The 288,358-nt window shown below is 33.4% G+C and overlaps 11 protein-coding genes and 1 long non-coding RNA gene across 49 annotated transcripts; 6 read left to right on the forward strand and 6 right to left on the reverse strand.

The window, feature by feature from the left end:
• The first annotated feature begins 9,408 nt into the window (after window positions 1–9,408).
• On the forward strand, window positions 9,409–167,678 carry mmd (mind-meld). 9 transcript variants are annotated; one of them, XM_065344029.1, is made up of 27 exons: window positions 9,409–9,909; window positions 83,775–83,825; window positions 84,446–84,594; window positions 111,842–111,921; window positions 112,458–112,527; window positions 118,886–119,032; window positions 131,926–132,126; window positions 132,719–132,793; window positions 133,917–134,089; window positions 136,737–136,906; window positions 137,306–137,469; window positions 141,852–142,025; window positions 142,184–142,379; window positions 142,481–142,589; window positions 142,662–142,778; window positions 142,907–142,979; window positions 143,066–143,161; window positions 143,257–143,446; window positions 152,496–152,637; window positions 155,644–155,673; window positions 157,346–157,507; window positions 157,857–157,967; window positions 158,061–158,212; window positions 158,525–158,702; window positions 158,848–159,018; window positions 163,659–163,778; window positions 164,319–167,678. In XM_065344029.1, the coding sequence occupies exons 1-27, from the start codon at window positions 9,816–9,818 to the stop codon at window positions 164,323–164,325; spliced, it is 3,402 nt and encodes a 1,133-aa protein (XP_065200101.1). In that variant the 5' UTR covers window positions 9,409–9,815; the 3' UTR covers window positions 164,326–167,678. The 9 variants fall into 9 exon arrangements, with proteins under 9 accessions (XP_065200101.1, XP_065200092.1, XP_065200098.1 ...); XM_065344020.1 differs by lacking the exons at window positions 163,659–163,778; window positions 164,319–167,678 and adding an exon at window positions 162,046–162,608; XM_065344026.1 differs by lacking the exons at window positions 163,659–163,778; window positions 164,319–167,678 and adding an exon at window positions 162,133–162,608.
• Window positions 167,679–167,975: 297 nt separating this feature from the next.
• On the reverse strand, window positions 167,976–183,919 carry LOC135831500 (solute carrier family 2, facilitated glucose transporter member 3-like). Of its 7 annotated transcripts, XM_065344031.1 has the most exons (16): window positions 183,743–183,919; window positions 183,536–183,627; window positions 183,002–183,069; window positions 181,872–181,972; window positions 179,613–181,765; window positions 175,542–175,680; window positions 172,325–172,429; window positions 170,507–170,667; window positions 170,280–170,404; window positions 170,019–170,159; window positions 169,814–169,951; window positions 169,465–169,655; window positions 169,145–169,357; window positions 168,678–168,780; window positions 168,422–168,590; window positions 167,976–168,301 (listed from the first exon to the last, which is right to left on the reverse strand). In XM_065344031.1, the coding sequence occupies exons 6-16, from the start codon at window positions 175,623–175,625 to the stop codon at window positions 168,220–168,222; spliced, it is 1,512 nt and encodes a 503-aa protein (XP_065200103.1). In that variant the 5' UTR covers window positions 175,626–175,680; window positions 179,613–181,765; window positions 181,872–181,972; window positions 183,002–183,069; window positions 183,536–183,627; window positions 183,743–183,919; the 3' UTR covers window positions 167,976–168,219. The 7 variants fall into 7 exon arrangements, with proteins under 7 accessions (XP_065200103.1, XP_065200105.1, XP_065200108.1 ...); XM_065344033.1 differs by lacking the exon at window positions 183,002–183,069 and having other exon boundaries at window positions 181,690–181,765; XM_065344036.1 differs by lacking the exon at window positions 183,002–183,069 and having other exon boundaries at window positions 170,507–170,658.
• A 2,916-nt stretch (window positions 183,920–186,835) lies between these two features.
• On the reverse strand, window positions 186,836–211,597 carry LOC135831503 (uncharacterized). Of its 2 annotated transcripts, none has more exons than XR_010556186.1 (9): window positions 211,108–211,597; window positions 210,850–211,040; window positions 210,586–210,763; window positions 210,345–210,497; window positions 209,983–210,238; window positions 209,669–209,823; window positions 209,325–209,506; window positions 187,635–187,802; window positions 186,836–187,564 (listed from the first exon to the last, which is right to left on the reverse strand). It is a non-coding gene; the product is annotated as an uncharacterized LOC135831503 (long non-coding RNA). The 2 variants fall into 2 exon arrangements; XR_010556187.1 differs by having other exon boundaries at window positions 210,345–210,515.
• Window positions 211,598–211,964: 367 nt separating this feature from the next.
• Window positions 211,965–219,703, forward strand: LOC135831501 (probable ubiquitin carboxyl-terminal hydrolase FAF-X). 5 transcript variants are annotated; one of them, XM_065344038.1, is made up of 24 exons: window positions 211,965–213,169; window positions 213,236–213,390; window positions 213,464–213,592; window positions 213,655–213,788; window positions 213,869–214,119; window positions 214,197–214,544; window positions 214,633–214,716; window positions 214,855–215,190; window positions 215,268–215,536; window positions 215,623–215,753; window positions 215,832–215,985; window positions 216,070–216,171; window positions 216,290–216,449; window positions 216,528–216,737; window positions 216,811–217,040; window positions 217,144–217,315; window positions 217,390–217,566; window positions 217,697–217,806; window positions 217,889–218,032; window positions 218,115–218,230; window positions 218,327–218,459; window positions 218,533–218,773; window positions 218,853–219,056; window positions 219,196–219,703. In XM_065344038.1, the coding sequence occupies exons 16-18, from the start codon at window positions 217,167–217,169 to the stop codon at window positions 217,788–217,790; spliced, it is 420 nt and encodes a 139-aa protein (XP_065200110.1). In that variant the 5' UTR covers window positions 211,965–213,169; window positions 213,236–213,390; window positions 213,464–213,592; window positions 213,655–213,788; window positions 213,869–214,119; window positions 214,197–214,544; window positions 214,633–214,716; window positions 214,855–215,190; window positions 215,268–215,536; window positions 215,623–215,753; window positions 215,832–215,985; window positions 216,070–216,171; window positions 216,290–216,449; window positions 216,528–216,737; window positions 216,811–217,040; window positions 217,144–217,166; the 3' UTR covers window positions 217,791–217,806; window positions 217,889–218,032; window positions 218,115–218,230; window positions 218,327–218,459; window positions 218,533–218,773; window positions 218,853–219,056; window positions 219,196–219,703. The 5 variants fall into 5 exon arrangements, with proteins under 5 accessions (XP_065200110.1, XP_065200112.1, XP_065200109.1 ...); XM_065344040.1 differs by having other exon boundaries at window positions 211,965–213,150; window positions 213,236–213,394; XM_065344037.1 differs by having other exon boundaries at window positions 211,965–213,150.
• An 11,442-nt stretch (window positions 219,704–231,145) lies between these two features.
• Window positions 231,146–237,915, reverse strand: LOC135831504 (cationic amino acid transporter 2-like). Of its 6 annotated transcripts, none has more exons than XM_065344047.1 (14): window positions 237,670–237,915; window positions 235,752–235,995; window positions 235,526–235,654; window positions 235,277–235,435; window positions 235,077–235,181; window positions 234,801–234,950; window positions 234,551–234,675; window positions 234,365–234,462; window positions 234,135–234,274; window positions 233,920–234,022; window positions 231,956–232,116; window positions 231,661–231,806; window positions 231,476–231,584; window positions 231,146–231,389 (listed from the first exon to the last, which is right to left on the reverse strand). In XM_065344047.1, exons 2-14 carry the CDS (start codon window positions 235,993–235,995, stop codon window positions 231,307–231,309), a joined length of 1,752 nt encoding a protein of 583 aa, XP_065200119.1. In that variant the 5' UTR covers window positions 237,670–237,915; the 3' UTR covers window positions 231,146–231,306. The 6 variants fall into 6 exon arrangements, with proteins under 6 accessions (XP_065200119.1, XP_065200117.1, XP_065200115.1 ...); XM_065344045.1 differs by having other exon boundaries at window positions 235,752–236,013; window positions 237,670–237,914; XM_065344043.1 differs by lacking the exon at window positions 237,670–237,915 and adding an exon at window positions 237,601–237,648 and having other exon boundaries at window positions 235,752–236,013.
• Window positions 237,916–243,000: 5,085 nt separating this feature from the next.
• On the forward strand, window positions 243,001–259,833 carry LOC135831509 (cyclic AMP-responsive element-binding protein 1-like). 13 transcript variants are annotated; one of them, XM_065344065.1, is made up of 9 exons: window positions 243,422–243,448; window positions 252,336–252,396; window positions 252,771–252,869; window positions 255,182–255,337; window positions 255,427–255,562; window positions 255,678–255,773; window positions 257,288–257,428; window positions 258,473–258,563; window positions 259,198–259,833. In XM_065344065.1, the coding sequence occupies exons 3-9, from the start codon at window positions 252,774–252,776 to the stop codon at window positions 259,343–259,345; spliced, it is 864 nt and encodes a 287-aa protein (XP_065200137.1). In that variant the 5' UTR covers window positions 243,422–243,448; window positions 252,336–252,396; window positions 252,771–252,773; the 3' UTR covers window positions 259,346–259,833. The 13 variants fall into 13 exon arrangements, 11 of the variants coding, with proteins under 11 accessions (XP_065200130.1, XP_065200134.1, XP_065200137.1 ...); XR_010556188.1 differs by lacking the exons at window positions 243,422–243,448; window positions 252,336–252,396 and adding exons at window positions 249,293–249,436; window positions 258,267–258,348 and having other exon boundaries at window positions 259,198–259,285; XR_010556189.1 differs by lacking the exons at window positions 243,422–243,448; window positions 252,336–252,396 and adding exons at window positions 249,293–249,436; window positions 258,267–258,348 and having other exon boundaries at window positions 258,476–258,563; window positions 259,198–259,285.
• On the reverse strand, window positions 259,522–261,845 carry DCP1 (decapping protein 1). Its single transcript, XM_065344052.1, has one exon. The coding sequence runs from the start codon at window positions 261,689–261,691 to the stop codon at window positions 260,636–260,638; it is 1,056 nt and encodes a 351-aa protein (XP_065200124.1). The 5' UTR covers window positions 261,692–261,845; the 3' UTR covers window positions 259,522–260,635.
• A 252-nt stretch (window positions 261,846–262,097) lies between these two features.
• Usp5 (ubiquitin specific protease 5) lies at window positions 262,098–266,079 on the forward strand. Of its 2 annotated transcripts, none has more exons than XM_065344049.1 (15): window positions 262,098–262,337; window positions 262,517–262,642; window positions 262,727–262,909; window positions 262,992–263,092; window positions 263,157–263,341; window positions 263,452–263,597; window positions 263,689–263,882; window positions 263,970–264,041; window positions 264,110–264,296; window positions 264,363–264,574; window positions 264,671–264,793; window positions 264,864–265,042; window positions 265,124–265,339; window positions 265,467–265,709; window positions 265,794–266,079. In XM_065344049.1, the coding sequence occupies exons 1-15, from the start codon at window positions 262,230–262,232 to the stop codon at window positions 265,964–265,966; spliced, it is 2,448 nt and encodes an 815-aa protein (XP_065200121.1). In that variant the 5' UTR covers window positions 262,098–262,229; the 3' UTR covers window positions 265,967–266,079. The 2 variants fall into 2 exon arrangements, with proteins under 2 accessions (XP_065200121.1, XP_065200122.1); XM_065344050.1 differs by having other exon boundaries at window positions 262,099–262,337; window positions 265,485–265,709.
• A 373-nt stretch (window positions 266,080–266,452) lies between these two features.
• On the reverse strand, window positions 266,453–267,126 carry LOC135831511 (mitochondrial translation release factor in rescue). Its single transcript, XM_065344066.1, has 2 exons — window positions 266,883–267,126; window positions 266,453–266,785 (listed from the first exon to the last, which is right to left on the reverse strand). The coding sequence occupies exons 1-2, from the start codon at window positions 267,124–267,126 to the stop codon at window positions 266,556–266,558; spliced, it is 474 nt and encodes a 157-aa protein (XP_065200138.1). The 3' UTR covers window positions 266,453–266,555.
• Window positions 266,886–267,889, reverse strand: LOC135831513 (mitochondrial ribosome and complex I assembly factor AltMIEF1). The gene is made up of 2 exons (XM_065344068.1): window positions 267,247–267,889; window positions 266,886–267,166 (listed from the first exon to the last, which is right to left on the reverse strand). Exons 1-2 carry the CDS (start codon window positions 267,418–267,420, stop codon window positions 267,128–267,130), a joined length of 213 nt encoding a protein of 70 aa, XP_065200140.1. The 5' UTR covers window positions 267,421–267,889; the 3' UTR covers window positions 266,886–267,127.
• Window positions 267,890–268,041: 152 nt separating this feature from the next.
• Window positions 268,042–268,668, forward strand: mRpL33 (mitochondrial ribosomal protein L33). The gene has a single exon (XM_065344067.1). The coding sequence runs from the start codon at window positions 268,373–268,375 to the stop codon at window positions 268,607–268,609; it is 237 nt and encodes a 78-aa protein (XP_065200139.1). The 5' UTR covers window positions 268,042–268,372; the 3' UTR covers window positions 268,610–268,668.
• A 932-nt stretch (window positions 268,669–269,600) lies between these two features.
• On the forward strand, window positions 269,601–275,668 carry LOC135831508 (27 kDa hemolymph protein-like). The gene is made up of 6 exons (XM_065344053.1): window positions 269,601–269,813; window positions 270,002–270,228; window positions 272,555–272,676; window positions 272,975–273,129; window positions 274,203–274,401; window positions 274,781–275,668. The coding sequence occupies exons 1-6, from the start codon at window positions 269,777–269,779 to the stop codon at window positions 275,016–275,018; spliced, it is 978 nt and encodes a 325-aa protein (XP_065200125.1). The 5' UTR covers window positions 269,601–269,776; the 3' UTR covers window positions 275,019–275,668.
• The last annotated feature ends 12,690 nt before the right edge of the window (window positions 275,669–288,358 follow it).

The following is a 288,358-nucleotide window of genomic DNA, read 5'->3' on the forward strand; positions in this document are numbered from 1 at the left end:
ACGTATTTTGGGGAGAATTTCTTATTAGGGGCGGTTGGTCTTTATTTGGAGAGAAATAAACTCCAAAATCGAATTCGGCGATGTAAAATTAGGGGCAAACATGTCACTTATATTTTTTTTCGTGGTATTTTGCGCAATTTTGGGTGATTTTGACTTTTTCAAAAATACTTTTTCTCCATTTTCAATCAGTTACGATAATAAAAGTTATTTATCACGCAAGTACTAATGGAATACGGGGGTCTCACATATAAATTACCTACTTTTGTCTACCTACTTCAAGAAGTAGGTATATCAAAGTCAGAAATTAAAATTTGAAAGGCCTGTATTCCACCTGCACTCGTGATGCTGTACAAGTTTTGTAATTACAGTTCATTTGATTAAATCGTGTGTTTCCTTAAAATAGAGAAAAAAAAGCATTTTGAAAAAATCGAAATTACCCAAATTTGAGGAAAATGCCTTGAAAAAATTTGAAAGTGACAAGTTTTCCCCTAGTTCTACATCTCTGAATACAAATTTGGAGTTTATTTCACTGCAAATATGAATCAACCACCCCCAATAAGAAGTTCACCCCAAAATCCACACCTGTGACCATAAAAAACATTTAAAAAAAAAAAAAAACTGTTCGGATACTCATTGCTGGTGTGTTGCTGAATTCGTGTCCCAAATTTCTGCTGTTTCCCATCACTACAACCTAAAAAATCGATTTTTTTAAACAGCTTTGACAGAAATTTTGCATTATGAAGCAATGCCTAGTACATCTTATACACAGTACCTGGGTATTTTTCACATGCACGAAAAAAAACGAAAAATGTGTTTTTTGGCTATATTTTGGGCTCAAATTATTGGAACCGACTCAAACTTCGTACATTGATGCACACAAGCATTTTCGATGTGCCTGTGTGCAGTTTTTTCAAAAAAATCTGTTTTACTGGTCTAGGGTTCGATTTTGGGGTGCTTTTAATAGTGTGAGTGGTGGGTTGATTTTTAGGTAACAATAGAATCCAAATTCGAATTCAGATACCTCAAATTAGGGAGGAACTCGTTTCTCTTCAACAGTTTTGTGAAATTTTGGCCAAAATTGGCGAATTTTGATTTTTGCAAATTTTTTTGTTCAATTTTAAGAAATTGACTGCCTTAATCGAAAAAACTGTAATAACAAAAGTTGTTCAGCATGTCGAGTACTAGTGGAATACAGGGGTTTCAATTTTCAATCTCCCACTTTCATATACCTACCCAGGGCTTTTTTTGTAGGGGGACTCAGGGGGACGCCATCCCCCCCAAAGAAAATTTCATTTCCATAAAAACTAAAAAAATGAACGAATTTGAAAAAAAATGAAAAAATGAATAAATTTTGGTAACTTTTTTAAAAAAAGGTTGAATTATCGGAATAGTAAAGTGCGAAACGAGATCAGAATAATTACGATGAAAATTCGTAAATCTAAAATTTAGCATTCAAGTTTGTACCTCAGTACTTATCTTGCACGTAGGGGAGCCCGCTCAAGAATTATTGCACCCCCCTCGATCTTGTGGGACAACTTTTTTTCTTAAAGGGGGAGTTCTAAGAAACATTTCTAGCCCTTGTACTAAAAAAAAAGTGGCCCTACTAACAAAATGGCGGACATTTTGATTGACAGATCAGCCGAAATCGAAGATTTTACGTTCCAACATAGGCCTTGCTCGAAATTTTTTAAACCTTACAAAGGTAGATCGAAAGATCAGGCAAAAATTTTTCACCTGTCAAAATTTCAAGTGCTAAAGTGCATTTTTCGATTTTTGGTGAATTTTTGAAAATCAAATTCAGGCCAAAAATGAGGGGAAAAATCAAAATTTTACCTAATTGACCAAGAAAGCTGAAATTTGGGATATACCATATTTTCGACATGCCAAATCGATTGGAAACTGTTTCAAACAGTTTTTGAGCAGTTTTGGAGCCTCCAGAAAATGTTTGAAACTCGAAATTTCCACAAAATTTCATCAAAATGGAGTTGGAAAGCAGACATTTTTCCTGCAAACTAATTTCAATGCGCTACGAAGTACTGCAGGTAAATTTTAAATCGTTTTGGAGCCTCCAGCGGTTTTTCGAAAATTCTGGAGCTTCCACCAGATTTTTTAAATTTTGAATTTTTAAAAAATTTCATCAAATGGAGATGAAAAGCTGAAATTTACTCTACACTCCAATTTTAACACTCTCTGAAGACGACTTCAGGTGGGTTCAAGTCATTTTGAAGCTTCCAGCGACTTTTTGAAAATTACTGGAAGCTCCAGCAGATTTTTTAAACTTTAAATTTTTACAAAATGTCATCAATGGAGATGGAAAGCTGAAATTTATTTCGCAGACTAATTTCAATGCGATGTTAAGTCGACTACATGGTGGTTTCAAATGGTTTTGAAGCTTCCAGCTACTTTTTGGAAATTTCAATTTTCCAAAAAACGCCATACGACCTTTCAAAAAGTCACTGGAGGCTCCAAAACAACTTGAAATCCACCAGCAGTCGACTTCGTAGCGTATTGAAATTAGTTTGTAGAACGAATTTCGACTTTCCATCCCCGTTTGATGAAATTTTGTGGAAATTTCGAGTTTCAAAAAAATCTACTAGAGCCTCCAGTAATTTTCAAAAAGTCGCTGGAGGCTCCAAAATGACTTGAACCGACCTGAAGTCGTCTTCAGAAGGTGTTAAAATTGGAGTGTAGAGTAAATTTCAGCTTTCCATCTCCATTTGATGAAATTTTGTAAAAATTTAAAGTTTGAAACTTCGATTTTTTTCTCTCAAAAACTTAAATTATGTACAGTAGCCGGGGAGGGAGGGGTGGTATGAAAATTAGGGGCTTGCAACTTCAATTCAGCGTCCCCCTTCTATTGTTCCCCAAAAACCAACACTGCTCCCTTATGTTGAAAATCACCCCAAAATTCAACCCCTGCCTAGTAAAACAGTTTTTTTTCGAAAAAATGTACACATGCACATCAATAATACTTGGGTGCATCACTTTACCAAATTTGAGCCGGGTACGATAATTTGAGCCCAAAATACAACCAAAAAACACAATTTTTGTTACTTTTTCACGTATGTAAGAAATATCCATGTAAGGCGTACAAGCTATACTGGGCATTCTTTCGCAATGCAAAATTTCTGTTGAAACTGTTGAAAAAATTGATTTCTCAAGTTGTGGTGATAGGAAAAAACTGAAATTCGTTACACATATTCATCAATACACCATCAAGAGGTTTTCAAACCCTTTTTTCAAAAAACTATTATTTAGGGTTGGAGGGATGTATTTTGGGGTGAATTTCTTATTACGGGTGGTTCTTTTATATTTGGAGTAACATAAACTCCAAATTCGAATTCAGCGGTCAAGAATTAGGGGGAAACGTGTCACTTTTAAATTTTTCATGGTATTTAGCCCAAAATTGGCTGATTTTGATTTTTTCAAAAATCTTTTTTTCTCTATTATAAGCAAAGTGCTCCCTTAAACGAAAAAATGATAATGACATAAGTTGTTCAGCATGTCGAGACCTAGTGGAATACAGGGATTTCGAATGTTAATTACCTACTTATGTATACCTACTTCTATCAGCATGGGTAGGTATATCAAAGTAGAAAATTGACATTTAAAAGCCATGTATTCCACTAGTATTCGTCATTCTGAACAACTTTTGTCATTATCATTTTTTCGATTTAACGAACCCCCTGCTTAAAATAGAGAAAAAAAGATTTTTAAAAATATCAAAATTACTCAAATTTGCGCAAAATACTGGAGGGAAAAAGTAGAAGTGACGAATTTCCCCCTAATTCTACATCGCCGAATTCGAATTTGGAGTTTATTTCACTCCATATACAAACTAACCACCCCTAATAAGAAATTCACCCCAAAATACATCCCTCTGACCCTAAATATTATTTTTTTGAAAAAAGGGTTTGGAAACCATTTGATGGTGTATTGATGAATTCGTGTTGAAAATTTCAGCTTTTTCCGATCTCTAGAACTTGAGAAATCGATTTTTTCAACAGTTTTGACAGATTTTTGCGTCGTGAAGAAATGCCTAGTACTGCTTGTATACCGTCAGTGGATATTTCTCGCATAGACGAAAAAGTTACAAAAAATGTGTTTTTTGGTTGTATTTTGGGCTCAAATTGTCGGATCGGGCTGAAATTTTATACATCGATGCACCTAAGCATTATTGATGTGCATGTGCACATTTTTTTCAAAAAAACCTGTTTTAGTGTGCAGGGGTTGAATTTTGGGGTGATTTTCATAATAGCGGAGCAGGATTGATTTTTGGTGATCAATAGAATCCAAATTCGAGTTCAGCGACTTCAAATTAGGGAGAAATTCGTCTTTTTTCAACTTTTTCGCAGAATTTTGCCCCAAATTGAGGAATTTTGAATTTTTTAAAAATCTTTTTTTGCTCTATATTAAGCAAAGAGCTCTATTAATCAAAAATATGATAATAACATAACTTGTTCAATATGTCGAGTACTACTAGAATACAGTGGTTTCGAATTGTAATCTCCCACTTTCACATACCTACCCATGTTGATAGGAAGCAGGTAGACGAAATATTAAAAGTTGAGCTATTTTCATAATGTTAGTGTCGTTTCCATATGAATCTAACCCCCCCGAACACGAATATGAAGTCAAATCTTATGCTACCCTCAACCACACCCCTCTCGGTGCCTCTGCCACCACTTCTATTTTTACTGTATTAAAGGTTTAGCTATTTTCATAATATTGGTGTCGTTTTCATATGAATCAAACATCCCTAACATGAATATGAAGTCCAATTTAGGTCTGCCCGCATCTCCCTTCCAGGCTACAGCCATCTCCTCAATTTTTACTATTTAAAACGCGTAAAACTATGTTCATAATGTTTGCGTCGTTTTGGTACGAATGGAAACCTCGAAACTTGAATGTTAAAGTTTGAACCTTGCGATGGTCATTTCTTTACTTCTTTTTAGTAATTTTATGTCGTTGGGTTTTCAACTTTCGCGAAACATACTTTTAATAGTACATAATTGATTTGATTTGAAGTAATTATTGATCGATGATTGATCGGAGTTGACTAAAAAATTTATTGTTTAGGTGGGGGCAGAGGCACTGTAGGGGTGTGAATGAGGGTAGCGTAAAATTGGATGTCGTATTCGTGTTCGGAGGGTTCGATTCATAAGGAAACGACACCAACATTATGAAAATATCAAAACATTTAAAATAGTATAAATTGAAGTGGGGGCAGAGGCACTGGAGGGGTGAGGATGAGGGCAGAGCTAAATTGGACGTCTTATCGCGTTCGAGGTGTTTGATTCATATGAAAACGACACTAATATTATGAAAATAGCTCAACTTTTAATATAGTACAAATTGAGGTGGGGGCAGAGGCACAGGAGGGGTGTGAATGAAGGTAGCATAAAATTTGACTTCATAATCGTGTTCGGGGGGGTTAGATTCACATGGAAACGACATCAATATTATTATACTGCTCAACTTTCAATATAATAGTAAAAATTGGGGTGTGGCAGAGGCACTGGAGGGGTGTGGTTGAGGGTAGCATTAAATTGGTCGTCATATTCGTGTTCGGAGAGTTCGATTCATATGAAAACGACACCTCGTTTACCAAAAACAATAATTTACACCAGAATCCATTTTTACCCCCTCTGTAAGTTTTTTCAATTTTTGACCACGACTCATCAAAAATTTTTTTTTGAAAAAAATATCTGTTTTTTAGGGGTCAAAAATACACTTAAAAATGCTATTCGCATTTTTGTGCCGGATCATGGTCATCGCTAAAACAGGCAAACAAAGCTAAAAAACGTCATTTTGAGGGGAAAATATGGGAGGAGGGAAGTGAAAATTTTTTTGGGGATATCTCTTATGGATATTCACAACATACCAAAAAATTGAAAAAATCGGTTCACATGGGGCTGAGAAAAAAATTTCCATTGTAATTTCAGAAAAAGGGGGGTTTCTCAAAAACGAGGGAGGGTCTGGGGATCGGAAACTTTTGTGACGGAAGGTGCTCAAGGGTACCCACCTTCCATGCAAATATCAACCCTGAAGCTTTCGGGGGCCAATTCGCCATACTTATCCAGCTATAGCCATTTCAGCGTGTGTTGTGTAGCTCCAAAAAATCTGTAAAATAGGCCCTGTAATTATTTCATTTCAAATATAAAAAAAACATCTCGTCGTCTAGAATGGAAGGTGCGTAATCCAACAACAGCAGTTTACAGTGCGATGACATTTAACAGAAGTTGATAAGACGTCATTATATCGTTGTTATAATATAACGTTGCAAGAAATTCGCTCGCTTATCCAGTGAAGCATGCGAATTTCAAGGTAGTGAAATGGCGCGAATTTTTTTACAACTATTGACCATTATGCAGTATGTGCCATGTGGCGAAGCATACATTGGAGGAAATTTATTCTTCCTTTAACTAAACTTGTGCAAAAATGAATGCGGCATCTATCCTAAATTGAATAAAATATGCCTCGCCACATTGTTCATTCGAGTTGAGGGTCCACAGTCAATGTCTACCGTACAAACGGCGAGGCGCGAGAAGTTCTGTAGGAGTTGACTGCCTCGCGACTTGTGCTGTACAAGGCGACATATATATATCAATTTATGTATAAATTTGTGTCACGCTGAACTCAAAAGCTCCGAACTTTAAGTGGAAACTGATGCTGGCAAAATATTGCTTTGATACTGAACTAGAGAAATTTTTAATTTGGTCGAAATCGATTCAGCCGTTTACGAGATATGAACGTTTAAGTGTGTTTCAACGTTATGGATAAGCAGAAATTTGTGTAAACCCTTATATCTCGCAAACGGCTCACCCCCAACAAACAGATGGGGTGGTTAGGGTGTGTAGGTTGCAGATTGGTACGCCGAAGGTCGGGTGTTCGAATCCCGCGCGAGTCAAGAGGAGAAAATTTTTTGTTGATTTTCTTGTTAATTTTTTTGTTAATTTTATCCGTCCAAAATTTTTTTGCCATAAAAAATCAAAATTTTTCAAAAATTTCTAGTGTAATTTTTGTTTTAACCAAAAACATTAAGTTTTTGGTAAATAGCCAGTAAATTTTGATAATTTTTTTTTTTTTTTTGTTAATTAATAGTAATTTTTAGTAAATAAAATGATTAGTTATTTTTGGTGAATTACTCGTAATTAAAGTTGGTCGAAAATTTTGGTAAATTGCTTGGGTAATTTTTGGTAAATTGGTAAAAACCTTTGACAGTAAATTACTGGGGTAATTAAAATTCGGTAAAAAATTGGTAAATTAGTGAGGAAATGTCTCGTAAATTACTGAGGTGAATGTTGGTAAATTGCTGGGGTAATTTTTGGTAAAATGGAAAATTGGTAAATTAGTGGGTAATGTCTGGTAAATTACTGAGGTAAATGTTAGTAAATTGCTGGGGTAATTTTTGGTAAATTCGTAAATTTTGGTAAAGTCGTAAATTTTGGTAAATTAATAAATTTGGGTAAATTCGTAAATTTTGGTAAATTCGTAAATTTTGGTAAATCGGTAAATTTGGGTAAATCGGTAAATTTGGGTAAATCGGCAAATTTGGGTAAATAGGTAAATTTAGGTAAATTTTGGTAAATAGGTAAATTTTGGTAAATTGGTAAATTTTAGTAAATTGGTAAATTTTGGTAAATTGATAAATTTTGGTAAATTGGTAAATTTTGGTAAAATGGTAAATTTTGGTAAAATGGTAAATTTTGGTAAATTGATCAATTTTGATAAATTCGTAAATTTTAGTGAATTGGTAAATTTTGGTAAATCGGTAAATTTTGGTAAATTGGTAAATTTTGGTAAATTGGTAAATTTTGGTAAATTGGTAAATTTTGGTAAATTGGTAAATTTTGGTAAATTGGTAAATTTTGGTAAATTGGTGAATTTTGGTAAATTGGTAAATGTTGGTAAATTGGTAAATTTCAGTAAATAGCTAAATTTCAATTCTGGATAAAAATTAAGCCATTAAAAACCTCTAAATTTTGGTAAATCGGTAAATTTAGGTAAATTGGTAAATTTAGGTAAATTGGTAAATTTTGGTAAATAGGTAAATTTTGGTAAATAGGTAAATTTTGGTAAATTGGTAAATTTTGGTAAATCGGTAAATTTTGGTAAATTGGTAAATTTTGGTAAATTGGTAAATTGGTAAATTTCGGTAAATAGGTAAATTTTGGTAAATAGGTAAATTTCAGTAAATACGTAAATTTCGGTAAATAGGTAAATTGGTAAATTTTGGTAAATTGGTAAATTTTGGTAAATAGCTAAATTTCGGTAAATTGGTAAATTTCGGTAATAATTTTGTTTTTTGTCAACAATTTTCCTGATATATTATTCCACTTGTAATATGACGGTTACGTCTTCATGAGTACGCTAATTATTATTTGAAAATCAATTTCAAAAAGTGTAATATGATGGCTACTTATGATTGACTATTTTATTTTGTCGCTGTTTTCGACTTTTCGTATTCATTAAATCGGTAAATTTGGGTACTTCCGCGCATTTTGAAAAATTGGTAAATTTTTAAGTAATGTCTGGTAAATTACTGAGATAAATGTTGGTAAATTACTGGTGTATATTTAGAGCAAAGTCGGTTGATCTTGCGAACTGCGCAAGATGTTTTTTTTTTTGTATTCTTTGTCAACAATTTAGGTACCTACGTTATTTTCAATACATATAAACGAATAAAACCAAACAATTGTTCAGGGAAGCGAAAAAATTATAGCACAATGAAAAAATAACGACAATTTTTCGGGCAAAAAATGAATATGTTTCCCCTTCCAACCTCTCAATTTTTCAAAAAAAATATACGTCAAGTCTCAATACAAGGCCGACCGATTTCGCAAAAAAAAAAAAAATTGCTGATTTGTTCAATACTAACACTGAAAGTGTATTTTCATTTCGAAACCCCCCTCTTCCTTTACTCCTCATGCCGAAAGAATAATTTGTACTTATGTTAGATTGAAGGTTGAATGTTGGAATCGAATCCGGCTTTGGTGAAATAACCACGCTGATACCGTTCGTCGTCCGATTCGAAAATGATACCAATTTCGCGTTACCCTTTTCAGCGATTTTATCTGTTTACTTTTCAAAGCAGCTTCGAAATGATTTCGAAAACACGCGCTCAAAACTCATCGTGTGGGGTATTTTTATAAATTCGATCGAATCGCGGCGCGTTTACGAGAAAATAATAATTTTTTCTCGATATCGTTAAATATTTCAACATTTAAATCGAATTCGAAATCGGCGCTCTCTGTATTCTCAACAGCCTCATCTTGCTCGGTTCAGTTGTGAACGCGGCTCCGGCTCCTGCTTCGCGGCGGCTGCTGAAATTGATGTTTTTTGAGCAAGCGTGAAATACGTCAACTACGCTCGTAGCAAAACTCCGCCCTTGGAATTGGTGTATTGCTCAGTTAGTCGGTGATATTCGTCGACTGTGGTTTGCATTGTGAGCAGGATGAGCAAGGCACGAATCTCGAATGAATCCTTAAACCAGGTTAATCAGCGATTTAGTTGCTCATTAGTTTGGAATTGTTTACAAAAGTGATTCGCCGATTTTCGCACAGAGCGCGGGAGCTGTACGTATTTTTCGGGCGAGTTTTTCGCGAGGCTGCACACGATACACACCTCGCACCGCCGGTGGACATTTTTCGCATTCGGAATGATTTCCATTTCGTGAGAAATTTTATCACTGTAGCGCAGTCTGTCGCTAGATTTTGATAAGGGTTGTTCCATTTTTCGTTAGTTATGTTGGTCGTTCAGTACTAGTCATGAAATTATCGAGTAATGTGTTTTATTCTTCACCGGTATGAATAATGTGGTATCTAATGCAAGTAGTGGTGTTTTGGATTTTATTGATCACCGATGAATACTATTCGGCGTTTTCTTCTTACACATTCGATAAAAGAGGTAAGTACGATTTACATCTCCAAGCTTTGCTATGAAATGTTCATTTTTAATGGGTGGTACGAGTAACTGGCTCGGTTCGTATTGATATTGAAGTTCGATTTATAGAAATCTAACGATCACTTTACGAAACATTTTAAGACTTTTTTTTTTTTTTGATCATCGGTACCTTTTATGGTATTCGTACGAACCATAAATAGGTATCGAGTAGGTGGTAATTTCGTCAAACCACGCATTTCCAATCGTAAAACTTATTCCCATTCGTGTTGTGTCTTTTTAAGTTCACTTTACCAATTCGTGTAAATATTTCTTGGGGTTTTAATCCAAAATCTATCACAACCTTGGAGTAAACTTGATGAAAAACGAAGGATGTTGCTTTCTTCGATGATAAGTTTATCTTGTCATTAAACTTGAATTTTGTTATGTAACATCATTCTGTTTAAATGATTAGGTAATTTGAATCGTTTTCAATGTATCCACTAGAGTATTTATGTACTTAGAGAAGATAGAACTAAAATCCACTTGTCAAATATTATGACTTGATAAGTTTTATCAGTCGTTTTTCTGATCAATACTTACTCAAATAGGGATCCATCCGAATAAATGATGTGATAAAAATGCGAACATAGTACTCGTCCAAATCATCTTTTCATGCAGATGAAACTGAAGCATGTATTTATGCAACACCAAATTCATTTATGCACATGTGGTTGTAATACTTACATGTGACAGGGGCTATAAGATATACTTATACATAAGTATCTCGACAACTGAAAATTTTCATGGGTGAAAAATTGAGTGAATGGAGAAAGAGCATTTTTTGGACATTGATCCCAGTTTATTATTATTTTATGTGGCGATGATGTTTGGTCGCGAATTGGGTAGGTATGTTTATAGTCGTGATTCGTGAGATCGTTGTTCGTGAAAACAAGTAAAGTTGTTATTATTGTAATCAAATTAATTATTGATTTGTAAATACGACTGTGAAATTTTTAAAAATATTGATTAAAATCTAAAAATTTGAATTTTATTTTGCTGCAATTTCGCGAGAAGGAGAATTTCAAAAAAATCACAAAATCAAAACGTTTTAGCACCAAAAACCAAAACTGAAATTAAAACTGAAATGTTGCGGAATTGAAACCAAAACTTAAAACGTTTGAAACATATTATACCCTTGCTTCTGCAGCGTGTAGGTAGGATAAATATTACCTACTCATTAAAACTCTGTAAGTATTGCATGATTATACCAAGTACGTAGCAGAAACACCATGTTTATCAAGTTGCGGTACAAGCAAGTACATCACGAGTAGGTGTACCGGTACCCATATTTTTGTTCGCGAGAAAGGGATGAGAAAAAATGAAACAGTGTACTAAGTGTCTGTGTAGGCAGCATTTGTAGTAAGTAAATATGTGGGCATAAGAAGTGGAAATTCTCAAAACATGTTAAGGCGTTGTAAATCAAATCTATATAAATAAGATTTGCAGCAATCAAGAACAAAGTTTTAGAATTTCATTTAAACTTTATAAGATGTTTGTTTCTAAATCCTAAATTAATTATTTGATTGTTTCGAAGAACTTGTGTTAGTTGGAAAAATTCTTTAAAAATAGTTCGAATATAGCAATTAGGTCGGCGTGTAACTTGTAATGAAGAAAATTTCATTCATGATTAACTTATTTGTAGTACGAATCCGAGAAGATAATACGAGTAGATATACCTACCTTTCTACATAAAATAACAAAATTGAACATCGTCATTTTGGAATTCGTATTTACTTATTTCGATTGCATACTTTTTATGCGAATGAGTACTCAACAATGAATTAATTCATCCTCATCTAACATTGTAAAAAAATCTATGCCTACTTAGATACCTATGCATGTAGGGTAGGTACTCGAAACCCGAACTTCAATCATTTTAATCTGGTCAAAATATACTAATTATTCGAATTCAAAATCCTGTCAACTTCAGACGCAAGCTTACAAAAATATTATACAGCCAAAAACTAAACGTAATAAGTATTGTGTTTATTGCACAGTTTTCTGTTTGCGAGGGGAAAAAAGTGAGATATAAAAAGCAAAAGCACGTAGAAACGTTAAGTTAATATATCGCTGTGATACTTGGTCTTCTAAAACGGAGCAAAGTTCATGACAAAAATTTTTACACAATCTGGGTGATAACTTGCTCTCAGTAAAAATAATGTTTGGAATTCGTGCAGAATTCGTATCGTTCCTTTCAAACGGATGAGGTGTTGTAAGGAACACCTACAGGCGAATGGTAACTGATGTCTTTAATGATAGGCACCATACAAAAAGCGAGCTCGCAGGCCATATTCCTTCTCTTTTAAGGATTCGATATCTCGAACAAGATCGAAATCTTTTAAATTGTTAAAATAATACGCTCGTCCAACGTTGAAATGGGGCAATTATTCTATCGTTTCGAATTAAAGTCGTTCAGATGGAGTTACTGGAAAAGATTTGATGCGAAAGTTGAGAAATGTTCTATACTACGAGTACCTTACTGCGTCTTATAACTTCGCAATAAAAATACCTACTTCTAAAGTAGGTAAATCAAAAAACTTCATTTGGAACATTGAACTTGATTTTTAATAGCTTTAAACCTATCTCAGCCACTACCTAATAACGTTGGTTCACCAACCCCACTTTTAACCATGTGTATGGCCATCATTAAAATGGCAATTTTCACTATTTCAAAGCTTCATAGGTAGATATAATTTTCAACTGAAGTAAAAAAAACAAAAATCCTTACTCTCTCTTTGTTAACCAAACGGTCGTAAAATTAATCAGCTTTACAAAATGTATCACATAATGAACCAACATTTTAAGTTTCAAAGTTTGAACTTAATCTGTTTATGCTTCCACCGGAGTTATCGTGTCACAAAAAAAAGACAAAGTCTAACCCAAGTGATTATGATAGCGAACGAAGTCCCGAGAACAGTGCAAAAAAGTTGAAAAGATATTTTCCCGGAAATTGTTCTAAAATTGATACCAACAGCGAAAAATCCTATTACAAATTACGATGAAAATGCCTTCTCTTTCGCGTTGAATTTTTTTCACTCTGCTTCCCTTTCCGGCAAAAATTCGCAAAAAAAAATCGATAAATAATTATATTATTTTAGATGATGTAATTTACGGCGAACGGTGGATTATTAGATGGGTCAATAGGTCATTCTTCTTCTCTACTTTATTAACTGGCTCTATAAACACATAATAATGAAATTTTTAGTCTCATTTTAGAAGAATCCGCATTCCGCAACCAACTCGAATCTACGAAGAAATTGCCAGTAGCTTCAATTCCATATGATTTTAATTTTGAATCGTGTGAATAAAGTTATTGGGTAGGTACCTAAAAAGTGACATTCTCTGTTGTTGGAATGAGCGTTCCTCCCCCCCCCCTCCCCAAACAAATCTCATGTATGTATTACCTACTTTTATCCGGAATTTTTTCACGGAATCCATCAATTTTTATTTCTTTAGTGAAAATAATCTTGGGACCATTTTGGGCTATTTGGAAAATGAAACGCTCGAAACTTTTAGGTGATTTGCATGAAGCTTGAACAAAGAGTTTTTACTACAAAAATGATAAGAACTAAAGTTATAAAACATTAAATTTCAAATTGCTTTAACATCTTTAGTTTTTTTCCAGGAGGCTTCATTTTCGAGATATATTTGCAAAAAACCACATTGTCTAAAATTGAAAATGGGATGCTTAAGTAAAGCTTGATTTGCTCTGAAAAAGTGAATGGCGAACGAAGGGTTTCACAAATAAAAGATACCGATTTAAGAACTGAAGTTTTGGAAATTGAACTTCCCATAATTTTTATTGTTTTATTATTTTTTTTAGAGGCTTCATGCTCTGCATTTCAAGGGATATTAATTGTGCTCGGTACCAGTGCCGAAAACAGTATTGCACTTTTGATGGTATGAAAAAATTCAATAATATAAAAAAACTAAATGGCGTTTTTCGATACCTATTTTTGAAAAAATAATTTCTAGATTGAAAATAAGTGCAAAATTACCCTAAGAAATTCCAAAAAAAATTGTCCCTTATTTTAGAAGCATTTTATCAGTGGTACCTATCTACTTAGGATCTTAGAAGAAAGACAAATCAAGTTTCTTTTCTCGCCTAAGTAAATGTGATCTGTCACGAGAAAACCAGGTTAGTGTACAAAACGTAAATTTTACAGGACGGACATTTGAAGTTTTGAATCTTTGTGTTCGGCGATCTAAGATTCGTAGGTCTCTGAAACTTGGACCACTTTTGGCCACAAGGGGTGCCAACATGACCTGACATTTTTTTTTCAAAATCAGGGTTGCCAAAGGCCAATAATCGACATTTCCCTAAATCGATTTTTTCGTTTTTTTAAAATTTTGCGCCAAAAATTTCGCGAAAACTACTAAGAATGAATTATTAATATAAAATAAAGTTATTTATTGAGTTTTTCAATTTTTTCAAAAATTTTGTTCAAGGTGAAAAGAGTTGATTTTTTCAGCTTAAGCCTCATTCAAATTTCAATAAAATGGCACTAATCCTCCAAATGTGGGCCGATTGCCCCAAAAATTTGCATATTGACTCCCCGAACATACCTTTCAAGAAAATGACAAAAAAAATTTTTTCAATTTTTTTTTGTAGTTGCTCTATTTTTTCAACTTTGAATTTAGGGTCAAAAGAATCGTTCGCGAACGTTTTAACCACCACAGGCGGATTCTGCACACTAAGTACTACCAATATCCATAAAAAAAAAACAAATCGATTTTTTGGACACTATAACCTGGTTTTCTCGTGACAGACCACAAATACGAAGAGAACAAATTTGCAAAAAATAGTTTATGTAGACATAGTTTTGTAAAAATTAACATAAAAATCATGAAATTAAAAAAAAAAAATGTAACATAAAGGTTAAAGGTATTTCATGATGATACTAGCAAAATATTTGATACAAGAATTTAAAAAATGCAATTTTTTTTCTGTAAATTTGTTGCCTATTTCAGCAAGAGAGAGATTTCATTCGTCCTTGTAAACAAATAAATTACTACTACAGTAGGGAAAAAACATTCTAAACTATTTTATAAGGTAATTTTGTGCTTACTTTTTCAAAATAAATAATATGTAGTTATTTTCTCAAAAATATTTTTGATGTACATCAAAAAACATCATTACATTTTTTAATATGACGTTCTATATAAAAAGGGTTAATTTTGAGCAATTTTATCTCATTGACTTCATCTTATAGTATCTATATTATTTTCTAATTCCAATTTTTCAATCTAATTTTTTCTCATCTTTGAAAGTGGCAACGAAACCGTAGACAAATAGCCCTTAAAATGCAGCACAAAACGAAAAAAGTACATAGCGTCAAGTTAATAAGAACCTCCCAGTACTAAAATAGTTTGAAATTTCAATTTGTGGCTATTTTGAAAACATTCAAAAATGTCCCTTCCATCCATCAAAAAATCGCGTAGACCTCCAGTTCGCACCATTTGTCATCGTTTTATGACCTGATCGACGTGCAAAATATGAAAAAAAAATCAATGACTCATCGTGCACATTTTGGCTGATTTTGGCTTAAAACGACCCTGCGATAATGAAAAGTTCAACTTTTAATTAACCTGAAAGTTCAGTTTTGTGTGTTTTAAATTTTGGTTGCTAATTTTTAATTTTCCTCGTATTTTCTTTAAATTTAAATCCTCGCAAACGAATTTGCTCTAAATTTAACAAGTTCTGACGAAATACAAGCCATCAAAGTTTGACAGTTTTGAGGTAGTGAGGAGGGCGAGCTGAAGGGAATAATTATTATTTCACGAGACTACCGAATGGAATTTGTAAAATAAAATCAATCGAAATCGAAGGTTCCGACATGATTTCTAGTAATTAATTCGCTCCTTTTATTGCGTGAAACTTTAATTAATCTGGTTCAACGGCGAACTGATTATGCAAATCTATTAACATGGGACTGTTTTCAACAACTGACGAGTTAGTTTTTGTGAAATCCGTTCTCAACTATGATATCTGAGAAAGTTGATTTATCTACGCCAGTATTTCACATAGAACAGTCCCCTCACCCAATTCTTCAATAAATTTCTCCCAATTCTCCCCTTTCTCTAAAGAGTGGGGTTTTTGGCGAGTTTTTTGTCAAAAAAGTATCTACAACAGCGATAATTACCACGTACCTTCATAAAGTAATTTTTCTCCGCATTTTAACACGTATATCCGAGAAAAATTGTTATGATTAATTTACACGTAACATTTATCAAATATCCAAGCATCAAACTTTGCTCGTCCTGAATATTTTTTTTTTTTTTTTAACGAGACGAGATATTTTATCTCGCTACAAAAGGCAGATGACCTTTTCCAAAGGCATAATTAAAAATAATGTATTCGTTTTTCTGTGTTTGAAAATGCAAATTTATGATAAATTTATTCGGTTATAAAATGCGAAAAATTAATTTCCACTATGACAGTGTAACGACAGATTCGAAGATTAATTTTTGCAACAAATCGTTGATGAACTCGGAGGTGACAAGCATTCAATTTTCCAAAACAACGTATTTCTACCACGACAATATAATTCTTTCAAGAAAAACGACCGTGTATCGGACACCTAATTCATTTTTAGGCTTTTTTTTTCGCTCTCTCCGTATTTTCTCAATAAAAAGGAAATTGAAGATCTGTGCAAGAACGCTCGTTCTTATAATACGAACCACTCGTAGGTAATTTCACGAACCGGTAAACTATTTACGAGTATACAACTGCGTCTGTCGGTCGCGTCGATAGGCAGGAAAAAATCCGAATTTTCTCTCATAAATGTTATAATATGGTACCTACACGAGACGAGGAAAAAAATCGCGTAACATATAGGTCGAAATTGTTCGTTCGCAAATGAAGATCTGCGAAAAAGTTTGCTGACAAATGTCGCACGCATAACGTCGTTTTAATCTCTACAAACGAATATTTCGGGCATGACGTCTCCTTTTTCGATGTGGAAAACTTGAGTACTCGTAGATATAGGCAAGGCACCGTACGCATTCGTTAGAGGTGCTTGTGTTAACACTTCCCGAAACAGAATTGCTATAGCTAGGTATTAATAAACAGGGTCGTGTTTTCTTGAGCGAATAGAGTTGTGGACCTGTTACCCGGGGCTTAAAATTTTCCATCCGATGCTAATACATTCGTCGTCGTCGTAGTTGTCGGCTCCTCGTATATGTACCAACTACTACCTACTATATACCTACATCTTTTTTTTTTTTCATCATTATTATTTGGAAATACTCGTACCTATATGCCGTTAAAGTAGTTCATTAATACCGGAGACGAAATAATTATCGCGAATAAGGAGCAGTTATATTATCATTATCGGGTTTTTGGGTCAACCTTTTTCTTTTACCATTGCTGCTTGTTTTAACTGGAAAATTTATACCGAGTGTTTTTATTCGAGCGTTATTCTATGGCTGTTTGAATTAACTATTTTAAACTTGTAATGTCCAATGTGCGTTTTTTTGTTCCGTTTTATTTTGTCTGTAAGCATTTTGAAATTAAAACTGCCGCCGTCGTTTTATTTCGTTAGTGGGTACTTACTTTTTATATTGCATATACATACATAAAGTACGTAGAAAAATATGGCGGAAAAAATATATATATGGGCTGGGTTATAAAGAAAAATTTCCAAGAGACGTTTCGGAATTTTTGAAAAAAAAAGTTTTTATATTTTTTTGGTATAAATTAAAAAGGGTGCTAAATTGAAAATGCCGCAGTGCCCCTATTTTTAGGCCTAAGTTATAGAAATCTACCGTGGAGAATTGTTTGGTATACGGATAAGTGTAGGTATACGTACGCTACCAATTTTTCGTGGAATAATCTCTTTATGCCTGCTCTTTTTACTGAACTATTGATAAACTGCAAATAAAAATCTTGAAATTAATATTGGCTCAGAATATGGTAGGTACCCTCGATTTTGAAGTCTTTCCTTAAAAAGATGACTCGCTACATTATTCTAATGTATTTTCAAGAGTTTTACGTTATCTCAGACTGTTTTCAACCAATAATTGACTCGAAACTTAGTGCGAGTGGTAACAAGGTACCTACTGAGGGGCAATGATCTCGAACTTTTCAACATTTTTGAGTTTCAACGATGACTTTGAAGTTTACTTTGAAAAATCAAAATCACTCAGGAACGTTGTTCAAATTCTGGAAAAGAGCCAAAAATAATTTTCATGTTTTTCGGTGTTTTCAACCGCTTGTTTCTTTTGCTAGGAATTTATTATGCTTAAATGGTTATAAATCATACTTACCTAATTTCAACAAAACTAATCTAGGTACCTAAGTACCTAGATCGCTAGAAAAGTTTTAGATAGTAAAGTTCATTTTGTAATTTTTAATGAATTTTTTAAACTTCAAAAAATTGTTGTCGAGACAAATTTTTTATAAAATACCTATATGTTTTTTCTAACGATGCGATAAATGAACGTTTAGGAGTAATTATTTTCATTTTGATACAGTGAGGGGACTGAACTGCTACAAGGAAATATTATAGTAATTTTCTCCTAATGTGGATTATCAGAAATATTCCTTAGGGAAGGAATATTTGCCGACTACCTGACTAGCTCATAGTTATGCAGCTTTATCTACCTCAATGCACAAAGTGAGATGTTGCAATACTATAAATAAAAATAGTCATCTCAGAACCAATTACTTATGGGTTTTTATTACAGATGTTATGTAATACAAGTAATTGAACAATATTATACCAACTGATTACAAGCAAGCCTAGGCTATAATTAATTTGAGTGTGAGATAGGTAGGATGTTTTGGACAGGCGGATGTTTTGGACAGTTGCTGGTTTGACGAGTTGGTTTGATTTTTTTTACGGGGTTTTCACTATTATGTGGCAATGTCATACCACAACTGATATTTGACAACATTTACCAGATACCAACTCGTGTGATAAAAATATTTCAGCTTTTGTTTTGAAGTGCTGTTTTTGGAAAAAAAATTTGTCTCACATTTTGAGCTTCAGAACCAAATTTGGAGCCATTAGGTATAGCTGATTTTTTTATTCTTGGCAAATTTTTGAAAGTGGTATGACGATATCCCTACTTTTCTCTACAAAAATCTTTTAAAGGGCCAGAGAGTAAGTTTTTGTCCTATGTTTGAGTTGAAGGAGCTAATATTAAATTTTGAAAAAGAAAGACGTTCTTGAATTTAAAAATGGTGGAGAAAATAGGTGGTGCATCGAAAAGCTGGCAGTTTTTTTTACCTAGGACGAAAGTTCTATGAAATTATTGATCTTCGGCCCCAAACTCGGTGAATTTACTGCTATCAATTGCAAGTAAAGTAGGTTAATACCTACTCAAAAACTCGTTTAGTTAAATTTGGCTCACTTTTGGTGAACTACCCATTTTGATGGGCAAAAATTTGATGCATTTTTTCTATTATTCGGGTAGCCTTAGCCGCCTTAGGTACCCTTTATTCTCTCAAGATTACTCGATTATAGGTTTTTATTCAAATTTCCAGATGGGTTTTCCACTGTAGGGACTTCCAATAAATTTGAAAGTAATTATTCGCTGTTTTAAAATCATGCATTCGGGGGACCATTTTTGATTTTTTCAAGGACTACATTGCGTTCAAAAAGTCACAAACTCCTCAAAATAATGGGAAAAGTTCTGTGTTTTTTCAGTAGGTAATGAAATAATAATTGGTACGGGAACGATTTTTCGGAAAGTTTGAGCAAGGGAAAAATAGTTTTTTCCCATAATTATCCAAATCTATTTCCAAATCGCAAAAGTCATAATTATGGTGATATGGAAAATTTCAAAAACTATCAGTTAGTTATAGGTACTTTTTCTGAAAGTTGATAAAATTAGAAGAGAAATGCCATTCCGAATTTACAGAAAAAATTGAACTTTGAATGTAGAAATCGAATTTTTTTTTTTGGAATGTACCTACTCTCAAAGTTTTTCCACTCAATCTTTTTGAAAAAAATTCCACATTCAGATACGAATATCTATTTATTTGATGTTCTCACCTTTGTCTTTGAAAAATTTGCACTTCATTCTCAAACACGAGATAATCCTCCATGCATATTATTATTTTTATTACTTAATCTGAAGCCGATAATTTGCGAAATATCATTTCTGAATCTAATTTACAGGGTGGCTCGCATGCCATGTCAAATAAAAAAAAACCCTGTTTTCTACTCACCAATACGAACAAAAAAATATATAAGGTACCTACCTACATGATAAGCCTATAAGCCTCGTATTACAAAGTTATTACCCAGGTGCCGAATAACCGATTTCAAAATGCACTAAAGTTCATAAAAATCAACCAACATACTCGTATTACCAAAAATTGTATAAAAGGGTATCAGTGCAAGTGCAACGTTGCCGCATCTGTTTAGCAGGGGGGGGGGGGGTTGGAACTTTTTGCAAAGAAATATTTTTCATTTCTCTTGATGAGTAGAATGCGTGTTTTTTTTCACATGACATGCGGGCCATCCTGTAGGTGTATCTATTGAAAAGTTGTGACTATAATACAGAAAATAGTATGGTATTTGAAAGGGCCAAAATTTAGCATCAAGACAATCTTCGACGAGAAAATATTCCAGCGGTGTTATTAACAATTTTATTAACTTTTGTTGGCGCGATAGAAAGTAAAATATAATTAATAAACCGTAGGTAGAGATACCTATACCTACGTGTCTCTCTATTCATTACAGCTAAGTAATCCGTACAGCAGATAGATACAATTCTCAAAAGTTTTCGTTCTACGATACGATATACGTTTAAAAGAAAGATACTTTTCCTTTGTTACATTCGATATGAGGCATTTTGAAAAATAACTTATTGAAAAATTTTCGAAATACGGCAACGCGATGCGATGTTTACAAGAAATGAAAGGAGTGTTTCGGTATTATTGATAAAATTCATATAGTGTGAATTTTTTCGTTTTTATCACTACAGCAAATATATTATACTTCAATGAGTTAGTAATGTGGTGTGAACAAACATTGAAAATGTAATGAAATACCGGTACTATATTCTGTTTTCAAACAGATATAGGTACCTATGAGTATCTTTGATAAATTGCATTTGCTTTGGATAGGCTTGCGTGTGAAACGATTAATAAAGATTCTTACCAACTTTTTCCCCTTTTTCTTTCTATCTGTCCACTTATCTTTCTTTCGTTCTTTTTTTAACAGTATAAAATTTTTTTTATTTTTAGTTCAGAAACGTCGATTATTGTTCGCCGTAAATACAGTATCCGTGTGAAAAAGTTAGCTTTTTTAGATACCTACTTCCTACATTACACTGACCAAACGAAGTTCACGTGTTGAAAAAATATACATAGAAAGATGAATTTCACTTTATGTTTAGGGGTTGACCTTCTAAACAACGTGGTAAAAGTTTCAACCCCTCTATAGTATAGGGTTGACCGTGTAAAAACTAAAAAGGCAATATGCAATAACTTGTGAAAAGTGGGTTTTCACCTAAATCTTCGCAGTGAACTGTACAAGAAAGAAATACTGTGTAAAGAAAAAGTTCCACTTTCAACTTTCCACCAAATAGGGTGGTCAAATGTTCAGTTTTTCTTAATGTTGCATTATCCGGTTAATGTGGGGTGAAACATAGAGCTTTTTTTAACGCGCAAGAGAGAGAAAGAGAATGAGTAGGAAAAAAAAGATAAAAATAACGATGAAAATTTATATGATTGCTGATTTCTATAATTGGCAATTTTAAAAATAAAACTAGTAAAAAACGAAGGTAACCCGAATAATAAAAAAATCATCCAAATTACCACACTTTCTTTCTATATAAATGCCCATTCGGCCATTCGAGTTGTCTGATGAGTATACTTTCTCATTACATGCCGCGAAATCGTAGTCTATAAACCATAAAACTTTATTAATTTGCGTGCATTTTTTAATTTCTTTTCCAAAGTAGGTACCTACCTACCTACGGATGTAGAAATAAACAACGTAAAAAAAGTGATTAAAAAATAAACAGACCGCGTTGTACTCGTAAAATGAACGAAAACGATGAAATACCCAAGATAGTGAAATGGCGAATAATAAAATCGTCTGTAAAGTAAAATAAAATAGAAAAATAATCCACCAAAATTCTTTTACAAACGTAGTTCTTGGTATCAATATCTGAAAAGGTACCAACATTAGGGAATACCATTGTGAAAAACTTACGAAGGATTACTTCTGTTTTGTTTTTAATTCACAAACTTGACGCTTTTTCTCTCCTTTTTTTTTGCTTCCGAATTGTTTACATTCCGGTAATTGGAATTATTTCTCGGTGTTTTTTTTGTCGCGTTCGTGTCCCTTTTTTTTACTGGAATGTCAATTAATTTTTTTTTCAAGGATGAATTTATTTTAAGTACCTTTTTTAAAAATTATGTCATGTTTTTTGCTCCTTTTTTTTCAACGTGGGAAAATTTATATCATCAGTTAATTTTAATTACTTAATTCAAAAATTTACTTTTTCAAAATAGGTATTTAAATGGATGTGGCTTGTTCTCAGATTAATTTTTTTATGATTTTATAATTAAAAGTAATCGGTTTGAACAAATTTACATGTAGGATTGATATATGCATTCATTAAGTAGAATGATGCCTACTTTAAATTTTATCTGTTTTTTATAACGTAATATGATTCATTAGTTCATTACTTGTCACATAAGAAATTTTTTTCATAAAATTACAAATGAACAAATCTGCACAATTTTCAGTTCAGTTTGGCAAGTTGCATTTTTGGGCCAAGTTTGAGCTCAATCAAACGAAGAAAATGATACTGTCGCTGAAATTCTCATTAACGTTAGAAATATCTGATTTGAGAAAATTATAGCTTCATTTGTTCATTATCAAGTACCAAGCACATTTTCTTCTTATTTCTCCTGAAAAGAACTTGAGGTACTCAGGTCTTTACAAGGCGCCATCTTTTTTGGGGAAGGAGGGAGAAAGCACCGATCCATGGAGTGCTCTATCCTTCTGACTCATTCTCATCTCCAGTATAGAAAGTTCCATTGATCACAATGGTCGAATAATTCGTCCTGGTAATACAGCAACCCAAAATACCTATGAAGTGTATAATTTGCCTATCCCAGAAATTTAAGGGAGATTTTCAACTGAAAATTTATGACCTGATTTATAGTGTTTGAAATTCTATAAATTAGGTTTTCTTCATACTTTGTTCTTGGTATTTAATTTTTATTTCGGCCTCAATCTTACCTACTCATTACTTTGAAATCTTTGAAATGTACCTATTTGTACAAAGAATACGAGTAAGTAGGTACTTCTTGTAATTCTTTTTTGAATGTCTAAATATCCATTTCATTGTAATTTCATCCTTCACTCGTTCGTTTTTTTTGCTACAAAGTGTGTATTGGAAAAGTCAACAACATTAGGAAATGATTTTCGTTGAGAAAATATCGCGTTTGTGTACTTTGGGTGGAGCATGAGTAAAAAGTCATTTGAATTCAAACGGAATATATTAAGAGAAAACAACACCATTGTAAACATAACGTTAAAACAAAGCTGGTAAGAATCAATACTTTTGAAACTAGACCAGTAATTCCAAAAAGGGCACCATATCACGATTCCGTTGTAAATTAAAACTCCAAGTTTCCCAAAATGCATTGTTTTTATTCGCAGATTAGTTCCTTCATTGTGCGATATTATTTTGTCAGTTTCATCGCGTGACTTTCGAGAGAGGGAATTATTGGATTAGATTGATTTGATTGATGAAAAGATTGAACAATTTTTTTCATAGTAAATTACAAGTAGGTACAGACAAAATTTTCAAATTCAGATTTATTGCATCGAAAGATGATTTTCCTAGCCACTTAGGTATACATACATACAAAATATATCCACTTTCACAATTCAGTATTAATTTTCATTTCATACTTATTTAAGGTTGAAGTTATACATTTTGATATCAAATGCACACTAGTTTTAAAAGCTCTCATTTGTATAGTAAATCATCGTGACACTAAAATTAACATAAAAACTGTGAAAAAAAACTCAAGTCACCAATTTAAACAAGACGATATAATGTATATTTTGGTACTTCGGATATAGCATATCGTAAATTTTTATTTCAATATGGTCAAAAAAGTTTACTTTTACGTTTTCTCTTCAATTTATTTAATCGTAGTTGTTCTATAACAACGTACAGCCTGTCTGATTTATGAAATTTACAATACTTTGGCCACTCTCAGTGTCTCGGATGATCAACAATGTCCATTTTCAGCCTTCCACACGGACCGGTGAAGATGAATTTTCGAAATGGATTACACGCACCTAATTTCGAACTATAGCTGCTTTCTTCCTTGACATTTTTTATTTTTATGTTTTAAACCAGCAGCTGTAAAAAACCATTTCTTTGGAAACTCGCTAAAAATTCAGTATTTCTTCTCCACACGCTTTAGAGCTTCATAAAACGAAAATTTATGATTTTTGTTGATATTCGATTCTCCGATAAAAAAAAATAAAAAGTTGATGTTCGGACCTACCTGTTCGACCTACTCGTTTTAGCCATTCGATGTGTTGGCTACTGATCGATGCCGCGGCTCTTCCCGGCACATTTACGTGTATTTTTCGTTCTTAGTGTTAGTAATGATAAAATTTCCGATTCAAGATGTAATTAGGTAATTATGTCGCTATTTTTATTAATTAAAAGGTTAAAATCGATCGTTTCGAGTTATTAATGCGTTCTAGTACCTTCAAAGATTCTATTCTCTTCTAATTGAGTTTAAATTATGCGATTTTCGAGTTAGGAAGATTCTACTATCTTCATTATGGTGACCTCGCGACGTGATTAAAAGCAACATTTCCAGTTCCGATACCAGGTACTTTACTCAGTGTTTATACTCAACTATGGCTCCTCCAGCTCGTCAAACCGCTGAAGGTGTTCGAAGACTCCGAGACAATACGAAAGCAACTCTACTTGCTCATCAGACATGGGCTCAAAGCGCCTCGGAGAAATCTACAAGGGAGATACAAAGACGAATTCAGCAGATCGACGCAAAGTATGCTGAGATTACAGCACTCAACGATGAGTTATTACTGTTAGACGCGGATGAAACAAGTGAGTTTATTATCGAGATGGAAGCGATTTATCTCGAATTAATATCCAAATTAGAAACTATACTAGATGGTCGTGTGACAAATGATGTAGAGAATAATTCCGCTATGGGCTCTGAGTACCGTAGTTGTCACGACGATGCGCCAACCGTTCGCCTGCCAAAACGCAATCTACCACAGTTCAGTGATAAGACCGAAGATTGGCCAAGCTTTTACCAACGGTTTACATCCAGTTTACGCTCCTCCAGGCTTACAGATTTTGATCGTTTCGAATACTTGCTAGATTGTGTTAAAGGTGAGGCTTACGATTTAATCAAAGGAATACCTTTACTTGAAGAAAACTACCAGTCAGCAATCAAGGTTCTACGCAAACGCTTCGAGAATAGACGCCTGAATCTACGCCTGTTCCTGAACAAGTTGTTCCAGTTACCTTCTGCAGCAGACAGTGATCCGGATTCTCTTCGTAAGCTGATTACTACTATCACCTGTACGGTTCGTGCTCTCGAGAACATGGATTTTAAGCTCGACCTACTCTCCAGCGAATTAATCAGCCAGCTTGTCGTTACGAAACTCGATAAGCGTACCCGTGAGCTTTGGGAAATGACCTTGAGCGAAGAGTTAGCCAAAGCGAACAAAACCGAAGAGGAGCCAGACGACAATAAACCTAGCTCGTATACCCAGTTGATGGAATTCTTAGAACTCAGACTACGTGTGCTCTCCTCTGTTTTCATTGGCGATCGTCCGAAGAAAGAATCGAGCGAGGTGAAATCTCAACGTACTCGTACTGCAGCGTTAGTTACTACTACCACAACAGCCAACGGAACGCCGAATACGCCACCTCCGAATTCAGCTGGTTCACCCCAGACTACAGCAGCTCCTCGTTCCTGCCCGTGTTGCAACCAGATACATCCGTTGTACCAGTGTGCCAACTTCAAAGCTCTCAGTATTGCAGATCGCTACAAAAAGGTTCGAGATGAACGATTGTGCGTGAACTGCTTCTCAAAGGGTCATTACGCAGCCCAATGTCGTTCGATTCACTGTCGGCAGTGCAACAAGCTCCATCATACGTTACTACACTCAGAGTCTACCGTCGACCCGCCGAAGCCTCCGCCTACTGATCCGTCATCCGGTACCGGACCTCAACCGAATGCAGGTCCTCAGCCAGATCCGAAGGTCGTAGTCACGGTAGTATCGAGGCGACGCACCGGCGGCGGCGTGTTACTTGCAACTGCAATCGTAACGGCGAAATCAGCGCACAGTTCGTGTGAGGCGACGATTCTGCTTGACGGCGCATCGCACACTTCCTTCGTTACAACACGACTTCAGAAACAGCTCAACTTACCTACTTCACCGTTCAATGTGACGATCAGCGGTATTGGCAGCGCTGCAGCGAATTCCAGTCTACGTACCAAGGTGCAACTTTCTGCGCGTGATTCATCATTCTCCATCGACCTCTCAGCGTTAGTGATTGATCGAATTACGGAGCCCCTTCCCTGCGACGCATTCACCATTCCTCCAGAATGGCAGGTGGAAGGTATAAGGCTCGCTGATCCGAAGTTTAACGAACCCAAAGAGATTGACATACTAATTGGAGCAGACACGATATACGATATACTACAACCAGAATTTCTACGTCGACCGAATCTACCTGTGTTGCAGAGCTCTCGGTTTGGTTGGTTGTTAGCCGGCCCGTATTCAGCACCCAGTTTACCTACACGTGTACATTGCTGCAAGGCAACAGTTACCTCCGAAGAACTGCACGCTATAACACAATTTCTCGACGCTGACGGTCCACCACGCGACACCGACAAACGAACTTCCGATGAACGAGAGTGCGAGCGCATTTTCGATGAAACCTACCAACGTGACGAGACCGGACGCTTCATCGTTGCACTCCCACGTCGCCCAGGGTTGACAGTTGGTGAATCGCGTAACCAGGCAGTTGCTCAGCTACGACGCACTCGCATCGATGACCAGTACCAGCAGTTTATGACGGAGTACGAAGATCTCGGTCATATGACGCGATGCGCTCCTCCAACTCCAGATCAAGAAGTATACTACCTACCGCATCATGCAGTATACCACAACGGTAAAATTCGAGTGGTATTCAACGCCTCTGCGCCATCCAGTAATGGTCTGTCCCTCAACGACATCATCTATGTGGGACCGACACTACAGCCAAAGCTTGCGACAATCATAATGAGATTTCGAACACACGAATTTGCGTTCACAGGCGATGTCATCAAGCTCTACCGACAGATTCTCCGTGCGATGATACACAGAGACCTACAACGAATTGTAATGTTCATCGATGGTCAGCTTGTTGACTTCCAGCTCAATACAGTAACTTACGGAGAGGGTTGCGCACCCTATGACGCGACGAGATGCCTCATGCAGCTTGCCAGCGACGGCGAAGCCGATTTCCCAGCTGCTGCTGAAGTTCTCCGACGCGAAACATACATGGATGACAGCACATCAGGCGCCGACACAATTGAAGCGGCTCAACAACTTCGAGACGACCTCGTTTCTCTACTCAAGACTGCTGGGATGGAATTTTCGCCATCGAAATGGCGCGCGAACCATCCGGCATTACAGCTTCCTAGCTCCGAACCCATCGATCCTAAGATTCAAGCGCGTGGCAACGTACTCGGTATCGAATGGGACACAGCCGCTGACACGTTCCTGTTTTCGAATCTTGCTGATTTGAACTCGCCAGAAACTCCGTTTACTCGACAAACTGCTCTTTCGTTAGTAGCGAAGATATTCGACCCATTGGGGTGGCTGTCTCCACTCACCGTTACCGGAAAGTTACTAATCCAGGAGTTGTGGTTAGAGAAGGCGGATTGGGACGACCAGATCTCGCCTAGCATGCAGCCACGTTTCAACGAATTTGTTTCGAAGATCCCAGTTCTTGCCGACATCAGTATCGATCGTTATCTCGGCACCGGCGACGTCAAACTTATGCAATACGAAGTGCATGGGTTCTCTGATGCAAGTAAACAAGCGTTCGCTGCGTGCGTCTACATTCGACAAGTTAACGGACCTGATGTTACCATCAGATTAGTACAAGCGAAGACACGTGTTGCGCCACGTACCACCGCACGTACCATTCCTCAGCTGGAGCTGTGCGCCGCTCTTCTTCTTGTCGAATTACTGAAGGAGGTATGCAGCGCACTCGACTACCCCATCAATCGATGCAAGTTATACACAGATTCGACAATCGTACTCGCTTACCTGGCAAAGGATGCCGGTTATTGGAAGCCGTTCGAGGCCAACCGTGTGCGAAAAATCACCGAAGTTGTCTCAGTGGACCAGTGGCGACATATCCCAGGAGAACTAAATCCTGCAGATTTAGCAACCCGTGACGACTCCTTCGAAAAGTTCCTCGCCAACCAACAGCTGTGGTTGTGCGGTCCCGAGTTCCTACATCAGATCGAAGATTCCAGCGGCCTAGTCCGCTCAGTTGATAATATTGATCCAGATTTCGTAGTCCTAACCACCAGAGTTGCTGTCAACCCTCAACCAGTTTCCCTGGTGGAATTCAACTTCGTTTTACATCGTACGTCTCAGCTGTGCCGACTCAAGCGTACAATTGGCCACATTGTTCGTCTTGGTCAGCGAATTCGTGCCCGGAGTCAAGGCCTACCGGAGCCCACTGGTGCACTGACAGCAGCTGAACTTAGTCAAGCCTTCGACTGGCTCATCCGAGTAGCACAGGCTTCCTCCTTTCCAGCCGAAATTCGTGCACTACAGCAGAGTAAGCCAGTTCCGAAGAAAAGCTCTCTAGTATCGTTGACTCCGTTCCTCGACGACAATGGCGTGCTGCGAGTTGGTGGTCGACTTGCTAACGCTGCACTACCCTTTCATCAGAAACATCCGATACTGTTACACGCTACGAGTCGCCTAGCTACTTTAATCATACGCGACGCGCATCACCGCTATTTTCATGCTGGAGAAAGATTCATCTTGAATTTTCTACGCTCTCGATACTGGTTCAATGGGAACTTGTCTAACGCCATCAAGAAGTGCGTCCATACCTGCGCTCGCTGTATTCGATTTGCCATACGACGACCAGAGATGCCACTGATGGGAGATCTACCAGCGGTGCGCGTCAACGTATCCTTACCCTTCAACGACGTCGGTATCGATTATGCCGGACCTATCTCGACTCGAGGCAAGGCACGCACTGCTCGTGGCCCTGCGCTCACTGTTAAATCATACTTTGCTATCTTTGTGTGCATGACAACGAAGGCTGTCCATCTCGAAGTTGTGTCAGAGTTGACTACGGACGCCTTCATCGCTACCTTACGACGATTTGCCGCCAGACGCGGTTTTCCACAATCCATTACATCTGATAACGGCACAAACTTTGTCGGTGCGGATGCCGAATTCCAGAAATGGATTGCTCGACTTGCCAAGGACGAAGCTGTACAGAATTTCAGCGCTGACAACGGTTTCCGCTGGGTTTTCAACCCCCCTTCAGCTCCGCACATGGGCGGATTATACGAAGCGGCCGTGAAGTCAGCAAAGTACCACTTCAAGCGCGTCGTTGGGACGCAGCTGCTGACGTTCGAAGAACTTACTACCCTGTTGGCGCAGATTGAGTCGATTCTTAACTCGAGACCAATTGCGCCCTTAGCTCCGTCTGGTGCTGGAATCGAAGCACTTACCCCAGTGCATTTCCTGATTGGGCGCTCGCTCCTTTCCGCTCCTGGCGAATACACCGAACCTACTCGACTGAACTTTACCCAGCGCTGGCATCTCCTCCAGCAACTAAGGAATTCGTTCTGGCCAAAATGGAGCAAGGAATATCTACGAGTACTCCAGAGACGTAACAAGTGGACCAATGTCTCCACCAGGCCATTCCAGATTGGCGACATCGTGTTAATTGCCGACGAAACTTCCACTCCGTTATCGTGGCCTCTTGGCCAAATTACTCGAATTTTTCCCGGTGCTGATGGTCGCACCCGGGTCGTTGACCTTCGTACTCGCAACAGTTCAATACTTAGACGACCAGTTTCGAAATTGGTCCTACTCGTTGATCAAGCCGACTTGGATGATCATCCGGCTCTTTCGGGCCCAGCCTCCATGGACCCGACGGCGGCGGGATGTTGATATTCGATTCTCCGATAAAAAAAAAAAAAAGTTGATGTTCGGACCTACCTGTTCGACCTACTCGTTTTAGCCATTCGATGTGTTGGCTACTGATCGATGCCGCGGCTCTTCCCGGCACATTTACGTGTATTTTTCGTTCTTAGTGTTAGTAATGATAAAATTTCCGATTCAAGATGTAATTAGGTAATTATGTCGCTATTTTTATTAATTAAAAGGTTAAAATCGATCGTTTCGAGTTATTAATGCGTTCTAGTACCTTCGAAGATTCTATTCTCTTCTAATTGAGTTTAAATTATGCGATTTTCGAGTTAGGAAGATTCTACTATCTTCAATTTTTGTGGAACATAACCATAGCATTGTAAATTATTAGCGAGTTTTTAGAAGGTTTGAAATTTCACAATAATTTAGATTGCTATTTTATCGACATTGTTGCGCAATATGGATTTTGTATCAAGCTTTATCCTCCTCTTTTGTCTTCTGCTTCAGAGATGTTTTCACGAGTAGGTACTTGCTTACTGTTATTGTTACAGTTGTCTTAACTCTTGAGGTGGACTTGGGTGTACCAAAAATGAATTTTCAACTGTTGCAATTCACTTTTTTTTATACCTCGATTGGTAGGTATAAGTAGGTACAAAAATTTTCAACAATTCCAAAATAAGTGTACCTTAGCTGCTAAAATGTATTTCTTCGTGTATGTATTTTCCTTTGAGTTTCATTATTTAAAAAAATCAACAGATTATTCTGATTAAGCTGAGTTTAGGGACCTATACTTTTGATTGCCTTGACCATATTTGAATTTGTCGACTGACCAGACCAGACGGAATGAAAGATTAAGCATTATCGTTAATGGAAACGTTTTCGAAAAAACACAAAATAGGTACCTAAAACAGATTTAAAATTTGAACTTGGGAACTTGAAACTTGAACTCGTGCCTATCCATTTTCATTTCGTTGTTAGGTGGCCGGCCGTTATTGATAAAATTTCATTGATCGGTAGCACGTGGGAAAATGTATACTTTGACTGATACTTTGCGTGAACCTTTGTCCCTTTATTGAGTTTTCCCAATTTACTCTCATCTACTAAAAAAAAAGAATTAATGTAGGTTAGTTCTTTATTCTTTCACCAGAATTCGCTATACATTTTCAATTAAAGCTGTCTAACTAGATTTTTTATCAGGTATATTCGTGTGTGTTTGTGTGTGTGAGAGAGAAGGAATGGATACTAGAGTCCTTTTTTTATCGTTCTAGGATACTGGTTTTCCTTTCAATTTTTCATTTCCAATTATGTAATAATTGTTTTTTCAGTTTGAAAAAAAAGGATATAGGTACTACTTGTGTTAAGGTTGTAGTTTTTTTCCAAACGTCATGTTTTACAAACAGCAATACATTCTGCTATTTGAAAAAGTAAAAGAACACGTATCGCTAATTTCCAGATAAATAACTTTTGTGAAAATAGATTGCAAAAGAGAAACCGTTCAATGTAGCGGAGCATATCAAACAATACGTTAAGGGCGAATATAAATGATGGGTGGCTATCGAAGTGACGGTTGAATTTTTTTTTATCGCGTCCACTTAGAATTTAAATTCATTTTCTGCTAGTTTTTCTATATAGCTGTTTCTAATAGAAAACTAACAAATGGATAGGAAAAAATGTAGTGGCGAGGTTCGCTTTTGTGAACGCGACGGGTTCTTTCTACTCGTATATGGGGAAAAAGTGTGTACTTTATTCGATAATTGAATGGAAGAAATATGGAAGATGTCGTTACAAATACGACTACATCTTGAATACTTACTTATACTTTCTTACTTGCAATGTTGAGTGTAATCTTGCAAAAGCTCAATGAAACACCCACATCACGATTGTCGATTTAAACATTCCTTTTAGAAAAGGTTTTTAGTGTGCACAGTGCAGTATATGGTAAGTGTACTGTATGTATATAGTACGTATATCTTACTAGTACATTTTGCTGGAATTTGTTTCGAATGTATATTAAATTCTCTTTTTTTCTATCACGTTCGATTTATGTTAATTGAGATTTTTCGATTTGATGCTTGCTTCAATGAATTTCACCAATATAGGTGCAAGTACAAAGTGAAGGTACCTATATCAGTAGAGCAAGCCGCAAAATTCGGGTATCCTTAATTGCGGTGAGCCTATTATCTATCAATTTCGTAACACGCACCTAGCTCCATTTAATGATGGAGTAAGCATCCTACAATGTAATAGACTCAAACGCCATCACTATCAAAAGATTTTTTGATGGGTTTATTTTCTATTTGAAACCTTCATTCAAAGCTTCCTATAGACATGAATCTGTAAATAAATTGTATGAATAAAAATATCATTATTAATTGTTGCAAATTTCACGAGCATGTTCACAAAAATTTGACATCATTCACCAGTTTTCTTAATCTCAACATTTTTACTTCGTGATAAAGAACCTTCTGACTTATGGAAAGGTTCTTAAAGTTCTTGCCGAGTTATATGGTAGGGTATTAAAAACAGGATTTTTTCTCATAAAACTCAAAATATTTTGCAAAGAAATGGTTGTATCAGAATTTTTATATCATAAACGTAAAAGAAAAATTTGAAAAACGTTGAAATTGAAACAGTTTTCTTTTTTATCTCTCTTGAAGAATTTTGTTTTCCGACTTTTATGGTGGGGTTTCTCGCGTTGTTGCATCACATTTTTTTTTAATTGAAAGAAATTCCAAAACAATCATCATTCTTAGTCTACAACATACGAGGTAGGTAAAAAAAAACATTGAAATTTCGAACGAAAATATTCACTATAAATGAATTAAATATGACCTTTCTGATCATCAATCTGCGAACATCTTCTGGTATGGAATAAAAATCATCATCGTAATCAACTTCCTATTCAAATCCAAACACTGTAGGGCAACATATCATCCTAGAGTTGGTATAAAAATCTCTCTAGAGATCGAACAGATAGGCAGAGGCCTGTACAACATAACCACTGAATTATTCGATATAACTTACACAAGTATTTCAACGCTTCCTCGTTGGCTCATTTGGATAATTTTTGCTGATAAAAGGGAGAGGAAACGACACTTGAACACGCATACCTGTTGTTTTTAGGAAGTATTAAGATTGCCAATAAAGTTCGTAATCGTCTATTTATTTCAATTTGTCAAGTGCTCGCTTACAAGAAGTTGCTATTGTAAAAATTTCTATTGATATCGTTCGTAACACTATGGTATAAATAGGCGTGTGTGACTGTGCGTACATAAAATACCATATTTGTGTCCCCATACTTGTAATGAACCAAAGACTGATGTGAGTGGTATGCGTGCTGCGTAGCCTGAAGAGAAAAGGGTGCGTGTGATATTGGTGGCGATGAATAAACGAGAAAATTGTGCGTTCCTATACATCCATATTTGATTATACTTATTTATTTTTTAAAACTTTATGCGGGTGATATTTTCCTCTGTTTTGAAATCTATATCAGCTCTTGGGTTCATTAAAAAATTGCTGATCAGCTCAAATTGGATCTGAAGAATATCTGATCCAACAGGTCTAATGATCAGATTCAATCAAGTTTTACCTGTTGGATTTGATCAAATCATAACATATGTAGTGTACCTATCTACATAATTGATCAAAACTAATTGAATCTTATCAGCTCTACTCACAAGGGACCCTCTTGGGGTGTCATCGTCTGATTTGAACGGGACCGCGATTTTTGGAAAGAGCATTCTGATCAGATCCAATTGGCGAGATCTGATTGGATCTGATTAGATCTGAATGAAGTTGCCCGATCAGATACGAGGATTCCCCGGATCCAACTAGGTGCTGACCAAATCTAACCAGAGTAGAGTTTTACTCTCATACTTTCTTTTTGCTTGAGGTAGGTTTTTTCAACGCAAAATATGTCGACGACAGCTCTATTACGTATTATTATGAGTCTTTTTTTTTTCGATCCCACAGTTAATTTATTATACAAGCTGATCGATAAAATTGAACAGTTTTTGAAAAACATTTCTGAGCGAGCTACATAGTTGCGGAAACGAGGGTGAAATACCTATCTACATTAAGTGTTGAACATTATAACATTGATGAATGACTAATTTACCACTGCTGTAATTCCTTTTGGATATTAATTAATATTGAATATTCATTAGCTTCTAACTATGGAAAAAAGATCTCAAAGCAGAGAAACTTTTGATATAAATATAATATTTTTATGCAAATTAAAAACTTTGTAGTCGTAAATATCCGGATAGTGTTTTAAATTCTCACTTTCACCCTAGGAGGTCACTCGCTGCTGAAATAAAACACGAGAAATATTTCCAGCAAAAAGAGCTCGTTTTGGAAAATTTGTTCGCAAACTTGCCTTTAGTTTTAAAATTTAATTGTTTGAAAAATATAGTGTTAAATATTTTACTTTTTAAAGACTTTTTTTTCGATTATTTATATTAATGGCGTGTTTTTTTCTTCTTTTTTCTTTTCCAGGTATGTGGTTTATTTTCGCTCATTTATTCGAAACCAAACGGACTCGACAGAAAGAATTTTTCCGGGTAACTGAATCGTCGGTATTCGTTTGTAAATGAATAATTCGTGTAAAGACGATTCGAGGATATTTGTAAATCGGCGACGCGTTTGAATAAGACGAAAGGATGTTAAAGTTCAGCTCATTCTGTTCGCTCGAATTTTGATAGCAGTATCAAGTATCACTTTTATAACCCCTAAATTCCTGCTTCTCTAATAGAGCTTGACTCGTAATGTTGCCAATATTTACATTGTTTATCCGTGTCAAAGACCATGTTTATGGAATTTCGCGCTCGCTGTGCGCACTCTACGATATAAGATCAAGTAGCCTGAATTGTGTACCTACTACCTCTGCTCTACTATACGTAGGTATTGAGCAAACGAAATTAAATCTATTTGAAGAAATTTGTTTCGCAAATTCAACCGAAATTCATTTTCATATTGGTTGTTTGTTTATGATGTAATATAATTTGACGCCTAAATTATAACGTTTCCTTTTGGTTCAACTAAAACGTAACGATCCACTGTCATGAAGGGTTCACTAATGCAAGTTGAGAACGTTTACTCTAATTTAGTTCGCCCCTTTCAAATGATTTTTGATAGGATTTCATTTTAGATGTATAATTTAACGTCTCAGTGGGTGATTTATTACTTTTTGAATTATGGAAGCTTTAGTTTCTGGGTAAGTTTCACGAAAAGAAAAAAAATTAATGCGAACAGCACAGCATGGCGAGCGCCTGTTGTGAGCACGCTATAAATTTCTCGGAATTCGTTGACGATGCTAAACGTGCACGGTTTGAAGATGTTAAACGACTACAAATTTTGCTATTGGTTTCTCAGATTTTTACCCGCAGATGAATCTTTATCGCCAGATAAAGTCTACTTAAAAATAATTAATGCGTGAAAATAAAAAAGGGTGTTACACGTTAATTTGGTTATGATTTTCATAGTTTAGATCAACGTTATCTATATACATACCTACTTAATATATCTAATTCGCGTTATCTCAATTTCTAACTCGATAAATATCCTTTAAAAGTAAGCTTTTAAATAAATGTTTTTGGGCGTTAAGGTCGATCTGAAAAATTGACACGAAGAAATTGTCTTTTCAAATTAGTTAAATAATTAGGTAGGTACCTATTTTATTAGTGAGATAATGGAAATATGTATTTCTGTTGAAATAAGTATGAACATGACTTTTGATTTTAAATTGAGGATTAGATAGATAATTCAGTTTTACGTTTCTGAACAATGATTTGATTTAAATGATCACGTCTAATCATCCATTTTTTTTTTACAAAAAATATTCGTAGTCATTTCCATCTTTGTTGTTTTCGATTTTGGTGCATGGTACCTAAGTATCTTTTTATGCTCTTTTAAATATCTTGGAATGTTATAGAGAATAGAAATAAGTTTCAAAATCAATTCATTTTGGTTTTAATTTTACAGCTTTTTTTTTCATGAAGTAAAAGGAACAGCCATCTAGCTGTCTGTCTACCAGCAGCGAGAGGTGTTTGGTGGCCTACGGTTGAATTAAAACGACGAGAAATCTCGAGAAATGAGTACAGCAAAAACAAAAACGAAACAAAAAATACGCTTGTAATATTTCACCAGCCTTTAATAATTATGCAGTATTATTACTGTCTTGTTGATTCTATGAACTTTCATCGTTGGTGTAAACCTCATTAAAGGTATTCGTAAAGTTTTGATGCATAGTGATATCACGAGTTCATTTTGCCTTTCAACCACAAAACATATTTTTACAGCTAGGGAGAAGAACTTTCTTAGGAATCGAGATAACTATCGTTCAAACTTGAATATAATTTGTATTGCGGTGCAGATGTTAGTTCTGTCGTTGATTTGGTAAAGATAGGAGTAAATTGAATTTGATGTTTTCACCGAGTTACGGCGTGGTGGTGATGATTTAAATCTTGCACAAAATGACAGCGAGTGAAATGTTAATTTGAGATATTGAATTGATAATGAATTTTGAAAATTGGTTATACTCGGTTTAATGAGATTGATTTTAAAGAAATTTTAAGGAGGCTAGAACAGGAACGTTTTGATTACAGTATGTATTGGTAGGTATCTGAAAATTTTACTAAACAGATTCGGCAAATATAGGTAAAAAAAATGTTGAGTTTTCCGTGACAAATTTCTTGGTCAATAGGTATGACTTTTTATTTTTCGAAAACTACTAATTGAGATAACCAATTCATGAAACGTTAAACTTATAGGCCAGCAACAACGATTTTTCACCCATATTTTAGGATTTTGAACGCATACAAGTATCGTTTCTTTTCTTTCTACAAATCCAGTAACCCAGTTTTCCTACATAGTAATAAGTGCATCTGACTGCTTGCGAAGTAAACAAAAGAAAATATCATTACGCTCGAACGATACCATTCTCAATTCAAGATTAATGATTCGATTGAAAAATGACGAAATTCATAAGTCGAGCTTTACACCGAGAAAAATTCTTTCTGGGTCGTATATAAAAATCCATCGTGCAAATTGAAGACAATTTGCAAAGTGTTTGCAGGTAATTACGCTACCTTTTGGCATATATCCAAGTTAATAAAATGTAAATGGCGCCATATGCCGAATGCTTTCGATGATGGCATTCGTATTCGTATCGATATGGCTCAAAAACCAAAACTTTGCCTATCTAGGTGTGTTTCGTGACTTCGTCGATATTACAACGAGTGGTTTGAACAAAAACTTAGATATAGCCTGTGAGAATTTCATAACTAATTTTCTAGATTCAACACAAAATCTGAAAGAACAATATTCTCGGTGTATTGGTATGAAAAGCATACAGAGATCAGAAAATATATGTTGCGAGGTTGTAAATATAAGAATACGAAATTCTAAATTATTATCTTTACTTATGGGAGGAAAGCAGGTAGGTAGGTGCGATGGAGAGGAAGAGAATAAAAGTTTGTTCGATGAAACATTCCTTAGTTTGGTTTTTGTGATGCATTCTTTATTTCTGAAGGTACCAACAGAATATTGTTGCTCGAATTTTATTAAATTTTTTCTAAGTGTGTATTATGGAGAAAAGAGAAGGGAGAAGAGGTTGATCAGTTGATCAAAAAATGAATTTTTAATTTTCAATTAAACATCTCTGAAAATCCAACAAAGCATAAGGACATACGAATTTCTCAATTTGATGAAACATGGGCTTATTGTGAACACTTCTAAAAACCTAGTATATTAGTGGTCATCAAATTTTTCAATTTTTTTGAAAATTTTGGGACTTCATGTGGTATATTAATGAGCTTACATCAGAAATATAGACATAAATCTAAAATCCGTACGTAAACCATGTAGGACCATACGTTTTTTTCTTCAAGATTTCAAAAATTTGAAGCTCAAGGGGCACGCACTGATTTTTTTTAAATTTTTTGATGCGTTTAAGTATTTGAAAACCAAGCTGTAACAGATAAGCTCAATATGAGCTTTAAAAATTCCTAAAGAATTGAATCTGTTTCCAATGCTCTTCAAAACCATGTAAACAAATTTTTTATAAAGAACCCATTTTATTTTACTCTGAAATTGGAAATCGAAAAACCACGGAGACCACTTTCCTGGTTCCCTAATTTATCCATCAGGAAAAACACATCAATGTTAATGTTGAGCAAAACCAGAAGACCAATTAGGTACCAAAAATGGTTTGTCTGCGAACTGAATGACTCGAACAAAATCAGATACACGGCGAACTGGATATGCAAATCTATTAACATGCCGGAAAATCAATTTTGTTGTAAACTCACGGCAAGCTGCAGGGTATGAAAATTTAACAACATGTTGGCCAAACCTGCATTTAAAAGGTATGGAATGGATATACAAATATTTGAATCGTGATGAGAGCGAGATGAGAGTAGAACATTGTTGCTAAATGTTTTCTTCTAAAATATTTTCAATTTTCTTTTAGAAATTTAATAAATCATATATTCCCGATTCTTTAAAACCTCCTCCTTCCTCCCTCCCTACAAAAAATCCCCAAGACGTCATATCCGACCTTATACACACAAATTTTAACGGAATATTCACCTCTCTCGAAACCTTCAAAATTTCTAAAAAAAATCAATTTTCAACTTGTAATAATCGATGAAACTCGATACATAAAGGATTTGATCCTTTTAAATATTTTAATTGGCATTTTACACGAGGTTTTCTTCAATTAATAACTTCTTTGAATTATGGCTTTTTTGAAATTGGCTTAAAAATTAGCATGATTTGAATTAAGTAATTAGGTAAATTAAGAAAGCAGGTAGCAATGTAAATTATTACGACAACGATACAACTTCTCTACTTTATTGACTGACGGTACCTTTTTTCGTGTTCTTTTTCAAAAATGTGGCATATAATTAAAAGACAAGATGTGAAGTTTTTCGTAATTAAAAATTATAATCCAGGGGTGTTTTTAATTTAATAATAAACCTGAAACAGAAATTTTTTAATTAAGAAAAAAGAGATATTGACTTTGGATAATTTCAAGTTGAGTTCTACGTAAAGCAAACAAATTATGAAATTAACACGAGAGTAAGCAAAGTTAGCTATATGAATCAAAAATTCTCTTCTTGCTCGAGAAATCGTCAAAATTCGAGAGCTCGTTGGTAATAAGATGATTTTTTTTTTCAACATCGATTACCTTATTTACCTACTTTTTTTTAGATGGAGAGAGAGGGCGGCGAGGTAACTTTTGATGCGATTGACATTTTTATTTCTCGTTTTTTTTTTTTTTTTTTAAGTTGAGAATTTCATGTAATAATAATAAAACGTATAGATAGGTACATAATTATATTTTTTTTCTCATTAAACGGGGTACGTAGATAGTATATTGAAAATCTAAATTTTACTGTACTTTGAGGTTCGTACTTCAAAAGTGTTAAATAATGAATTTTTAAAGCACGTGTAAAGTACTTGTAAAGGGTTTAAAAGCTAGCGTAAAATTAAAACACAAATTAATGGGTTATTCAAAAAAGCATTCGAATAAAGTTCGAGTACAATGCGAAATAATTTTATCGTTCGAAATACTAAATTATACTTGGAATTAAAATTGAAAAAGCAAAAGTTCTTCGTTTGTATTATGGGTACCTATAGATCTGTTACCTATCTATTTATTCGCACGTTTTATTCTAAGCCGATCATTTGGCTTTATTACATAACTTAAATATACCGAAGTCTCGAGGGTGAATCAGCCTAGGGAGTCATGGAATTACTTTTTGCTGACGCAATTTGTTCAATCTGAGCAATTTTTCAAATAAGTACATTACAATGTATCAATATTACACGTCAAGTGTACGAGTATATATTTACTTATACGTATAGGTACTTATTCGAAATATAGATGTACAAAAATTGAATATTATTTTCAATAATAATGGTAAATATATTCAAACTGTCATACAATCTTGACACCCAAAGTTTTCTATACACGACGTCAAACACATACCTACAAATACTGCTGGTGAAAAAATTTTCTCAAAATAAATGATGAGAATATAATATATTATTGGAAAAAGCAGTAGAAGAGAAACTCGTACGTCTATATCAACATTAGAAAATTTAGATTCATGAAGCTTATAAGAAGGAATACTCGTAGTATTTATCTGGCATGAAGAATATCAATTTATGAGGTTTTCTCTTTATTTATCTTTGGTAGTCATCTAACGGTAATTGCGCGCTATCTAAGAAAGATTTTCTTTCTACCACGGATTTCAAAAATACAAAGGAACCTTAAAATATCGAATTTCCTTTTTTTTTTCTATATTTTTACGAGTTCGCGAGGGCAATCTCTCTCCTTTTTAATTTTCCCCATTTGTTGGCCTCGTTCCAATTCCCACACACATATACTTCTATTTTGCTATTTTCTCCGTCTCGGTTTTCCCGTTGTAGGAAAAAAAGAAGAAGTTAGAAGCCATTATTGAACGGCTCGATTTTCTGCTTAGTGCTACTGTGCTGTAAAAAAAATAAAATAAAAAAATAAAATAAAAAAATAAAAAAAAAATTACAACTGAAAATGAACTTTTGTAAAATCTTGTCACTTGCAGCAGTCTTACAAAATGAACAAATGTTCGAGATGGACAATTGTTCTATACTTTATGCTCTGTGTTGATAATCTTACGAGTCAATCTAAATGAATAATGATGTAACGATTTATAATAGCTACCTAGGCTATAAAATAACGTGCTTTTTTTCATCGACGTTTCGATTTCCCCTACAATAACTTGACTTGATGTGAATTGGAAGCATGGAACTTTACATTCGAGCTTATTACACTTCATTACCTACTTGTTGAGAATATAAAATTTTATTTATTTTTATTTAAAGCTACACTAATTTTTATGAAACAACAAAAAAAATATTGATATAAAACCAAAAAAACAAAACGTACTTACCTATCATTTTCCCTTTTCTTGGTCTGTTCAATTTGCCAAAAATCAATAGTTTATTCAAGGTGTAAATGTATAGGTACTTATCTAGTTGCTTACAGACTCACAAAAATATAATCTAATTCGACGTCTACCAAAAATGACTTCAGTTCATGCTATTAACCTCAGATTATCTATAGTTTTTTTTTTCATCTCGAAATTCGCAGCATATCGAATCACGCTGAAGGAAATTTTTGTTATTGATTTCATAAACAACAATCTTCTAAGAGTAAAAGTTCTTTGTATAATTTACATGTATATTGTATATTTTCTTTTTGGTAGTGTTGATTTTTGCTTTATATCGGGTTAAAATCAATTCTAAAGGAAAAGGAAATACGTTTTGAGGCTCTTTTCTCGCGTGTGCGTGTATTTTTTTTGTGGGAAAACAAAATTGAAATATTCGATAAATAACACGATTTTCAAAAGTTTTTCACAATGTTTACTTTTAAAAATCTCAATTTTAATCTCTGCGCAAGAATTCTCAGTTGCTTTCGGTCCGAGCCATCGATTTCGATGGAAAAAATTGAAAGCATTGGCTCACCATGAACGTTAGATTTCACGTTATAAACGTGAAATATATCAAAACTGTTGCGTTATTCGCTTTTCTTGTCAAAAACAGAAGTTTTCAAAGAAAATATTTCTTTTATAGAAAATATGAAGGCATATTATATGAATGACGGAGTCGGAATGTTTCGTAGGCATGGCTCAAGAGTATAACTTATTACTCTGAAACAAATTAATTTGATTTGTAAGAAGAGTATATACCGAACCATCTCCCTTATATATATTCTTTTCTTTGTTCTATTCATCGCCTTGGGTTGTGTTTTAAAGCATGAAATATAGTGTAAGTGTTGAATGATGAAAGAATGAAATTTTGACTCGTTTCAGAAGAATGAAAATGAAAAGTGATTACATACAAAATGCAACTTCATCATTACCTATGAAAAATGACTATTCAATATACGTTTCGAATATGTGTTTGAAAAATGATTTGAAAGTGCGAAAGGAAGCATGCTTGCGAATGATATTTTGCTTTTCTCCAATGTGGATATGTCGGCGCTCGGCAGACGAATCAGAGGAGTGCGATTATATTATATTCGTCTTTGCTAGAATACGATATTTTTGGATAAAGTGTGCGAGTATTTTCCCGAAGACATGACACCTAGAATTCCCATCACTTCGTAATTTTGAAGATAGGCTATTTTAAAACACGATTTTTTTTGTTTTTCTTCAAAAGTTGAGGTAGAATTCATCTTCAAAATTGTTTTTCAGTTTTTTGTGCATACATTTTATTTTCCATCCGGCAATTTTTCTGAAAAATTAAACATACGAGTAGGTATGTGATTGTCCCTTTATTGAAGGAAGTTACCAAAAGTGTCATTGAAAAAATTAAAATGTCCATTTCACAAAGAAGGCCCATTTGAAAAAATTTCAACGTCAATAATTTCACTTCTTTTAAAAGGATTAGCGGTGAACTAACGGTCTGGTAATTTTGTCACAGTGATTTTAGACCATCTTCCACTAGTCAATTTCGAAATCCCAGCCCGTGCCCGATTCATCATCCAAACCCAACTATGCTCTTTTTATTCTCCATTAACATGTTGAAAAATCATGCGTTTCAAAATTACGGCAAACAGAGTATGCAAATTTATTAACATGTTTGTTGGAACGCTATCAACTTGCATTTGGAAGGCGCATATACTCACCTTTTTGAGAAAAAATTCAATATTTCCAAACGTATCGAACCAAGTATTATATAAATACATGAATTTTAATTACTTTTTTATTAGATATTATTTTTTCTGTACTTACAAATACCTATAAGTATATACTTTCAAGAGTGAAAGCATCCAAGAGAAAAGTTTCATTCTTCCACGAGGCTTCAATATGTATTTCAACGTTTGTAGCAGCGCTGTCATGTTTAGGTACCCATCTTAGTGCCCTGGTAATATAGTGAGGATGGCACTCTTTGAAGTGAAATAATTATATCAAGTCAACCTCGATTCATTCGTGATCTTGATGAGACATTCTGTATTTCTGATTTTCAAGTTTAAATGATATATTCCCATGAAAACGTGGAAGTGTCACAGATATGAATAATGCGATGAGATTGGTTTTTTGGGCTTGAAAAAAGGACATTTTATCCTGTTATTTCAATAAGAAGTCTATTTTATTTCCACACCAGGAGTCAATATTTTGAGTGTATCTAATAATGAAATAGCAACAAATTATGTAGTTTCTTGGAGTCTTGTTAGAGGAATTGGGAGATCGGAAGAGACATTGGAATATATTCAATAGACTTTTTGAAAACACGTAGGTGAGATAGGTGCAAGATTTGTTCGGTCAAGGAGGAGGAAGGATTGCCATCCATAACACAGACTAATGTAATAATGATGCTGTTAGAATATTGTAGAAATTCAGGTGATTAAACGGGTATTTTATTTTTTTTTTTGGGGGGGGGGGTGTTTGTAATTACTTGATTATTACACCCATCGTGTGAGATTCAAATCGAGTTGGTAAGGTCAAGTTTTTAAATTAGGTTTATGAATTTTTCAATTTCGGAAGGGTCGTCTGGTATGAATAGGGATCTTTCATCTATTTGTAGGGATAGTCTGTGCTGATGTAAGGAGGGACAGTGAAATAGTAAGGTGTTGGATAGATATAAGTTCTAACAGGCAGAACTGGCATGTGGGTTTTAGGGCCTTTTCATAGAGGTGATTGTGGGTGATTTTTGTGTGACCAATTCTCAATCTGGTTATGATGATTTCTTCAAGTCTATTTAGTTGAGATAGGTTTTTCCAAGGCTGAGTAGTTTTTTTGTGGTGAAAAAGCTTGTTTGATGTTTGGAGGGACCAAAAATTTTGCCATTTCTCAAGAGTGTGTTTTGGGTGAAGATAGATTTAAGGTCGTCAGCTGTGATAAATGTGAGAGGAGAAAGAGTAGTGGCGGATTTTGCCCTATGATTCCAACATGGCTGAGTAGTGAGTACATACAAAAACTGGATGGAGAAGTTTAAATTTTGTAAATCAAATAGAATTTTATGAATACATATTTTGAATTAGGGGGTGGTCAGAAAATAGATTTTGGATAGCAGTTGGTGAGCTGAGGGAATCACTCTGAATGAAGAAAGACTTATTTTCTGATTCATAAGTGAATATATCACAGAGGCAGTGGAAAATAGCTGTGAGCTATGAGTTCGGCAGTGTAGATTGAAGAGCAGTTATGGATTTTAAAATTTGAAATTTTATCATTTATAGAGTATGCATATCCTGAATGAAGTGTTGGTATTTTTGATCAATCTGTAAAGCAGAGATTGATTTTTTTAGTGGCTATTTTTTGAGTAGTTAATAAGTTGTGTATTGACTTGAGGAGGCCTGAGGCGCCACCCAAGGGGGATATAAAATTGGTTTTTTGGATGAGTGTTCTAGGATTGATTTGAAGATCATTCAGCATTGTGATAAAATTAGGAATGGGTCCTTCTTTATGATCAAAATGTTGGGGGTTGAGTGGGTTAATTGAGTTTTGGAGTGGATGGGAAGGGTTGGTGGATGCATTTGAGATGAATTTGTTTGTTATGAGAGTTCTTCTAAAATCTGGGGGTGATTCTGCTGCTTCACAATAAATACTATCTATTGGAGAGGAATAGAGGGCTTCTATACAGATCCTTAGGGCTGAATGTTACAAAAATTTCTAAATATAATTTTTAAATTACTGGTACCTAAATTATTGAAAAAAATTGTTTCATACAAATAATAGGCTATATGAGGAATATTGAAGTATTTCTGGGAGAAAATGACAAACAAACCTTAAACGATGATCTCAGATCCTAAAAATTTTTGTACTTCCCATTTATTCTTTCTTATTTATTTTTTATTTTTTGAAAATATGAATTTCTAAAATTTTTCTGCCAAGTGATGATAAATTTTGGGGGGGGGGGAGGACATCTCAACATATGAAAATTTTGACTTGAAAAGATAATCGAAATGCTTTCTGAAGTAGTGAAAAAATAATATTGAACCCCTCCCCCGTTCATTCAAAATATAAAATTTGAGAAATTGAACTGCTTTTGTCTTTTTTATTATTTTTTAGTCATGGAACAAAAATTTGGGGGCTCCCCTTTCTGATAAATATTGAGGTAGGTATTTTTGGAAAAATGGCTTGTTTTTTCATTTTTTTAAATATCACTATCGATGATGCTTTCGAGCCATTCTGGAGTTTAGAGAGTGGGTTTTAAATGAATTTGAACCCATAAAAAAATTCAAAATTTGTGTCTAAATAATTGATTAAAGTACTCTTACGAAGTTACGATTAATTTTAATTCGTATTTATTGAATTTCTTCGCTGAAGATTTAGAATTAGAAATAGTAAATTATCACCGATTGTTTCATGAGGTAGCTGTACCTATATAGGTTAAAAATAGGATGGAAACAAAATTTTAACTCTTTGCGGCGTAGTTTTATCGAGTTTTGTGAGCTTGTGCGTGTAATTAAAAAATCGTTCGTGCAATTATCAACATTACACGCCAAGTACCGGGGGACTACCAGTTTAGCCGAGCTAACAGATAATGCACGCCATCTGTTAGCAGAATCAAAAAGCTGAAACTGGTTCGAGCGTCTATAGAGGTCAACACTGAGGAGCTCAGGGTCTCTAAACTACCCGGCTAGCTCCAAGGTGCTTGTGTAGATGTCACTAGAAAGCAACGGGAAACTACTAGTGGAAGCTCGAAACAACGTCGATTCCCCAGAATAATCGCAGTGGCAATAGGCATTCGCCTCACCCTGTAAGGGTACCACAAAAATGCGATTTCCAATGTCCTGTAAAGGACAAGGAACCACGACGACGATATACATATACCTAGGTATCTATATTGTGTCACTTGAAAAAATTTGTCGGGTAACAAAAATCAATCACCAAAACGAAAAGTTCATTGCATTTCATCTTCAACTTTACTGGTACCGGAGCCTGATTGATTAGGCGTATGATTGCGAATTATAAATTCGCATTCGTATGTTATTCTAACCCAGTAAAACAAATACACAGAATGTAAAACTCGTATATACGCCTCTCTGTGTTTGTTAAAACATGCAAATTTATTTACCCCCATTGACCTTTTGCACATGTATTCGCGATGAAGCTGTAGGCCTTCTAATAAATCAAAATTATTAAATAACAAACACAGAAGATATTTTTTTAAACGAACGAGAAATCCGACGAAATATTCCGTCACGAAGTAATAATCCTCTATATTTTCGAATACATAACTTATTTAAATGGCATCGGCAACGGCGGCGTTAAGTTCTGCGCGAAATAAATGCCTTATAGTTTAATAGTCTACAGCACTGTAAAACACGGCGGAAATTTCCTCAGCGGATGGTAATTCCAACAAATTGTACTACAAATACACGAATTGGTTACACGAGTTTTTAATTTCTCTTCAAAAAACTATTACAATTCCGCGCTTTTTAAACAACTCGCTTTATTTTTTTCTCTTTCGCTCCCCAAAATTATTAGGCGCTTGCGCTCCTGTATTTTAAGCTCCTGAACGCCGTGAAACAGAGTAAAAAAAAAAGAGAAGGTAGGATATAATTGTTCGCACGCTGCAGTCGAGTAAAATGGAACCTTTTTTTTTTCGAGGATACGATTGATCTGTTCTGGTGATATCGTGTGGAAAAATTGTTTTAAATTAAAAACAATTTACGACTTGCGAAGAAGGGTGTAAAAGCAATTCTACAGAATTTATTTCAACTGCTCTGTATACTACACAAATATGAATATCCTTTCTCATTAAACGCAGCGACTTTTTTACACAGCGTATACAAAATATCAAGATTTTCGACGATGAGTATATCGTGTGTTTTCTTTTTGTACTCGTAGGTATATACCTATACGTATGTCTCTAAAATCGCGCTGTTTGTTACGATTAACACGTTAAAAGTTCAACATGCTGTGAGGAGCAAGAGTTTATTTTGTACTGCGGCATATTATATCGATTTTTATCGTTTTTATTTTGCAAGGTTGTGATATATATTTTGTTTTGAAAATATACAACACTCTTTTATAACGCATGATTTTGGCTGTGAAAAATGTGCTGTTAGCTTTTACGTAAGAGCTTTCTTTTAGGAAACGTGCCTAAGTGCGTATATACGACCGCTTTTTTACAGTCGTAGTTCTATTTATGTTGTTGGTTTCTACATTTTACACTCCCATCCTTAAATTAGAAAAATTCAAGAGCTGTGCTAACAGACAAACATGAAAATTGTTCAATTTCACTCTCTATATACACTAAACCTCCACTACACAGCTGTAAATTATGCCAAGTTTCTTTTTTTCACTATCTCATTTTAATGATCTATATATTTTAATTAAAAAACTGTATCGTCGGGGTGTATTTATAATTAACGAAGATATTTCTTATATACCCCGAAGTTGGTATTGGAAAAAGTTTAAGTGTATTTGGGAATTTATCGAAGAAAACTGAGAAACTTGGTTGTGTAAAAATTCACGACAACTCTTGCTCTTTTTATCGCCAGTGTCGGGATAAATCTTTTAAAAAGTTATCTCGTTTCTTTGTAGATATATACGTATAGGTAACTCGAGTTGTATTTGAAAAAATCTCCGTTATCTGTTTATCTATTGTGGCATTTTGTTCTGCGCGAGTTTTTCTCTTATTTTTTTTTTCTCGAGAGTAACAAACTACGTTTTCATATTCTTCGTGTTTCTTTTTCACTACCTACTTAAAAAAAAAAAAAATCATCGCGATATCGTTTTACTAGTTTGTGTAGTTTGGATCTTTATCGAAGTTAATTCGAACACGTTGTCGTTGTTTAAAAAATAAGCAGTCGATTATAATTTTTTAAACGTTGAAAAACCTCTCTATATTTATCTCTCTGTACACAAAGTAGGTAGGTACAATCGATTTTGAAACAAAACGAACCTCGCAGAACGAGTAAAAACATCGAAATTTCTATTTCACTTCCGGAAAATAGTATAGCAAAAAATAAAGCGATGCTGCTCTTTAGCTCGGCTCGTTATTATTATTTACGTAAACTCTACCAGTACATTTCATTATTAGATTTCTGGGCTTTTGTTTATACTGTAAGGGCGAAATAGACGTGACATAAATTTATTGCATGTAAGGGATTCTGAAGTTCATTATACAGCCACACGTTGCATTCGATCGCCAGCGTATTCTTCACGTCCCAATAGTAATTTTCAATTTTCTAAAAGTTTACATTCGACTTTATTAAGGTTTTAGTTTTCAGGTCAGTTCGTGAGTCGAATTCATTTTCCATCGGTTTCCAGACTAAATTCTGTTTTAATATATTTTCGTTGCAGATATTTGTTTTTAACATGAATTCAAAAACTTTTAACAAAATACCTACCTATAGTTCTCGGCTAACAACGCAGTTTCCAATCGTTATTTTGCCATCGGTCCAGTCTACTTTGAATGATAAGATAATCACGTGTTGAACGTTTTTCTCCTCCCTTCTTGATTGTGTAATTTCGATAATTCGTGTACGAGGTGTGCTTTTTTTCCTGCCCTTTTACCCTCATCCGCGTATTCGATTCTGCTTGGAATTTGGTCGAAATTAATTACAAACGAGAATCAACCGAACAATGGTATATAAATTATTGATTTTGCCATTTCTTTTCTTCTTCAACTCGAAGGCATCGCAGATGAAGCATTTCTAAGTAGGACACATTTCATATACCTACCTATCTAGCTGATTCTTTATTACTTATAAGAATTTTCCATTTCGTTTTCCTGTTTTAGTTTACTTATTCGAATGACGTAAACTTGCTATTTTTATTCTATTAATTTTAATTCAATGTTCTTGGTTTTTGTTTTGTTTGCTTACAGGTAATTATCTTTTGTAATCTGTTTCGACGCAATCTGCGTTATTATCTGATGTCACCGACGACCTATTAATTGCTAAATAACGTTCTACATCTTTTTCATTCTCTGATTCGAGAGCTCGAGAAATTCTTCATTAATACGAAATAAAATCCGCAGAATTATGAATAAATTGTCGACGATTATATACGTGTGTACTTACTTACTCAACTTATTGGTATGCATTTTATCCTTACAATGTACACATAGAAGGTAGAATATCAAGTTTTTTAAGACAGTATAATTATTCATATAAAAAGATAGGTATTTAATAGTGGAAACAGTTTGAAGATTTTCAATTAAATTCCTATACTCAAAAGGCGCGCCAATAGGTTTGATGACGGCACACTCCGTTGTTAAAAATTAGTTCAGTATAGCAAAGTGGAAATATGTTCATATGTCGATAAAGCCTTGACACTACAAACAATAAGGAATGTAATCAACGGAGAGAATAGTAATGAGACGTAGATGTTATAGAAAGGCTTTTATAAAGTTCACAGCAAAAACACTACAAACAATTCATGGAATATTTTTTTTCGAAAGAAAATTTACATACTTATGGAGTATGCACAATGACATGATTAAAGTCACAAAGAAACATTTCCCATGAAAATAACTCCGCTATACAATGAAATTAGGTTATCTTTCATTGTATTTTATAAATTTAATGATTGTAAGAAGAGAAAAAAAGTTTACCAAAATTCCAATCTAGGTAATTTAATCTCGTGTATAATTTATTTATCTACTTACTTATTTGTACTGCAGTTTCTTTAAGTATTGCACACAAGTTTTCTAATGGTTTAGATTCAAATCTACATCCAGTCGATCGATTTTTAAAGCGAACATTATTTTTATTTAAAAGATGAATGGACCTGGTTTTAATTCAGCCAGACTTTTCATTTAGGGTTGTTTGAAATTGAATTTCTCCTTGTTATTTTACTTAGGTAGCCTATAGCGAATTTTATGCATGCCCACATGTAAAGGGAAAAGATTGTGTCTGATCATGTCAAGAAATTGGCAATCTGCACAAGTCTGATTTAACACGAGTATGTGCTGATATGAACGAATTACTTTACCCAGGAAAAGTACGTCTGAGAACAGTTTAAACAGGTTTGATCAGATTTGATCAGATCAGATCACATCCAGACATTTACTGGATCCAATTTAATGGGTCCAACCACACCTAATTAGATCAAAAGATCAGACCTGACAAAATCCAATCATTTCCCACTGGATTTGACTGATTTGAGTATCTTTGTTGCACTGTAATGGTGTCGATGAATTGTAATGTACATATATTTTGATAACAATGAATAACAATAGAAAATAATAACAAACATTTCTGGTAACTTTAGAATGAGCAGCTGTCGCTGTGTCTTATAGAGAACTGCTACATAACTCCCTCTCCAGCGGAGAAGCTGTGATTTTGAAAAACGAGACAGAATGAGTTGATTTTGAATTAGGTAGTTAGTCGATGACTGATGTTGAAATTTGTCGATTCAGAAGAAAAAATGCTGGTTCTGCAAATTGTGATAAGATACTACTGGAGACTGGACCGTTGAATTTTTGGAATTTGCATTGAGATTGTAAGATGAATCGTCCGATGAGGCGAGTGAATTTTGACAAAGCGTATGGTGCTCACTACTCCACGTCGTTTTGGATTCTTGCACCCAGGCAGGTCATATTTTGCGGATTGAAGTCAAAATTATTCTGGCCCAAGTCCCATCAATGATTTCATTGTTGCTGTTGTTGAGAATGATTGAATTAAAGTTTTACTTGTGGATGATTTTTTTTCTTTGATATGCATCACTGGCTTAGAAATGGCAAATTCCATCACTTACGTCCAGGCGTTCCAGCATCTGAGGTCACCAATTTGTACTGTAACAGTACATTAGAAATTGGAAATTTGAAGAGCTGGATCCTACCTTAACATATGATGAATTGATGAATAAAAACAGAAAATAATAACAAACATTTCTGGTAACTTTAGAATGAGCGGTCGTGAATTTCTTACAGAGAGCAGCTGCAACATTTGAGGAGCAATATTCCAAAGTGCCCTTAGTCCATTTTTTTTGAATTGTGTTTAAAAAAATGTTCCAAAACGCACTTTGTCCATTTTTATTGAATTTCTTTTCACGCTATCTAGTGGATAAAGTGTATATAGCTACACTCCTACATCATAAATCCACCCAAATAAAGTGTTAAACTCGCCTAAATAGCCAATTTACCAGATCAAAATGGAAATTTCAAAAAGTGGACATAGGGTGTTTTGGGATATTGCTCCTCATTTGTTATGAGGTGCACCGGGGTAAGTCTGAATTTGAGGTAAGTCCGAATTACTGCTCTAGTGCCTAGAGATTTGCACATTCCGAACCACTACCCAGCAGTGACTTGAGGGTACTACCCCTTCTTCACCATGACATGAAAGTTTTTGGAATTCAGTTCCATTTCACATGTTTTTGGTTTAATTGTATTTTGTTGTTGTTTTGAATTTGTTTTCAAATACAGATTTTCTATCTTTTAGTTTTTCGCATACTATACAGGAGGAACTGTACATCCTAGTGAAAATCTGATGAGAGTGATCTCAAAGAGAATGAATCTGTTTGTGAGCTATGCCTCTGCAAAGTTTAGCCTGTTCTGACTTCCCCCAATTTAGGGTAAGTCAGAACAGTTTATATTTTATTCCACTGAGCAAAAGCTACTGCGTCAATCGCGCTCGAATTTTTACCATAAGTACAGAACCCTTATGGGAACCTACATAATAAATTTGAGCCATATTGGTTCATTTGTAGGAGAGTAACAGCCAGTCAAAGTTGAAATTGTGAAAAACAGAAAAACCCATTCAGGCTTACCCCAGTGCACCTTACATAAACAGGGTGACTCTAAACTAGGAATCTACCAGTTTCACATCAGGGCAGATGAAATGAAATCAGATCTGCTCAGCTATGGTCAACTTCCTGATCTGATCTGATCTGATTTGATCAGATCCAACATTTTTCTCTGGTCATGAAAATCTCATTTAGGTATTTTAATTCCAGTTCTCTCAAATTTTAGCTAATTTTTGTTAGCTATTGTCTCAGAAGAAAATGATTAGATAATAATCACTGATCAGGTCTGAATACATCTAATCTGATTAAAAATTTGGCCAAACCTATTTGGATCTGGAGAATGTACAGATCTGATTAAACTCAGGTCTAATTATATTTACTGGCTCAGATCTGGTAGGTTCAATAAGGCCTCTTTTACAAGGCCTGAACAAATCTAATGCTAATATGGTCATAGTCAAAAATCTGCAGATCTGGTCAGGCCAAATTGTATCCATGGAAAATGGAATGTCTGAATCCGATCAGATCTGATCAGATCCGATCATTTTCTGCTGGCGTAATTCATGTTTATGATTTGAACTAGGTAGGCACTTACATGAAATATATTTCAATTGAAAGGTACAAAACTGAAATTTGTCATGTTCGACGAGTTCCTGAATCGATTTTTCATCATGATGGTAGATTTTGAATACAAAGAATATACATTCAATTGAATGAAATTGTTTGCTTATATTTTTTTGCCTAGAACTAAAATTTAAAAAGTTATTCATGCTCAAAGTTGGTGAAGAATCGTTTCAAGTTTCTCTCCCTCCAAATGGTATTTGCTCTTCCAATTTCAAGGACAAACAACGTGACACCTAAAGTCGTTTTTCAGATAACAGCTTGCCTACTCGATTATACCCTAATTTTGAGTTCAGTCGCTCACACCTCGGACATCTTGTATGCATTGTATATGTATAAGAGGCATCCCCTATATATATAAATCCACAAAATTTATAAAAATCTCGAAATCGAGCCTCGTACAACAATATTCGAATTTTCCAGCAAAAAGAATCCGACTGAAAAAATGAAAGAAAAAATTGTCAAACAAAAATTTGACTTTTTATTTATACCATAAAAAGAGAAAAATAATGACGAGCAATCCTTCTCATACGCGTTTAACCTCGTAAAGCAGGACGCAATGTATATTGCAATAGGAAATTGTAATTTATTTTTGAGAGCGTGAAAAATACATTTTTCAAAAAAAAGCAAGAAAGAAAGTAAAAAAAAAAAAAAAGAAGGAAAGAAATATATTATTTATCTCCTTTTGGTGGTGGATTCTACAGGAAAAAAAAACTTTCCAACAAAGTTGTTGGGTTGGAAAACAATTTATAATACGGATGCCAGAAATACATTTTATAGGTAGTACCCGAAAATGTTCCACGTAATATTCCTGTTCAAGTGGGTACCTAGCCCACTTTTTTAATTCAGCTTAGGACAGTCATAAGTCAAGGCGTTTTGAATTCTCATTCGTGCCTTCTGCCTTCTCGCTGTAGCGTCGAAAATTGTCAAAGCCTTGCTTTTTTTTCTCGCTTTTTCAATGGAAACAGGAAATAAAACCCATGTTTTTTAAAACATAAAATTATACTCGTATGTATGTTGTGTTACGTATGTGTATATGTTATGGTTTTTACTAATTCTTCTTTTCTGATGAACAATTTTTCTTGGTACTTTAAAAAATGTACCTAGGTATTTTATTCATGTGCTGCGCGAAGATATTCATCTAATGTAAACTGTAAACTATATGTACAGGGCAGTATTACCCTCAAAATGAAATTCGCATTGTTGGATTTTTTTTCTCACACGAAAGGAAAATGTACGTACGTATATCTACCTACTTGAAATATATATCCTACAAGCGCAAGCGAATATAATGTTAAAAATTTACTCCGTGTTATTGAATTAGTTTCTCACATACACCACCAGTATAAAAAGGTAATCCAGTGGATAAACTCTAGCGCTATTAATGAATAAAATAAGCGAATTTAGTATCGTCCAAGCCATTAATGAAATCACAGGTACCTAGTCTGCCATAATTTAATTTACTCTTCGTTGAAAAATTCTTCAATGGGAGATAACTGAATTTCGCACTTTTTTTTTCAAGTACCTACCTAAACGCTTGGATGACGTACTCGCGAGTATTTACCGGGTGTTCTATAAATTTAACTACCCGCTAATTTCTCATAATAAATTCAAATGTAAGTAACTTTTCTGTTTTGAATTTAGAGAGCTGGCAATTAAATTCTCTCAAGATCAAAATCGAGTTTAAAATAAATTTAAATCTTATAAAGGCGTTTAGTCGTCATTTGGATGACATTTTTGGCGAGTGGCCACAAATTAAAATTTTTAGTTTTTTTTGTTTTAGCAACACATGTGAGTAATTAATTATACGTAAAAGTTTGTTAGTCATACAAAGAATTTTTCGTTTCGAGCGTTGAGTATCAGTATTGAATTTCCACTCCATAGCTTGCTGTAAGTTTGCAATAATTGATTTCCTGACATGTTAATCGATTTGCATATAACCAGTTCGCCGTATTTGTGCAATTCCGCTTTCTTTGAATTCATATTCCACGGTTTTCAAATTTTGTGTGATGGAAAAATATAGGTAGTGGTTCATTTGCATCGGAAGTGATTATTATATGTACAACGTGGCGAGCAAATTTTTGGAGCATGTATAATGAAAAACAGCTTATATCTTGTAAGCACTCGTGCTTTTTTTTCGATACCTACTAGTGATGTAAACGTTGCCTGAAAATAGAAAAGGGATGAATACTCGAATTTTCAAACATAATATCCGGTATAACGGATTATTTCTGCGTATACTCCTGTGTAAGTGAGACAAATAACACATGTGTACTGAGGTATAAATTTAACATTACAACGAATGTATAAGACAGATCACAGATAGCGTATTTCTTCCCCATAAAGAACCAAGTGTGGAAATATCGGCTTCAAGAAGGCATTTTTAAGATTAGAAGCGTACATCTGTTTTCTGAAATTATTTTCACTCGGATTTAAAACCATACATTATCCCACAAAAGCTTTTCTGTTATATAGCTATTTTAAAAGCTCACCAACCGCAAAGATAGAATCGTCTTAGTGGCTTTATTTTTACGGGTTTCCAATGGTGGCATCTTTTACGCAAAAATTACCAAATAGGTACGTTGTTGTGGATGTTCAAAAAATAACAACGAAACTGATTTGATTGTTGGAGCAAAAATCGGCCGGAATTTGAAAATTGATATGACCAGTCCGGCGCCTCATTTTTTATTCTTTTCGCCGCTCTAAGAACAAATCAATGCATCACAGTTGTATTGTAGGTACGCTGGTGTAAAATATTCTGCAACTTTTTCATCGTCTGTGTCACGAACAAATTCATGATTTCCTTATTCACATGATTCAAATTATGAATGGATCATAAAAAAACTTCACAGATGCGCACCTTATTATAGCCCAAGATTACTAGAACCAGAAGTCTTTAAACCACCAAATTTCTCCTTATTCTCTAGGATTACTCTTCTATGAAGGTTTACGTTATAATTAGAATTAAAAAAAAATTTTCTACAGAAGACAATTTGTCATTCAAAGAAGTGCTCGTGTACACGTAATACGTACACCCATTATTTTTCATTTTTTTTTTTTTTTTGCGAAAACAAGCGCATTGAACTATACATTTAGAGAGAAAACGTTATTTCGTTAACAAATTCGTCCACGCTTCGCGATACTACGGATAAACATTAAAAATCACACTCTCTTCTGTATTTAGGTCACACTTTAACGTCAACGCGGAATAAGGATAAATCATTAGCATTTTCTCTCCTCAACAAAATCCTGATTTTGCTATACTTATACTTACTATACGCGATGTGGATCGAAAAGGAGGATTTTGTTCCATAAGGGATCATCTGCGCTTTTTAATACCGAACGTGCGGATTCTTGGTAGGTATTCACTATATACCCACACCTACCATTCCTATCCACCCTCGTATGTCTACACGTTGGTAAAAAAAATTAGCAACCAAAATATGGCACTATACGTAATAGAAAAAAAACCTCGAAAAAATTATGAAGTTGGTCGAGCGGATACGATTTCGTAATGAAGGGATTTTTCGTGGAAGAGAAATCCGAAGATTTTTTTATAAGTTTTGTAAAGTTTTTATGTATTTTGAAAAATGTTTTCACGGATTTCTTTAACTACGAGACTGTCTTTTTTATTTGAATTTTTTCCTCGAAGAATAATAGTTTAAAGATAATAGCTAAACGCTTTCTTCTTTGAAATATAGAAAAAAGAAAACTTTCTTGGCAAAAAGTTGGTTTTTATTTATGCAGTTTCTTATCTCGCCGTTTGAAGTTATTTATGCACATTTTGTACTGAAAAATTTCCTAAAATAAAAAAAAAATACAGAAACCTACTACTTACGTAGGATTGTTTTATCCGAGAGCCATGCTATGTTTTTCTTTCGTAGACGAGAAAATGATTCAAAAAATTACAACGCTTGATAAATTATTATTTTAATTTCCCAGCATTATCTGGTGTAATTTTTGTAATCACGCTCGCGAGCTCGACAAAGGCGTAAATTTCTATCTTTTGTCGTCACTTTTTTGTATGATTGTCATTTTTATAACGTACACGATGCAGAAAAAAAAAAGTGCAGCGGATATTTGATAAAAAAAAAATACAAGAGAAGAAAAATCTTATAGGATGAAATAGTACGTAGTACATATACCTATACGAGCATCAGAACAGCGTTACAAGGTGAATTATTATTTTCGACGCGTACACGTGGCCTATACTGTTGTTAATGACAGCTTGGCAATAATTTTCATACGACTAATAAACCCGGCGAGTTCAAAAGGTAATGATCATAATAAAATTCTTTTAGAAAAAAAAAGTGACGATGACGCTGGCGTGTTTTCAATATCGATAGCCTTCTCGTATATTGACTCGTCGAAACTCTCTTGAAATCTTTTTTTTGCTGCCTTTTTTTTTGCTCTCAGCTAAAAAGGAAGTATGATGAGTGCCTCAAGACCTTACTGCGTTTAAAGTCCGCTCGCTGAAATCTTCTCTCAAGTGGTACGCTATCATCAATCTTCAACGAACGAAAATTAACTGCCATATCTGGGCCCGATATCGGCGACGATGACATCGACACTTGGTTGTTGGGCTTTACTCAGCGGCGCGAAAAATGACAAAAAAAGAGGCAAGATAAAGTAGATGAAGCGAGATTAAAAACAGCTAATCATTTAATTTAAAATTATTAAGCCGAGTAACAATATTTTAGTTTGTTGAAAATAAACGAGATCGAATCGCCTCGCGAAAATTAATTAAAATCCAGTCAAGGATGCTTGCGTTTAATTTTTTCCCTCTCATCGTTGCTGCGATTTTATACGCGCGCGCATCACCATCATCGTTTCCTTTCCAAAAGGTGTTTTAATATTGTACGAGTTCTTCCGAATGGCTGAATAACGTGTAATTTATACATCTTCGAGTATCTGCTACCTATAAGTGTAGTAGGTATAGGTAGGTATAGTTTCAAGCAGAAAATGGTAAAGTTCATTTATATATTAAAAAACCATCTGCGAGTTCACATGTCTTGTAATAGGTGGTATTTTAAAGTTGTAATGGTTAAACGAAAATGATAATAAGACTTTGCTCTATCATTGGTTTTGCAGCTTCGAACGCAAACGCGAGAACATAAATTTCAAACTTTGCGAAACTCGGGTTTAAAATCACGCTTTATTTTTCAACTTTACATTCTGAATTATATTTAATAACCGAGCCTCTCTCTTTCTATGGGCTGCTTTTGCACGTCCGATGTAAATTAGCATTACTTACTTACCTAATAAATACGTTTTATTTTATTTTTTCACCCCATTTTACGAGTACAAATGGATATTAGTTATTCCTCGGAGCCATTTCTTACGTAGTTAGATGTCCTTATTAGTGGCAATGCAAAGCAGAGCCCAGACGAGTTGAAAAAAAAATATCTTTTAAAAGTTTATACGACCTGACCGCTTTTGTAATTCGGAGGAAACGCGAGATTGCCGACGAATTTATATTTATGGAAAATGAAAAATGTACAATCAGAAACTACTTGATAACCGCAATCCCTAAGATTACCATAAATTGTTGTGAATTAGATTTTATAATATAGTGCATAGCCTAATAAATTAGCTCTCCAAGCGGTATAATCATGCTGAATAATGTGCCAACTTGAAAGATTTCAGCTGCATAACAATACAACCGAGAAATTTCACTGTACATAACGGAATCTGTCTGGAGATTTTTTCCGCGCTCGAGCCTTTTTTTTATGTTTTATTTTGCCCCCTGTACGACGAGTAGGTACATATTTCACAAAAAGTTTTTCCCATTCAAATGTTGATTTTTTAAACACAACTTGAAACAAAGAAGTTCATTATTGCGTGCGTTTACGTGTAGGCGTGTGTTGAAATTATAACACTTTTCAATTGTTCCCGAAATAAATAAAAAAAAAAACGAGAGGGAGAGAGAGATGAAGGGAAAGCATGAATGAAATATTTAAAAATATGTAGCGGGTGGTTCTTATTTTTAAGCACTAGATTTCTTTGGTTTCATTTCTCCCTTTTCTCGTCGTTTGTTTTTACAAGAAAATAATTTTTTAATAGACAAGGCAAAATGATGTCCACCCATCCCATCCACAATTTCCAAAAATAAACAGATAAACGCAAAATGAAAATTCCAATCATGGTTTCTCAATACTTATATTGATCTCTTTACACATAAGTATGCCTTGACTGAGCTAAAATACGTCTCACTGAAAGAGCATATCACTCATGTACCTACCGAAAAACCAAATTTTGAGCTTTCAAAGTTGACTTGGGTGGCTAAAAACACTCACTAGGCAACTATTTCTAACTTATTTTTTGTGTTTGGGTTGAAAATGGACTTAAACGATAGTTTATACCCTAGAACAAAAACCAGAGAGTTTTTTAAATTTGAGTCATTTTTGTAGTCACAAGAGATGATCAAAGTTGCAAAAATGGCCGTTTTTGCCCTACTTCAAGAGTTTGTAGCGACATCAGTATTGTTTTTCGAAAAAACCAAGGCCATTTTCGGATTCTACGCACTTTTTTAAGTAAACTACTTTCCCCGATTTTTGATTTTCAAAGTTTCAAGCCCATAAGACTAATTTTTCTAAATACGAAAAATTCAATTTTAACTTCGGGTGAACACAGTTCCGCGCCACGGTTACATGGTGGAGTAACGCCAGCGTTCCGCGCTCTGAGTTTTAAAATATTATACAAATAAAAATCTTCCGTATGCGCTTGAAACTTCAAAAATCAAAAATAGCGAAAAGTAGTTTTCTTTGAAAAGTGCGTAGAATCCGAAAATGACCTTGTTTTTTTCGTAAAATAATTCTGATGTCACTACAAACTTTTGAAGTAAGGCAAAAACAGTCATTTTTGCAACTTTGATCATCTCTCCAACTCAAATTGAAAAACCTCACTCTGTTTTTGTTTTTTGGGTCTAAAGTATCGATTAAGCCCATTTTCAACCTGAACACAAATTTGCTATTGCCTATAGTGAAATTAATCCCATCGCAAATTTGAGACTAAGGGCTGGGATTACAACACTCCATCAAACATTGACAAGGCATTAACCAAGGTTGAAGCACCAGTTAACTATTGTTCATCAGTCCATCAGCATTTGATGGAACGTTGACAAAGTGTTGTAATACCAGCCCTTAGACTCGCTATGGATGGACCATGAATGGCTAATCTGAGAAGACTGATAGTTGAGATTTCTTCAACAGATTATTCAAAATTTCTCTCCTACCAGCTGCTTCCTACCCCTCCTGAAAACCAGTTGCAAGTTTTAGGGTTCCTCCGAACGATTCTTCTTCTTCTTCATCATTCACTTGTATCCGAGCATTGTGACTATGGAGCCTCCTCAATTTCGGCCAGTCTGGTGCATTCCCTAAGGGTGAGCCCTGTAGCCTTTTTGATAAGGTCCGTGTACCTTTTGTGGGTGATCTCCCGCACGACCTCTTTCCCTCTACTTGTCTTTGTATAGTGAGCTTCTCTAGGTTGTCTTGCCGCACTATATGTCCAAAATATCTCAGGATCCTCCTTCTTATAATGGTGCTGAGTCTATCTTTCACACCTAGCTCTTCCAGTATTGACCTATTTGTTCTTTTCTTGGTCCATGAGATTTTAAGCATTTGTCTATAGCAGTACATTTCATCACTGTCCACATCACAGAGGCATATAGGAATATTGAGAATACAAGCGTTTTTACAATCTTTAATTTCATTCTCTTGGTGATTCCATGGCTATTATCATCATCTTGGTCTTTGATTTGTTCACCTTCAGACCCCTGGCTAGGCTAACTTGTTCAATCTTGTCCATGATCTCCTTCATGTCATCAATGTTTTCAGCCAGTATTGTGGTGTCATCTGCTTATCTCAGATTCGATAGGTAGTTTCCTGCCTCCTAGTGTAACTCCTTTCTTCCATCCCTCCATGTAGAGCTTCCCTCATTATCCATCCTCCATATGCATTGAACAATATTGGGCTGAGAATGCATCCCTGTCTCACTCCTTTGCAGGCCTTAAAGTGATCAGTCAATTCCCCTTCTACCTTTACCTGTGCATTTGTTGTTTCTGTGCAGGTTAGATCAGGTCAATCAGGTGTTTTGGTACTCCCATTTTTCCAAGGTTTTCCCATAATATCTTCCACTTGATGTTGTCAAAGGCTTTTTCATAATCAATGAAGCAAAGGTAGATGGTTTTGTTGAATTTTGAGCCTTTTCAATTATTTGACAAATGTTGAGGATTTGTTCTCTTGTTCCTCTTCCTGAAACAAAACGTGCCTGTTCTGGAGGTATTTGAGGAAGTATAAATGACTTGATGCGTTCGTGTATGATGTTTAGGAGTACCTTGCTAGTGTGAGATATCAGGGAGATTGTTCTGTAGTTTGCAAATCGCTTATTTATTTTTTTTTAGGATAAATTCATCACGTTTTGAAAATTTTTTCTTCACAAATAATTTGCATCAATTGCGCCAAAATATTGAAAGATTTCATTTCTAGTGTTGCCAATTTTTCAGTCATTATTGCGAACTTCAAAAAATTGAAAAAATTAAATTTCATAAGTTTTTGGCAACATTGTGGGTCGGGCTACTTTGGATATTACTTTCATCGGAGCTGAATCAACTCCATATGAAGCTTCGAAAAAGTTTTCAAACTACATAATATGATTCATGTGCAAAAGATATTTCCATACAGTCTTTTCCAAAATGTTAAATGTTTTAAAAAAACTTTCCTTCTAAAATAATAAAATAAGCAACGTAGACGGAGCAGATTTTTAACGATCTATGGTTTATGAATTGAATTTTCGCCATGATTTAAAAAATAACCCAAACTGTAATTGAAATTATCGCAAGATCTGTTATTTCCTCAAAAATGCCCGTGACTAAAAATACCTACATATATTAAAGTTTTCATTCAACCTCAAATCTACGAGGGATTCAATTTTATTTGAATATTCAAGATTTTTCATTCTCTTTGCGGGTACATAAAATGGAATAGGGAAACGTTAAAGAATGATTTTACATGCGTATCTAGGATAAATATACGTTGCGTTGGTGCTAATTTAACCAGAAGATGTATCGGATTGCCTGGCCACAAAAGTAGGTAATCGGCAGCATTAAAATGAGAAATAGAGAAACAAGGACTGAAAAAGGTTTAAATCCATTAAAAGCTTACAAAATCTGTTATTTTATTAGTTATATAGAAAATGTCGGCCGTTCTATTAATGCCTACTTCAGCTGATGAAATTATCAATAATGCAGCGTCGGATGGAAATTACGAATATTATAACTCGGTGCCTTATGAAGAATATGAATTGCAGTAGGGCTGAATAAATTATATTTCGCATTAAGAATAAAAAGTTGTTGACGTAGTATTTTTCATCCTTTTCATTTATTCAAAATTCAAGCTGAAACTCGAAACGGAAGAAATTTATTTTCACAATGTGACCAAAAGTTATTAAGAAGAATAAACTGCAATGAAACGCGTTACCATTTATTTTCCGATTAAAAGATGCTGCTTGTTTATTATTATTTTTTTCTTTTTCAAAAGTGTTCTTAGTTCGCTTGTTTTATCAAAACACGTGAAATGAGGAAATGATTGGATTTTAAATCAAATCTCTCGCCGGTGTTAATTATTTTCGTCGAGTTTCTTATAATCTAAATTTGTAAGCATTTTGGTCACAATGCGATGAATTCAATTCACTCACTCTCTCTCTTATTACTGGCCGATTTATAAAAGAAAAGGGTCATACAGAACGAATTACGTTATACCTACCTTTCTTATCCACCACCTACACTTATCATCATTCATATCTCAGTAATAGCGAGACGATTTGCCTCACGGGTATCATCTTTTAAAAAGTATATCTTATTCCAACCTTATGTTTTTTATTTTGACCCTCGAAGAAGAAAAAAAAAACATTTTTTTACGTCAACGTGACAACAATACTGAAAATTCGAGCAAGCTGATGGTGTGAAATTATTCAATTATCGCGCATTTTAGGAAACACTGTATTCCATGCGGTAATTTTCTGTCGTTATATTTTACAAGATTTTCCTTATTTTGACGGATTGATTGAATAAATTATAAAACTAATGGGATTTTCTTGTTTTAAATAACGTGTCCATTTGCTATCACCGTCGAGATGTAATAACATTATCAGTTTCAACGACCCTTTTTTTGTTATTTTATTTAATTTTATTATCATTATTGTACTATTACTAATTTCATATTTCCCCATAAAAATGTATTGCTGTATCTTGTATAATTTATAATCATTACGTATTCATTAAAGTAAATTACATCGGATTTTTTTCCTCTGGACATGTTTTTACTGATATTTTTCACGATAAAACAATAACTTTGGGTTAAAAAATAAGGGTGTATACCGGAGTAATTTATGAGACTCAAGTTACTAGTAATCCAGCTTGTTTACTTCTCGCGTCCATTTACTACCGAGCGTATAAATTTCATCGTTTAAATTGGTACGTAGATATAATGTTCAATTGTATTTTTTTTTTCTTTTTTGGAGGACGGATTTGTCCGTCATAAATGAAAGGAAAATCCATCTTATTGTACCTACATCGGACCCAAATTCTGGGCGGAGGAAAAATGTGGTATGAGGATTTAGTATTTCAAGTTCTGTTTATTTTTGGAGGTTTTTAAAAACAAAAATATGATGTGAGAGGTTTTTGTGATACCTAATAAATTTTCATAGTGGTTTTTATACTCTTATTTGTGGGACTAAAAGAGTCCACCTACTTGGATGGAACTTATTTTCAAGAAGGTCAATTAAGAAGTATCTTATCCACAATCCTTCTCTGGTTCTTTTCGCATGATGTCCAGTTCAGTCAAATGACAAAAATTATTTGTGATATTGTGACCAAAAAAATCAAAAATTGGATTCAGTGGATGTCTGAATTTGATCTGATGGCTTCGTCTTGAGTAATTAGAGTACTGATTTATGCCAGCATCTCTTGACCTTGAGTGTGTTTGATGAAAAAAGTTTGGGATTAAACTTCTCATTTCATGGATAATTGATTTGAATGTAGTGTTTTTCTCCTTTTTCGCACATTTTATAATCAAATAATTTCACCTTTTACAACACGAACACTTTTTTATTCACGAAAAATGAAAATTACAAATACATTAAATTTTTATAAAATTAAAAATTTAATGTATTTGTAATTTTCATTTTTCGTGAATAAAAAAGTGTTCGTGTTGTAAAAGGTGAAATTATTTGATCATGGATAATTGACCCAAGTATGTTCCAAATTACATTATAGCGCAGATTTGGTCAGAACTAATCAGATATTCTCGAATGAGTATGATCAGATCTCCCTTATATTGGATCCAATCAGGTCTAAACACATCAAATTTGATTAAAACTTTGATCCGATCCGATCTATATCTAATCAAGTGCAATCTTTATCTGCTAGGATCAGATAGGTATCAATTTACTAATCTGATCAGATCCTATCTTTATCCTCTGAGGCTCTGAATAGTTTTTACTTTTTGCAAATCAGAACAGGTACGGTACTGACTTTTGCCTTACTCGTGTAACACTTCAAGATCATTTGAAGAATTGAGAAATTTCACATCTTTATTTTCCTATACTCACGATTTCTCTTGATGAGAGAGCTTCAACATTTTAACTTTTTAAGCTGATCAAAAATTAATGAAAAATTGAAACGTTTCGGCAGAAGTTTGAAAGGGTACCCCCCGATAAGATAGGCAAAATGCCCTTAACCTCAGATTTCGATGAAACTCACAGGGTATGTTTAGTACCCCCAAAAAATAATTTTGGGCCCATCGCCCGCTCCCCACCCCACCCCCCTCAGCCAGGGGGGCCAAAAAACGCGTTTTTCAGGGGAAAAATTCTGTATCAGCGCGTAATTAAGATAAATTGATTCTGTAAACGAATATAATTAGAGGATACATGGGCGTTCCTCCCTGAATTTTTTCAGAATTTTTCATCACACGGGGAGAGAAGGGGGGACAAAAGAAAACTTTAAATCGACATTACTCCGGAACGAAAAAACATACCATAACGATTTTTTCGTCAAATATGTATCTTTAGGTCTACTTTCTATAGAAGTCATCACCCGGCCATTTGGAGTGGTGGGTCAAGCTCAAAAGCTCAAAAAACTCTCAAAAAACCACGTTTTTTGCGTTTTTCTCCAAAAATATGGACAAATGGCGGAAATCTAAGAGAACCAAGTTGTTCAGCGTGAAATTTTACCTCAGAATTGTGTAATTGAAAATTCATTTACACCGCATGATCGTAAAACTACATGCGCAGAAGTATTTGTGCTTACATCAAGATAGCTGAAAGGGTATTCCTGGGTAAAATAGGTGAAATGTCCCTGTCCTCGGATTTCTGAAATTTTGATGAAACATAGTTGGGTACCATTAAAAAAAATGTCGGAGGCAAAAAATCCCCCCCCCCCGGCCCCCACCTCCCCTTGCTCATAATAGCGAAAAAAGGGCCTTTTTCGGGGAGAAAAAATCCATGCTTCAACGAGTTTTGACAAAAAAATCTGTATTCACTCAAAATACTTGAAGGAGATATGATTCTAGCAACTTGAATTTTCTTCAAAAATTGTGGGCCCCCCAGGGGAGATATATTGACAAAAGAAAATTTGAAACCGCCGTATCTCCGAACCTAATTTAAGTACATGAAATTTTTTTTTCAAAAATGTATCTGCATGAGCACTATAATTGGTATTTTTTTTTCAAATTTTCCCTCCAGGTAGGCCATCTTCAAAAACTCAAAAAACACTCAAAATTGTGTTTTTTTGTCACAGCACCACCAAAAAAAGCGATCCATCATTATGGATGCTGGGCTCCAAAAACAATAAGAAAACCAACTAACTTCTTTAAGGCTATTCTAATTTTTTGATGAAAAATGGTCAACTTTGGGCGGGGATTGTGCCAAAACTATAGAACGGATTTTTCTAGGGTTTGCTTTCAAAAGCGAGGGTATGTCGAGATATTTTTGATTCGGGACATTTGATGGCTATAATAGGGAATTGGATGGAGGTACTTTAGACGCTCACATCCCTGTTGTAAAAGCAAAATTAGAAAATATGGCTACATACCCTCGATTTCATAGATGAATCAGTATTGGTGAAAAAAAATTGGAAGAATTTTGAAAATTCACGGAGAAATCCCCGTCTGAAGTTTAGATGGGAGCGGGTCGCGGGACATAAGCACGACTAAATTCGTTCAATCGATTACATGCAGTCTTACGAACGAATGATGAAAATAACGAACAAATCGGTTTCATATTTCGACCGGTTGTCAAATTAGAATGCTCTCCGCAGAGTATACCCTTAAACTCCAATTTTTTGGCCATAGGCACCCCCTCTCCAAATTTTAGGGCGAAAGTAGACAGACAATATGGGTATCATTATCATATGAACCGAACTCGCTGAACATGAATATGAAGTTTGATTTGCAGTTGGACCCTCCCAACGACCACATTGGGGAGAGGGGTTGCCCAAAAATTAGAGTTTTTGTGAAAAATGCTTCATTATAGCGCTATTTACGCCATGCAACTTCTTAATCAAGGTTTTCTTGAATTACAAGTAGCCTACTTTTCAAGTACATGGTATCTAACTCAAAACTATCAGAAAGGTTTCTTTTTGGTGTCGATGATTAAATTTTTATGTGAGTTACCAAGTACATTGAAAACATAGGTATTACCTACCTACGTACTATGTAGTAGATTGGGTAAATCACCAAAAAAAGAAAAAAAAACCGGATTTTTACCAATTTTAGCAAAAACTGTCATTTTGAGTTGAAAGTTGTACAGAAAAATGCTGGCTCCAGAAGTGCCCCTAAAGGGAAAACATGTGCCCTTAAAGTGGGAGTATTTTCGAAAAAACACGGTTTTTTCACTGTAGCCCCTGTACCCAATTTGTTTTGAGAAAAATGACGATCGACCCAGTCCTAAATGAATATATCTTAGATTCTGCGTCCATTCTATGCTATTATTTTAAATTGTTTTTGTCAATTTTGAAAAATCAACAAAAATTTAGGAATTTTTGCCAATCTTTATCAATTTTTTGAAACCTAAAATATTGTCATCACTGCGTTCCAAAATATTTCCTCAGTTTCAGAAATATATTATCTTTCAATATTTTTTCGTCATTATAGCGAAACTTTTGCGAAGAAAATATTTTCAAAACACCAACTACTAATACCCCCTCTTCAAAAAAAAAAAAGATTTACTTTTCAATTTTCTCAGTAGAACCCCAAAAGTTGCCTTGGATTTTGATGGCAATAGCATGGATTGGCGCAGAATCTCAAATACCTATGTAGGTACTTTTATTATACTGTCTCCTCCATATATTCTGAGTGAATACAGATTTTTTTTGTCAAAACTCGTTGAAGCATGGATTTTTTCTCCCCGAAAAAGGCCCTTTTTTCGCTATTATGAGCAAGGGGAGGTGGGGGCCGGGGGGGGGGGGATTTTTTGCCTCCGACATTTTTTTTAATGGTACCCAACTATGTTTCATCAAAATTTCAGAAATCCGAGGACAGGGACATTTCACCTATTTTACCCAGGAATACCCTTTCAGCTATCTTGATGTAAGCACAAATACTTCTGCGCATGTAGTTTTACGATCATGCGGTGTAAATGAATTTTCAATTACACAATTCTGAGGTAAAATTTCACGCTGAACAACTTGGTTCTCTTAGATTTCCGCCATTTGTCCATATTTTTGGAGAAAAACGCAAAAAACGTGGTTTTTTGAGAGTTTTTTGAGCTTTTGAGCTTGACCCACCACTCCAAATGGCCGGGTGATGACTTCTATAGAAAGTAGACCTAAAGATACATATTTGACGAAAAAATCGTTATGGTATGTTTTTTCGTTCCGGAGTAATGTCGATTTAAAGTTTTCTTTTGTCCCCCCTTCTCTCCCCGTGTGATGAAAAATTCTGAAAAAATTCAGGGAGGTATGCCCATGTATCCTCTAACTATATTCGTTTACAGAATCAATTTATCTTAATTACGCGCTGATACAGAATTTTTCCCCTGAAAAACGCGTTTTTTGGCCCCCCTGGCTGAGGGGGGTGGGGTGGGGAGCGGGCGATGGGCCCAAAATTATTTTTTGGGGGTACTAAACATACCCTGTGAGTTTCATCGAAATCTGAGGTTAAGGGCATTTTGCCTATCTTATTGGGGGGTACCCTTTCGAAAAAATACTTTGTTAGTTTTTCTTCCTATGAAAGTTGGGTATTTAACGTAAGATTAGCATTGAGAATTCCCATTTTCAGTTTGTCATGAAAGCCATCCAAGCGGTCAGAAAAATTCTTGTCCTAAACTCAGTTGTTAAAAAATCACGTATAATTATCGCAGAACTCTAAATTTTTGACGTTATAACGTTTGTTCATCGAGTTTTGAGGAATTTTTAAAACGGGGAAAAAAATTATCATTCGCAGGTACCTATGTATTCCTCTCCTCTAAGTTCAGAGCATTTGGAGCAGTTTTGAAGCTTGCAGCAAATTTTTGAAAATTACAGTTAGGTGTAGTGTAGGCTACTTACAAGTGTTACCAAAATCTAAATCGGTCGAGAAATTTCAAATAGTCGTTTGAAACCTTCAACTCATTTTTGAAAATTTTCGTTCGTCAGAATCCATCCAAAGTAATATCTGCATAAGTAATTTGAAAACTTATGCCAAAAAAATGAAATAAAAACCCCTTTTGGCCCACAAAAAAGGGAACAAGACATGCGTGGATTTGATGGACGTTCGAGAATATTATAACACGTTATTCTAAGGCAAGTACTTTACATAAAATTGTCCCCTCCCCCTTGAATTATTTTTAGTTCACACTTTAAGTTGCCTTGAAAACCTTCAAGAAAAGTTTCGAAAGTCAGACTCGAATTCTAAAATATTATAAAACCTCACTCGTGTAATTTTTAAAAGTGACAATAAAAAACTCTATTAAAATCCGATGTAAAATCTAAGCGCAATACCTTTTCTTCATCAGTCCAACCGAATTATTTAGATATGTGACCGATTGCACAAATTATTGCGTTTGTATCTGGGGTCAAAAATCAGCAAACTCGTAAAAAAATTACGAAATCAAATTTTTTACGACTTATCAACGTTTTTCTATCTGAGACAGTCACGCTATGCAAACGTATTCCATCGGTCGTCTTTTCTTCGCCTATTTTATTACTACTTTTCCACATAATCTGTCTAATTTATATACCAGAACTTGCCGATAAGAATAGGTAGGTACATAAGTTTTAGAAAATTGGAAAATTATATTCAGCCTAAATTCAACGCTTTCATCAAAAATCAGTAACGCACCTACACCTACAGCTCGTGAAAGTAATTTTTTCATTTGCACGCGTGTTGAAAATGTACAAATGAGCCACCAACCACCGAGAGATGTCCTAGTTCGATAAAATAAACCCAATTTTTAAAATCAATAACATTTCCCAGCGATAAGTTGGACAATTAAATTGATTGAACGTGCATAATACAGACGATGGTTTTGAATAAAATACAGATAGGTACTAATTTCACTTTCATAGTCTGGTCCGAAGCTGTGATCTATTGAATTTTTGACCTACCAAACAAATTCTACCTGTTTCGTCGAGTTAGAAAAAAATTCATCCTGTCTTTTCTTGCCCACACATGTAAAAATTATGTCGACGAAAAATTTAAATGACGTGGTTTTTTCGATGAATATTTTTAATGGCGAGAAAGGAAGCTTAGGAAGCTAAAGTAAACAAAAAGAACTACCCACGTTTCGATTTCCAAGATTTTCTCAATAAAACAGCGAGGGGTGACATTTGACGTCATATTGTGACCACATTGGAAATTATATTTCAACAAACATTCCTACCTAATGCCCACATAATATATTATATTAAGAAGACTTTACAGATTCTTAATTCTGAAATATCACCAGTTTATACTCGTACCACCATTTGATAGAGAAATTTCAATAAATCGGTACACTCGGATTCAATCAATCAATAAAAATATTCTTCTCAACTCATTATGCAGTATCTCTAGTACATATTCCCCACCGCTATAGTTTTTGTGTGTATCGTACACAATGAAACATGATTAATGAAAGCTCTTTTGCGAAATTTCATTAGTCCTTCTGATGACAAGTTTGGATAAAAATTATATAAAATGTCACAATTCGGGTTTACTTCGATTAGTTATATACTCGTATATTGCGTTAAAAAAAAAATCTACATAAAATATCATTCATGCAACACCCCATCACACCAACTTAATGTATATCTATATAGTAGGTACCTACATAATAAGGCTTTCATGAAATTTTAATGAAGGTGAAAAATTTTCCTCTAAAATGTATTTTTATAAAAGAAGGAAACAGAGTAAGCAGAAAAAAAGAGAAGATTTTAGGTAAAAATACCAACAAAAAAATAATTCTGTCTCTCCTCAGAAAAAAAAACCGGCAGGTAACAAGTTGGAAAAACACGAAGGCGTCAACTTTGTTAATATTTACAGCTTCGAATAAATTGATTTAAAATCCAAATACTCGTTTCTTCATTATTCTTAGAATAAATTTCTTTATTATTCATTTAATATAATTTAAATCCCTTTCCTTCCTCGAGTAACGGTGAAAATCGCATTGTGAGAAGTTTTATTTTTCACGCGTCCAAAGTAGGTATGGAAGCTTTGCGAATTTAATTCAGTTTACGAGTTATCAAAGTGAAATTGCAAAGATTAAATTTAATATGTTTGCGTTAGATAAAAATTAGAACGACGTTTCGAGTGTCTATTTTGATGAATTAATGTCTGATGGCACTTATCCAGGTTGCCATCAAGTTTGAACGTGATGTATGAATGAAATTTTAGGTAAGATTTTGATAATGAATTAATTTTTCCATTTTGAAGATTCATTTTTGTGGCCACCAATGGTTTAAATTGAAGGATGATCATTAGAATGGACGATGTTGTAGAATTTTTATATGTAACTGTCATTTGCTTTTCACTCTCTAAAGTATTGTATCCTTACATACCTACTAAAGTCACTAGGTTTTAGCGAAAAGGATGGAAGGAAATGGGGGAGAGAGAATTCAAGTGTTGAGAAAGTGGATGAATCAGATTCTAAAGAACATTCCGTCGCCAACTATCCCTTGAACAATCCTAGTAGATTTACACCAGATCTCTGCCTTCCAAATGCACGTCGATAGCTTGACAGCCAACGTGTTAATAAAATTGCATACTCAGTTTGCCGTAAATCGGCAGCATCAAATGCAATATTACAAACTAGCTTAGCTGACACAAAAAAAAGTGTTGTAAACGAGGATACGTACGTTGGTCATCTACTCTTTCTTCCCTTATAACGCTCACTGTGTAAGGAAATAACTTCACGAGGCTACGGCTGATTATCTAAACGAGCATCAGACATTTTAAGTTGGAAAATGGCTGACCAACAAACCCCTTTATATAATAAATAATCTCCACTTGAACCCACTTCACTCAGTATGCAATTTTTATAAAACTCGAAAACTTGCGCGAAATGAGTAATATTCACATTTGGCCCAAGTTCGAAACTAAATGAATTATAATGTGAAGTTTATGAATTTTCTTAGCTTTGCTACCGCCTTATATTTAAACAAACTTGGCCGAAATTTGAACATAACTATAATTTTCTAGAACTTATCGAGTTTTACAAAAGTTCGCGTCCAAGTATCTGTGGAATATTGAAGCGAAGTTGTGTATTGTGGAGAAAAAATGACGTTGAATTTCAAAAGTCGACAAACCCACGTTACGCGTTTATACTCGCCTCGTATGTGTTTCGGGTTTCCGGTATGAGCCAGCTGTGATATGTGTAGGAAAGTACCTACGTAATTGTTCTTATAATGTAAATTTGGCACGTTTTTGGTTTGATTTTGATCTCACACAAAATCCCGATATAAGCTTAAACGTATAATGCTGATGAACTTTTAATTCCTTTTGGCTTTTTCGCCAGACATATTTCTTGGAAAATGAGTTGAATTTTCAACACATTTGTACACCATCGACGATTATTGGTAAAATGGAAGTATTTAGCTGCAAAACGAAATTCAATTAATGCGGTATGATAATCCTTTGCTTTGGCGTTAGTTTGTATGCATTGCATGAGGTACTGTTATAACAGTTTAATCTGCACAAAACGGAATTAATAGCCTCTGGCTGGAATTATTTCCCTTTCCTCTCTCTTTATATTTTGTATACCGACGAGCGAGCTTTCCTCACTTTTGTCACCGTATGGTGCGGGTAAGACTGACTAAATCTGACATCGATGAAATTTACATCATGTTCATATTTTACCGCGTGCTATACGAAAAACATTAAATTATTAATCCGTAATTAATGACAGTTAAATGTGAGAAACTTGGCTGGAAGCAAGTAAAGCGTGAAGGTTGTTTTCATGCGTAATACTGAATTTCGATTCGAATTATTTGAAAGTAGCCTATCGTGCTTAGTATCCACGTAGGTACCTACATATTGTAAAGATTAGTTCATTGTTCGTTTAACTCAAAAAATCACTGAGGGTTTCGAGTTGATAATACTATGCATGATTGAATTTCACTCAAGTGTAGTAGGTACTTAGGTACGTATTTTTTTGGCAAGTCTTCGACTTTTCTCCTCAACATTTCAAAATTTTTATTAAGTATTTGTACATACTATTATTTTTAAAAATAATTATTCACTTGAATTTTTCACAAGTTCTTCTTTGAATTTCCAAACATTTTCTGAAGTAGGTAAATGATATTTTCACCAAAAATTTCATACCTAAATTATTATATTCGAATAAAAAATCCATAGTTCTGCATCAAAATGCAATACTTTGAGGTCTTTGAGCGGCAAAGGTAATTTTGAAAAAATTTACCATTTGCAAATAACAAGCACTTATATGCACTTTATAATATTCCCTACATGTAACATCTTATATGTTAAACAGTATAGCGAGTAGATATATCGAGTTTTACTCGAGTATATAAATAAAACGACTATGAAGTGTAACCATTTTTCGAATTTGAAATGCGCGAAAAGCTTGCGAAATCCTCATGAATTATTTATCGTCTCGGACATAGGATAATTTTAAATAAGAAAAAGTCTCAAAGGAAGGCGGGTTAACAACTAAAAAAAAAAAGAAACCTTCACTTTCTGAAACTGGCCTCGCCTGAGGAATAATGTAAGTGGATACATCTGCGTGTTTACGAATAAAAATTTCTTCGTCGTTTTCGCAGCTCGAGTCGGTAGATATTGTACCTACGTAGAAAGACTATAAGTTTTGAGGAAAATTAATGTGAAATCATTCTGGAAACATTTTGAGGCGTTAATTTACGTCATTCTGCGTTAAACGTGAAAAGAAATGGTTTTCACAAAATAAAATGAAAACGAGAAAAATACGCAAAAAATTAAATTAATAGGTAACGAGCTGCGAGTTTTCAAAAAAATATTTTCCAAATGTTATAATATGCTGTAAAATGTGAAAATGAACAATTACTTTGAAAACGGATGTTACAAAAAGCAGGTTTTCCTTTTTTTTTCTTCTTCTTCCCTTTGAATGTAGGCGACTGTTGGCGCGCGAAGAAAATCGTTAAGGATCACAAAAGGAATATCAAATATGGCTGAAGAATGGTAAATAAGTTGTTGGGAAAAGCTTGTCAAACTCAATAGAGCTCTTAAACCACATTAAGGCAAACCGTATTTCTTGCGGTTGACCAACATTTTCAAACTTATTTAATTTGTGAATTACAACGGATTATTTTCAACTTTATGCATTGTATTATTATTATGTCAGTATTTATTATGCACTGATTTTCAAAAGCCAAAGGGGCAACTGCTATGTTAATGGTACGTTTTACGTATTTGCCTTCTTATCTAATATTCAATATCTTTATCTATATTATTCGCAGCCGGAAAATGTTTTCAATAAGGCTTTAAAATTAACATCGCATTGGGGGAAAAAATACTTGCATAGATATTCATTGATATTAAAATAATACTTTCCCTACAGGCCGATAAAAAAAATACCTGCTAATGAAAAAGTCGTTCGTGCGATTTACATACTTACAGCATTTGCTCACTTTTTTCACCTCTCGAGTGTATTAACATCATCGACTAATAAAAGTTCTTTGCCGGGTTTATAAGAACATCATTTGCGTGAAAATTAAGAAAACACGCCGAAAGAATAGCATTGTCGGAAATCTTTGAAAAAGAAAATTGAAAGACAAAATGAGGAAAACGTAAAGAAATGAATGCGAAAGAAGTTTCCGATAAAATTGTAGAAAATTCACAATGTTTAAAATTACGTATCTACTTCTTCCCATTTTGCTTTGAGTCTGGTGCAAAAAATCAAGAAATAGGTGCTGACTAGATTTGATCAGACTAGTTTAGACTTACTCATCCTGAATTGAGGGGAAATGATTGGATCTGATCAAATTTGATCAGATCAGGACATTCCATGGATTCTATTTGATCTGACTAAAACCAGAACTAATCAGAATTGGTTAAATCAAAGTTTTGATTGAATTTTAACAGTTCAGACCTGATCAGATACAATAAGAGAGACCTGATTGGATCTGAAAAGATCTGATCAGACTAGATCAGATTTTATCAGATCATGAAATTCCTCGGATCCAATAACATCTGACCACTTCTAATCTGATCGAAGTGGTACCAGATTAGATCTGTTCAGACCTGATTAGATGTAATTAATATCTCCTGGGAATTCAATTTGATCTGACCAGATCTGATTAAAATCTAATCAGATTTCATCGCTTGTCTCTATAGATGAATAATTTTATTTATTCAGATAAGTGCATATGAAATCGGATTCGTGCATATCATAATTTTACAACGAATTATTCTCAGTCAAGTCAATTCAACTCACGACTGAAAGGAAAATGATTCGATTTGATTAGATCTGATCAAATTAAAATTTTGATTTCCAGCAATTACTTCTCCCAGGTTCGATATGATTTTATCTGCTCAGGTGAACGCAGTCTAACTCATATCTATTCAGACCTGCTCAGTTAAGTCAATTTCCTGCTCCGATCATTGCAATTATTTTTTCCTAAGGAGGAGATTTTCAAAAGTGATAATCGCTGATCACTGAAAAACTTTGTCTATGAAAGAGGAAAAGAAATGCTTTCTAAATCAAGGCCACTTTAGTGCAGAATTATCTGTAGGTACCTACAGAGACAAGCTAAAATATGCACCAACTTGTATGTACGTAGAAGACTGCCTACTACAGGTATAGGCAGGTGAATAATACCATAATGTGAAAAGAATAAGGTATAAAATTAACACTATAAATATTTAAGTATACACCAGCGTAATTTATTAGCCAATTTATTTTCAAGGGGCTTCAATATAACACACGAATACTCCGGTAATGATCATTAATATGCAAACATAGGTAGATAAAGAAATAAAGTATAAAGACCCATCTACAATATTATTTCGGAAATGGTAGGTAGGTAGGTAGGTAGGTAATTATGTGTTGAAGCGTACCATACGAGATTGAAATATCGTATTATTGATTTAATTCGCCATAAAAATATACATAGGTAAAGGTATAGGTGGTACTTGGAAGCGCTAACTGGTAAGTATAATCTTTAATAAATGATTTCAGTACACTATGACGTCGATGTAAACAGATTAAACATAAGGTGAAAATGGCAAGTACGTTACGCTATCCATATAAGCTTAAGGATAGCATATAAAACTTTTCGCTATAATTACTGAAAACAAGAGGTGAGTTAGATAGCATCTTTATTCCCTTCATAAAATAAATACAAACGAGCGGTTGCGACAAAAGGTAGATATTTCAGCATTAAATGCCGAGTAGCTTTATTAAAATGATTTATCATTTTTCAGTAAAGCTGTAGTAAATAGTAAGTAGCGTGCTGGTTTATTTTACACCAGAAAGATGTATGTGTATGTATGTTTGATATATAACGACGTTTTTTATGAACCGAATTAAGTTTTCACTCTGTTAACGGATATTTTTGGTATTGACGTGTAGCTTAGAGGCCTTGCGTATGGAAAACAAAAGGGCCTTAAGACATTTTTGAGCCTATAATATGCGTTGAAATGTCGTGTTAGTCTTAACTTGGTCTTTCATTTACCTGAAAAGTCATCCTTTGGAGCCTACACTTATTATTAGAAAAATACTTTGGTTTTGAAAATTTTTAAGAATACTGTTATGCAAATTGGTTTCTTCCCAAATGTCGTGGTTTTTGAATAATCACTTTTTAGAAGTCGTTATTGAGTCGCTTCAATTTTGAAAATTTTTGTTGTAATGTGAGAATAAGTTCTTGGTTGAGCATGATTTTCTCTATCTGTTGATAAATCATTTCCGAAGTGCTCGTCGTGTGATTTAGCCAGTGAATGTTTTTGATATTCAAGCTATATTGGACTTTTAAGGCTCTAAAAAAAGACTGGAATTTCCCAGCTGTGACCGGATGCTCCAGAACGATTTGAAACCACCTCCAATCGACTCGTCAGCATTTTGAAATTAGGGTACAGAATGAATTGTTCGCAAGTGTCAAAAATCTGCTATAGAGGCTCCATAACTGCTGAAAATGGTTGGGACCTGTGCTCAATAAATTTGATGGGTCACAAATAGTACACATATTATCAAATTTCAGGATTATAGGCCAATTTGATGAAAATTTGATTTTTTTTCTCATTTTCGATCATTCTTCAAAAATTTAACAAAAATCTAAAAATTCTTTCTAGCCCCTGAAATTTTGCCTGGAGATGTAATTTTGTATGCTCTTTCGATCTAGTTGTCCGGTTCAAAAATTTATCAGCTATGTAGTTAGCATACCTTCCTCGCTGTTGGTCGGTTTCATATGATTATGGATTTGATTGAATGTTATTAGCATGAAGTCACTATCAGAGATGATTTTCATCTGCACGAAAAATTCCTATCGCGAATGAAAATCATCTAAAACGCTGATATTTTAAATAGTAATTTTAAATAACATCACAACCATACCATTACAGCTATAATTTGGCTTCTCTTACCTCTTTTGAAAACTAAGTAACTAAAATGCCTACTGAAAATAAAAATGTTTCATGCCGAAGAAAATTCACTTGCGTCAAATGCCAACTGAACAAAATTTCGATGCTAAATGGTTTTCGCGTATTATACGTTAAATCTAGCATGAAATATGCCAAATTGGCAATACTGTCTACGGTTATATTACAAACTATAATGTTGAATTTTGAGAAAACATTAATTTTGCGGCGAAATTCAGCTCGGAAGTCTGTATTCATTCGCATCGTCAATGCCTGAAAAATCACTTTACATTAAAAGTATTATCGTGTTTACATTTTTAAGGTAAAATTTTGAATGGAGCTTTTTATCGAGGAAATAGAAATTTAGCAACGTTGTAAACAAGTCGATAGCATTAGCTATTTGTCGACAAAATTGTTTTCCTTCAAGGTATTTTAAATGTGGAAAAATCCCACGTTTCAAAGGTTGAAAATACAAATATTAGGTCATCGGTACCCTGGGGAAAATCGTCAGATCTGCTCAGTTATTACCTACGTAAGAAGTCATGTCTGCGTTGCAGATGCTGCGAACGTGTATATTTAATCAAGTTTTTAATTTTCTACGAATAATTTTACTCGGTACAAAATAGGCTAGTTAATAAAATACCTATTTAATTTTAAGCCAGATTTTTTTTGTAGGTATTTAGCTCAGATAACTATGTTGGTTTTATCCATAGATCTGATGGTTTCCTCCTGCATTGGGTAGGTACTTGCCTATATTTTCGATGAGCGTGTGAAGATTGAAGGAATTTCAAACTCGCAATGAATATTATGGAAAAGAATACCTACACATAATACTCGCAAAAGTTTCGCCGAAAAATACCTACCTATACTGATTTCATACCCATTAAAAAAATATATACTCATTCAGTCCGCAAATTGCACCCGCTATCTGGAAAAATTACCCCAATTTGTAGTGCAAAAGAGAACGAGAAAAATACGATGTAATTAGTCGGGTGAAAATGGTGCGAAGATGTAAACGCGGTCGTTATGCTATAAAGTGAAAAGCCGAGGGTATTATGATAAACATGTAAAAATCTTGGTATTGAATAAGGAGGGAGGATTGCTCTGTTTATTGAAACATTTCATTTACGAGTATTTTAAAGCTTTCAGTTTGAGTTTTGTTTAGTCCATTTTATATTTAAACTAGGTCGCTCCGCGACCTCGACCCCCTGCTCGCGCACTCGCTTCGCTCGTGCTGCTCGCCCTGGCCCTCGCTCCGCTCAGGCCTCTCGCTCCTTCGGGGCTCGCTTTTTTGACTCAACTCATGCCCCTGCTCCTGCTTATGCAAATCAGTTAAAATGTGTCAATAGCAAATTCTACTCTGGTTCTAAAGTACAATGTTTAAAAAATCAAAGTTTTCAAGAAAAAAATTCAAGTTTGAACAATATTTCTAGGTATCAAGTTCTAAAATGAATTAACGACATTTTCTCCTCAAAAAACTTACGTCTATATCCCAAATATAAAAACCCTACCAGTGGTGGCGTAGCTAAGGGAGGGACGTGACTTGAGCCATTACCCCCCCCCCCCCCGTTAGTGAAAATTAAAAATATTGCATGCGATAATGAACCGTTTTTTCGTTTTTTGGACCCATTTCTTTCAAAAAATTTCCGCCATCACTTCACTTGAGCAGTAATTGCACCTTCATTTCCATTAAATTTTTATACATTGCGAAGGGTTTTCATAAAATTACCTCTAATTTCAATTTTTCATGCCTAAAAATCTGTTTTTGCCCCCTCCCCCCATTGAGAAAATTCTGGCTATACTGTATTGAACACTTCCCCATCTTTACTTTTGACTTTTTTACGAACAATGTTCCACTAAACATTTCCAATTGTGCTGTTAAAAAAAATTCCAACCCAAAAATGATCTCAAGTGCAGAACGTCCTCTCCTTATTATTTTAACAGACACTACATTCCAGTTTTTAAAAAATAAAATACTACTGAGCTGCTCCACAGCCCCAACCCTCAGCTCGCGCCTCGGTAAATATGGCACATTTACAAACCATCACAGCTCGGACTACTCGCCTTTTACCCCCGCAAAAAAATAAATGAAAATATTTCTCTTGAAAATTCAAAAATTCAAAATCCCTAAAAAAAACTCCAAATGATTTCCACGAAGCGAAAAATCTCTCTACGCGGGAGACATCCCCGCATCTGGCAACCCTGGCGTTCTAGCCATGCTCGTTCCTTACATATACAACCCTGAAAAGAAACCAGTTGGTGTAGTAGCTCCGCCCACAACGAAGCAACGTAACAGCGCGTTCAGTTGAAACGCTATTTTTATAGTGTTTTTCTGATTTTTTGGACCTTAAATTTTAAAATTTTTTTTCCAAAATATTATTTGACATATCTAGAGTGCAAAAGGAATCGATTAAAAAAAAATCATGAAAAAAGGTTCATTGGGAGAGGCTGGGCGATTGGAAGTATGTTTTTTTTCAAAGATCTTTTAATATATATAGATTCCTTAATGAAGCGGAAGTTGAACAATATATTATAATTTGAGTTTGGAACATTCGATTTCGGTTCTTTGAAATTAAACGACGCGAAACTCGCTTCCATTTCTTTCGCTACTTAAAATACCTATAAATCTTGGCAAAATTACTTCCGCAGTTAAATTTCACGTATTGATTATGCCTGCGAGAAAAGCGTAAGCATTCTACGTAAACCATTTTGCTCGCCGAAATATCAAGCCAGCTAAGTTTATCGCGTGGTGTTTTTTTTCTCTCTTGATTTTTTCTTGATCGAACGTTGCTAAGTTTTCTAATATGCCTAGGATTTATACGTACTACGTATCATAGCATCGTGAATTAATTTTTTTCTCTCAAGTTTACGTTCGAGAGTATATACTTGCCTACACTTCTAAACCTAAAAATATAAGCTTTTAAGGTGAATTAAAAGTCAATAGGTTGTTTAAAAATTTTGCTTCGTTGAAAAATTGATTCGATAGTTGGCTAACGCTCAGATTATTTCGAAATTTCTTGTTGCGAGGAATATTTTTAAATCGTCGTATTCGGTTTAAATAGGATCAGCGTTTCTATAGGTAGGTACAGAGGTTGGGACCCGAGTTTTTCACCGGTGTGTATGCGAGCTTCGTCTAGGGAGTAGGTGAAAAGGTTATACGTGCATACAAAAGTGCCACACTGTTCGTTTTTTACACATTTTTTTACACGTAGAAAACCGATACGAAATAACAAGCAAGTTTTTTTCCCCACCCGGTCTCATTGATAGTAGGTATAATTTATTTGTTTCTACGTTTGTGATTATTTAATTTAGAAAAGAATTCTCCGCTGAATTGACTTTCATATTTGTTCGAGTTTGAAATTCGCGCGCTCGTCGATAAAGAAAATGTCGTCGCATTCATCGCTATACTCAATCCACTCTTCTTAGTAATTGAAATTTTAATCGAAAAACTTGTTCAGTGTTGCGCAAATACCTAAATTTTATTTATAAAAATTAGCACTTTTTACATCTTTTTCATTTCACTCTCCCTTCGAGTTCGACTGTTGTTGAAATTTTCAACAATGTTGTTTAATGGGTGTGCTTAAACAAGATTTACTTATCTATCTGTTTGCCTTTTTAAAGAATTAACAACACGAGGCGAATGGAATCGATTTTTATTCGATGCAGATATTTAACAGGCGTAGACGTTGCGAGTGATTTCTTCTTCGAAATGTGTTAAGAGTTTTGGATTGAAAATCGACCAACGAAAATGTTGTTGTAATGATTTGTTTTTTTTTTCAATTGACTCGGGTAATTATTACCTCAGTATTACCTATCTATTTTATTAATAAAATGTTGGAAATCATATTAATTTGCTATTTGCAAAGAAATACCTATCCAAAAAAAATCGAGGCCAACTGTCCTCTTCGAGCAAAGTTTTTAAATCATGAATATGTTTTTTTATTTCAAACGTGATTAAGATTATGAAATGTCTTTGACAAAGCTATGGGATTTTTTTCAATTTTTAGAAATTTGACAGAATGTGTAATGCAATTTAAGAAACTCGGCGAATTTCTTTTTGTCTTCAAAAGTTTGGCAAAATGTCAGAACGCCATTTTTGAGAGTTTGACATAATTTTAATAATTTATTGACTTTTTCCCAAGTTCCCAAAGGCCAAAACTAGACTTGATATCTAAAAGTTTACCCAAATGTATTAGTTCTCAGAATATGGATCATTTTTTTCAAAGTTCTTCAAAGTCAGACAAAATCAAAATACTAGTAATTGGTCCAATTTTTCTCGAGTTTTTGAAAGTCTAACCCAATATTAAAAACTCAACAATGTTGTCTTCAAGTTTCCAAATTGCAGAATCACGCTGACCAGTGCCCAGTAATCTACATACCAAAAATTACTTATACCTACAAGTAAAAACATAGGTATCCGTGATTTGAGACTTTATTCGGATGGAGAGATGACTATAGCCTTACTTTCCCCCAGGTTTTTGTAATTTATAATTGAAGACGTCATAACAAAAAGGACATATGTGAAAAAGTTGTACTTTGAGAAAGAGCTGTTTGAAAGTTTGTGTGCTTGTGAAGAGTGTACTGCATTCAGTAAAATTATAGTACAATCCCTGTACTATAATTTTACTGAATGTGGTACACTCTTCACAAGCGCACCAACTTTCAAAGAGCTTTTTCTCAAAATACAACTTTTCACATATATCCTTTTTGCTATGACGTCTTCAATTCACTAAAACTACTAAAAGTCGAGTCAAGCCACTAGTTATTCACTCTAGAAATTATAAGTAGGTAATTTACCAAAAGTTCAAGTAATTTATCAAAATTTACCAACCAAAAATTACCACAAGTTTAGCAAAAAACAACTAACAGTAATTTACAAAAAAAATTGGGTAATTTACCAAAAAGTTACCAGTACTTACCAAAAATAACCAGTAATTTACCCAAAAAATAACCAGTAATTTACCCAAAAAATTACCAGTAATTTACCAAAAAATTGTCAGTGATTTACCAAAAAATTACCAGTAATTTACCGAAAAATTACAAGTAATTCACCCAAAAAATCACCAGTAATTCACCAAAAAATGACTATTAATTTACCAAAAAATTACTAGTGATTTACCAAAAAATTGTCAGTGATTTACCAAAAAATTACCAGTAATTTACCGAAAAATTACAAGTAATTCACCCAAAAAATCACCAGTAATTCACCAAAAAATGACCATTAATTTACCAAAAAATTACTAGTGATTTACCAAAAAAATACCAGTTATTTACCAAAAAATTACCAGTTATTTACCAAAAAGTTGTCAATAATTCACCAAAAAAATTACCAGTAATTTACCAAAAATCACCAGTACCTAATTGCTAAAAGCTAAAAATAACCAGTAAATACCAAATTCACAAAAAATCACCAGTAAAAGTAATTTACCAAAAACAGCTTATCTGCAGTGTATTTTTGAGCAACGCAGTTATGAAAATCTAGCTGAATGTTGAAAGTGAAATGATGAGCGAATTCCGACAGTGACAATGAGCCACTGGGTGAAAGTTTTCAAGCTTGAATGGTGCCTAGCTAAAAGCTAGTGAAGAGCTCTGTTTTTTACAGCTTTTTTTCAAATTTGATTGTGTGTTCCGAATAAGTGAATATCAATTTTTTTTTAAACATAATAATAATAATAACTTTGATCAAAAATTAATTTCTTTTTCAATTGCCGAAAACTGAAATTATACAGCTGAAAGCTAAATAAAAATATACGGTACCTATCTAAAAACCATAATGTTACAAAAATAATTCAAGATACCTAGTTATTTATATTACGCTTACCTACCGACCTACTTTTTTTTAATATTGGAAATTGATCAATATTCACTAAAAATTTGAATTTGAAACGCAAAAAAACAAAAAAAAACGCAACAGATTCTTAAGAATCCATCTATATACGTAGACATCCTGTAATACCCATTTTATCGAAAAGTAAAAATCTTCTCTCGGTACCAGGTCAAAGTATTCGTAAAAATCACCAAACACAGCATAGGTCTATGCTCACACCGTACCATAAATTTTTCTTATTGAAATCAAACTGAGACAGCAAAACGCATTTCGAGACCACACGGAGAATTTTTTTGTTTAAAAATTTCAAAACAAGAGATTTATTGTTGCGTAAAATGGAAACTTTGAAAGCTTTCGTTTGTGTTTTGTTTGCTCCAACAAAGATTAGAAAACTGTAACAAAAACACGTGCATTTTATGACGAGTAGGTGAATGTTTATTAGTTTGCGTGTGTTTCCTTTTTCTCCATACTGCACCTGTATTATTATTCATGAAACGGGATGTAAAATCGTGCAAATGAGCTAGGGTATTACTGAAATCATGTTTGGCGAAAATATTACCCATCTAATGCATAGGTAGGGTAGGTAAATTATGGAATTTTTTTCTTCTCTGAACAACCTAAACGGTGAGAATTGTTTGATATAGTACGAGTGGGTATTTTAATGCAAAAGTGTACCCAACTATTTACTACACCAGACACCTAGATCTCTACCTCTATATCGTTGAAATTATTCTTTTTTAGCGCGTTTTATACGCTCGCCAGTGTACACCACCTGCCCATATGAAATTTGAAAGTGATGAAACAAAACATGCTTCGAATAAACGAGAGAAAAAAAACGTAAAGAAAACTATTCTCGTTCTCTACCCTTCGTCTTCCACCAATATCAATTCGATATAAATGGAAAAAACAAGTTTCATAAAAATTATAAAGACACGTAAAGCAAGGGTACCACCCTGAGTAGTTCGCGTTTATCGCGTTTACCTAAGTGTAGGTAGTTATTTTATAAAACTCATTTTCTAAAAATGTTTGAAATTACTTTCGCTTTACTCGGTAACTCAATACTGTTCTTCTTTTACACATTTTGAATCATTTGTTAATATATTAAAAAAATGGTGTTAGCACAATGCAGAAATCGTTTGTGGAAAATAGGTACGAGGTACTAATTTAACGTTCGTGTTCAACACAATATATCAGACGTACTTATATACTTACTTACTTACTTACTTACTAATACCTATAAGGTTTGTAAATTACTCGACTATATTTCGTTCCATTCAAAAAGGAGTACCCATTTCTTAAATGCGGGCGAGTTTCTTTGTTAAATTGGATACATAGAGTAGCTAGGTACCATACCATAGTACCTACTTCACATTTCTTAATCTTTTAGTGTCTGATGATTCCGCCAATCGTACCTATATTACTTAATCTCTTTGATCTTCAGGTTTTCGTATTTGCGTTTCGTGTATAATTATGTACCTACTAAGCGGTTTTTATTATTTTTATGTTGCAGAAACGGATTACATTATTGATGAAACGTACTGGAATGATGAAAGTCCGGCTGGTAAGTATTTTATCCACGTTATATTCCAACTAGCTACGTACCACCGCTTTTTGAAAACAGACTTTTGACATGGGTTAATAAAAGAGTACCTATCTTTCGACATTTTGTAACAATTTTTGAAAAAACTGAACTTTCCCCAAAAATTCAACATTTTTCACTCATGTTAAAATTGGTCCATTAGTTTATTCAATTGTTGAATAATTTTGGAAACCTTCAATTTTCTGTTTGGGCAGTTCAAATTTTTTCAAAAGCTTCCCATGCTTAGTTGAAAAAACTTGTGAAAGTGAGTGTGAGAGAATACGTATTTAACCATAATTCGTACTTACATTAAGGTATACTTTTCCATTTAAAAATGATACGAGAAAGCAATACAGTATAATAGTGTGTATTCTAACTCCACGGAAGTTTTCTCAACTGCAACAGCAGCGAGTAAAACAGTAACAAAATTCAATTTGACATTTCTGCACACTTTTTAGTAGATATACGTGGCATTTTTATTCGCCGAAAACATATCGAATTATGGCTGCGCGAATTGCGTTATTGTAAAATTTGGCTTTACTTTATTCGTATTTTGTGACATGTTGAAAAGGCATATTTGATTAAATTGTTTTCCATTGCAGGAGAAGTGGAAAAATTACTTCACGATTTTCCACAAAACCAAGAGCTAGTACGCAATATAGGAGCTAGTTATTACCAAATAATTTATCCAACTCAGCTCCGACGCCACGAGAAAATGGGAATTTCAACCAGAGAAACAGCTCCGACAAAGGTAAGCGTAACGATCAATAAAGAACGTAGAAATGATGAGAGGAATCGGTAAAAAAAAAAAACTTTTTCCAGTTTACTTGCTTCGACAAGTTTATCACTCGTGTTAAATTTTTTTTCGTCGTTTTTTCCATGCACAAAATTCTAATCAATGAAAGCAGGCTGCGTTTTAAAAATAACTCAACGGATTTTTTTCTATCGATATCGTGGGTTCGAGTTTAAAAAGCTATATTTATTTTTCGAATTATTTTATTTTTAAAAATTAATTTACCTACCGTCGTACCGTGTTTAAATATGTATTTATATTTGGACTATAAAGCTGATTGTGTTAGATCGATTTTTTCAATCAAGCATCGGCGTTAGTTTGGCCTCAAAAAAACTTAGGTAGGTACCTACTCCGTTTAAAAGTTGATTTATTTATGAAGTAACGAACCAACAACAACAATTATACTGATCTAGAGATGTTTTGAAATATTTACTCGAGCAATCAAAACTCGCAGATTATTTTATATGCAATACGTAAGCCTAGTTTACTTAGTACTTCTTGGAAAAATTTTTAAGCAGGATACTTAATTACAAAATTCTTTACCTTTTTTTTCGTTTCAAACCATTAAAACGAAATTTATGTGCAGCCTACGTTACATCTGATGTATTTCTTCTTAAAAGTTAGACGCTCTGTAGTTCTAATGTTGATAGTTTCCACTTGTTTCGAACACTTGAACAGACAGTGCATATTTACTACACTATACATGCTGCTTTGGAATTTTGCTTCCTATTTCTTGAAGAAACCATTTCAATGATTATACTCACAAATGTACCCTATGGTAAATGATTGACATCAGATTACTCGTATTTTATATTTTTAAACTGTCTGTCAACATACGTTATTGAGTTTTCATGATAGTGCAAGAAAGAGTTTTTCAGTCAGTGTTTTCATTCGAGATTATTTCGTACCTAATATGTATGGTTTCATGCAATTCAATATTTGAAGTTATTTTGAAGATGATGGAGAGAGTCAGAGAGTCTGCTTATTTTGTAATTTTGTATGCGAAACAGGGAAGTAACGCAAAGGCAAAGGTAAAGGCAAAGGCTAGGTGAGGAGCTTGTTTTGCAAGGCTGTAGTGAAAAAATGTCAGAAAGTGGTATATGAAGGTAAACAAAGAATTTGAGAAAAGTTAAAGAAAGGAATAAAATGTAAAAGAAATCAATTGAAAATGAATAAACAGTAGAAATCAACATCTATAACTACTTACCTATAAAACTTTTACTAAAAATAATAATGATAAATCGCACAACACTGCGCATAAAATCCCATGTATGTAGTAAGTAGGTAGCTAGGTACTCAATAAATTTTATGTACATAAATTGTCAGCTTGATACACTTGCATTTTGAAGTCTACTATTTTAATTCATCAGATTGGAAAAATGCATAATATAAAGTTGTAAAACGTACACGTATAGAAGCTAGCTACGTATACTGTGGTTAAAGAGTGCATTGTTCATATTTCCAGAATTTGTAGGCAGAGACAACAGACCCATACACATTGTATACAGCCAGCTCGTGTACATATAGATACACAGCGCCTCTACGAGCGTAGGGTATTATACTTGCCGCAATTCATCTATCACATGCAGCTTTACTGATGTATTTATGCATCGCGGCTTCAGCCGGATGATGAAGAGAATGGCCGGATAACAGGGAGAGAATTTGCATGACCGGATTATAAGGTTTGGCGGATAATCGGAAGTCTACCGTTGTATTTAAAAAATTAACGTTCAATTTGAGGTACTGAAAACAAATGGGGTTACGGATACAGCTAGACGAGACGCGTGGTTGCGGCGAAAGGGACCTTAATTAAAGGGCGAAAAAAACGAGACTGAAAAATGTTGCTAGTATTGAAGAGTCTTTGTTTTATGTGTGGTTTTTTTGTTGTCTTTTATTGATGAAGAAATGGGCTGGAAAACCTTGAATTGATCTAGGCAAAATTAACATAGAATATATGCTCGGTCATGCTAAAAAAATCTTGTGAAACGTGAAACGAAACAAAAATATTGCAGTAGGTAAATTTTAGTGATAGGTATGCTTCATCTTCAACCATCATTGTCAATGTTGTTTCAAAGGTCCCAGTTAAAAATAAATCATCACAAAAAATCGAATTTTGCATCAGTTGATTTTTTTTCAAATATTTGTACATAATAAAGTGTTTGATCTTGAGTGATCAATCAGTGTTGCAAATAATCAAAAATCAAATCGTTCTAATTTTTTAAATCCTTTATTTGGGTCCTAATCACGTGATCACAGTCGAGTATTCGTACAAAATCAAAAAGAAAAGATTGCTATTACTTTATTTTTGAAAATCTAGAAAAAATAACTGAGTAGGTAGGAATCAACTTGAACTGATACATTTGACATTAACCGATAAAGTGCATTTTTAAAGTCTCCATTAATTAAAATTTTTGGTATCGAAGTTGATTTTGGGATTTTTAGCAAATCTTTGAAATTTGAAAAGCTGCTGGGTCATTCTAAGACAAATCGGCGGATTTTTGCACGAGGGGTCTTCGATTTTTTTCAAAATAAGATCATGTATAGACTATAGAGGTCATCAAACGATAGAGAATGATGCAAACCGGACATTTTTTCAATTTTTTTTGGTGGAGCGTGAGACTTCAAAGTTTTCCAAAACGACCGAAAATGGAAAATTTCAGTTGCAAATTGCTCCGATTGTACGTTGGATAGAATTTTGAACTTTAAAAAAAAATTGTAGTACTTCGAGAGGGGTACATTTCCCCCTACCCACCCATTTTGAGAGGGGCGGTAAAAAGCACCTAGAAGGATAGTGCTAGGTTAGTGCTGGTTAATGCACGCATCCCCGACGTTAGTGCACGCCCCCTTCACCCCCATTTTTTAAAAAATATGTGGGGGGGTACAGGGAAACGTGGTACCCCCCCATTCGCGGAAGGGGGTTAAAAACCACCTAGAAGGTTAGTGCTAGGTTAGTGCTGGTTAGTGCACGCATCCTCGACGTTAGTGCACGCCCCCTTCACCCCCATTTTTTAAAAAACATGTGGGGGGGTACAGGGAAACGTGGTACCCACCCATTCACGGAAGGGGGTTAAAAACCACCTAGAAGGTTAGTGCTAGGTTAGTGCTGGATAGTGCACGCATTCCCGACGTTAGTGCACGCCCCCTTCACCCCCATTTTTTAAAAAATATGTGGGGGGGTACGGAGAAATGATTTACGAAAAAAGGGGAAGAACGTCGTTGAAATGGTTGAAACCCACATAGTTCGACTCAGTTTCGTTAGTGCTGGTTAGTGCACACACCTACACAATCACTCCTCCCCCTCTCCTCTAACTTCCCCTCACCCTCACTATTACACGAAATGTTGGCATCTGGAAAAATGTGTGCTGTGTAAATATCGATGCTTCATTGTCTGTAAAACCACATACTTACGAGTAGGTATACCATAAGTTTCAATCAGTACAGATTCAATTTTGACTTCTTTATTACAGATACCCTATAAGAGGGCTAAAATTATTTTTTCGGCAAAAAGTTCAACTGGGATATTCTGAAACATCACTCAAAAAAAAATTTCCACCATTCCCGTACGTACCTACCTACTCGACAACTCATTTTTTGAAATAAGTTCAAAACTAGATTTTTTACCAGAGACTAAGAGAGAGGAAACATTTAAAAAAAAAAAAAAAGTTCAATTTGGAAAGTTCATGCATCATTCAACCACTAAAAACAGTAGAAAATTAAACAACTTCTTGAAAATCCCACTTCGAGCCAATGGGCAGTGGGCGCGCACCCTTCCCCCTCCCGCCCGCCCTTATGGGGCGAATAAATTGACAATATGCGTATCGTTTTCATATGAATTGAACCCGCTAAACCACGAATATGAAATTGGATTTGTAGTTGCATCCCCCTAAGGAGTTTCTTCGAATGTAGCTTTTATATGTAGAAGGGTTAAAAATGACTTCATATTATTTGTGGATATACTGAAAGATATCATTCAGAAGACTGAAGAAATATTTTGGAACGCACGTGTGTCCAATGCTTTGGTGATTATTGCCAATTTTGAAAAATTGAAAAAATTCCTTAATTTTTGGCAAATTTTCTCGAATTTTTAAAATCAGAAGCTTTGGCATTGTGTAATTGCGTGCGCTAAGCTCTATAACCAACACTAATAAAAATGAATCGAATTAATTGGATGCTTCAATAATTTTTTACACGTATTTCGTAAATCATTCCTCATGATTCACCCCACATTTTTTTTTTCAAAAAAGTGAGAGGGTGGCTGCACTAACGTCAGAAATACGCAGCTTCACTAACCTTCGCTAACGTGGACAATCAATCTATGTGGGTTTCATTCAGTTTCATGTCATGAGTGGGGGAGCCGTTTCAGGGGACCCACCCAATGATTCTTTCATTTAGTGTATTTGGCATCATTAATGCAAAATATTTGCGAAGAATCCCACTGAACACGAATATGAAGTCATTTTTAACCCTTCTATAAAAGCTACATTCGAAGAAACTCCTTAGGGGGATGCAACTACAAATCCAATTTCATATTCGTGTTTAGCAGGTTCAATTCATATGAAAACGATACTCATATTGTCAATTTATTCGCCCCATAAGGGAGGGTGGGGGTGAGGGGTGCGCGCCCACTGCCCATTGGCTCGAAATGGGATTTTCAAGAAGTTGTTTAATTTTCTACTGTTTTTAGTGGTTGAATGATGCATGACCTTTCCAAATTGAACTTTTTTTTTTTAATGTTTCCTCTCTCTTAGTCTCTGGTAAAAAATCTAGTTTGAACTTATTTCAAAAAATGAGTTGTCGAGTAGGTAGGTACGTACGAGAATGTGATTCGGCTTGAAAGGTGAAAAGTTTTTTTTGAGTGATGTTTCAGAATATCCCAGTTGAACTTTTTGCCGAAAAAATAATTTTAGCCCTCTTATAGGGTATCTGTAATAAAGAAGTCAAAATTGAATCTGTACTGATTGAAACTTATGGTATACCTACTCGTAAGTATGTGGTTTTACAGACAATGAAGCATCGATATTTACACAGCACACATTTTTCCAGATGCCAACATTTCGTGTAATAGTGAGGGTGAGGGGAAGTTAGAGGAGAGGGGGAGGAGTGATTGTGTAGGTGTGTGCACTAACCAGCACTAACGAAACTGAGTCGAACTATGTGGGTTTCAACCATTTCAACGACGTTCTTCCCCTTTTTTCGTAAATCATTTCTCCGTACCCCCCCACATATTTTTTAAAAAATGGGGGTGAAGGGGGCGTGCACTAACGTCGGGAATGCGTGCACTATCCAGCACTAACCTAGCACTAACCTTCTAGGTGGTTTTTAACCCCCTTCCGTGAATGGGTGGGTACCACGTTTCCCTGTACCCCCCCACATGTTTTTTAAAAAATGGGGGTGAAGGGGGCGTGCACTAACGTCGAGGATGCGTGCACTAACCAGCACTAACCTAGCACTAACCTTCTAGGTGGTTTTTAACCCCCTTCCGCGAATGGGGGGGTACCACGTTTCCCTGTACCCCCCCACATATTTTTTAAAAAATGGGGGTGAAGGGGGCGTGCACTAACGTCGGGGATGCGTGCACTAACCAGCACTAACCTAGCACTATCCTTCTAGGTGCTTTTTACCGCCCCTCTCAAAATGGGTGGGTAGGGGGAAATGTACCCCTTTGGGAGGGTAATCGACGAATGATGTCAAAATCGGTGTTGCCACTTTTAAAAACCTAAAAAAATGGATTTAAAAACTTATAATGATCTTGGGGAGTAAAAATTCTGAAAAAATTCTCAGTTTTAGTCCTTTTTATGTAGAATAACTAGGGGGCTCCGCCCCCTGACCGCTTCGCGGCCCAACCAACCATTCCTTAATTCCCCCTCCCTTTTACTCTGATCAGCTATGCTCTAAAACACGCGCTCACATTCTCATTTTTTCAGCACAACAAAACATACCTACACTGCGTCAAAAATGCTATTGTCTAACAAAAAACAATTTTATGACATAGGTATAAATTCATGCAGTGTACCATTAAAAAATAACAATTTATTTTTCAAGCATAATTTACAAATCAAAGATATCCAAGTATAAGCTTTCAGTAAAGAAACATCTTAAAAATCTAAAAAAAAATTTCCTAACCTCAAACACCTATGTTCTCACTCAAAATTTCGTTTAAATTGTATTTTTTTTTAAATACAAAAAATTAAAAAACAATTTTTTCCAAGAGTTTTACAATTCTGAGTATTTATAACTTTTTTTCCATCGCTCAGATAACTGTCAAACGTACCTAATTTTGTAGAGAATTTTACTTTCCTTACATTTTTTTTCTTCCTTTATAAAAACAAAAAAAATCAGTGCATTTCGTTGTGACGTCAGCTCTAACATGCTTGAATGTAAGGCTCACCACTACAAATACAGTACAAATTCCACCACTCGAACATTTTCAGTGTATTTCAACTCTCACTACCACAAACATACAGCGTCTTGTAAACGTCTTGTAAACGCCTTACTAACACTTCTCCGACTTTTGAGTCCGTTTGCTCGTCCACTACCTGCGAATCCGAGAGTTATTGATAGGAGGGTGGGTAGAAGCACTGCCACAAACACAGATTTCTAAAAGCAGGAACCTAAAAAATGAATATTTTTGCATTTTTGAAATATTTCACCAATATGTAGATGGACATGTGAAAAAATCTCCCCTCCACCCGCCTCCAATTTTAGTTGAAAGCTTATAAAGAAGTGATGAAGTATTCGTTTCTCTATTTCATTTGAAAAACCAGTTAGATGTGATGAGATATAATTACGAGTAGATCATAAGAATGTCCGAATCTGATCTGATCAAACAGTTCTTAACTGGTTTGATTAAATTTAAATGTAAGATCTACTCTTATATGGTAATTTTTGTGATCTGATCAGACTCAATCTTTTCTAGCTGGAAAAACAAAGCGTTTTATAGAAAAAAAAAAACGTCGAAAATTCACTAAAGCAACTTTTTTGATTTTTAGTAAGTCCTCAAAAATTCAAAAATGAACTCAAGCGCCCAAAACCTTACGAATAACCGCATTCAAAACCTATTGTGGTTACTTTACTTTATTTACCACCAAACCTTAACCTGTACAAATTTCAATTTTGCGGTTTTATGTACGAGGAGCACTAAAACAAGATGAAACCACCCGTATCTTTTAATCAAATTTTTGTAAAAAGGTAGCAAAAATGATGAAATTTTTCACTATTTAAAATAATCCCGATTGGCACATTTCTGGTGATATCTGACTACTCATTTCTGCAGTCAGAAATTGCCGTTTTGACAGTCAGTTTCGCAGTCTGACTACAATCAACCAATCAGAAACGAGTATTTTTTTGATATTCCAAGATGGCACTGACTTGTCAGAAAACTGAGTGGAGATACACACTCAGAACCACAGTCAGATATTGCCGTTTTGGCAGTCAGAAAATACACATTTTAATTATTTCATTAAACATTGGTCATTACAAATTGACTCAAAAGTGATTTAAACATGTTTAATATCCATTCCTCTTCCTTCCAAATGCAAGTTGATGCTACACGATGCAAATATGTTAATAAATTTGCCTACCCAGTTTGCCGTAAATGTGCAGTTTCTTCCCTTTCAAATCCAGTTGGCATCGTTTAATGAGGACCAAACAAGCGCGACTCCTTAAAATCATTCACTCAAATTAAAAAATATTATCAATGATTATAAAATAAGTCGATATGTCTAATGAATGCCTGGCGTTAGCCGAGTCAAAAGTGACATAACTACCTATAGGTATTTGTAATTTAAATGCTGGTTGAGATGGGAAAAGAGAATAATTGAAATTTTCCAATATTTCAGTCGTGATTTGCGGGTGACAAAAGAGTAGAAAAAGAACGGAGACTTTTCGATACACGCCAGACCAGGTTTCTGTAGCGATATACGAGTGAAACTTGGTGCGGCGTGATTCTCGAGCTCGACGAGTATTAATTGAAATTTCATCGAAACGCGAAAAACGCCCGGCATTGGCATCGGTACTGGTGAATTAAAACAAAAATAACGTCATACTAATATAAAGTTTTTGGTAAATTATTTTTCGTGTCAGCCGTACGGAAATAAACTTGACGTAATATCTGAAAAGGAGCGACGTTAAAAATATATATTTATGTTAGAAATTGGTGAACTGGAAAAGTGAAAGTTGACGTTGCATGCCTTTGGGACGTAAATCTGTTTTCGATGCATAATGGTAAGACGATGTCCCACGCCTTTTTTCAAATTCAACCAGGGCCTTCCGCGTTTTCTCTTATAAATGTCAAAAGGTTGACACATCTAGCAACAAAAAAAATTTCTTTTTTTTTGCATGTGTGTGCGGTGTAGTTGGAGGGTCGTTACATTAGGCTGCATGTTGATACGCGACCTCACGGACGCTACATGGCACCTTCTGGCTTCTGCGGCTTTATTTGTAGTACGCGTTGCAAAGGTTACGGCCGTTATACACTCCTCGCGTACGAGTATACACAGCACACAACACATACAGAGTTTTATACCGCAACTCCGCATGCCTGTATCATCGTGTTCAAGCGCCCGAAACCGTACACTCTTATCAACATCCTACGGGCAATTTCGCAATAATTATTCCGAACGTCGCACTCGTTTCTCAAATAGCGGCGACATATTTGTAATGAGATTTTATGGTCGCAAAATGTCAGCCTTGATAAACGTTACTTTTTACTCGTTATGCTTCGGCCATTACTCGTGAGATTGAGCGCAACCGCTGCGTTCGACTTCGTTAAAATTAAATTGGCCGCATTTCAACGCAAACCGAAATCTCACCTAAATTAGTATCACTCATATGAAGACCCTTTGTCAATAATTACAAATTAATGTTTCATATTTTTCGAACCCAACTATTCCGCTTTTCATTCGATGCCGACTAGATAGCCAACAAGCCCATCTACCTATTGTTTAAATTCAACATCCGTTCGCTACCATGTTTCTTTTTTCTCGACAGAATTGTAGGTGAGTTTTCCCCTTGAATCTTTTTCCATCTCCGCGGACTGCGAATCAGTGATAATTCAATTTGTACGATTTCATTCGTAGGTACCTGCTCTCCCTGTGCTATTTTTTTCTCAAAATATGTTAAATTTAATTTTCTTCAGTGAAAACTAAATTTACAATACTTACCTACATAAGTAGATTTCAGTCCGCTGGGTGTATTTTGAAATAAATAGAGAAAGGTGAGATGAAAGGGGAAGGGAATGTTCAGATATGTCTGTAGGATCAAGAAAAAAAAACAGCTGAGAAAAATTTAACATTCAATTGCCTCTCCTGATCTTGGGTATAATTTTTAAAAATGTGAATAGGTACGAATAAGTCCTACGTGCCCATTGAATGAAGCAAAGATAACTTGAATTTCAACAAAAATTGGCAAGGAAGTTTTCTTTGAGTGGAAGACTCCAGAAAAATGTAGAGTTTTTTGACCAAACAGGAGACTAGGCAAGGGATCAACCTCACGGTAAAGGTAATTATTGGAAGGAAAACGTAAATTCTTGACCCCCTCCCCTGGATGGATTTGAATTTTTACTCTCTACACCTCTTTGATCCACAGAACTTGAAATTCGATAACCACTTAACTCTCTTCCGGCATTTTTATGAGAAATGATTCGCAAAAATTACGATTTCTTAAATTATTTTATGACATTTTCTTGCATTAAACGTTGAATTTTGGAAAAATTACTGCTGGATTTTGTGCTCAATAGGTTGAAATAGCCTAACAGGCAACCTTTTCTCACAATCATATTTCGCGACTGTCAATTCTGATCAATGATCATTCATATCAAAATCAGATATGCACGTACCTATCTCTGTACTTACTACATATAAAGCTGCAAGAAAAATAAATACCCCAAAAATACCCGAAAAATCAGAAAAAAAATTCCCAGCCTGATCTATGGCACATAGAGAGCTAATTTTTTTTTTAATCGACAGCTTAACGTCTTATCTCTAGAATATTGAAAAAACGCGGGGCAAAAATTTTAAAGGGCCCAAATGTTCAGTTGAAATGGGTTGTTCTTTCTTGCCGTTCTTTTGATTATTCTCAAATATATCAAGAACGAAAAAAGCTAGAAAAGTGGTTAATATCTCATTTTGAAGAGCATTGAATTCTGAACATTTCCCTCGCTTACATTACTCTTCTAGGGTTTTTAGTTTTTGAGCTATTTCGAATCCAAATTTGAATTGAATTATCTTGAAAACTAAATATTCTAGATGGGTACTGCAAGTGAGGGAAATGTTCAAAATTTCATGTACATTAACATGGTGAAAACAGATTAGCAAAAAGTTTATTAGATCGTGCAATTTTGATAGTTTTTTTAAGGTATTTTAAAACAAAAATCCGTTAAGAGAATGCATGCACTTACACACCCACACAAGCACACACATCACAACCAACGTACGCGACAACGCATCGCAATGCATGTCGTTATACCAGTGACCAGACGAGATGTGCGCACCCAAAAAATAAATTCTTGCATATGCAAGGATTATGCAAATGGAATACTGCCTTATGAAGCTAGAAATTATTATTAAAATGATGATGCTTTCGTATTTTTTAACGTTGAGCATTCAATTGGAGTGAGTGGTGTGCTTTTAATAGGCGAGTTCCTCGGGCTTTGTCCGAGGAACGAGCAGTCACGTCGAGCGCCCAAGCGAAGCGAGGGCGTGAGCAGAGCCCCCTAGTCTATTATAAAATTTCAAACAGCATTTGTATTTGTATATTAATGTAAGTACCTATGTACCTACCTAAATACAAATTTTGCATTGAATTTAAAAATTCGTCTTTTATACGTCTACGTGATATCGTAAAGTAAATACGGAACGCATATAATATACAAATGGGTATTCGTAGTTAATCTTTATAATTTTCTGAATATTTTAATGAATTAACATCGTTCTGTTCGTACTAGCAATCTTAATTCGGATGAAATTATTTATTCAAAACATAGTTTTGCGGATGTCTTCGCTTAGTTATTCACCATAACACAACTTCTTATACATGCGTAAAGAAAATGCCAAAAACAATTTGAACTTTCACTGAAATAATGAAAGTAAATTCGCAGTGACTGAGAAAAGCCTAGAATTTTCAGAAACAATTTATCGAATAAGTAGGTATACTAGTGTAAAGAGATTTTATTGTCAACTGAACTAACGTAACAGAAGTATATGTAGAGGTACAAGATATACCACCTATGGTTTAGATTTATAACAAAAACAATTATTAAAAGATTATAATTTTTTTTTAATGAAAGAATTTTCATTTTCATTAGTCAAAAATGTTTAATATGTATGAAAATTATCACGCATGATTTTCAACGTAGGTACCTACTTACCTACCTAACTTTTCAAAAATTAATAATCTGTAGCCTTTTTGATTCTTATAGGTAATAATTAATCGTATCATCTATAAATAGGTACATAATATAGCTTTACACCATAGGTATGTACTTGATTTTCTGCGTTCAGAGAATTTCATCTTTTTGTTATAAAGTTCACTTGAAATAAGCATAGGTATTTACCGTTCAAAAAAGAATACACTCTTCATGTTTATTATTGTAGAAACCTCTTTTATAAATTTTTCACCGTTTCTGTCCTTTAGCTTCCTTTGAATAAATTTATTGAAGCGACGAAAAGCTTATAAAAATACTAAACAGCAAACTCGAGCGCTTGTATCATTTATAACTTTCCATTGGTAAAATTACTAAACGTGTTTTTTTTCGAAATAATAATAAAAACGAAATTCTAAGACGTATGGTAAATAGCTAGGGTTGCTAGGTACCCTGCCTACTCCTTTTTCAAACCTCAAATCTGAAATTCCGCCAACTACGTTTTAAATAATGCGGTGATTACGTTTTTAACGCAAGTTTTTTTATAAACAAATCTGATTTCGATCGAGTTTTCTTCGTTCATCTTCGTTTCGGGTTGAAGTATACTGTAATTCGGCCATTGAAAAAATTTAACAGTTTGGCAAGAGTAATTTTCCCTTGCTTGTAGATTTCCATTACATTGTAACGTCAGTTTAGTAGAACAGAGTGGAATACTCGATAAGGGTTTTTTCCGGTGAGGTAACGTTTTTTTTTTGTTTTTTTTTAACGAACATTTTTTTCGTTTTTGTTTGTTTGTTTTTTTTTTCTTAAGAACGTGTTTAAAAAATTATTCTTTACAGTTTTTTCATTTCTCATGATAAAAAACAAAAATAAAAATAAAAAAATAGACAAATATTGGAAAATTACTCAAATGTCATATAAGCAGACAAAGTTAAGCTAATATTGCGAAAATTGAAAGAAAAAATCTAAAAAAATGCCTAAGATGTGGTAAAAATTGTTGAAAATGACTGCAAAAATTGCTTCAAATAGGTACGTAATATTATGAAAGAAATTGCGGGAAGTTTCTAAAAAAAAATGTGATTTATGAGATTCATCATTTTTTAATAATGGTTTTAAAACCAAAATCATACGTTTTTTCAATGTTTTGCATTAATTGTGTTTTTCTTACACGTAACTTAGTTATATTAAAATAAAAATGAAAAAAAATTAAATTTTTGTATCTATAGTTTTGAATGGCTTTGAAAATTAAGAATAGCATCACCTATCTTCAAAGAGTTGAAATATGTATCTTGGAACAAACAAACTATGATATGTACATAAAAATGATGAATATTCCACATCAATTTTAACTCAGTTTATCGAGTAAAGTCGATGAAAACGTAATCAGAAAAATATGTAGGAAAAAACTTTCGATATTCAGTAGGTACCAATGGATCTTCTAACCAATGGCAAAAAAAATTCGGGTCAAATAGGTGACTGCGAGTTATACAGGAAACATTGCCTCGTTAGTGGAGACTAAAATCAAACATAATATTGATTGAATACGAAGCATACTGTGTAGCTTGTAGGCCTGCCATCAAGGAAAATGCGTCAGCTACAATAAAACATCGCATCTTTATTCTTTAGCGATAAAAAAAAATAAAAATCACGATGTGAAGGTATTTCATATTTATAGTTATTTAATAAACCGTGAGATAAGGCTGGTGGAAGTTGGAAAATAGTTCTAGAAGGTGTACATCTGCACACAGCGATATGTTCTGTATAAAAATTACGCTAGAATATCATAAATTAGGTAATCTTTTCATTCTCATTGCACCTAAGGGAAAAGAAATCAACAAAATTATCTTTGCTTTATATAACCTGTTAACGTGGTAGTTTAATGCCATTATAGGTAGGTACTTACCATTTAATGGCTGACAAGAGAATAGCGATTTCAATTTTCCAGCAGTTTTGTATACGTAGGTATTGTATACCTATGCTTACTACGTAGGTACTCATTCTTGCAACTTTCTTTTTTCATTCGACGAACTAAGATAGGTCCTCGGTTTGAGAAATTCAATTCAGTTAAAGAGCAGAATAATGACGAAAGTAATTGTATAAAAATTTATTGATTTGTCCAACTGTATAGAATATTCCATTCTATACATACTTATAAGTAGGTACGAGTAGATAAGAAACAAGCTTCCGTTGATTATGTACGTGATGTTGCATTTTTCATTATGCTGCTGCAAGAAGAAGAAAAAGCGAATAGTTGAAATTGTTTGATTTCATTATACCTGTTTCAACGCAAATAAGAGCTTTAGAGAAACTTAAGAATTGTAGAAATGTATTCATAAAAGTTTTCCTATGTGTTGTTCCCGCGAGAGTATATGTAGTAGCTCATTCAATATGCCAGAACATTCAACTATCATGCGAAAGCTTTTATCACAATTTATTTGATCTTTGAAAAACATTGAATATTTTTTTTATTTAGTTTTCGTTATTTATTCCGTTTTCCGTTTCGACTCAAATAATATCTACGAGTACCTACCTACGTTTTGGAGTCTGCTTCCTTTACAGATAAGTCGCGGCGAACTATTCTCAAACAAAAATATGATTAATAAAATATAAGTCGAGTAATCATTATTTTACTTGGGTTTTTTCAATAATAGAACTTCAAATGCTGCTGTAGTTTGTTGAGTAAGTAAATAAATAAAATGAATGAATGATCAAAAAACATAAAACATTGTACGACAAGTGGCGCAGAGTGGCTCAGAATAAGTGTAGGGTGACATGGATTAGTTCTGAATAAATTAGAGGCATTGTAGAAAAACTGCTGAATCGTAGGAACCCAGCTGGCAAAGTGCTGCTAATTTGTAAGAAATGCTGCTAATCATGCTGCGGAAGCATGGATAGCAGCGCGCGAACTGGTTTCATAGCTGTGCTGCTATGTTTTGCACCCATTTACGCTACCATACGCTACTAGGTGTACCCTAGTGGCACGTAAGGGTGTGCACTACCAAAGGTTAAAAAGTATCCGCATTCTCTATACATTTATCTTGCACTCCCATAGTGCTCCTATGTATACAGCCATAGTGCTGCTATGCACTGCTGTTCATGCTACCATAGCGCTAATATAAATGTACTCCTCTTTGTGCTACCATAGCGCTGCTATATGTGCTATTATAGCGATTACCATATGCGCTACCATGGTGCTACTATGCGCGCTGCTGTACGCATTACTATAGGTGTATGCTGCGCGTTGCTGGTGTAAAATAATTATTATAATAATTTAATTTCAAATATTTTTAAAAAATAGTAGGACAGTTCTAATCGCATTTATAGGGCCTATTTCAGGATCCTCTCATCTAGGCCTATTATTAGGGATTTTTTTCTACACTGAAAATTTCCTATGCCTGAGGGGGGATTCGAACCTGCGACCTTTCGTTCCTAACTACCTATTCCTAACCATTTAGCTACGAAGACCTGTCTGCAAGATGGACAGTAAAGGCAGTATATTCATTTATGCTTGCGATATGAGTGCTTGTAGGCTCGAAACATGGTTACAAAATAAGAATGAAGGTAAATGCAAGTTTAGTTCTCATACACAGGGCTTTTTTTGTGGGGGGACTTAGGGGGACACCGTCCCCCCAAAGAAAATTTCGAAATTATCAAAAAATTTCCATAAAAACTAAAAAAAATGAACGAATTTGAAAAAAATGAAAAAATGAATAAATCTTGGTAACTTTTTAAAAAAAATGTTGAATTATCGGAATAGTAAAGTGCGAAAACGAGATCAGAATAATTACGATGAAAATTCGTAAATCTAAAATTTAGCATTCAAGTTTGTACCTCAGTACTTATCTTGCACGTCGGGGAGCCCGCTCAAGAATTATTGCACCCCCTCCCCCCGGTCGATCCTTTGGGACAACTTTTTTCTTAAAGGGGAAGTTCTGAGGAACATTTCTAGCCCTTGTACTAAAAAAAAAGTGGCCCTACTTACAAAATGGGGGACAGTTTGATTGACAGATCAGCCGAAATCGCAGATTTTGCGTTCCAACATAGGCCTTGCACAAAATTTTTTAAACCTTTCAAAGGTAGATCGAAAGATCAGGCAAAAATTTTTCACCTGTCAAAATTTCAAGTGCTAAAGTGCATTTTTCGATTTTTGGTGAATTTTTAAAAATCAAATGCAGGCCAAAAATGAGGGGAAAAATCAAAATTTTACCTAACTGACCAAGAAAGCTAAAATTTGGAATATACCATATTTTCGACATGCCAAATCGATTGGAAACTGTTTCAAACCGTTTTGAGCAGTTTTGGAGCCTCCAGAAAATGTTTGAAATCAAAATTTCCACAAAATTTCATCAAAATGGAGTTGGAAAGCAGAAATTTTTCCTGCAAACTAATTTCAATGCGCTACAAAGTACTGCAGGTAAATTTCAAATCGTTTTGGAGCCTCCAGCGATTTTTCAAAAATTCTGGAGCCTCCACTAGATTTTTTAAATTTTGAATTTTTACAACATTTCATCAAATGGAGATGAAAAGCTGAAATTTACTCCACACTCCAATTTTAACACTCTCTGAAGACGACTTCAGCATCTATGGAGATGGAAAGCTACTTTTTGGAAATTTCAATTTTCCAAAAAACTCCATACGACCTTTCAAAAAGTCACTGGAGGCTCCAAAACAACTTGAAATCCACCAGCAGTCGACTTCGTAGCGTATTGAAATTAGTTTGCAAAATGAATTTCGACTTTCCATCTCCGTTTGATGAAATTTTGTAAAAATTCAAAGATTCAATAAAAATTTCAATTGTCAAAACGAAAAGTAAACTATCAGAAGCAAAGCAAGAGCGAAATCTCGTGATAGTTAATCGCTAGTTTGAGGAATTAAAAATTATTTGTTTTAGCTGCATTTTCTAAAAAATTTCAATTTTGAAATAGAAAAGCAACATTGGCATAAGCGAAGCAAGGGCAACATTTTTAAAAATTTATATCAATTCAAAAACTGAAACTGCATCATTTTAGGTGTAAAAATTTAATTTGGCTGATTTAGATACAGGTTTTAAAAATTTGAACAATACGTAATTTTCAAAAAAAATTAATTTTGGAATAGAAAAGTGAATTGGTCTAAGTAAAATGAGGACTAAAGCTGAAAAGTTCGTTACAAAAAATATCAGTTTTAAGTGATCCTTGGTATTTTTGAAAGCCTATATAGAAATAGTTTTCACTTTTCAATATTGCCTTCAACATTAGGTTAAAAAAATAATAACTTTATCAGACAGATTATTGTTCAAAGTTTACTGTACACAAATTTATATTTTTGATTTTTAAATGCTTCATTCTACTTTTTTGAGGATTCGGTCCAGAAAATTTGATGATTTTTGATATCCAGTGTTACACTCAGACTAACATCAACGAACATTTCACTCATGCAATAAAAAAAAATCATTTGCTGATATTTTAATTTTACATGTAGGCCAATGACACTGCAATTTTTTTCATCTGAAATTTTCTCAGTAGTAGGTATAGGTATTTTCAAAGTCTTCTTCCAAAAATCGTCGAATAAATCTTTGCAATATACCTGTATAGTGTACAATACCCTACCTGACTGAAAACAATGTGATTTCAACGCATTGTTACCTGCACATGTTTTCAATAGCTTGCCAATGCTCATCCACGTTTATGTACCTACGTATACCTATGTGTTATGTACTAATACTAATGTAAGCATTTCAACAAAATCTGAAAAAGACACAGTCTGTTGTCTGTCTACGTGTTTGTATCTTACAAACATAGGTTTAAAAAAAAACTGAATAGAATTCCATTATTAGGGTGAGTAACAGGAAGTCAAATGGAGGGGAAAGGGGGGGCCTTTGTGATTTACTCCTTCGCGATCGTGAACAGTCCAAGTGTCCAACTAAAAGGAATTTGTCGGCAGTAGCGTGAATGGAAGTGCAGTTAGCTGCACTACTAGCTGCACTACTGCAGATGCCGCTAAATTATTTAGAGGTGCGATGCCGCTGTACGCTTCTATTCGCGCTTCTAGCTGGGTGATTGGTAGCGCAAAGCGGCATTCACTACCATAGCGTGAGTGGAAGCATAGACAGCTGCACTACTAGTTGCGCTTCCGTAGCGAGTCTTTTTTTTCTTTGATGGTGAGTGCTGCTAAACGCACCCATTGTTGCCGCTAGCAGCGTGATTAGCAGCGCTTAAGCAACAGCGCTTCTAGCTGGGTGAATAGCAGCAGAGATAGCTGCACTGCTAGTAGTGCAGTGGTAGCATGACATATTACGCCATGGTAGTGAGCACAGCTATATACTACCAATTTCACCGCCACTTCTCATACTACAACAGTGCAAGTAATAACGTATTTTACTTGAAAATTTGTGAATGTGTTAGTAATAGTAGCGGTGCTACCATACGCTACTAGTAGCGCAGCTAATTCTTTGCCAGCTGGGAAGTGATTAGTTGATACCAAATTTGCTGTTGCAAAAAACAAAAGAAAAATTTATATGTTTTATATCGTAACTAAATAATACTAGTGTAAGAAAAAGCAGATATAAGACATGACACACATGTAACTCTCCAACCTTTCCATCACGAGATATTTTTTATTATGCATGCAATAAAAATCTTTGCAAAAACATACGTATAAAAAAAAGAAGAGAATGACTTTTGTTTATTTTCGGTTTTTATTTTCTCAGGGGGATGGAAAAAATTTAATTTTTTTCTGTCTCAAGGGAGAGAACAACTAAAAAAAACTAAAAAAAAAAAAATAAGAAAGCGTTGGTTAGTATTTTTAACGAAGGCTTGCTCGTGTTTGTAATACATGGTTACTTTTACTCACTCTCAGTTAATTGGATACCTAGCTACCTACTACCTACATTCTTCATCGTTCACCTTAGATCAAATCTGGTCTGACTATAGATTCAATTAGTTTGTCCTAATTACTGTTTGGATCTGATCGGATTCGGATCAAATCAATTTCTCCTGGAAATGAATCGTGTTTTTTCTTTTTAAATAAAATATGTATGTACCATATTAGGTACCTTATATCTCAGGGGAAAATGATGAGATCTAAACTTTGAAGCTCATATCTCCAGATTGGATAGTCTTGGAGCAAATCCGTTGACGGAGTTTTAAAGAAAATACCTACCTATTTAACATTCAAAATCAGTAATTAAAATTCTAATAATTTAAAATTGAACTTACTAGGCAAAAGCTCAACTTTTCATAAAAAGTAAAACATTGTTGAAAGGTATGTACGATGATTTAAAAATTTGGCACTGATCAATCCAATCAAGCCTCCCTTGTTTGGATCTGATCTAGTCCGATCAAAATGTTGACCTGATCAGATCTGCCAAATTGAATCCATGGAATGTCCGGATCTTACCAGACTTGTTAAGATCCTATCATTTTTCTGTGGGGAAGATGCTCTACGTAATACGTATTTTCAAGCAGCAGCTTTCATTTTTTATATTTTTCTTGTGAAAAGTTGAGCCACCTTAAAATATGAATTTTGAGTAGGTAAATCTAATTTCAATTTCTGATTTAAAACGACCTATCCTAACATTGTTTTTGGTCTATTCTCATTTAATTTTTCGATTAAGTAGCCCTTTTATGTAGTTCTCAAGCTCAGAGAAATTCTGAATATAGAAAAATATACATAGTGCATTACATATCTAGACCTACTATGTGTCATATTTTCAGAAATTATAAGTCCAAATTTTTGCTCAATTTTCTGATTCGATTCCTTATCTCTTCAATAACATTTGATACCCTTGCAATTCAACGTGTGGTTTCCATATAAATTCTCCTATTTTAGGAACACATTATTTCATTCAGTTTCTATTGTTTGTTCATGTAAAATCTAAATTTATCAGAGCACCTGCGAATGAAATCCATAAAACAAGAAAAATATTGTTTAGACGATAACTTCAAGTACATACATAGTATATCCGCGGCATGTGTAAAATATTATTTATAAGAATGGAAAAAAATATTGAATTTCATTCCGCTTTAAAAACGATCTTACTTTAGTAGGTGGAGTATACAGAACAAATGTTTTTATGTTCAATTATTTCTAGAGAGATTAAAAATATCGTAATGATAGTTTCTGCATATGTATTTCTTTCTATCGTTATATTTTCCGATGCTTATGAATAGATAGATAGGTATAGTAGGTATACCTTCGTAGCCTATATATTTTATAAAGAAAAAGAAAACGCTTGCATAAAAAAACATCTTCTCAGATAAGAAAAGTATTGCATACATTTTTATAATTGTAAATAGTGTAAAATCAACGAGAAAACGTTTTATTAAAGTTTTTATTCAAAATTCAAATCAACGTCAAAAAGAGAAATAAATATACAACTAAAGTTTAGTTTGATTTTAAGTTATTTTATTATGATAAAAGTTTCCACAGCTTCGAGAATTTCAATATTTGCTCACGTTTATTAAATTCCACTCGGCGTTTCAGGCACTACATTGAATTGAAAATCACAGTAGACATGTAAATACGAAATAACCGTCAACAGTTTTGTGTACTTTGGATTGAGGAGATTCTTTGACCTTGCCGAAACTAAAAATTAAAAACGAACAATTTCGCGAAATAAACGATCGAATCGATTCTTCCATTAAGTAAATATATGTCGTAAAATTTCAACGGTTTATTGTTAATAGTCGTTCAACTTATAAAATGGCGAATTTTTTCAAAAGTGTTAGGTTTGCCGTGCTTTCGCGCGAATTCTCAATGCACTCGCTTGGTTTTTTACCATCTGTATAATCACTGGCAATTTATATCTGTCTGTGTAATTTCCAGTCATCGTGCGATACTGCGTGAATAGAAGAAGGTACCTCTGCATGGTATATCTATCTTTTGATTAATGTCTGATTTGTGAACGAGATTACACTGGTGAAAAAATGAAAGTTTAATTTTATCATTTTGGAATTTTTCGTAATTTTTTAAATCCGAGTTTTTTTTTGGGAAAATTTACTTAGTTGGTCCCCTATTTTTTTTTTAGAGCATTTTAACTATTTCAAAAAGTCAAATTAAAAATTAGGCTGTAGGTAAGTTAAGTACGTTGTATGATAAAAAACTTGAAAATTATTTTTGGCTTTCATTTCATCAAACTTTTGGTGAAATTGATAGGTACATACCTAATTTTTGATAGTACAATATACATACATATATTTACCGTAAGGTACCTACATACAATTATTTAAATATCGGTCCGGTACTTATTGTAATAGTTATTTTCTGGTTTAAGGAATTTACGAGTAGGTATGGTTAGTAGGTAGTAAGTACAGTATACGTTTTGTTCAAAACTGAAAAATTTGTACCGATAAGTGTATTTACAAACAGAATTCCATTTTATGGATGCTTGCTAGACGTAGAAAAAAACGAATTCTTTTACTTCATTTATATGCGGGCTTTTTTATATATTATTTATCAGAAATATAGTGCTTGCGCGTGTTTCGGATATGCAATGTAAGGATTGTACTTAGGTACACATATACTGATGCATTGCGCCGTGAAAAAAATATAATGTATATTTAAGGTTACATGCACATTTGAAGCGCATTTGGTTTCATTATTTTTACATCGTGGTATAGGTAATCATATGGCGAAATTATCTCAAATAGGCACAGTTTTTAAAATGAAATTGCGACGAACAAATGAAGAGTGATATTCCAAAACTCGCTTTGTCCATTTTTATCAAAGTTGGGTTTTCAGTGGTACCTGGTAGATGAACTATTAACTCACATTCCTACATCATCAACCTACCAAAATGAGGTGTTAAACTCACCTAAATAGCCAATTCAATAAAAAATTTTAAAAAAATAATGTTCCAAAACGCGCTTTGTTCATTTTTATTGAAATTTTTTTCAGCAGTATTTAGTGGATGAAATGTATACCTACACTCCTACATCATAAATCCACCCAAATAAAGTGCTAAACTCGCCTAAAAAGCCAATTTACCCGTTTAAAGGGAAACTGTTTTTCCTCTCTCCTGAAAAGTTGTGAAAATGGACAAAGCGAGTTTTGGAATATCACTCTTCAAATAGAATTTGATTAATATGTAATTGTCTACCCTATCGTCACATGATTATTGATGGTAAAACAAAGATTTTCCATATTACTGATGCCATGTTTCTCTTTACATTTTCAAATACGTTTTCTTTTAGTGAACTAAGAATTCAGTTGGAATTAATATCGCTCAAGGAGGTATCTCTAAAATATAAACCAAGCTAATTAGCAACACATTAAAGAAAAGAAAATTGATGTATCTACATTTTCAAAAATTTCCAATAAGATCCCCGCGGAAAATGATTGAATCTGATATCATCAGATCAAATCACAGTTTTGATCAGATAAGATCTGCTCTGAGCTATCAGATTTGAGGAGACCTGACGATTGATTTGATCAAATCAGATTGGCATTGATCTTATTACCCCCCCCCCCATTCAATTTTATTTGACCAGAACCAGAGTCCATCTGACCAGATCCAAACAATAATCTGAACGAACTAATTGAATCTAGTCAGACCAGATTTGATCTAGGAGAGAATGTTTGGATCGGATTTATTCAGATCTGATCAAACGTCCCAGAGAAAAATGATTGGATCTTGTCAGGTGTGATCAGATCCGGGCATTCCGCAGATCCAATTAGACCTGACTCAATCGAATCAAAATCTGTTCAGACTTGATACGATGCAATAGGAGAAACCTGATTGCATCTGGCCAGATCTGAATAAATCTGATTTTGATCAGACCAGATGAGATCTGATCAAATCCGGACATTCCCGGATCCGAATGGACCTGACCAGATATGATTAGATCTGTTCAGTCCTGGTGAGATGTAGGTACTAAAAACATGTCTAACCAGGTGTGATCACATTTACTAGTATGTAATTGTAGAATGTAATCACGTCTGATCGCTTCCCACTGGTGAGAATTGATTTTATCAGTTCAAATAATTGCATGCCTGATCAGATCTAATCAAATCTGCTCAGATATGGTCAATTTTCTGAACTGATCAGGTGAAATTGGAATTTCGCTTAAAGTTTTCATCTTCTATAGTTTCCAGTCAAATGTTTTCAAATTTGTAGGTGTGTTCGATGCTATTTGTGAAACTTTTTTGAAACTTTTTCAAAAGTATCTTCTCAAAAATACACTCTTTTGTTACAACGTTAATTTTATTGAGTTCTTTCAGAGATGCTATTACTATGACAAAAATATATTTTGCTCACCTATGTGATATATTTTTTTTTTGAAATTTCCTATTTAAATGGAAGACCTTCAAAAATACGAATAATACCTAGTTCTCTTACGATTTTTTCGACCTTAAGTGATTAAATTTTGGTCGAATTTGTTTTCTCATCACAATGTACCTACTTTTATTCATCATAAAAGACTTTCAACTACCCCATTAACTGAATTTAAATCAAATTCGGAGTTTTTTTCTCCATTGTATTCTCAATTTTTATTTATTAAAAATAGAATCGTGCTATTTTAGGAACCCCTGACTCGTCTTTTGGTCGACTCACCGATTAAGAATTCGTGTCCAAACTAATTCCAGCAACTCAGTTTGAAATTTTCGAAACCCATATCTGTTGGTATTTGAACTAGAGCACGAATCACTCGAGACAAATTCGAGAAATTTCTACCTACATATCTCAACTACCTCGGTGCAAGTTATAGAATATTTCATTAAAAAAAATTAAACATTTCTGAGGACCACTGTAATTGATCCTTACCTACATAAGATGATTCGCAAACGATGAATTATTGAAAACCCCACAAACAACATTGAAGAATTTTCTCCGAAAACGAGATATGTAGTCTCACAGGTTATTGAAAGTGAATAGATTCTGAAAGGATAGAATTTTTGTATCGATACGATGCTATACGTATTTACCCAAAGAGCGCCATTCATTTCGAGGTATTACTTAGTTCAATGTTTAAATTTATTATGAAATTACACGTTTCGACGAAAAGTATATACGAAATGCATTTCGATTTGAAAATTGCCTTCTTTGATTTAGGTTTGGCTTGGATGCTGCTTTTTTCTTGGTTTCTTTTCGAAAGATGCGATGGAAAATCGAGAAAGCCTTTTTCTTATGATTGATGTAATATATGTATACCTACCCATACGTATCAGTTAGATACCTATATAATAAATTTTTTTAGATTTATTGCGGTACTGGTATAGTACCTCGTATACTTGTGCCTACGTATGTTTAAAAAAAAAACACGAACATTTTACTCGCTATATATACGTAGGTACCTACACAAAAGTTTGATGTATTTGTGGTATTAATATACATTATAAATATAAAAAAAATGAGAGAGATAGAAGAAGTGACTGTCAAAGAAACATCTTCAAAAGAACGATCATTTATTCACATTACATATTTGTGAGAGTCGTTTAAGAATAACAGTTCAAGCGTACTCATAAGGAAATGAATGAAACAAAAAAAAATTGAATAACGATAAAATTTATCAGATACTTATTGCTTTATAGTGTAATTCAGGTCTATTCCTTTTACTCGCAAAGTTTTGATGTTCATTGCACCCATCTACGAGTATTTTTTCACCACAAGATAGTTTTGAAAAAAAGAAGAGAAAAATCCTTCAATGACTATCATTTCAGTACCCAAGTAGAAAATTTTTCAACGATAAACGGAAATGTTTAATAAAATTGACGCATCGTGAAAACGCATATCCGGAGGGAAACGAATTCCCCGAACTTGGAAGTTTAAGTTTACATCAATTTGAATGCCAAGTTGAAATTTTTTATGAGGAATTTTTAATGCAGAACGTCGTTTGCGCTGTGACGGGTAAAAGAGCTAGAGATTCACCGGGGTATTTCGTTATACTTGAAATGTACTTAACGCTAAGCAGCTGCCGATGCATGTATGAATTTCAATAGCATTTGTATTAATTTGTCGCATGGTTGTATGTTTATATCGCACGAGGTGACTTTTTCCCTCTATTTTTTTCCTCCCTAATACATCCAACGAGAAAAATATTCAGCAGAGTAAAAATTCCACTACCGTGTTACTTTTTGCCCGAGTCTTTCGAGCAAAACGGCGAACAATTCGAGTATTTTTCTCGCAGTTTTTAAAACTGTTACCATTCGTATTTAGTTTTTACACGATTTGAATTACGAAGTAAATTTCTTCGACGATGGAAATTGAAATAATGTACAATCTAGATTGTTTTTTCCTTGATTCGTTTAATGGAGATCCCCTTGAAAAAGCTTTTCAAAACTTTTACTCGAGTGCAGCTTGACAAATATTTCACTGTGAAACATCGTCGCGTCCTGGACAATTAGTTGACCCTTTGGCTTTTTACATAGCAGCCGTCAAACGATAAAAACCTTGGTGAAAAGTTCGCAGCCGAATAAATTCAACTTTCGTGTATTTGAAAAACTCGTCTTATCTGCGTGTAATGTATCTTTTTTCTCAACGTAATACGACTAATAATATTTGTCTTGACTCGAAAGCTTTTTTTAATCGGATTTTTTCCCCATTATATGTAAATAAGGCAAAGTTTAAGTTATTGTGCTTACTTGGTACATGTATTTTTTTTTTTCAAAGGTAAGAATGCATATATTTGTATAAGATACAGGAATATATAATCGTGTATAACTTAGGAAGGTAGCAAGATACCTACTCGTATATGTACGCACTTTGGACAGACCCTTTTCTTCGAAACTGTGATAATAAATGACTATGGTGAAATGAGTACATTGTAACACGATATTTTTGCAATCATTCAAAACATTATGAAATAATAAACAAACCCCGGTGATCAATGAAAATATTTTCCTTCGTTTTTCTTGTTCGAATAAAACTTTGTTTTAAAAATTATTATGTACTTTTCGCGTACCTCCAACACTACGGTAAATTGAATCTCGTGTTACCTACCGGAACAATAATAACAATAACTAGGTATATACCTACATAGTACTTCGTTTTAAAACAAGAAAAATATACTTTTGTATAAAAAATAAGGGTGCATAATATAGAATACATTTTTTTATGAGACGAATAAGTATTAAATGAATCGTGCTGCAAGGTAAACAAAGTATAGGTACGTACATATAACGTACGTATATTGATCTATAAATAGAGTATCTAGTTACTAAATGCATAAAATACAATGTCTGAAATTTCCCAAACAAACCGTAAATGTTGTTCTTATATTTGGCTCGTTGTTTCCTCTTCGCTATACCATTTTACAATTTTCCCTATAGCAATCATAAATATTTTCGAAATTAATCCAGTTCTCATGAATTTACCGAAGTATGATTTGGAACCCTAATTTTAAATCTTTTCCCTAAAAACATGCTTTTTTGGCGCTCTATCCGATATCGAAATTCATTATTTACTCGGAATTTATTTTTTTCCCAAATAATTTTTTATTTCCATACCCTGCGCTGTTGAAACGTTTGTATTTTTGGCATATTTTCTACGCTATGTTTTTTATATTTTTGCGAATTGGGATGCGAGATAAAAGGTGTCATTTCATGAGAACTACGTTGGTAATGTCCTCTTAATACCTTTACCTTCTTGTTAGGCTATTCTATTAATTCGGCTATAAAGTTTTGATTTCACTTCCTGCGATTAGGTTACAATTTGGGTAGATAGGTATAGGCTTATTAAAAGGTCTACCTATCCGCATAACATCTAAGAAAACCATCATTTAGATATAGGTAGGTACTTTGGAAGAGTGAAGAGAGAGAGAGAACGATATTGTTAATTTTCTTGAAATCTGATAATACTTACTCCACTCCAGCAGTGTATAATTTCACGAACAATAATATGTAAAGCGTTTATTAACAAAGGAACCACTTGAGGTGAGGTAGCCGAGTCCAATTTCATCGAAATTTGTACCTATTTCGGGAAAGGGCATGTTTCAAATCTCTCGTTTTACCAAAATTTTAGCTGCTATGTTTGATGTTTCAATTTTGAATACTCGGAAAATTATTTTTCCTGATAAAAGTACAATTTTTAAAAGCAAAAACACAAACATATAAAATTTTTAATGTCGTAATTTTTTCGGCTGGCCAAGGTTGATGACAATAACCATTTGCTCTTGACTTGAAATCGACCTTTTTTAAACAAAGGACACAACTGAATGAAAGAATGAAATGTGCATCTCGTATGGTCAGAACCCCCAGAGAGGTCAAAATACAATTTTCAGATAGCTAAGTCATTTCTAACCTTTCCATAACGATGAAAGGAGTAAAATTGCAATTTTCGATTGAAATTTTCTTTTTTCACAATCTTGGACCCTACCAAGAGACACAATTGTGGAAGCAGAATGGCTCGATATGATCAAATTTGAATCCATGAGTTAGCTTAAGACACGATTCAGTCGTTCTTGTCAATCTAAAAAATTTTCCTACGAATAGAAAATTTTCGATTTCGTCCCTTAAAATATTGGTCAAAGAAACACACTCAGCAGCGCCGAATCTGCCTAGAAATCGACTCAAATACCATACTACTTACCTACATAATTATGTTTTTAACTAGGAATTTTTAATTCATCCGATCTGGGAAAGGGGAAATTTACCACATTCGCCTTCTGCCACTTCCCTATTAAACTGGTTTTAATTGCTGATTTAACGATTAAAAATCGTTTGTTTAAAAACATGATAAGAATACCTACCTACTGCAATAACTAACCATAATTTGTACACGTATAATTCATACGATTGTCTAAAATGCACTATTTATTACCATTTCACCTGAACTTTTGAAATTGCTACGCAAACAGAACCTTATGTAATTTTCTTTTACCACGGTTGAAAAAACAAACTATATTTCTTGGTGATTTGTATTGTTTACAGATGGGGAAGCATTATCATCGTACTTCCTTACTTATAAAAGCTTTCAGCCATAAATTTCGATTGGATTTAGAACTGAACACGTAAGTAGACGTTATAATTTATTTATTTATTTATTTTAGTTTCCATCCTACGACAAATTGTCACTTCAAAGGTTTCATCGATAAAATTAATGCGAGCATGAATTCTGCTGATTCGTCGCAAATGTAATTTAATGCAGACGGTATTGATTTCGAAAATGAGAATTTTTCGTATTCAATTAAGGATGTAATCTGCAGGATACGTGTATTTGCCAGTCGCCTCTATTGCATTTCAAACTATACACTTGGGGTGCGAAGTGTAATTTGATGCAATTCGGTGGATGGATAATTTTTAAAAGGAAATTCTAGACACATGTTTAATTTGAAAAAAATTCATTTCAGGGGTTCTTAAAAATGTTTCTTTTTTTGTGTCGGGAAATTAAATGTATTTAAATGCCGAAGGGTCTATATTTACTTTTTATTTATTAATTTTTGATTTAAATGTCATATAAGATACCCTTCTCTATACTTGATTGATAGGATAATTTCATTATATGTACCAAGTACATATTAACCTAATGTAATTTTTCATTTTTCAGGCAACTATTGGCACCCAATTTGATGCAAAAACACTACCTACCACATGGTGCCGAACAAGTTTCAAAACAAGTAAGCTCGAGTCGAGTTGAAATTTTAATTCATTAATTTTAGTTTGACTTTTCTCTCCCGTTTTCCACATCTTTCATCTTTCGTAGGTAATTCTCAGGTTTTTGCTGCAAAGTTAATGCTTATACTACGTTGAAAAATAATTAATGTAGGTAAATAGATCTCGTAAGCATCTCAACTAGTTGAAAAAAAAATTGAAATTTCTTGGCTTTTAGAAAATGGTTGAGCGAATTTCGATGGTAAATTTGTATCAGACGCTTAAAGCTTATTAATTATTCAGGGTGAACTTCGTCTGCGAATTTTCAAATATCAGTTGGACTTTTCAGAAGTCAGAAAATCCGAAAATTTTCAAATGTCTTATTGTGTATTCGAATTAATATTGTACGAGTAAGTTTATTTTAAAGTTTTTAAGAGGCTTTAGAGGTGAGATTTTTTATTCGAGTCGCCGTTTCGTGGAGAGAGGTCGAATGAGAAACATTCAAACATTGGCGATGTTATTGATTTTAAAAAAGGAGTCATTGTTGAGAAAAATGAGCTAGAATCTCTGCCTTCCATTTTCGAATGCAAGTTGATAGCTAACATGTTCATAATGTTGCATACCCTGTTCGCCGTAAATTTTACAACATTTTCCAGTGCTTTTAAAATTTTAATTTTTGATTTTTTTTTACTGAAAATGATGACAAAACTAGAACTTGAATGAAAAACCCAAAACTGAAACTGAACTGCAAAACTGAAAATTAAATAATGTAAACTAAAAATGTTATTTTTCAGTTTTCGCATCCCTGTCTTTCAATCAGAATCAATGTTTTTTGGGAACAAAAACAGAACGTGACCATATAACTATGAGAAACTCATTAGTAAAAATTAAAAAAAATCACACCGCACACGTAAAATGGTACTCAATATGGACATTTATTTACGAAACGAATGCAATTTTCATTTAAAAATGCCTTTCTCAATCGATTCTAAGTTTTTATTTATTTTTTATTTTTTCAAACACAAAGTTCAAAACTTTCCTTCTTTTTTTTTTAGATGAAATTTTCATCTATAGGTACCTAATTTATTTTGATGGATTTATAAAATTATAGATAGAAAATTAATTCCGTTCACACCGGTTTTAAAGTTATGAAAATAATAATAGTAATAATGACTGACGTCGAAGTACAAAGTATAAGTAACTAAGACTTAATCAATGAAAGCGTTAACATGGCTGAAGTTGGATTTCCGTCAAAACGTAATTTACTGTAGCATACTTAAAGTATATCAATACCAAACAAAAGCGATATTGCATGAAGCATTAAACTCACTCCAAACTGTTGCAAATGAAAGGGAAACTTGAACAATTTAATAATAAAAAAGAGGGGCAACTTTTGTTCTAACTGGGAAAATACGTACTATAAGTGAACTTTTATGAAGCGTTGAGTTTTTTCTCTCGTCATCCATAAAGCCACATTGTGAAATCTGCTAGAAAAATATCGCTACATGAAATGCGTGTGTATAGTGTATGGATATATAAACAAATCAAACACATGGATTCGGATCGCTATGACCATAAAAAATTGTGTTCAATGAAGCTATACTTAATAGATTTGAAATTTACCTACCCCGTAATAAAAGAAGTTTAATTTTTTTCAAACTATACTGAAAAATATAATAAAAACATAACACCCTTTCATTCGCGATATTCCCCCATAAAAACATCATTTCACGCCTGCAGATATATGTCAAGTAGAGTGCCTCCTCTTTTAAATTTTTCATCTTTTTTTACCGCTACCCCCAGTAATAAAATTACTTTTAGGAAAAACTTCATTTGTAGAGATTCGTATCTTTATAAACACGAAACGCAAATTCTACGAGGTTTAAAAAATTTACCTATTTTTAAATTCGAATACCTATAATAAAACGAGAAAAAAAAAGAACGTCGCTCGAGGAAACAACGCTAAAATTTTATTAAAACAACGAAAATGAGAGAAAAAATAAGCGTTATAAAAAACACGTTTTAAATTTTTTTCTCGGCTCTCTTTTGTGCCTTTTGGCCATCTACGCTTTTGGATGTTTTCGCGTTTTTGCGCTCAAGGTAAAATCCTCGTAGGTATTTTTTTTCCTTTATTAAAAATGAATGGTTTAAGTAATTTTAATTTCGATATACCTACAGGTATTCGACAAAAGAAGTAGGTACACGTGATATAAAGCATCTATTTAACATTATAAAAACATATGACAAATTATTGCCAAAAAAAATGTTGGTTTGTATTTGCATAATCGATTTTTACCGGCAAGTTCTCTCATCTCATCCAAAAACAGGTCGTTTCGAGTAATACTGCAAATACGAAGGATAACAACTTTAGCGCGTGTGCACCTGTTAAGCACCTTCTTGAAGAGGTACAAGTTTTTTCGAAAATCGATTTGTGTGATTACGACACCGAAACAGTATTTAATTTTTTCCTCGAGTACGAGGTGTACCTATAGTATCTACGCTTTCTTCTGCGATATACAAAATTGAGTGATTTTAAAGTTATTTTTGAAATTTATAGGAACCACTTACTAAAATAGATATGTTTATTTGTGTTAATTTGGGTGAGATATTTTTTTCGTTTGGGTAAATGAAATGAAGACAGGCCTGGGTCGCTCTTCCTTTCCCTTTTTTTTAATTCACTTGAAAGTTACGTAAAAATATTCTTGCACTCGTAGCTTATTACGTCTAGTGTTTTCAGGAAAATTTGATAATAAATGAAATCCTCTTACTCAACAGTTGCATTTTCTCAATCTTATCATCGAAGAGTTTTAAAAATAGGCGAGAACTCGAAAATTTGTGAAAATTATTCGATAATCGATAAAAAAGTAAAGGTAAAATTTCCTCTGCAGAAAAAGTTTTAATTCATAGATACCTACTTATGATTTTCGCTTGAAACTTGATTATGAAATACCAACTATAGGAACTTAAGGTACATCATCTTTTCCAAGTTTCAAAAGTTTAACAAAATGTCTGACATTCAACAAGATTTTCTCCCGGTTTCAAAACCCTGACGAAATGTCAAAAAGTCGTTCTTAAAAGTTTGATGTGGTTTTAGCAATTAATTAATTTTTTTCCAAATTCTCAAAGGTCAGATTCTATATCTAAAAAATATGTACTTCAATGATGGTACCCAACTGGAAGTGTCCAGAATTGGTCATTTTTTTTCAAAGTTCGATTGAAAGTCAAAGCAAAATATTGCACATTGTTACACTTATTATAGGTAGCTATGTACCTAAGATACCTATACCTATCAGAAATCACCTAATATTGGGAATTTCATAATTTTTCCCCATATTTTCAAGTGTCGACGTCCGTTTGACCAGTGATGACTACCTAGTAACTTAAGAAAAATTACAAGAAGTCCATCAAAATTACTACTTATATAAGTGACAATTCACCAAAAATTACCAGTTTGTAATTTAAAAAAATTACCACAAAATTTGCAACAAATTACCACTACCACTACCAGTAATTTGCAAACAGTTACTAGTAAGCCTAATCCGACGATTCACAAAAAATTACCTGTATTTGTAGGTAGCTTACAAAAAAATTACCAATACTTTACCACAAAATTACCAGTAATTTACCAAAAAATTACCAGTAATTTACCAAAAAATTACCAGTAATTTACCAAAAAATTACCAGTAATTTACCAAAAAATTACCAGTAATTTACCAAAAAATTACCAGTAATTTACCAAAAAATTACCAGTAATTTACCAAAAAATTACCAGTAATTTACCAAAAAATTACCAGTAATTTACCAAAAAATTACCAGTAATTTACCAAAAAATTACCAGTAATTTACCAAAAAATTACCAGTAATTTACCAAAAAATTACCAGTAATTTACCAAAAAATTACCAGTAATTTACCAAAAAATTACCAGTAATTTACCAATAAATTACCCGTGATTTACAAAAAAATTACCAGTAATTTGCCAAAAACTTAGACCAGTGATTTACCAAAAAATTACCAGTAATTCGCCAAAAAAAATTACCAGTAATTTACCAAGAAATTACTAGTATGTAATTTACCCAAAAATCGTCAATAAATACCAATAATTCGCTAAAAAAATTACCAGTCACTTACCAAAAAATTACCTGTAATTTACCAATAAATTACCAATAATTTACCAATAAATTACCAATAATTTATCAATAAATTACCAGTAATTTACCAATAAATTACCAGTAATTCGCCAAAAAATTGCCTGTAAATTACCAAAAAATTACCAGTAAATTACTAAGAAATTATCAGTAGGTAAGTTCCCAATGAAAAATTACAAATTTTGTAAAATGGATAAAAATTTACCGTCGGGCTTAGGTATGTACTCTAAATGTGGGAAATTGGCCATATTTTTTGGAATTTAATGAGATGAAAAAATATTGCAATCGGATTTTTGTCAAGTATGTAAAAGTCAAACCAAATACCTACCTACCTATTGTGATACACCTACATTACTGTCTCAATATTGGAAATTGATTTTAAAAAAAATGTCAAGTTGTTGAAAGTTTTCAAAAGTCAGTGTGACGCGGATTGTGTTTCAAAATCATGTCAGATGACTGTTAGTCTTTTTTCTTTTTTGGAAGCACTTGACTAAAAAGTGTAATTTTTCATCATGTTACAATCCACAAAATTCACGAACGCAATCATGAACACTGAGAAACATTTCATAGTAATTTGGAAGCAGTAGAAATGAAATAATTACTTTCATTCATAAAAATTATGAACAGTAATTTTACATTTTCTAATTAGGTACCTACTTCTAATTTTGTGCTTGTTAAATTGCATCCACTGATTTTGAAATTTCAGTCAATTTTCTTCAAAACTCAGGGAACAAAATATTGTTTCAAGTTCAACTTATGTTGAGATGAGCCTGTAAAGCTCAGTTGTTTTGTAAGAAATCTCAAATGCATGAAAATTACATGCCCCTCCCCTGATTCTGGAGGACTTTCTCTATAGAAACTCGTGGGAAAAAATGAACGAAATTCACCTTTGGCTCGATGTTAATGAATTTGCATGCTTAGTTTGCCGTAAATTTGCAATAGGTACCTGCATTAATAGATTTGCGAAATCAGTTCGCCGTTTTTTTAAAATTCTGTCTTTTATTGAATTCATCACCGATATAATACTTATATCGATTCAGGTGTGTTGTCTCACTTTGATAATTATTTTTAAAAAAATGCTTGTGGTACGTATATCTATCCAAGCACGAAAAAATTCTTCGTTACATTTTTCCTGTTTTTTGCTTCGGTTTATATTATCGTGTGGGGTTATTATAAAATAGAAACTTTAATTTACTATGCAAATTATGCGTGTTTTTTATTTTATACAAGATTCAAAAGTACCAAGTAGGTACATTATTACATGGTAGACAAAGAGAGGATTTCTGCTAGTAGTAAAACCAGCACCTGAGCAGTTTTGAAACCAACATTAATTAAATATTTTAATAGATTACTTCTTGTTAATCCATTAACACCACCTGCACTCTGGAATACTTTTGGTGTTTATATTACTCGTACATTGATTCGAGGTTGTAAAAAGAGGCAAAGTAAGGCTGCTAAAGTGCTCGAAAGTGTTGTAAGGGCTGCGTAAGTTAACGAATAAAAAATGATTGTACAGTTGTAGCCTATCTAGTCTCTACTCTTGGAAACATTTAAGGCTTTGTGCGAATATTGTTAGGTCTATGTTTTTGCTTCGAGGAGACAATGCTACCAAATACAGGGATAGTGAAAAAAATCGCAATTTTTTCGATTCGTTTTTGAAGAAATTTGTACCTATTTCTGAAAAAAAAAAATGTAGGTAGGGTATCTCCTTAGTAGAAGGTTCGGATATGTACATAGCTGTAGCTCTAGAATGTACATACGAGTACATTTGTAAAAACAAACAAATGAGTACAGTCTAACTGAGAGAAAACCCCAAACAAATGTTAACACTGAGAAAGCGGACTATAGTACGAAACGAAGCAGTCCGCAAGTTCTCTACTTAATCTTATTATCTGCTTTGGATGTGATGCCAAACTAATTTCATTTCGTCACGAAGGTAAACAGAGGCTATGAGATAGATACATGTCGGTCCGAAGTAAAAATTCACTTAAACGATTTCTCTTTTCATTGGCATAGGCGGTAATCGCATTAAAATGTGCTTCCATTTCTAATACATGTACAATATCTACGTTGTTTTCGCAGCCCGAACGACCAAAAGTTCAGACTTTTTAAGCTTTCGCGTCCATCTGCTGATGAAAAACTAACGAATTTTGCAATTTAGGTTTTCAACGCGCGCATTAGGTACCTATCTACCTACTTCGTACATGGTTGTGAAAAATTATGTGTTATTGTTTTTAGGAAATTGAACATTGCTACTATCACGGAACGGTGAAGGATATTCCAGGTGCGACAGCTGCTTTTCACACATGTAATGGGATCTCTGGAGTTATTCATATTGGAAATGAGACTTTCATCATACATCCGTTCTATGGTGGTGATCTCGCCGTGAGTATTCGATTAATTCATCATTTAACGATACTTAAGTTACGTATAATATGAACATAAGTATAGGTACTATAAACTAAGTACCTACCTATACCTAATTAGTACCAAAGTCGATGAAAAAATTGAAATGAAATGAAACTTAATTATCAAGATGGTGAATTTTTTATACTTCTATCCAATCTCTGGCTCATTATTATACAGTCAAACTTGGATAAGTGGAACCCATGTAAGTGGAAAACCTCTATAAGTGGAATAAAACTCGTTTCCCTAGCACTTCCCTATGTAAACCCATGTTAAAGTCACCTCTTTAAATGGAAACAGAACCTATGTAAGTGGAATTTTGTTTTGAGTAGCAGAACTTCTGGAACTGAAATGTTGCTTTCGTTTTACCTCTATAAGTGAAATTCTTTTCCTTCTTACCTCTATAACTGAAACATTTATCATAACAGCACCTCCAGAAGTGGAATTCGTTCCAGTTAACGAGGTAAGAAGGAGGGGAATTTCACTTATAGAGGTAAAACGAAAGCAACATTTCAGTTCCAGAGGTCCTGCTACTCAGAATACAATTCCACTTATATAAGACTTTAACATAGATTTAGATGGGGAAGTGGTAGGGAAACGAAACCCTCCATAACTGGAATTCCAATTTGTTCAACCTCTATAAGTGAAACCTACTTTAGTGGAAAACCTATGTAAGTGGGAAAAAATCCGTTTCCCTTGCGATTCCACTTATCCAGGTTTGACTGTACTTACTACATATATGATCGAACTATTTTTTATTTACCAATTTGTAAAGCTTATTGTAACGAAAATTAGCCATTTGAACGTTCGGTGAATTTCATATCAAAAAAAAAAATGTGGTTGAATTAGAAAGAATAATGTTACAAATGAACGAATCAATAGATATTGGAACTATTCGATGTGGAAATAGACAAATGTAAAAGTGTAATCGAATCCCAATTGTTGTTTCCGTAGGTACCTATCTATAATGCACTTTGCAACTTTTAATTTGGCTAACGATGGCGTATCCGGTATCCGATAAGGGTGAACTTTTCTGCGGGTTTACTGCCCTATGTAACAGGTGCTAAAGAGCGGTCTCTAAAATTAATAACGCACGATATTTTATTAATTAGTAAAATCAATATCGAATAAAATTCCTTTACTAGTGAAATTTTGAAATTAATTATGTTTAACGATGTCTTCCTGCAACATACGTGGTCTGTTTATCGGTTAGTTCGACATTCTTTTCAGTTATGTAGAATTTTTGGGGAGAAAAATGTTGAAAATTGAATAGTTGGGGTACCTATTAAAAAATAAGCTCTGCTTTCTTTGCAAATTTGATTAGTAAATTATCGTTATAATTTACCTATTTCATAAAATGCAGTTCTCAGAATTTTTACGGTCATATGAAAAATGCACACGTTTCGAATCTTTTCCCCTCAATTTTATTTTTGTGGGACTAAACTTTGAAAAAAAAAAGTAGGCCCTATATGAACCGCGCCATACACGAATAATTACGATTAATCAATCTAATTAAGTCTACGTATAATTCTAAATTGTCGATTTTAAAATGCAAAACGTTTAAAAGCGTTTGAAATTCAAAAAGTTCTTTACATCGAAAATTTCATCACCTTGAATGAATTCTCCGGAGACGTTGTAAGACTAACGTGTTGGGTTTTTAAGTACTCGTACTATATGCGAAACCGTTTAAAAAACTTGCTATACGAATAGAAAGACGAAAGCGTAAATGTGAAAATTTTTATTTTTTCCATTTAATGAAACTTTATTGAAAACTGTTTTCCCATTTTACTCGTCATTGTGTAGTAAAATCTACTTAGGCTCAACTACGAAAGAAAAGTTTACGTTTGAATAACTTTACCCAGCAGATCGGTTTGACTATTCTGCCTACAATTTTATTTACCTACCTACGGTTTTTAAAACCGACAATAATCAGATTCCCAGTTCCCAGAGAGTATGTGGATGTGAAAATGCAAGGTTGCCTATTTTTCGTTTGATAAAAACACCCTCGGGATGAATTTTCGACGTGTTGAATCCGAAATGCTTGACATTTTTATATGTAGGTAAGTATAGGATTCATTATTTTAGAAGAACAATTTACTACTCGAATGAGAAAGAAATAATGTTATTGCGATTTTGAAGTTTCAATGAAAATGTATAGGTAGGTATGTAGATTTTGCATAATAAATATTAAATGGTTCATTCGTGCTCATCTTTTGATGAGATTTCTATGAGAAAAATTGAACAAACGGCCATTAGGTTTGATTTAAAAAATCAAGTGGGTACATATTTATTTCACATGCAACTGTTTAAATATTATCCTCCCATCACCCCCCCCCCCAATAAAAAACATATTTTATATCCAAAACTGATTAACAAAATTCAAAAATGAATGCATAATTTTCAATGCTTACCACACTCGTAGGTACGATGAAATCAAGATACCAAATCTAGTAGGCAGTTTACTTCCCTCAAACCCTATCAGCAATCGAATCTCGTCGCGATCAAACAGAGTTTATGTACCTTTGTATAATTTATCTCGTTTTAGGAACATCTCACATTGGATTTTTTCCTTCAATTTCACACAAGTAGTCAGTTTAATAGCAACCAAAATGCGCTACATTTAACGAATGAATTTGATGGGCATGAAAATTGGTTGGGTAGTTTTAACTTGTGTTACCATGTTCAGTTTTCTCAAATTACTCAATGTTAAACTAGATAGGCTGTGCGATCATTACATCATTCAGAAAGGAAATTAATGATTTCGACAAATGATGCTGAAATTATTTTGTAAACGAGACCATAGAACTAGAGAGAAAAAAATATAATACTCATCGCTTATCTAATACCTACCTAAACTACCGACTGGTTACTCACAAGAAAGGTATACTTTGACCTCTTGAATTGATTTTACTGGAGGTTTTCCCCCAAAAAAGTTGAAAAAAATATTCTCGCGTAAAAATGAATGGGATGTGGATATAGCAGAAAAAAATTATCGTTTTTCTAATTTTTCCAAGGGCCGCAACAAAAAAAAATTTAAAACACATTTTAATGTAATCAAAAAATTTAAAATTATTGCGGTCCTGTTTTGTGTAACTTATTCTGCAATGACCGCATACCAGCCTACAAAGGAATCGAGTTATGCATCACTGAAATTTTTTTACCAAAGGAGAGAAGAACTTTACATATTTGGTAGCTATAGCTGCTCTTAGCTCGCTTTGGAAATAAAGTTATGGAACTTTATTGATAGTAAACTTTTGTCGGTGAGTTTTAGTTTGAAGTTTAAAATGTTTTCATTACACGCTCTATGGACATAAATTAATGCGCTCTTAGTTGTCTCCTTTGTCACGGGTGAAATTGATATAGAATCATTTAATTTACTATGCGAAGTTGTGTGGAAAACTTCATTTTGAACTAGAGTATTTCGGGTACACTATAAATTGTTTCGTATATGACTATAAAAATAGCGCACTTAAACTCATATGAAGTAGATGCGCATACACTTAGATCGTTTGATGTATTTCAAAGTTGATTTAAAGTGCTCAAATGTGGCCTTTGTGGCCATTTATGTTTTTTTTAAAAGATAAATTCAATCTGGATAACCATCCATAGATCATCTTACTAGCTTCAAAACCAAAAAGCAGAGAGAATTTCGCATGTATTGAACATCTTATTTTTGAAAAATAAATCAAATTTGCGGACAAAATTTCTTTTTGAAAATTACAATTTTTTTCACAGAAGTGGCCATTTTAAAACTGCAAAAATCCAGAAGTGGTCATCAAAAAGTGCCCAAAATATAAATTTCAAGAAATTTTTTCCAAGTTGCAATTTCCACAAAATGTTACCATCTATGTTTAGCATTCATTGATTTTGAAAAAGCACTTGACTCTTTGAAAATGGTGTCCATGATGACAGCTCTTGAAAAGATTGGAATTGATCCTGCTTACCTACATGTGATCGAGTATATCTACAGAAATGTCACAGCTTCTATTACAGTCAATGGAGAAACAGCAAAAATATAGCTCAAAAAGGGAATAAGACAGAGAGATGCCCTTTCACCTAAATTGTTCACAGCCACACTCTATAACAGCATCAGAGATTAAGGGCCATATTCATAGACGTTACTTAGGGATCACTTGGCTAAGTGGTGAATTTTGAAGCAATTTTTCCAGGCATGATTGAATTTTTGAAATTTTGTTTTTGAATAAATTGAGAGATTGGACTCCGAAGTGTTGATTTATCATTTTAAAAATATAAAATTTTTATTCGTTCGTGAGAAAAATTGAATCAAAATTCACCACTTAGCCAAGTGTCCCTTAAGTAACGTCTATGAATTCGGCCCATATTATGAGGAGATGGAGGACTAGAGATCTCAGAGAAGAAAAATCGACCCATTTGCTATATGTGACCATCCGCAATAAAACCGACCATTGGTCGCAAAAAATCAAAAAAAAAATTTTGCAAATTTTTCTCCTCTAAACCATTTAGAGGCCAAAAATAGGTGAAAAAAACATTTTTTGATTTTTGCAATTGATGGTTGGTTTTATTGAGGATGGTCACATATGCTGATGATGTGGTGCTGATAGCACAGGATATGGATGAACTTCAGGGAATGCTAGACAAGGTGAGAGATGCATGTCTAAAAGTAGGACTGAAAATTAATAAAGGGAAGACCAAGACTATGTGCAATGGGTTTGTAACTGATAAAAAATGTGTCCAGCTGGAGGATGATGAAAATGAAATGGTTGATGGATTAAAAAATGTGTCCAGCTGGAGGATGATGAAAATGAAATGGTTGATGGATTTGTGTACCTGGGCCAAGATATGACAATGAATAACAATTTCAACAGAGAGATATCCAGGAGAATAAAGGCATCATGGGCACCATACTCAAGGCTGTGAAGAATAATCAGAGAGAAGTTGATACTAATATGTATGTCTGAGAAGGAAGGGCTAATCAATGCATCATCTCAGTGGCCTCATATGCTAGTGAGACATGGACATTTACAAAGAAGCTGGAAGTTTGAATTGTCAAGATGCAGAGGCGTATGCAGGGATGCGATGATACCGTATCAATATGGTATCGATACTTCTGAAAATATCATGATAGTATGCATCGATAAATATTGTGATACTTTTGTTTGTTTATTTTAGCTTAAAAAGTTGGCTGAAATGCCAAAACTTTCACAGATAAAAAAACCAAAAACAAAAAAAATTCAAAAGCTCGGTATTAAGTTTGGATTGATACGTATCGATACAATACTGATCTGATACATATCGATAAGTATCATGATATATCAGGTATCATCGCATCCCTGGGTGTATGGAGCAATCAATGCTGGGGATAACACTTTGAGACAAATGGATGGTGGAGAAAATTTGGGAGACCATAGGGATGACTGACATTATGGAGACAGTTAAGCGGAGTATGTGGTGTTGGTCAGGTCATGTTGTTAGAAGTGGGGGTCAACGATGGGTGGTAAAGACTACTCAGTGGAGATCAGACAGAAAATGGGCACTGGGGGAGACCAATATGGAGATGGGAAGATGAGATACAGACATGTTATGGAGAATGGTGGCGTACAGCCCAAAACCAGAGCTCATGGAAAGAAGTTGGGGAGGCTTTCATCCCGCAGTAGATTGAGAAAAAGGGCTAAAAAGAAAGAAAGAAAGAAAGAAAGAAAGAAAGAAAGAGGTTGAATAGCTAACTTTAGATGATGACTCCAACTTGCTGAGTCGACTGAAGGTGGTTTCTAGCCGTTTGGAAACCGCAATTTGTATTTTGGAAACTTCAGAATTTCATAGAGCTGCATAATTATAAAGGGTATAATGCAAATTTTAACTTTCCATTTTCATTACCTAGGTAAAATTTTGCGGAAAATTCATCTTTGAAAAATCTGATTGAGGCTCCAGAACGACTCAAAACGTTTTGAACCAGTTTTCAATTGATTCGGGGTGGGAGGGGGGGGTCAAAAATAGGGTAAGTATACCAAAATTCAACGTTCCAGGTCAATTTGGAGAAATTTTGTTCTTTACTCTCAAAGTGGCCACTTTTGGGCAGAGTTGGGAAAATTTATGCTAAACTTGGTCACCAAAACCATTTGGTCTAAGTCTCAAAATTTAATACGATCCAAAAAAGCACGTCGATATTTGATTTAAGACCTCTCAACTCAATTGATGAGGATTTCGAGATTTTTTAAAGCTTTCAATAAATTTTCGACTTTTCCTTTGTTGTAAAATTGTTGTATGTATTTCATTTCGACCCATTTTATGAGAATTTTCTGAAAGTCTTGAAAATCTAAAAATCTGCTAAAGGCTCCAAATAGAGCTCATAAGTCTTATGGATTGTTTGAACTTTCAAAAATTTCTCAAAAGTTGCAAAATGAAATTCACAGAAAAACAAAAATTTATGTGTAAAAGATCTGAGACTTTTTTTACTCTACCTTTGTAAAATACTGTAGAACGTTCACTTTTCTTTCTTATTTTTTTGCGAACAAAATTCTCAAAATGATTAGGTACTTTTTTCAGCTTATCTACGCTATAAAGTAACCTACTTTTGTTCATTATATCTATGTACTTACTGTAACACATCTAAGATAACTATGCATAGGAATCAGACGTACACATGTCGAAGTACCTACCTCTTATTTACATGAAAAAAGAGCAATTCAGAGCTGGTCACAACGCACATGCACTTCCACTTGCAAGCATCTTGAATGTTTTGTCGCGTTGCTCTTGCAAGAGAGCACCGAGAGTAAAATTCGCCATTATAGTTACATGTAGGTGGGTATGTTGTGGCATGTCATCGTATATGCAGCCTGCAGCTTGTTCGTTTAATTGAAATTCAACTCACTTGCCTGGTAACCGAGCCTTATACTGATATCATTTCATTATAGGGTGCCTAAAAACGCTAACAGATATTTAGCTACTTTTTCTTGTGAAATTTCATAAAACGTCATGATGTCACTTTTTTCAGAGGCTTCGCTTGGAAAAACAATATTTGTTTACACTTTATGTCATTTACTTACTCTTCTTTGTAAAAATTATCGCTTGGCTAGGTCTGCCGAGAAAGTTATTTTTGTTCTGAAGCATAAAACTGTCAGCTCCGGTTCATTTAAAATTCAAAGCATTTGAACTTTAATTGGACAACGGTTAGACTTATATCATAATGTAATATTTGCAATTTGAATTTCGCGAGTTATACTCGTACCTAATATACTTACTTCGAGTGTTCTTTAAAGATGTTTGTTTGACGATAAACTTTTATACTTATTTCATAATTGAAAGTAGGTAATAAGTTTTTCTTTCGAATAACGATAAGACTACGTACCTCACTTACGTTCACTGTACGTAGGGTACAAAGATGAAGCGAATATTCGAAAGTTTGCTAGTTTCAAAATTATTATAGTTTATACAGGATTAAAGCGCTAATTTCAACTTATACCAATCGCGTTAGAATATCTATCTGTAGTATACCCAAAATTATGCCAACTTCATAACCACTGATGCTCGTATTTCACCAAATACTTAATTATTCTGGTTTACGCAAATACCTTGTACCACTAGGTGATTTCAATTCTCGAGTAGACGTGTACACAGTATAGGCTACACCCTTAAATTGAACACGAACTAAATAGAGACCTAATGTATAGGCTCCGTTTTCCGTAGCTTTTTAAATATTCGATCAAGTTATTAACAAAATGCACGAGGAAATAACATTTTGGCAAATAAATATCGTTATTTTTTCCCCAGTCCCTGGCATAATACGTTCTCCAGACTAAAAGGTTTTTCGGCGGAAAAAACGAGAGCATTCGGAGATACGAAAGTATTCGAAATTTCGTTATGTTGATAACTTAATACGATGCTGTGTAACATAAATTAGTCGAACTGTGCCGCCTAAATGTTATATAACGTTTCTAGCAGCAAAAAAGGGGTTGATATAAAGCCTAAATCGTAGTATCTAAGGGAGGAACAAAGTTCATGTTGGTGCGAAAAACCAAGTGTACCCTCTCGCGGTGATTTAATATAGGTAACATAATAAAAAGTTGCAATTTATAAATCTTGCCGGAGGCTGTAAAGTGATTTTTGAAATAAGTATCCGTCTCGATTCATCCACCATACGGGGTTATTAATACTCGTATTATATTGTTGCTAATCATTAATATAGCTGTTTGCTTTGTTAATTTTCTTGAAAATTGAGTGGAAAAAATTAAAGTTAGGATGTTCATAAAAATTAAACTTCTTACGTAGGCAAGTATGTGAAATTTTAAAGCACATTGTGAGCTACCAGATTTAAGCTCTGAAGGTGTAAATACTTCAAAATATTCATTCCTTCTCAACTATACACTCTACAGGCAATTTTGTTTTTCGAAAATTGTCCAAAAATTAAACGTTATAATTTAATATCCTTAATTTGCCAATAAACTTTCATCGTATTCGAGTAAATTTAAAACGACTGCAATTTGTTAATTTTTATCGCTAGAGATGACACTTTTATGCTTTTTTGGTTGGGAATGAGAAATACGAGCATTTTTGTCAACATGCTGTATTAACTTACCAATGTTTAAAAAATTTCGTTCGAATTAAAAGTTGAAATTTATCGATAAACCTACGTAAGCGAGTATATATTACCACCAGTATATACCATTTGGTCGACTTTTCAGATAAAATTCTCGATATTTGTGGCACGTTATAACGAAACGAAATACACCGCTTTGAAAAAATCATTTATTAGACATTGTTAGTGTGTTTTTCACCAAAATATATAGGACTCCGGTTCTAATTCTAATTGCCATCTTTTATCTGTAATATATTTAGGACACTTGTCAAGTCTCGTTAACTGTTAACATTTCCTTTAAAACTATATAAGAAAGACATTTTCAGTAGTTCGTCCTTTAACGTTTAGTTTTCTTGCTTTTTTCCACTACTGCAGCATTAAAAATTCAATTTTCTTTCTCTCTTGGCCATTTTTCTTTGCTTTTCTTTTCCTTCGGCAAATGGTTTCATGTTCGATTTAAAAAAGATTTTTCACTTTACGCCTTGGCTTGGCGAAGACTGCGCGTATACCTAACTAAATCGATGGTGCTAATTTGTGGCGAAAAAATAAGAAAAGAGAAAAAAAACTTTCAAACGATTTTGCAAAATGTTTCGAAACCCTAAAACGAATTTCCCGCTGGTTTATCTACCTACTTAGCGGAGTAATAAAACCGAAAGGAAAACGTGAAATATAATTACTAGTGGCCGAATGGGACCGATTTTGAAGCAGCGTGACCCTCGCCCTGTTGAGCTGAAAAACTGGAAATATTGACTGAGGAATGCAAATTTTCGAAATTTTTCACTCTAGTAATTTTTCGTCGTATTGCGCGCGATGGGAGAATATTTTATGCAAATTCACGTTTTCTAGATTAAGGAGGAAAAAAATGCAACATTTTCGCCTTTTCGTCTTGTTTTGCTCGAGCATCATTTCTCTTCTGCTTATCTTTATAATATACAGTTTATATAAAACAGATGTAACATTTTATACAAGGCGAAGGTTATTCATTAATAACTTTTTTCAAATGTGAAAGCTTAAGATGAGAAAAAAATACAGTTATTTGTGACTAGCGGCGGCACGTGGAATTTCATTCCAGTTTGCGAATAAATTTGACCTTTTTTTTCGAAATAAAACCTTTAAAATTTTTGTGAAAAAAATTCTATTTAGTTCGAAACGAATATTTTTTTTCATGAATATCGCACATGCGACATGTGAAATAATATGGTAAGTGTAGGTCGTCTACCTTGTACGGTGTATGGTTGTCGTATTGCCCTTTGAGAGAAAATGAAAATCTCTTTATAGAGCTTGATGGTGGTTTGGCTATATATATTATGTACTTAGGTATCGGATATCGTTTAATTTGAATATCAAGGCTAGCGATGAAGAACAGAATCCGTGTGATCATGATTTCTGAATAACATTTGATTAAATTAAAAGGTGTGAGATACCCTTATGTAGCTATCTCCGTGGATTTTACTTGGCTTTGGTACGATATACGTATAATTTCCTTTGTAAATAGGTTAGCCACATATATCAAATAGGCTAGTGATCTATTGTTTCATTTACTTACCTAAGTATCTACTTATTTACCATACCTACATATACTGATGCATATAGTATGTATGTACATGAGAAAATACTAAATAGTCATTCGGTATATATATGTATTGGGCCTAATTGCTTGTAAATTAATTCCGTAACATTCAGCTAATGACAGATAGGAGTCCGCTGGGACAAACGATAGACATTGTTTATGAAATGAAAGTTCTGTAACCTCTTATATACCTAGTAGATAATTTAGATCAAATGTCTAGACGGAGTATTTTTATAGGGAGAGTCTTATTCAATTACACTGGGCAACGGCAAATTTGTGTTCGGGTTGAAAATGGGCTTGATCACTACTTAGACCCTAAATCAAAAAACAGAGTGGCGTTTTTCGATTTGTTTTTGTAGTCAGGAGAGATGATCAATGTTGCAAAAATGGCCGTTTATGCCCTACTTCAAGAGTTTGTAGCGACATCAGAATTATTTTACGAAAAAATCCAAGGTCATTTTCGGATTCTACGCACTTTTTTAAGTAAACTACTTTTCCCGATTTTTGATTTTTGAAGTTTCAAGCGCGTACGGAAGATTTTTATTTGTATAATATTTTAAAACTCAGAGCGCGCGACGCTGGCGTTACTCCACCACGTAACCGTGGCGCGGAACTGTGTTCACCCGAAGTTCAAGTTGAGTTTTTCGTATTTAGAAAAATTAGTTCTATGCGATTAAAACTTCGAAAACCAAAAATCGGGGAAAGTAGTTTACTTAAAAAAGTGCGTAGAATTCGAAAATGACCTTGGTTTTTTTCGAAAAACAATACTGATGTCGCTACAAGCTCTTGAAGTAGGGCAAAAAACAACTCAAATTTGAAAAACTCACTCTTGTTTTTTTTTAGGGTCCAAACTATCGATTAAGCTCATTTTCAATCCAAACACCAAAAAAAAGTTCATAATTGTTGCCTAGTGTTATAAGTATTTCAAAAGTTTCGCAAGTTTAAGATCAAAAAAATCAGTTCAAAAAAAATGTTTCATCTTCAAAATTTTCTAAAATTCAGGATAACTTATGTCATATAAATTTTAGTCAATTTTGGAGAATAAAAATTTTTAGAATTTTTTTTGTTACTCAACACTTCTACATTTGAAACGTAATATCTACTTATACAGAGTGGCTAAAAAAGTCAGTATTCCGAATTTCACATTTCAAATACCTAGTTTTAGTTTTTTGTAAAAAAAATCAAAAACAAAGCATCCTAGAAAAAAAAGTGATGACATTATGTCGAATGGAAATTCAAATTTCAAATCTCTACAATCATGATCATGGTGTAATTTTTTTGCAGGACGCTTAGTTTTGCCTCCATAAGTCCAGATCAATTTTTATGAAACTCAGTTTGTAAATTTTTGAAATGAACTTTTGAAAAATTTGCAAACTGAGTTTCATAAAAATTGACCTGGAGGCGAAACTAAGCATTCTACAGAAAAATGGTGTGAAGGAAAATTGTAGAGAATTAAATTTCCAAACGACCTAATGTCATAAGTTTTTTTCTAGGATGCTTAGTTTTTGATTTTTTTACAAAAAACTAAAACTCTTTGAAATGCGAAAATCAGAATATTGACTTTTTAGCCACTTTGTATGATGTATGGTATGAATTTAAATTTGACATCAACATCTTAGCCGGAAAATGGGAAAGGGTGTCCTGCTCTTTCTCGTTGCGAGCTCCATTTTGAAAATATTACATTTCAAATCAACAAAAAATATGATAAGTACCTATGTAGTTTTGGATCAAAAATTACATTCAGGCAATAAGAACAATGCGGTGGCATTTTGCCTTCGAATCTCTGTTTCGAAATATTTCAAAGGTGTTAATAAAATTGCATAACCAGTTCGCCGCAAATATGCAAGTTTATTTCCATTACGTGACGTCTTATTCAATGAAATCTTGTATTTATTCTGATTTTGTTCAATTTTTTCAATATGTAGGTAGGTACTTAATTTTTTTTTGGAGGTTCAATGAAATATCCATCATCATTTTCACATCAACTTTCTGAGAAGTGGGGGGAACCCCTTATAATTCACATGCATTCGTGATTTTTTTTCGCCAAGCTGCCAAACCTTGAAGGTTTATATCTCAAGAATGGACGAATTTCGAGACAATATTTTTGCAGGTTTTCAAAGAGAATGAATAATCCTGAACTTCCATCAAATTTTCAAAAAATGAAAATTGAAGTACCGCTAGCATTGATTCTTTCTAATTTAAAGGTGCCAAGTTAAAACATGGCCTTATTTTTTCAATCTGGTCACATTGATTGTCCCTCATCTCTTCAACATTTTTTGAGTGCGATCATGGATTCGTTCTCTTAGCCTCCCTCCAGTTATTTTCAAGGGTTCCAATTTGGGAGAGTTCATTTCTCAAATGCAAGCTCTGGGTTTATTTTTTTTATTGGTAAAAAAAAGTATGAGCCATGAAGAATTAGGGAGGGGAAGAATTCAGAGTAAAGTATTTATTAGTGGGAAGGCGGGTATACGTTCTCATTCTACTTATCCTCTTATAATTTAGTTCATACGTGTGAATATAAATAAGTAGGTACTTTTTGAAGAAAGTCTAATATTCAATCTGTTGGAGCTATTTCGATTAAAAAAATTGATTCAAAAAAGCAAATATCATCGAGCTTTTTCTTTTCTCCTTATTTTGTGTCCACTACTCCACTAGGTATATACAATGATTAATTATAAGATACCTACCTACGTTATATGTACACCTACTTAATTAAATTTATACCTTACGACGAATGTGTGTTTTCAGAAACATCCTCATGTGATATTCGAATCTCACGCCAAGTTCAATAGTGGTTGTGCTAACAAAGGTAATTTAGAATGGAGAATGAAAGGTCATTCTAGGAAACCGAAACGTGGAAGCTCATTTTTCAATTTAAATCGTACCAAAAGAGACGTCAGAGAGGCTACAAAATACATAGAAACAGCGCTCATCGTCGACAGATCAATGGTAAGATATTCACAGCATGATCGAACTAGATTATATCATAATAGCATACTAATGAAGCTGTTAACTATCTACCTACGTACCTACTACCTTCGCGTAATGATGTGTGTGTCGTGCGTACCTACCTACATCGTACAAAGGTAGATATAGGTACCATATACACCTATATATAGATGGGAAAAAAATAAATAAAATAAATAAAAAAAGAAAACTAGAAGGAAAAAATACACTTATGCATCCCTTAAAATCGGTAGTTACGGAGGCAGGAAAGCAGTTGCTATGACTACGAGTCGACCATGGTGTCGATAGCTTGCAGTGTATGAGTTTTAACGTTGTAAACAACTCTTTGAGGTTGAATTCTAATACCTTTCATATTTCTGAAAGGTTCACAATCATGTCATTGACAATTAAATATCGATTAATAGAGTTAGATTTTATATTGTTGCCTCGTCGTACACGTGTCCTAAGTTTGTCGTCGAAAATATACTAAAGATATACGTGTACCTGCTGCATGTTTCTTACAATCGTCTACATGTTGATAGGTAATTGCATTCTTTAACGGGTAATATCATCTATTATGTGTATTTTTTTATAGTTCGATCGCCGTAACGGCAGTACCAGAGCTATTGTGATACAGGATGCGTTACAGATAGCAAATATTGTTGATCTAGTAAGTTATCTGATGAATTTTTGCACGGTTTATGATTTATGAAACCTCTATTGCATTCTTATATCACATTTTTGCTTCCATTTTATAAGCATTTACAGTCGATAAATCGACTGAATATTTACCGGTTATTACCTTTTAGTCGATTACGATGTGATAAAATTCAAATTTCCATATCCTCGGGTTCATATTCTCTAATTTGGTTACGTACGTTGCGAATTTATCGAGATTATTTATAAACATAATTTACAATACCGGTCTACCTATACTCCTCATTCTTCCATTAGTAATTTTTTTTAGGGTTGATTTGTATTTCTTGTGAACGAATTGAACAAATTTGTGGGGCGTTGATAGTACTGTAGGGTGTATTCATACCACGTGTTTCGAATATTGTAGTCCCTTGCCTTTTATTTGATGATGCAGCAACCTTAAATACACGAGTGTAAATTGGTCTTCAGACCGTGGGATTTGATGGAACGAAGTTAGTTGATATAGAATATAGGTAGTGCTTGTATGTATGTGTGTGTGTGTTTTTTACAATAACCTGCCGAGTCAGGGTTGCCAACGGTGATGATGTATCACTATTTATGTGCGGAGGATTTCATTCTTTGAAAAATTGTAATGTTATTGGAGTGATTTATCACTAAACAGTGATTTTTTTGACAAAACTTGGTGATTTCATTAACTACGCGTAATTGATAAATTTAATTAGAAATCTTATTCGCAAATGCTTGGGGCGATTTACCCTTAACCGAGAGAATCGAGGAAAAAATGAAAACGAGTAATACAACAGTTTCTACCAATCAATTTTCATTTCCATTCCACATATTTAGGGTTCCTATATACATAACGTAAGTAGCTAAAAATAGCGATTCAATTTTCAAAAAATTAATTTGAAATTTCAAAAGCTGCCAAAATTATACCAAGAGATGTTAATAAAAACACTTCGTGACACTGTCATCTCTTCAAATCTCAATGTACAAGCAAACCTATCAACACTTGTGTATTTTAGCTTGCTTCACTCATTGAAATAGGTATTGAATATTCACCACTCACGTACCTATAGTTAACCTTCCGGTATATACAAACTCGTTATTAATTTTTATCGTGAATATTTTAATTTCAGTATTTTCGGACAATAAATACTAGAGTATCAGTAGTTTACATAGAAACTTGGCAAGGTGCCAATCAAATTTCAATTGATAAAAATGCCGAAATTAGCCGCGCATTGCTCAATTTTAACGAATATGCTTCACGTCAACTTTTTACCGTAGATAGAGACACCGTTCAATTAATTACGTAAGTTTTTCCATTCATTATCTCTATTTTGACGCTTTAGATTTAATGAATATGTGTAAGTTAGTTGTATAAGTCTGAACCAAATCATTTTCTGAGGGTAATGACTATATTCGATATAAAACATAAATTCAAACAACAGTTTTTACTGAAAAATCAATAAACCAAAAATCTAATGAAATAAATAATAAATGATTAAAATTAATTTCACCGTGAGCCAAACATCCATTATATAGGTATCATTGTAGGGGGAATACATTTAATTTAACCAGCATCTGCCCTCTTTGTGCCAACACTGGCTACAGACCTGAGAATGGGAACTTCATCAAAAGTGTTATGAATGGATTTGACCTTTTTTTTTTTCAAGTTTCTATTTTTACAACATAGGTAGATATTGTAAGCCTCTTGTTGTTTCTTACTTCTGAAGTACATTTGGTGCCTAGAACCCATTACAATCATCAAAATCAAATAAATTTTTTTCCAGGATGAAATTTTGCAATGAATTGCTTAGCCTACAACAATTTCAAAAGATAAATTTTATTTGTCAATTTGAGGCGAATTTTTGAAAATAGAAACCAAGTCATTCATTATTTTTAAAAATCAAACTGCGATGGAGAGCTAAAATTAATGTTAGGTACCTATGCCATATTTCTGACTTCTAAAATCGATTAGAGATGTTTTGAACCGTACAAATTATGTTTTTCTTTCAAAAAGCGATTTTTGTAACAGATTTTTACGTTTCTGATTTCGATCCTGAAAAGTTATCATTTATCAATATCTCTTGAAAGATGATCAGGACTCAGACGGTCTGGAAAATATACTTTTTGAATTTTTTAGAAGAGAATCGCAAAAAGAATCGCATGGGCGCGATTCTTCAGAAAATATGAATTCGGTTCTCAACAATTCCTCCCCAAAAAGAATGCAATTCGAATCGCCAAAGGAACCGATTCTCGCAATTTTCTTGCGATTCTTTTTTGCGATTCGAATCGTCCCGTCTCCGTATAAAAATGAGAGTAACGATGGAAAAAATCGTTGAAGATGCCAAAAAATATTTTGAAGAAAAGTAAAATTGTAAAAATAATTTAATCTAAAAAAATATCTTCGAAGTTGAATTTTCAAAAAATTTAAAATTTTCTGTTGACGAAAAGATGTCTCAAAATTAAAAAGAATAGACACAAAAATAAAACATTTTTACAAACGTAGGTTTTTTTGTTTTTTTTTTAAAACAAAAAATGATAAGTATTTTCAAATTAAAGAAATGATTTTATCTAACAAAATACTTAATACCTTGATATCCTGTTGAAATTTTAGAAAAATCAAATTATTTTTCCAATTTAAAAAAACAAACAAACAGATATTTTAAACAAAATGCCGGATACCATCTCACGATGTGATTAATATACCTACATAAAATGAGCTTACTTATCTGTAAAGATATCAGTTATTTACGTCATTCGGAAGTTTATTCGATCTACTTTCTTATAGTTAATAATATTTGGCAAAAATGTCTGCAGAAAAAAAGGGGAAAGATCACTCAAAGTAACGATAATTTGTTGAACTGTCAATAATATTATGATCCTAATACCGAGATTTTTGTCAAAATGTCAAAGAGTAAAGCCTTAAAACGTGGTTACGATTTCCAGTTAAAAATTTCATTTTTTTTCTGTGTACTTTGAGATACCTACCTATAAGTAGATCCAGTTCCTCCACTTGAAAAAATAGCGGTCAAATCCATTAATGACTTCTTACAAAGCTCTATCGCAACACTATGAACAAAAAATATCCTCAAAACACCCCTATTAATTATTGTTTAACAGTTTATTCAAATGAAAATCATTACTACTATCGACATAGAGGCAATTTCTCGTGCTCTTTTACCACACACAAAAAAAAAATCATTGAAATTGAAAAAAAAAGGGAACCACGTAACAACAATACAACGTTCAGATTACCTATTTACGAACTCGTTAAAATAATACGAAATTAAAAACGAAGTACTTAGCACGCGCTTATTAGCTTATTGTTCACACTTCGATGGCACAAAATGTGTATGTGGTGCTTTTGCGCAATTTACGGGCAGATCTTTTTTTCTCTCTCTTGGTCGTTCTTTATTACCGAGAAAAAGGCTACGTGTATTCATTCAAATTGCATAGGAAATTGTAATATCGTACAGTTTTATAGGATGGTGTCGTTCTCGCTGGTTTTTGCATACAGGTTCTCGTTTTCTCAACAAAACATTTTAGGTGGTAAATGGTTGGTTCTTTGTACTAATTAATGCAAAAATACCTAGTACGTCGGATCTGCCCTGTATGTTTTGTTTCGCTGGTGAAATGACGTAAATTATGCACTCATTTGTATGTTATAAATTTCAATGGCTACGTAACAAAATGTAACCGTGTATAAATTCAAACGAAATAACCTAATAAACTACGAGTTTAATTTTTGTAGTCGCACGGCCCGCGCGATATAGGTACCTGAAAAATGGTCGAATACGTAGGTATATATTCATTTTAAAAATAATAAATCACGTAAGTGTGTATACCTACGTACCTCGTACCTTTAGGTACAAAAACAAAACTTTATTTTGTCGTCTTTTTTTTTTACTTTTTTTTTCTTTTTTGAAATTCACATTTTTCGTATATTTTTAAAGAGGGGAGCGTTTTGCCGGTAATGAAGCTGGTATGGCTGTACCTGAATCAGTATGCACCGCAAAATCATTAGCTATTATTGTTGATTTAAATGCATATGAACCTCACATCACGGCTGCTACAATGGCACACATGATTGGGCATAATGTTGGAATGGGTCACGATGATGGAAGTAAGTAGTACATTGAGTAGATTTGCATTTTTCGTCTACAGACTTTTTTTTTTTACGTTGCTTAACTTTTCTATTCAAGAATACTTACTACGTGTTGAGAATCGTTGGCTTATTTTCATTTTTTATTTTATTTTTTTCGATAAACCCAATTTCGTATTTTTATTCGACGTCTTGCTGCGTGTAAAGGCGAATTTTCAGAATGAATTGGGTCGATTTAGAGGTTTATAATTTTTTTATATCCTTATACGTCAACGATGTAATCTATTACCTATATTAGTTATTTTTTGTTTCCACTTTTTTTAATGTGCTTTGTTAATTTCATACTCATCAGTCTGTTTTTGATCGAGTACGTTAAATTATACCTATTCGATTTTTGACGCGATAATTGGATTTTTATAGGAAGCGAATGCTTTTGTCGAGACTGGCACGGATGTATAATGCAGCAAAGTATTGTCGGTCAAGACAATATTCATCCTTATAAATTTAGCGAATGTAGCTTAGACGATTACATCGCTGGGTTTAGAGATAGCAGAAGCATGTGTTTACTAAATAAGCCTAACGAGGTAATTTTTTTCTTCTTTAAATAAAATAGGTACTTTATTATTCGAATAGTGGAGTCCAATTTGGACTGCGTGCATTTACTCGGGAGAAGGGATGTGATCAAAATGTGGTGGTGGTTTCTTTTTAGAGTACCTATGCAGCATTTTTTTAAAGGTTATCTGAACTTGAAACTTTTCAGTGGCCTGTTTCATTACTTGAAAATGAATACGGATATCAATATTTATTTCATTGAGAAAAAATTTCCGCTCAAGTGAGCTCTATAAAATACGATTATTTGTGCAATTTTATCCACCTTTGGCGTTTAAAAAATTTATCGAGTAAGTATTCAAAGACTGGAAATTCTTTTACCCTTTAAATAAAACGATTAAAACAGAAACGAAGCGAAGCGCAAACGTAACCGTGAAATAAAATCATTGCGGTAAGTATTTATGCGCTTGCAATAGTTGCCAAGGACGTTTTTCAAATGACGTCATAACTCACAAGTGCATCTTCTCATTTGACATTCGTTGGAGGAAATCTGCTTCAAAAATTACTCGAACATAGAAAAATTACAGTAGGAAAAAAATTATTCTCGAGAGGACATTTTTCGCAATGGAATTTTTACGGAGGGTAAATGTGTTAATTTTCGAAACGTTCTTTCGACATTTGGTTGTTGTTTCAAGAAGAGTAGGTGATGAGAAGGTTACCTATATGTCGGGAACATTCTTTAGCACGAAATGTAATAGTGCAAATCTCATCAATTTAAACTGCAGGTTATGCATATTAGTTTCATTTACATATTATAACTTTTGTGGAACCTTTAGATTTTTATGCAAAGATTATTAACTAAAAATTTCAAAAAAGTGGCAGTCTAGTTGTATTTTCAGTTCTTTACCCATGGAATAAGAAAGAAATGAATGCAATGTCCATTAAACTTTAAAAAAAATTAGTATTTTTTTTAAAAAATTAAATTTGATTTTTCCAGTTTTAAAACAATACAGAAGTTTTCAAATTTGATTATATCTACTGATCTAATCGCATCCATGGGAACTTTCTGATTCTGATCTGGTCTAATCAGATCTATTCAGATCTAGTCGAATTCAATATTAGGTCTCGTCCTTCCCATTGTATCTGATCAGGGCTGCACTGACCCAAAATTTGATCAAAACTCTGATCTAATTGGGTCTGATCATTGCAGTCTGACCATATCTTTTCAAAACTGCTCAAATCTCATCAACTTTCCTCTATTGGATCTAATCAAGTCTGAATAGATCTGATGCGATCAAAACTTCAATTCGACGTTGATGGGATCGAAAAGTCTGTAAATCAGCTTGATGAAAACTTAGGACCATTGCTAAATTGATGCCCATATAATTCTAGGGAAATGTAATGGTAGTGGTTTCCCATTGTCTTCCACCATGATTTTCAGTTGGGGTTTACTCCCTTAGCTGAATTTGCCAGTTTTAGGGGCTGGTATTCGCCTTCTCACTCTGAAGCTCTGCACTTCCCTGGGGCTATAAACTGGTGAGTTGTTGGTGTTCAGCAGCTCTTATGCATTCTTGTTTGCAATCCATGTTTAGATAGAGGCTTGGCCTTCGGCTTGCCACTCCTCCCCAATCTCCCCATCGTTCCACCAACTGGAGAATTCTGCTTTTACCATGTCGATGGCTTGGTTTAAATAGCACATAAGTCCGGGTTTTTTGAAAATGCTTTTTTTGTGGTTTCTTTAGTAAAAAAAAACAACTAGGAATCTGAATTTAAAAACCTCGTAAGTCGAAAATGCACCCTAGCGCTGTAACCCTTTCGATAAAAATTATGCAATAGCATGCTAAGACACATGCTTTTATGCATAGCACAAGCAATGCGTGAATTTGGACTTTTTTCAAAAAAAGCATGTGATTCAGCCTGCGAATGCTGAATACCATGTGTAAAAGTAATGTTAAAGCATGTAAAATGAAAGAAAAATTTAAAAAATGTTTGCCCTGGGTGGGGATCAAACCTGGGACCTGCAGATTATATTTTTCCGCATTACCTACCTAGCTCACTTGGCCACTCCGGCTGCTGTTTGCGAAGAGTGGAGTAATTTCCCCATAAATGTTAACACTTTTTGGGCTTGAGAGAAAAATTTAGTAAGTTCACAACACACTAACGTTTATGCGGAAATAACTGCACTCTTCACAAGCAACGAAGTGGCTGAGTGAGTTAGGTAGCGCAGAAAAATAGAAACTGCAGATCAGGGCAAAATTTTTTTTCAATTTTTCTTTTATTTTACATGCTTCAACATTACTTTTATGCATGCTAAGTATTTGCAGGCTGAACAGCATGTTTTTTTTTTTTTTTTTGTTGAAAAAAGTCCAAATTCACACATAGGCATCTACAAGCCTGTTTTTATACATAATTTTGTCAATAGGGAATCGACGAAAAGCAAAAATCCAAGATTGAAAAACACATAAGTCCGACATACGGGGTTTCTACGTATCATAAAAACCATGTAACTACGTATCATAAAAACCATGTAACTACAAGAAGTTCATCAATTTTAAATTTGAAAACCTCGTAAGTCCTTGTTAAAATTAAAAAACATGTAAGTCCTATGTAAGTCATCGACCTTTTAGTTAACCTAGACGACTACTCCAATGCAAACTAAGGCCACTGGTTATGTCGCCAACTCTGTGGATTTCAAATTAGAGACAAACGCATCTGCGCATGTCTCACGAATTGATGCTTGTGAACTGTTGTGAACAGTAAACGGAAACACCATCAGCACCCCACTTCCACCACTAATCTACTGACAACAAAAATACACACACACACGTTTCCTGAGACATGCGCAGATGCGTTTGTCTCTAATTTGAAATCCACAGAGTTGGCGACATAACCAGTGGGATAATTTTGCGTATGAGTAGCCGTCTAGGTTAACTAAAAGGTCGATGATGTAAGTATGATGAAAATCTCATATGAGTCTGGACTCTGGAGTCATATGTGGTCTTTAGAAACCTTGTATGTCCTTTCAAAGCACTTCAATTACTACTTATAAATGCTCAACAGTGGCATAGCCGAGGGGGGCGAAGGGGGCCATGCCCCCCTTACGAGCAAAAATTTGAAAGAAAACATGCAAAAAATGGACGTTTTTTCGTTGTTTGGACCCATTTTTTCTAAAAAATTTTGCTCTCGCTTCGCTGGAGCAGTAATTTTGCCTTCGTTTTCATAAAATCACCACACATCACAATAGATTTCCAGAAAACTACCCCTCATTTTGATTTTTCATGCCTAAAACTCTGGTTTTGCTCCCTCCTTGAGAAAATCCTGGCTACGCCACTGATGCTCAACCTATAAAATGTCATCAGGCCATACCATTAAGACTTCTAAAATATAATAATGCAATCTAAAACTGCAAATAACAACATTTGAATGTTAGGTATAAATGTTTTTTTGCTCTCCTGAAAAATTTATGATTTTGGACTTACATGCTATTTAAGGCTATTCTCTACCCCTGTGAAAACATTGGAAATATGAAGCCGAATCGTTTGTTATTTTCATCATTCATTCATAAGATTACGTGTAATCGAGTGAACGAATTTAGTTGTACTTATGTACCGCAACCCGCTCCCATCACAACTTTGGGCAGAGATTTCTCCGTGAATTTTCAAAATTCTTTCAATTTTTTTTCACCAATGCTAATACTTTATCATTGAAAGTGAGGGTATGTAGCCATATTTTCTAATTTAGCTTTTCCAATGGAGATCTGAGCAGTGAGCATCAATAGTATCTCCATTCAATTCCCAATGACGGCCACAAAATGACATAAATCAAAAATATCTCAACATACCCTCGCTTTTCATGTTTTCTGAGTAAAATAAACCAAACCCCACAAAAATCCGTCCAATAGTTCTCGCACAATCCCTGACCAAAGTTCATCGTTTTCATCAAAAATTGCTACTGATAACAGGGGGTAGAGAGTAGCCTTAAACCAAGCCATTAAATGTTTATCAATTCCAAGTCCATCAAACAGCAACATGTTACCACCTTGCATGACATGGATGTGCAGAATACCCCTGGTGTTGTCTTCTCCTTCTCATCTGTCCTACTAGGGGACTGGCTCCTCTTGATGATCCAAGCTACTACCTAGAGACTACTTACCTCTTGCGCCAACAACCTATGCCCTCGCTATAGGCATTTTTTTGGTTTTTATCAACAGTTGAAAGTCTCTTTTAGATTTTTAACTATGTATTTACCCATTTTAAATGATATGTGGGTGTTTCATCAAACGTATTATAAAACTTACACCTATACCTACCACTTATTTGAAGATTTTACTATGGGAAATTACATGATAATAATCAACAGATAAAGTATTTAAAACGATACAATCATGTTAAAAACACATTGTTTTATTCAACTTTAGGTTACCAGTCCTCATCAACACTGTGGAAATAAAATTATAGAAGAAAACGAAGACTGTGATTGCGGAAGTTTAGAAAATTGCGAAGAAGTTGACCCATGCTGTGATCATATAACTTGTAAATTAAAAAAGGAATCAGAGTGTTCCGCTGCTCATAAATGTTGTTCCAAATGCAAGGTAGGTAGAACATACTCAGTCTATAGGTAATAACATAATACGAAAATTGAATGAAACGAACTCGTACACGAGAATAGGTACCTACCTATACCTATACCTACCTCACATTTAAAGCTAGGAATTTAACACGGATCTTGCATTCTACTCGGTTGTTGTAGTATTTACCTCGCGGAACTTTATGTAGACCAGCCTCCAACGAATGTGATTTACCAGAATATTGTTCCGGTAATAATGGAGAATGTCCGGTGGATGCTCATAAAAAGAATGGCCATCCGTGTGAGAAAAATAGGGGAATTTGTTACAACGGATTTTGTCCAACATTGATCCAACAATGCGAATACGTTTGGGGAAAAGGTAATCATTCGTGAGGATGATTTGAAAATACCTTATCTTTTGTCGCGGTTTATTTTTAAACCTACGTACCTATGCTTATACTTTTTTTTTGCTCTTCTTAGGTGGTAAAGCGGCTGATAAAAAATGTTACGATCAGTTTAATTCGAAAGGCTCGATAAGTGGAAATTGTGGAATGGACGGACACGGGAATTATATTCAATGCGAACCGAAGTGAGTATTTGTGGTAGATTTCGGCCGGAATTATTTTATAAATTATTAATTCCGATGGGCTTTGTTTGACAGCAATGTTTTATGCGGATCGTTACAATGCGCCAATGGAAGTCAGTATCCTGCATCGCATTTAGGACACGAATACACTAGAACGATAATATCTATCAAAGGTTACGAATACGAATGCAAGTGAGTACCTACCTACCTATCTATTAGTAATACGAATGTTTTTAAAAATTCTCAATTTATGACTTATCTAAGCATAGAGTGAATATGCTTATATTCGATTGGTGCATATTTGAATTTAATTTTCGCAGGTCGACTAGAAATAGAAACGTAACCACAGTTAAAGGATTGGTTCGCGATGGAACCCCTTGTGGCACAGACTTAGTAATATAACCATTTCCATACCTACTTCTAATCTAAAATATGTTCGCAGTACTCAATTTTTTTTCTTTTTGATTGGCTTGTTTTAGATTTGTATAAATCAAACGTGTACCAGTATTTTTCCTCACGTTGATCATGGCAAATGTCCCAGTAATCATAAAAACCTGGAGTGTTCTTCACACGGAGTAAGTATAACGGTATTCTTTCATCTCTTTTGTACTATGCTTAGTCAGCAGAATATCACAATATCACAATATGGTGGTTTTCTTCTGGGTTACAGCTTTGCTCAAATTTAAATACTTGTCATTGTGAAGACGGTTGGACTGGGCCAGATTGCTCAATTAAACTAGAGTTGATACCAACTACTCCGCCGGCACCTACTGTCAGCCAATCAACGGCGGCTCCGTCAAATGAAACTGTCAAAAAAGATTCCCTGGAATCTCAAATGAAAAGGAAGGAAACACCATACGGTAAGATGCTCGATTTTTCGATCTGTTTACTCGATCACGTATTACATACATAATGAGATTAATATTATACCTACTTTTAGGTAGAAGTATATTATTTTCTCACGTTAACGTATATTATTATAAAGTAATTTAATAGTAATATAACGGTATTATAAATTGCCCTTCGTATGAGTTGGTACCTAACTAGTTTTCCGAAATTTATTGTCGTTGGTACAAAAATATACCTATAGGCTATCTTTTAACAATACGTAAACAAATAGGTATTTGTAGCAAACCCCCTTGTGCCTTTTGAGTTTCTCTACTGTTGCATCGAATGAATTTTACATATATAATTCATACGTGTGCGTTAACGTGATTGATATGAAGGAATCCCCGTTGACGTGTTTGGCATTTTCTTTTTACATCCGCAGGGCAATGTCGGTCGTCGGTCGTCGTTGGTTTGGCTGGCAAGTTGCTAACTTTTAGCATGAATTCGAAACTTGGAAGGGTGTACATTTATTCTCGCAGTATACGAAGTATCCTCGAAAAAAAAACTCTAGTCAACTTTTCTACTTTTATTTACGTTTGTATTTGATTGATGAAGGGGTAGGAGGAGGATGTCAAGCAGCATATGCATATTTTCTACTATGTACAACTTTGGACGTTAAAAAAACTTATTTTTACATTAAATTCGACGGGAAAAAACCATGTGGTGGAGATATTTTTGAAAATTCGGTCAATTTTTCGATAAGACGGTCTTTGAAATATTATTCAAAATTTCTATGTGACCTCCAAATAGTAGGTTCCTGCTAAATGAATGAATTCTGCAAAAACAGATGGATGAAGTAGGTACAAAAAGGATTACTTGCCTTTATAGTTCATTTTCTCAAACGTTTTTGAAAAAAAAATTCTCGAAAGCTGAATATTATTGCCGTTAAAATGGATGGGTGGCCTTTTTTTTTTTTTTTTTTTGCTATTCTGTAATATTGCAGCATACAACATGGATTTTTTAATTTTACAGCTTTCGAAAAATATTATCAACTTGAAAATTTAAAGCAATTACTTACCCAATTACCTAATAGTCATATTATTTTTAAATTTTGCTGAAATAGCCCGAAAAAGTCACTAACGATGGCCAATTTGAGTTCATAAGTTAGTGCTGAATTTCATTTTGCCCTTTTTAGGGAAATTTTTCCAATAATAGAAACACCAAAAATCTGCTGAAAGTTCCAGACCGGTTTGAAATCTCCCCCAATCAATTTTGGAAGTCAAAATAAAGTGTAAAAATCGGATTTGATGAAATGTTTTGAAACAGATTTTTAAAAATGGTGCATGAACTGACAGAGTCCCAAACATAGCATATTGATAAATTTTATCTGTGGTGAATTTCATTTTAGTCCGGCAGGCTTCATAAGCTCATAAAATCCACTACCCTTCCCTTTCAAAATTGATCCATCTACTTTCAATTGCCTTGTGCACAATTAGGTCTCTCGCAGGAAAACGAGACCGAGTTGGCTGTAAAGATTTCCACGGTGGTCTCGTGGTAATTTGTTCAAATACGCGCTCCCATAAAGGATCGCCTAAATCCTCGTGGATTTCTTTACGTTTGGGACATGGATATACTACTATGTAGTACATAGTACATCATGTCTAAATTCAAACGAGGCACAAAAATTATCTCGTGAAATCTTCTTTCTCATAAACATGCTTCCAGCTCTAAAATTTAAAAGGTCAAGGCCAGCATCCGCAACCATAATTGGTTTATCTATCCTCCCAATGGAAGATGTTGTCTTTATGTGTATGCCTAAAAATTCTTCACAATACCAAAATTCTAGACCAATTCCTCCAAATTACAAGCTCCAATCACGTTTCTCTGCAGTATATAAAAAAAAAAAAAATGCCAAACTCGAAACGAAATGTATCGCACGAGTTTTTGAAAAATCACACGTTTGAGCACACTTATGAGAGCCATAGATTCGATGCGAGATAAAATAGGTAAGGTGCCTTAATTTAAAACGCTGAATTATTGTGTATGTGTAATGTGTACACGGCCTGCGATAAAATATATTAACATATTAGCACTCTCAAAGTACACATTTGTGTGAAGATAGTGGCAAGTTGAAAAACATTGTGGTACGTTCGTGTGTAATCCAAAAGGCTTCCGCACACATTCAATTTCTTTCAACTTATTTATCTCATCATCATCATCCGCTAATCAGCAATAAAATCGCAATTAGTTTAAACTTTAGGGGTAAAAGATACGAAAGTTTTTAGTCGCGGGCTTTATCTGTTCCGTATGTATAACACTACATCTTCTAGCGAGTTTAAAACTACACATGGTGCTAACTAGAAGCGGTTATTTTCGCAGGTATATACTCGTATAAGAGCGTAGGTATAAAAGGCAATAAATTTTTGTCTGGTGCATGAACGTGTGCGTACGCGACGACGCAACGTGTGCACGCTTGTTGTAATTGTTATTGTGTTTTTCGGGTAATTTTTCGCATTTAAAGATCATCTTTGCAGGAGGTCAAAAAGAGGGCTTAAGTACTCTTGCCATGGTGGTCATATTAACAATAGCCGTGAAAGGTGTTTTCCTTTGTTTTGCACTGATGGCAGTGTGTTACAGGTATCGTAATAAGGGATTCGTATTTCGCATCACAAACATTTATTTCTTCTTTGTGACTGTACTTACTTTTTTTTTACATTGTCTGTGTTCTGTGTTTGAAAAGTGCTTTGTTTGGTTTTTCTGTTTTCCTTTTTATTTGTATAATTGTTTGATAGCTTAAAGGCTGGAATAAAAGCTCGGGCCAATTAATATAAAGAATTTTGCGTATCAGGATCTATAGGATCTATAGGTTTTCGAGGAGTGTGCCTATAAATCGTATAATGAAGATCCCCCCTTTGTCAGTGTTTACGTATCTATAAGTGTATCGAATATTAAAGTAGGTACGTGTATAAACGTTAGGGAAAAATCCGGCCACATTTATGAAAAGTGAGGTACTTTTAGGACCCAAGTTGAAAATAAAATAAATATTTTGGTCCAAGATTTCCAAGAACACGTATTTATCCATCAAAAGCTGAACTAGTTTCATAATTAATACGAATTCGGAACAGCCTATCCGAAGTAGTGATGCTTCATCATGCTCGTGGCATAGAATCAAAATTTAATAAAAAATTTTTATTCGTATTGAAATAATTTGTATAGAATTATTCAACCTAATAAATCAGGTTACTCATAGGCATCAATTTTTGATACAAAAAAAAAATCATACTTTTCACACAATTTTTTTCATCGTTCAAAAACACGAACAAATACCTCCTCAATTTTTAAGGATTCATCATCGTAAAATAACTTGATACGACTCGTATCCTCACACATTATACTGCAAAATTACAAACGAAGCCCCTATAAGTACATTGTATCGCATACTTGTTCAATCTTACAGCCAAAGAGGTTTATTCAACGAATCAGTTAGATGGTAAAATGAATAATCAACTGCTTGTGTTCATCGAATGAACTTAAAAGAAAAATGAGATTCTCGTAGGTACCTTGGAATAATTATCGTTTAAAGCGATATACGGAGTAGGTATATGAGGATGAGGAAACCTAATGAAAGGTTGAGTGAACATTTACATGTACAGATACGTGTGGCGGCTGACCAGGAAAATCGAGCTATATTAAATCGATGTTGACTATGCATATAGTGTACGATGTTAATAGTATATAGGTAGGTATTGTGCTCCGTATAACAAATTCTCGGTGAAGTGGATCGTGATTTCTATATTGTAAATAGGAAATTGGCAATTTGCTGTTGTACTTTTCAATGCATAAATACAACAATGAAACTTGTACGGTACATATACTCGCGCTGAAAACTGTAAAAATAGGTACTATTATTGCAGTAGGTACGCTCAAAATGTGAGCGAAATTCAATGCTTAAACTGAGTTTTTTTCCTTCCTGCTTTTATAGTAAGTTTGTGTGACCTAATAACAATTTATGACAATTTTACATAAAACGTCAGTATATAAGCGCTGATGTCGGGATAAGTATCGAAGATATAAGTTCAGTAACCTCGACTTTGGATTTTATGTGAATGTCTTTCAAACTTTGGTTTCGAGTAAATTTTCAAATTTTTATAAGACTTTGGCGTAAAATGTGTACCTATTTCAACTTCATGTCGTCATAAATGAACTAATAAAATGGCTGAAGAATTATCTTATCAATAATTTAGGTATGTTTTTTTCGGATAAACGTTGAAACTGAAAACGGTTATCGAAATTGAAATCGAAACTGTTATTTTTCGGTTTGGCGATCCCTACCTACTTTGGTTACGTTAAGTACCTAGCCCTAGCTGAAGAGTGAATGACTAAAAAATCAGGAGTATTGGCACAAAACGAATACTTACTTACTTTTTTCAAAGATCAACCATCAAAGACAAAAAAAAAGTCCAGACCAAAAACCTGAATAAACAAGCTATTGAAAAAATTGACAAAAAATAAAAAAGTAACCGAACCAATAATTCCCATCAATTTTGACTTTTGAGCATGATGCATGACCGAATGACCAAGGCTAAATCTGAATAGATATGGTGAGGCCAACTTGATTCATCAGACAAGATCAAACTAACTTGACTGGATTTGATCAGATTTAGAGAGATCAAAGTGTTGATCCAATTGGATCTGCTCAAACCTGATCATATCCATTGAGGAAGATCTGATCAAATCAGGCCTAATAGAAAAACGGTCATTTTTATTATCAAAATTTACATTCACATTTGGAAAAAAATTTTTTTGCAAGACAAGCATTTTTACATTCACAGATCTAACTGTGAGCAGAGCTGTGGGTCCGAAATGATTTCGAGATTGGGTTTCGGTTTTGGGATCAAATTTTATTCATTTCGGAATTGGATTTGTTTTAGTATTGTTCTTCTAAATTTTTATTTCAGTTTCTGGATTGGTTTCGAGATTGAAAAAATTATTTTGGTTCCGGGATGAATCGGTTCTGGTTTCAGGATTTTCAATTTTCAACCAATTTTAAGCCCAAATTGTCTAATGGATCCTGCAAGGGGTCTAAAAATGGAAGGTTTTGACATGGGGAATCCGATGGCGTAAATTATTTCAATGTTTTAAATGCATATTCTGCTTAATTCGTCAAGTAATTTCTATTATAATCTGAAATCTGAATGAATGATGATGCCCTAATGATGATAAATGATGTAAAAAATGACAATCTATCAAAATCAAATTAGGGAAAAAATCAAAAATTGAAATTCCAAAACCAAAACGATTTTGTTTCAGTTCTGGGATTGTTTCGGGTTCAAAATTATATCGGTTCTGGGATTTTTTCAGTTTTGGGATCAAGAAAAATAATGATTTCGGTTTTGGGATGGGATTTGAATCCGGATTTAATCGGTTCTGATTTCGGGATCGTTTCGGACCCACAGCTCCGATTGTGAGCAAAAATATCCAGAAAAAATAGTTCAAGAAGTTTGTTAAAACATGATGGAAACTATTATAGGTAAAAATGGCGAGCAGTCGATGACAAATTGAACAAATATTATCAAAAGGAAAGAAATATTGCAGAAATCACAAACAATATTTTTTAAAAACAGCATGGTCAACAAAGAATTTCTAAAAATAATCCAATAGGTAATTAATGCAATTTGAATGAAATTGAACAAAATTTATCAGGGAATTGAATCATAAAAATATGTACTAAGTTTTCCTTGTCAACAAGCAAAATCTATTCCAATGGGTCAAAAAAGGAAAAAAGGTCGTCCATCAAAGTCCAAGAAAGTGTTTTGATTCAGTTTATTTTTCACTGTTTTTTCAACGTTTATTTTTGTCTGGTAAAATGTCTCTTTTTGACAGAAAAAGTTTGTCAAGCATTGCCTTATATGGCTGTTTTAAGTAATGAAATGTGAATTTTTTTATCTGTCATTTGATACATTACCTACTTTTTCGTTTGAATAGGTACGTTTTTTTTGTCTGGGTAAGCTCTTTACTGTCGGAAATTCACAATTTAGTCGTGGTAATGGCTTTTTTACCATGAAAGTGCCTATGCTTGTCGTGCTGACGCTTTTTTTGTCCTAGTCTAAAATCACACCCTTCACATTTTGCCATTACATATCAATCCTAAAACGCATTCTAATCTGTCTCCAGTTCAATATCCTCTCAGATTTCCCTCTGATCCGGTCTGAACACATCTATTTTTTCTGCTAAGCAGGTACAGGGTGGGGCATAATTAGCGCAACCCTGTTATTAAAACTTCAACTTGATTCGACATAAATGGTGCAAATACCAAAGAAAATTAAAATTAAAGTAAATATTGGAAGTGACCTCCATCAGCCATAAAAAAACTGTTTTGAATAATTTTGTTCTGAAATGATCCCGCAAATTGAAAAGACGCTGCTCTACGTTTTGTATGTGCAACGTTTATGTTCAAAAGTGAAACACATACGCTCGGGCAGGTAGCTCCAGCAGGTATGCTCCATAAACAAACAAATCAACACTGATCAACTCCAACCGCTTAAAGCTCTTTAATACAAGTATGGAAATAGATTATGCTCTTAAGATAGTCTTAGCATTTTGCGTAAGTTTTACCTACTGCGCCCGCATCAAATCTGTTCACATTGTACAACGTCGCACCCCATTGGTTGCTCCAACACGTGATGACACCAACCTGCCATGCGCAGTAACACATACGTAAAATGCTATGACTATCTTGAGAGCATAATCTATTTCCATACTTGTATTAAAGAGCTTTACAACCGCTGGGATAGGACCAGTGTTGCCTCTTTGGCCAAAATTAAATGTTCCAAGTCGAACAGGTTGCTGCTAAAGCTCTTTAATACAAGTATGGAAATAGATTATGCTCTTAAGAAAGTCATAGAATTTTACGTAAGTTTTACGTACTGCGCACGCATCAGATCAGCTGTTCCTGTTCGCATACAACGTTGCACCCCATTGGTTGCTCCACTGCGTGACGACATCAACCTGTCATGCGCAGTACGTAACACATGTACGTAAAATGCTATGACTTTCTTAAGAGCATAATCTTTTTCTATACTTGTATTAAAGAGCTTTAGTTGCTGCACCAGCGCCTTATATTTAGGGTTGTGTTAATTCTGCTCCACCCTGTATAATCTTAAATCCGTCTGATCAAAAAATATATGTACCTACGTATAATCAGACCTGATCAAATCAAATCCCAATTTTCTCCAGATTCAATCAGATCTGACCATTAGAGTCTTAATTGGATTAGATGTATTCAGACAGGATCATCAGATCAAATCATTTTCCCCGGGTCGGTAAATATAAGTAGGTAGATTACATGCACTTATCAACATTACACGCCAAGTACTGAGGGACCACCAGTTATTAGCCGAGCTAACAGATCATGCACACCATCTGTTAGCAGAATCAAAAAGCTGAAACTGGTTCGAGCGTCTATAGAGGTCAACACTGAGGAGCTCAGGGTCTCTAAACAACCCAGCTAGCTCCAAGGTACTTGTGTAGATGTCACTAGTAAGCAAGTGGGAAACTAGTAATGGAAGGTTGAAAATCCATGAGATTCATAATCAACGCAATAGAGGCAACCCCAACATAAAGTATGTTAGCCCAAATACCCAATTCGGCATAAGGGTATGCGTTGATTTGTATGCAGTACCACCTCGAGCGGTTATACGACTTGATGAGATATATTCTACATAGGTTTGATATCTTTAGACACCTATTTCAATGATTGAAATACAGTTTTAGTTACCTATCTAGAATTTACTCCCTTTAAAGAATATTTTTAAGAATTCAAAATTTGCAAAACTATAAAATCTACCTACTCAATTTGAAGAAAACTGAAGTCAAAGATGATTTTGACGCGTTCTTCTCATCTATCTCGTGATCCCTTTGCCATTTAAATTCGCGACAGTCAGTTCAGACGATTTTCTTGTTAGTAAAATACCACCTTGGGAGAGATAATAAAACTCATCGCGCGAGATATGAAACTTCCAAAAATACATTTAATTCTCATTTGTTACATCATTTTCCATTTACCTGCTATCTTTTTCATTAAATGGTCGATTAGTATGCGCCACACGTAGCCTTTAATGGTATCCTTGTCTTCACATAGGTAAAGGTAACCTACCTTATATAATGTAACATGAGCCGTACTTAGGTAGTCTACGTTATTCGCCTGCTATGCCTACCATTTTTACATATATTGATAATTAATTATGTGAACATGCGTAGGCGGCAAAATTCGCTAGGTAGGTTTAGTTTCATATGTATGTACCTACCTGTGCAAGTCATCAACCTATTTAGGATCTCTTCTCTGCCTACAGTGTGTATAGCGTGTACTTTAATGTTAGGTATGTCACTCATGAATCATTCTTGTTGAGATTGTATTTTGCAAAGGTCGCGTAGGTAAATATTAAGATCTCTTCATTGTGGTACCTTACTTACTTGGCCTGGGTATTCTGACTATACATACAATAATTAGGCATATAAAATATTACATAATTATTTATACCTATAGTACAGATATAATTTGATACCTGATTCGAGTTATTTATGGTGAAGTCCTGTGAAATTTTTAAAAAAAGTGAAAAATGAAAAGAAATTGAAGATTGACTGAAGAAATAAAAAGGAAAGCGCTTGATAGGTGCTTGGTGTTTATGAACAACACTGATGTGTTTACCGTGAACAGCAATTTTTTTGCGTGGATTAGACTTTTTTTCTATTTTGTTTAGTTAGTCGTGTTACACGAGAATATATTGTTTGTTACGTATACATAATATACGTATGAGATATTTACACGAGTGTGAACTACATGTGATCGCTTTTCACGGAACTTCATTTTACATTTTATTTGATTTACGAGATATTTTTGTTGATTTTTTATTTTGCGTCAAATTTTTATTTTGGTTTTTGTTTTCTATAATTTGTGTTTTTCTTTTATGTCTGTGCATGGCGCTGGCTGGATTTATCAACTACGCGGATAAATGCCGTTCAATATATTTAAATTTCAATAACCGGCCAATAAATTGCGTTGAATTATTAAAAATCTTAAAGAAAATGCCCACAGTACAAACACAGTTAACTTGGTTGGGGTATTGATGGCGGCTTGTGGGGGGGTTTTCACTGTTTTCACTACTGTTGCTCTTTGCTACAGGTCAGTTGTGGTGCACAAAAGCTTCTCTCATTGCCTAATAAGGTTAGTTTGCGATTATTCAACCTTTATAAAAATTCCTTTAGAATTCTGTAGGTTTGTTAAATGATTTAGTGAATTTGTTAATAAAATTATTTCTACCCTACCGAACAGGTGTATGAGATGACGTTATCATATCTACGTAAGTAATTTTTGTACAAAATCCACAATATTATGAGTTAAATAATCGTAATTTCTATAATTATCAAAAAATATTCGAACCCATGTGATATTCAGGTATTTACTTTTGTCTTTTGTTTTATTCATTCATTATATCTACGTGTTATGAAGATTGAGATTCAGATTTTTGATAGGTAATGAATATATAAACCCTTATTTTGACTAGAAAACTTATCAATTTGACAGATAAGTATTTTTTCATTTTCTATCAAAAATTTGAATCATTCATTAACGTCATCGAATTGAACCTACATCCAGAGTGATATTTTTCATACTTATTCAAAGAAAATAATATGTGATATAAATTACCTATACCTACATACTTATTTACAGAAAAAAAGTCCAGCACAAAAAAAATTGAAGTGTAACTAGTGAGTATCAGAATACCTATCTAATGAAATAGATATTGATAAGACAACTTGTAATTTCTTAGCCTTTCAAAAAAAAAAAAAAAAACAGCGTTGCCAATTTTGAATAACGTGAAGCATAGCATATTTTTTCAAATAAGGGAAATCCTCTGAATTGAACTTTTTTCAAAAGTAATTTTCATTTTTCATGAATTATGTTATTGGTATTGCTTTTCTGAAAAAAATAATCACGAAGGAGTCAGAGTTTATATCAACGATATTTTTGGATTAATTATTAGGTTATTTCATTCTAAATTTCAAAAATATTCAAATTGATATAAAATTATTCAAATTTTAAGGTCAAATGGGAAAGAGTTAACATTGAGTTGGGATGGGATACTATTGATTCACTTATTTTCAAGTCCGAAATCAGGAGTAGGTATGAGAAAACTTAAATACAATCTTGAAAAACTGTAAAAAAAAAAAAAAAAAAAAAAAAAAAAAAGGGGAAAAAATTAATTTGATTACCTTTTACAAAGTTATTTTATTGAAGGTAATTCTCGCTATAAAAACTACGGTAGGTAGTTTATATCACATTTGTTTTCCGAAATTGATAAATATCTACCAATGCCCACCTACAAATCTTTTTTTTTTAAAGAAAAGAATAATAAAAATAAAAAATGATTCAGAATATTAAAATACTTTTAGGATACTTGATATTGTTTAATAGATACCTACTTAATTAAATTTCGAATAAGCTCATGACAAATATTTTCCATTCAAACGAATAATTGAAATAATTTCTCATATTTGATAAAAAAAATTCTATTCTAAAGTAAATTTTCAATTTAAAAAAAAAAAAAAAGACCATTAAACTAACGAAAGTTTTTGTTTGATTATTAAAACTTTTTTGAAACTTCATCTTCATAAAAACAATCACTAAATCATTTGATCTTATTATTTTCTCTATTATTTTTCTTTTTCTTTTTTAGCTTTCCGAATCGCTTTTTAGCAAGCTTTTTAGTAAAAAGTAATATTTGAATTGCATGTGAATTCCTTGTGTTGAGGTATAGTCTAATTTTAATCATTTAGTATACTTTATAAATACTCATACATGTGCACGATCACATTGCATGGATATCATTTCGTGTATATACTTACCTATACCTATCTATTACGTATTTAAATTTGATTATTATTTTCTTAAATTAATTGTGAAAAAAACATTTGAAGAAAACTATCGTAAATATGTTGTGAATCCTTTTTTATTTACCACATACTATTATTAGAAATTAGACACATATGTAGAGTTCTAAAAACGGTCTCATTTCATCCGCTTTTAACAAAACAAAACTAATATTTAGTATAGCTAATAGAACCTCAACCAGTAAAAATACAGTACGTAGGTACCTACATTACCTATTGAATTTCATTTAAATACGTATGTCGTTTTCATAATATTCCTATAAAGAACATCTATATAAGGCAAAGTTTTGAAAAACAGCACATGCAGCTTTGATTTAAAAAGTATAAACGTTGAAGAATTAGAAGCATATGTACATAATTTATATTTTACCTGAGAAATCGACTAAAAAATGATTTTTGTTTTTCAAAATCAAGTCAAAGGTCGTTCAAAACACTACAGGATTGTACGAGTCATTTTTATATCTATTTGAAAAATTTCCAATCGAAATTGTTTATGGATCTTTCAATTGTAAGTAAATTATTGCAGACATTTTCAAAAAAAATACCACGAATTCAACGACTTCTGTACCTATTCAAGTATTTTCAATAAACCAGTATCGTCCTTGAAATTATTATTCTATACACCCTGTTTAGCTATATTTCATCTAAAACAGATGGATCTACATAGATTATTTTATGCTAGGAAACATTCCATTCGGGAAACTGGAATCGGGACAATGTCCCAGAATCCCACGAAGGGGATACTTTGACATTTCGTTTCTTTTTTCGAAAAAGCATAAAAATACAATTTTTGCATGGGTAACTGGTTTTACCTACTTTTTATTAGAAAATATTACCAATCCTCAAAAAGATTTCGAGATAGAAAAACTGTACAAATCTTAAATTTCACTTCTGAATTTTTTTACAAAATAATCAATCTACTTTATGTAATCCAAAGAAAAAAAATTGACGAAATAAAATTGGGATTTGGGAAATTTATCGAAGAAGAATTATTATAATCACACCCATTTCTCGCCATTTCTCCAAAATTTTCAAATAAAATCGTTGGATTCGTGGTATTAGGTATTCAGATTCAAATTTTTGGGGAATCGTCCTGGAAAATATTCAAGAAAATCGAGATTCAGGTTTGACTACTTTAAAATATATTAATTTTTCATTCATTTACAAAAAAATTCATCCATTTTTGAACATTATTTCGATAAAATCACATTAAAATAATTCGAAATCAACTCACAATTTGAATGATTATTAAATTTAATTTTTTTTTCGCTATTTTCAGAATACCTTACTATACACACAGATTTTCTAGGTATGTTTAAAAATATTTTATCTACCTACCTAGTACCTAATACCTATCTACCAAAATCACTTTTGTTACTCCTTTTAAAAAAATATTCTGTTCCGTTGATTCAAACTTTTTGTTCTTGTTTTTATTTTTTTTCCCCCATTTCTTCAAATCACATTTATGGTGCTTCAATATAAATCCCAAAGAGAGAGAGAAAAAAATTGTTTTTAATGAGGAAAAAAGGAGTAACAAAAATACCATGTAAATATTTTTATCCATTTACCTAATATATTATTTTTTACACTACTACCTATCACCATCACACCACCACCAATCCACAATCTAAAACAAGAAAAAATAACGGGTAATAAAGTCATTATATTATTAAAAAAATATAAAAGATACGTAATGAAATTGTAAAAACAAAAAAAACCACATCACTCACAATTCTTACATTTATTGTAGAAAATTATGGATTTTTTTTTTTGAAAAATCAGTTCGGCTCAAAGTAAGTACAAGTACCCTTTTTTCAAACGATCCTCGATTCAAAAGGTAATAACGTTATTTTTACGAATAATTATTCGATAAACTAGTAATTTTGTTTGCAAAAAAAAAAAATGAAGCAACTTTTAAAAAATATTTCGCGCAATGACGCGTTTATTCTTCAGTTGAATGAAGAGGAAGGGAAGGGAAGGGGGTTAGAAATTATATTAATGCGTTTTTTCGCTACCTACTTCTAAAACATTTAACTCGAGCAAAAGAAATGAAAAAGCTCACGCTATGCGAACCTACTTATTGAGTAGGTATTTTACGGGGGCTGAAGCTGAAGACAGATAAAAAACGCACTTAGAACATTCTTTCGTTGATCGAGCTTCTCTAAATTATTCATATAATTACAGGGTTTACAATTTTAATGAGATTTGTTATCTGTTTCGGTATAAAAATAATTTTTCCTCCAAGGTACATAGGCCTAAATATAATTCAACATTAAATTCAACGCCGTAATTAGGAACTTGTTATCTTTGTTAATCGTCACTGGAGAGCGATGTTTTTAAGCCATTCATAACGCAACTTCCCCATTATGAATGTGTAAAGATGGCATTTTGTTTTCGTAAAAAAAAAAATAATAAAGGAGGGATGAAAATTGTTATAAAGATATTCCTCTAAAAGACAGATCGTCGTGCTGGTATTTTTTTCATTACAAATAGGTGCCGATTAAATTGATATCTGGATAATCTTTGGGCCTATTTACTGGAAAAAAATAAGCACCAACGTATTCCTAATGATACGACGAATTTGCTTGAAATTCGCTGAGTAGGTAATTTGGTTGGTTGTGGTAACAATTTTCTATACAATTTTTTTCTCGGTGAAAATTTACATAGGTAATTTTAAATCTTTATTCGACGTTTTTTTCAAAGTCTTTTTTTATACTACTACGCTTGAATTGAAAATTTTTTAAATGACTATATGTTTTTTCGATTGCTTGATTTTTTTTATATTAGGTAATATAAAACTGCTGACGCTCTCTGATTCAACATATTGCATTTACGCAAAAAACGATTTTTTGATATTTTTCTTTGACTGTTTTTTTCTCTTGTTTTTTTTTACTCTTTTATTATTTTCAATAGCTTTTTTTTTTAATTTCGAAAAAAATATACGAAATATGTAATACGTATTTGATGACTTTTTTCTGTAGAAAAACTACTATGCCTAAAATAAAATACGATTCGCCTTACGATAGTAAGAAGAAGAAAAAGAAATCGGAATCTTTGCCGGGGGCGGAAGAAGACGAAGAAATTGTAGTCGAAATACCAGGAGGAGATAAAATACCTACTTATCCTGGAACGCCTTCTTGCAGGTTATTATTTCTTATTATCTTTGTTTTTATTTTATAATTATTTTTGCAACGTTTATAATTCAACGTAATCGGGTGCACTCTGTTGGAGCAAGTTTAGCTTTGTTACTTTAATTGCTTTACTCGTTAACCGTCGCGAAAGCATTTTATCTTCGTGACGACTTAAAAGTTTGTTTCGTAAATTATGAAAAATAGTTTGACGTTTTTGTAGCGTTAAAAGGTGAAAAAAGGGCGTCGGAATTACCAAACATACCCGATACTCGCGTTTTAAAAGCTGCTAATTATTGCGAATGTCGGAGCCTTTGAGTAAATTAACTTAACCGTTTAAAAAACTTTCGCTTTCGTATTTTAGCCAAAGACCTGGAAGTAGTACCAGCAGCGATAGTCAGCATAGAGTCTTTTACCGTCCATCGAGCCAGCAAGGTTCTACCTCTGCTCCATCTGCGATGACGTCGTTGAATCAGTACGTATACCTAGTGGAATTGTTGATTTATAGCACAAATAAATTAGAATTTTATATAATTTGTACGCTGGACTGAATGTTTTTCTTATATAGATACGATTTAAAACCGTCCTATTCTAGGGAATTCAATGTGCAAAATTTTAGAAAATCTGATAGCAGAAGCTGTCTTGATGAACAGATACCACACCACCATCATCATCATCACCATCATCATCCACAACACCACCATCATCATCATCAATCAGGTATACTTGAAAACAAATAATAAAACAATTGTCATTATATACAGAGTGACAGATTACACTTCTACAGGGTGTTGAGAAAGCCATTAACCAATGTAAAAATTTGATTCAATTTAAAAAAAAAAAAAAAATTTCTATTAGGTTATAGGTACCTACTAAAATTATTCGCAAATCAATCGAAAAATTGTTCAATTCAACTAATTTAGGATTTCTGCGATTTCAAAAAGTTGACAAAATCTTATTTTAAATTTAAACTTTTGTTCCGTACTTACCAATTTACCCTTATGAAATATTTAACGTATGATTATTTAACAGAAGAAGACGAAGAAGATGATGACGAATCCGGACCAATTCGTATACGTAATTTAGAAGATCTAATTCGACAATTAGAACACCATTCTATTAAACATTCAAACCCCATTGTTGGTGTTGAAGATTTAAGATATTCAGAGACTGAAGCTGATCGCCAGTATAGAGTTGAAATACCATCCGGGTAGGTCAAAAAGTTTTGTGCATTGTATTACTCGCCTACTTACCTATTACAAATAAAATTTAAAGTTTATTACTTTGCTTTATCATCTGATCTGTTTTTTTCTTTTTTACTGAAAAAATATAACCCGGATTGTTTTTGTTCTTAGAAACGAAGAATTAAGATTCGTTTTCGGTAGGTTTAGACATCCTAGTCGGACACAAACCCCTTCCTACCATAGTATGCCCGATGAAGAAAGACGTTTTCCTTCTTCAGCGGACCATACGAACAGGGGCCAGCATGTAGTGGATATTCACGTCGATATTCACGATAATGAAAGGTAACTTGGTTTAATTTTCACCTCGCATAACATTTTGTTAATCCATGAAGCTTTATAATTTCGTGTTTCGTTTAACCCCTTCCCCCTCCCCAAATAACGTTGCGGTAATTTTAAAAAAATATTATAAATTTTCCATTTTTGATGCTCGAAAAGTTAAATACCCACGGTTTAAATTCCCTTTATAATATAATCATTCTTGACGGAAATGCTCGCTTTATATATTTAATTATTATTTTTCTTACGTAACGCTAATTAGCTTGGACAAAATGCTTTTTAGATGGCAGATCAAACGAGTTGTTTGAATAATACTGTAGAAATTATTTTTGCCTTGTATGAAAATGTGCTATTTTTGTAAAATGGTCGTCATGTGCGTGACGCATGCAATGAATCACAAATGCTGAACATAAAATGAGTAGCGAATTAGATAGGTATCAAGTACCACAAACATTGACCATTGTGGTACATGATGCAAAAGTTTATTGAAATGAATGAAAAGTATCATAAATTTTTATTGAGAGTTGGTTTCTCCTAATCAACCATATTAAAATGAGAATAGGTAATGAGTTCTTGGAGAAAAAAAGGCACGAAACTGGAGTAGGTACTTGAAAAGTGTTTTAGACGAACCTTTATCGATGTAAAATCAAAATATCCACATCTCCTCGTTGTATCCATTCCTCCACTGAAACAAATATTCCTCTTTCGTAGATCCTATAAAGAACTGTCTGTCTTGATGGCATCGAATAGGACATCTTTTGGGCTGTGTCGAGTTTCCCCAAAATTATTATTTTCAATCGGTGAACCCTCATCACTCTTCAAATTCTATCAGATCAAGCAAAATTTCAATAAAAAGTAATGAGCTAAGTTCCAAAAATTTTAAACATTCGCTAAATTTTTTTAAAAAAATGAAAATTTCCTATTTGTGAGCCAATACATTATTTTTGAATGTTTAATGTAAGCAGAAGTTTTAATCTCGTGCTTCTGTTTCAACTTCTACTTGAATGCTTCCATTTTTACGGCGAACAGAGAGTATGCAATTTATTTTAAACCAGTGTACCGAGTGTACCGAAATAACATTTTCACGGCGAATTGAGTACCTATGCAACTTATTAGGTAGGAACTTGTACATACCTAAGCATTTCAATTATTCAAGTGTAGTTACTTCAAGAACTGGAAATAATACAAATGCAGACGTCTGAAGGGAGCACAAAAAACGCTGGAAAATGTGATCCAAAGTGAATGTAAAATTATGTTTGACATTGAAATAATTATGATCATATTTTGAAAAAAACATTTGAAAATAAAAGAAAAACTTGACAAAATTTTTTTAAAAAGACGTTAATTTGAAAACATTTTTGCAGAAGGGAAATAACGATGTAAAAAAAAACAAAAATTAAAACAATAAAACAGTTTTTAAAAAGAAAAAGAAAAAAAACATGAAAAATTTGAACAAAATTTTGGAAAACAAAGTAAAAAATTTCAGAATTCAAGTAGGAAAAAAACAACTAAAGAAATCAAAATGGCATTTTAGTGAAATAAGAACCACTTTCCTAATACAAGAAGACCTGAAATTTTTCCTGCAATGGCATTGAATAACATGAAAAGTAAATTTGAAACAATTGAAAAAGAAAATAAAAATACTATAAAAAGATTTAAAACTGAAATGATTCATGAGAAATGAAAAAAATTGAGTGATGAATTTTCTTTAAAAAATGGAAAAAATAACTTTGTTTGATCATAGAAATATTATATAAGGTTTAAAAATAATGAAAGACTGGAAAATAATTTGATAAGAAATATGAGAAATGGTATAAAAATTGAGGAAAATATTTATTATTGCGTGAGTAATTTACATAAGGAAACTCGAATAAGTTAAAGTAAATGAACATGAAAACTTGAAAATATTTACTTTTCAAAAATGCATTTAAAACTATAAAATTGGTCAAAAAGTTTTTAAAAGATCAAATTAAAAAAAATAAAAAATGTCTAAATATGATAAAATTGTTACAAATATCTTATCAAGATGACGAAAAATATTAAAAACGCTGAAATAGGTAGGTATTGAGAAAAATTAGAAAAAAATGTGAAAGACTCGAAAGAAATTTCAAAAGTGATACTTCTTATGCTTTGAAAAAACGAAAAATCATTACCAAAAAGTGTTATACAATAATTATTCATTTAAATGATTCAATATTTTGTAGAAATATGCATCGAAAAATGAAGCAATTTTCCTCACATGAAAAACGTTTAAAAAATTAAAAATATTGACATGTGAGCAGATACTGAAAAAAATTGTTAGTTGGAAAAATGCTGAAATAATGTCTATTTTATTATTTACTCATTTTAATTTTAAAAACAATTCTTGTGTAAAAAAAATTTAGATTATTTTGTCTCGCCTCAACTAGCCCTCTCTTTCTTATCTCACCCTTCTAGTTCCAATCTTTTACTTGAACTTATGGATAATCGATTCACAAAATTAACATTTAAGAAGATAATGTTTGAGTTTCATCAGAATTTAGCGTCATTTTTATTGCCAAAAGATGAAATAAAACAGCTCATAAAAAGCCAAGTGACTGCAGTTTTTGGACGTTTCTCATACCTAGGCTGTTTTTTTTTCCTTAAAACCTGAAGGAAGTTGTTGATCTAAAATTTTTAACTCGCATAATGTTTGATGTAGGCACCTATAGTATTCAATGACTCGATCTGCCATCTAAATAATTGCGATAAGATATTTTCGAGAATTGATTTACTAGATTAACTTTTAAAAATTCCCCCTAAGCAAAGAATAGTTCAAAATGTAGCTTGGTAGGGAATTTGATTCAAATTAGCTTGAGCTAGCCTACCCAAAAAAAAATAATCCCTGAAAATAATTTTCGTAACCTTATTCAAATTTCATAACTCTAATTCACGCACAATTTGAAGCACATTATCTACTTGTTTTTTTTTGCAAAAATAAACAAAACAAAAACCAAAAAAAAAATGGTTAAAAATTGAAATAAAAAACCTAATATATTGTATGGCTTATCGCAGTAGTAGTAACGGATTTATCGATCATCATCGGCCATTAGGCCGTTCGGCGAGCGAAGATCTGATGCCAATAATTCAAACTCCTCGCAGTTCAAGGCACGGATCTCCTGCACCACCGCCGCTTTTTTACAATGAACAAGAAAGACCAAGTTTCTCAGCGGATTCTGAATTTCGCAGAATATCCTCTACGTCCTTACATCGCAATGTTTCCGTCGAAGAATGCTCGTCTCGTGATACAATAGAATCTTCCGGTAACGAGAACTCTGCATTGCTAAGAACGTCTACAAAATATCCTGAATACAAACATTGAAAATGAAAGACAAATTTTATACTTTTGTTTTTTAATACGTATAATTAGTTCCTGATTTTTAGTTTTAAAAAAAAATGCAAAAAATTAAAAAAAATTACATAAATTTTTATTTTTGTCGTTTGAAAATCATAACGTACTCGTATTTTGAATAAAAATTGAAAGATCTCAAATTATGTTGTTCGTATATCGTCGTAATAATATTACGCCATTATCATTATGTATAGCGTTATTTGTTTTTATCATTATTTTTATTATTACGTAATATTCGTGTGTATATGAAAAAAATCGATCGTATTTAATTATAAAAATCGGTAATTTCGCGTTACGGTTTTTTTCTTTCTTTTTTTTGATACTCGCTCAAATTTTGTAGAATATTTAATGTTTTTAACATCAAACTTTTTGTTTTATTGACTGAAACATTGTTATACGCTGAGTGTTTTTTTCTTTCGTAGTAGGGCCTAATACATTATATTAATTTTTTTTAAATTACTCGTAAGTACCTATATAAATAATATTTATATCACAGAAATGGGCATAGATCGATAACGATGCAAAAAACGTTCTTGAATTGAAGGTTAGATATTTACAATTCTGAAAATGATTCGTCAAAACACCAAGGTACCTTAACTATCCTAACATGCACTGTCATTCGAGTCTAAAAAGTTATACCAACACCTATACCTATATAATTAAGAGCCTTTTCTGTCGCAAAATTGTATTATTCAAAATCACAAATGAAAACTGAACAAAAATATGTTTACTTTAATTGTGAACACTTTTAAAAATTCATCTATTCGTATGAGAAAAAAATATTAAAGAAATTCTTCAGCTAGTTGAATTTATTCTTTTAAAACTTTGAAATCTTCATCGTGCCTAACGTACTACATTCAACCGCTGAGCATGAATTATTATTATATTTCCGTCATATTCGCCATTAGATGAGCTTGGTATGAGCCTTTTTATTCTTTTTTTTTTTTTTAATAGCTAAAATTCATTTTAAAATCATATTCTTTTGCTTCTTGAATTTCAGAAAAAGTTTTACAAAAAGCAAGACAACAAATTTTAGAATATTTTCTTCATTTTACTCTCTTATGCTAAATTTATGCGCTTGTAGAAAATTTCGCTTAAAATTGTTCGTTTCTTTTGATTTTTATGCGAAAGTATAATATATTTTTGAAATTTCAAGTTGCTTGCGATCAAAAATTTCAAGTTACGAAATTATAAAGCTCTTAATTCATAATAACGCCTTTCTTGACATAGGTACCTATTAATTACTTTTTTTATTATATCGAAATCATTATTTCAGATTTAAAATATTAAACCGTCTTTTACAAGATATAGAAAAAAAAGACTTGAAAAACGAACAGAACGCCATTTTTAACGGTTCTTCCCCAGATTCTGCCCATTTCTGCGATAATTCAGCAAGGTGAATTTATATTTTGAATTGTTACATTCGTGAGTACTTATTATTGCGGTTGGGCATTAGAGTGTATGTCGAAAGTAGGGAGTTATTTGAAGAGAAAACAAATAAAGATTTGACAATACTTATTCGATTACGAGAAAAAAAAATTGATAAATCGATGACCTGTTGCCAGAAAGCAGAAGGGCTTTCGTTTCCTTTTGACTTTATGATTACAAAATATATAAAGTAATTTCTATTTTCAAGTCAATTTGTAGCCCAGTTCATTCCGTTTTCTACTTTTTTTAAAATTACAAATTTTTATGTTTCCTTTTGAAGTGAATAAGTTGTTGGAAATATCATCTCAACACAAATTATTTCGAAAAAGTTCAATTTTCCATCAGTTTTGATAAAAATTATCTGGCTACAGGTCTTTTTTTGTATTATGAATTTTTTAAATCGTCTCTCAGGTTACAAAACCTAAAATTTTGAAAGTATGATAATGAATTGGATTAAAATTTTTCTTGAATGATTGTACAATGTATTTGTAATTCTTGCATTTTTCAGGTATTAAAGTAACACCATTTCTCAATATACAATTACGAAGATCTTTTTCAGTAATTTTTAAGGAAGAAACTTGTCTAAAATGAACTTTAAATATTTATGTTTGATGATCATTTACACTACAGTATCATAGACATTATCCCTACTTACGTATTACCAAAATAATTTCAAATGAAATTTCATACCATAGGTAATTTTAATAATTGGCCAGTAGGTATTCGTAAAAGTGAAGCGACGAGTAGGTCTAGGTATGAAAAGATGAATTTCAAACCTACTCATCGTACAAAGATCATTTTTACTTTTTTTTGAAAAACTTTAATGCATAATTTTTTTGAAAAATTAAAACCACAAGTATGTACCTACATAAATACCCATCTCTTCGTAAATCGACTGATTTCAAACGCTGAGGAGATTCACGCAAAAACAAATTGTATTCTCATGATACGTGATCGAGTTGAAAAATACTTAATATTAAAGCATCATTATCGTGATTGTAATTCAAATTTTATACTTTGTACATACCTTTTATATTATTCGTGTGTTTGTGTGTGTATAACGTACCTACTTATTGTATTGAAAATAACGTAAAATATCAAAAAAATGAAAATTTTTTAAAGCGCTCAATGTATAAATTTTTATACTGTAATTCTTCACAGTGTTTCCAATCACTATAACTTAAGAATGTAACGATTAAGATACACAGCAGCTTTAAACACTTTTTTTTTGGTAATGAGCTTATATTTTCAATGAGAAAAATATGTAAAAAAACGTTCAAAAATTAAAAAAAATATATATACAGTAAATTATGCAGTTTTAGTACAGGGGCCATTTAACAATGTAATTCTTTAGTCAATTTTGCAATTAGATATCTGATAATTTTTTACATTTTCTTGTTTGTTTTTTATGTAAAAAATTTTTTAAAGTAGGTTTTAACTGTTTACAAAGTGAAACAGCAGTTTACATGTTTAGCACGTGACATTTTGAATTAGTTCTCCAATTATTTTCGTTTTTCGTGAAATATTTATTTGAAATAGACGCGAATAAGTGACTACATTTACAGAGCATTCGCAGGACATTTTATTATAATTAAAAAAAACATTGCAGAAAATGATGAATTTCTTTTAAATTTTTAGAACTTTCTCCTGTTTTACCTAGTTGTTATCTAAGTATTAATTATAGTAATTATTGGAAAAAGTGATGGAAATTTGAGATCTTCAAATGCAACCAATTCGGCAAGTAATTAAACTTTGATTGCATACTCATTCACTAGAAGGAAGCAACTGTATCTCACGTTAGTTATTACCGTAATATAGGTACGTAATTATTGCGTCGATATTGATCAAAACCTTTTGGAAATCATTTTGCTCCAATACTTCTGCATTTTCGAAGAAAAAAAAACAACAAAAAACATACTCACACATTTAAAAACATTTTTAAAACGGTGTTCTTTATTTATTAATTTTTAAAATTAATGGGATTTTAAAAAAAGTTGAAAAGAATATACATACATAACAAAAATATTTCTACAAGAATGAGATATTTGCTAAATAACAAATGTCCTGCTGATGCAAAACGCTGTTCCATAAATCCGGCAAATGTTTTGTTTCAAATTAATAAATAAACTCACATCGCACCTTTTTTTTTTTTTTTGATTCTATTAACCGACGTATTACATTTTCCAAATAATTCGCTCCAAGTAAACCGTGGCGTAGACTATACAAATTTAGTACCTACTTATTCGAAAGCTTTTTTTAAAACTAAGTGTTCATTATTCTGGGAATATAAGTATAAGACGAAGAAAAAAAAATGCGATAGTATTCGACACATTTTCTTACTTTTTTGCACAAAAATTGATACGCATCGACACACACGTATGAGTTAATGCAACCAATTTTGTGATTTCAATTTTAATGTTCATGTTTTCGAGACTGCCTATTAAGATCGTTTTTTAAAAGACTTACCTATTTTATTTTCTTATAAATACCTAGTTTTCTTTCTAAAATGCATATGCCTATGTGCATTTTACATAATATACTTACTTACCCCTTTTGAAAAAAACTATGAAAAAAATATTTATGTAAATGTTTCTCTATAATATGTTGTTTAGCCAAATGAAAGTTCGTGACGTGTTTTCGTGTTATTTTTTTTTTTTACATATCGGAAGTTACTTACTGGTTAAGTTTGATGTTATTTTATGCAATATTTTTCGATAAAAGAACTTTCTTGCTCGTTATAGCAGAGATTTTTTCCCAAGTTCATCGTATGTGAGTTTCGTTTTACTAGTTTTATATACTTACCTACTAATTAATGATACATTTCATCGAAACCAATCTTTCTTAATTGGTGTTCAGATTTTCTCGATGAAATTACAAACACATAAGCAAAGATGATAATATTTGGAGTATATTTGTAAAAAGACATATCCGTCCTATTGCTTTTTATTTAGGTAGGTACTTGATTTAGCTACCTTCGTGTCTTTAATAAAATATTACTCCGTCCTGTGTATTCTTTCCATCTCATAAGTTGAAATTGTTTATTGGTTGGATGTTCAATTCTTTGCCTAAATTTAACCCTTGATGAATTTTTTTCTTCGCATCTGATACATATCTTGTGAAGGATCATTCCTCCTGATGAGAGATGAGGATGAAGCTAATTCTTCTGTTCGCAAATACTAAAACAAAAATTATGGTTAAATTGAATAAGAAAACGATGGTTAATAATAAATCGACGCATTTTTCTTGATATTTTCCACTTTGGCTTGACATATTTTTTAACACTTTAAGCCATAATAAGAAGAAAATGCTTCAAAAATTCTTTCATAGTCCTCGAGCATTACTTCTTGTCGAGTTGTAATTTTATCGGAAAAATTCGAACAAACCAAAGTACATAATATAAAATCAACAACGTACCTACCTATTCCTTTATAATTTCGTGTCGTGAATTAAACGACGACAAAATTACTAATAAAAGGTATCTGCCTACTTAACGAGTAGGTTCGAAGAATAAAGTCTACAAAGATTCTTTTCGTTACACGTGTAAAAATATAGCTTTTCTAATTGAAAAAAAAAAAGGTTATTAGTAGTTTTTATTGTTGTAAGTTACCAAATGGATGTATGTATGTTGACTTGCGTAATCTTCCGCCTATTTCTTTTTTAATTTTGTTGACGACAGTTGAATATTGTGTTAGTGATAACATTTTATATTATAGATAAGTTCTAGGAATAATGTTATTTATTGTAATTGAAGTATTTACGAAATTACAGTAAATTTATTTGTCAATAAATGAACTTTTTTTCTAATTATAATGGTGTTTTTGTTTTTATATATTATAAAACCAAAATGTAATAAATGCTTTATTTTGTTTCTGCGACTATTTTTTTTTCTTTGTTAATTTCAAGATTGGAACGCTAATCAAATCGTTGACAAAGAAACGTCTTCTTTTTAACATGGAGGAATATGGTACTAATTTTTCTTCACCGGAATGAATCTCGAAATAACTGTTTTCATTTTCTAAAACCTCATGATGCGTTTTGAAACTGAAGAGGTAGTTGAACGAGGAGCAGAGCTCTCTAAAATTGATACCAAAACCGGAAAAACCAAATTACCAAATTGTATTAATTTTCGAATCGTATGAAATTGCAACAAATAATAGCTGTGAGATATTACACAAAATAAAATCTTGTATTTGGTCTAGGTAATTAAAACATGAAAATCTCACAAAACAAAAATTCACACACAAACACACAGTTCACTGGACGAGTAAATGCATTATAACAATTCAGTACACCAGTGAAAAAATAATGAAAATGTCACAAACATAAAAATCAATATGATTTCTATAGACAGCCATAATGAAAATTAGAGATTCGTAATCGTATTATCTAGAAATATAAATGCACAATAATTAAGGCTCTTCAGTCATACTTTCATGTTCCGCTAATTCATTGGTAGACATCGATATATCTTTGGTTTCAGGTAGATAAACGCTGTAAACGAATAAACACGATAATTTCTACATTTTTTCAATACACGAGGTTGTTAAGTACTTAATTAAAATTTTTATTAACCTAGTACAGATATTTCATCGAATCAAGTGCTCTACTTACGTAATGAAAGTCATCAACAAAAGTGTAGAAGCGGCGAAAAGCAGAAATATCGACTCATTTAACCAATTGTGTAGCGTCGTGTAACCCACACCGATTAAGAAATTTCCGCCCCAATTGGCAACACTTCCCAAAGCCATAACCACAGGTCGTGGTCCAATATCCACCAATTCTGTAAATTTAAAACAATCGCGATACAGATCAAATTCTTCTCAGTGAGTATTTCAAAGAGATACGCAGTATGAAAGGTTTCATTTACCTGCACCAATGAAATATGGGATCGGTCCTAATCCCAAGTCATAACAAAAAACGAAAAGCAGAACAATTCCTACTGACAAATATGGAATCCATGAAGCTAAATCCTATAACAAAACATAAAAAAACAAAATAATTAATTAAAACTTTGGAATTTTATTTTACTTATCTAGCTAGCTCATTTATTATAACGTTTTATAGGAATGGAAAAACATGGAAATGCATAAATAAATACTCAAGGAAAAAATGAGGCAAATAAAACATTCACGTTTCATTTATCGTAATAATTGATGCGAGAGTGAATTTTATAATATTCTTGATACGTATGTTACTTTTTATTCAATCTTCGCATGATGAATATTGCATAGGTAGGTATTTCGATACGAGACTTGAGAGGCATAATTTTCAATTTAAACCTGTATCAATTTAAGTAGATCTAACCTTATTTCTATAAAAAGTGGAAAAAATTACCATATATTTCGACGAAAAAGTCAGCAAAATTAAAGTCAACGAAGTCAAAGCACAACTAAATATCAGCAACGGTCTTCTACCAAATGAATTAACCAATAACAAGCTACAAGCTGTAATACAAAAGTTGATGACACCCGTTCCAATATTTGCATATTGAATGGAATCTTTGCTTAAACCGGCTGCTTCGAAAATGTTGGAAGAAAAATAAAAAATCTGCAAATTAAAAAAATGATTTATGACATGTCACGATTCGTTGAACCAAGGAAACCGGTCAATGACCTGTTGTTTCAAGATCTGATTTTTTCACAAAAATTATTTACCGCATTGATTCCAGAAAACTGTTGTCCAGCTTGTAGAGCAATCACAAGACATAATGGTATACGTAATCGAGGAGTACTTAAAACACGAATTAAATTCCAATTTTCGTGAGTAGCACGCCTAGGAGAAGTTGCATTACTAAATATTTCCCAACGAACAATATTTTCGGGTAAATCTCTTAATCTAGATAGTTCTGGAATGAAAAAAATGATTAATTAATTAGTAAAAACTCCAAGGTTTTAATAAAATGTCGGAAAAATTGTTTTTTTTTTTAAATTCAAAATTTGCATCTTTTAAAAGCTCATAAAAATTATCAGATACTTTTGTGCGATAAAAATGTAAACAGCTTACCTTTCAGTGCTTCGTCTTCCAATTTACGAACTTGATATAAATATTTTGGACTTTCTGGCAACCATGGAAGCGACGCAAAAACAAAAATTGTCATCAAAACATACCCGCTTATCAAAAATGGCCACAATTCTTCGGTACCTGCGGGAAAATAGTGCTAATTACTACAAAGTTTATTTTTTTTCATAGTTAACTCGATTATACGAACCTAATAACCAATCTAAGCCCATAACTTGAGATACCAATATACCAAAAGTTAATCCCACTGGGAATAGTACGCCCATCAGTCCGGTATACTTCGGTGGGCTTAATTCAGTTAGATACATAGGAACGACGGTTGTCATTAGGCCTGTATAACAAACAACCATTCCATTTCGATTAAAATGTCAAGTTATTTCGGTACTGTAGGTACGTAGAATATTGGCAAAAATAGATGTCAAGATTCTCTTATCGTTTGTTTCACACTTACCGGCGACAAATCCGACCATAATACGACAAACGAAAAACATTTCAATAGAAGGAACATATTTTGAACAAAAGAATAAAATACCAGATAAAACATTTAATACATTTCCTGAGATCAGTGTTCCCTTCCTGAAACAGATTTTTTTTCAAATGTAATCGTAAAAAAAAATAATATTCTTCGTAAATATACCTATTTTGTTGGTAAGCTATTACAAACGGAAAAGCTTTTACCTCCCCAATCTATCAGCAAACCAAGCGCCAGTCAGGCCACCAATAACGCCGCCAATCAGGAATACTGATACGATTAATGACCACATCACGTGGAACTTTGCGTGTGATAAATGGATTCCTCGCTCTTGTATTAGAGTCTCGTTGCACCATTCCTGTAACAACTAAAATTAGTGGCATAGAAAAATTGCACGTGGTAAGCGGGTATTATTATAAGTAGGTACCTATTGTATACTTGGTATTTTCAGCTGTCCAGCCATGCGGTAAAGATACATATTTTGGTAACAAAAAATATAAATTAAGTTTTTCATTCGTTATGTTTTGAGAATCTCTAATTGATAAAATACTCGTTACTGCGATCAATCTATGAGCATGAATGTAGCTTCAGGATTGACTCGTCATGAAAAAAAGTCGACTAAAATAACTGATATTTTTCCTTTATTTAGAAAGGAACCTCTCGATCATTTAATCATTCATTTTCCTAATTTTTTTACTCAGAGCATTGGGCAGCTCCCAAAAAAATTTCAATTGCCCATAACATCTACCTAATCAAATAAAAGTGCTTAAGTAAATAAAAAATTACTTCATTACAATAGGTATTTTGACAATTTTTAGAAATTTTCAGAGGGGGGCATCGGGTGGCTCCTAGAGACATCATTCATCGAATGATGAAAACTATTCCTAGTATCTCTCCTATCTTTCCTCTATTTTTTTTACAGTTGTACGTATATGAGTTGAATACCGCCCGAATGATTAAATATTTACTCAGATGACTGTTTGAATCCATATAGGTATGTATTTGCTTTTTCAACACGTATTTATCATGGATGAATACCACAATAGACAGGAAGTTGAAAGCAGATGAAGTTTTTTGTACAAAAAAGGTAATACCTAATTCTCAAGTTGTGGCTCAGCTAAAGAAATGATGACAAACAGCTGTATCAATTACGAGAAAAATGCACAGTTTCATTCCCTCAAAATTTTGGTAGATACCTGTCATATGGTCCAGTTACCTACCTAACCGACCAAATCGTTGCTAGGAATAAAAAGTAAACACTTGGAATTGGAAAAAAAAGTGTTTCATTTTACGTTTCTAATACAGGCAAAGCACAATGAAATACCCATTTTTCATTTCTTTAAAAAAAAAAATATTTTTGATTCAAAAATATCTTGAAAATATCTTCTTGAAACAAAATTCAAAATCATGTTGCAGAACTTTAAAAAAATTAATACTGCAACATTTTTACAAATTATCATTTTACGCAATGTAGAATTACAATTGATTAGATTAAATCTTCGTTTTTTTAGAATGCAAGTAACCCATTTTTTTTTTTTTTTTTTTTGTATCCGTCCTTGAATGCATAGATAGAGTTCTGTTGTTACTGATATGGATATTATTTTATCGACGATAAATGAATGAAAAAATAATCTCAGTTCCTGCTTTCAGTTCATGTATTAATTCTTTTTATTTTTTTGTTCAAAAAATACAACTACTTCGAGACTCTCAGTTTTAATCTAAGTTTTAACTTTCCATGTTTGATTTCACTTTCAAAAATGCCTAATTGTCATGTTTAACAAAAATATATAGGTTCAGATGGGGAGAATGTTTCCCTCTACATCAAAATTTTCCCTGTTGAAGGAAAAAAAGGATCGATTTTCATTTTCCATCTCATGAATGAGTGGATTTGTAAGTAGGTACAATTCGAAATTTACCTACACTACACCTACCTAGTTACCTTCGTACTCTGATTCACATTTGGACAGTGTCTGACTAATTTATGCTTTCTTATAAGTAGTGAAAGAATACAAGAAATTACTTACTTTGGCTGGAGTGTTCAGTACACCCAAACAGTATCCAGCAGGAACTGCGAATCCGAATGTTGACACAGCTGCACCTAAGACAAGCAAAGGAGTCCATCTATCCCCCTAAAAAAAAAGTGTTGAATTAATTAATAAAACATTAAACTAATTGAATAAACAAAATATTCATTTTAAACGCTTTTACTAGCTAAGCCATAGATTCGTTTTTGAGCTGAGATCAATTAGAGTTTAAAAATTTGCCAAGCACTAAGCAGTAATCACTTCGGTACCAAACGTAGAAATAACATTGAATTTTTGTAAATTTCTAAAAATCAATAGGTAAGTATTACTCCTACTTGTCCGAATATTTTTGAAAGAACGTAGTGGTAGGCAATCCGTTCTATGTACAAAAATTCTAAGCCCTTCACAACATTTTTTGTGAAATTATTCGCATTTGAATTTACTCTAGTATTTGAAAATCATGCAGGATATTTTCTCCAAATCAGTGTTCTAGGATATTGATGTCAGATGTTCGCTTTCTTTGAATTCTTGACACACAGAAAACCCACCTTATTTGGGGTTCAAAATGTTTAGAGGAAAAGTATTTCTCTTTATCTGTTTGAAAAGTCTCAAATCTCACAAAAATACTTACACCAAGATTACTTAATTAATGAAGAAGGTAACGTAGAAATTGTAATTGATCGATGGTTTAGCTTTTGAAGCTACATATGTGACTGTCACGAGAAAACCAACCTAGTGTCCAAAACGTAAATTTTACAGGAAGGGCATTTGAAGTTTTGAGTCTATGTATCAGGCGATCTAAAATTTGTAGGTCCGTGAAACTTGCACCACTTTTGGCCCCCATGAGTGCCAACATAACCCGATATTTTTTTTTTCAGAATCATCACATTCAAAGTTGCCAAGTCCAATAATCGAAATTATCTAAAATCGATTTTTTTGAATTTTTTGCCAAAAATGTTGCAAAAACTACCCGAGTATGAATTATTAATGAAGAATAAGTTATTATTATTAAATTTATCACGTTTCTTAACAAATTTGTTCAAGGTGAAAAGAGTTGATTTTTCCAGAGTGAACCTCATTAAAATGTCAAAAAAACGGCCTAAATCCTACAAATGTGAGCCGATATCCACAAAAATTTGCATGTTGACTCCCCCAGACATACATTTCGATTTTTTTTGTTGTTGCTCAATTTTTTGACCTTAAATTTAGGGTCAAAAGAATCGTTCGCGAACGTTTTTAGCACCGCATGCAGATTCAGCACCCTGAGTACTACCAATATCCACCATAAAAAAATATCGATTTTTTGGACACTAAGTTGGTTTTCTCGTGACAGATCACATATTATACACATATTGTATTATTGCAGAAATTTATGACTGAAAAACATTCCATTGAAACAACACTGCAGACACATTATTCGTTCATTTTTTTCAAATTCTGGTTTATCAAAACCCTATTCATTGCAATCGAGAATGGTCAAGAATATAATTTTCTTCCTAAGGTAAGTTGTATATAGTATTTCAATTTCAGTTCAACATGTTTTATTGTTTATTGATTTTTATCCTTACTCTATATTATTTGTTTCTCTGAGTAGGTAAGTGACAGAATTCATCCATTTAAGCATAGTGATGGAAAATTTAAATCTTTTTAGTTCCACTTCTAGTTCAAATTCAAATTCTATTTTTTAGGCCCAGTTTCGGTTCCAGTTTTAGTGTTTCCATCATTAAAATGACAAAAAATTAATTTAAAAAAAACTTAAATACCTATGTAGGTATTTTATTAATGAAAATTTCAATTTTTTAAACTCAAACTCTAAGAACATATTCACGATTTCTCCAAATAGGCGAATAAAACATTCCTCGATACCTTCTTTCATTCAATGAACACATTCCGTGAAAAAATAACAATGCACACAATTCAACTTCTATCTGTGCATAGATTGAGGAATGCACGGTGTACCTATCAACAATATCAGAGTTTCCATGAATAGAACACATACGTAAGCTACATACTTCAATGCGTAAAAAATGATAACAATAATTGAAAAAAAAACTCCATTTTACAAACCTAACGTACCAGTAAGTAGGTAGGTAGGTACCTACAGGGTGGCCAGAAATATCGGGTACCCCTAAAAAAGTTTTCTAACTAAATACTCTCGTCTGTTGGTCACAGTGAATGATAATAATGATAACACATGATTGGTTGTTGGACTGGAGAGATGACATTCCACCAATCATATGCATCTATTTCACGTTGCCAACCTATATTTTTAATGAAAAACTTTCTTAGGGGTACCCGATATTTCTGGCCACCCTGTAGTTAATAAAAAATAATCTATAGGTACGCAACGATAATAAAATTCAGTAGTCTACCTAACCTACTAGTGCTCTATAAGCTACCTATTTAAAAATATTCTGCACCCTGCGTGAAATATTCTTAACATTGTTCTTATCTCGCAAAAAAAATAAAAATAAAAAAATGTCAACTATAACAATCGATCAGAATAATAAAAATTCGAAGAATAAATTCCTTTCAATTTTACAATACAACATGCGAGCGACAAGTCAATGACGACAAAAGATGGAGTTATTTTCCATCTGCTTCGACCGATCGCCGAATTGGATAATATTTAATTGACACAGCTTGCAAATATTCTCACAATTATGCTGAGTGCTGTTCGCGCATAAATTCTAATTTTATAATCACGATTATAAATTGCCATAAGTGTTTAGCGTTGTTGTTTTAATTGATTTAACAGATACGCAGCAATGTGAGAAATCTATAAAAATGAATGTTTTCGAACTGAAACGAATCATGGAATTGGTAAAATTATAATTTTCGAAGATACATTACAAATCCTCCCCATTATATGTAGATACATCTAATGTAGGTGTACGGTGTAGGTGCCTATCACCCATAGCCGAGCAGAAGATCCAATATTTATGTTGATAAGAAAGAAATCCATCAAAGGACATATTTTATAACATAGACAATTTGTCATAACTGCAACGAAGTAATTACTCGTAATTGTCTCGAGTATAATATGGATATTTAGCTGCTGAACAAGGCTATCGTTTAGTTAGGTACGCGTAGATTCGTGCAGTATCTACTCTACCAATCATTTGTCTTAAATTGAGTGTAAATATCGATAGATATTTTTGAAAATGCTCTTCAAAATGTAGCTATATTTATGATACTATATGAATAACTCACTTACCCGATATGGTTTTGATAATCTTGATGTTATAGAAGTTGTCGAGTGGATAGGTAAACTATTTATATTTTCTCTCTCCGGATCCATTTTTTCTCTTTAATAGTTACATAAGAAAAGTATTTTGTGGTAACCTTTTTATATTCTGCAATACATAATACCAAAAATATGATGAGTAAATTATGAATTCAGATATTGATATATATTCATTAAATCAAACTTGCGAGGATAGATCATGATCAGTTAGTAAACAACAACTATAGATTAGATATAAAATCAGCTCACTAATGAGACGTCAAGTCAAAATTTTGCAATTATGTAGGTAAATGTTTTACTCGTCAAACACAGTATTTTCTAGAAGGCAGTTATCGAAGAATATTTAACTACTCGTATCCAGGGATGGAAGAACGAACAGGAACGAAGAACAAAAGAACAAAAGAACAACCAATTTTTGAAAGAACGAACGAACGAAAGAACGAACGCCTGGAAAAATCCCAGTGAAGAACATTGAGAACAAAGAACAGAAATTTTTATTCGTCTTTGAAAAACAGAAGAACAAGAACCGTTCTTCTGATTTTTTATCTTGTTCCTGTTCTTCTTTTTTTCACTCTGTTTTCAGTGTTTTTTCCTTTTTTTTATCCATTTTTCGAACATTTTGGGATATTTTGGGTCAAAATTTGAGAAAAAAGTGCCACAATTTGGCATATATGCAAAAAAAATTTGAAAATTACGAGAACAAGAACACTGGGAACGGAGAGCCAAAAAATCAAAGAACGAGAGAACGAACGAACGAAAGAACGAACAAAGTTTCCAAGTTTTGAGAAAGAACGAAAGAAAGAACATATTGTGAAAATTCATTTCAGGAACAAAAGAACGAAGAACGAAGAACAAAATTCCTTGTTCTTCCATCCCTGCTCGTATCTAATAATGAATTCAGACTAGACTAGGTTTGATTTCTCATCCTCTCGTTTCAAGTTTTTAGGATGGGTCAAACAGGTCAGAAAAATACATTTTTCAAAAATGTGTCTCAGATTGAAATAAGTACAGTGAAGCACGCTCAAGGTTCCAACACTTGAAAAAAATATTATTTATAAAAACGTTTAAAAAGTTGAATTTTCCAAAAATAAAATAAAATTCTTCAAAGGTTACTCGATAAAAAATATTTTTTGGCTTTTGTAATACAGCAAGGATTCTACAAGAAAGATGAATGTAAACGTAAAGTACAAAAAAAAAAAAAAACATTTTAATTTTACTTTAGGCCTTGTTTAGGAAGTATTTTTTAGAGTAAAAATGAAAAATTCAACAACAATCGATTGTTCTTAATAGTTTCAATTTTTTCATCACAAGAAGTCGGTTTTTGAGAAAAATCTAGACAACAACGACTACTACGAAAAATTGAAGAGGAATAAAACTGCCGATCATAAAATTTTCCATCAACAAGTGCAATTCATTTTTTCCATAAAGCTTTGTTTTTGAAATATTTGAGAAAAAAACAGAAAAATCCAACTCTAAGCTATGGGTTGTGATTACTCTCCAGCGAAAAATGGTTGGGTCTAATCAAATTTGATCAGATTCGGCAATAAAAGGATCTAATTTGACCTAACCCCATTAACCATTTCAACTGGATCCAATCAGATCTTACTAAATCAAAGTTTTGATCGAATTAGATTTGCTCATACCTGATCAGGTATAATACAGGACACCTGATTGGATCTGCCCAAATCTGAACAGAAACGATCAGAATTGAATGATCAGATCAGATCAGACATCAAATGTCGACATTCCCCAGATTCAATCAGATCTATGTAGTCAGATCAGAGTTTTGATTAGATACATTATATCTGCTCAAGTCTGATTAGATCCAATTAGGTATTTCCAGCTGGGTCTGGATTTATTAATAACAAAAAAGCAATCTCTAGAAAAAACCAAGAGCACTACAAAAAAGATACCCAAGGAAAAACAAAATTTTCTACCAGTGAATTGTCCTAGATTTGCTCTAGAAAGCTTTGTTTTGGAAATATGTACTTCGAGTGAAATTAAAGAAATTCGACTTCAATTTTATTGCATACTTATAGAAAGATTTTCATTTTGTTAGTTACAAAAATCGATTTTTTTAAAAATAACTCAAGGTTTTATGAAAAAAATGGAGAGATACAAAATTGTAGAGCGTACAATTTCTCATTTAGCAAAGTGCATTCAATTTTTTCCGCATGGGACTTAATTTCTGAGATATTCCGAACGTAAAATTATAAAACTCAACTATACTGGACGATCTACTCTGAACCATCACACTATTTTTATGATCGAGTTGATATTTGTAATAAAATATTTAAAGGCTAAGAACCGCAATAAAAAGTAAGTTTGGGTAGTATTTTTGCAAAAGTAGCGGGAAATCAACTTAAACCATAAAGAACGTGACCATAATGTACTTTGAATTTCAACTTACCCTTTAATACAAGGTGTGTACCTAGTAAAAGTTACATTTTTTTACTTTGCTTTATTTTGAAAAAAAAAAATATGTCAAAATGTAAAATCAAGTCGATGAGCCATAAGTAAATGATTTCAAAATGGGAATTTTATTCAGAAATAAAGCTGATTTGACCTCGTGGTAACCATTTTATCATATATATATTTTTTTTTAATACAATACCTACAGCATCACGCAAAAATCTGAAAACCTACTTAGAAATTTGAATCGTAATTTCAAAACATAGTTTTCGAATCATCGAGGGACTGAACTCGTCTATTATCTTTTATCGTAGGTATAACTGACTCATAAAATACCACACTCGTTCGAATACAATAAGAGCGAAAGGTAAGTTACCTATACTACATTATGAACTCGAAGTAATTAATGAACTCCACATGTACATGTTCATATTATAAATGATGTTTACAGCAGTTATATTTGTACGCATCAATTGGCAACACAGCACAGCCATAATTCTATAATATCACGTTTACTGTCGAATTTTTTTAAACGTTTTTTGTCATACGGGGAAAAAACTCAAAAAAATAGCACAGGCGTTGTAAATCGTTTTATCAGAGTATATCGAGTATCGACATCAGTGATTAATATCATTACACAATTGGTCCAAAATAAAATAGATTACAAAATATCATTAGGTAAATTGTGGTATCGATTTTTTTTTTATAATGACTATACTTAAGTATGAAATGAAGTAACCAAAAAAATTATCAAAAATAGAAAAAATTTTCAAACAGATAAGCACAAAAATGCCAAGTTTGTTTTAAAAAGTTCAAAAAAAAATTTAATTTCTATTTCTATTTATAAAATAAATTACGTAATTAACATTTAGAAATTACATGTTCAATTAGGTAATAAATTTTTTCAATTTAATAAATATCAAATGCACGTAGAAAGTGGTACATAGATAGGTAGGTATGTTTCTTAAAATTTGAAAACGAAGTACATATTAAAACATAGCAATTTGATAAAATTTCAATGAAATGTTGAAATAAAACAATAGTAAAAATGGTTGAATAATTTTGACTAGCAAATTGGAAAAATTTTCCAAATAATTTCAAAAATCATCATTTTTTTAAAAAGAGTAGGTAATATTTTAAAAATGCTAATTAGATTGGAAAAAAGGTGTCGATTTAATCTAAATGGTAAGAAACCATACATAGACATAGCTAATTCAATCGTAAAAACTAAAACAAAAAAGAGCAAGAACCTGAATGAGTTGAATTTTTGCCAAAAGAAAAAAAAATTTGAGTCAAAATGCCCAAATTACATTTACCGAGCAATGAATTTTCCAGAGTACTTTTCAAATGGTCGAAATACTGGAGGGAAATGCGCAGGACAATAAATTTCGGATAGGTATATGTGAAATGCCATATACATGGAGTACAATTTCAAAAACATACGTGTGTTTACATGGTTACCAATTTCAAATAGCTTCTCTACTGAAACTAAAAAACCCACCCTTAACAATTTCATACAGCCCCATAAAAAAATAAGTACACGAATACCTAGATCTATGTACATATAATCGAATAAAGTATAGGCTTAGGCAAGACATAAACGTAATAAAGGGCAAAATGAACATATACCTTGAAAATTTCAGTATTTTTTGTCGACAGTTTTTTAAAAATTAATAAAATAATCTTGCGTGTCTTCCTCGTGCTTGAATGGTACTTGAATCAAACGAACTAAAGGATTAATCACTGAAACGAGCTCGCAATTACTGCACAGTGCACAGTACGTATTGCCGAACAAAATAACCATAGAACACCGCTGTCGTATTCGCAAAGCACAAGAACTCAAGACGCTATCGCTCTAGAAAAACGAAACGCGTGCGCAGTAGCTGCTCACGTGTTCATTACCAATGAATTAGCACATAAAGCACTACTATGCAAATTTACGATTCCACCGATTTCACTTTCCGCATTATATTAAAACAATAAATTGGTCGTCTCTCGAGATGTGTGTGTATTAGGGCGGGTCAATAAAAAAACGTAGGTCTCGGAATTTTCGGAAATTCACATATGTGGTTCCTTTTGAGTTGAAACCACCCCAAAAAAATTTTTAGCCCCCCGCGGCACCATGGGGCTGAGCCACTTGGCCTCAAAATGGGGACATTTTAGCTAAAAATTCACGTTTCTCAGGTTTAAAGCTCCAAAATCGATTTTTAAAATTTAGCCTTATCACTCAATTTGTAGAGTTTGAGATGCTGAATCTCCCTGTGGAGTTCGTTTTTTTTCTCGGTGGTCGCTTACGTCCGCACAAAGTCCTTGAAAGTACAAAAACTGCTGATTTTAAGGTGTCAGGAAAACGTTTCCGCGAATTTATGCCCAAATGGTGTTTTATAGGGGGACATATCGACATAGTAGGTTGTATATGTAGTCGAGGGGTTAAATTTAGAATCATCATTTTTGATGGTCTATCATTTTTTCATATTTTTGAATTAAGGATTTTCACATTTTTCAAAAAATGTTTTGTGTACTTCCAAGATACATATGTCATTCAAAATTGAATTTAAGTATAAAAAATGAAATGAAAATTGTTTTGAAAACATGAAAAAAGTAGGTAGAAGCAATCTGATGAAATTTTCAAATTGATGAAGTCCTAAAATGTTGTACAAAAGTTGAATCATGTGCCCTATCAGCGATCTGAGGGCATATTGATGATTCTAAATTTAACCCCAAGGTTACTTTGAAAATTATAAAAATTTTCATTCTATTGAAAAAATGCAAAAAAATCTGTGGAAAAAATTAGGTAAGAAGAAAGCAAAAACAACCCCACAGTAATCCATGGAGATCGACAGTTTTTTAGCCACTGCTTCCTCATTTTAGGGTTCCAAAAATCTTGATCAGCATCATAAAAGAAGAAGTATTGTCAAAAAATTAGTACATCTACAGTAGAGTCTGTCAAATCTCAAAAAGCGAAATTCTTCACCTTTTTCACTTGAAAGCAATCATTTTTTAAAACCCCTTCCTCTCCCTTCACTTCCTACAGAAATATATTTGTTTCTGTTTTTATAGACTTCAACATCAATGTTCCAAAATCAAAAACTGTGGGTAAGTAACATGAATGCAACTTCAGTACTTTGATCCCTGATGTACTAACTGATAAGACTTGCTACTAATTTTGAATATTTCAATAGCTTACTGTTCAAATGCTTTCAAAAGATATTGAAACGTTATACTCTTTATAGGCACCTACATAGTTACCTACTATGTACCTACGAGTACAATAAAAAAATTAATATTTACTTTAAGCATTCTTTTCCCATGAAATGCAAAGGAAATAAGCTCAGTGAACACTGATTAGATAAATACAGTACGAAGGAAACAAATATTGTAGATAGTAAATTCAGGTGTCTCATTTTTTTTATGCAGTTAGGTAGGTACTCATTAATCATAAATAAACTATCAAAGTATAAAACTGAAAAATGTATACAAAATTATAAAACATTTACTCGTTATTTCTTTGTACAAAATCTGAACAACAAATTGGCACAGTAGACAATTACAACCTAATCTTGAGTTTTTTTTCCTCAACATAAATGTAGTTGAGATATTCTACACTCGTATTACTCAGCAAGCAATACGTTTAACAACCATCATATTAGTAATGATACAGATCTCCACAAACCCTGGAATAAAGCTGCATAAGAAGAAAACCCACCAGAAGAAAACGCAATCCCATGTATCAATTAGCCAATACGACAGCAGTACGCAAGCAAACGAATGAGCTGCAACAGCTGAACAACTAATTAAGGAAAACATAACGAAAAATTATTTATGAAGCATGTTAGAAAACGCAACTCTTTGAAATATCAACAAAAAATACAAGAAAAAAAGGGATACAAATCGATGCCGCTAAAGGCATAAACATTGAAAATCCAAACAAAAAACCGAATATTTCAACCCCGAGGAAAGCTAAGCCCAATGATAATCCGATCACTAATCTGAAACAAGTTCATTAGACAGTATATAGAAATCTTGCAAAATTATATACTCGTAACTGATGCAATTGAATCTTACAAGAACGAAAATTGCAAACAATTGAAGGTGAAATAAAATGTGAACAAATGAGGTGCGAAAAAACTGAATCAAAAAAGTGAAGAAAACCAACGTGATTGTTTTGAAATTATACCGCACCTCGGGAGTAATAAGGTGACATCTCAAAAAAGTGAAATTTTACAGGAGAGTGATTTTCTTTTTTTTAAAAAACTTGATTCATTATTTTTATCAACTTATAATTAATTGTGAGGAATGAATAGCACCCCATTTTAAAGATCTGGTATCCTACTTTCATTTAGTATAAGAACACCTTGAAAAATAAAATCTTGAGGAGGAAATATTTCAATGTTTGGAAAACATTTTGAGTTAGAACCTTTCATTAAAGTTGATGTGGAGGCGAAAGGAAGCGTCCAAAAAAATTTCCAGTTGTAGAGAATTAAATTTCCAACCGACATAATGTCGTTAGTTTTTTTCTAGAGTGCTTAGTTTTTGAGTTTTTCTCAAAAAACTAAAATTTCATGATATGTGCAAATTCATTTTTCTGAAAAGTGATCAATTTAAAAAATTTTTTCCATTTGGTACAAACCAATAAAAAATGCACTCCTTGTGACTATTTCTAACTGACAAACATTCAAAACAATCAAAACTGTTTGTTAACACTTTGTATGTACGAAATTTGCTCAAAAAAGGTAGAGTTTTTTGAGATGTCACCTTATAACTTCAAACAACTTGCAATGTTTTTGGAATTTTGAGTTAGGCCATTTGGGTTTTTTACATGATCTGGATAATGTACCCAACTCAAAGTGTTATTTTTGGTTGAGGGGGGTCATACAAGCCCCAAAAATGCAAAAACATCAAAATCAATTTTTTTTGAGATGTCACCTTATTACTCCCGAGGTGCGATACGTAGTTGAAAATGTGATGTTTTTTTTCAACAAATTTAATAACGAACTACCCTCATGAAACGAACTTACTCTCTATCTTTGCCTAAATATTCTTCAGTATCATAACTGTAAGGTAGGCATGCCTTAACATTTGTATCCTAAAAATAGAATATTCACTCGAGACATTAAAATCAACAATAAAGAAAACACCATACCTAATATTCATTCATCAAAGGTTGTCAAAATCAAAACAAACACAATTATCTAGCACCTAACACTTCTTTAAAAAATGTGCAATAATTTGTTTCAAATAAGGTTGCAAAAAACACTGAAATCATATTCAGCAATTTAATCAAAGAAATACATTTCTTTGGTAATGAACCTTTGATTGCATGTAGTTTTTTAGTTATTTAGTTTTGTTTATTGCTATAGTTTGCTTTCGTCGCTGTACTCCCCTAGTTCATCCATAGAGGAGTGTGTTTCTTTCAATCTTATTCGAAACAAACTATCCAATGAACAAAAACTTTACGAAGCAACTCCTTAATTACTTAATCTTTCGAAGTGAAAAGAGTACGTGAAATTTATGATATTAGAATCATTGATAAATAATAAACAAACGCTTACTCGACAATTCAATGCCATAATCAACATGACGAAATGTCCGATCATGGTTATAAATCGAGCAGGAATTAACCCTGTTTTATCCATTTCAATTCCTAAACAATGTCACAATAAGGATTTCAAACCGAAAATTAGGTAAGCTAATCATAACCCAGTTTCAAGTAAGAACATAGTTGAGATAGAATAATGATAGAATGGATGAGTACTTACTCTGCAGAAGGGAATGGTGTATGTAACTGCAGTGGATGAATTAACTAACGAATATTCAACTAATTGACTAAATAACTATCAACTTTCAGTATTACATTTTTAAACAAATAATTTTGAGAAAATTACAAAATTAAAATAACTCCAAACTTATCACCATACCAACAAAAATTCAATACAAAACAAACACCTTATCACAAAGATCCTATTTTTAACGTTTTTGGAGGATTACTATTGTAATGTGGAGCTGGCAGTACCATCATACCTCATTCTGCTCAAGGTCCAATCATCATCCAGACTCACCTCGAAATAAATCAAAAAGAAGGAAAATTATCAAAATCACTTTTTTCACTATCATTTTGGCAGTGAGACATTTGACCCATGCGACATATGACCCATGCGACATTTCACCAATGGTTTTATCAATTTTGGATTTTCACAAAACGACATTGGACCCATGCGACATTTAACCCATGTTCTGATGGATGTCTGCATCACACCAATATGCGACATTTGACCCATGCGACATTACACCCACATGAATATCCGATGTGAAATAGACATTTCGCCCATGCGACAATTGACCCAGGGTAATTCAAAATAGCGACATTTGACCCAGGCAACGATTTAATTACAAATTGGGACAATTGACCCATGCGACATTTGACCCATGATGTTATTAATGCTGCCATTTCTCCTTTGCGACATTTGACCAATGCGACATTACACCCATCATGAAAAGCAAAAATGGAACGACATTAGACCCATGCGTCATTAGGGCTCTATATAAACCAGGTGAGCGCATCCACCATTTTGTTCCCTGAAGTGATAACGAACCAGTAATTATGCATACAATTTCTTATGTAAAAAATGCAATTTTTTAAATTGTTCGCGAGTTTGGGTGAACTGTTATGCAGTCTTAAATTAAAGACAATAAAATTCCCTATCGATTGATGTTAAATTTTGATCATTTCGCGTAAAAATAACGATTTTATGAATATTTCTATTTTACTGATTTTTGCATACTACGTACGTCATCTTTAAAGTAAAAATACTCGAAATTTTCAGTGGACACATAGGTATTTTATTACAGTAAAATGTTCGTTATTTTATCCTCTTTAAAATGAGCTATTACCGAAAGCTCTACATGCAACTGTTCAAAAGTTTTCGAAGTTGAAAGTTGCGAAAATCAGCTGCGGGCAGTAAGTATTTGACTTTGAACAAATTTTACTCAAAATTTTCAACGGACACATGGATATTTCAATACAGCAAAATGTTCGTAATTTTATCGTCTTTAAAATGAGCTTATAACGAAAGTTCTACCTCTCATCGTTCAAAAGATCTTGAAGATCAAAGTTGCGGAAAGTAAAATACTGATCAAAACTAAGTGACTGATAACAGTGATAACACAATTTGACCACTTTCCGCAACTTTGAACTTCAAAAACTTTTGAACGGTTGAAGGTAGAGCTTTCGGTAAACAACCATTTTAAAAAGGATACAATTACGAACATTTTGATGTATTAAAATACCTACGTGTCCACTGAAAATTTCGAGTAATATTAGTTCAAAGTTCAGTACTTACCATCCGCAGCTTGTTTTCCCAACTTTCAACTTCGAAAACTTTTGAACGGTTGCATGTAGAGCTTTCGGTAATAGCTCATTTTAAAGAGGATAAAATAACGAACATTTTGCTGTATTAAAATACCTATGCGTCCACTGAAAATTTCGAGTATTTTTAGTTTAAAGACGACGTAAGTAGTACGCAGAAATCAGTAAAATTGAAGTATTCATAAAGTCGTTATTTTTTCATGAAATGATCAAAATTTAACATCGATCGATAGGAAATTTTATTGTCTTTAATTTGAGACTACACGTAAGTTCACCCGGACTCGCGAACTATCGAGAAAATTGCATTTTTTACGTGAGAAATTGTATGCATACTTACTAGTCCGTTATCACTCAGGGAACAAAATGGCCGATGCGCTCACCCACTTTATATAGAGCCTTAGCGTCATTTGACCCAGGACGTTGTTATTTTTGTAATTTCTTCTTTGCGACATTTGACCCATGCGACATTACACCCATAATGAATAGCAAAAATGAAACGACATTTCACCCATGCGTCATTTGACCCACAGAGTTTGATTAAAGGGGGAATGGGAAACGTCAGTGTTGCAATGTGACGGAGGAAAGTTTTCCCAACATATTCAAACAATGTTTATCAATACTCCTTCCACCAGGTAAGTAGGCAACATATGCTGAGCACAACTACGTATGTTTGCCGCCCTTTTGAATTGAAGAGTGGAGCATTTAAGGTTATGCAAATCTTCTATCAAGATCATTTGTTTAGCTTGTGTCGTTTCAGCACTTCCCTTAGTGTTGGGCAAAAATCGATTATTTCAAATAATCGAAAATCGATTAATCGGCCAAAAAAATAATCGCGACTCCGATTAATCGGTGAAAAAATAATCGATTAAATCGATGATTTTCGATTATTTTTTTATCACATTAAAATGTTCAAAATTGCTGAAAAAAACGTAAAAATGTTAATTAATTGACCGTTGAAATAACAGAGAATGACAGAAATGTGATTATTCTGGAGAAAACGATGAAAATACAAGATGGATTGGTCAATATTTCTGTTTTCACGGTTTTGAAAATTATCCTTTTTCAATTTTAACGCCAAAAAACGCAAGATTGTGATGAAATTTACGCCAAATACCCTTTAAAAACATGATCGATTATTTTTTTCAAAATAATCGATTAATCGGAAGAAGAAAAAATAATCGCCAAACGATTATTTTTCAGGCCGATTAATCGATTATTCGATTAATCGATTAATAATCGGCCCATCACTAACTTCCCTATCCCTACAGACACACAATAATTTCAAAGTCAAATCATCTCAACAAAATCAAATTTATATACTCGTACCTACGTAATTATTTTATACGATTTTGTTGCGTTGTTTTAATTTTTCTCATTATTTGCAGGCATACATACGATTATCACGGAAAACACACAATACAAAACTACTGTACAAGCCATCAAGTGTGGAAATCTCAAGCGACCAATTCAATAGGAAATCGTGAAATTCTAACATGGATAAAATTTATTTTTCGACAAAGAACAATTTAGCACTGCAAACCTGCATGTAATGATCTTGTCTCACATCTTAATCCATATTCACATCAATTAATCATCTAAATAAGAATAATCAATCATTAATGTACCTTGTTCAAATGTGTATTTTTTTCTTTTTTTTTTCATTTGAAAGCGTAACTCTGTTTGATTCACAAAAAAAAACAACTGCAGTGAGATTAAAGTACTTGACAAAATTCTGTTAAAACGAAATATCACTGCCTACTATAACAGTAATTACCTCATTTTTTAAAAATGAATGAAAGATAAAAAAAATATTAAGGCGACAAATACATGGTGCACATCACATATGCTATTATTTCACAGGGAAAAGAAATGAAAAAAGCAAACATCGGTATCTTCATAATAATCTTCACAGGAAATATTCATTAATAAAGAAAAAATCGTATCAGTGAATGTACCAAAAAAAATTGTTTCATAATACAAGTTACATCTATGTATAACAATTTATTTAAATCCGTGCAAAAAGTCCTCACTACGCACGCGATGTACGTATAAAATGTACAAGATCTTTTTGAAAAATTATCTGCTGCTTTCTGTTCACAAGGGGCATTTTATTCACGACGTACCCTGGTTTGTCACGATTATTTCGAGTATTTCCACCATCGAATATCATATCCGCTGTACTTGGCGCTTTCACGTCATCCTGAACGTTTTGAAGCTGTAAAACCGTATGAAATATTGTACCTAATCCAAGCAGTTTTATTTTGAAATTATTTTTATAAACTAACATTCTTCTTCCAAAGTCAACAGATCATCTTCACAATCAGCAACCGCATCTTCGTCGCCGAATATCACCAACATTATGTTTTATGTTCCTGGATTTGTCGACCTTTAGCTTCGAACATTCTAGGATGCACGCGATGATCGATGTTGACTTGTTTGTGATATCGACTTTCCTGTAAAACATCATCGAAAAAATTCTACATTCTGACCATTTGAATATTAAGGTGGTCTAAAAGTGATAAGATTTTTGGTAAAGATTTAAGAAACTAACCTACTTTGATTTTTTTGGAATTTAAAGAAAATAAATAAAAAACCTACACCTTCTAGCTGTTTTGGTAAAAAAAAATCAAGAAAATTGTCATCAAATTTTGAAAAAGCGAGAATTTTTGATAACTTTTTTTTAAAGGGGTGTGTAATTTTATAGAATTATTGACAAAAAAATGATGCTTTTCAAATCAAGACTTTTGGGAAATTTTGAAAAAAATTTGATGGCTATTTGCTAAAATGGAAAAATTGTTGGTCGTTTTTCTCAAATAAAACCAGAATTTTCAACATAATTTGGCAAAAAGTAAGACTTTGACCATTTAAGCAAAAATAAATACTTGAGCATCATTCAGTTCTTGAATAACGTGCGAATTTTCCTATTTCACATCACAAACGACTAAAAATTTGGTTTCACGATACCCTTGGAAAAATTTATTTCCTCTGGAATCTAGCGAAACGAATGGAAACACATCGTCCGATGAACTGTGGCCATCTTTGTGAAAGTTCAAAAAAGTGTTTTGTTCGTGCGACACATGGAATAGTATGTTTATGCTGACGCTAAACAGGAATATGACGTCAGATTTTTGATAGGACCCCATCCACGGCCCCAACAATTTTTTTGGACTTTTACCTATTGGAGGAGGTTGTGGGGACTGGGTGAGGTCGATTTGAAAAACTATGACTATATTCGTGCTCAGCGATATCGAAAACATACAATTTCATGTGTCACACGAATATAATCTTTGTTTTTTGGATTACCCGCTATGGAAAGGTGCTGGGGGCAATGGATGGGGTCCTATCAAAAATCTGACGTCGGGGGTGCTCCCCCTCCATTAAGAGATCCCATCTCGAAACTTGAATACTTCAAAGAAGCATCAAAAGGTACATAAATATGGAAATATTTTCAAAATTTTAAATGGTAGCTCACACTTACAGCGCCATTTTGAAATTTAAACTTTCAACTTTTGAAAATTTCAAAATGCTTAAAAAGTTTTGAATGCAATGCGCTTTTGAACTGTTAAATCAGTTTTGAGTTTTGATCAAAGCATCATAGTTTTGGAGGAATGGTCTGCTGAAGTTGAGTACCTCGAGACAATGTAAAAATAATGGAAGCCCCCCACCCGCCCCCTGAGGGGGCTGGCACCAAACTAATTGCGGGGTTCTTACTAACTGGATGGGTATATGTATACTGTAAAAAAATTTGAGCGAAATCAAAAGACATGACTCAAAAACGTTGGTCGAGTTGACATGGAATGACCCAGTATTAACTCCCTCATATGTGATTTCATCCTGTAAACGTCGCTGATGTTCAGCATAATTTAATATAATTCGATTTTCGTAAGCTAAATGACATGTGATGATACAATTATCCTAAAAACTATTCCGATCAATTATGTCAGTTTTATTTTCATTTTTTCCATGCAAACATTCATGAAATAGGCAAACGAGACGAGTAATAGGGCAAATAGTCTAAAAAATATATGATTTTTCCTCTTTAAATGGTGAAAAGGACACTTTGAAAGACCAAAGTAAATGTAAAATATTAAAACTTCTATTCTGAGCGCCCAATTCCGTGTAGCGATTTTGAGAATTTTCAGTATCTTTTTCAAAAACACCACCTAAATACCTATTATAACACTGCAAGTGATTTTTTGACGAAAAGCGGAAATCAAACTTTCAAAATAAATAACCTTCCATCTCCAAGCTTCGCTCAACGGTGGTAGGAGGGTCAAAAGGTCAAAATCTGACCTTATTGTTTCTCAGCTCAGGGGCCCAACGTCAACGACGAGCACCCCCACCTTCTGAGTTTTGTTCATTAAATGTAACAAAATTTTTGCCCTACAGAATTTAAATTTTATAGATTTGAAAAAAACATTGTTTTTTCAAAACGAAATACGTAATTGCTGGCAAAAACTTGGCAATTAAATCTAACAAGGCAACCTCTTGAGGTGTCCGCCTCCGATTTGAACGGGACCGCGATTTTTGGAAAGAGCATGGTCTGAAACCCCCAAAAACCAAATTTTCATGTAAACTCAAAAATTGATGTTTTTGTTGATTTATGCCTTTTTCAAAAACGTACGTATTTGATCAGCAAAAATGATCAAAATAAGTCCTTAAACTGCTATCAAGTCCCCAAATCCAAATTTAACCATTTCCAGCCATTCTGGATCCTCCAGCGCGATTTTTCAATTTCTCCAGAATGTTTAATTTGCTTCAGAAGACGTGAATATGAAGTTGGGCAGCTGAAAATCGAGTTGTGGGTCATACTCGACCTGTTTAACGAATTTATCCACATTTGACCCGATTCTGGAGGGGACACCTCATAAGTGGTTTTTCACCAGTTTTTTTTCAAAATAAAAAAATAAAAAATTTCTCGTTTGCGAGAAAATTATCGAAATATGCGCGAATCGCTGTATTTCGTAATTAATCAAGCCCACGAGGGTGAATTTCCACATTTCCAGCCTTTCTGAAGCCTCTAGAGAAATTGAAAAATCGCGCTGGAGGCTCCAGAGTGGTTGGAAATGGCGAGATTACCTCTCGGGGGGTTAGTTCATGACAAAATAGGTCAAAAAACCACTCTTAAGGTGTCCTATCCAAGATCGGCTGAAATGTGGATAAATTCGTTAAACAGGTCGAGTATGACACACAACTCGATTTTCAGCAGCCCAACTTCATATTCACGTCTTCTGAAGCAAATTAAACATTCTGGAGAAATTGAAAAATCGCGCTGGAGGCTCCAGAATGGATGGAAATGGTTAAATTTGTACTTGGGGACTTGATAGCAGTATTAGGACTTATTTTTATCATTTTTGCTGATCAAATACATACGTTTTTGAAGAAAGCATTAATCACCAAAAAAAGTCATTTTTGAATTTTCAAACGTTCGCCTTAGTCCGGCATATGACAATAGGAGTAATTGCACCCCCCCGCCGATCCTCCGGGACAACTTTTTTCTTGAAGGGGACATCCTAAGGAACATTTTAAAGCAAAGTTGCCAAAAAAAAAGTTGGCCTTACTTACAAAATGGCGGCCATTTTGATTGACAGGTCAGCCGAAATCGCAGATTTTGCGTTTTAACATAGGACTTGCACGAACTTTTTCAAACTTTATAAAAGTAGATCGAAAGATCATACAAAAATTTATCACCTGTCAAAATTTCAAGTGCTAAAGTGCGTTTTTCGATTTTTGGTGAATTTTTGAAAATCGAATTTAGGCCAAAAATGAGGGAAAAAATCAAAACCTTACCAAATTGACCAAAAAAGCTGAAATTTGAGATATACCCTATTTTCGACATGCCAAATCGATTGGAAACGGTTTCAAACCGTTTTGAGCAGTTCTGGAGCCTCCAGCAGATTTTTAAAACTCGAAATTCCATCAAATTGGAGTTGTAAAGCTAAAATTTATTCTAAAAACTAATTTCAATACGCTACGAAGTACTGCAGGAGAATTTCAAGTCGTTTTGGAGCCTCCAGCGACTTTTTGAAAATTCCTGAAACCCCCAGCAGATTTTTGAAACTTGAAATTTTCATAAAAATGGAGATGGAAAGCTGACATTTACTCTACACTCCAATTTTAACACCCTCTGAAGACGACTTCAGGTGGGTTCAAGTCATTTTAGAGCCTCCAACGACTTTTTTGAAAATTACTGGAGCCTCCAGTAGATTTTTGAAACTTGAAATTTCCTCAAAATTTTATCAAACCAAGATGGAGAGTCGAAATTCATTCTGCAAACTAATTTCAATACGCTACGAAGTTGACTGTTGGTGGATTTCAAGTCGTTTTGGAGCCTCCAGCAACTTTTTGAAAGGTTGTATGACTTTTTTTGGAAAATTGAAATTCCCTAAAAGTAGCTGGAAGCTTCAAAACTATTTGAAACCACCATGTAGTCTGCGAAGTAAATTTCAGCTTGCCAACTCCATTTGGTAAATTAATGTTGGAAAAATTTAAAGTTTCAAAAATCTACTGGAGGCTCCAGTAATTTTCTAAAAAGTCGCTGGAGACCCTAAAATGACTTGAACCCACTTGAAGTCGTCTTCAGAGGGTGTTAAAATTGGAGTGTAGAGTAAATGTCAGCTTTCCATCTCCATTTTGATGAAATTTTGTGAAAATTTCAAGTTTCAAAAATCTGCTGGGGGTTTCAGGAATTTTCAAAAAGTCGCTGGAGGCTCCAAAACGACTTGAAATTCTCCTGCAGTACTTCGTAGCGTATCGAAATTAGTTTTTAGAATAAATTTTAGCTTTACAACTCCAATTTGATGGAATTTTGTGGGAATTTCGAGTTTCAAAAATCTGCTGGAGGCTCCAGAACTGCTCAAAACGGTTTGAAACCGTTTCCAATCGATTTGGCATGTCGAAAATAGGGCATATCCCAAATTTCAGCTTTTTTGGTCAATTTGGTAAGATTTTGATTTTTTCCCTCATTTTTGGCCTAAATTCGATTTTCAAAAATTCACCAAAAATCGAAAAACGCACTTTAGCACTTGAAATTTTGACAGGTGATAAATTTTTGTACGATCTTTCGATCTACCTTTGTAAAGTTTGAAAAAGTTCGTGCAAGTCCTATGTTAAAACGCAAAATCTGCGATTTCGGCTGACCTGTCAATCAAAATGGCCGCCATTTTGTAAGTAAGGCCAACTTTTTTTTTGGCAACTTTGCTTTAAAATGTTCCTTAGGATGTCCCCTTCAAGAAAAAAGTTGTCCCGGAGGATCGGCGGGGGGGTGCAATTACTCCTATTGTCATATGCCGGACTACCTAATATCAAGATATGATGTTGAGTAGCTGAAACACTCAAAAACGTGTTTTTTGTGTCATGGCGCGATAGTTTTGAAATTTTGTGTGTAGACCTCCATAAACGATATAAAATCGAAAAAAAAGTCTCAAAAGCTGAATTTTGGGGTCATAGGTACCCCCTGCCCGAGTTTTTGGGGTGAAAGAAGATTGAGACTATGGGTAAGTACCTCGCGCTGAACACAAATATGAAGTTGCATTTGCAGTTGGACCCTCCTAAGGGCCACATTTGGCAACCCAACTCCTCGAATGTGGCCTTTAGAAGGATTCAACTGTAAATGTATCTTCATATTCGTGTTCAGTTGGGTTAATCGCAAATAATTCGCATTAATGATGCCAACATATTGCAAGATATCATTTATAAAACTGAGGCAATATTTGAGAACGCAGTGGTGCCCGTGTTTTGGATTTAAATAATTCGAGAAAAATCGTCAAACCTTTAGTCAGTTTACCTATAATAATGTTATCTGAATTCTGTTCGCAAAATATCATGATATTTCCAAAATGAAGAAATTTTCAGCTAAGTAACCTTGATGGACGGTGTATGCGATGGTATGAATGATGCGAAGAAATGAATGTTTCCTAAGAAAAGGCAATAAAAAAAAAAAATGGTCGGAGCAGGTAACAGTTGTCTCAGTCATCACCCTCGCCTCGTCCCTTTTTACTTTTACAATATAATAGTAGTGAATTTCTCTATCTCCCTGTCTGGTATGCAGACACTTCGGAGTTTTAGTATAATACACGTACATCCATATATGTTGTGTGTGTAGAGTTTCATTGAACACCACTAAGAACAGAACGTTATGCAGTCTTTTCATCGCGTCAATAGAGAAACTTCACACTGGTGAAATCTAATTTCAAAGCTACCTATTTAGATGGTTTATCTGTGTACGAATTACCTACTTACTATAAATGATCAAAGCGTCAAATAATTTAGAGAATTTTTTGTACTTCTTGAAAAAAAAATGTCACACCCTTCTAAAGGCCCTGTTTGAGGAGAAGGGTTGCCCAAAAATAGAATTTTTTGTTTAAAATGTTTCATTATAGCGCTATTTATGCTGTACAACTTCCTGATCATGGTGTAAGTGCTACAATGAAACATTTTTCACAATAAAATCAATTTTTGGGCAACCCCTCAATGTGGCCGTCATTTGGTTTTAACTGCAAATCTAACTTCATATTCGTGTTCAGTAGGTTCGATTCGATTCATATGCTACCGATACCCATATTTTCAAGCATCTTTCCCTAAAAATGGAGGGAGGGGGTGCCCATGGATTGAAAATGGTTGTCTCTAGACGTTATTTGATTTTCTACTGTTTTGGAGGCCTGCATGCGCAATTTCAAAACTGTATCACTGGCAGTATCGCATTTTTTTGGTGGAGTCATGATAAAAAAAAAACATTTTTGAGTGTTTTTTGAGTTTTTGAAGATGCCCCACCCGGAGGAAAAATTTGAAAATGATTACAATGTTAATAGCACACATGCAGGTATATTTTTGGAAGAAAAAAATTTTGTATGCTCGAATTAGGTTCGGAAATATGGTGATTTCAAATTTTATTCTACTAATATCTCCCCCCTGGGAGACCAAAAAATTTTGAAAAAATTCACGTGACCAGACTAATGTTTCCTTTATATATTATTTTGAGTGACTTCGAAAATTTTTGTTCAAAACTCGTTGAAGTATGATTTTTTTCCCGAAAGAAATCGTTTTTTCGCTACTGTGGGCAAGGGGACGGGTGGGAGGGGGGATTTTTTGGGTTCGACTTTTTTAAAAGGTACTCAGCAATGTTTCATCAGAATTTCAAAACTTCGAGGAGAGGAGTATTTCATGTATGTATTTTATTTGGGAGTAACTAATACCCTTTCAAAGCTCCATCATATTTTTTGTTAATGGTTGTGCGCGACTTCATGATGCCCATTGCTTTACTATTTTCATACTTCGTTAATAATGTATACTTACAAGGGAACCTCTTGAGGTGTCCGCCTCCGATTTGAACAGGACCGCGATTTTTGGAAACAGCTAGTTCTTAAACGCCTAAATCCCAATTTTCAGCTGCCCAAGTTAATTTTTCAATTTTTGGCAAATTTTTGAAAATCCAAAATTGACTATTTTGGTGATTTTTAAAGATATTAAAAAAAAAACAAATACGTACTTGATCAGTAAAAATGTTCAAAATAAGTTCCAAAACTGATACTAACCCCCCAAATCCAAATTTCACCATTTCCAGCCATTCTGGAGCCTCCAGCACGATTTTTAATTTCTCCAGAGCTAAAAATCGAGTTGTGTGTTACACTCGACCTGTTTAACGAGTGCATCCACATTTCAGCTGATTTTGAGAGTGACACCTCAAACGTGGTTTTTTAACCAGCTTTTTTCAAAATTGAGAAATACAAAAAATCAAAAGTTACCGTTTGGGTGGAAGTTTTCGAGATTCGCGCGAATCACTGTATTTTGTCCAAAACTAACCCCCCCCAAATCCAAATTTCACAATTTCCATGCGTTGTGGAGCGTCCAGCGCGATTTTTCAATTTCTCCAGAATTTTGAATTTGCTCCAGAAGCCGTGAATATGAAGTTGGCAGCTAAAAATCGAGTTGTGTATTGTACTCGTGTTTAACGGGTTCTATATATTCACGCCTTCTGGAGCAAATTAAAAATTCTGGAGAAATTAAACATTGTGCTGGAGGCTCCGAAACGGCTGGAAATGGTAGAATTTGCGCTCCGGGGGTTAGTTCTTGAAAAAATGCGGTGATTCGCGCAAATTTCCAGAGTTTCCACGCAAATGGAAAACTTGATTTTTTTGGATTTTTTAATTTTTAAAAAAGCTGATCAAAAAATCACTCTCGAGGTGTCACTCTCAAAATCGGCTCAAATGTGGATAAACTCCTTAAACAGGTCGAGTGAATTACACAACTCGATTTTTAGCTGCCCAACTGTACATTCACGCCTTCTGAAGCAAATTCAAAATTCTGGAGAAATTGAAAATCACGCTGGAGGTTCCAGATGGCTGGAAATGGTGAAATTTGGATTTCAGTGATTGATGTTAGTTTTGGGATTTATTTTGACCATTTTTACTCATCAAGTACGTACTTTTTAAAATAATGTATAAATTTCCAAAAGCAGTCAATTTTGAATTTTCAAAACAATGTTCGCCAAAAATCGAAAAATGAACTTGCGCAGCTGAAAATTCGGTTTTGGGAGTTTTAGACTATGCTCTTTTCAAAAATCGCGGTCTCGTTCAAATCGGAGTGTGAAACCTCAAGAGGTTGCCTTGTCAGTCAAATGTAAGACAACAGTAAATGGATTGAGATTTTTTTCTATTTCGCTGTGGTTATCGATTCGTGGGGGTCTTCTTTTCGAAGTAGAAGTTTTGAGTCATATGTTGCAAAATTTGACGACTTTGGCTTCTTTTTTTCTAAATTTGCGATTCCAACTGACAAAAAATTACACATTATGTACCTCCTCAGTTTGGCAAATCATCTGCCCTAATCAATTTGGAATGCGGGTCATTCCATGTCAACTCAACCAAAAAAAGGTAATTTCGAAAGTCATGTCTTTCGATTTCGCTTAATTTTTTTTTTACAATATCTACCCACCCAGTAAGTAAGAAAGCCGCAATCAGTTTGGTCCCAGCCAGTTTGGTCCCAGCCCCCTCAGGGGGCGGGTGGGGGGGCTTCCATTATTTTCACATTGTCTCCAGGTACTCAACTTCAGCAGCCCATTCCTCCAAAACTATGATACTTTGATTAAAACTGATTTCACAGTTCGAAAGGGCATTAAATTTTGAACTTTTTAAGTATCTTGAAATTTTCAAAAGTTGAAAGTTGAACTTTCAAATTTCAAAATGGCGCTGTAAAAGGGGGCTACCATTTAAAATTTCGAAAAAATTTCCATAGATGAACATTTTGATACTTTTTCGAAATATTTAGGTTTCGAGGTGGCACTCGTTGACCGAGGGGGAGCACCCCCCACCACCAATTTTGGGTGAAACTTTCAAAAGAAAATCTGGGGCATGTGATATATTGAATTGTATGTTTTCAGCGACACTGAACACGAATATGACGTCAGATTTTTAATTGGACCCCATCCACGGCCCCCGGCACCTCCCCAAAGGGGGTAAAAATTCAAAAAAGTGTTTTGTTCCTGTGACACAAATAGTATATGTTTTTGTAACGCTGAATACGAATATGACGTCAGATATTCGATTGGACCCCATCCACGGCACCCAGCACCTCCCCAAGGGGGGTTAAAATATTCGTGTTCAGCGATATCGAAAAAATACTATTCCATATGTCACACGAATCAAACCATTTTTTCCACTTTTACCCCTTTGGGGAGGTGCTGCGGGCCATGGGTGAGGTCAGTTGGAAAAACTAAGGTCATATTCGTGTTCAGCGATATCGAAAACATATTATTTCATGTGTCACACGAATCAAATACTTTTTTGAATTTTTACCCCCTTTGGGGAGGTGCCGGGGGCCGTGGATGGGGTCCAATTAAAAATCTGACGTCATATTCGTGTTCAGCGTCGCTGAAAACATACAATTCAATATATCACATGCCTCAGATTTTCTTTTGAAAGTTTCACCCAAAATTGGTGGTGGGGGTGCTCCCCCTCCGTCAACGAGTGCCATCTCGAAACCTAAATATTTCGAAAAAGCATCAAAATGTTCATCTATGGAAATTTTAAATGGTAGCTCCCACTTACAGCGCCATTTTGAAATTTGAAAGTTCAACTTTCAACTTTTGAAAATTTCAAGATACTTAAAAAGTTCAAAATTCAATGCCCTTTCGAACTGTGAAATCAGTTTTAATCAAAGTATCATAGTTTTGGAGGAATGGGTTGCTGAAGTTCAGTACCTCGAGACAATGTGAAAATAATGGAAGCCCCCCCACCCGCCCCCTGAGGGGGCTAGAACCAAACTGATTGCGGCTTTCTTACTTACTGGGTGTGTAGATACGTATTTTTAAAAAAAATTGAGCAAAATCGAAGGACATGACCCAAACGTTGGTTGAGTTGACATGGAATGACCCATGCCCAACTTGTGATAGAATTGGATTCACATAGGCCGAAGTTAATTGCGCAACGCCTTGTACAAATTTTAAACTGCTGGAGAGTAGTCAAGTTTTGGTGGAGGCTCCACATGGGCTTGAAAGTAGCAGAAATATATTGGATTAGGTAGAAACATGAGAATATGTAAACTGATTGTAATATTTTTGCTCATGTCTTTTTTACACTTATTGTTGAAAATGAATACACTAATAAGGCTATTGGGTATTTTCAAGCTCTCTACGTGTTTTCTTTTCTGCGGATTTTATCCGCGACTGACTGATACAACACTAACACAATAGTCCAGAGAAGTCAATGTCCACCAAAAGCCACCGCCTCCTTTCTTTTTTTAAAAATTCCAGAAATGCTGGCGCCGATACAGCTTGCAGAATGGTAAACGACAGTTTTAGAGGGTGCCGTGGTACTGTCTTTGAAATTGAGAAATGTAATTTCTAAAAAACACTGCAGGCCATAATGCTCTCGGCATTATGTGGCAGGATGTGTATACGAGTATATGTATACTGTGCTGTATAGGAGACATTATATTTGTAGTGGTGAGTATTCTAACGCAGTGATTTTTTTTGAATAGTAGTACCTAGTATCACGATGCATATTAACAATGAAAATGAAACGGAGCAGGGAGGGGGGGGGGTAGGTGATGTAGACATCAGACTTTTGTTTGAATTTTACAAGCGGACTAACTTTTTCTTGAAACCTTTAATAGAAGAAGAGAAACAAAGCTGAATCTATTAGTGTAGGTAAAATAAAATAGCACGTTCCTGCATCTTTAGACCTAATTCTGAAAACCATTCATATGCACGAGTACTTAGCTATGTACCTATACTATTTTGTATTGCGAAGGATAGAGGCAACCTTATCTGCACCGACAACTTGATGTAAATTTTTAAATCGCGCTGGGATAAGAACAATGAACATTTTCCACAACATGAAGAAAAAATTACGTCACTCATTGATTTTTCGTTATGTATTTTTTACATCAAACTTTATGTAATTTTTTACATTATAATTTTTGTTCCAGGATTGATGTAAAAAAATACATCAAGTTGTAAAAAAAAGGTTTTAAACATTTCGATGTATTTTTTTACATTTATTGTAGTACATTCGTTGTTTTGAAAGGGATATAAGAGTAGGTATTCAGTGTTCGTTGTAGTAAACATTGCGAACGCTGCAGTTCTTTTAAAACTCTTTAGATACCTATTGTATACCTACATATTATGTATTATCACGTTCATTTTGGCGGCTAGCTTTGACCCTTACTTGGTGCAATAAAACTGTCTATAACTTCATTTTCAAAGTAGGTCGGTACATCAACTCTCCGGAAACTGTATTTTTTTCATCTTTATTTATTTTTTTTTAAGGGGCAAACAAGTGAATAGAATTTAATACAATGACGCGGTCATTGTGTATGGGGTGGTAGGTTTTAATATTTTCTATGAAAGTGACGACTCGTTTTACTGTAAGTATTTATATTTTTTAGAAAATTCCCCTCTCTTCGAAAGCCTATTTCTCCCCTCTAAGGGCACCATCGGAATAATACGCTTTCAAGACGAACTTTAATGAATATACTTCAAATATCCAAGTGTTGAACATTTTAATGCTATTTCGGGAACACGTCCTAAACGGACGAAATTTTAGGAAAAAGCGCAAAATATTTGTCGCAAATTTTGAGGAATACCTAACTCAATGTTAGAATTTGAATGTAGGTACCTACTTGACCCGAGCAAAACGATGGCAAAAGCTTTCGAAAACTTATAGTTACAAAAAGGGAAAATTTTGGTTTAAACGTGGCCGCGGGGGCCTCTTGGTGTCTTGGAGCCCCTTGCAATAGCCGGGTAACAACATAGGCCAGTCCGCCACCGTTACCGAAGTACTAGTTGTCTCATTTAGATTCTCGAAAATATGGTTTTTGGATGTTTTTTGAATATCTTTTTTAAACACTTTCTCGTAATCCCCACCACAAACTTTCAAAACACCAGCAGTCTTCTCTCTTCAAGTAAAATCCAAAATCCATTTTCAAAAACTACTATCCTAGTACATTATTGTGAATTTTAAATCTGCCAAAATCCGTGTAAAAAAAACAAACCTACTGCGAACGCGATCGAATTCGAACTTAATAGGTACCTACCTATATTCGATAGTTGATAGGCCGTATTTGTTCAACGTTGAATATTTGTCTTGAATTTTTCTCAATTTTTTTTTTTCAAGATACTCGAACATTTGTTTCCAAATTTTTTAAATAATTTATTTTATAACTCAGAGCGCGCGACGCGACGCTGGCATTACTCCACCACCTGATCGTGGCGCCGAACTGGGTTCACCCGAAGTTCAAATTTAATTTTTCGTATTCAGAAAAATTAGTCTTAAGCGCTTGAAACTTCGAAAAGGAAAAATCGGGGAAATTAGTTTACTTAAAAAAGTGCGTAAAATCCGAAAATGACCTGGTTATTTTTTTCGAAAAACAGTACGGATGTCGCTACGAACGCATGAAGTATTAGGGTGAAAACAGCCATTTTTACAACTTTGACCGTCTCTCCTGACCACAAAAACCACGCATTGTCAGATTTAAAAAATTCACTCTGTTATTTGTTTTTGGGTCTTAAACTATCGATTACGCTCATTTTCAACCCAAGCACAAAAAACAAGTTCAAAATACGTAGTTGTCTAGGCCTAGTGTAATTGCAAGGGAAAGTTCAACAGTACCTACCCCACTGCATTTGTTGAAAATAGTTCAAAAAGTTGTCAAGTACCTAAGTTGATTTTATAGGTATTAGGTTAAACTTTAAACTACGAAGTTTCAAAAACTTCATCATTTTCTTAAGAATATTGCTAGGCAAGAGGAAATGTTCAAATTGAAATAACTTGTCTTCTAGTACATATTATATAGCAATCCATGCACAATAAATTGCAAGAGAAGTTGTTTTTTCATTCTACTTTTAGATGATAGTCTGGAAAATTTTGAAATTCACGCGAATCGCTGTATTTTGTCCAAAACTAACCCCCAATCCAAATTTCACAATTTCCAGACATTCTGGAGCCTCCAGCACGATTTTTCAATTTCTCCAGAATTTTCAATTTGCTCCAGAAGGCGTGAATATGAAGTGGGGCAGCTAAAAATCGAGTTGTGTGTTATACTCGAACTGTTTAACGAAATAATCATCATTCGACCGCACTAAACAAGAAACAGGATAAAAATCAAAATCCTTTTCAAAGGAAATTCCACCTCCCTTCTTTCTATACTTACCCTTAAAGTAATCGCCAAAAAATTATAAAAACATCCCTTTCCGTCTCAAATGGCATTGTCCCTGCGATATTACTGCAATGGGCTTGTATTTTCATTTTGAACACTAAAACAAATTCAGCTGGGGTGAAATTTGTTTCAAACTCCCCTTTTTTTATGGTGGAGGCTCCCTCCGCCTTTCTGTAAAATGCTATTACCCATCAACTTATTACTGCTATCGAAAAAAATTTCAATAAAAAAATTCTGATCAAAGTACTGCGCATAGTTACGTATTAAGTAGGTATCAAAAATCCACTATCTACAAGACAGTCTTCCTTTTCTCTCAACTCATGAGAATTGTGCCAAAAAAATACTGAAAAATAATTTCGATTTGTATACAATTTCAATTCGGTCAAATGTGAAAAGTTCTTATAGGGCAGTGGAACAGAACCTTTCTGAAAAGGGAAACGTTATTTTGACAGTATGATGTGATTTTTTACATCAACGTTGGGGTGAAAAGATTTTCTGCAACATGATGTGAAAATTATATCATCAATTTTTTCATTCCGGCGCGGCGTTGATGTAAAAAAATCACGTGATAAGGTATTGCGAAAAAAATTGCAGAATTCAGCATTTTTAATGTAGGTAAGTGATTTTCTACATCGGTTGTTGTTTGAGGGTTCAGAAAGCTGTGTCTAGGCCAGGTGAAGCGAGGGCGAATTTTTTTGGGAAAATTTTATAATGAATTCATCAAGATCTGCATTTTTGGTAATTTTCAGTCGTTTGAAATTTCGATGTGAATTATTTCACAAGTTAAAAAACGATTTTCTATTAAAAAATATCAATTCACATTCATCAAAGGTAATGTCGCCGACTTTGCGGACTCGTCAAGGTTTGGCGGGAAGGAAGGAGTTTCGCGCGCTCTGTCCTTGACTACTCAGTGCTCTTACTTCTCCTTGATGATTTTGCAGGTATAATATCGATATTTTTTCAATACAAGGCGTATAAAAACATCGAATACCTACCTTTTTTACATTAATGCAATATAAACAAACAATTCCTTGTTAACTTTTTGCGATGTAAAAATAAGTTGGTGAAATTGATAACATAGGTATGCATTCAAACGCAATAAATGCTACCAACTTGGGCACAAAAGGTATAATGTTAAGTAGGTACCTAGGTACTAGGTGTAGAGGTACCGCGTACTCAATATTCTTATGCACGTATAGTGATCCTAGCGCAACATAGGTTGAAGACATAATAATTCGTGTACTTTGAATTTACTGCCAAATGAGTGTGAAAGTTTCCAAATAAAAAAGAGAGATGCTATAAACAATATTAGGTAAAATCAAGGGGATGGGTAATTCTCAAAAAAAAGGTCAATTTTGATGTGCATAATTTTGAAAAATAAAAATCATTTTTTTTGGAAAATTTGAAGTGGGAATCATTTGTATAGGTGTCCCAGATCCATGTTCTAGTGTTGGACTCAATTCAATCCCCTCCACTGTGGACCCCGGCCTCCTTAAAACAGCGATAATTAGGATTCGACCCTCATCGATGTGTAATATGTCGATTGATATGTTTTCGAGGTCGTAGAATTCGAATCTGGAGTTATTTTTTATGTAGAGGTGGAGGGTGAGGCGTGGGGAGGGGGAAAATGTCAAATTTTGCTTATATTATCGTGTAATTATGTCGATTCATGTTTTTCAGGCCGCAAAGTTCGAATCTGGACTTATTTTTTTGTTAGGTGTAGAGGTGAGGTGTGGGGAGGGAGAAAATGTCAAATTTTGCTTGTATTACGGTGTAATACCTCGACTAGCGCGATAAAAGTACAGCTGTCTGAAATTTCGCCAAGTCGAAGGACAAATGGGTGCTGGACAAGTCGAAGGACAATCTCAACGTTTTTTCGTTTCTAGCCTTACCTACTGGACATTATTCGAGTTTGAACACGTAATAAATGCGTACTTATCATGTAAAATAACTTCTCTTTCTTAATTATCGTTTTTGGCGGGTTCATCAGGGTAAATAAAAAGGCAAGCCGAAGGACACCGATTTTGCGAAATATCATATTTTCAGAGACAAGCACGATCAGAACGAGCCATTGCGGGGTAACATTTTTATGAGGACAGTGAACCAGTGCAGCCACTCGCCAGAAAAAAATGTTGGATTGGGAAGCTACCAAAAATAATTGAAAATTGCTCTAAAATTTGCGCAAAAAGTGTGTGACAGTTTTCAAATGTGAAATGTGAGCTTCCTATGGACTAATTCCAATTGCAATTTGGACAATAATGGACCTTCGTGTTCTATGATAATGAGTATGTGTCAATTTTTCCCCCAAAAAATGAAGTTCATGACACTTTATAACATTCATTTTCAAAAACATGGTGTGTGACAGCCAAGTCGAAGTACATTTGGGGTATAAAATCGAATGTACACCAATGAAAGGAGGGGCTAAAAATCTCAATGCCACATGTGAAATTTGTGGGGGATGATCCTTGAATGGACCAAAAAAATTCATGCTAAAACCTTCGAGAAATTTGCCATGTACACGATTTTTACCTTTTTTTGAGAATTACCCGGATACAGGAGCAGCGTCATAACAGCGATCTGAAAAGTTCTTTACATCTTTTTCTCTACAAAAATGCTTTGATAGTAATTTCACACTTTTTCTACCACGAAAATGATATGACGTGAGTGAGCCTTTTTCTTTTTTCGGTAGAGGCAGATTTTATTTGGTGGTATTTGCGGGGCTTTAACGAAAAATTTACTAATTTGTCTATGTACATTGTACCTACACAGCATTACTGGAAATGTAAAACGCAATATTATTGAAGTCATTTCTTCACGCTTGAATACCTCTGTATCTATTTGGTAACACAGAAGGATGCAGATCACTCCTTCTGTGTTTAAATTATTCGTGTACTTTTCGCGTAGCCTATTAACTGCTATGAAAAAATACAAATAACCTGCTCTTCTACCTCTACCATTCCCTCACCCACCGTATCATAGAGTATTTTAGCCATCCCCACCAATACTACAAGGTACTATCCTGCGAGTGTATCCTTCGAACTGTTGAACGTGCAAATTGCAAAAGTCATTTCGTTACAGTATATTTGTTGTGGTTTTTCAAATTTTTGTTGTACATTGTGAAGTTTTAATTATTCCAATAACTTGATTTTTCAATTCATTGTATTTTATTTTTTTCTGTGTGAATCATTTTTTTAAAAATTTGCAGTGTAGACCTACTTCAAGTACGAGTAAATCGAAGGTAAGACCAAAATCTGAATTGATACGTCAATTTATGTAGCTACATAGAAATTTTCTTATATTTTTTTAGTGCGCATAGCACACTATTTCATGTTGAGTTTAGTAATGGTTCTTGGATTAAGTAGTGCTTTACGTTACTTGATGATAACTCTCAAGCAGCAGCATTTGAAAAAGCTAAGAGGGTTTGTACAGTTCACTTTTAAAACAAAACACATTCAAGGACGTACAAATGAAAATATGGTTTGATCAAAATTTTACAATGATTTAAAAACCGATTTTTAATATCTAAAATTTGCAATTTATTCACATTTGAAATGTTCGTTTTAAATCTTTAATTTATAGAAAACATTCTTACATAAAAATTTCTGTTTGAGGAGCTGGTAGCGGGTTTCCGAAGTGGCGTAACTGCAAAATTATTCATTTGTGTGGTTGTTTTTTTTTTAAAAATATTTCACTACAATTTTACTGTTTTATCAATCATTTTTATTTTTTAGTTGAAAAATGTAAAAAATTTTGATTTTACGTTCGATTATTAATGAAAACGTTTGCTCTTCTTTGTTCTTGATTTCAATATAGTATAGGGTATATAGGTATACCTAATTACCGCTTTTTTTATTTTTTTAAATTATTTTTTTCATTTCTTGAAAACAAATCTTTACTTTTTTGTGACCTCACTGCACCATGCTGCAGCCACAGATACATATTAAAAAACAAAAAACAAAATGTAGGCATAACATACTCTACACGTTGATACGTACATTAGAACGGTTCGAAAAAAAAACATATCCTGCATTTTGACCAAATTCACAAGCGTGGTACCTTTTGAGTTGAAATGTTGAAAACCAACCAAAAAAATTGGAACCTCACACTACTGAAGGGTAAAGTTGTAAAGTTAAGGGGGCGGAGCAATTGGTTCTCTAAGTTTGGTAATTTTTGAAAAAATGTGTTCTTTGAGCTACACACCTTCTAATCGTGGAGTAAAATTTAAGAAATGGCACTCAAACGATGCCTGTCGATGCGGACTAAAATGTTACAAGGATTCTGAACTATTGCTACATAGCTCGATCTGAGACCACTTTAGTCTACTCTACTATACAAAGTTAAATTTTGAACATCGCGAGATTTGCGATTTTTTTTCAAATGCAAATTGAGTCGTCTCACATTTCACTTTTTTTACTTGTTAAAAAAAATTCAGACGAAAATTGAATTTTAAATATTTGTTCAAAATTAGCGTGAAAAGGGGGTTGATCGAGGTACTTCGACCAGCAGAACACTAATTTGGTGTCAGATTTTTCATTTGACAGTAATATAAGACGACTAAACTTGAGTATATTTTTTTGAAAATTAAAAATTCAAATTTCGTGATTTTGAAACTACATATAACTTAGATACAATAGGGCGGGTGAAAAAAAAAACGTAGGTCTCGGAATTTTCTGAAATTCACATATGTGGTTCCTTTTGAATTGAAACCACCCCAAAACATTTTTTAGCCCCCCGCGGCACCATGGGGCTGAGCCACGTGGCCTCAAAGTGGGCCATTTTAGCTAAAAATTCACGTTTTTCAGGTTTAAAGCTCCAAAATCGATTTTTAACGGCTAGCACTCAATTTGTAGAGTTTGAGATGCTGAATCTCCCTGTGGAGTTCGTATTTTTTTTCTCGGTGGTCGTTTACGTCGGCAACAAGTCCTTGAAAGTACAAAAATTGCTGATTTTAAGGTGTCAGGAAGTTTCCGCGAATTTAAGCCTAAATGGTGTTTTGTAGGGGGACATATCGATGTAGTAAGTTGTATATGTAGTGGAGGGGTTAAATTTAGAATCATCCATATGCCCTCAGATCACTGATAGGGTACATGATTCAACTTTTGTACTACATTTTAGGATTTCATCAATTTGAAAATTTCATCAGATTGCTTCTACCTACTTTTTTCATGTTTTCAAAATTTTTTAAAAATTCAATTTTGAATGACATATGTATCTTGGAAGTACACAAAACCTTTTTCGAAAAATGTGAAAATCGTTCAAAAATATGAAAAAATGATGAGACAATCAAAAAACGACAAAAATTTGAGAAAATGTCTCATTTGCGTAAAATTTTGCACAGACTGCTTGGTTTATTGAAAAGTACCCACCAAGAATTAATCGGAAAATTTCAAAATTGAATCATGATTTGTCAAAACTGCAGAAAGTGTCATAAAAATCGTCAAAATTTAGCCAAAAAAAAACAGTTTTTATTATCAAAATTCTAAGTACGAATTAACCTGAAAAAATTTTTAAAAAAAACTCAAAGACCACAAAAATCATTTTTTGATTCCACTTTAGGCATCGCGTTGATGCTTCTCAATTTATTTTCGATTTTTGTCGTTTTTTGATGGTCTATCATTTTTTTATATTTCTGAATCAAGTATTCAATTAGAATTTTATAGTCCTGTGAATTTGGTCAAAATTCAGGATACTTACCTTCTTTTTCGAAGTACCATAACGTGTAGACAAATACCATTACAGCACGGTTGATATTACACTTCCCTAGACTAAAAGCATTTTTCTATCGTTTTTCTAAATTTAAAAAAAAATGCAGTTCTGTTGGTTCACTTGGAAAACCAGCCACTCATTTCAATTCTATAAATTCAAGTAGTATGTATTTACAAAATTTTGACCAAAATCACTGGTGCAGTATAGGTACCATACTTTGAGTTGAAAGAGGTGTTTCATAAAATGAGGTCAACATTGTTTATGAGCTGAAGAAGGTTTTTTTTTTAAAAAATAATTATTTACAACAATTCCGTCAGAAAAGGACTTCATTTTTCAGTTTTTAAAATCTCGTATTGAATTAGTTTCAGACGTTCAATTTTCACACACGTTACCCGGCTATAGGTGGATAAGTATGGCGAATTTGCCCCCGAGAGCTTCAGGGTTGATATTTGCATGGAAGGTGGGTACCCTTGAGCATCTTCCGTCACGAAAGTTTCAGACCCCCAGACCCCCCCGTTTTTGAGAAACCCCCCCTTTTATGAAATTACAATAGAAATTTTTTTCTCAGTCCCATGTGAACCGATTTTTTCGATTTTTTGGTATGTTGTAAACATCCATAAGAGGTATCCCCACAAAAATTTTCACCCCCCTCCCCCCATATTTACCCCCCAAAATGACGTTTTTTAGCTTTATTTGCCCGTTTTAGCAATGATCATGATTCTGCACAAAAATGGGAATAGCATTTTTAAATGTGTTTTCGACCCCTACAAAACATATATTTTTTTCAAAAAAAAATTTTTGGTGGGTCGTGGTCAAAAATTGAAAAAACTAACAGAGGGGGTAAAAATGAATTCTGGTGTAAATTATTGTTTTTGGTAAATGAAGTGTCGTTTCCATATGAATCGAACCCCCTCAACACGAATATGACGTCCAATTTAATGCTATCCTCAACCACACCCCTCCAGTGCCTCTGCCCCCACCTCAATTTTTACTATTATATTAAAAATTGAGCTATATAATAATATTGGTGTCGTTCTCATATGAATCAAACACCCCGAACACGAATATGACGTCCAATTTAATGCTACCCTCAACCACACCCCTCCAGTGCCCCTGCCCCCACCTCAATTTTTACTATATCAAGAATTGAGCCATTTTCACAATGTTGGTGTCGTTTTCATATGAATCAAACCCTCCGAATACTTCCTTCAGCAGTTGTTGGAACTGAAATAAAAAATAATTACAGTTGGACGCGAAATATTGCAAACGGTATAGATGACATTTCGAATGTGAGAACTCATATTCGACTCGCGTGATTTTTTTCTTTACCAAGCAGGATGCACTGCTCTTGCGTTGACATCCTGGCCAAGTTTGTCTGTTCGTTCGTACAAAGCGAGCAACTTGCGCAGTGTTCCTACTTGTACGGATAAATCCGTATCTGTCCGGATTTTCGAGATGTACGGATTGACTGTACGGATTGCCGTACGGATATTTCAAAAATACGGAAAAAATACGGATTTTCCATCTTTTTACCAATTTTTTACTCATTTTTATAGAAATTTCATCAGAAAAAGTATCAAATCATGAAATCATCAGAAAATTTTGTTTTTTGAAGCATTTTCAGGTGGTTTTGAATGCAATTTTCTCAAAATTTTGGCCCTCGCTTCGCTCGGGCTGTGGATTATTTTTTGCCTCTATTTTAAAAAGGCAGTAAAAAGTGGAAATTTTTCAATTTTTTTCAATTTTTATTCGCATTTGGGCAAAATTTTGCTAAAAACTGCCAAATTTATTTTTGGGCGGTCAAATTTTTCATTTTGGCGCTTTTTTGTGCTTTATATTATAAATCGTAAATTGGCGCTTCGACATCTCAAAAACCTGGCAACACCCGCCGATGCACCAAAAATGCACACCTTGGCCTTTTGAAAGTTGAATTTTCATTGCTTATGTTAGTTGTGTTCAGGGCTGCATACCGATATAAGTACCAAAATACCAATACCGGCAATACCGGCAAATTTTGAAAAAATTTATGAATACCGTTTTACCAATACCAATTAGCAGACAGATGAAGTACCAATTTACAAAATACCGATAACGTTTTTGAAACGGTATTAATACCAAAATACCAATACCGAAATAATTTTCAATGGTATATTTTGGTATTGGAATTTTGTGGTATTTTGAATTTTTTGATTGATTACAAAATTATAAATAAAATAACTAATAAATTACTCATATTGAAAAGCTTGTAAGTGATAATGATGAACCTTGAACTCGCAAATTGAGGTGTTCAAATAAAACAAAAGTGTAATTTCTAAAAAAAATTCAAAAAATTTTGTTAATTTTGGCCTAAAAACACACTTTTTATTCGGTATTATATTGGTACAATACCAATACCAATACCAGATACCGAAAAAAAATCCACAACATAATAAAATACCAATACCAAAATACCAAAATTCGATATCTGTATTGGAGAATACCGAAATACCAATACCATTTTGAGAACTGTATGCTGAATACCAATACCTGGTACCAATACCGTTTATGTTTATCGGTATGCAGCCCTGGTTGTGTTAGAGTTAGATCAAAAAATGCGCTGTACGGATTTTTTTACGTACGGATTTTTTTTTCGATGAAAATACGGATTTTTGCGTTTTCGAGGTAGGAACACTGAACTTGCGCGTCATTTTTTTAAACAATTGTCTCCTTCAAAATCAAAGATTCCTTTTTGCTTGCCGAAAAATGCTTATCAGTTTCTATCCATTCGTATTTGTGGACCAGGTATTTGAGCTGCAACACGCTGCAAAAGTAATTCATGATTAGGTGATAAGTACTGAAAAAAAAAGGATAATCTGATGCGCTAGGAACGTTTGGAAATCACTGTCAGTAGGCTTCATATGATCCTTTTTGTATACTATAACGAAATAATGGCAGAAGATCCTTTCAATTTCAGTCGACTTACTTTTTTCTCTTCGTATTCTTGCATGACTAGCCTTATATGCAATATTGTTCATCAAGGTTATGTAATGCTTTGGTAGCGGCGTCAACTTTATTGGGACTATTATTCTCAATGGATTTCTCAATGTGTTCGATTTCCAACTGGAAAGCTGCGAATTCCTGAAAAAAAAATAACGTGAAACTGAAATCCTTTCGAGCAGCGAGGTATCTTAACAACAAATTGTTTGTGAATATTCAAATATCTGATTGCAACAATAGGCCCAAAGTGAATAACCGGAGAATTTAAATTGTTTATAGAAATTTGATTCGGTAATCTACCTGTTTGCGTTTTTGCAAAGTTTCGCAACTTTTGTCCGATTTCTTTTTCAGTCTTATCATTTCAGCTTCGGCTATTTTCAGTTGTATATCATTGATTGACTGTATATTTTTCATTTTTTTTACTCTCCAGCGTGGTAACCGTTTTAGCGTTTTGTTGGCTGATTCCGCGTACATTCTGCACTGTGTTTCGTCGACGCCTCCGTCATGAATCGTCACATTGAATTACAACGAACAGCATTATGGTTAACGTTGGGCTCTGCACCCGCGTAACAAAAATTTATACGATGAATCCGAAGAAGACAAACATAAATGTTACGATAGATAAATACAACGTAGCTGGTGCGGAATGATTTCAAATTTACCTGCGATCGAAATATTTTCTGTTGAAATGGATTCAATTCCATGATGACTGTTTCTTTCAGTTGTTCAATTAATCCATCTTGAAAATTTATACGATTCATTTCGATCTGAAGATCGCGACCAACACTTGTTACAATATTTAAAATCTGAACTACCTATTTCGAAAATGAATCCTATTCAGAATGTTGAAGAAATCAAAGATTAAAACGAAATTATCACCACGAGCAAATCCGTCGAAATTACCTCAAAATTTTGTATTTCATGTTCGAATTTCTCTACTTGCTTTCTACCGTTGGAAAATGTTCTTTTAGTTTTCTTCATGTCAGGTGACTACATTTTAAGCTGCTTTTTGCGATGGTCCGTCTGCATAGCGCATTGCTGTCGGTCGATGTCAGACAAAGCTGTAGTGGATACCATTAACCTATGGAGAAATATACATAAATAAACATTAATTTTGAATGAAAAGAAAACGGAAACGATTTTCAATACAGCATGAAAAATCTTTACCCATTAACGGATATTCCAAAGTGGCGTTATCTCCTCCACCACAGTCGTCGGAAACTCATCCCTAACTGAGAGCTTGGAGTTTCCGTATGGCCGCTGCATAAGCTTCGAGATTAGTTTGCTCTTCTTCCTTCATTTCATCGAAGACATTTTTCACTCAGTACAATTGTTTCTTTTTGTTTTTACAATTTATCCTGGGAAAGAAATTCATTCAATTCAATGGAGCGTCGTCAAATTAAAATAATTACAGAAAAAACTTACTTCAGCCAAAGTTTTCTCCAATTACTTTAATCGTTTTTCTTCTCTGCAGTGAGGTGAAGTCGGTTTTCAATGTTTTACAAGTGGCAGCCACAACCATAAGTAAATTAACTGAACTTGCGAACTGTAGATATGTATATTATACCTTATCACTTAGCACGTATTACGTATTTTTATGCCGGGATTGCCAGGTGTTCTGATGTTCTGAACTTTCTTCTTGGACAGTGGACACCCGGACGGGTACTAGCATGATCAATTTCGTTTCATCAGTAACTACGCAGTGCACACACACACACACAACACGGGTGTAATTTTCCCCGCATAAATCGAATAACTCCATTTTTTTTTACAATAGTAATTTTTTTTCATTTTTTTTGTTTTGTTTCAGATATTTTTAGAGTTTAAGTTGCCTATGTTTAAAAGCTGGACTTCCAACGATTATTCTTGTTATTATTTAATTATTATTTATGGAAACCAGGGCTTAAAACCACCAAAACCAAAACCAAATAAAACCACCATAACCATTGTTTTTAATCAGTGTTGTGCGTAACGATATTTTTTTTCGTTCCGTTATTTCGTTACGTTACAAAATTAGCATTTTTTTCGTTACGTTTTTTCGTTACAGTACTTGTAACGAAAAAAATGCTGTAACGGTATTTTTCGTTACACCGGTACTTGAACTTTTTCGTTACGTTATTTTCGTTATTTCCGTTACGATTTTTTCGTTACAGAAACGTTTTTTTCAACGTAGAATTGATGATATTTTCAAAGAAAAATGCATTTGTAACGAAAAATTGTAACAGAAATGGCTAAAATAACGGAACCAAAAGGTTTAAATACCAGTGTAACAAAAAAAATACCGTTACATTTTTTCGTTACAGATATAATCATGATACAATTACGTTTATTAAAAAGGGAATTTTTGAAAAAGTCAAGCTTGGAAGGTAAAAAATCTCATTTTTTGACTCAACTTGAAAATATTGTAACTAAAAAAATAACAAAAAAGGTAACAGAATTTTTTCGTTTTTCATTACGTTACATCAAGAAAAATATCGTTACATTACGTTTCAGTTACACAACATCACATGATCAAAATAACGTTTTCGTTACAGTTCCGTTACCTGTAACGAAAAAAATTTCGTTATTTTCGTTTTTCGTTACAGTTACTGTTACGGGACGCCAACACTGTTTTTAATTGGTTTCAACTTTCAACCACTACCACAACCATTTCAACTTCTTTTTGTAAATTTCAAAAACAACAACAACAACAACAACAACCCAATATATTTGAAAAAAATGAAAACCAATTCATTTAAAAACAACCATTTGGGAAAAAAATTTGAATTGAAACAACCAAAACCACCAAAAAGTTGTGTTCTTTGGAGAAACCACAACCACAACAACCATTTCAATTTTCAAATGTAACCATAACCAATTACAACCAATTCATGAAATGGTTCTTTTTGGTTTTTGCTATTTTTTTCAATTTTTCCAGACCTGTGATGGAAATTTTCTGGTTTTTTGTCTCAAATCCTACTTTTAGTAGTCCTGAATTAGTTTTTGTATAAATTTATTTGAAAATCAAAATTGTTTTTGATATCAAAACCACCACAACCACCAAAACCATTTGAAAATTTGAAATGGTTTTTGATGTGAAAAACCACCACTACCGCAAAAAAAAACTATTATTACAGAACCAAAACCACATCCACATCTTATTAAAAAAAATTGAAACCATTTCAAAACCAGAACCAGAAAAACTTTGAAACCTAAACCTTAAAACCAATTGAAACCGTTATGGTTTGTGATTGGAAAACCAATTCAGAAACCATAACCAAAAACCATTTATTTTTGAGTCCTTTAAAAACCACCTACCACAACAACCAATAAAATCCAAATGGTTTTAAGCCCTGATGGAAACTCGTATCCAGAGCGGAGATGGTTTTGCAACGAATAACGCTCTTATACTGATCAAAGATGCGTTCTACTCTACTCGTTGCGTACAGCTTGGTGGCTTGCACAGCTGTTCAATAATTCATCGACGAGGTAAATATACTTGCAATTAGTAAGTATCGGAAGAACGTCGTTGAAACGGAATTGTATTCCAAATAACAATAATTTCGCATTGCAGATTTCATAGGTTCATACTGTAAACGCTATGCGTTTTTTGAAAACAATTTCTATTTGTACAAAACTTGCCCGGATCATTTGTCTTTTCGCAGAACCTGCCCTAGATATCGATAACAGGACTTCGAGGGGTTAGCTAGTCGATATTATGCTGAATACGTGAGTTAGTTATTTCAATTATTGTCATTTACAAATAAGTTACTTTTTTTCTAACTGGAATTCACAATTACAGATTACGCAACATCGACCTTCATTAAATCATGTGTATGCTTACTCTCCCGTACACCTAATCAAAAAGAACATACCTACTGCGCGAGTTCCAAATGATCAGATTGAAAAATGCTGTTAAGGTAACGCAAAAGTAGGTACATAATCTTTAAAAGATAATATCCGCAACTCGATTAACTGGGATATTTCTCCTAGATAATTGCAAATTCTTTCATTCAATGGTGAAATGAACACGTTGAACACGTTAGCCGGAATACATTATTCTTCTAAACGGACGCAGTAGGATGGACCACGAAAACAAAAAATCGTTGACCTGTAAATGGATGGAGGTAAGCAAAATTTTTTTCTGATAGTGTCATTTACCTATGATGAAAATATTGGATAACCGCTATTGTTATTTTTCTCGCAGAAACGGATATACGAGAATAACGTATTAGACATAGTTCTTCGTGACACTTTGGACCAGCCTCAGCGTATTGAAAAATTGGAGAAAAATTGTTGCAATTCTATGCAATTCATCATCCAAGGAAAAAGCTCTCACGTTTGGCTGCTGAGTTGGGCGAACACGATGTGTTTCAGAAAAATGTTCATGATTTGTGGGCTACGTTGGTGTCGGATTCATCGTCGAAACAACTCGATCGTGGTTTTTAGATGTTTCAAGTGCGTAATGAATTCCAAACAGGAGCAGCGTCTTTACAGCGGCCGTGAAAGTGATACATGATTTTCTAATTTTATAGGGTAGCTGGTCAACGGCGAATAAAAAGTCGACCGAAAGTTTGCTCGAGTTTATGAGGTGGCTGGCTGAAGACGAAACAGATAGTGTCACGACGTAGAAAGTTTTTTCGTTGCTTTGGAATCCTGAAATGCTGGATCAAGCGCCATCAGCCCATGTAAAAAACTTGCACTGCAGTTGTTCGCAATATCGACATGTAGAAAAACCATCGTGGATTAATGAATGCGTCAAAATAATTGAAGAATGATAGTGGTTGAGTGTTGCCAGCTTTGAAATTGATTAAACATATGTGCAATTTGTACGAACAATCTTCAAATATCGGACATACGCGTAGGCAGCGTGTATTTCATAGGTAATGAGTTATTTAGTGATGGGCTTCGGTGTGAGAAAGGCGAATTTATTGCAATTTCTGTTTTTGTTTTTTTTGTTAACGGCTACAGATTATTGAAAATTTGCAACGTTGATAGTGTTTAACTGTGTTGGTGACTGCAAAATTCGACTTCTTTTACAGCAAGTTGTGAAAGGTATGTATTGTTTTCTTTATTGTAACACTTCTGTTAAAAAAAAATTTGCGAGGTAATTTCCTTTACAGTGAAATCTAAATCGTATTCTTTTTGATATTTCGTTGTTTCATATCTAATACCATTGATAATACTTTTCAGGATGGCAGGTCATGTCTTTGTACCGAGCAAGCACGTTAAATTTGGAAGTGCTTGGCTGAAAAGGACGTAATATTTGATTGCGATAAAGAGGCATGCTTCAAATGGTTTTCAAATATCATTGGTGAAATTCTACCACTGCAGCCGCACATTTACACAGAGTTTTTCGAGAGTAATGCCGTACAATTTGACCATACTCAGCTGACGGAAAGCGGTATGAAATGTTTCGAAAGATTTTTCAAAACTCAATTCAGATAAAACTTGAATTACCTACGTCAAAAAAGAAGAGATTATCAGACTGAGTACCTTGATTTCATTGGAACTGATTATTTATGGAAGGTACGTGCCGTATGATTTGTTCGGCGTGATTTGAAATTTTTCATTGTGAATGATTATGTTTTTTAAATTTTGAATAGGTGCTTACTTATGGCGGTAAAGTAATCGCAAATCGAGCTGTAGAATTGTTAAAAGAGGTGAACACGAATTTGGGCCGTCGTTTGCAAACGTCGTTGTGTAATTTTCCTGAAAACCATGGTATCTGAATGTATCAGTCGTCTGAGAGCCGTATACGATACCATAGGTACATTAAGCTAGCAAGACAGCTCGTGTATGGAATCCAATACATAAAAAATCCGTCTACATGTTGCTCTCCAAGAGGATGAAACTGAAGATGAACACGTTTTAGGTAACATCAACGTAGATTTACATCAAACTTTGTATGTACATTTATTTGTGAATTTTGGTTTCAATTTGGTGGTTTTTCTTGTTTAGTTTGCAAAGAAGCCTTTCAATTGTTTTCCACCAATATGCATGACATTGAATAGATTCGGGTTGGATAATTTACACGGCGAGACATTATGGCAACATTTCGCCGTCAATTCGGTTCTGATGGAGCGTAACCGGTTAGTAAACTGTGCAACTAGTTGTAATTCATTCTGAGGAATAATTTAATATCAAGGATCGCATTCAACCTTTCGCAGAGCTATTCGCTACTTCACTAGCGAACAGATATTGCTTATGATGTCGTTCTGGCATAGTCAAGCGCCTTCGTTGAAATGTATTTCATTAATATTCAATGTTTTGACTAAGGATATCGTAACCGAGAAGGGATCTTGTGCGTTTGAATACTTTCATGTAAGTTGCATTGAAATGAATTTACGAAACGGTTTAGCTATTCTAGGTATTCATGTTATTTAGCGATTTTTTTTTCGTCTCTAGTGACTGTGCCGATCGATCAGCGTTGTTCAACAACGAGAATGCATCCTACCCAATAATGAAGAATTGTTGAATTATGAAATAACGTGGTTAAAGATGGTGAAGGTAAGAAAACGAGGTTTTTAGCACTACAAGCTTACATTTTGTTTGACAGTTGGAAATATTTACGCAAAGATAAAAATTAATTTGATGATTGAAATTTTAATAATTTTTCATTTTTTAGGATAACGTAAAAATTATGGTAGGTACTTTGTCGGTGGATTAAATATTATTGCTGGAAGGACATTTAGACATCACGAAAGAATTATTAAAATGCATGTACCCGGAATAGAAGTAGATATTTTTACAGTTCGGACGAGAACAGTTCGGTGAAATTAGTAAAAGTAAATATAATTTTTTCCCCGCTTGACTTAATCAATTGATAAAACATGATCTGAATACTAATCGTTGGTTAATTTTAGGTGCTAATCGAAGATTTAATATTTTCGGCGTAAAAACAAATGTAGCATTTTGAAAAGGCTAAAGAAACTGCATTGGAAAGAGCAATAAATCAGTGTGTAATACGCCTCAGTCTTTGGATTCGGCTTTTGATTTGCTAGTCACACTATGTATGGGTTGCGCGTCTAATTTAAAACTGCTCGTACAAATGCTTTGTGATATGTTCTATTCCGGTACGTAGGTACTTTTTGGACCCGTTAACTGGGTTTCGTCTTGAAAAATATCATACTGAATTTATATTTTCAGATAGTGATGATCCTGTGGTCGAATGGGGTTATTTACCGCCTGTCGGTCTTCGTCCACTGACCGGTATCGCTGGATTGAAAAACGCAGGTACTACACGTGTTATATGATTACTGTGATTCAACAGTTATACATGGTGAAGAGTATCATACTCGCCGCCGAAGGTGCAGCTACGAATCCGAATAATAAAGATTTTTCTGGCGAATACAAATATGATTTGGATATAGCCATAGGTATGTACTTGTTTGTAGTTTGACTCGATTGAGCATTTTCAGTTTTCCTCTTTCTTCCTGAAAATTTTACATTTTTACATTTTTACATTTTTTGTTCTTACAGCCTAAGTCCTGTTGACACTGTTGATGAAGATGAGAAATGTAGTGTCGACGACGTCCGCAAAAAATACAATTCATTTTAATATACTGAAAGAAGTGCAAGCTATTTTCGGGCATTTGGCGAGTACTAAATTGCAATACTACGACGTACCGAAAGGATTATGGAGGAATTTCCGGTATGTTGGGTGTATTTTTAATTCAAGTGAATGATGTGAGATGAAAAATTGTACTACTCGAAATGATTTTGTAGACTTCGAGGCGAACTGGTCAATTTACGAGAGCAGCAGGATACGGTGGAATTTTTCATGAGTCTTATCGAAAGCATCAACGAAGCGTCGAAAGCACTCAATCACGAGCAAACGATGAGTAAGATGCTACGTGGCTCGTTTTGGAACCAAAAAGAAAAAGGCAAATGCTGTCATCATAGGTAGTTTACACAAATCGTTTGAGTAAAAAACCGTGGAGCCGTTGGCTTCGCCGAATTATTAATAAATTACATAGCATCCCGAATAGAAATCTCAACGTTTATCTGTATGTTTTTCTTATTTTGGATACAGTGGAGAAGAAGCGAAACCGCTCGAATTTAGTAGATTCGTTACAACAGAACGTAAAAGGCGAACTTCTGGATGGAGTAAATGCGTATCACTGTAATAAAAGCGATAAAAAGGTAGTGAATTGAAGCTTGTCGTAGTACAAAAAATGTAAATCATCGAACGAGTTTTTAATTTGTGTTGTTTTTTTACTTGCAGGTTGAAACGTGTCATTCACTTCACCGGATGGCTCATCCGACAGCAATAATATCGAAGACGTTTGTACCAAAACCAACTAACCGGTATTGTCGTTCACAGCAGACGAGCCAGCGTTGGCCATCATTATTCGTATATTTTGCAAAGGTAAATTCTAATCCTAATTTCCAAGCTATGGAGACTGGTAGTAGTTTCATTGGAACCTATTTTAAATGATTGAAATTTACAGGCATAGCGACGAATCTTCAAAATGGTACAAGTTAGATGACGGCTATGTCATCGACTGTACAACGGAAAACGATGAAGAAATGCAGTCGCAGTGTTTCGGAGGATATTATAGGCGAGGTAATGTCCTCTGCTTTTTCATACGATCACATTTTTTTCTACTTTATTAATCCTAAGTTAATATGTATATATATATTTTTTCACTGCGAACCGTAGGTAATTGATCAAATGCTGAAAAGGATGAGCTACATAAGACAGAAACGGGGGTGGAACGTGTATATGCTACTTTATACTCGTCTCGATGTGCAGGAACAGCCTCTAGTCAATAATTTAAAGCAGTTATCTTTGCGTAAGTCGCCGACGATTGGAATTTATCGTATTTCTTAGATGCAGGATTGACTGCCGCTTTTTTATTTTTGCAGCTGAATCAAAACTGAGCTTGTTAATGATGCCCGAACCAATCGAACAAAGTGTCATTCGACAAAACATTACATTTATGCATAATCGTAATCATTTAGTTTCTGTTGCATACCGGATTTCATACTAAAAAAGCATAACGAGGACCAGCTTCTGATTGATGGAAAGTGTTAAACTTCCATTTGACAAATCACATCTTGGATCGAAGATGTTTCGCCTACAACATTTGTTAGAGCATCCGTATAGGTACGTGAAATGTTTGAAAAAATTGAACTCTTAACAAGATTGCTCGATAAACGAGTAAAATTTACCTGATTGTCCACAGATTTCATGCCGAAGGTAGAACGGCGTTTATTAAAAACGTTGCTCATTTAACTCACTATTCGGTGAAAGAACCGGTGCCCAGCGCACCCAGTACACCATGTAAGTGTCTCAGGTGACCCGCCCAATTGAACGAATTACATATCAGACCTGAAGATGAATTGGTGGCAAGCGGTCGAATGGCTGAATGAAAAATCACTTTCATCGAGTAAGTTTTTATGAGAAAAAAATTAACGTAGTTCGTAATGTTTTTCGTGAAGATATTTTTGTATGAAGCTACATTTCCAGCTAAACATGCTTCATAATTCACCTGTTACTAAACTAATTTCAATGATTTTCTTTCGTAGGGTTCACGATAACGAAAAATCCGGTAGCAATATCTCAAACCGGTCAACGCCTCACAGCTTTTATTTAAAAGAAATCGGCAATCCATTCAGGGGGTTCCTGTAGGGGTCGAACCACTCAACGAAGACGAAGGTGAAAACAGTAAATCATCGGTCACATGCTTCGAACAGGCAGACAAGCTAACACCGAATCGATTTCGCAGCAGAATACTTCCTCTTTCACCGATGCATCGTAATTGGTTAAAAAGAAACATATTTTTGCAACAGTCGCTATGTACTATGTATATGTTTGATTTTGAGATAAAAATATGCATTTTCACCGTATGGGTCATCCGCTAGCAACAATATCGAAGATGTTTGCACCGAGTCCACAGCGGACAAACCAGCGGTGCCCATTATTATTTGTATAGTTGTGTTTTTCTGCATAACATTTTGCTAATTGCATTGCAGTAATTTGTGTGTAACATTTTTTGTATCAGTTATGAAATACACAAGAATTATTTTACCTTTATTAGACTTCTTTTTTAAATTAAAAAAACCATCAGGAGCTCTCTTTCTTCAGATGTGTTTCATTCACCAGATCAGAGAAGAGAGAACTTCATTACTTCATCATACTTTTTTAGAACGTTATTAAAATAATTTACTTCGGAAGTTCCATAGATCGGTAGATCCGAGTTTATCTCTATCTGTTAGAGGGTGCTCTATGTTTGTTCACTTTTTAGCATACTCACGGGCAGAGATTAGACATTTTTCAAACGCATTTTTTTATTAGTTGGAGATAATGAATGTGAATAATTATGAGTGAAAACGTTATTACTGTGTATTGAAACAACATAATAAAGTTAAAGTTTCCAACCAACATTGAAAAAAATTTTTCAATCGAGCATCAGTTTGCCCCTTCAATTCAAAAGGTCGGCAAACATACGTAGTTGTGCTCAGTATATGTTGCCTACTTACCTGGTGGAAGGAGTATTGAAAAACACTGTTTGAATATGTTGGGAAAACTTTCCTCCGTCACATTGCAACACTGACGTTTCCGATTTCCCCTTTAATTAAACTCTGTGGGTCAAATGACGCATGGGTGAAATGTCGTTTCATTTTTGCTATTCATTATGGGTGTAATGTCGCATGGGTCAAATGTCGCAAATAAGAAATTACAAAAATAACAACGTCCTGGGTCAAATGACGCATGGGTCAAATGTCGTTACATTTTTGCTTTTCATGATGGGTGTAATGTCGCATTGGTCAAATGTCGCAACGGAGAAATGGCAGCATTAATAACATCATGGGTCAAATGTCGCATGGGTCAATTGTCCCAATTTGTAATTAAATCGTTACCTGGGTCAAATGTCGCTATTTTGAATTACCCTGGGTCAATTGTCGCATGGGCGAAATGTCTATTTCACATCGGATATTCATGTGGGTGTAATGTCGCATGGGTCAAATGTCGCATATTGGTGTGATGCAAACATCTATCAGAACATGGGTTAAATGTCGCATGGGTCAAATGTCGTTTTTTGAAAATCGAAAATTGATAAAAACATGGGTGAAATGTCGCATGGGTCATATGTCGCATGGGTCAAATGTCCTGGTCCCATCATTTTCAGCTTTTTAATTTTTTTGCCGTTTTTTGCAGAAAAGTTTTTTCCATCATTCCAAATTTTAGTCCATTTGAAGAGTGATATTCCAAAACTCGCTTTGTCCATTTTCACAACTTTTCAGGAGAGAGGAAAAACAGTTTCCCTTTAAACGGGTAAATTGGCTTTTTAGGCGAGTTTAGCACTTTATTTGGGTGGATTTATGATGTAGGAGTGTAGGTATACATTTCATCCACTAAATACTGCTGAAAAAATTTCAATAAAAATGGACAAAGCGCGTTTTGGAACATTATTTTTTTATTTTATTTTTAGTGAATTGGCTATTTAGGTGAGTTTAACACCTCATTTTGGTAGGTTGATGATGTAGGAATGTGAGTTAATACTTCATCTACCAGGTACCACTGAAAACTCAACTTTGATAAAAATGGACAAAGCGAGTTTTGGAATATCACTCTTCATTTATTTTAATAGGTAATTTTAAATTCATATAGGCCCGCCCTGTCATGATTATTCTCCTCCGTTTCAAGCATAAGGATCAGAAATGGGAAAAAGTCTACAGTTGCCCTTTTTGATTCTACACAACAACTCAGTCCAAACACCAAAAAGTGCTCTAGAAACCGAAAAGAATTGGCTTCTTTGAGGAACAAAAAAAAGAGTGGGCTTTTCGTTAGTATATCATTAGCATTCAAGAAAATGGACATTTCGGATTTTTTGGCCGGCACAATAGGGAGCTGGAGCCTCAAAACCCCCATTTTTCGAAGTTGGCCGAGGAAAATTTTTTTTTTTAATTTGGTAGAGGACACTCTCTCGAGTATAGATACATTTTTTTTGAGTGGGCACCCGCACAATTGCGTTCTAGAGCTGCACAAAGGCAATTTTTTGCCAATTTCGGCACTTTTTCACATAAAAACGACTCTGTGGAAACAATACAGCCTTAGGGACAAATAATACGCACCTACATGATTGCATCCACTCATCCCACGCTGATAGAGGCCAACTTTGTGAAAAACGGCCGGCACAATGACCCGCAGTGAATTTTCAAAGTTATGCATTCAGGCCATTTCTTTAAAAAAAATTGATGTATGACATTCTGACAACGTGACCGTACGACCTATCAAAGTGGGTTAAAATTTCGCGAGAAACCCGAAAATCTCAATGAAAATTTTTTTTGAGCGTTTCGGGAAAATTTTGGGCTAAAAAATTGTATGAATCATTTCTCAAGTAGATACTTTTAGTCTGTTGTAACATGTGACCTATACAAAATGGTTAAAATTTTGCGATGAAACCAAAAATTTCAATGAAAATTTTTTTTGAGTGTCTCATGAAAATTTTCAGCTAAAAACATAGCATGGATCATTTTTCAAGTACATACTTTAAGTCTGCTGTAACATGCGACCTATCAAAGTTGGTAAAAATTTCGCGAGAAAACCGAAAATTTCAATGACAATTTTTTTTTTGGAGTGTCTCATGAAAATTTTGAGCTAAAAAAATAGCATGGATCATTTTTCAAGTACATACTATCAGTCTGCTGTAACATGCGACCTATCAAAGTTGGTTAAAATTTCGCGAGAAAACCGAAAATTTCAATGAAAATTTTTTTTGAGTATCTCATGAAAATTATTTTTCAAGTACATACTATCAGTCTGCTGTAACATGCGACCTATCAAAGTTGGTTAAAATTTCGCGAGAAAACCGAAAATTTCAATGAAAATTTTTTTTGAGTATCTCATGAAAATTTTGAGCTAAAAAATTTGTATGAATTATTTCTGAAGTACTTTCAAACTGTTGTAACGGCCTAAGTATATAAAAGGCTTAAAACTTAGTGAGAAATACAAAAATTTGGATAGTTTTTTTTTCATTTATAGAAAGCACAGATCAACAATTTTGAGCCCCATGAGTCGCATTATGACGATGTCACGGCCATCGACGATTGTGCCTAAGATGATGATGGCATTGAAGAAGAAGGAAAATATGATTAATTTCTATATGAGTTTCTTCTTTTCTTTTGTAAATTTTTCATTTATTTTTGTACCTATCATGATTATATAAAAATAGTGAGAATGATTGTGTCTGTTTTGTGTTGGTTTTACCAAACTGAAGCGATCTTGAGGGTATTTCATTGAAATTACTGAACAATGTATAAGATTTTTGAGGCTCAAGATTGTTGAGATAAGCCTTTTATAAAAATCTATCCAAATCATTACTTATACTTTACCCAAAATTTCAACCCTTTCACATAGGTCACATGTTACAACAGACTGAAAATACTTGAGAAATGATTCATACAATTTTTTAGCTCAAAATTTTCATTGAAATTTTCGGTTTTTGTTGGCAAAATTGGTCTCGTAACCGTAACGTATCGAATAGTGTTCGGTAAATTTAGTTTTTATTTTTAATTAAAAATAAATTTCGGTTTCGCGATATAGATATTGTTGGTTACGTATTAAATGGATTTTTGTTCTTTTCGTAAAATCGCGTAAACTGTTGGCTGCTAAATTATCGTTGTTTTTTCGTTGTTTTCGTTAGTTACTAAGTTAGTTCGCGTTAATATTATTCTTGCCGTCGTAAAGTAAAGTCATCGAGCTTTTTGCTCAGTCTCATTTGTCTGGTTTATTGATCGTTAAGGTCAATGACCGTTAATAAAAAATATTTATTTATTTTGTTGAAAGTTTGTTTTCAATTTGTCGAATGTTAGGCAAGTTTAATATTGTTGTGAGTCAGATTTATCGATTTTGATCGATTTATCGTACATGGTAGCGTAGAGCGTAGTTCGTGAAAGCTCTGTTTCGCAATTCGACGTCCTGTGTGGAATTTTCTGGCTTGTGTAGCTTCAGCATATTGGTTCGTGTAGTGTTCGACGAAGTAAATGTCGACAGTCCTGTCCTATTTGCGGTCAGGAAAATCGGTCAACGTAGACGACGACGACGAGTGTAAACGTAAATCCAGTACGACCTTTGCTGGTTTCCCTGTAAATGAAAATTCGAACGAAAGTAAAACAAAGTCGTCGAAGGGTAAAAGTACTTCAAAAAGTAACGTATCTGATTCCAGTGGCGACGCTAACGTAGCTGGTACGAGTAGTTCTGGTTCTGGTGAACAAGTTGGTCCAACCGATTCTGCTTCTCCTCCTCCTCCGTCTAATCCGTCATCCGGTCCTCCACCTCCTCCACCTCCTGGTCCATCCGACGACGAGTCCGAAGGTAGTGAAAGTAGCGACGACGAGTCCGACGACGTAGCTGTAGAATCCGATTCGAGTAGTTCGTCGAGTGAAAATATGTTCGGTGCCGGTGATAATCGCGTAATGGAGTCGATGGTCTTTCGCGGTACGGGTTTCGTTTCCTGGAAAAGAAAAATAAAGGTCATTTTGTCGGCCAAAGGATTACAAACCGCGATTGTACAAGTAAATTCGTTATCGCCGCGTAAAAAAGCGAAAGCTTTAGAAATTTTAATTAGGCACGTAGCTGAGAACGTTTTCCGACTGGTCAAGGAGACAGAGGACCCGTACGTATTCTGGACGGAGCTCAACTCCTTGTACCAGGCGGAAAACCAAGCAGCAATTATCGACTGTCGAACTCGTATTTCGAAGATTGTCATCGATATGTACAAAGGTCCGAAGGAGTTCTTGGAGGCATTTTATACGCTAGTCAACGATATGGAGAGCTTGGACGTGAAATTGACTCCATCAGAAATCTATACGTATCTGATCAACGCGTTAGGCAACTCGCCTAAGTACGAGTCAGTGCGTATGACTGCTCGAGGACTAGTTCACGTCACAGCTGGAGACCCAAATCCAAAAGTGATTTCGTCGTTGCTTTTGAGTTTGGAAGATACCTCGAAGAACTCCTCGACTTCGAAGAGTTCGACAAGTACCGGTTCAGCAATGGCCGCATCCGATCAATCCGGTAATAAAAATAATAATAGTCGTAATCGTAATCGTAATAAGTCGCGTAATCGTAGTTCGAACTCGTCCGGTAATTCGTCGAACGGTAACGGTGATCGTAGTGGTAATAATGGCTTCGTACAAGCCAAAGATCGTACCTGCTATAAGTGTCATAAACGGGGCCATATGGCCAAGTCTTGTCGATCCGCCGGAGGGAATTATAGAAACGATACCAACCCTCGGGGAAGTATCGTTTGCTATCGTTGCAATCTGACTGGGCATATCGGTCGAAACTGCCCACAGAACGGTGATTCGTCGCGTAATAATGGTGGTAACGGTTCGTCGAGTGGTACATCGGGTACGTCTGGTCCGTCAGGTTCGTCCGGTTCGTCAGGTCCTCGTCCGTCTATCGCGTTAGGTCTTTTTCCGTCGACATCTGGAAAAAAAGAAAATTTCTCGTTAGATGAAGGTCGTAGTCGTAATATCGTAGATGAATTCGTTAAAAATAGTGTCGGTCGTAGTAGTTTCGGTGACAGTGTTGCGATTTCTAATTTCGGAAATTCGCGTAACGTAAATATCGGGTCGAACTATTTTTTAGGTGACTCGACTGCTTTGAATCTCTGTGAAGAAAATGCATACGTCGAGACAAACGACGACGACGGCGTCGATTTTATCACGTTTGTCGTCGATAGTGGTGCGACGTCGCATTTTCTGAAACATCGTGGAGTCTTGCACGATGAGAGGAAAATAAACGAAAGTTTACAATCCGCTCATTGTGAAGTCTCTTTGATCAAAGAAGGAGTAGGTCGATTGAGAGTTCTACCCGATGACGGAAACGTCTATTGGTTGAACGAGGTATACTACGTACCTAGTCTTTCTTTTAGTCTTCTGTCCGTGTCGAAAATCGTAGCGAATGGTTATCGTTTCTTCTTCGATGAAGATCCTCGTTTGGTCGATCCTGCGGGAAATTTAGTGTCAAAATTAGTACTTAATGATAATGGATTGTATACGATTCAATTTATGATAAATATACCTCCTATTTTGTACTCCTGTTCCAATTATTCATCTGCGTTAATTTCTGACGATAGTAGTGACTCGACAAATGTAGGTAATACTTCGACGACGATAGGTAATGATTCTGGAGTTGTAGTTTCGAACGTTTCAAGTGTAGGTATAGGAAATACCAGTACGTGCAGTGACAGTGATGTAAATCTGAAAAATAAAAAGAAAGTAAATAAGTTGAAAGGTGAAGGTGACATCTGGCATCGTAGGTTGGCTCATACGAGCAAGACGGTACTAGATAAGATTCCTGAGTTACGTGGATGTGATTGCCCACCTTTCAATCAGTGTCAAATTTGCTGTAAAGCAAAACAAAAGAAACATACCTACGATTTGAGTAGGTATAGGTATCCGAATCCACTCGATCTCGTTCATATTGACGTAATGGGTCCTATTACAGAAGGACTAGAAGGCGAGCGATATTTGATTGGCTTCGTAGATGACTGTACGAGATGGGGAGTAACGTTCGGAATGAGAAGTAAAGCCGAAGTAGGTACCTACCTGAAAAAATTTGTAAATATTAGTGAAACGTTATGGAGTATGAAAGTGAAGCGTATCAGGTGCGATAACGCTAGTGAATTTATTGGAGGTACCTTTAAAGAGTTCGTTGATGAAAAAGGCATATCGATGCAGAACAGTGAGCCTTATGAAAAGCAGCATAATGGCACCGTCGAGCGTTTCTTCCGAACCATCCAAGAAAAAATGCGAGCTCTATTGTACGAAGGAGGTTTAACGAATAAATTCTGGCTTTACGCTGCATACACGGCGAACTACGTGTACAATCGTTTACCGCATTCTGCCTTGAACGATCTGTCACCGTACGAGCTGTGGAATCGCCGAAAGCCGGATTTATCGAGAGTGAGATTGTTTGGAAGCGTTGCACGAGTTTTAGTACCGCCTGAAAAGAGAAAGAAAACTGATGAGAAGTCGATAGATATGGTATTGTTAGGTTTTACAGAGACAGGTTATGTATTGTACGATGTTTTACGAAATAAATTTACGAATTCGAGTTGTGTAGAAATAGACGAAACGCGTAAGATACACGATGTTATTAACGATCATTTGTTAAAAACATCGGTATCAGTGAGTGTAAGCGATGTGAATATCGTACCTACGGTTACACCGGTAGGTAACGCTGATTCAGCTCCTGGTTGCTCCAATTGGATAAACCCAGATGAGCTGACTGAGGCCCAGGGCTTGCAAACCGAAACCAAAACCGAAACCAAAACCCCCAAAAACCGATTAAAATTGCTAAAAACCGAAACCAAAACCAAAACCAGGAGCGTTATTTTCCCACAACTAAAACCAAAACCGAAACCAGGAGCGTTATTTTCTCAAATTCAAAACCGAAACCGAGAGCGTAACCAATTGAAAACTGAATTGGTTTTGGTTTTGGAATTTTTCAGGTAATTAGCCCAATTAATACTGCATTTTTGGTAAAAATGAAGTAAAAACTGATGCTAAAGGTGAAAAGGCCTGAAAACTGAAAAAAATTGACAAATTTGGTACTGCCAAAGTGCCGCTTTCTAGTCACATACACAAAGTATTTGAAAAAAAATCACTTTCTTGGCCTTCTTCCCTCTAAAAAATAGTGAAAAAAGGGAAAAACCAAAACCGAAACCAAAACTGAAACCGATTCCTTTGAAATCAAACCCTTTAAGCAAAACCGGAACGAGAGAGATATTATTTTTAAAAACCTAAACCAAAACCAAAACCGAAACCTTTACTTTTTCAAAAAACATGAAACCGAAACCAAAACCAAGAGTGATATCTATCCGGTTTTCAAGCCCTGCTGAGGCCGAACGTAGCGGTGATAACTTGGTAGATCGTAGTTTGATCGATACATCTTCTTCAGATGAACGTAGCGACGATTTTGCTTGCTTTGCACTCGCTGGGGTCGATGACCTTACGTATGAAGAAGCGTTGAACGGCTCTGAAGCGAAATTTTGGCGTGTAGCGATAGATGAAGAGTTAAAGGCGATGGAGATCAAAGACGTTTGGTATTCAGCATCTGAAAAAAGTGTAAATAAAGAGAATTATTCGAAAGTAGACAGTAAGTGGGTTCTAAAGAAAAAAATCAACTCGAATGGTGGGGTGAAATTTAAGGCGAGATTGGTGTTGCGTGGTTTCAAAGACAATCATTTCTATGAATTGGATGAAATATACGCGCCAACACCTAATCAACCGCTAATACGCTCGATGCTCAATCTAGCTATGGTCAACAAGTGGCAGTTGAGACAGCTAGATGTGAGTACAGCATTTCTCAATGGAGATATAAATCGAGGTATTATGTTCAACCCACCGAAAGGGACTAATGAAGAGAAAGGTGTCGTATATATTCTCAAACGTTCGTTATACGGGTTAAAAACAAGTCCCAAATCGTGGAACGTAAAATTGAACGAGTACTTACTTTCGCTCGGTTTCGTAAGGAGTAAAGTCGATCCTTGTGTGTATTTCGACGCTGAAAATCCTCTACGTTGCGTTTTTGTCGTTTACGTAGACGATTTTCTAATTACAGGTTGCGATGATCGTCTTATTGAGTGGTTAGTCAAGCGATTGAATGAGCGTTTTGGAATCAGAGACCTGGAACAATGTAAGAAATTTATTGGTATGGAAATTAATCGTAGTAAAGACAAGTTAGAAGTTCATCAAAACACGTATATCGAGCAATTAGTTAGTGATTACAGGCTGTCTAATTCGAATAGTATTTCAACTCCCATGGAACCGAACTTGAAGATTACAAATCTCAAGCTCGATAAAAGTTATGAAACCAAAGTGCGTGGTCTCTTAGGAAGTTTGAGTTACATAGCAAGGGGAACACGTCCTGATATTGCTTTTGCTGTAAACTTTCTAAGTAGATACCAGCACTTGGCAAATAAGGAGCTATTCGAATACAGCAAGCGTATCTTAAGGTATCTACGTAGTACGTTAGACGTGAAACTTACCTACGTAATACCTAAAGTAGTCGATAAACACTCTGTAAGAGTGTACGTAGATTCGGACTTCGCTGGTGATTGTCTAGATAGAAAGTCAACGTCTGGAATTTTTGTATTGCACTATGGCAACGTAATTGACTGGGTAGTCAAGAAACAAAATTGTGTAAGCCTTTCGTCGTGTGAAGCTGAATACGTTGCGTTAAGTACGTCTGGAAAGGAAGTCTTGGCTTGGCGAAATCTGTTTGTCGAATTAGAAGTTCGTATTGACACCGTACCGGTGTATTGCGATTCTAATGCAGCGATTGCCGTTGCGAATACGGTTGAATCGAAAGTTCGAAACGTACCAGACATATAGATGTCTGTTATCATCATATACGCGATTTAGTCACGAAACAGATAATATACTTGCAAAAGATATCTTCGGCAGATCAACTTGCCGATATTTTGACCAAAGCCACTACACGTACCGTATTCGATAGACTCTGTGAGTCATTGTTTAATGCTTAAATTAAGTTTTCGAGTCGATTTTTATGTAATATAAGTTTAGTTTAACTGAAATTTTGCTGTAAAAATATTTTAGCTCAAAGTGTTTACAAACACCGGTATTGATAAGAAGCAACAAGTTTTACGTTTATTTAAGTGGTACGCGTGTTAGGGAAAATATTTTTATGGTGGGGTGTTGGCAAAATTGGTCTCGTAACCGTAACGTATCGAATAGTGTTCGGTAAATTTAGTTTTTATTTTTAATTAAAAATAAATTTCGGTTTCGCGATATAGATATTGTTGGTTACGTATTAAATGGATTTTTGTTCTTTTCGTAAAATCGCGTAAACTGTTGGCTGCTAAATTATCGTTGTTTTTTCGTTGTTTTCGTTAGTTACTAAGTTAGTTCGCGTTAATATTATTCTTGCCGTCGTAAAGTAAAGTCATCGAGCTTTTTGCTCAGTCTCATTTGTCTGGTTTATTGATCGTTAAGGTCAATGACCGTTAATAATAAATATTTATTTATTTTGTTGAAAGTTTGTTTTCGATTTGTCGAATGTTAGGCAAGTTTAATATTGTTGTGAGTCAGATTTATCGATTTTGATCGATTTATCGTACAGTTTTCTCGCGAAATTTTAACCAATTTTGATAGGTCGCATGTTACAGCAGACTGATAGTATGTACTTGAAAAATGATCCATGCTATTTTTTTAGCTCAAAATTTTCATGAGACACTCAAAAAAAATTTTCATTGAAATTTTCGGTTTTCTCACGAAATTTTAACCAACTTTGATAGGTCGCATGTTACAGCAGACTTATAGTATGTACTTGAAAAATGATCCATGCTATTTTTTTAGCTCAAAATTTTCATGAGACACTCCAAAAAAAAAATTTTCATTGAAATTTTCGGTTTTCTCGCGAAATTTTTACCAACTTTGATAGGTCGCATGTTACAGCAGACTTAAAGTATGTACTTGAAAAATGATCCATGCTATGTTTTTAGCTGAAAATTTTCATGAGACACTCAAAAAAAAATTTTCATTGAAATTTTTGGTTTCATCGCAAAATTTTAACCATTTTGTATAGGTCACATGTTACAACAGACTGAAAGTACCTACTTGAGAAATAATTCATACAATTTTTTAGCTCAAAATTTTCCCGAAACACTCAAAAAAAAATTTCATTGAGATTTTCGGTTTTCTCGCGAAATTTTAACCCACTTTGATAGGTCGCACGGTCACGTTGTCAGAATGTCATACATCAATTTATTTTTTAAAGAAATGGCCGGGATGCGTAACTTTGAAAATTCACTGCGGGTCATTGTGCCAGCCGTTTTTCACAAAGTTGGTCTCTATCAGCGTGGGATGAGTGGATGCAATCATGTAGGTGCGTATTTTTTGTCCCTAAGGCTGTATTGTTTCCACAGAGTCGTTTTTATGTGAAAAAGTGCCGAAATTGGCAAAAAATTGCCTTTGTGCAGCTCTAGAACGCAATTGTGCGGGTGCCCACTCAAAAAAAATGTATCTATACTCGAGAGAGTGTCCTCTACCAAATTAAAAAAAAAATTTTGTCCCTGGCCAACATCGAAAAATGGGGGTTTTGAGGCTCCAGCTCCCTATTGTGCCGGCCAAAAAATCCAAAATGTCCATTTTCTTGAATGCTAATGATATACTAACGAAGAGCCCACTCTTTTTTTTGTCCCCAAAAACGGCCCACTCAAATGACACTTTTTCGCTCTTGGACTGTAGACTATTTTATAAAAATAAACTCAAAAAACAAAAATTAATGATAGGTAGGTACGATTGGAAACCAGAATATTATTATAATCTAACAAAAAAGTCATTTGTCTAGTCTCATTATTTTTTCAATTCAAACTCGACAGATTAAAAGTTAAAAGCTTAAAAGTTAAGACTAAAGTATTTTTTTCAAACGTTTATGGCAACAACTTTGAATAGGTACTTCGTCACTCGCAATAACCAATGAAATGAATAAGTTGATAAATTAATTTAGGTACAATTTTATTTCAAGTAGAAAATGTAACGCAAGGCAGGTTTATAAATACTAAAAAAATCATCATGCATTAAAATTTAAAAATGCCGTTGGGCATAATATTCTAAAGAATCGTCTTATTTATTCTCCATTGACATCTACAGGTTCAGAAATCAGGATCTCAAAACTGAATTAGTTCGTTGATGTATTCTTTCATTACTATTGAAAATTCCATAAGAAAAGTATATTACAACACCTAAAAAGAAGAAAATTTGCATTTAAAATGTTATCCATTTTCAATTTTATACACTATGGATGATTGGAACTGCAATTTATTCGTACCTATGATCAACCAAAACAGCAATCTCATCCACGTGTAGAAATCAAATTGAACCATTAAAAAAATATTTAAAAATACACTTAAAGCAGGAATAAAAGGAACCAACGGCATCTAAAGAAAAAACCATAATTTTCATTACATAAATCACGATTTCATGCGACAATTGAAATTATCTCATTAAACTTACTTTGAAAGTTAATTTCTTGGGGTTATGTGTCTTTTGCAGTTGAATCACCACAATACATAAGGTCATTAAAACGAATAGAATTATAACCGAAATAATGTTATCATAAAAATTTGTAATGGCCCAACTAAATAATACTGATAAAATACCTGGAACAGAAAATTACGGAATTTAATTAATTAACCAGCCGTAGCTAATCCAATTTACCCAAGCCTACAAACTTGACAGTTTTGAAAAAATAAAATGAAAGTAAACTAATGCGGTAGGCAAAAGTACCTATACTGAAGAAAATACTTACAAAATGCAAGAATACATAGCGTCACCAAATTATTCGTATATTTATAAATTAATTTTTCTGAAACATATGATTTATTGTTTCGATGAATGCCTAGTTCTCCATTAGATAGCTTCGTCAAAGGCTGTCTTTCTTCATCAGTTTGAGAAATATCCATCGAATAACTGAAATGCAAAAAATATCAAGTAAGTAAGCTGGGCATATATCAAATCTCAGTCTAAAGGAGGAGTCCCTATAAGGCCATTTTTTGGGCCCCGCACAGTTATCTACTCGACTACCCTTAAAATGTTGTAATAAATGTACCAAATACGAATCCGTAGTTAGTTAACCCAAAATGACAATTTCTTGGGCTCCAGGGGTTCCCAAAGTTGTGAATAAAAAAAGAATTTTAAGAACCACTGAGTACCGATAAATGTTATGCGAGGTGATTTTTCTATTTTTGACCCTCAGGGGTAGAAATTGTGGGGGTTTCAATTTTTGGAAAATTTTGGAATCGCCATATCGACCTTACCCCTTTGAACCCCGCTGAAAAGCTTTTTACAGTTTATTAGTATCCGAAAGACCTTCATCCTACCAAATTTTGAGCTCAATAAAATTTTGCGCTGGTACTCGAAAATCCAATTTTCCAATTTTTCATAATTTCGATGTTTTAGGAACCCCTGGAAAATTAGAAACCTGCAATTTCCGCCAAACGTATCGGTATCGGTTTGAAGTGTATATTCAATAATCTAGATGAAAAAGTTGAATAAAGCTCCCTGTATATTTGTCATTTTGAACCCTTTTTTTTAGAGCCCCCACTTTAGGCACCCCTGAAAAAGACATTGAAGCATATTTTTTCAAATGAAGTGAAGAATTTACGTTTGAAACACACCAGCAAGTGCTAGATAATTTTTCATATGATTTTTACTGTAACTTTCAAAGTTGGGCTATTTTGGGTCAAATTCTAAGATTTTACTCCTCGAAAAAACGTTAACATCACATTTTCACGATTTCAACAAAGTAAAAATCTCAGAATTTGACCCAAAAAAGCTTAATTTTGAAAGTTACGGGATAAATGAAATGAAAAATTGTCGAACACTTGCTAGGGTGTTTCAAATGTAAATTCTTAAAATTATTTGAAAAAATATGTGTAAATGCCTTTTTTAGGGAAGCCTAAAGTGGGGGGCTCCAAAAAAAGGGTTCAAAATTACGAATGTACAGGAAGCTTAATTGAATTTCTTCATCTAGATAATTGAATATGCACCTAAAAACGTTACGTTTGGTGCAAATCGCAGGTTTTCATTTTTTTCAGGGAATCCCAAAATATCGAAATTACGAAAAATTGGAAAATTGGATTTTTGAGTACCAGCGCAAAATTTTATTGAGCTCAAAATTTGGTAGAATGGAGGTCGTTTAGATACTAATAAACTATAAAAAGCTTTTTAGCGGGGTTCAAAGGGGTAGGTTCAAAATTTTGGTTCCAAAATTTTCCAAAAATCAAAACCCTTCCACTTTTTGCCCTCGAGGGTCGAGAATAGAAAATTCACCTCGCATAACGTTTATTATGGGTTCAAACAGATATTTTTCGCTAAAAAAGTTTTTGAAAATAATACTCAGTGGTTCCTAAAAAATTTTTTATTCACAACTTTGGGAACCCCTGAGCCCAAAAAAATGGTCATTTTGGATTAACTAACCACGGATTCATATTTGGGACATTTATTACAACATTTTAAGAGTAGTCGAGTCGATAACTGTGTGGGGCCCAAAAAGTGGCCTTATCGGGACTCCTCCTTTCACTCGTCTTTCTACTAATGCCGAATTGCCGATGCACTTTTTTTTTCGAAATGGGGAACGTTTGACAGCTAGTAGAAAGTAGAAACCAGGAATACCAATGAAATTCTCTCATTTTTTTTTAATTCTTTAAAAATAATTAATCATGTAAAAATATTATTAAAATACTGTGTAATACCTATGTATTAAATTCTCACCGTAAAATTATTACACAGGCAGAAACAAAAGTATAAGCCAATAGAATTCCAATTGCATTCAAATTTATTAAATGTTCGACATCTAGTAACGCCGCAGTCAAACCTACAATGATTGAATCATTTAAATTATCATTCAATTTATTAATTACATAGGATTTACCTATAGATCATAAAGAAAAGAAAAATGAATTGAACAAATTAAAAAAATTCCTCACCAGTCAGAACACCAGTACACATCGTTCCAGCCACGGGTGTGCCAAATCTTTTGCTGATTTTGTTAAAAATTTTAAATAATAATCCGTCGTCGGCCATTGAGTAAATGATTCTCGATATTGGAAAAAATGCACCAAACAATCTATTGCAAAGAACAGAATAATTAATATCAACGGAGCCTATAACAGTATTGAGACTTATGTAGGGTAAAGAATTTTAAAATAGTATTTACGCCGCAATCAGTCCAAAAAGGGATCCAACGTTGATTATCCAAGTTGCCCATTCATAACCGATAAAACTAAATGCATATGCCAATGGTGCAGCAGTATTCTGAAAATGAGGTTCATTTGGTAATTAAAAATAGGGAATAATACTTATAGGTAGTTTATCTTCTCCAAATACTAGTATTTTTATTCACCTGCTGAAAATATGGAACTAATAACGTCAATACGGTAGCAATACTGAAATAGGCTATGAATATAATGAATAGCGAAATAATCAAAGCATATGGAAGGGCTTTCTCTGGATTCACAACTTCACCTCCTATGGAAATTTGATTTCAGCTTTGTTTAATTACTAATAATTATTAAAATAACTCGCACTAATACGAGTACCAATATTGATCTTTATACTCGTAGGTACTCGAATTAAATTTGAAAATCATTCACCTGTAGTTGCAATGCATTCAAAACCAATAAAGCCATAGAAACAAGAGCCGGCTCCTTTAATAATTCCCGAGAAACCATACGGTAAAAACCCTCCGCTTCCAAAATGTATAGGAACTGATGCTTTTGGTATACTCCAAAAATCGAAATTCACTGCAAATAAATTAGGTTACATTTAAAATGAACTAAACACACAAAATCAGCAAATTCATAAGTTTATCTACATATAATACGCTGCCTTCAATTAACTTGGCAGCAACTTATAATACATCTACTCACCTTTAGTTAATCCGATGATTACAAAAAATAAAACTAAGGTAATGTTGACGCTGGTTAAAATATTATTCAATATTATAGATTCTTTTAGCCCAAAACTTAGTGCAACTATAAAAATGAAATTTATTTCAAATTATTGATGTGCAATTCTAATTAATTATTATACATTTTAAAAAAATGTTTCATTAGTTCTAGTAACTTACCAGCAAAAACCATGCAAATTAAAAAAGCGAATACGTCGAAATACTGTGAAAGATATGGTACATCGATTTCATAAATTTTTCTTAATTCTGTTGCGATTGTGTGATTGAAAAATACATCATCGAGGTAAACACTTAATGCTTTCACGACACTAGCTGTACCTGCAAGTATGGAAAACAAATTCTGAGCGTGATACACATTTTCAAACTTCATCATATTGTTTTAAAAAAATTATTAAATTCAATCCTTACCAATGATATACTGCGTGATGAGATTCCACCCCATCATAAAAGCAACGAATTCTCCCAAGGTTACATAACAATACGAATAAACTGAGCCAGAAGTTGGCGTATTGGCCCCAAATTCGGCGAAACATAATCCTGGAGGAATAAACGTTCCGTGATTTAGTTAAAAAATAATACCTTCCTATTTATGTACAATTTTCAACAAAGAAAAAAATTATAAACAGGTACCTACCTGCCAATGTTGAAATCACTGCTGCGATAAAAAATGAAATTATTATTCCAGGACCAGTAATATCCTTGGAGACTTCACCAGATAAAATATAAATTCCAACTCCTAACGTGCTGCCAACACCCAAAAAAACCAAATCGTAAATATTTAGCGTCTTTTTCAATCCATTATCTTCACTGTCTCCGAAATCTGACGATCGGTTTGTGACTGTTTTACGACGCCGCAATATCTTGAGAAATCCAGACATCTGAGACATGACGAATACCTAATAAAAATTTTAATAGGTCTTTATGCTTGCCTTTTGATTCAATTTCTTACAAAAAAAAAAAAAAAAAAGGAGTTACACTTGATGGAGAATTATACCAATTTAATGAGAAAAAATTGATCTTGAAAGCATACTTAGTATAGATATCTAATGGCAATTGGTATTCCCATTAATTAAACTTTATAGATAATTTGGTTACCTATACTTAAATAATGATAAAACGAGTAAAATGTTGAATAAGTATAATATTCAAGTTTGCCTTTCGTACTAATAAGTTTGCAAAAATTGATAACCTAGCTGAAGGTATTCAAAAATAATTAAGTACCTATAAATTCAATTTATAGCGTCAGCCATGTCATGGGAATACGTTAATCTCTTGGAAAATGCTTCTGAGGAAGCAGAAAAAATTAATTACAACTCGATAAAATGTAAAAAATGATAAGAATAACTTGTAGATAACCTAAATAGGTACCTACTATTTATTTAGTCTACATAAGTAAGTGTTTTAATCACTATATTAGCTAGTTTCTCTACCTAGATCTTTTCTCGCCCCTTTGCACAAATTAAAAACATATTTCCAAATACCTACCTATTTGACGATTATTTACGCCACAAACAAAGTTTTTTGTAATTTAAAAAAAAAACAACATTGAAACAGATAAGTATCCGAATTAAGTACCAAAGCCAGGTGCTGGTAGATAGGAAATTTGTGTAGGTAGGTACTTGATCTTTCATTATCACCTTTCAACTTTATCCCATAATTTGGCACATTTGAAGCATGCTCGCAAATTTAATAAATTTTCATTTCATTGGCATCGCGATTAATTACGAAAGAGGTATCCTCAAGAGTGCAATAATTTTAAACACGCAGTTATAGGTATGAGATAAGATTTGTAATATTTAAAATTATGAAAAATTTGAATAAAAATTTGGATCAGCATTTCAATAATAATATTATAAATGGGCTCGTTTGCTGTAGGTAATGTGTATAATATGTGAATATTTAAATCTTGGAGTATACCTTTACCTATGTATGCTAATTGGAGACATTACATGGATAGTTACTGAATAGGAAGTTGAGGTATCATTATGAATCAAATTTTTTAAAAATGCACACATGATTTACTATGTTGACATTTTATTTTAAGCATAACAACAGAGCGAGAGATAGAATACTTGAAAATGAGTTCGTAGAAAGTGAATTCAAGTACGTAAAAGTACTTATTAAGGAAGGTGGTAGAAATCGGATAAAATTAGGTAGGTATACCTAACACATTAAACTTATTTAAAAACGCATTAATAAAAAACATTGAACCACTTTAATAGCCTCAAAAGATCGATAACTTAGACCAAATTCAATGATTGATAATTATTAATCGCCTACCTTTGATTTAAAACAGCGAAACCGAACAATTATGAAGTTGAATCATACTCTCAAAACGTTAAAAACCGAACAAAATTCACCTTTTTTAAACACTTTGGAACACACCATTGCCAGAAAATGCGAGTAAGCGCATGATGTCAAATATAACTACCTATTTCAAGCTATCAGTATTTATCGATATTAAAATAGAACTGAGAAAATACCTCGATACATAAGTAAGAAAAACGTCTATCCATACAAATAGATAATCTGTAGGTATACTTGGAACTTACTTCGTAAAAAGCACAGAAAAATCGACCAAAAATTCACTTATCCGTTCTTTCCATGGAAATAATGTCCGAATAATCTCGATTTTAGAAATGAATGAAGCGTGCTAAATTTGATTACAAAGCAGCAGACAAATTCAGCCATTAAAAGTACCTACGTAAGATCACACATGTTAAAAATTTCTATAATTATCAATACTGATTAAACATGTACAAAGATCAGAACTCAAATGTGCACATTGTTCGTATAATAAGATAAGGGCAAAAAGGCTCCTAAAACGAAAGTAGAATAGTCACAGTAGATCTACATAGATAGTGAGCATAGATAGAGATACAAAGTTGATAGGTACAATCGTATTTCTAGAAGAACTGAATAGTGAAAAGAACAGGAAATGCATTTTTAATAATATTCTCTCACATGTGCATAAATAGGTATGTGTTCTTTGTACTTTTTTTATTTATTTTTTTTTTTTTGCAATAACAAACCATGTAGCAGTAAAATTACTTACTACGTTAAAAAGTAGTTTTTCACTAGGCCATAACTAGGCCTATTGAGAAGGCAAGTCTAAGTACATGTAGTACTCAATTATCACTTTCTACGTCATAATATTACCTATCAGCATTTTGCAACTAGAAGTCGAGAACGAGAACATTCTCCATGTTCATACGTATGCGATTCTGATTTTTTTTTAATTTCGAAGTTTCATGTGGAGGAAACTAATTACTCTGGTCATTCCATATTCAAAAAATGTTGAATTTAATTTATTTTTACCAACAAAAATATATGTATAAAAATGTAAGGATTAGAAAGATACCTCTGCAAATAGATAGGATAGGTAGTCTACAGCTAGCTACATTAATATGTACAGAGAGAGACTTACACAGTTGAGCATGAGTTTTTTATTTAGCAGTAAGTAAGTACCTACATACATAAATGAAACTGATAATTCGAATTAGTCATTGTGCATATCAAGGACAGCGAAAAAAAAAAATGAACTGCTCTCTCGTCTCTCATCTACATACAACATGAATGACGTGAATATGACGCAATCCGTTTTTATAGTACTTACTGATTTGCGGATTGCGGAGAGTAGTTAGGTATTGAAATTTTTATAACTCAAGTTAGTATATGAAACAATTGTTTTACAGTAATGTTGAAAACTGAAAAATATCATCCGTTTATGTGGTTATATAATCCATCTCTTGATACTTTTGCACGCCTTTGTAAAAATATTTTCATAAAAAAATTTTTTTAAAAAACTCCTATGGGTCATTCCATGCCAAATCGGCGGATTTTTGCACGAGGGGTCTTCGATTTTTTTCAAAATCAGATCATTTGTAGAGGTCATCAAACGATGACGAATGACGCAAACCGGACATTTTTTCGATTTTTTTTGACGGAGCTGTGGCGCTTCAAAGTTCTCCAAAATGGCCGAAAATGGAAAATTTCAGTTGCAAATTGCTCCGGTTGTACGTGGTATAGAATTTTGAACTTTTTTTCAAATTGTAGTACTTTGAGAGGGTAATCGACGAGTGATGTCAAAATCAGTGTTGCCACTTTCAAAAACCTAAAAAAATCGATTTTAAAACTTATAATTTAAATATAACCACGATCTCGGCGAGTAAAAATTCTGAAAAAATTCTCAGTTTTAGTCCTTTTTATGTAGAATAACATATCAAAAAATTGGACTGGCATCTTTTTTCATTTTCGAGAAAAAAAAATTACAAGTTTTACAATTGCTGCAAAAGTACCATCCGAAACCTAAAAAATGAAAATTTTTGCATTTTTGAAATATTTTACCAATGTGTAGACGATAATGTGAAAAAAATCCCCCTCCCCCCAATTTGTCGACAAATTGACGAAAAATGCATTAATTTCACTCTTGAAATAAAAATTTATAGCACGAAAAATGTCAATTCGTTGACAAATGGGGGGAGGGGGATTTTTTTCACATTATCGTCTACACATTGGTAAAATATTTCAAAAATGCAAAAATTTTCATTTTTTAGGTTTCGGATGGTACTTTTGCAGCAATTGTAAAACTTGTAATTTTTTTTTCTCGAAAATGAAAAAAGATGCCAGTCCAATTTTTTGATATGTTATTCTATATAAAAAGGACTAAAACTGAGAATTTTTTCAGAATTTTTACTCGCCGAGATCGTGGTTATATTTAAATTATAAGTTTTAAAATCGATTTTTTTAGGTTTTTGAAAGTGGCAACACTGATTTTGACATCACTCGTCGATTACCCTCTCAAAGTACTACAATTTGAAAAAAAGTTCAAAATTCTATACCACGTACAACCGGAGCAATTTGCAACTGAAATTTTCCATTTTCGGCCATTTTGGAGAACTTTGAAGCGCCACAGCTCCGTCAAAAAAAATCGAAAAAATGTCCGGTTTGCGTCATTCGTCATCGTTTGATGACCTCTACAAATGATCTGATTTTGAAAAAAATCGAAGACCCCTCGTGCAAAAATCCGCCGATTTGGCATGGAATGACCCTATGCAGATAGGTTATACTTCTGTTGATATGAAATTTTGAGGTAATTTTTCTGTAACAAAGAACCTCCGCAAAATTGGTAGGAGTTCAACGTAAATGAATCATCTCATAGGTACTTATTTATGTGCTGCATGTTTGTAAGTTAACAGACAGGTAAGTCAATATTTCCATGGTGTTAGAGAAGTAGGCCTGAAGCCGGTAGCTGGTGAAGGTAAATGATGATTCATTCACTTCTCGAATCATAATCGTATTTGTTGCTCAAAACATTTTGTATAAGACGCGGACGTAATAAATGAGCATAAAGGCTAGGTTACAGAAATCGGATTTCACAATAGAATATACCCATCCTTTGCCTATAAACAGCGTAGAACACTCAACGTTTTCCCTCGAGTTCCCCTCAATTTTTTTGTAAAGTATCCTCAGATCTTCATTTTAGCCCTTATTCTCCAAAGGGAGGAGAGAGGATTGAGGGAACTTTATTTTTCAATCTCATATTCTGGGACTGATTAAACTTGGAGTAGATCTTTTTACAAGATTCTAAAGAGAATGTAGGTATGCAGATTCAAAAGCAGTGAATTAAATATTTAAAAAGCTCAAAATGAATTTTCAAGGCGAGGGCTAAATTTTTTATAATTAATACAGAAGTAGAAAGCTTAAACCACATACCATTCCAAAATTTGAAAAAAATTATAACGATCGAAGACTTTTTGATATATTCAGATTTTTAAAAAATAGAATCGCACCCTCCTTGGAGCCCGCATCAAGTCCCAACTTTCATCAAAGTCTTGAAAAAAAAAAAACTGAAATAGCACAACTTTGTTGATTTTTAGGTACTAACTTGAAAACGTGGAATTTGCTCACTCAACAAAGTGCATTTAATCGTGGTCAAAGCAGGTACAGTACTAACAAATTGAAAACGTCTTGTGACATGTTCTGTAAAGGGGCTGGATGGAGGAGTATACCTAATTCAAATAATGAACCAATATGTATTAGAACTAAGCTCATCATCAGATGATCAGATACTTTCAAATTGATAACAATCCATACATTTAAAATTTTTCGAATTTCAACCAAAATTGGGAACACTTGCACTCCTGTGGTGTTGACATGATTTATTGAAATAAGAAAGAACATTTTATAAGATTTGCAACTAACTCAAATGTGTAACTTGGCCAAATCAAATTTTATGAATTAATTCAGCCCACAAAGTCAGTTCTCCAGAGACAATGACATACTGAACTTACTCACCAATCAATTCATAATTGAACCAGGTATGTTCAACACGTGAAAAGCAAATTCGACTATTTCCATCAAAATGTGAAACCCATGGTCATTTTTTTATAACAATAACGAAGGGAAATCCTAAACACTAATTAATTTTACGAAGAACTGATATAGATATCATGTGTTTAGTACCCAAACCCAGCAAGCCAACTGTAATCTCCAAATTTGTACAACAGGGAACGATGTTATCACGTTACTTACATGATTTTGACTTTTGAGAAGAAATTTGTGTTTTTTTCACACTAAAATCTCAAGGTGTGCGAGAAACAATTAGCCATCCGGTAGCGACAATACAATTAATTGCATCAATGGAGAGTGTTCTGAAATGCAAGAAATCTGTAGAGTTACCTACTTATTTTGTAAAAACGACGATTTTTTCACGAACAGTTCTTGCCCCTGAAACTTAAAGGTTAGGCAAATATACCTTCACCGCCTAAAAGCTGTTGCTGTTACAAATTAGACCAACCAATCAGCCTTATTCTACGCTAGCATGGATCATACCCTACATGATTACATTGCATCTACATTGACTACATTGAACATTTACAAATACGGATGCGCCTCCTCGTGGTTTCCAAAATATTTTAAATTTCAATGCACCATATTCGATAAAACCACGTGAAACACTAACTAATTGATTTATTCGCACCCTCAAAGGCTCATACATGGTTTTCAAACATGAATGAATATCTAGCGTTGAATTTCCCAACCGCGAATGGACAAAATTTAATTAAAATTCGCTTCATTTTACGTAACTACTAATAAACCATTGACGTTTAATATAAATTAGAGTTTGGCGGATTTTCGAACACACATAATATTAAATCGCCTACGTCGGTTGTCTACGTTATCCAGTTCCCTCCTCTCATCGATGATGTCAAAAGTTGAACCCGATAGATATATAGGTAACTTAATAATTTTGGAGGCAGCTCCCGCACTACACCTTGCACCTTGCATCAGCAATACGAGTAGCATGCGGCAACAGTAGTGTAGTATTTTTTGCCAAATCTATATTATAGGTACAATTTATCGTTTATCGAATTACCGTTGCTTGAAGATTGTTGAAAAAAGCGGTTCACCTTCGTGAATAAAATAAAAATTCTCGAATAATTCGAACGTAGAGAACTTCAAATTATAGTATAGTATAGGTAAGGTATACAACTTACATATTCCTACTATAGGTAAGTAGAAAGAGGCGAGGGGGGTGGAATCTGAATCACTATACCTACGTAAGCAGGCTACCAATCAACCAATCGAATCGAATCGAATCGAATATGTACAAAAAAATAATTCCTTTTCATCAAAAATCCAATCTGATCGTTAGGTTTTGTAATAATTTTATTTATTTTTTGAAAATTCTTTACGTAGAAAATATCGCATCACGCGGTTCCCTCACTCACAAACACACACAGACAAACGGCGTTGTTATTTTCGTCGCCATTCCTATGACGTGATCAGCGAGAATGTTCCCCCTTCAATTCCCTGGTTCCCCTTTTGTTCCCTTCTCCAATTGGACTTGTCTTTCCGCTTTCCGCTTTCCTCATGATTCTATTCTGACGTGGCTACGCGATCGTTTGCAACACGCACACACTACAATAACGTACTAATGTAATCGTTTTTTTTTTCTACATATCGCCTCTCTACTCTACCTGTTAATAACGAATCTGTTTACATTTCAAAGTGTTATCATCATTACAGTGTAACTCGGTATAATTCGTGGCATTTTTTTTCAACCTTCGGTGTGTTTTTTAGTGTTTCTTTTGTTTTAAATTCTCTCGCCTAAGTTGCGCGAAAAAAAATTTCACTGGTGAAATAAAATTCAAATTTGATGCGATAAAAATTGTATTGATTTTCCTTATCGCGTAACTTGTTACGCTTTTAACGATACCGTGTTTACTGAAATATTGCTACGTAGTGTAAACGACTACATTCTACGTCATTGTAGGGTGAAACGATGTGATAAAAACTTAACAAGTTACGATATTCGTTACAAAACAGGTAACCTTATCTGTTAAAATAATGATACAATTATTACGTTACGAGTTTATTTTCATTTTTTTTTTCGTATTAATTCTCGAATAGCAGCTTCGGTTTTACCAGTTTTTTTTTTTCATTTTGTTTACAATATTCGTAATAATCTTTATTCGGTTTCTATTCGTTATTATTACGTGGATAGTGTTACGTTTTGAAATTTTCACATAATTCGTTGATAGCCTATTTAACGTTATGACAATGGTGCGTAAGTATTTTTTTTTTTTATTTACTACGATTAACTTTGAGGAAATGACTCTTGTCGACGACAATGTGGGCGGAATTGTATATTTTTGAGTCCCTCTGTAGGTACCTACTTACTATTGTAACATTGCACTCTTGAATTGATTGCAGTTTTTCATGTTGTTTGTTTGGTACCTATCAGATCCCTTATTACTTTGGGGTGACTCTTTGCTTTGATGATCTAAATGACAAAAGTATTCGAATTTCTCGATGTAAAATTTTTATAGTTCTCGTTCAAATTTTTTACGTACGCTGTGAAAAATTGCAATCGGAACTTGGTTTATTCGCGACCTTGAGTTAGTTGTAAAGTTTTGCCGGTGATTTACTATACTTACCTCGTCGTATTCGTTAGGACTTAGGAAGAAAATAGAATAAATATGAAAAATATTATAGGACCATTTACCTACTTGATTCTGTGCAAATGTTACCTACTGGAGCAAGTTTTATTTATTATGTTTTCTCGCTGTACTAAGTATTCCTTTGGTTGAAAAATAAGGCATTCGTTTCCACTTTTATTGATACCTATTTCTACGAAATTAATGAAGATGAACGAGTTGATTGTTTGAATAATGAATTCACTGTAAAAAGTAACGAAAACAAATTCAAAAATTGAAAGAAATGTTTCATTTTAGTGTCATTGACCTTTTAAGAAAGCCAGTAAAATACCACTTATGATAAATTTGGCGACAAAGAAATACCTAATTACCTATCTTGAACTAGGTGATCGACTAAAAATAAGCTTCATTTGTGGACAGATATAGGTTAATCTCTAGTATGCAGGTACTAGGTGTAGATACTTAGTTTATTATTCTTTTAAAACTAAGTATAGTGTTGTAATATTTTAATGGGAATTTTCCACGTTTTATCTTCTTGCTTTGCGATTCGTTTCTGAAAAAAAAAGAGATACTTATTACCTCAGCTTGTAGCTAGCTGGGTAGATAACCACCCATCTGCATCGATAGGTACCTATTTATTTATCCATTAATCAATCTCTGCATTCGTGATCAACATTTTTATAGGTAAATACAATATCGCTCAAAAGAGTACCTATTAATGCATTAATTGTGCTTGTGCAATAATTTTTATTCCAAGAAAAGAAAACACGTGTAGCTGTCATTACTCGCTGTACCTAACCTAACTCGTACACTTATAATTAATCTTCGTGTAGATTGGCTAAAGTGAGAAGTGTTTTAGTTTTGAAAAATATTTGCTTCTCAACGGTGAAATTTCATCATTAAAATCTTTTAGTTCTCATTTTGAAAACAATTTCAAAAGGTTGTATGGATATTGGATGTTCTTGTTTGAAATTAATAGTAGGTAACATTTGCACTGTCTTGCACATGATTAGCAGATAGATAAAGTACAAATATGTCGGAATGGATAGTACACACTGCATGCCACATCTGGCTGTGCTCAGCTTACAATTTGGATAATGTGTTACATATGCTCAATTTTTGGGCATCCTTCTTTTTTTTTTTAATAACTGACTTTTTAAGGAAGGAACTTAATATTCACGAATGAAAAAATCTGATCAGTCTGATCGACTAAAAGCGTTGTTTATACAGGGTGCGCTGAAATATCGAGTACCCCTAAGAAAGTTTTTTGTTAAATACATCAGTTTATAAGTTGGCATCGTGAAATAGATGCATATGATTGGTGCTGAACGTCATCACCTCAGTCCAACAACCTACCACGTACCACGTGCTATCATAATTATCATTCACGTTTATCGGCAAATTTTTTTGGGGGTAGTCGACATTACTGCGCACCCTGTAGTGTGAAATGTGTGTATAACGTAGGTAGTAGGTAGAGGTACCTAATAAGTACCTACACTGATAGAATTTCCAAACTAACGTAACTCAAAAATCCAACGTGCGATAAAAATTTTCTTAGAAGAGATCAAAAATTGAAAAGAGGTAATTCTTGTTGGCAATAGGTAGGTAAATATGGGTTATCAAAACGTAACTCTGTACTTGTATTTTCTGATAAAAATCCAAATCACTGGCCTTCTTTTCTGCAACTCTGCTCGTGTTCGGTATTTTAATGATAAATTAATTAAGTAGGTTGGCAAAGACAAAACACGCGTTTTTTGAACAGCATGTCAAATAAAATTGTTATCAGGGACGGTGCGAAGGAGGAGGGAGATCTTACAGGGTGTCCAGAAATATCGAGCACCCCTAAGAAAGTTTTCCACTAAAATACTTTGGTTGGTCACAGTGAATGATAATAATGATAGCACATGATTGGTTGTTGGACTGGAGAGATAACATTCCACCATTCATAGCATCTATTTCACGTTGCCAACCTATATTTTTAATGAAAAACTTTCTTTGGGGTGCTGGATGTTTCTGGGCACCCTGTATATCCCTCAGTGGTTTTTTAGTTACCTTTTTTGACCAAGTTTCGCTCAAGTGAACAAAATTTTGGAAGAGAAATTTTGCTCATACAAAAAAGTTGAAGTTTGTTCAATTTTTTTTCCACAACGTGCATTTTCAGATTTTAAAAAACACACGAATAAATAGAAAATTCCAAAAATTATTTTGCTTTTCATTTTTTAAAAAACACTTTTGTAGAAAATAGGAAATGTTTTCAAACTAATTTAATAGGTACGTATTATATAAGTATCAATCTAGTATAAACAATCAATTCAAGAAATAAAGTAAATTGCCAATAGCCGCTAGGTTTTCAGACGATTTTCACTTTTTATGAATACAGTTTTCCATCTGCTGAATATTTTCAAGTAGGAATGGTTTCAAATTGAAGTTACAGTCTTGTGTAACACGTGGAAGTGTTTGTTTTCATTAAAATTAAAATTTTTGTATTTTAAAACATTTTTTTCAAAATGTTGCTTTTTTGTCAAATTGCCACCATCCAGAAATTTCAATTTTCCAATTATCGCCGCCCCAATTTCCGCCACACTACATATAAATCCTAAATTAAGTTAAAACTGATTACCTATTTAAACACTTCGGAAATGAAAAAACAATTGTTTTCAAGCAAGTATGCCACTTTATCATGAGTCGACCGTTGAAAAAAATAAGACTGGCTTGAACATAATGGAAAAATAATTTTGAAAATCAAATTTCAGTTCAAAAATGGTACAAAAACTGAAAAATTGGTCGGTGGTGTCACCTAAAAGGTGAAGGGGGTAATTGCTTTTCTTTAGTGAATGAAAATCTGGTATAAAACACATAAAAACAGCCGGTTTTTTTGCTTTCTAACTCAATTTTTTCTAAACAAATTGCTCTTTGCTTCACTTGAGCAGTATTTTGCACATTTTTATTTTCATAAAGAAAAAATAATTTGACTACCAAACTACAAGTCAAATTATTTCACTGTAGAGAAAGTCTAGCTGTAGAAATAGGAACAATTTAATTTTCTCGTAAAAATAGGTCCTGAGTAAATGCCGGCATTCCTCAATTTGAAAATTGAGTTGTGGAAAAATTATTGAATTCTGTGTTTTAATAATTACCTAATTAGGTATTCTTTTTTTTTTTTTGGTGAAATAGAAATTTGTCAATAAATTTGAAATTTTTACCCTTATATGCGATTGACAGATTATTACTATTCTTCTCAGGTAGGTACCTACTACCTACCACCTACTTCATTTTGGACTCTCTGGAAAATCAGACCGGATCAAGTCCCCCCCCCCCATTCCGTCATCATCTTCACAATTCTGAGAAAAGGTTGTGTTGCTTGATGTCTCCGTCATGTTTAAATGGGTTGTTTTTCAAGTTGAGAAGATTTTTTCATTTTTTTTTAATTTATCTGCTAGAAAATGAACAAAGGAAGGAAAAGGTTGTACTTAGTTAAGTTTCATAACTTTTATCCCACCTGTTTTGTTTTTTTTTTGAAAATCAACTACAAAAAATTGTTATGATTTATTTAATAATTTTTTAAGTTTGATCAAAATTTGAAAATAAGTACCAAGAGATTAAGATAGTCATAAACAGATCAAAATAATTCAATGTGAGTGGAATTATATATGCCTACTTACTATTCAACATTCAAGTTCAGACGAATTTTGAGGTATATTTCCCAAGCGAAGTGAGGGAAATATACCCTCAGTTGAATAAAAAAAACATTAGGTATGAAAAAAAGCAACTAAATTACAAAATTTTAAGCTGATAACGTTTTTTTATCGCTAGAGAATAGTAGAGAACCATATGAAGCCTACTAATATGGTTCTTTGATTCTCATTATTCACATCCCTTGTCAAAAAAAATTCCCTACACTTGAATCAATAAAATTACTTCGAGTACTCTGGAAAAAAATACCTATTGAATGAAATCCCAACTTAATTAAAATTCAAAGCACGTTTCGATACCTAAAAAATGCTCGTGAAAAATCAACCCATGGTAAACATAGGTACCTACGTTTTATGTTTTTCCAAAACCACAGCTCAATTCAACGTATTCCCAATTTCCATGAACACATTTTTATATATTTACTTTTGATTTTTATTCACCTCGTGGAACATTACATACCTTCATAAAATGAATGCATCACAATAACACATGTAGGTACTCGTAGTTTTCCACCAAACGGACCCGATCATCTTTTCCCTCGGTTTTTAATAATTATTTTCTGGTTATACGTACGCGTCGATATTGGAACAGCTGTTCTTGGTAATTTGATATCGCATTACAATATCTGTTTAAATGACATACAATATGATAATACATATTTCCATCGTGTAGTTGAATTGTAATTCACGTTCTAGCAGCACATGAAAAAAACATTGCCATTTGATTCACACGCTGAATAAAAACTCCAGCTTATTCCTTCTTGAGTGATATCGTCACGCATCTAGATTATTGCAATATTCTTGTAAACAAAAGTTTTCACAATTGTACTCTGGCCTTTCATTTTCGAATAAACTAGATAAGTTTGTTTATTACTCGATGATATCGTACGATACGTTTGCTTTTTCTCTTAAACGCGTGAACTGAATAAATCATTCGATATGTTCGTATGAATTTTTCATCATAAATTTTATATACGAGTAGGTAGGTATAAGGTACTTTATGGGGGTAACCTCAAGAGGCTGTTGGAAGTGCTTGGTGAATACCAAAAATGAATTTCTGATGTTATTCCTCAATAAATCATGTAAAGACATGAGACAGAAAATCTAATTTTCTAACATTAGAAAAGTCAGCATTAAAATTGTCCTTTAAAAAAAAGTATTATGATAAATTAATTAATATGTAAATGTAAAAGTTATACTGTTTGTTTTTTCTTCGGAAACATGTTGAAAAATCCTTTACCTGAAGTGAAGCTTTTTTAAAGTGATCTGATCATTGGATCTATTTTATGCAAAACTTATAACGTAGGTATCTATGTATTGAAAAAGGATTAAAAAATTAACCTACCTACTTAATGATTGCATAATTTTCAATATTATTTGATGAATGGCCCATTTTGTTTAAATTTTACAATGAAGCTTGAAATGCGATAAGCTTTAATACGAATTTTAACATTATCGTATTCTAATCTTCGAATGTTGATCATTTTATCGCGAGCTACTGCGAAGTAATTTTCAATTTGGAATATACGAAGTACGTTGTTATAGTTTTTTTTGCCACTTTGAATTGATCTTTGCCAATGAAAATAAATTTCAGTTCGATAAACTCGTTTAGTTATGTAAATTTTTGATACTTTGTGGTGTGTTGTGAAATTATGCACGTTGAAATGGATATTTTGATGAGATTAGTAAGCGATTCTTATTGTTTCTTCTTCTCTCGAACGTAGAGTTACCTACAAGTAGAATTTCAGCGAGTGCCACACCTGTTAAATATTTTGATAGTGGTATTGAAAAAATGAGTAGGTATAAAAATATTTTTTAAAAATTGTTTACAAAATTTTAAAATTACGATTCAAAAGTCAATTTTAAATTTTCGAATTACATACCTATCTCAAAATTAATATTCCGGACACCTGAATGGACAGTATAAGTGAACCAAGAAATTCTCACCATGCCAATTTTTAAATTTTCAACATAAAGTTACTCTAAAAGTCTGAGTAGAAAAAACATCAGATCCGCATGACTAGCCCAATACCTACCTAATCATTACCTCTACACTGCGTTTATCCATGTTGTGTATTTTGAAACATTTACATTGAAGTGTATTATTTTTACTTCGGCGTTTTATGTACCCGACCGCAAAAATATACATTAAACGAATGTTTTATAAATAGCATTTTTTGGTATGGAAATAAGGAAATAAATTCGCGTGTATTTCTTTTTTAATCGAATCAAATGCGTTCATTTTTATTTCTGCTCGTAATTTTTTCCTCGAAAAAGTTTTCTTTAAATGATTTTTCAATGGAAAAATCTATTTTTACCATCTCGAAAAAGCCTACACTTGGAGTATGCAGCTTTGAAACAAAAACAACATGATTTGGTATCGGTCAAGGGCACGTAATTTGGTAGGTAAACAAGACCTATTTCTTGATAGAACTGCATCTTATGATGGGAAAATGGATCGTGATAGTTTGGATATTTTTTTTCAATTAACTACTTGAAAACCTTTTCAATTTCTAATGAAACTTGAAGAAAAAAAACAACACAGCTGCGTAGCTGAAGTAGGATACGATAGACCGTAAAAATGCCCACAGAGATACATACATCTCTCGCGTTCGTTGATGACTAATCTTATAAATACTATTAAGTACATAATTAAAATTTCAACCTCCTGGATTCAGCTTTTAGTGAAACTCCGTTAGTTACGGAGTGAGACATGTGTAGATTAGAGATGAAGTCTGAATCATATTTTCCAAAAAAATATCTCGATAAGGTTAAGTCTTAAAATACTCAGAAAACTAAGTTGAGATAGAATATGAAATAGAGAGTTAATGAGCAGTTTTTATCTACTAATGTAGAAGAATTATGAAATGTAGCACGTTTCGAATGATTTTCTCTGTCACTTGGAATTGATAAAAATTAAAATCATTTGTCTAAATACCCCGAATGCATGGGCATTTATATTTCGTATTTTTGCGAAATCCTCGATTTTAGATGAAAAAGATCGCATCATAATATTACTGATTATTGTTGTTGAATTTTGAGAATCACTTTCGACATGAGTGAAAAAAATGTAGGTATTTTTTGAGCAAAATTTTTTTCGAAAAAATTCCACTGCGATTGACGCTTGGACAATTTTAAATTTTCGAATCTTCTTTTCGAGTCATATCGCGACTATATACCAACGCATTTTGTGGACTATTTTCAACGTGATTGAAGAAAAGGTTTCAGTATTAATTTGGAGGCCCAATATTTGATTTAACCAGATTTAGTCAGGTCAACTGGATCCACGGAATATCTGGAACTGATCAAATCTTATAACATCCAATCATTTTTCGCTAGGTAGTCCAAAATATTTCGAAATACACCTTTGAGCAGCCACAACTCTGAAGTTTTCTTTCACGGTCATATTCATGTTTGCGTTTTTGGGATTTTTTTGCAATATAAACAAGTTAAAAATATATGTACTTTTGGACATTTACAATTTTTCAACAAAAAAAATCCTTTAAATCCCTAAATGAGCCATAGGGTGGCCATCAACTCTGCGAATCTTCCATCTAGGTCATATTTCCTTCATTATTATTTCTGTATTTTACAACGTTTTTAAAAAAAAATATGAGCTTATTTTTTGAAAAAACACAATTTTCTATGGAATAATATTTTCATCCATTTCCCTGCGTAAACGTTTGAAGTAATTATTTAAAAATTTATTTAAAATCATTACAAAACATTTAATTTGTACTTCGCGAGGTATTGCATTAGAGCCTTGGAGCTTGCATTGAAATGTTATAAACATATAGCTAGGCATGGATACTTCTCTAGGTACAGGTAATGTTTTCATTTGTAGACTGAATAAAATAATGATTATCATCGAGTGTAATTTTCGCAGTACCTACATTTTTCCATTCTCGATAATTTTTTTTTTATAAATACTCGCTTTATGTCTGTATAACTGCACAATGTCATTTGCCATATTTCTTTCAAAGCAGTTCCCGACTACCAAGTATAAGGATATTTTAATGCAAAGCCATTTTCAAGTTCAAACGTGCAACGTAACGTGAATTTTTCATTCGAATTAAAAATATATTCGAAACATAGTTGCTTATACCTACTTATTGTAGGTACAATGTGTTTGATTCGCGATGAATGCATTTTGTATTGAATTTTTTTTTAAATAGTAAAATATTTGAACTTAAAATTACTCTACACCAAGACTAAAATCAATTAACAAGCTACCTAAGTACCTACCTATATAAATAGATAGGTTGGTAGGTCATGTGTGATAATTGATAATAAGTAGGCCTGTCAGATGCTCAATAAGATAGAATAAAATTATTCTATAGGTTGTTGTTGTTCTTTTTTTTCTTTTTTTTTTTTTGAAAAACTGGTAAAGCCGAAGCCTAGATATGTACAATCTTTTCCCCCTGGTACAATAATAACAAAAAAAAAGCTGAAGAAAATTTCAACTTAATTATTTTCACTCACTTGAAACAATTTATCTTTTCAAAAAATAAACAAATAAAATTAATTTTTTTAAATGTTTTGGGTTCAAGATTTTTTCAATTTTTTAATTTTTTGAAATTTTAGCCCAATTTTGAATGGAGAAGCAGGGACTTTGAATGCTGAGATTTTTATCTTGTCTCTTCAGGTAATTTCACAGAAAAAAAAATAAATAAATAAATGCCAAGCCTCAGCGTAGATTTTTTACATTGTAGCTGAATTGATCAATGTTATAAAAATGTAGGTGCTGTTTCTTAATACTTCACTATTTTTATTTGAAAAAGGTTGAATTTGATGAAATCATTTTGTACAAATGATCAATGACCTAGGCGTTTGCTGATGATCTATAAATCTTCAATCTTTTTTGGGCAGTTAGCTGTTGGTGTACCTTTTTTACCTACTCATTTCATCGTAATTTTATGAAAACAGCTGCATGTTGTCTTTTTTTCTCTTAATGGTACCTACTACCTACCTACTTAATTATCGTACAAAACGTAATGAAATTTTGATCACTCATTACAGATAATGGACGTGATCAAAGAAGAAAATAATAATAATGCCGCAAGTGACACTTCGATGTATTCTACAGCCAATACTACCAATTCCATTCCTCTCACTTCTGTGAGTATGGCGATGAGTACTGATTTTTTAGTTTTTTTTTGAACGTATTTTTGAAAATTATACAATATTTTTTCATCAAATTATGAATTTTTCATAAAAATTACATTTCGAAGTTGTCCTAAGAAACATTCATAAAATAATTGAATTGTCTATTTTTTAAAACGTGACCGGTCCATTTACGTACCCAGATAACTATCTAAAATTGCTCAGAAAGTATTTCTGATATGCACTTCGGATCAAAATTGATGGAAATTCGATGTCGAGTTCATATGTACAAAAATATACAAACGATGGGATTATTTTACGAAATGATGAAACGTTGAAAACAAATTAGTGAGATATTCGAAAATGAAGTTGTACCATATGCTCAAAATTGAGCAGAAAATTTTTGACCTATCTATTTATGGTTTCTGAAATTTTTCATTTTTTCAATGATCTACTCAAAATAAATACTACCTAGGCCTAATAGGAGCAATGAAAACTTATTACATTGCAATTATCATCCCCTCCTTTCCCACATCATTAACCTTTTAAGCAATGTTTGCGCTTTTTATTTTAAGTAGATCGTTCGTGGTCGTTCAACTTGAAAATTATGCTCAATCGACAAAAAATGCTTACTGAGCACCTGTTTAAATTAATTGCGATTCATAATATGAGTCGCGCACCATTGTTTTAAATTATTCTCTTGGTAGATTGGTGTGTATGTCTAATTTACGATGTGTGCTTTCTACTAATTAAATCGTGGTATTTAGTCATAAAGCCAGAAACACGTTTATTTTTATTATATCCTGCCTACGTCATTCACGATTTGAAAAAATTCCAGGCACCATTTCTTCTAAATTATTCCGTTCCTTTTAGCACCCTATTTGGATTAATTATATGCCATGACTTAATGAAGAAAGGCTTCAAAATTGACAAAATAAATGCAAGTTTTATACTCGATGGTTTAGAAAGTTATTCTTTTTAAGTTTTCAAAAATTTGTTTTTTTTTCGGTTCTGAATTTTTTGCTAGCTTATGATTAAATTCCATATCCAAAACATTGATAAAATAGGTCACTCAAAAGTTCTTGAAAATGAAGCAAAAAAAACAGTAGATTAATGTAAGATTACGCAAACCAAAAAATATTGTAAAAATATGCATACGAATTTTTAAAGGAATAATATGTATGAAGAATTTGACAAAATATCATCAAAATGCATTTGAAATATTGTAAAAATCATTCACAATGCTCGAGAAATCTGCTGAAAGAAAATCATGTCGAAATGGGTAAAATATGTGTGGCTTTGACTGCGTAAAAAATATCGCAAAAAAATTTCAAGTTGAAAACTGCTATAATTTAATAGGTAGAACTTCAGTAAAATTAATGAGAAATTCATTAAAAATTGTGAAAAAATTGATGAGACCGTATTGTAGAAATTTTATGAAATAAATTTTATAATTGTCTGAAACACCGATATAGGTAGTATATACTTATGATTTGTCAAAATTACTAGAAAATCATCAAAAATGGCATGTTCATTGTTCATTGTAAAATAGAACAAAATAAATGAAAATTGAAAACATGCCATAGTAATAATCGAATAAAACATGCAGAAAAATTATTATGAAATCGAAAAAACTGCTTAAATTTGACGGAAATTCGGCGCGGATTTAAGAAAACGATGAAAAAAATTGATAAAATTTTACTAAAATATCGTAAAATATTGAAAAATGGCAAAACATGTCTCGTTGTAACTGCCGTAATGCTTTTCAAAAGTATACAAGACCTACTAATAATGTACCTGCCTGTTTATTATATTACTTACACATTTTTAAAAAACTTGGGAAAATACCTCATAAAAGTCATATAAAATTTACAAAAATTGCTCAAAATACCTCAAAAAAAGTGGTGTGCATATCATCCACATCCCTTCCCTTTTCCTCAAAAAACGTTATTGTATAGTTGGAGTAAATTGAAATAAGTAAAGTGCAAAGTATGGAATTAAATTTTCTGTAAATCGGCGAGATGGAAATATTTTTACATGGGAATGGACTCAATAATTTTGAATAAGTTTACAACTCTTGAAATATATTAGAGTTTTTATTAAAATCATTTTTTGGAAATTCAAAAATTAACATACTTAGGTATTTTTCAATTAAAGAAAGCAAATGCATAGATAGATATTCGTGAAAATAAAAATATGTACCTTCGTGTTAATTTAATTACATATTTAAATTTAAAATACTTACTTACAATTAGTTTATTTTATTTTATAAAATTAATTTTTTTTAATAATAAAAAATCATATCTACGATTACTTTTTGTTTGCAGATGTCATCAGTGATACATGCAAATCAGCAATCGGTTATCCAAACAGCTTCTCCAACTATTCAAACTCCAGTACTATCAAAAGGTAATGTAATTCTGGTCAGTAACAAACTCGGATCTGTGATTCAAGCACCGCATGGAAATTTACAACCTTTACATGTTAGTACCTATAAGACATATCGTTAAATTTTCTATACGATAGGTATTTGCGCTGGGTGATGATAGTAATCGTACGTATCTGTTTACAGTTGGTAGATTCAAAAAGCGATATGGATGAAAGTATATCACCTGACGAAGAATCTGTGAAGAAAAGAAGAGAAAAGCTCATTCGAAGGCCTTCGTATCGAAAAATTCTTAACGATATAGCCAGAGCAGAGCTCGGATGTAAGTAGATCAAAGTATACCTATCTACTCTCAAATTAAAAATCCTCTCCTACCCTCCGCGCTGCTGTCCGTACTCTTTGTATCGGTTGTTAACCTATTTTTTTATTTTCAAAAGGTGCAAAAATGGAATCATCGGGGTCTGATTGTGATTCTAATGTGGATAATGACGTGCCTGTTTCTTCTGTGCCAGATAGTGGTCACTATCAGTCAGGTTGGTGTATTTATAACCTATTCTTTTTTTGTGCAATGCACAGTTTCGTACCATAATATTATGCAGCATTAGGTGCATTGTGCATACTGCATATTATATGCATAGGATTCGTTCGTTACCATGTTTAGTATAATACCTATTACTCTCAGTATGCATAAGTATTTTTTTTTCGAGAGTATGGTACGAAATTTAAAAATAGGTGTCTATGTATCTGTAATTCTTTGACACGCGTTTAATAATACATATGAAAAAAATTCACGTCTGTTTGGAATAAAGTCGTGCTTATTACATTAAGAAATTTTACAGTCGTTGAAATATTCTTCCATGATCGATATGAAATTGTATGTAAGGCATATATGACGTTCAAAGACGTAAAATGATTTTTCAGTAGGTTCCCTTCAACTCTTGGTTTCCGGTCTTGAATTCGAGCCTTTTATTTTTTCTTCAGAATTCTTCTCCAAATCTTATAGAACATTATTGCTCATCAAGTCAAGTTCTTAGCTCTTGAAGAATCTTTTCGATTCAAAATCGAATACCTTCGATTAAGTATTTTGCAATAATCAAACTTTGTAAACGAACGAACGTTGATATTTATATACATTAAGCTCATCGTCTCCTTCACCTAATCTCTCTTTTTCTCTGGTGTCATAACCTGTCAAAGACACGCATGTATTTTGATTATTGTAGCCTACTGTCTGTGTCAGCGACGACGTTTCGCCTTTCCGAAGTTTTTTTCCAGTTTTGTCTATGATAGAATTCATTTCCAGCTCAACTGTTTTCACATGCAGGTTTCTTTTTCTTTTTCTTTTCGCAACTTACCTACCTATTATATGTAAATTACACGAATAATGTTTTAAAACGTGACAAAATGACGTAAAAATAAACTGCACGGGGAAAAAAGGTTCAACTGCGTGCTCTGAAAATCACGGATAGAGATGAGACGCATTTGCTCTTGACAGCCCTTAATCGTTCAGATATATACCTTCGTGCCACACGTATTGTGAAGCTGTAGGTGTTGTCCTTTTTCAATCTCCTATGGGAATGAACAATATTTCCATGACATTTCCAAGTCTTGTCTATTATTTTAATTTCATAAACAATGGAAACGTTTTCAAAACATGGTTTAAAAAAATGAAAAATTCTTGAAGAAGTACGAAAAAATTTACATAATTTAGTTTTTTAATTCTATTGAAACGTTGGAAAAAGATCAGGAAAGACTCGAAAATTTTAGCGAAGAAAATTTGTAAATCCTAAAGAAAGCAATTTTTTTTTCTTAAATAACTAATCCTGATCGATCGCGGTTTTTTTTTAGGTAGATCAATAATTTATTCATCTTTTAAAAATCGGATATCTACCTATCGAACTTCCTCCTCTCATTGTCATATTAGAGTCAAATACATAAGTTAAGAAGAGGGCTTGATATTGATATCTATTTAATCATACCTACGTGTGTTTTTTTCAAATTACATTTAAGATACGAACTATCCACTAATTTACTTTTTTTTCGTTTTCAGTTTTACCTAGTGGTCATTTGCAATTATCTAGTCAATGTGGAAATGTACAAGGGTTACCAACAATTATGTCAAATTCCAATTCAGGCTCATTAATACAATATTCAAATCAAGAAGGACAATATTTCATGCCAAATGATATAGGTACGTAGTATAATAATTCCTAATGTCACAAAAATTGATAAAAATTACTGCGTTATTAATTCGACCGCAAAATTTTTTTAAAATTCAACGAGCAGAAGACAAGAAAATTGGTACGACCGTCGCACATTTGTTACATATTCGTTCGGGTGCTGTCGACCGCCTTCGGTTCGGTTTGTTTACCGAATAAAATTATGTACCTATTTCGAATGGGTGTTGAACATTATCGATAAATTGTTATGCAAATAAAACTTTTCATTACCGAGAAGAATATTCTAACAAAGAAAAAATAACGTCCAAGAAATTGCGAAGTGAAAAAAAAATCACTATCCGCCACTCTATAGTTGCTGGCAATGGTAAAATGGAAGAATAATCGACGATAGACGAAGGTGACCGAACGTCGATTGTGAATGTAAAATGTTCAATGTGCAATGATCGTTTAATTGTTGAATAAATGATACACGTATTTTCGCTCATCTGACAAAAAAAAGTGTTTTTATATTTTGATTTATGATTTCAAATTGATTCAACATTGGTCGAATTCGAAATTTCATTTTACTACAAATCCAAAAAATGAACCTATTTGGAAAAAAAACTGAAATGCAGTCCTATTTGAATTTTGAATACCTGTCCCAAGATAACTTATAATTGTGTAGAATTTACAAAATAAGGAAATATTGACACGACATTTTCCTATAATTCTGTACGTTTTTGAAAACTAATAGGTCCATAATTGGATTGACTGATTTTTCAGGATATGTTTATTAATGATTCAGAATTACAAGATCATTGTACATGTGAGATAAATACCATTACTTAACTACCTATGTAAATTGCAAAGATTATTGCAGGTATGTTTCTGATTTAGTAATGGAAAAACATTCATCAAAATTGCATTAGGGAACAGCTCTCTAGTTAAAATTGTAAGTAAAAATTTCGTGTCAATATTTGCTTTATCGTTAGGTTATTTAGTGAAAAAAAAAGATAAATTGACAAAGATTTTATGTGCAATGATATTTTATTAATTATTTGTCTGTTTCGTTTCAGTAGTTACTCAGAATTCTGGTAATGTTAGTATTAATAGTGTAATTACCGAAGATCAAGTCAGAAAACGAGAATTGCGATTGTTAAAGAACAGGTTTGTGTTAACTTTTTTCCAGATCTAGGTACTAAGTTTTTATAATTTGGATTTTTTACTTCGTATCGATAGATTAAGTAGAAAACGAACCTTTCCTTCTCTTTTCCTTCTGTATTTCATGTTGAAATCAAGTTGGTTTCAAGCCACTTTTTTAACCGTGTTTATTCTGTTGAAAAAACAATGAGTCATAAAACCGCATTAGAACATATTCCTAAATAGCGATGACCGATGGAATTTCGTTAAATTCAAAAATGTTGATTCGACTGTAATTATCCAATTATATGCATTTGTTGAAAGGTTTCAAATTATGCATACAAATGTATAAATTGTGCTTTTGGTCACTTAGCTACTCATCGTTTTGTTTTATTTAAAATACCTACCTACTCCTATTAAATCAGATGTCCAACAAACGCAATGTAATATACATATTATGCACATGAAAGTTCATTTCATATAAACTTTTGTTTCTCGTTCCTGGTTTTTACGAATAGGTATATCAAACAATATTTGAAATAAGACAGATCAGTAGAAGTTTACATAGGACACTTGCATAATTACTTATTAGCTCATAAAATTCTGTAAGCTTTTATTTACACAATTTTCAAAATCTTACACTTCTATTTGTTATTTTCAGAGAAGCAGCCCGCGAATGCAGACGAAAAAAGAAAGAATATATAAAATGTTTGGAAAACAGGGTGGCAGTTTTAGAAAATCAAAATAAAGCGCTTATCGAAGAGCTCAAATCATTAAAAGAACTTTACTGTCAACAGAAACCGGAGTGATTTAATTTTTCTATTTTTACCATTTTGTACAAATATTCAAGTTGTTATATTTATATTATGTAAGTTATTTTGTGTACGGCGTAACTTTCAAACTGTGTTATTTTTCAATGAAGTTCATTTCATTTAAAACGAAACTGTTTATAAATAGCATACCTAGATAGATAAAATTTCGACAACATATTTTTCATATTTCAATGTGGCAGAACATTCTAACATTTTTTTTTTTTTTCAATTCAAATTTTTAAAACATATTTTATAATAATTTTTACTGTTACATGGTACTTGGCTGTGTTAGTACATAATAGTTGATGTTTTTCAACATGTATCAAGGTAGAAAACCTCCGTAAGGAGTGTATTTCAGCGATAACATTCTACAAAACGCAGTTACCTTATTTTAAAATATTGTACAGATTGTAATAAAATCATTGTGATCCAGATTAATATTTCAGTGTTTTCATGTTCTAAGTACATTCTTAAGTTTTGTTGGATTTTGTACGTTATTTTGTTAAGTTAAATTATACTCAGTTGCAGGCTGCAGCAAAAAATTACTCGAGTACTTCGGTTAAATTTTCTAGTTCGCAAAAACAGGTACAACAACACGAAATCTTATTTCATTCGTAAAATGAACATTACTTTATTCACAATCAATCAATATAAATTAAATAAATACATACATTCAATATACACAAAATATTCAAGTACCTATTTATCAACAATAGTCGAAGTCAATATTACATTTAAAAATTACGCACAAGAATCACTTATCATCAATCAATGATGATACAAAATAGAAAAACATACATACCACTCATTTTTTAAAAATCAAACATTTGCGCGCTTTTTAAATTTCATAAAAATTGTCAATGAAGTAAAAATTATTAAAATATAAAATATGAGTTCGAGGGTCACAAAAAATAGTGTTACCTATTTCATTCACAAAAAAAATTAAAATGAATTTGTGAATTCAGATAAATCTGAGATGATTTTTAAAAAATTACACACGTGAAGGAGAGCTGTAACTTTTCAAAATTGAAAATCAATAAATTAAATATTTTACAAGAAAAATAAAACTGATATGATTATCGCTTTAACAAAATGAAGAAGAAAAAAAAACTAAAGTCAAGGGTTAGCGTCAACTTACAAGTTCAAACGCTGATTTAAAACAAAAAACTACTAACGGAATAAGAAGGATCATCACTGTTCAGAATAAAACTGAGAGCGAAAAAATACAAAAACACTTTGAACAAGGTCCAAACAGAAAAAAATCAGAATTCTACCTTTGTCAAAAAATTAATTTTTAGATATTTTTAAATAAGCATCGTAAAGTTTATCAACGAACTGAGCGTCATTTTTTAATAAATACTCCATCGCTTGAATCATTTGATTTTTTGACATGAGATCGAGTTTAGCATTCTTACTATCTGAAGAAGTCTGCGTATCGAAACTCTTTACAGAATTAGTCAGATCTAAAGGCGTGATTAACATACTAGGAGGAATGAGCTCGGGAAACTCGATCGTTTGACTATCTCCGCCGACAGGAGACTGTAGAAATTTTTGATCTATTCCATCTAGGATAGCAACAGGACTCGCTTTGGTCAAGTTTAACGATTTCATGTTATTTTCGATAACATTTACATTTTTATCGTAATCACTCTGGTTCATTGGTAATGTCTGTTTCTTTTCTATGTGAACGACAGTTTGAAACGAGGATGCTAATGATTTCTTGCAGTTTGAATGCTGGGCCGGAGATTGCTGCGAATTAGGTTGATTCTTAGTTGCTTCTTTACTGGCAATAGCGAAAAACTGACGGACGCTTTCGGGTTGTCCGCTGGGTTTTTTCTGTTTCGAATTAGCGTCGGTTTCGATAGCCTTTTGATCGAGCTTGTCAGGAGTGTCGAATTTGGCTTTGAATAAAGCTTCCGCGTTGTCGTCGTCTTCTTGTTCGTTTTTTTCTTTCTCTTTCAATTCTTGGAGTATTTGTTGAAAGACTCTTCCCATTTCAACACATTCTGACTTATCGTAAAACCAAATTCCAAAAATAGTTTTGAATATGTTTCTGTACAAAATGAACGGTTCTTGGAGTTGTATTTCCATTGTGCTATTTAGAAGTTCGATGAAATTTGTAGTATCGAGTCTGTTCAAGATGAATATACCATACTTCGGGCTGGTCTTCCTCTTGTAGAAAAAACAAGCTCCTTCTACCTTTCGTTTTATCCATTTTGATTTCTTTGCGTCAAAAACGTATAACGCGACTTGAGATGCGCTGATAATGATATCTTTTACCTGCTGGTCGAACCGATAAATCGCTGAGATGTTGGTTTTTTTCAAAAATGATACGTCCTCCATGATTAATTAACAACTATACGTACTACACTGTAATACAAAGGGAAAAATCCTACCGATTCATTAATTAATTATCATGTAAAATTAAAAAATAACACATCATAAATTCATAACACATAACAACTTATCACATTTTTTTCAAAGTTTTCAAATGAATGGAGTTTGCGGTAGACGCAGGGGTAGGAAGGGGTAAAAATGCTGTACTTTCGTCATGATAAACATAGAGCGCGCTCCGGTTAAAGCATCCAATCAAGAAGCTCCAAAGAAAATTCCCGTGAGCAATCGTATGTGCGGATTGTTTAGCTTGATATTCTGCTCATCTCATTGGTTAATTCTGGAATCTAGTGATAAGCACGAAAATTTTTTAGCCAATCACGAATGCCATTTAGTGCATCAGTGTTTACTCTTTTTTTTTCATCGTACACATTCATTCATCTCGAATTTTGTTGCTTGTGAAAATAATTGTCATCTTTGTGATCTGAATAGTGAATTGTATCATTTTGTAGTTTAAATTATTACGATTGTGTTTGCTTTGTTCAGTATGGATAATCACATCGAATTGTTGAAAACTCACATATCTAGTATAAATGTACCGCAACCTAACGATAAGGTTTACAAAGATGAATGCGTGTATTCGTTTGATTCTCCGGTAAAATGTTAACTTGAATTATCATGTCATAATCTCTAGTTAACAATTTGAAGATTGAAATTTATGCGAACTGCTGCAGCTAATAACATTATCGCTTTTGAAATATTTTCCTTTTGTTTCCAAATCAGCTTCAACTTCGATAGCGATTAACTCCTTTATAATTTTATCTGTTCTTACAGTTCACGGATACTGGCTTATACGTTTGCATGAAAACTTTCTATGGCCTGGGAAAGGAGCATTTAGAACGACACCATCGTAAAACGGGCAGTTGCGTTTATGTTCACATGAAATATGAGAAAATTTTGGTAAATGCATTTTGAATAATATGTAACCCTAATTTGCGAATACCTACTCTGATATCTATGTTTAATATCTCGTTGTTGATTCAGTTGGAAACTAATGAACCAGAATTAGCAGAAAGTAAAAAACCCACACGTTTAGCTATCGGCGTACAAGGAGGATTTGATGCTGATCCTTTATCTAAGAAATTTGAAACGAGGAAAAGCTACTCTATTGTAATTTTACCACAGCTAGTCATAATCCCGTGGCCGAACGATGGTTTACCTGAAAAAGTAAGTAATGCGTTAATGTGAAAGAATCGTGTACAGTTCACTTTCATTATTCGTTTTTACTTTGTTTACTATCGCACTGTAGGCAATTACTGCGGTTTATGGAATAATCAATGCAGAATCGGCTAGTAGATTGGCTGAGTTGGAGTCCGGAGCGTGGGATGGAGAAATCAGAGCCGTAACGAAGTAAGTTCTTTTCGGTTATTCTGTTGGATTTTCACATATTCGTTAACAAAAATTACTGTTAAAGACACACAAACTTGGTGCAAGTGGAGACGAATAAGAAAGTTCCTCCGAGTGGTTGGAAATGCGAGCGTTGTGAATTGACGACGAATCTGTGGCTGAACTTGACTGATGGTGCTATTATGTGTGGTCGTAAATTTTTCGATGGAACTGGTGGAAATGAGCATGCGTTGAAGCACTTCCATGAAACCGGTAAGAATTAGTCTGGTTTGTTTTGCGTGCAAATCAAACAATTCTACTAGTCGTATTGTGTTACTATTTGTGTGTGTGCGTTTTTTTCTCATTTTTTCATTTTTTTTTAGGATATCCCTTGGCTGTTAAGTTGGGAACCATTACAAAAGATGGAAAAGCGGATGTGTTCAGTTATGATGAAGACGATATGGTTGAAGATCCTCATTTAGTACAACATTTGGCTCATTTCGGTATCAATACAGCCAATATGGTGAAGGTATCTGTCAAATTTTTTAAAAATTAATGACGCGAAGTTATAGGTATTTTTTCAGAAATGACGATAATTTATTAAAATTACTTTTTTTCAGAGTGATAAATCGATGGTAGAATTAGAGCTGGATTTGAATCAGAAATTCGGGGAATGGGCTGCTATTCAAGAAGCTGGTAGTAATTTGCAACCGCTGTATGGGCCAGGATATACAGGTTTAAATAATCTAGGAAATTCCTGTTATTTGAATAGTTCTGTTCAAGTGTTGTTCACAGTTCCTGGATTTATTAAAAAGTACTATGTTTTTGGAAATACGTTCACCTTACGTTGTGATTTTAAAATTAATAGTCTTTAATAACTTTATGTGATTGTTTCAAATAGATACGTCGAAGAAGCTCCAAGAATATTTGATGGTGTTACTGGAAATCCAGCGCAAGATTTCAATGCTCAAATGTATGTGTTCTCTGTGTTATAATATTGATTATGTAGCTTGCCAATACTTAAGATTGATGAATTTCCAGGGCGAAATTAGGTACTGGACTGCTATCGGGGAAATATTCGCATCAACCAGAAGATGAATACGACAATTCGTTTAGTATTTCTCCTAATATGTTCAAAACTGTGATTGGAAAGGGTCATCCTGCATTTTCCTCCAAGAATCAACAAGATGCGCAAGAATTTTTCCTATACTTGCTGACTGTTGTTGAGGTTTGTATTATTTGTTTTTGAAATACAACCTCGGCATATTTTTACCTTTCTTACTTATGTGTACAGAGAAACAGTCGACATCAATTTGATCCCACTGAATGCTTCAAATTCAAAATTGAAGAAAGGTATCAATGTCGTTCTAGTTCAAAAGTGCAATATTTCTATCGTACGGATAGTTGTTTACCTTTGATGATACCTTTGGATGCTGCAATAAATAAGTCTGAAGTTTTGGAATATGAAGCCAAACTAGCTCAACATGCTGCAAGTGGGAATAAAGGGTGAGTTTAGGCATTCGTCCATTATTGCCTGAAGGCATGCTTTCTCCATAGTTTGATTTTTTTTTAATATTTATAATTTTTGTGGTCTAATTTCAGAGAGCCTATAGAAATAGTAAGACCTCGCATAAAATTTGAATCTTGTCTGCAAGCATTCATTCAGAGTGAAGTTGTCGATCAATTTTATAGCTCTGCCATCAAAGGAAAAACTGAAGCTCTCAAGTAAGTTGTCTACTTCACTTGTTTTGATTTATCATAAATCTATTAGTAATTGAGAAGTTTCATTTTACAGAACTACTCGCCTATCAAACTTTCCGCAATATTTAATAATTCATTTGAAGAAATATACTCTCCGTGAAGACTGGACCCCGGTTAAATTAGATGTTTCGGTTGAAGTTCCAGACATTCTTGATTTATCGGCTTTGAAAGGGCTCGGATTACAACCTGGTGAAGAATTATTACCCAGCGAAGGTATAATTTATTTTTGAATTAAATATAAGGTACATTAATTTTCAATTGTGGTAATATTTGTGATTTTTGAACGTCACACAGATGATGCAGCTCAAGGAGGAGTTCAGTTTAATGAAGCACTGTTAGCGCAATTGATGGATATGGGCTTTCCTATCGATGCGTGCAAACGTGCGTTACATTTCACAAAAAATGAAAATCTAGAAAATGCGACCAATTGGTTAATGGAACATATCGACGATCCTAGTATAATGGAACCTTTTACTCTTCCTAAAACTAGTAACAGTCGTGCTGCTGGAGGTAGGCCTAATAAATATATCGAATATGTAACCATTTAGAAAAAATAATCATTGAGATGAGTCAAAATTATGAACACTTTGCGAAGTTTGAATTCGGCTTATGGTTATTATTACTACAGTAAGCTTAGGTTCATGTTGTTTGACAGATTTTGTAGTCGATGAAGCAGCTGTGGCTCAACTTATAAGTTTTGGATTTACGAGAAATCATGTTATAAAAGCTCTGCAAGAAACCAGCAACAGTGTAGAACGAGCTGCTGATTGGTTATTCAATCATCCAGATGATGGTGACACTGTAATGATGGATACGAGTCCTGCGCCAACATCTGAACCAGCGCCAGGGCAATCGAGCTCAGCCAGTGAATCAGATTATCGTATGTTATGATGACTCATATTTCTCACATTGATAGGTGGTTTTATTAAGGAACTGGTCATTTATTTCGTTATCTCTTTTTCAGGTTACCGTCTGAAAGCTTTCATTTCTCATATGGGACCATCGCCGGCTGTTGGCCATTACGTTTGTCATATAAATAAACAAGATAAGTGGGTGATTTATAACGATGAAAAAGTCGCGTTGTCTGAGAACCCACCGAAAGATCTTGGTTATGTTTACTTTTTTGAAAGAATTTAATTTTGTTTGATTATTGTATGTAATGCTTACTTTAATGAATGCTGCTTTGATTTTTGTGATGTAATGTATGTTATACTGTTTATTTTCCCTATTTTTTTTTTTTTTTTTTTTTTTACAGAAAAATACGAGTAACTAAGAATTTTCGAGGTATTTTATTTATTTTTTGCTGAAAAGTCAATTTTTTAAACTAAGTATGAAACTTCCTTAGAGAGCCATTCTTTTTCATGTTGCTTCATTTTTCATCGAAGAGTGTTGTTTCATTAACATTCATTTTAGAATTACATGAGAAATACAATTTGTAAAGCATTCTGGTAGGAAACAATTATTGAACTTCGAAATGATGTGATAACGTGTCGATGCGCATTATATTCACAGTACCTTACTCTGCACTCAACAATATTACGATTTTCATTAGGCAGAAAAGTGATTCATCTCATCTTGAAATCTTGAAATCGAAGCTGGTATCAGAATATTGAAACAAATGCGTCATAACAATCCATTTAATATCGAAATACATTTCCAAACATTATTTACAACGAAAGTTAGAGGTTCCAGTTATCTAGACAGAATTCCATAACTTTTTTTAACATCATTCTTCCTTCAAAAGACCTTCTCGTTTTTTCCACTCGTTCTTAAGTTGATTCAGTTTTTTCTTTTTGAGTTCCATCGCTTTGCTACGCACTTCGTCAAATCGTTTTTTCTGGTTGGCAATTGAATTTTCTCCATTTAGTTTACTATCCAACTTTTCAGTTAATATTTCGCGAGCTATCTCTTGATTTTTCTCGAGCGATCTGGTTTGATGGCATTTTACCACCAGTCCTGAAAATGTAACAATTGTTTATTAAAATTAAAATTACCTAATTTTTAATCAAAATTCAACATTAATTGAGGATGAAAATTGAAATATTAGACTAACCACTCGGTATATGTTTGAGCACTACACAATTCATTGCTTTATTTACAGCTTGTCCTCCGGGTCCACTTCCTCTAACAAACTGTTCTTCCAAATCCCCATTATTTAGTTTTGGGTAGTTAGAATAATCTAAATCGTATTTCTTACATAAAATCTGGTAGTTACTAAGATGAAATCGGCGTATATAATTAGAAACGGATAATAAATTAATAGATTGATGCGAAAGCAAACTCTGTCTCCAATTCATCTTAAATTATACGGCTATTTTTCAGCAATGTTATTCCTTTCTGAAAAACCAAAAAAATAACACTTTCTAAATGTAATTAATACAGTGAAAATGACTTCAAATGATCGTGGAAATACTGACCTTATATTGAAATTCTATCTCAGCTGGATCTTCAAGATTCTTGTTCTGTTTAAATTCATTCTTAACTCTACTCATGAAATATTCTTTATCAGTTAGCTGTAGATTTCTTCCATATTTTAGAAGATCTCGATATAGCAGTATTATTTTACGTTGAGAGCATGGATTAAAATTCATATTTTTCTCACTTCAACAATTCACTAATAGCACTTTTTAAAATGACGGACTTGAAAAAAGTATGATGAAATCATGAAATGGAAACGCAGACGGGTAAAACCAAAAGAAAAGCACGAAAGTTCAATTTGAAGTTGAACTTGAGTGTTTTTGTTGTGTCTGTTATCACGTTCACATCAAGCAAAAATTTTTTGAGTTGTGGTTTAGGTGTTTCAATTTTTCTTGTCCAAAAATTCATAAAATAAGGTGCGTTTATGATTGTCCGTAACTCTTACGGCCTGTTACAGAAAAGTAAAAAATTTTTTACTTTTCTGTAATTTTCTTTGTTCTTTTCTGTAAAACAAAAAGTTACGGTTACGGACAACGTGAACTACGCCATAAGAATTCTTGTATTTTACTTTTCCATAACAGACCGTAACTTTTATTACGGTTAGTTACAGACAATCATGAACGCACCTATAAATTCAATTTCTGTTTAATTTAGATATTTTTATCGATTGAAATTTCATTAATTAATCACAATTTAATACGCTTCTTGAGAAATTATTTTAAAATATTGTAAGCAATGGAATTTTTTGGAAAAAATGCAAAAAATCAAGAAGAACTCCGATTTGAAATCCTTGTTGATTCACGAAGCTTGAAATGGAAACTTTCGTGTTTTTTGATAAGAAAAAATGTGTGTTTTGATAATTCTCTTAATTTAATTTCTTTCGTTGTTGAAAACTGTTGAAAATTGAGTAAGTTTTGACTGTTTTGAGATTATGGAATTGTTTTAGCCTAAATTTATTTGGGTAATGTTTTAAAGTAATCTCCGTTGAAACTTGTGCGGTTCAAGTTTCAGTGTCGGTGTATTTTTTTGGAACTTCTTCATCATAAAACTGTCACAAGTGTCACATATCCATAAATGTCATAACAATTACAGCCGGTGATATAATTTGCAATTTGCTCGCTCAATATGTTTTTTACGAGAGTACTATCAGCGAAGTCATCCCATGTTCGCGTAGTCTGTGAAAGCCTGGTCACCGGACACCGTGTTAATGCGATTAGAGAACGTAAAGCAGACAAATTGGAAGTCGTAATGTTTGATCCTTATGTTCGGAAGAAAGTAGTTTACAAAGAGATCAAAAAACTTACAGGAGTTGATGTGAAAAATTTCAAACCTTTGGATACTTTAGAATCTTTAGATGGGTAGTTTCTGTGTTATTGAAATATTAGTTTTACTATTGTTAAATAAAGCGTGATTAATCACTATGTGATGTTGCTATTTATTTATTTTCAATTTGTTCTATGTGTAGATCATCATGTACACCATCTAGATCTCATGAACGGCTTTTTCAAGCTTGTATCGCTTGCAAGTGTAAAGTGACATCTTCTTGTCAGAACTTTTCAATTTGTGCTGATGTTTCTGAAGTTTTGAAAGTATGCTGACAATTGAAATTGATTTTTTCAATTTAGTTCAGGTGGACAATTTGAACAATACCCTAACTATAAATTAAGTAGGCACGTTCACATTCAGTCATAATCTGCATCGCGTTACCGAGGACAGACTAGTTATCCTGTATCCTTTAAAATTATATTCCACGATTTCCAGGAGTGTATCAATCGGTCAATGTTTCAAAGCTTAATAAAGGCGTTTTACTTTATTATAATAAAACCAAAAATTGTCTGGTAGTTTGGTCCAATAAAAATATGAAAAAATTGATTTGCAAGTTTAATTTATCTGACTCTAATCTCTAAAATGGAAGAATCTTGTAACTTTTCAAGTTTCTAATTTGAATTTTGAATGTGGTCGACTGGTCATTTCATTTTTCGAGTGCCCTTCATCAATACTGGTGTTTCATTTTCTTCCTTCGCAAATTCGCAATCTTTCAGATAAATCATGAAGAATATTGAAGATCAACGATCAAAATCTACACTCATTACTCCACAATCCACATTCAATTAGACATTTTTCCCACCAATTTTTAATTTTATAAAATGAGTACGGAGTATGGTAATTTTCATTTTCCATCGAAGATTCGATCAATTTTTTAAAAAAAAATATCTACTGCAAGCTTACCGAAAAATCCGAAAAACAAGGTTGTTTGAAAACCAATACCATTTTGATTGGTGAGTGACGTATGATGACGGTTACAACGTCATTTGTTGTGATTGCTTGTTTTTTTTTTCGTTATCAATCACAATGTTATCTTCACTTCTTCAGTCATCTTGTATCTTGTGATTCGTGTTGGTGTGTTTTCCTCGTTGAGGTGTTCTGTTCATTAATTGTAAAAATGTTCTAAGTTGATACTTGAAAAATAATTATAATTTGCGTTTGCTGTAATTTCGTTCTTGGCTCAGTTACACCAACTCCAGCAAAATGTTGCCACCTATTGTTATAGGCTTATTTCTATTAGGTAAGAGTGAGGAAAACTTTCGTTACGTTACCTATCTAGTATCTACTTTTCACGCTTGCAATTTTGAACATTTTATTTCTCGCTATTAAAACGTGTTTGAGTGTTACAATATAGATTAAAATTCAATTTAATCAACTCGAATATCTGTTATAATTGTAATTTTTGATCGAACTAATGTTTCTTTTCAGCTTGCAATGTTCGAAGTGAGGTGAGCCAAGACAGCCCCGTGGAACAGATTGTCAAAGATATCAAAGAATCAAATACCACAGGCATGGATAAAATAACGAAACTATACAAGGATTATGAAAATCTGACACTTGATGTTGCAAGCGTACCATCCGTTAGATATGGCGAAGATAGTCTGCGGGAAGAGTGCGAAAAAAATGGTGGAAACGGAACGTACGAGGTTGCATTGGTTCGTATTATCGTCATTTGGTGATTATTATACCCTATTGTTGCCTTGCCATTCATGTATTCTAATTTCTACCTGAATCCCTCGTTAATGAAAAATTGAAATGGTAAAAATATTTTTCACACCATCTCTTAACGATAACCCCCTCCTCCCTTTTCCATAAAAAAAATCATAACGTGTTTGAATAGTCCTGCTAAAGTTCTGTGTTTTTTTAAAATTGAAAATCAAATAGAACTAAATCGCATACGTTTAAGGGCTTGACTTCTATCGACGGAGCTCTCGCAGATTAAAAATCCAACTTTTGAAAACAAAATTTCGTATAGAGCGTAAGCTGACAAATTTTGAGGACAGGTTGGGCTACTTGCCAAAGTGACGAGCAAGTGTCGCATTGCTTGTGGCGTCGTGTCTGTTTATTTTACTTTCATTCACGTATTATTGTGTTCCATCAGGTAAAAAATCAAACTCGAGCGATATTCTATTTTTTTTTTGAGTTGACATTTTAATTCTTCACTTTTTTAGATATTATGTCAAATTGTGATGCTATTTTTTCATTTATTTTTTGAATTAAATTGAAATTAAACTCATTTCCGATATTTAAAATTCTTTCCTGTTGACGAAAAAATGTCTACCTAACTGATGGGTTAGGTACTTCTTCCGAATAACTATAATAACCCAAGGCTTTTGTTTCATATACGTGTGCTGAAGCTCAACAGAACAGTTCACCTATTCGTAAACTTAGTTATTCTCGTCTTGGCAAGGCAAACCGCTCAACGACCTTACATACGTGTAATAGCATTTTAGATTTCGTACTGAGTAATTTTTTTGCACCTTATCTAAGAGAGAAAAAAAAGTCGATACAAAAATTTATCATGATTGTTTATGAACTTTCAACGATAACTCGTTGTCATTCTACGTTTGCATTTTGAAAACATTTCAATTCTCATCATCTGATTACATCGAATACCTGCTTGCATATGTACGAATATATAGGTTCTTGGAGGTCAAATCTTTGTAGTAAGTTAGTTCATAAAAGTGTGCACACTTACACTGATTGAAATTTTCCTACCAAGAAAATCAGTATTGAAAACTTTTCTCCCACTGTCATTTATCTATACGCTAACTATTGAAATTCCATCATCATTCCAGAAATGATTAATTCTCTTACTTCATGTGTGTAATAATGAATCACTCCTAGATTACGAATTCCATTAGCTCTGCGTCTTTACGTAGTAAAAATACTTAATAGTTCCCTGCGTGATAATGAAATATCTAATCATCGAAATTATAAATGATTATCGTTCGAGTGTAGACTGTAGAGTGGTATACCATGTAGACGAATTGTTTTCAAGACCGTACCTAGTTAAATTTATGCAATTAATTTGATTAGCTTCGTTATAATGTGGTTTATTTTTAGAACATTGTCGCACTGTTTAATAGAATCATTGAAGATGGAAAATTTTTCGACAGTGTCTTACCTACTACCTACTTCCTAGTCTATCTCTATAAGCAATAATTGGCTTTCCTCGACGAATCACCTCGTACGAAGTACTCGATTTTATGAAAATTAGGTCGTATTATCTTATGTATATTTTTTCAAATCGTACCACATTTATCAACTGTAAATCGATGCGAAGATAGGACACTTGTGGCATTGCAGATTTAACGAATGTGAAAAACAGATAATTCTGTATTATTCGTATTCGATGTGCGATTGTGTATCTGGCATGCGCATTTTCCAAGAAACCAGAGCTTGCTTTTAAAATCATCATTACTGGTATCTGGCTCTGGTATTGCTTTATTTTGCGTATCCGTCATTCGCTAACGAGAGAACCAGTTCGGTCGTGTGCAGTGTTGGCTAGTTTCCTGATGCTTTATCAGCAGTTTGATCATTCCAACATAGACATTTTATTGCTCCATTCGATATTTGAACTAAATTTAGCAGACCGTCAATTGCTCGAACAAAACTGTACCTACTCAATGTTTAATGTGGCGGTACTTGGTAATAAGGAAAAAATATCGAATAAGTGCAGATTTAATGGCCAATTCAGATGTATGGCGATTAAGTTTTTCGATTGACTGGCGAAAAATGTATACACAAAATACATTACGTTTAGTTTATTTTGAAATTAATCATCGGTCTGATAATACTGATGATGTGTTGGATTTAATGTAGGTAGGTAGGTATAGTAGGTACTGAATTTTTATCGGAATTTTGTTTCGGTTTATTAAAGTTGCATTTAATGGTACCTATTTATTTACAATTAAATTAATCAAAGTAGAAATTAACATCTGAATTATTAAATGAACGATGTTTTTTTTCTCATTTCAGAAAGCATATCAAAATATGAGAAAATGCTTCACAGGAATTGTTTCGTTTGCAGAGTTACCAGCTAAAATTAAGAAATCCAAACCCTACGGAGAACTGGATACTGTGTTCAAAGAATACTGCTCGTAAGTATCGAATCGATTTTTCTGTGTATCTCTAGCTACGTGTGTTTAAAATTTATTTGAAATGAATAAAAAATGAAAAAGCTTTGAATTTAATATTTATAAAATAATTATGGTCACTTGATTGCATTTTGATCAATTTATACGGTCGATGGCCATCCAGCATTTCATTTTGGCTGAGTAAAATTTATGGATTTACCGCCCCCCACCCCTCTTTAAAAAAAACTATGAGACAATAACGCGGGCATATTTTATTATTGATTGATTTATTGATTCTACACTGAGTTTTTTCAATTTACAGGAAAACTCTAGATATCCGACGTTGTGTGACAACTTACCTCATTGCAATGGTCCCTTGCATGGACGACAGGCATAAGTATATCAGATTTCACGCGCATGAAGCCATCGAATCAATCATGGATTTCGTTTGCGAAAACGAAGGCGATCATATTGCTCGTAAGTGTAAATATCTTCGGCATGTTCCGTCAAATTGAAAATTTCTAAAATGAAAGCCCCCGCGCAAGTTAAATATGAATTTCATTTGCGAATTTTTTTCTCATGACTCATGAGAAACTTTTACGTTTTATCCGTCGAGATTCAGATAACGTAACCCGGTTTGTAAAACTTTTGATTAACTACCACTGTCGTGGAATCAATCAAAAAATTTTCACGTTTTTTCGAAAAATTAATACCTCATCGATGGATTTTAATGGCTCAGATTTTTACTCTTGTAGACTTGACTTTTGAGTACTTATTTCAACGAAATGCTAGTTTCACGGGCTGATTGAGTGAAATACTCGTATATCATTTTTGTAGAAAGCAATATCTTTAATTGGTATGTAGCTTTAAGAACCAGCTTACTCGTAGGAGGTTTTATTTCGCAGCGAACGCTACAGAAGCATTTACTCGCACGAACAAAATTATTGAAGTCGACTAAGGTGAACCGGTTTCCTTGTTGAGCTTAAAATTAAAGTAATTTGTCGGTTTTGCGTGAATTGCATTTCGCTGATCATCGACGTAAACACATTACTTGCGTAAATTTAAAAATTTTTTCCATCTCAGCTAGAATTATTAAGAATAAATACTCAATTGCTTGATAATGATTTTTAAACGTTCTTATAGTCCTGCGTACACGTTTAATGACGCAAAATATTCGCGAATTTTTTAATCACCTTATGGTTGCTGAATTTTTACATTTTACGAGAATTGACAGCATTGTAACTCGAAAATCGTTTATTTATATATTTTTAATGCTGAAGAATATTTTTTTGGGAGAGTTGGCGATCATTTTTTTACATTCTAACGTGGTTTATTTGTTTGAAAATTTCCATTTTTACGGTCTAGAATTTTTTTGTTGATGAAATTACTATAGATTTTTTTGTAACTATCGTACTTAAGTTTATTCTTCATCGTATCTATCTGTTTTTGAATATCTACGAAAATTAATTACCTATCTAATTTCTTTTGTATTTATCAATTACTCTCGCGTATCTTAAATAATAATGCTGTAATAATACTTTTTCTTTCAGTATTTATGTCGGAAAAAGGACCAGAGTGCATTTTAAGTAAACAAGCCGGTATCAAGAAATGTTTTGATGAAAAACTGCCGAAAAACGGCTCTCGTTGGAAGGAAGATCCGATAAATTTATCGCAATTCAATTTCGCAAATCTTACGGCTGAAGACGAATTCAAAATAAAAGATTTAGGGTTCGATTTGACTCAATGCAGGTACGTGTTCCCTATTACAGATTTGCATAGTAGAAAAGGAAATCTGCATGTATTATTCAACGGGTGATTTTACATTGATAATTTTTTGTTCTGTCAAGGTGATTGAAATACCTACAGTATGAGTTTTATTTGCGCTATGAATCCTCGTATATCGATGCAAACAAATTTTGAAATAACTCTTTGAACTTTAAATTCGATTGCAAGTGTATGAAATTTCTTGAATTAGTTATGTTGAAAATTCTAAAGAAAAAGTGCACGATGTATCTTCATCTTTGTGAATTTCCCCTGATTAGTACTGAAACCTACTTTATTACATGTATTTAATCTGAATCTGAATTATGTTAATTCCGATTAATAAGTACTTGGTTTTCGTTTTCAGGATCGCGTACCAATTACGAAAATGTATCGTAGAAGAATTAACCACTTGTTCTGGTTCAACACCGGCCAACGTTGTCGATTCGATGTTCAATCTTGTTCATACTAAGTCGTACTGTAACAAGTACAAAATGCAAGACATCGATCCAGATTACAACGGTGGTACTTCGTTATTTACATCGTTGTTTTCAGTTATCCTACCAGCACTGACTGTTTTATTAGTAAGAACTTTCAGCAGTTAGTATACGGTTAAACTGCCCAGTTAGAATAAACTGGACCCTAGGTAAATTTTTTTTCTGTTTTTTTTTTTTTTTTTTTTTGTATCAGTTCAAACTTCTCACTCTCTCTCTCTCTAAAAAAGCGTGAAAACAGATCATCATTTTTAATACCAAGTATTTTTTATCATTGAAACTATTCGCGCAATGTAATGCTCAATTAAAATAAAAGAAGAGTGTTTCGCGTATATTGGTGTTTTGTGCGTACCTATTGATTATGGAATTTTTCGATTGTTTTCGAACTTCTCGATGCATATTTTAGCGATATTTCTTAATTATTTTATTCTTCAAGCTCAATGTGATAATTTTGTTTTATTTGATATTTTTAAGGAGAAATCTCAATTTTATGGCTGTGTTGATGCTTGGCAATGACACTCGCAACTCGATATTGAAATCTGTACGATTTTTATTTTATTTATTTTTCATATTATCTGAATCAAAATTAACAATCAAGTTTTCGTGATACGTAATTTTTTATCATTGTTTACTGTATCTAGTGAGTGTTAGATGCAAATGCAATTTTATGATATTCGTCTTGTGATTGTACTATCGTTTTGTTTGTGGAGTAATTAAGTACATGGAAAATGTTTGAAAATGAAATAAATCATGGAACTGTTTGGTTTTTGTTTTTTTGTTTTTTTGATTCTTAAATTGATTCCATAAGCCTGCCAAGGAAGAGGTCATTTCAATTTTCATTGTCACTTCAAGTGTTTTTATATGATTTTAGTAAATTTTAAATCAATTTTTACAAAATTTTGTTCAACTTCGCTGGTTTTTTTTTATTGATTTAGGATAATTTTTTGTTTCTGATAAATTCAGTTGAATTTTTTTTTCGTTTTTTTTTTTGAAATTTGATTCAGTTTTGACGGGTTAATTTTTATGCTCGGGATTAATCGCAAATTTTGAAAAACTTTTTGCAATTTTTGATTGCTTTTATGCCATTTTAACCTTTTATGAGTTTTTTTATAAATGTTTAATGCAATTGTTGCAAAATTTTGCTCAGTTTGAATAATATTTGATTAATTTTTGATCATTTTAAATAATTCAGGTAATTTTAAACTCATCAGTACAAATCTAAATACGATTTCGTTACTTCAAGTTCTTATTTTAAAAAATACAGTCATGTATACTTAATAATCTAATGAAAATAATTAAAATGGAGGAAAACAATATTGCAGAGTGAAAATTCCCCAACAAAAATAATATGGAAATTTACTTGAATGGATTGTTTGTGATGAAAATTACTTGAAGACTGAAGTGATTTTTTCTTTTTGTAACCTAAATGGGCCTTTCCGGGAATTAATGCAGTGTAATTTTTGAAAACGACGTTAGCTGACGGAAGAGTTATTGCTCTTACAGCGATTTTGTAGATGCAAACTCGTACCCATTGACTAAAGGTGAATTTTAAAAACCACGTCAATTGTTCAGAAAATCACATATTTAATTATATTTCATCAAAATTTATTCGTTTGTAATCCAATTAGGTAGGTATTTATGTGTCCTTTTAACTAGTTTTTACGATATTTTGAGCAATTTTTCTTGAATTTGATCACTTTTTTGGTAAATTATGAATTTTTTATTATCATCGTTAATCAAATTGTTGACAGTTTGCGACTTTTATAATACTTATTCATATACGCCAATTTGTGCAAAACTTCATTATATGTATTTTGGTAATTTTTTATTAATTTACGGTAGATAATTTTCAATAATCTATTGATAATGACATAGGTAGGTACTTCAAGATCATTAGAAAATTGCAAATTTTCACACTTAAATAATCCAGGAAAAGAACTGAAAAATAATTTTGAAATTCCAACAAAAATGTACCTATCGTTTTATTAAGGGAAAACGAAAACGAGAAATTTAACTCGAAACTCTGCTTTATTGCAATCTCGCGAGGAGTTTTTTATTTCAAAATGATTGAAGGAAACGATAGGTATTTTTAAACTATCAAGAATCTCGAATTAATAAAATTCGTTTGACTTTGTGTCACCGCGTGGAATTGAACGCTTGACAATTTTAAAGGTAGATACCACAATATAATTTATCTCGTTTTAAATATTTTTTTCCATATTTTTGAATAGCTGGAAAGAAAAGACCACTTCAGCTCCTCTAAAAGATAATAAAAAAAAAAGGATAAAAGATATTGGTACCGATTTGACATATTTTATTGTTTCGTGTTCTATTTTTATTCGTGCATCATCATCATCAACATGATTCAATATTGTTTGCATTTTCAAGTGTCTTCGAATTGGAAATTAAAACCAATTGTTGGGTGTTCGATTTTTAATCAATTGATTATGAATTTAATTTCGTTTTGTGAAATTCCGAGATCCCTACTACGCGTGGGAAAGAAAATAATATAGGCTATAGCGTGATTGAGTTTTATTACAATCTTTTAATACGGTGGCAATTTATATATCAACTTACACGCGATGAGTAGACGCAGACGGTAGAAGTACCACTACAACAGATGTGCTTGAGTGGCTTTAGGCCGTTGTTTTGTAAATTACTTTCTTGTTTTCTTTCTCGTTTTTCAAATTCGGTGTTTTTCGATTTACGTCAAAGTTCATTCATAATTTGACGGTGATATTTCAGACGATGAAATCTATAAGCGTGACGTCAGGAATAAAATTAATAAAATTTCCGCTACCTATTGCAATAATCTTAATACATACTTACCTACCTTCCTCTGTAAGTTGTACACTTACGCTTAATAATTCGTTTATTTACTTTTCAACAGGAATATACTTACGAGTAATCATTCGAAAAATATTGTCTTTTACAGAAAATTCAACATTTTGGAATTTTTTCAGAAAATTCATTTGTTATCTTTGCACCGAGAAAACTTTACTTTTTGTTATTTTAGGTAGCAAGAAGAGCACATGTTGTGGCACAAGTTTATTCTCACATTATGTAAAATTTTCTAAATACCTAATGATGTGTGATGGTGGCTGGGAAATAGCTAGCAGCGTGCTGTGAGATTATAAAGTCTGGTGACTTGTTTTAGTCGAGTCGAAACTCGAGTATTTTTTGTTTCCAGGGAGTATTTTCTTTACTTATCGACCAACATATGCATATGCGAACATTGGAATATTTAATTTATGCATAAGTTGCGTTTCAATCCCAACTTGCTCGTAAAGAATTGATATTAGAGAAATACGAGGAACCAGGGAAAGAAGAGAATTGAAAATTGAAAAATTTATTTCAAAATTCTCTTGATTTTTTTTGTCTGCCAAAATGTATTTAGATAACACGAATAAAATTACTAGAAACATTTATCATTTTCAGCGAAGGAGTAAGCACCAAAAGGAGTTTAGAATAAGATCTGTAAAACTCGAATCCCTCCATTTTTGGACGATTGACTTAAAAAATAATTATAATGGAAAAAACTACGTTGAAAAAATTGTAAGGTCGTTTCGTGGTGACATTATTGTGAGAAATTGACCGGTACGATGCTTTTGGACGTATTTCGTCATAATCGAGTTTTCCTGTTACAGAAAAAGCTACGTAGGTAGAAATTCTCTATAATTTTTGAGCATTTTTATACCTTTAAAAAAATGTCTACCGATGGTTCGTTAATTAATCGAATACTCGGTAATGCGTGAACAATTTTTCACCAACTTGCGATGAATAAAAAAGTGAAAATAGGTACGAGGTACTTTATATGTATTTTTATTTCACTCTCAATAAGTAAGTTCATACCTTGATAACGTTCTTTTTCCACAGCTTACCACTCAATCTAGTTAGAATAGTAGGTTGCTAAAAGTTAAGAATAGATAATAACTTCTTGATTGGCCACGTTACCGATTCGTTTGTTTTCATAGTTATCCTCTTCATTCACTCGGAGGACCACACATCATTGATTAGGGACTATTTTTACTCTAGTGTTTCTAGAAAATCGTGTAAAAACTGAATGAAAAAATAGCGCTGAAAAGAACGTAAATATTTCATAATGGCCCCCTATGTGTTTTAGGGTAGGCAACATGTTTTGCGTGTGTGCGCGTGGGTTTCATTATAGTATAGTAAATAGAGTCATTCTTCATTTTTTTTACCTTCAAAATATACGAATAAGGTATTCTCGCGCGTGTTTTTTAATCAATCAAAGATTTGTATTTTATTTAATTTTTTAGCTCCAGTAATTTTCAAGTGAGGGGTTCAGTTTCATTTTTTAAAAAGCTACGTAATTTTATTAATTTATTAGGAACGAAGTATAGATAGGTAGAGGTACCTACAGCCTAGGTCAGGGTACCAAAAAAATCGAATATCCATTCGTGACATTTCTTCGTCAAAAAAGAGTTCTCGACGCTACTGGGAATTCTATAGTAGACTGATAAGTGGGTATATTGTACATTTTTCAATATTCAAGTAGGTAAGTAAATTGGTAAGTACCTACACAATATCCTCGCATAATTTCATTTTTTTTTTTTTTAAAATCATAACGCATATAATTTAAGTACACACTTCGCGACCCCAAAATTTCATAAAAATTGGAGTTTTGCACAATTTTTTCATTTTAACTTTCCATCAGATGAGAACTCATCGATTACGTGTTTTACTTGAGGGATATAAAAAACACTTAAAACAAGACACGAGCGATTGTTAATTTTATACGTTTGCTTCTTCGAAATAAAAAAAGATAAAAATGCCACTTCCCAACATCTGTGCGTCCATTTGGTAAATTTCCATGAATTATTTCTAAGGCATCGCATTCCGAAAGAGAGAGAAAAATTTGGAAACAATCCTAAATTGATTTTTATATTGTGCGCTTTAGGATAGAAGTGAAACCTTTACGGTTAGAGTGTTCAAGAAGTTTTTTAAATAGGTACAGAAAAACGTGAATCAATTCTGACACGGATAAGCGAGAATTTTTCGGAATTTTAAATATAGATAGGAAAAATTTTAAGAAGTAAAGGTTTGGAAGGGAGTTAAAATTATTGAACATTCTTCGATAACGCAATAATAAGGAAAAACAGACCAGTAAGTATTTGTCAGAAAAAAGGTGTACCTAATATTCGTAATCGTACTAAAAGTACAGGAATTTTCAAGATATTTTTAGAATACTTAGTTGAAAAAGCTTCAATTTCACGTTGAATTTGACTTCAAAAGTTTGAAAGAAATCAACAGAGGTGTCTTTGAAAGTGGGAAATTTAAAAAAGGAAAGTTCTGTTGACTTTGAATAAAATCATTCACTCGTTGTCTAAAAATAGGTACCTACTTAATTACCTAGTTACGTTGGCGAATAATATTTTAAATTAAGTATATTCTTTAATTAGCATTTCACTTTTTACCGACTTCTCTCAATAAGTTTTTCCGTCTATTCCTTCATAAAAGAAGTACAGTAAGTGTAATAAATCGTACACATGTGTTGCACAAAAAAACTTGAAACGTTCAACTAACGTCAGCAATCAACATTTCACGTGAACACGCATACCTAACCTATCCAGGCGACAATGATAACACGAGGAAATATTCAAATTAAATAAGTACAGTAGGTATTACGCACTGAGAAATAAAAAACCAGGTACCTATATACAGCGAGAAAGGCCAAGGAAAAAGCTTTCAGACATGTCAAGTTCCAACACCGCAGACAGGCCACAAGATCTGCGACGAAAAAAAAGGACGATGACAATGGAATTAAATACCTCGAAGCATTTCGTTACCCTACTTCTAGACATGTTTTGTTTATCATGGGAATCCGAAAGGAATTTGATTTTTTTTGTGATACCTTTTTGTTTTTATGGGAAACCAAATGAAAAAAATCAGAACACTGCCTACCTACTGGTAGTTTAGGTATGTGTATTTTGAGATAAGATTCTAACAATTTCATGATTGCGAGTATTAGAGTACAATGAGCGAAATTGAATTTCTGTTTTAGGTAGATTAAGACCCGGCTAATTCTACATAATTATATGATCTCTCATATAGGTATCTCAACCGGGAATTGAATGATGTTGTCGGTTATCTTGAAAATTCGATTTCTCAATGTACGAGTAGGTATACTAAATTCTCGAGCAGTGTAATTTAGAAAAGAAATGACAGCTTTTTTTAGCTTTTACTTCCAATTGAAAAAAATCTTTTGAAATTTTCAAGAAATTATAGGTTTTTCTTGAATAGAACATAACTTTTTGGATTTCTTTTATTTTTGAGTTTTTTTGGGGGGGAAGCTTATTACTTTTTTATAATAGTGTGGGAATGGGGGGAGTTAGAACTATCAAATAACTGAATCTTTTGTGATGAAGTGATGAAAACAAACCATATCCAAGAATTAGAACCAATGTAAAAACATTAAAAAAATTATTCGTTTCCTCCCACAGCATTTTGGCACTCAATACGTGGTAAAAATTTATTATGCTCTTTATCAATCTGTGCTCCAGTATGGCTTGTTCATCTGGGGGGGGGGGAGCAGCGGACTATCACTTAGAACCTATTCATATTCTACAAAAATGGGCAGTTAGGAGCATTGTAGGTGAAAAGAGGGGCGAAAGTACAAAAAACGATTTTCAAAAACTAGAAATTCTGCCTATTCAAAAACTCTATCAAGTCCAGGCAATTGACTAGGTATATATAAAGGAATAAGTCCAAATTTAGAGTTTGTGTGAATGAGAGGGGGAGGAAAATTGATAACACCGTTGCTCCTCTACCTAGGTACCGACGAGATAGATCGGGTGCTCAGGCTCCATGGTGTTTGCCAAGGCTGTTTAATGCAGTGGTGAGTAGAGGTTTGGGCTCTAGGCTGGCACTGGTCCGGTGGCTACTGGAAAGCGAAAACACCTTACAGACTACTGGGTAGTACATACTACATCACATGTCTATTTTTCTGTTTGCTTTATATGTAAGGTCCTGTTATTCCACTGTAGATGCATTCATTTCAGTTTATTCCAGGATGATAGTCTGTTCTAAATGAATTTGTCCTTTTGGCATGTTGATAGATTATTTTTTTTTTGGTTTACTACTGTTGGACTTCACCAATGTGTTCCTTCTCAATTTTCAAATTTTCCGATGTAATTATTTTTAGTTTTGTTTTATTAGGTATTCATTTATTTATTTACTTATTTATTTTTGTTTTGTTTGTTTTTCTTTTTTTTCTCCTCCTTCAATTTGTTAAATTTTATTTCGCAATATTTACTGTTTTTGAGAAATGTTACTATGGAGGCCCCCTCGCTCGCGTAATTGCGCATTGGGGGGATATTTTGTAATTTTGCTATGTTTTTTGGAAATAAATATATTGATAAAACAATAATTTACGAAAGTAAAATGAAAAAAATTGCCAAAAAATGTTTCGCAAGTGAGCATGGAAAAGAATTTGTGAAACTTCCAAGAGGACGACGAAAATTTTTCACATCCCTCCATCACAGCAAGTTGTTTTCTTTCAAAAATTGATGTCGAATAAATGAATTGTTTACAAAACAGCATTTTCCCACAAGTTATCCTCTATGAAGAAATTCTCTACCCTACTTCCTCCCTCCCTCCCTCCCTCCATCTCAAAGATGAAGTTTTCCGTTTTTCTTCGAAAATTAAGATTGTGTGTATTTTCTGATCAAAAATGAAGTTATCATTTTTTTATTCTTCAAAAGTGAAAGTTGCATTTGTTTTCAAAATAAAGTTTGCATACTCTCTTTAAAAACAAAATAAAATTTTAATTTTTCGTTCAAAAATGTAAGTTTTTATATTATTTTTAAAAATGGCCCGACGATTGTATTCACTCTCCTAAAAATGGAATTCACAAACTATCTTAAAAGACACCGTCCTTCTGGAAAATGCGAGTCGCCGGGGCAACAACATATTTGAAACTGTCTTTAACATTATGTGCCCTCAAAAAATTAGAAATTCTGAGAAACCTCCAGAAAATTGGAAAAATTAAATACCAAATAAATTCAAAAAATTGCATTTTTTTTTAAATGCCCAAAATTTGACTGAAAGTATACAAAAAAATAAGTTTTGAATTTTGTCTTTGTTTACTTGAAATTTTCTTTCAAACAACACCCATGCTGATGAAGAAAAATTTCTAGATGATTTGAAAGGGAGGTTGGGCAACGTATGAAAATATTTCAAATTGCGACATTTATATTATTGGATTTTATTATTCGCTATTTTTAATCAAATTTGATTCCTTCTAATAGAGGGTAAAATCTACTCAGGTCAGAATTACAGTAGGTAGATAGGTATTTTTATTATGAAAGACAGAGAGCACTGTAAGGATTGCAAAAATACCTACGTTTAAAAGGAAATTAATTTTCAACAAAAATGTTTGTTCGTCTGGTAATAATTCTTTCGAATTGTAAAATTTTTTACTTTGACCGTGAAAAAAAACCGTGCATGCAATATTTTCACATCTTGTTTTTAATATTTTTCAGCATAGATACATACCTACCCTTTTTTTTTTTGCATTTTTTTGATACATAGGTACATACGAGTATGTAGAAGGTGCACGTGAACATGTTAATTACTATTTTTAAATCGATTTACAGCTAGGTAGGTAGGTAGGTACCAAAAAAACTCAACTACGTATTTTGAAATATGTTAGAATAAGTAGGTAGCTTAATTACCAGCAGAATAATCGAAAGTCCGAAATTCGCAAGTAGGTAGGTAGCCTGCCTCCGTATATATTTACGATAGTTTTGGGAATAATAGCGATGGGTATAATTTTAGTAGTATTACAGATACTACAAAGTGTTCTCATAGCTATTTAGCGTATAAGTTTAAAGTACCCGACTTGTTGGAATTTTATCGCTGCTGTGTAGTTATAATAGATTTGCCTAAACCTTGATTGTTTATATTTCAAAATACGTATTGGCCAAACAGCAACCCGAGTATAAAATTAAAATTATTACTTCGTTGAAAAAAAAGTATATATATTTTCAATTTTTCTTCGTTTTTAAAAATAAATTTATTCTTCGCAACTCAAAACTAAGTACTAGGTAACCAAGTATCTATCACATAAAACCACAGACTCAATTGCAACAGGTGAAAGAAAATATAGATATTTACTTATTTTCACTATGTACAATAATAATCCTTATAAAGATTATCATAAATTTTCAACTTGAACCTGGTTCATTTTGTACGAATATTTTTATATTGCAAGTTACTTAAAACGTGATGTAGAATATATTATAACTTTTTAGGGATTTAACAAGCGTAATTTTTGCACCTGACGAAAAGCATTTTTAATGGCAGTTTTATGCCGAAGCTTTTTGTACCTACTGTCGAGTTTAATTTACGCCAACATTTCACCATATGAGACGTTACCTACCGTGATTTCCCCGCTTGAAATTATATACAGAGAACTTTGTTTAAAATTTTCCGTTTAGTCTAATTTTATTTCGTAGGGGAAAATATGTAGGATATGATTCCACAATCCTACCTAGTTTGGAATTGAAATCAAATGTCATCTTTTTTATTACTTATGCTCCTAAATCGAGGAATATAATAGTGATATTTCACGTTGCAAATACAAATCAATTCAAAAAATAAAATAATTTGTTCACGATGCAAAGCATACGAGTACCTAGTTAGCTCTAATTGAATTTTAATTGTAATTTAAATTTGAACTTTTGTTTCAAATAATCGAATCACAGATGATATATTTTTAATTTCATAAAAAGTAAAACTCTGAACAACCGAAAAATACTACTAAAAAAAATCATCAATTCAAATTGAAATCAAAAAAAAATGTGTAGGAATATTAAATTAATTTGCCAATTCGAAGCAAATTTTTTCTCAGAAAAAAACCAACAAATTTATTTTTTACGTTCCTCGTGGCATTTCAAATAAACCACTCGATTGTATAAATTTTTTTACTTTTTTTACAACCAATAAAAATAAAATCTTCGAAACCCTAATTGACCATAAAATGAATCATAACGCGAAATCTGAATGAATTTTTTATAAACATTTGGAAAATTTCACATGGCGAAGCTTAATTGCTCGTCATTCGGGTAATTTTTACGGACACGAATTGAAGCATCTATTTTACTATTATTATTTGAATTGAAGAAAGTTGCACTCTCTAACCATTCACTGCTCATAGCGCAGATCATATCTCTTACGAAACCTCCCACTTCTACGTCAGCAGGAAAAATGTGAGATTCAAAGGGAGGATTTTACTGACAATATAAAAGCTCAAACTTTCGCTCGGCAATCTGTACATATCTTTTTGAACCACTGTGATTGACAAACCGTTAAAATAAATCGTAACATTTTTAAAGCGGAAATAATCCACAGGTAATTATTTTTTTTTAAATTTAATTTCAATTGTTTTTTGGTTACGAATTTTTTTCAGCTATTTTTAAGTTTGCAAAATTTTTATTCGCTTAATTTCCTGCGGTGCTTGAATTTTTAATTTTTTTTTTTTACTTACCTGTTGCGATGATTGTGATTTTATTCGCTGATTTATTTTTATTTTTTATTCAGCGAACTGCTTAACGCATCTGAATTTTAAAAATAATGCTTAAATAACATTTGCATTATTCAGATAGTAGGTACGTATTTATTTCTCTAGCTCTAGATATCAGGTAAAAATGTGCTTTTTCTTAGAAAATTTAATTATTATTTAAAGGTGAGGTGGGAAAGGATGAAACACCAAATTCTTATTTTTTAAATACTTATAAATATTCAAGTAAGTACTCATTCAATATCAAAAGCACAAAAATGCACTATATACACGTGCTCCTTGCAATTTCATAAAATACAACTAATAAAGCACATGTGTTCATCTTTGAGCATTAATTTCTCGTCCAATCGTGGAACTTTCAATTTCAACAAGGTAAGCAAAATCGTCGACTTTAAAAATGATCGTTTTTCCAATTATAACATTGTTTAATCTTGTCTCCAGAGAGAATTTTGAAAACAGAAAGAACTTTGTTATAAGACCGATTATTAAAAGTATAGATATGAACGCTTTGAAAAACTTTGGTACATTAGAGCGACTATACAAAATAAAGAACTTTCTTCTTATAAACTAAGTGGATAAATTTGACAGCAAATTTTTCCGCAAGAATAATTTATGTGGATTTTGTTTCTCGAAAACCGTTTAGAAAAAAAAATTGTAACGTTATAACTCGATCAGACAACCATTTTCTTAAATTTATTAGGAAAAGAGTCTATCTCGTGCAGGTTTTAAAAGTATGCGTTTTTTTCCTACATGGACGTGAAAAGTTGGAAAATCGTGTGAATTTTAAAGGAAATATATACGTGGAATCGATTTATGAGGGTTGGATATCTAATTATCGTGTCAGTTAAGGTACCTGTTGTTTATATTTTTTTATGGGGTATTAAATTACAAGCGTATGGAGGATTTTCTCAGAGAAATCGACGAAAAATGGTGTGCATGAAATTTATTATTCGTAATTAATAAATTTTGCGATTATTATATTTCCTGGGAGGGGGAAGTGTTAGTTTTTATGTGGTAAAGTATTTTTTTGTTATCGGGAAGAATATTCTCATTTTATGTGAAAAAAAATCTAAAACATACGATGATAGTTTAAACAAGTGTATCATTCAATCAAAGACATTTTGATGAAACTTCTCACCCCCCCCCCCCTATATTTAACGCTTCAGTCCTCTATGGCAAAAACATCGAAATTAATCTGAATTTTCCGTTGAAAAATTTCATTAATTGCACTTTTGGTAATGATGAAAGTTGACTTTAACTTGAAAAGCTTAAAAATCAAAGCCTCTGAGAATTAATGTTTAGAAAAATCAACGATCAAAAATTTATATAAGCTTTGAAAACTGTTTGCAATTCTACAAAAAAAATGGCTGGTTCTATGCATTTTTACTACAACTTTAGGATTGATTCAATTTTTTTCAATTTTAATAAAATTTTAGAACATAATTTTGTCAAGTCAAATCATTTTTTCCCAATTATGCTTAAAAATCATTTTTTCCCAATTATGCTTAAAAATCATTTTATCACTTTATTTTTGGTTCAATAGGGCTTACTGTCTTACTTTTTGAAATATTTCATTTTTTTTTGTTTTTTTAGATTTTTGAACAAATATTATACTTGATGAAAATTTTAATTTTATAAACAGGCAACTAAATCAAATATTACAATTTTGTCAACGTACTGTTTAAAAAAAATCACGTTGTTTTACATTCATGTAAAAATTTTGAACTAGGTATTACCTACTTTCACTTGAGTGATCCTCATTATCAGTTGGAATTATTTGTTCAATTATTAGATTATTTAGAAATTTTACTTCAATAATACCTGTTACCTGTTACTTGTTGGCTTGCTTTTCAAAATCAATTTTCATTTTTTAAAGTATTTTTTTAAATAAGTGCGTACTTATATTTAAAAATTCTTCTCATTTTTTCATGCTTTCTAAAATTGTTTCCTTCTATTTTTGGAAATACACTCCAATAGCCTAATAAAACTGTCCAACATCTGTATTTCTGAATTTTGATTTATTTTTTCAATTTTTTGTCATTTTTTTAAAATTTATGTTTTGTTTAGAATTTTTGTATAATTCATCCACTAGACAAATTTAGAATTGAAGTATCACCTCACACAGCTGATTCCATTATGAATTTCAGCGATCAGACCCTGCAAATTACGTGCGTTCATTTTGTCATCTCTCATGTTAATAAAATTGCATAACCAGTTTGCCGTAAAAACGCTACCATGCAACCAGGCCACTTTCAATTATTCGATTCCTTACCTATCGCAACAGGATAAAATTCATCATGAACTCATCGATCGTGCTCGAATTTCATGTCTAAATTTTCCATTTGGTACAAAATTTGCATTTTATTGCATTTTTCCACCACCATCGCGCCCCAAGGGTAAAGATAAGTTTTTTCATCCTTTCGAAAATTATCATAAAAGCATCCATTGTTGGAAAATAGTTAATCGATAATTGTTGCGATCTTGTTCATGATCGGTATTCATGTTCTCGAAGCTGTAAATTACGAATTTCGCACACTTTAAAATTGTGGAGTGAAATGGTGGGGCAGCCTAAGCAGGAGAGGAGGTTGAAAATGATATTTCGCTAAAGTATCGTGTATCAATGTATAGGTTTTCGAGGTACGTAGTAGATTGCGAATTTCTTGTTAAAAATAATATTGGTGAGGGTGCTGGAGAAGAGGAGGAAGTTGAGATTGAAATTTATATATAAGCAGACCTCTTACTCTGCTTACCTGATTGTTTCTTTAAACGAGAATTTCAGTAATATTAATTCATCTATAATACATATTCTCAAATGATATTTAGTAAACCTCTTTTATCATACTCATACCTCTGTTTTTCTGTTTTTAATATTGTTTCTCTCCATTTTTTCTCTATTTTTCCGTTTTTG

This window comes from Planococcus citri, chromosome 1 (assembly GCF_950023065.1).
Source record: "Planococcus citri chromosome 1, ihPlaCitr1.1, whole genome shotgun sequence".
NCBI classification, from domain to species: domain Eukaryota; kingdom Metazoa; phylum Arthropoda; class Insecta; order Hemiptera; family Pseudococcidae; genus Planococcus; species Planococcus citri.

Bases quoted from the DNA above. Each gene is read 5' to 3' on its own strand.
- LOC135831508 (XM_065344053.1), top strand. From the start codon at position 269,777: ATGTTGCCACCTATTGTTATAGGCTTATTTCTATTAG. The intron at 270,229-272,554 runs GTTCGTATTATC...TTCTCATTTCAG, and splicing joins GAACGTACGAGGTTGCATTG to AAAGCATATCAAAATATGAG. The intron at 273,130-274,202 runs GTAAGTGTAAAT...TTTTTCTTTCAG, and splicing joins CGAAGGCGATCATATTGCTC to TATTTATGTCGGAAAAAGGA.
- LOC135831500 (XM_065344034.1), bottom strand. From the start codon at position 175,625: ATGGATCCGGAGAGAGAAAATATAAATAGTTTACCTATCCACTCGACA. The intron at 170,668-172,324 runs GTAAGTAATTTC...CACTAATTTTAG, and splicing joins TACTGAACACTCCAGCCAAA to TTGTTACAGGAATGGTGCAA. The intron at 168,591-168,677 runs GTAAATGAAACC...TTAAATTTACAG, and splicing joins CCCATATTTCATTGGTGCAG to AATTGGTGGATATTGGACCA.
- LOC135831501 (XM_065344038.1), top strand. From the start codon at position 217,167: ATGAAGATGAGAAATGTAGTGTCGACGACGTCCGCAAAAAATACAATT. The intron at 217,316-217,389 runs GTATGTTGGGTG...ATGATTTTGTAG, and splicing joins GGATTATGGAGGAATTTCCG to ACTTCGAGGCGAACTGGTCA. The intron at 217,567-217,696 runs GTAGTTTACACA...TTTTGGATACAG, and splicing joins GGCAAATGCTGTCATCATAG to TGGAGAAGAAGCGAAACCGC.
- mRpL33 (XM_065344067.1), top strand. From the start codon at position 268,373: ATGTTTTTTACGAGAGTACTATCAGCGAAGTCATCCCATGTTCGCGTA.
- LOC135831511 (XM_065344066.1), bottom strand. From the start codon at position 267,126: ATGAATTGGAGACAGAGTTTGCTTTCGCATCAATCTATTAATTTATTA. The intron at 266,786-266,882 runs GTTAGTCTAATA...TTACATTTTCAG, and splicing joins GCTCAAACATATACCGAGTG to GACTGGTGGTAAAATGCCAT.
- Usp5 (XM_065344049.1), top strand. From the start codon at position 262,230: ATGGATAATCACATCGAATTGTTGAAAACTCACATATCTAGTATAAAT. The intron at 262,910-262,991 runs GTAAGTAATGCG...ATCGCACTGTAG, and splicing joins ACGATGGTTTACCTGAAAAA to GCAATTACTGCGGTTTATGG. The intron at 265,043-265,123 runs GTATAATTTATT...AACGTCACACAG, and splicing joins AGAATTATTACCCAGCGAAG to ATGATGCAGCTCAAGGAGGA.
- LOC135831513 (XM_065344068.1), bottom strand. From the start codon at position 267,420: ATGAATTTTAATCCATGCTCTCAACGTAAAATAATACTGCTATATCGA. The intron at 267,167-267,246 runs GTCAGTATTTCC...TTGGTTTTTCAG, and splicing joins AGATAGAATTTCAATATAAG to AAAGGAATAACATTGCTGAA.
- DCP1 (XM_065344052.1), bottom strand. From the start codon at position 261,691: ATGGAGGACGTATCATTTTTGAAAAAAACCAACATCTCAGCGATTTAT.
- mmd (XM_065344020.1), top strand. From the start codon at position 9,816: ATGTGGTATCTAATGCAAGTAGTGGTGTTTTGGATTTTATTGATCACC. The intron at 134,090-136,736 runs GTAAGTTTTTCC...ATATTTTTAAAG, and splicing joins GACACCGTTCAATTAATTAC to AGGGGAGCGTTTTGCCGGTA. The intron at 158,703-158,847 runs GTAGGTCAAAAA...TTTTGTTCTTAG, and splicing joins AGAGTTGAAATACCATCCGG to AAACGAAGAATTAAGATTCG.
- LOC135831504 (XM_065344043.1), bottom strand. From the start codon at position 237,633: ATGGATAGACGTTTTTCTTACTTATGTATCGAG. The intron at 235,655-235,751 runs GTAGGTACCTGT...TTATTCCTCCAG, and splicing joins AGTGATTTCAACATTGGCAG to GATTATGTTTCGCCGAATTT. The intron at 235,182-235,276 runs GTAAGTTACTAG...TCATTTTTATAG, and splicing joins AATTTGCATGGTTTTTGCTG to TTGCACTAAGTTTTGGGCTA.
- LOC135831509 (XM_065344054.1), top strand. From the start codon at position 249,404: ATGCACGTTGAAATGGATATTTTGATGAGATTA. The intron at 249,437-252,770 runs GTAAGCGATTCT...CACTCATTACAG, and splicing joins TGGATATTTTGATGAGATTA to ATAATGGACGTGATCAAAGA. The intron at 252,870-255,181 runs GTGAGTATGGCG...TTTTGTTTGCAG, and splicing joins ATTCCATTCCTCTCACTTCT to ATGTCATCAGTGATACATGC.